This window comes from Schistocerca americana, chromosome 6 (assembly GCF_021461395.2).
Source record: "Schistocerca americana isolate TAMUIC-IGC-003095 chromosome 6, iqSchAmer2.1, whole genome shotgun sequence".
Lineage (NCBI taxonomy): Eukaryota > Metazoa > Arthropoda > Insecta > Orthoptera > Acrididae > Schistocerca > Schistocerca americana.
Genome location: NC_060124.1, coordinates 597,065,667 through 597,354,024, shown reverse-complemented (window position 1 = coordinate 597,354,024; position 288,358 = coordinate 597,065,667).

The window sequence follows — 288,358 nt, the reverse complement described above, 5'->3', positions numbered from 1 at the left end:
AAATTTCACCGGAAGATCCTGCCGCAACGGCAAATATCATGTCTGCAACATCCTCTCCCATATTTCTCGATAATTTGGCGTATTTTCAGTGCGTTATGTACGGAATAATGGTCTGGGATACTTCACCCTTAAGAAATAAAATATTCATCGGTCAAAATGTGCTCCAGGAATACTATGAGATGCTCATCAGTGATCATTTTGGAGAGATTTGTTTAAGGAGTTAGATATTTTGACTACAGCTCCACAGTGCATTTATTCCTCTCAGGAAGTCTGTTGTGAATAATTTACAGAGAATAAAAACGAACAATGATGTACATAATTACAATACCATAAGATTATCTTTAAGACAAAAATAGGTGCAGAATGCTGCCAACAAAACTTTTTATCACTTATTCCATGATATGAAATATCCGACAGACAGAAAAGTTAAATTCGAAAAACAAACTAAAGAAGTTTTTCAATGACAGTGCATCCATTCCATATCTTTGTAATCTGTAGCGGTGGTGAGCAGGAATTACTAACTCACATCTGTATATTAAAAAAACGAAAAGGAACCTTGTAAATCATCATCATGTAGCCGTATTTACATATGAGTAAGTATTTTGAATGGAAATGATCTCTTTAACGTAATTGTGATTAATCGTACAACGATCCATAAAACTGAGTAACTTGGAAAACGAGCAATGTGCGTGTTAGCTAAACATTACCAAACTTTATCTAACAGTACTGTCTTCTCAAAAAAGGATGACTGTATACTATTTTGATGAACTCTAATAAATGCCCCAAGAATTAAATACATATTGCCCAGTATTCTAACGTAAGTTGAAAAAAATGTTGTGTCAGTGATACAACACTTTACGAATCGAATACACATATAAATAAAGCTTTTGTTTTGTTAGTAAATTATTTCCTCCAAAAAAGAATGAAGTGTTTGCAAGCGCTCTCTGTCAGAGCTGTGAGTGTGTTTAAAGCTTCCCTGATGATCCCTGTTCATAGTATTACTGGACACAGGCACCAGTAACTTGTGTTGTGTCCATGACCGAAATGGCCTAAAATGTGGTCCACTCCCATCCAGAGTTGTTTGATACTGTTCAGTTCTTTAAGTTCACTTACTCTGACAGAAATTACACACAAGTGGTGTCCATTCTTTGATACATTTCCTGATGTAGCAAAGAGGGTGTCTAATAGGATCTCCTAAGATGCATAGCATTCATTTGAATTATCAACAATCCAAAGACTTTGCAAGCTATTTGAAACTACAAAATAATTCCTACATTCTTTCACATCTTCACATGGCTGTATAAATGTGTCAGATTAATAACATAATATTCCGTTTCAGACGCGCCATAACATGATATTCTGTTTCCCAGGCCCAGTGTCTTGCAGAAGATCATCAGTGGACTCGCTGGGAAAGCGGTGACAGACGAACAACTGAATCAGGTGAGGTCACATATATTAAAGAAGAGAAGGACGAATGGTATTTAGAGGTGAAAAACATTAAAATAATTGGAGAAAGTTCAGATGGACAGGCTGGCCGAAAGTGGGGATTGAGATCAGCTATTGGCAATTTATTTGGAGGTAACCATGCCGCCACGTATTTCACATGTTTTAGATGGTAGCGTGGAACTCATACCAGTTAACAACACGCACACAGTAAAGTCACAGTCTCAACAACCAGAACAGATATGACCATGTAACTGTGACAGCCAGTAAGAAGGAGTCCAATTGGGATGTAAAACAGATCAAGTGCATGTACTTAAAGTATAGTACACAGTCAGAATGGATTGGAGATGCGCCAGTGCAAGTCAGCCGTAGATATGGCTTCTGCTTGTTTGCCCAGTTCACTATCTTATGCTGTCCCACAAGGCATGCAATCTCTCCACATGACATTTTATGTTAGTGTTCAGATCTCCACTTGGCCATTCCAATTTAGGTTTCCTACAGTGCCTTAAACTGCTTCAGAGAAAGATGAGGATATCGAACATCCTCCCCACTCCGATATCAAGCTCTGCCCCTAATGATCTTGTCATTCACAGGGAATAAAACTCTAAACTTCCAAGCTTCTCGTGTGTCATCTGCTTTCCAAGCTCAATTGGACTCTATTACATACCTTGCAGGAGTGGCTTTTCTAGAAAATGGATGGTGGAGTGGTAGAGAGTTGGGGGCATCTGTGCAATTTTGATATCAAACTGATATACAAATTAATTAAATTGATCAATTAATCACCCTCAACCCCCGACCACGCCCAAACACGTCCCCCAGATGACATGACATGTTTTCGCAGCTGCACGTGTGCCCCCAGATTCCTCACCATCTCAACCTACCTTACTGGCGGAAATTTCGAATTTTGGCTGGGCTTTCGAATTCACCATCCCCCACCCGGGAATTGGCAGGAAATTAAAAATGGCGGTGTCCTCCTGGGCGGAAAGCCCAATCCCACCCCCCTAACAAATTAAATCACCAGAGGCGCTTGGGATTGATGGGAATTAACAATGGCAGGAAAAGGACCCGGGCTGTTCTGGGCTGCTGGAGAGAGGAAGGGGTGTACTTTATTTATTTTTTGAACAATTTATTTAGCGACGCAATTCACAGTTTATTTATTACAAGTGATACAAAACAATCGCCCTGACGTGCTTGGGGTCACAATATACAGTTTACAGACCTGGAAACAACTCGTAAATCACCGAAATAATGCAGTACAGTGATGTAAGGACATGGAAACAACTCCTAAATTACCGAAATAATGCATGGCACACCCTGCAGACATGTTCACAAAACAATACAGTACACTGATGTGCAGGCACCTTCACTACGCATAAAATTATCCACATAATGCATGTATAACGCTCTGCAAACACGCTCACAACGCTTAAAGAGCCGAAGTAATGCAGTGCACAAGCACTCACTGCACGTAGAAATGCTTTCGAACTATCGTTAAGAAACTCAACCACGACATATCGGCGATCTGTTTCCTACAGACTGTCAGGCGCATGCACCAGTCCAGCCTGTCCCACAGGCGAGACGCCTCTGGGGGTGCACACCTGGAGAGGGTGGCAACGTCCCTACCTGGCCACTACGACTAGAGCGCTGGCACGTCGCCTTTGTAGCTGTGGGTCCAGCACAGATTAGTGTCAACACTAGGAGACACGCTCGTCTAATTGCTGCGGACGCCAGCCTGTCCCACAGGCGAGACGCCTCTGACTGGCGGCCGTGACGTCAACGACAACTCGTAGAGAGGTTCTATACGCGACAGCTCTGTGACGTGGCCTAATTGCCGAGCGATATGTTTTCCTAACGACCCACCCTTTCAGGCAAAGTGAAAAAGGTTGTCAGTGTTATACTGACATTTCATGTCTATGTAAAATGACAGCCAAGCCTTCTTCTTGACACACTAAAGAAATATTTTGCACTGCTTTCAGAAACTGTTTACGAAAATATCCCAGAATAACACAGGACCCATTCTTCCTGGCGATCCTAATGACATAGCCTGTCCATTACATATCACCCCTTCCTGTAAATCATAAAGTGCTGCAAAAATAGTTAACGATCGCTATTCTTGTAGGAGCTTTCGTGACATCTCAGCTTGTCTGCATGGACATTCTTGTCCTAACAGGAGAGACTGTTCGATACATGGATCAGCACACGTTATTAATGTCTGTGGCGACCTGCCTGCGAGGAACAAAAGCATGGCACAGGTAAAAGGTTGTCAATGTTATACACACGTCTCATGTTGATGTCGCTGACAACCAAATCTCCCTCTGGACAGATGCATGTTATAGAAATCTTTTGAACTGCTTTCAGAAACTGTTTACGAAAATATTCCAGAATATCAGTGAATGCGTTCTTCCTGATGTAGTGGCAAGAGGCGTAGAGTTCTGGAGACAGGATTACCAAGTGAGTAAATACGTTATATTTTGAGTGTAAATTTTCGTGTGTATGTAAAATTCGCCTTATTAATTCCGTCTCCTTGTTACAGTACAACTCCAGTATTATGTTTTGAAGTGTGAGGAGAGACAGGAGGGGAACAGACTCTGCAAGTCCTCCTGTGTTGGGTTCACAGCCGGAATTGCCTTGTGAGAATAATTTCCATTGTAATTTGGTCTTGTGTAGTAGCGATAAAAAATTTTCTTATTTCATACTTCTTTTGTTTCTACATCACTTGAAGCAAATGCAAGTTGAGCTGGAGGCAGAGCTGGGGGCTGGAAACAATTATGTACTACAGCAGCAGCAACCCTATGTGGAACAGCTCCCAGCGGTAGATAACCGACAACAGGACCCGCACAAGTATAGAAAAAAATATGAATGTGTAATCTTTCAGTGTAACTCGACATTAAAAATAAATAAAATTATGTCTCGTCTTGTTACAGGAACAGCTCTAGAGGACTTGGATTTGTTGGACAGCTGCTGAAGGCTGTCCATCAGCAGATGCAGGAACAGTCTCCAGCATATAATGAGATGCCCAAGCAGCACACTTTTAAGTTTAAAAAAAGGATTACGTGCCTCTAGTAGTAGCGGTAGTAGTATTGGAAGTTTTTTCTGTAACAAATCAGTTTATATATCTTGTTTGTTGTTATTGTTGTTGTTGTTGTTGTAGGTGAAACAGACGAGGACAGACAAAGACCCTGAGATCAGTGTCTACTAGACGATAATTATGATGACTTTTTTGAGAGTGTGGTGGAGTCGCCTGATCAACTGTTCATGCCCTGGACCCAGAGCGAAGAAGGCAGTTACTCACTCTGCTTAAAACCATGTGATCGTCAGAGATCTTTCTTTCAGCGAGCTAGCAACGGTAAACAATGCACGTAACTATTATTTATTTTAATCTCTTCTTCGCGTCTCAACACGGTGTGGCACGCACACCGGTGGCGGCTAAACCGTCTTCCTCAGCAAAGCGGCGCCCGGTAAGGCCCGCCTCGCCTGCAAGGCAGCCGCCACTGACTGCGCGGGCTGGGGAAGCCGCCGCCGCCGCCCCAGCACCACCGCTCTGGCGTCCACGGGCCGAGCAGCGAACCACCACCCCTGAAGTTACCGGGTCGGCTCTACAACAGCATCGGGAGCCATCGCCGCAGCCCGGCTGTTCACATCGCGCTGACCCAGTAACACAGCAACTTCTTCCTCCGTTATCATCATCGTACGAGTCTTGTCGGAATGGACGTACTCACGAGGTATGTGTACCTAGACGCATACCCTTCCCCGCTGACGGCACCCCATCCGCAGCGCCCTCACCCACCGGCTGGACGCAGTCGTCACCTGGCTGTAGTATTGTTAATGACGAAGAACCTGTGGCCAGCGGTAGTGCTCTGTCCCGTCCTGATAGAGGAGGACATCAGATTAGTGGCGTCATGGCCCCTCTATAATACTCGGCAGTTGCTAGGGCCTTTGAGGGGCGTATCTCTTTTAATAGAATAGAGACTCCGGCTGGGGGGTATCGTGACCCAGCCAGGTTTCTAGAAGTGTGCCTCCCGCTGGTAGAAGCAGACCTCCTGAAAGCCACAGACGATCCGAGATATCTTGCTATTAAATGAAATGCAGTGCTCTTCTGCGGGTTGCCCCACCCGCCCAAACAGCAGGGTGCTGCTGAGGAGAAAACCTTACATTACGTCTGGGGTGATGATGGCGTTATATCTCAGAGTACCATAATTGCCGAGTGGTATCGTGAATCCACCTCGGGTGCTATAATGGCCCAGTTTTCCGAGATGGAAGTTAGAGGGTCAGCTAAGGCACTCAGCCAAATACCACATGTCGACATCCATATTCATGTCTATGATCCGTAAAATGGAGGGTCCAGTTATATCGACCTCCCTGAGGACATTAAGAAAAAGCGGGATGGCATTAACGTTCAAATGAAAAAGATATCGCTTGTTTTGCGTGGTCAATCCTGGTTTCTGACAGAAATTACGCAAAAGATTTCGATACGGAATGGGTCTTAACATTGGTGGATGTTGTAACTTTGACAGTATCGAGTTCTCCGTAAAGATTCAGGACATAGCAAAATTTGAGGCAGAAAACCCTGGAATATCGGTTCATGTTTATGGCCTGAAAAGAAGCTGAAAAGCAAGCCAGATGAGCAGGACAGGCAAACTATAGTTGGACCACTCCATTTTTCGAAACTTGCAGGTGAGCATGATCTTAATGTGAACATGCTGTTCTTGTGTCTAGATGATAATCAGCATTACGTATGGATCAAAGACATGTCCCGCCTCCTTTACAGCCAACTGTTGAAACGTAAAGATAAGAAACACATTTCCTTCAGGTGTCTAAAAACCTTTTCTGAAGAAACGTATTTAAAAAGGCATCTGGAAGACTGTGAATCCAAGGAACTGGTATGTATTATTACGCCTACGGAAGAAAACAAGTTCATTAAATTCAAGAATGCTCACCACCAGGAACGATGTCCATTTGTTGTATACACAGACTTCGAATGTCTCCTTGCCCCTATTACCTGCTGTGAAGGGGACCCCTAAGCCTCACATACCACTTTCACGCAAAAACACGTACCGTAAGCGGTGCTGTACCATACGGCATGTTCGTATGAATCAAGTCTTAACTGTTATGAATGTTATGTCGAGGATAATCCTGCAGTTTGTATGCTCACTGAGCTTGAAAAGCTCTCATGGGATGTTGATAGGCCGTACAGCACCAACATCCCCATGACCGAATCGCAGGAGGATAAAAAAATTATACATTGATGCGGTAACTTTCATATTTGCATGCTGCAATTAGATAGAAAAGCTGAAACTCCGTGTAGAGATCACTGTCATCTTACTGAGAAGTTCTGCAGTGCAGTTCACAGTGCATACAATTTCAAGTACCAGTTACCATGACACATACCCATTTTCTTCCATAACTTAAGTGGGTATGACACTCACTTTCTAGTCGAGCAATTTGTTAATTTCGGTTGGGAGAAAAATCTGGTCAGTGTCCTGCCTGAGAGTGTTGAGAAGTATATTTCATTCTCCAAATTGACACCAAAAATGACGCTCCACTTCCTTGACACCACTCCAGAAACTCGTTGAAACTCTTCCTCGAGAGGATGTGCATATCACCTGATCTGCTTACCTCGACGAGGAAAAGCTTCAGCTTGTGACTAGGAAAGGAGTTTTCCCTTATGAGTATTTGGATAGTAAGGCGAAACTCGACGACACCAGGCTGCCAGACATTTCTGCATTTTCCCAGTAATCTCACAGTCGATGCCATAACTAGTGCAGACTGTGAGCATGCCATGAATGTCTGGCGGGAATTCAACATTACAAATTTGGGTGAATATGCAAGACTATTCATGGACACCAACGTGCGCTTGCTTGCGGATCTTTTTGAAAAGTTTCAGATTGTATGTATGGCCACGTTCTCTCTCGACCCCGCCTTTTATTACACGGCACCTGGGTTGTCCTGGGATGAACGCTCAAGAAAGCGAGGGGCAGCATCGAACTTTTGACTGATGCCGGTATGCTTCTTTTCTTTTTAGCGTGGGATCCGTGGAGGACTTTGCCAGTGTGTCCAGAGACACGCCACGTATGGGTGCGGGGTTTAATGCATCTCTCAATTCAAGTTATATTCTGTATTTGGATGTGAGTAACTTATACGGGCACGCTATGATGCAGCCACTGCCGATTGGTGGGTTTAAGTGGGTGCCCGGAAACGAATTTAGGGATTAGCTGGAAAAATATTGGGTCTGGTGGCTGATTCTGTTGTAGGGTATGTGGTGGAGGCAGACCTCATACACCCTGTTAGTTTACATGAAATGACAAGTGAGTTGCCGTAATGTCCAGAGCGACAAGTTCAGCAAGGAAGCACTATCCCTAAACTGATGACCACTGTTGGACACAAGCAGACGTATGTAATTCATTATCATAGTCTCCAGCAGTGTCTCAGCTTAGGGATGGTTCTGCTTGGAATCGCCTGGGCTATCTCGTTCAATCAGTCCCCCTGGCTGAAGGACTATATCGAATTAAATACCGGAAAGAGATGGTGGTGGTTAGTGTTTAACGTCCCGTCGACAACGAGGTCATTAGAGACGGCCGAAAAGAGAGCAGTCGTGACAAGTGATTTCGAAAAATACTTTTACAAATTAATGAATAATTAAATTTTGAGTAAAACCATGCAGTATGTAAGAAATGAATGCGATGTTTTGATTAGGACCGAATGGGATGGGCCGTAGGGCGTAAGAAAGAGCGTCGCCAGACCAAATTTTAAACGGGTCACAATATTCAATGAGAACTTCGTTGCTGTGCAGATGACGAAGGTTTCAGTATAGTTTACGAAACCAATTTATTTGGGTTTGTGTATACTGTACACCTCCAAACACCACATGTACCGATTCCAATATGAGTTTGCTGAAACTCATTTCGTGGAGCCAAAGCTACTTTACGTGGATACAGATAGCTTCATATACTGGGTGAAAAACTGCTATCCGCATAAAGAAATTAGGTGACACGGTAATGAATTCGACACATCAGGATACACAGCCGATAATCCTTACAGTATTGTTCCTCAGAACAAGAAGGTTATAGGCTTAATGAAAGACGAGGTGGGTGGATTGCCAATTGTGGAGTTTGTGTATCTAAGATGCAAAATGTATGCATATCGTACAGTAGATGGAGCCACCCGGAGGCAGGCTAAGGGTGTGCGATGTGCGGCATCACGTGTCCTCATTGTCGAAATCTAGCGTTCTACACAGAAGCGCACTCTCATAATTTTTGTTAAGTATTGAGTGGAGCCTACACTTGTATGGCGACCATCCGAAAAGATCTGTCACCTCTGCTTTCGTTGGCATTTAAAAAGAACTCTGCTGAATTTGTTTTCGCCTGTAACTTTCAGAGAAGCGTCATGAGTGGCGAATTTTGAGTAAAACCTGCACACTTAACTTGTTGCCATGTTAAAATTTGCTTCTTTTGCCAAAACACAGCGGAGTTTACAGTTTCGTCTCACCACCCTGTTGTGTAGACGCAATAGCGAGACAGCTCTGAAACATTGGTTTATGAAGTTTGTTAAGTAAGGAACAAAGGAAAAGTCAGTAGCTTATGAAAAAGCACATCGTCGGTACAAAAATAACATCTAATGTGTTCACTTGTATTGTTTCAAAACCTGTAGCATTTCTCATCTCACCAGCTATCGACGGCCCTAAAAAATTACTTCTGTAGTTAGTGGAACCACTCGGTAAATGATGAAGTTCTGCCTGATAACCATATGGAAAAATAGTCTCCTCTTTGCGTGCTATCATTTGCCAAAATCTCATTTCGATACCTCAAACCGTTTAGGAAACATGAAGAACGTTGTGGATATTATACTCTGGCTTTGTTGCTGGCGGGGCGCAAATGAGTGTGCTGTGTCAGATCAATTTTTTCGAGATTGGTAACAGATGGGGACCACCACCTAAGTCTGATGAAAAATTCAAATGTAATACAGCGCAACATATAACGTAACATGTACCTAACGTAAAATCGTAGCGACACCTGTTTTTCATTGCAACTTTTTCGAAATTCGTGCAGTGTCTTACTTCCATGCAAATATCACAATAACTATGACTATTAACGAAATGGTATGCACTTTATCACGAAGCTGACATAGAGAGCTGTAAGTAACGCAAAAATGAATTTTTTTACCGAATAGTTTCTGTAAAATCGTTAAACGTCTATTCTGTTATCGCCGACTGAAAGAGGCCAACACTGTCGGCATCCCCTTCTGAACAAACGAATGAAGTCGCCCACCGCTTTGGACGAAAACTGGTGACTGCGCTTCGGCCACCGTATTCTGCGTGGACTCTCCGCGTGCGGCTCTTCCGCCCTCACATTCCACGGTCACCTAACTGACTGTCCCTTGCCGACAGTAGCACCGGAGACTATACAGTTTTAGTACACGAGTTTTACTGATTGCACCTTTAAAACAATTCGCGTCAAGGACTTAACGCCTACACCTCTGTCCACCACAAGTGTCGTGGGTATGCTGCTCACTACAGCATTCAGTGCTGCATGAACTAGTTCTTATTTGTCGCTTGCACGATTTAAAATAACAACAAAATGGTTCAAATGGCTCTGAGCACTATGGGACTTAACTTATGAGGTCATCAGTCCCCTAGAACTTAGAACTACTTAAACCTAAATAACCTAAGCGCGTCACATACATCCATGCCCGAGGCAGCATTCGAACCTGCGACCGTAGCAGTCGCGCGGTTTCAGACTGAAGCGCCTAGAACCGCTCGGCCACTCCGGCCGACCACTAAATTACAGGCCCATATCGTTAACGTCGATATGGAGTAGGATTTTAGAACATATATTGTGTTCGAACATTATGAATTACCTCGAAGAAAACTGTCTATTGACACACAGTGAACTTGGGTTTAGAAAACATCGTTCCTGTGAAACACAACTAGCTCTTTAGTCACATGAAGTGCAGAGTGCTATTGACAATGGATTTCAGATCGATTCCGTATTCCTGGATTTCCGGAAGGCTTTTGACACTATGCCACACAAGCGGCTCGTAGTGAAATTGCGTGCTTATGGAATATCGTCTCAGTTATGTGACTGCATTTGCGATTTCCTGCCAGAGAGGTCACAGTTCGTATTAATTGACGGAAAGTCATCTAGTAAAACAGAAGTGATCTCTGGCGTTCCCCAAGGTAGTGTTATAGGCCCTTTGCTTTTCCTTATCTATATAAACGATTCCTTATCTATATAAACGATTTAGGAGACAATCTGAGCAGCCTTCTTCGGTTTTTTGCAGATGACGCTGTCGTTTATCGACTAATAAAGTCATCAGAAGATCAAAACAAGCTGCAAAACGATTTAGAAAAAATATCTGAATGGTGCGAAAAGTGGCAGTTGACCCTAAATAACGAAAAGTGTGAGGTCATCCACATTAGTGCTAAAAGGAACTCGTTAAACTTCGGTTGCACGATAAATCATTCAAACCTAAGAGCCGTAAATTCAACTAAATACCTAGGTATTACAATTACGAACAACTTAAGTTGGAAAGAACATATAGGGAATGTTGTGGGGAAGGCCAACCAAAGCCTGCATTTTATTGGCAGGACACTTAGAAAATGTAACAGACCTACTAAGGAGACTGCCTACACTACGCTTGTCCGTCCTATTTTAGAATACTGCTGCGCGGTGTGGGATCCTTATCAGATAGGACTGACGGAGTACATCGAAAAAGTTTTGTATTATCGCGGAATATGGGACAGAGTGTCACAAAAATAATATAGAATTTGGGCTGGAAATCATTAAAAGAAAGGCGTTTTTCGTTGCGACGGAATCTTCTCACGAAATTCCAATCACCAACTTTCTCCTCCGAATCCAAAAATATTTTCTTGACACCGACCTACATAGGGAGGAACGATCACCACGATAAAATAAGGGAAATCAGAGCTCGTACGGAAAGATATAGGTGTTCATTCTCTCCGCGCTATACGGGATTGGAATAACAGAGAATTGTAAAGGTGGTTCGATGAACCCTCTGCCAGGCACTTAAATGTGTTTTTCAGAGTATCCATGCAGATGTAGAATCCTCGTCGCATCTACAAATAGACTTTTCGCCGACAAAAGGGGACGGGGCTATACAAGCTGAGCGGAGGAAAGCCGAACGGATGAACGCCAATCGCTGTCTGATTATGTGGTTGGTTGAGTTTGCGAATGATCAGCGTTGTTATAATTACTAGCGAAATCCATAGGTTCAGTCTACCAGAATGGAAATAAACGACTAACAGGAATAACTGACCAGAAAGATTACGTATTATCTTCTCGGTGTATCCAAGAGAATGAAATTTTGACAGAACATTTTTGGTCAGATCGCTACACTAGTAAGGACCAGTTGTACAGTCCCCGGCTAGCAGCCGCGTTAAGTTCTATTCTGGAAGTAACGCGGAAAACGTGTTGTACGAATATGCACCAACTGGAAAATAATCGCGGGTTAACTAAACCGGTGATTCTGGCAGAGTTAGTGAAGTTAATCGGAGAACAGATTTTGACAATGGCAGGAATAGCTACAAAATTGGTGATGACAAGATTGTTAGAACGAGGAAGGAGAAGAAGCGGGGGCATCAGACAAATTACAGAAGAATAAAACGATTTCAAATTTATATAAAAATTTCGTAATACCACTTTTCGACCTCATGCTTGAGAAACTGGTGCGTATGAATGAAATGTGAAACTGTTTCCTAACATAAAGCTTTTTGCTTGTAGTAGGCCTAATAGGCGTTTGATATTGGTACTTCGTGAATTATATTCTATCGTGTTAAAAAAATGACCATTTGTGCCAAAAATCTCATTTATTTGGTGTGTGTTACAAAATTTCTGCGATATTAGAGAGGCCTATTTTGTTTTATCTAGTAGACAGTGACAAAATAGACGTAATCAGATCGAGAAACAATACCAGTATCGGGTATTATTTGTATAAACAACTTTTTCAGTATTAGATAATGATATTTCGATTTTTCATGTAGCAAAACGTTTGACGAACTTTGATGAGGTAATAGATTCTTTCGCTGAAAGGAAAGCACGTCATGTAAAGCTGTAGCAAAATGAGAGAGAGAAAATGCTAGGAGCTAATGATTGAAGAAATGTGTACTCTCTTGCTCGTCTCTTGTCTTTATTGGTTATGCTACACAAAACAGCGATTTATTAGCTAATAGGCAATAAAGAGTGCGAATTTTCTGAAGATTTCTTGTTCTCCCGATTACAAATAATTCCATCCGCTATTAATTGCGAGATTTTTTTTTTTTTTTAAAGTGGGGCAGGCTGTCAAACCGGCCGACTGGGAGCAGGAGAGCCATCACTGTCCTGAATATAGTTTGATGGCATCCATTACAAAATATACACGTTTCAATTTCACAGAGCGAAATACAGTGACGTGCGACTGAAGAATGCTGGATGAAGAGTCTTGGCACTGCACTTTGGCACACGTAAGACAAAATACGAGGGTTTGAGCTTAAATAGTGGCAACTGTTTAATCACAACCGATGCTAAAGAGTTACATGCTTGCACCTGTTACTGTCCTTCAAAGCAGTCACCAGCGTTGTGTAGAACCCGTTGCCATCGATGTGGAAGGCGTAGTTCACCGTTAGCAGACCTTGTTCTGTTGATGGTGCGAATGGAGCGGTTTAAAGTTATGGCGATTCTAGTGTACGACTGTGATGGTGCTATCCTAACGCATTACGTTCCTCCACGGCAGACAGTCAGTGCACGGTATTACTGTTCTTCTTTGGAGCATCACCTGTGTGACCAGCTTTGCGAAAGAAGCGGCGTCACTTTCTGCTCAACCCACCCATCATTTTGCATGACAGTGCCCGGGCGCATACAGCGCAAGCTGTGGCTGCTCTGTTCGGCCCATGGGACTTGTAAGTACTGTACCATCCACCATACTCCCCGGACTTACAGTCCGTGTGACTTTGATTTGATTCCGAAGTTGAAGGAACCACTTCGTGGCATTCGCTTCAGAATTGTTCCAGAGAGTCGACAGGCAGTAGGCCGCTCATTCGCACCATCAACAAAACAGGCTTTGCTAACTGTGTACTACGCCCTCCACACCGCTGGCAATGGGTTCTACTCGACGCTGGTGACTACTCAGAAGGACAGTAACAGGTGCAGACATGTAACTCTTTTGTATGGTTGTGAATAAATAGTTGCCACTATTTAAGTTCCGACCCTCGTAACACGTCATAAATTTGCTCGAACGCATATGTTTTGTGTTTCAGACTTTTCAGAAAGATGTGCGCTACACGATGAACATTTTTTGAGAATTCGATGTTTTTTAGTATTGACCCGGTTCGCAAATATCGTAGATCCAGGGCTGATGCACAGAGCAGTCTGAGTTATAGAGGGTAGTCTCCAAGTGACCCGTGTTTACATTTGGTGATCTTGCTCTTTCCGCTTCGTTTACTCTCACGTCAAATGAAAACAAAACGGATATCTGTGGCCGGGAGCTATCAAGTGAATTAAAATACATTCACATAATTAACGAAGGCTAAAATATGTTATTAGTTTCAGATTTAATTTTATTTGCATATTTCTGACAGTCAAGTATTAATCGCCTTGCGGAACAGTGAAGTTATTTTTGTTTGTTTGCTAAAGATATTTGACTTTTATTAACCTTTTCCGTAAAGGCAATCAATGTACTTGAAACGAAATGTTTAAATCCACAGTACTGGCTAGTTTCAACAGTTTGCTGCATTTCAAGTGCACGTTTTCATCTTGTAGCACGTATGGCATTAAGCTATAATAAAGAATCAAACACCATATAATACAGTACTCGCGCTCCAAGAAAATTTACGTCCAGGAAACCACACTGAAAAGCTTAATATCAAGTCGAGGTCTACTTCTTTGGGAATCTGGACATATGAATGTTGACTTTAAGTATGCACTTTAAATGTGCTCATTTTAGTATGGTTCACGAAATTCGTATGCTCTTGGAGTATCCTCTGATGTCTTGTTTCTTTTATGACATAATGTTTTACACGTAGGCACATACGGGTTTTCTACGTCATGGTAGCTGCGCATGCTCAATGACACCTGTTATCTGCGCTCTCTGGCAACTGCTAAAACGATCCTGTTTCCAACAGGTCGCAGAAAATATTGCGAATGGTGGACTGAAAAGCGTAACTTTCAAAGCAAATTTCCTTTTACTTAAGTTGAACTATGTGCGAGAATGTACCGTGAATTTCTTAAATTACAGAGCATTTGACACTCATTTAAAAATCAACTTTTTGATGACAAGCCATTTAGATGAATTTCGAACCCTGAAGATCAGGCATTTATTTCATTATTAAAAATTTTACTGGCACATTTGTGTGATGTATCTGAAAGTGTAACACGCGCAAAATAGATCAACATTATGTGCGAAAGCGTAGCTTCTCTTGCAGCTTATTAACCTTAGAGACAAATATTACATGTGAAAGCTTTGCTTTCCTTGTAGCTACACTATGTATGTTGATTTAAACAATTAATTTTCCCTGTTTGTTTGTTCGTGCTACTTAGCAGTGATGTTGCTGTTGGCTGAGTACACCACGTGTCCTGTGCTCTGAATATCCGCTGTCACCGGCTGGCGAGATTTCGTGACATGAGCTATGACTGGGTTACAAAAGCGCATCGAAATCTCGATTTCAATGATTCGGAAAGTAACATGAGGTGTTTGGTGGAATTCCAATGTACACTTTTGCAATATGAAAATACGCAGCGTTCATGTTGCAGCACATCAAAGATATTTTTCCATGAGTTTTGTTTTCTAAGCGCCGGGAACTTCTACTCCCGTATGTAAGACCATAACCTTTCAAAGGACTGATAAGTTTTGCAGTTCCAAGGGGAAAATATACTGTCACCTAACACGGAAAGTCTGTTTTCACCCGGGAGAAAGAGTATTTTTAATCGGGAAATCAGAGAAAAATCCGGTAATTCTTTTTCCTTGTCCGCGTATACACCATGCAAGAAAAATGGTTCAAATGGCTCTGAGCACTATGCGACTTAACTTCTGTCATCAGTCGCCTAGAAGTTAGAACTAATTAAACCTAACTAACCTAAGGACATCACACACATCCATGCCCGAGGCAGGATTCGAACCTGCGACCGTAGCGGTCGCTCGGCTCCAGACTGTAGCGCCTAGAACCGCTCGGCCACTCCGGTCGGCACCATGCAAGATGAACGAAGCAACCCATCACTTACATTTAAACGTCGCAATGAGACAATGACGGGAAAAATCGGAGGCTGACGTTCCTCTTTCCGACGCACTATTAGCAAATAGAACCAAGAAGGCGAAAACTGGTAGTGATGTCAGATGAATCCTTCGGGACTCGCTAAGGTGGGCTGCGGAATTTGGGTGCTGATCGTTACGTGATACTTTGGAACAGCTCTCTCTTCCTTTCCACACTTTGCTTGAAAATGTGTAATTCCAGATCTCCGTGCACTGGTACGGAGCTGTGTATCAATCAGCTGCCAGTAATCAACGTATGAGTTACTGCGTCCGACGAGGACGTCTGTGATTTCCGACAGCCGAGAGCGCGACACAGGAGAACAACACAAACACCTGCCAGTACCCGAAGCGTACCTGCTCTTGGCGACACAAAAACAGAGCGGGATGACATAGAAAATAAGAACGTTGCAAGAACTTTGCACCGCTGTTTACGGCTGGTTTACTGCCTACTATCGTGGGAAAATGCGTAACTGTTGACCGAGAACAAAGGAGACTGGGCCGTTACAGAACACTGAAAAATTGAGCCACAAGGCCGGTCACCAGTCTACCTGGTGCACGGTCGAGCTCAGTGACAAAGGCCTCCCTGCGGGTCCAGGGTAAGAATAGGCCCGAGGTATTCCTGCCTGTCGTAAGAGGCGACTAAAAGGAGTTTCAACCGTTTCGGCCTTCCATGTGATGGTCCCCCTTGGGGTTTGACCATTTTTCAAAATTCTAAAGAAGTACGAGCCTTTTGGGGAAGGACGCCTTACGGGGTGTACCACTGGTCCTCAGTGCACTAAGACCTTGGCACTCAGCATTGTAACGGCGTTGTAACCATACCCACTATTCCTCAAATTGGGCCTAAACGCCTGATGGGTTGCACAAGTTACGCCCATAGTGCGCCCCCATCTGCACCTACGATCATGATGGACTTTCCATGGCACCCGAAATCCAGCACGGTACAAGCCCGTTGTGGTGGGGTCGTCATGTACCCTCTAGGTTGTAGCCCCCTGACCACACAGGGATCGTACTGCCGATACCTGAGCTGTACCCTCCCCACGTCGGCCAAGGAGTAGATGCCCATCTCATTGGGGCATCGGGACTCCCGGCAACGGTCATCCTGCCAGGTGGCCCTTGCTGAGGCTGGGTGGCGCCTCTGGGGAGAGCCCCTGGTCAGAGTGGGTGGTATCGGGGCGGACGTTTCGCAGATGAAACGTCAACATGTATCAGGCCCCTCTGGGGCGAGTCTTTTAAAAAGAAAGGTACTGTCTCTGGTTCTGGTTCTCCTGCCCTTTCCCCCTTGGCCACTCCCTGGGAGGAAAAACATGCCTGCCGGCTTGGGGCGAAGTACTTCCCCCGCTATTTAGTGTGTTCTTGGACCGATGGGGGGACGTTCGCCACCTCCAAGCCCATGTTCTTTGTCCAGCACATCGAGGACATCTTCGGGGAAATCGAGGCTCTCAGTAAAATGCGTTCGGGGTCCGTTCTTATAAAGACCACCTCCGCCACACAGTCGGCGGCGCTCCAGGCGTGCGAACGACTAGGGGACATCCCAGTGTCCATTGTCCCGCATCTGGCACTGAATAGGACGCAGGGGATTATTTTTCATCCGGACCTCCTGCTGCAATCTGATGAGGAGCTCAGGGCCAACCTGGAGCGCCGAGGCGTGCATTTCGTCCGGCGAGTCCAGCGCGGCCCCAAAGACCGTCGCGTCGACACCGGGGTCTTTATCCTCGCTTTCAAGGGGGACATTCTCCCAGAGAAGGTAAAGGTAATATGCTACCAGTGCGACGTGCGACCTTACGTCCCGCCTCCTATGTGCTGCTTTCGGTGTTTGCACTTTGGGCACATGTCGTCATGGTGTGAGGCTGAGCCCCTTTGTGGCGATTGTGGACGTCCTCTTTGTGAGGAACATACATGCACCCCACCACCTCGGTACGTCAATTGTCCTGGCATCCACTCGTCTAGATCTTTAGACTGCCCCGCGTATCAGATAGAGAAGAAGATTCAAGAATTAAAAACTTTGGGTCGTCTCTCTTATTCTGTGGCCAGGAAGAAATATGACCGCCTCCATCCCGTGACGTTGACAACTTCGTTGGCCTCAGTCGTGTCCACTCCTTCCACAGTATCCTCACCCCTACCCTGTCCCCCCTCCACCTCCTAACCCCATCCGAGGTCTATGCCTCCGCCTCCCAAATCCTTCCCTTCCAAATCCTCCTCCCTCACGGCCCCTGCCCCCTGTTCCCCAGGGGCCACCCTTCCTCCTCCCCCTCCGCCGCCTGAGAAGCAATCCTTTTCTCAGGCGTCCATCGCGGAAACGATCTGGACCCCGGCTTCCGAGGTCCGGCGTTCCAAAACGGACCCCATGCGTGAGGACCTTCTTCGGGTCCAGCCCACCATCCCCGTGCCTCATCGGACTTCCAAGAAGGCCTCCAAGAAGAAGTCTTTATCCCCCTCTCCACCCCGGCGCGTTTCGTCTGACGCTCCATCCGCGAGTCGCTGCTGGCCTCTCGTCGGCGAATGATGCTGCCCCTCCTACGCAACCCGGGAAAGCGGCCGCAGCTGGCGACGACTCGATGGAACAGGATCCGCCTCCCGCCGGTTGTAGCGTTGTTCCCTCGAAACCTGGCCCTCCGCAGCCGTCGAGGTGACCCGCTCTTCACCCGTTTCGTTCCCCCTTTTTTTCTGACTAGCGATGGCTTTGTTACATTGGAACATAAGAGGTATTCGATCTAATTGGGAGGAATTACAACTGCTCCTCCGCCTGCACTGTCCGCTCGTCCTTGGTCTCCAGGAAACCAAGTTGCGCCCAACTGACCGTATTGCTTTTACCCACTATACCTCGGAGCGGTCTGACCTCACCCCTGTGGACGGTATTCGGTATTCCAGCTCATGGTGGGGTCATGTTGCTCGTTTGGGACGATGTCTATTACCATCCCATCCCATTGACCACCCCATTCCAAGCAATAGCTGTCCGTATTACTCTTTCTGCCTTTACTTTTTCTGTTTGTACCGTCTACACTCCATCGTCATCCGCAGTTAGTCGGGCTGACATGATGCACCTGATTGATCAGCTTCCTCCGCCGTTTTTATTGTTTGGCGACTTCAATGCCCATAATCCCCTTTGGGGCTCTGCTGCATCCTGTCAGAGAGGCTCCCTCTTGGTGGATGTCTTCAACCATCTCAATCTTGTCTGCCTCAATACTGGCGCCCCGACTTTCCTCTTGGACTCTACTCATACCTACTCCCACTTGGACCTCTCGATCTGTTCTACCACTCTTGCCCGTCGGTTCGAGTGGTATGTCATTTCTGACACCTATTCGAGCGACCACTTCCCCTGTGTCGTTCGTCTCCTGCACCACACCCCATCCCCACGTCCTTCGAGCTGGAACATACCGAAAGCTGACTGGGGACTTTGCTCCTCCCTGGCGACCTTTCCGGACCACGATTTTCTCAGTTGTGACAGTCAGGTCGAATACCTCACGGCTGTTATCATCAATGCTGCCGAACGTTCCATTCCTCGTACTACCTCTTCTTCACGTCGCGTTTCCGTCCCATGGTGGAATGAGGCTTGTAGAGACGCTATCCGTGCTCGACGACGTGCTTTACGCACTTTTCGCCGCCACGCTACGTTGGCGAATTGTATTGGATACAAACGACTCTGTGATATTATTGGATTTCAGACATTTTGCATATGAGAAAAGGATAGCCACCGAGCTGTAATTTGTAATGATACTAAGCATGACAACGCGAGAGTAAAGAAATGAAATCTGTTTATAACGTGCACCTATACCAAGACGCGCGGCCAGCGTTTAAAAGGTACACTATGACTCGCTGGGCGCAGATATTTAAAATCATTGCCGCAGCGCTTGATAGCAAGAAGCTGCGAAACAGAAGAAAGAACAATTTATCATTTGTTAGGAAAATTCTAGAGTCTTTATAGTTAGTTGTACTTCTGGTCGCCGATATGTTAACATGTACTTCATTACCTTTGATGTTTGGTTGCCGACTTGTTAAGACGTGTTGTGTAGCACCGCTACAAGTTATATTTCATTTAGTGTGAAAAACCACGTTATCACCAAGAAAATAAAAACGCTTTTGTAAAGTTTGTGACGATAAAAAATACTTACGCGCGCGACAGGACATTTAATTTTTACAAAATATCACACATACAAAAGCAGCGATTGTTGGACTGTTCCACGTATGAGAAAAACATAAAAGTGTTCGCTCTTTATTGCGGTGTCTCGATTGTATTTAGGAGACCATTAATGTGTTCTTTTTCCGATCTGACAACTTTTTTTTACAAAATTTCACTGTTTTGCATTCATTTCCAATTTTTTTTATTATTCAAATAGGTCCCTTACGTAATTTCATTGAAGAGTCTGATTGCGTGAAAGCAATCCGGGTTAAGAGGTCATTTGAGAAACTATTTTCACGCAATCAATCCGTACGTCTCCTAAACACAATCGAGAACCGACGCGTCGTCGATCATTCATTAATTTTCCTCTCTTTACAAGTCGTACCAAAAAACGGCCAAGGAGAACTGCTGTGAGTACGCAATCTAGTGTTAGAAGGTTGCATTCTTTATCTTGTCGGCAAACATTGCCATGAATTATCATCATCAATGTTATATTTGGTTAAATGTGAAAAGCCAAAAAACCTTTTAACGCTAGAACTCCGAGCGCAATGCTGTAGAGTCATCAAAGACAGCAAAAAAGCTTGTTGGGCCTCTTTCACCAGCTCCTTTAACAGTTTTACTCCCTCTTCTGTCGTTTGGGGTGGCCTGCGCCGGCTGTCGGGCATTAAGGCCCACTCCTCGGTACCTGGCCTGACCTCAGGTAATGAGGTCCTTGTTGATCCTGTGACTGTCTCCAACGCCTTCGGCCGCTTTTTCGCGGAGGTTTCAAGCTCCGCCCATTACCACCCTGCCTTCCTTCCCAGGAAAGAGGCAGAAGAGGCTCGGCGACCTTCCTTCCACTCGCTGAATCTGGAAAATTATAATGTCCCCTTTACTATGCGGAAACTCGAACGTGCACTTGCACTGTCCCGGTCCTCTGCTCCGGGGCCAGATGCCATTCACGTTCAGATGCTGGCACACCTTTCTCTGGCAGGCAAAAGCTTCCTTCTTCGTACCTACAATCGCGTCTGGACCGAAGGTCAAGTCCCCATGCGTTGGCGTGACGTCGTCGTTGTTCCTATACCCAAACCCTGGAAGGATAGACACCTTCCTTCTAGTTACCGCCCCATTTCTCTTACAAGCTGTGTCTGTAAGGTGATGGAGCGCATGGTTAACGCTCGGTTAGTTTGGATTCTTGAATCTCGACGGCTACTTACCAATGTTCAATGCGGCTTTCGTCGCCACCGCTCCGCTGTTGACCACCTTGTGACCTTGTCGACATTCATCATGAACAACTTTTTGCGAAAGCGCCAAACGGTAGCCGTGTTCTTCGATTTGGAGAAGGCTTATGATACCTGTTGGAGAGGAGGTATCCTCCGCACTATGCACAGGTGGGGTCTACGCGGTCACCTGCCCCCTTTTATTGATTCCTTTTTAACAGATCGAAAGTTTAGGGTACGTGTGGGTTCCGTATTGTCCGACGTCTTCCTCCAGGAGAACGGAGTGCCTCAGGGCTCCGTCTTGAGCGTAGCCCTTTTTGCCATAGCGATCAATCCAATTATGGATTGCATTCCACCTAATGTCTCGGGCTCTCTTTTTGTCGATGACTTCGCGATCTACTGCAGTGCCCAGAGAACATGCCTCCTGGAGCGCTGCCTTCAGCGTTGTCTAGACAGCCTATACTCATGGAGTGTGGCAAATGGCTTCCGGTTCTCTGAAGAGAAGACGGTTTGCATCAACTTTTGGCGATATAAAGCGTTCCTTCCGCCATCCTTACATCTCGGTCCCATTGTTCTCCCCTTCGTGGAAACAACTAAGTTTCTAGGGCTCACACTGGACAGGAAACTTTGTTGGTCTCCGCACATCTCTTATTTGGCTGCCCGTTGTACACGTTCCCTTAATGTCCTCAGAGTTCTTAGTGGTTCATCTTGGGGGGCGGATCGCACTGTCCTGCTTCGGTCCTGTATCGGTCCATAGTCCGATCAAAGCTGGATTATGGGAGCCTCGTCTATTCGTCTGCTCGGCCATCCCTCTTACGCCGTCTCAACTCCATCCACCATAGGGGGTTACGACTTGCGACCGGAGCATTCTACACTAGTCCCGTCGAGAGTCTTTATGCTGAAGCTGCCGAATTACCATTGACCTACCGGCGTGACGTACTGCTTTGTCGGTATGCCTGCCGGCTGTTGTCAATGCCCGACCACCCCTCTTATCAGTCCTTCTTCGCCGATTCTCTCGACCGTCAGTATGGGTTGTATGTGTCTGCCCTGCTGCCCCCTGGAGTCCGCTTTCGTCGCCTGCTTCGACAATTGGATTTCGCCCTCCCTACCACCTTCAGAGAGGGTGAGAGCCCGACACCACCTTGGCTCCAGGCTCCGGTTCATATTTATCTCGACCTCAGCTCGCTCCCGAAGGAGGGTACTCCGGCTGCAGTGTATTGCTCACGGTTTGTCGCACTTCGTGCGCGACTTGCCAGTCACACCTTTGTTTACACTGATGGCTCCAAAACTGACGATGGTGTCGGCTGTGCCTTTGTCGTCGGGGCTGTCGCCTTTAAATACCGGCTCCTCGACCAATGTTCCAGCTTTAGGCAGAGCCTTTTGCTCTACATCAGGCCGTTCAGTATGCCCGCCGCCACCGCCATTCATCGTATGTATTCTGCTCTGATTCACTCAGTGCTCTTCAGAGCCATGGAGCTCCATATCCGGTCCATCCCTTGGTGCAACGGATCCAGCAGTACCTCCATTCTTTTGCTGCAGATGGCTCTCCTGTCAGCTTTCTGTGGGTTCCCGGCCATGTAAGAGTGCCTGGGAATGAGGCTGCTGATGCTGCAGCCAAGGCTGCAGTCCTCCTGCCTCGGCCAGCCTCCCATTGTGTCCCATCATCTGACGTTAGTGGGGTTGTTTGTAAGAGGCTTGTGTCGTTGTGATGGGATACTTGGTCATCACTTCAAGGAAACAAGCTCCGGGCTGTAAAACCGTTCCCAACTGCTTGGACAACCTCCTCCCGACCATCTCGGCGAGAAGTGGTCCTTCTGACCAGGTGGCGGATTGGGCATTGCCGGTTTAGCCACCGCTACCTGCTCTCCGGTGACCCAGCCCCACAGTGCCCTTGTGGTCATGCATTAACAGTGCGCCATGTTTTATTGTCGTGTCCCCGTTTTAGTCAATCTCGTGTTGTCCTGTCTCTGCCATCTACTTTACAGTATATTTTAGCTAATGACGCTCGAGCAGCTGCTCGTGTTCTTCGTTTCATTACTTTGACTGGCTTGTCCAAAGACATCTAACTTTTTCACTTATTTTATCTGCATCTTTGTAAGAACTTTCGCCGGCCGAAGTGGCCGTGCGGTTAAAGGCGCTGCAGTCTGGAACCGCAAGACCGCTACTGTCGCAGGTTCGAATCCTGCCTCGGGCATGGATGTTTGTGATGTCCTTAGGTTAGTTAGGCTTAACTAGTTCTAAGTTCTAGGGGACTGATGACCTCAGCAGTTGAGTCCCATAGTGCTCAGAGCCATTTCAACCATTTTTTTAAGAACTTTCTGGTGTCCCCCCCCCCCTTTGAGTTTTACTAGATTGTATGTGCTCTAACAATTGTGGCTGGGCGCTAATGACCTCAGTAGTTGAGCGCCCTTAAACCCAAAAAAAAAAAAAAAAAAAAAGTGACAAAGGGAGGGTGCACAGATTAAATGAATTCAATAATTTCGATTTCAGATTCGGGTCGTTCGTTAAATTACCTTTTCATTGGATATGCCGCTCGTGCTGATAAAGAATAATTATGACGACTTTTGAGGTAATTATTTTAACTACACGATCTCAAATTGACTTCGCGGTAGCCAGTGAGCCGCTAGCCTAAAATTCAGGTCACGGCTACTTTCCGCTGAAGGACAGACTAGGGCGTTCCGTGTCCGCGGCATTAACGCCACAGTGGTGGCGGCAGCCTCTGGACCGGGGGCGCCGACCGCTGCAGAGGGACGCTAGCGGCGTGAGCCACGCTGGCCCCGTCCTGGTGGGCAGGAGCGCAGCCTGCTGTGAGGGGGAGGCGGCGAGGAGAGGCAGTCGTCACTGGTGGGCCGAGTGCAGCGGATGCCGACAGCCGCGACGTCGTCGTTCCGGAGCCAAGCGACACCGGTGATCGTATCTACTGCACCGGTTTTTCGCCGTCGTAGTTCCACTTGCCAGATGATGGAGAGTAACTTCTGTCAGTACCTACACTCACCGCCATTTGCGGCTATACTGGTTATCTTTCGTCACGCCACAGACTGGCCGCTATTTAGCACGAAAACTGAATAATTGTATGAAGTGCCCTGCCGAACTTTCGTTACCTCTCTTGCCGATAACGTTCTCTGTGGTTTCTCTCCTCGCATTCGTACACGGTTCAGGAGAAGGACCCAACTGAGGCTTTACCATCGACTGAATGTGTTCTGTGTAGTATACTTCACCTGCAGCAGGGAGAGGCAGGAACTGTTTTTTGTAAACGTACGCCATACTTGTAAATCCGGTTACCTCAGCTTCCTTTTGTGTGCTACTGTAAGTACAATATAGTACGGTTTCAGCAGACCAGACGCATTTTCTCTGTTCTGTAGGTTCCATTGTTGCCCCATTCATATTTTCAGTTAACCACCAACAGAACCCCTGCCAGTAGCTGACGGGTAAGCGAATGTTCTCAGCGCTTGCAGGGAACGGACAAATCCTCTGCTCCAGAGTTCATCAGCTGTTGTGGCATCCCCTCTAGCAGACCACTAGCGGCTGTATGTTGATGCCAGGCGGCCTCTGTGTGCTGCTCATCACTCGGCAGTGGGGAGCAGTCACGAGCCGGTACGCTCACCTGCACAGGTCGTCCGTCTGGGCAGGCGCTGGTCGCTGGTGACAGGTCGTCTGCGGGTCAGACAGAGCACCCCCCCCCCCCCCCCCCCCCAATGACTGATGACTGGAGCCAGGGCACAGCCACCCGCCGGCGAGTGCGACGAGATGGAACGCGGTTGTTTCACCCTCTGCGAAAGGACTGTTCACTATGAAACTTGCGCAAACAGCGTAAAAGGGATGTTAGGATGTCGCGTCAACAAATCTATTTACAGTGTTACAAAACTGGTATTTGTGCGTTTCTAACGTCAAGTCTTCATTAACACAATAGCTATACGAGAGCCTCTTAAAGCAAACGATAAACCATATGAACCGTGAACAAGAACAATAGAAACACAATACAGTGGTTACTTCCCTTGTTCCTCTGTCTCCTCACCGACAACCAATAAAAACAGACAAAAATGAAGTAGCATATGTTTTCGTGGTTATTGGTACTATCCCAGTAACAATACGCGTGCACGACCCACGTCTCTTCATGAAAGCCACGTACTACTGATACACACGGAAGTAACGCGACAGAGCACGTCGAGAGTGTAAACGTGAAATCAAACTGACATTGCAGAAAGCAAGATGATTCATACTAGTGCCGGGTAGCTCAAAAATCCAAACTTCGTCACCAAGTGCTTACTGCAGTTGCTGCTGCGTTTCTCTGCGGTAAGTCTATTTTTCCAGTTCACAGTGATACGGATGTGTGTCTTAAAAAGATAGTGTTCCTAGGAAAGTACGCACGTGATTTTGTTTTTATTGTTATTGGACTAGATTTGGTGTTTAAAACATCCATAACTGAGACGCACCATAATTAATTTACAGAGATCCGCTTCAATTGTGTTGTTGTTGTTGTGGTCTTCAGTCCTGAGGCTGGTTTGATGCAGCTCTCCATGCTACTCTGTCCTGTGCAAGCTTGTTCATCTCCCAGTACCTACTGCAGCTGACATCCTTCTGAATCTGCTTAGTGTATTCATCTCTTGCTCTCCCTCTACGATTTTTACCCTCCACGCTGCCCTCCAATACTAAATTGGTGATCCCTCGATGTCTCAGAACATGTCCTACCAACCGATCCCTTCTTCTAGTCAAATTGTGCCACAAGCTCCTCTTCTCCCCAATTCAGTTATGTCATCTACCCATACTAATTATTTATTATCACTAGTTTCGGAATTTTGAAATCCCCTCTTCAGGTGCAGGAAATTACTATATTTGACAATACGTGACATGCGGTCGGGACAATCAGTGCAAGAGCTCCAAACCACTGCTTGTTGGGGAAAACTTGGCCGGCGGGCAGCCACACAGCAGTGACGCCAGCCACGACGGAGGTCTGGGGGCGCGCAGAGGCGCCCCAACAACTCTGCGTGCTACCAGATACAGTAACTTCGTACACCTGAAGATGGGATTTTAAAGCTCTGAAACCAGTCGTGCTTTAAATAAGTAATTAGTATAACTGAAGCGCATCTCTCTAAATGAATTTATTGTTTTGTTCATGTTCTATATTAGTCGCTTTTATAGGATCTTGTAAACCAAATCTGATGATGAAGGCGTGACCTTCGAAACGCGGAAATTCTAGCTTTTTTTTTTCACTGTAAACATGTTCTTGACCGGACCGTTTAACTCAGTCACATCGTATTCTTCATGGAAAGAATAAAACCGTAAAATGGTCTTGTAACGACAATATGCGGCAGACGACTTCGCCTTGTGTGTGTGTGTGTGTGTGTGTGTGTGTGTGTGTGTGTGTGTGTGACGTACCAGTTCGGCAGAAATTGTAGAAAGTGTAAACGACACAAAATGCAGGCATGTTGTCCGTCCTTCGTTACAGACTAAACGCGGGGGAGAAACTACTGTAGTATCAAATACGTTTCTTCCGCTCCTTGTTATTTGTTTCTTTTCCACTTGTTTGAGAGAAAAGCTAATTAACGCTTACGACTGAGAAAAAGAAACTAGTATCTCCCTGGTGCTGAGGTATATGTTCCTGACATGTAGCACCAACTTGTATCAATATATAGGGGACTAGCTGTCTGCAGCATTATACATGACTGGTTCGAGAACATTTTCCCACAGGCGACTCATCACCCCTCGCCCACAGTCAGTTTCTATTTCTTCAACTCTAGGTAATAGCTTTAAAAATAAATCCGAATGTAATGAGTGTGGAAATAGTTCTGCTCTCTTTTAAAATAAATACTTCGTAGGCATTTAGGCGTAATAAATACATTTCTGAATCTTATTCCAGAGATAGATATTTAAATAAGCATTTCATTTCCATTGAAGGTGTTTCCTGAGATCTAAAAAAACCTTTTGTGGAAACCGAAAGAACTGGACATACTGCATAGTTCTAACGTTAGTAAAAATATACTATTAAGCAAAGTAGAAAGAGTGAAAATACAACGTCTGTCTTTTTATAAGTTATTAATGTAATTTTTTAATTCTATGATTGAAGCCTTGAAACATGAAAGGGGCTAAAAGTGCCATTTTGGTTGACAATATATATTTTCACGTTGGTGGGTGCAAATTAACAACGCACATTACATACTAATCTGGCCAGCTGCCATGAGCCTTGTCAAGAGTCCACACAAGCATGAGTAGATCGCGTGTGTGCATGGTTTCAAAGGGGTTGCGTGCCATTATGTTGGTTGTTCAGTTTAGTGTGTTGACATTCATGTTAGTTTGGTGTTTTGTTGTGTTTACTGGCAAATACTAACGACGTTACACATAATGGTGTTGAAAGCTACAAGCTCCATGATATCTTGTAAAGGACATAGGGGTTCTGGTTCACTTATTTGTGAGCAAAGGAAACTGAAAATGGCAGGGAAGCCATACTTGAAACGGAAGAAGCTGTCAGTCTGTGGGAAGGCAAGACCATCTGATGAGGTTAGCTTTAAATTAAACAGAAACGCAGTTGTATTTATTTCTCACGAAAAATGATAGTCATTGTGGTTGCTATAACAACAACAAAAAATTAACATTAACAATAATAATACATCTAGAATATTAATGCACGACGGTACATCCTTGTCTTGGTCATATGCAAATGCCACTTCCAGTTTAAGGCACTAACAGGAGGCGCAAAAAATGATGAGTTCTTTCAGCAGATCATTACTGTCCAGAAAAATTACATAATGCAGTTGACGCATATTGTTAATGTTGTGACTTAGCAAGACAGCCAAGTCACAACGAGAGGAAGCCGAAAGGCACGCGTTAAGCTCACGCAGATTGGCGTGAGGTCTGGAACAGTTAAAAGGAAATGAGAACTTAGAAACTGGACGCAGTTGCTGTAATACTTAACTTTAATCCACATTTGTAGAACATCGCTCTTGATGATACATGCTTCACAATATTAATTATCAAAGCTACGGCGCCTTGCTAGGTCGTAGCAAATATCGTAGCTGAAGGCTATGCTAACTATCGTCTCGGCAAATGAGACCGCAATTGTCAGTGATCCCCTTCTGGCAAAGTCGTCTGTACAACTGGGGCGAGTGCCAGGACGTCTCTCTAGACCTGCCGCGTGGCGGCGCTCGGTCTGCAATTACTGACAGTGGCGACACGCGGGTCCGACGTATACTAATGGACCGCGGCCGATTGGAAGGCTACCACCTAGCAAGTGTGGTGCCTGGCGGTGACACCACAGTTAATGTGAAGAGGAGGCGACAGGGCACTTACGTCAGTGCAACTGCTGGTTGCAGACAATCAGCAATAACTAACGGCGTTCCTGATGATCGAGGTAATTTGCTTTCTGTATGCAAAGAAATTTCTGGATGTTTGTCCAACTGGGAAAGAAAGCAATTGAGAAAGCAATTGAAACTATTGCAAAAAGTAAGAAAATCGGAAATACACACTATATAGTTTAGAGAAATAGATCTGTTGGTAGTAAGTTTATTTGCGCTTCTTGGGAGACTGTCACAGACCAAATTCAGTCCATTCCGAGAGATATCACCCACAACACTAGCTCAAAATCTAAAAGAAATTACTTTAGCTCTGACTTAAGCATCAGTAGTTTGTTTCAGTTTTCCGGAAAAATCATCCAAGTTCTCTTTTGTCCTTCAACCATTACTACACTGTATTGAGGACGATTTTCCAAATTGTATTGGTGTATGCTGTATCTCTATTCACCTGGAACAGGTACTCATATGTACCTTCTCTGACACACAGTGAAATGTTTTATAGAACCCAGCATTCTTGATTCAACTTCTGTATCAATATAAGCGATACCACTCACTCATAGATACGCGTATGGGGTGAGCCTGTCGCTCGAAGAGGCTGCAAAGAATAGCTTCTTGCATTTTAACTGTGTTGAACTCGGGACTCACTACAAGCAACCACTTGACAACAATAGAGTTCTGGTATTTATTCTGCTGTAAACTGTGTGTCTGCCTATTTGAATCTGTTCCTTACCACAGGTGACAACTTCCGTTCATGTGACCGTGACTTTGGTATTACAGAGAAGGGCAAGAGCGTCACAAAGGAATATACGTAGTCACCTATGTACAACATGCATATAATGGCTAACTGACAGCTTTTATCGAATAATTCGGTTTCTCGTTTTTGGCGCTTAGCCCCTCTGATAATTCAAGGCTCCAGTTTAAAACTTATTTCATTTTCCATCGAAAAAACTGCGACATAAGTACAAAAAAACTCATTTAATTTGATAGTGGCATGTTACATAATTAAACGTTGTATTTGTTTAAGTTTTATGCTACATGTACAGAAATTGCACTAGGAAGTATTCAAATTTTAGAAAATTTGCCGTGAAAGTATTTAAAAATTGATAAATATTGTTAAAATATTTATGTATCCAACTGAAAAGGAGAAAAATTGTGATTTTATTAATTATATCGTGTATAACTTCTACAGTTGATCAGTGTATGTACTGATAGTTTTTCCCTCAGATAAAGACATACTGAAAATTTTATAGCGTTTAGCTTAGCAAAATCTTTCAGCATAGAATCTGAATCTAGTGACTGCAAGGTCTCGTTTTATGTGAATAAAGACGACAGTGCACAAAATCGTTCTTGAGAAAATGTTGACCTACACTATATTTCTATCGATCTGAGCTTTTCAAATTCCGTTCTGTGCTTGCTACACTCATAATCGGAATGACTCGTAAGCTTAAAGTTCTGGGAAAAATATCAATAAAATTTAGTTTTTTAATCTGAGCTTTGTGGACATCTTTTAGATTCTCCCCGTTGGTGTCATGTTTGTAGATACACAAATAGGTAAAATACAGCGAGAAGGTAAATTTAAACACATTGGAGAAACTATATAGCAGAATGAACTAGAAAAATGTGCCATAGATGTAAGAGTTAAGAAAATGGAGAGAGCATACGATCTGACAAAGAACACATACGACGAGAAATGCATACCAAGAAAAACAAAACTAAAATACTTTACCACAGTGGTATGATTGACATGCTTATATGGATGCGAATGTCGAACGATGAAGTTCTTGGCGCGCGCGAAGTGTACGTTTGAGCTTTGTGTTGTTGTGGTTCGTGCCTGTTGTGTTTTGTGCGTGTTGTCGTTTCCGTTTGGTTATCTTTGTGTAGTGAGTGCTTTTCCGAAGTATTTGAATGTGTGGAAGCAATGCCATGTTGTGCTGTTGTTGGCTGTAATTCTCACAATCGCAATACAAAAGGGACTGAAATAGCGTTGCATTGTTTCCCATGTGATGAAAGTCTGCAAAAGGTTTGGCTTTCAAAATGCTTTAGGAAAGATCCTGTGAATGTAGGAAACGCAAGAATATGGTCTCGCCATTTCAAGGAAACGGACTATATCCGGGACTTAGGTTGAGAACTGTTAAATTTACCGCGGAAACTAATCCTTAAGAGTGATGCGTACCCGTCTTGCAATTTGCCTTGTGGTGGTAGCGCCAGTGATAACACACCGATTGCAATAGAAGAAAGGAAAGAACGTTTTAACAAACGGGAAATTCATAGAAGAAGCCTAGAGACTTTAAATAAGCTCTCACCACTGAAGAGAAATGTTGACGACTGTACATTTACAGATCAAGTTCTTTGTAGTGATCCACATAAAGTCACTTTACAGAATTGTGTAGCGTCACTACGGATGAGAAATCCTCATCTAAGTAACATGTGCATGAAATTGCGAGCACGTAATAAAGATCTTAGAGATCAGGCTGCCCTCAATGAAACGACGTCTGCACGAAGAAGAATTTAATAAAAAGGAATTTGTGTCTCGTGAAACTAATCGAATACTGGGCAAAATATTTTCACCCAATCAAATTCGAAGTTTGTTGCATGGGTGAAAACGGGTTCGACGGGGCAAAGAGGACATCTGTAAGTTTATTACTTTACGTGCTGTTTCGCACAAGAGTTACAATTTCCTCAGAGAAAAACTCGGATATCCTCTACCTGCAGTGTCAACTTAAGTTCTTGGATAAATCGCAGTTTCAGTTGCCAACCAGGAATTTTGAAGGATGTTTTAGTGATGATGAAAATGCAGGCTGCAACACTGACTAACAGGGAACGTATTTGTGTTTTGTCATTTGATGAAATGAACATTGACAGTAGAATTTGTTACGATCAGCAAGATGACAGGATTCTAGGACCTCACAGCAATGCCCTCGTTGTCATGGTCCGAGGCTTGTTCGCGACGTGGAAGCAGCCTATCTATTTCAATTTTGATGTTCAGATGACAGCAGCACTCTTGAACAAAGTAATTGTTTCCCTGGCCAGTATTTGCTACAATGTTGTGGCTGCAGTAGCAGACATGGGTGCAAAGAATAGTTCGCCGTGCGGGATTAGCCGAACGGTCTGAGGCGCTACAGTCATGGACTGTGCGGATGGTCCGGGAGGAGGTTCGAGTCCTCCTTCGGGCATGGGTGTGTGTATTTGTCCTTAGGATATTTTAGGTTAAGTAGTGTGTAAGCTTAGGGACTGATGACCTTAGCAGTTAAGTCCCATAAGATTTCACACACATTTTTAAAAAGAATAGTTCTGTCTGGAAGGAGCTTGGCGTTTTCCTGAAAACACTTGTTTTCCACACCCGTGTGATTCTCTGAGACGTGTGTGGGTATTTGCTGATGTTCCCAATTTGCTCAAACTCTTAAGGAACCACTTGCGGCAGCAAGGAATAATGTTGGAAAACAAGGCTGTGACAAAACTGTGTTCGAGAAACTGTTAGTTTTGGACAGTGGCGAGATGAAAATATGTCGCAAGTTATCTCAGCAACACATTACAGTGAAAGGCAGAGAGCGACAGCGAGTACGCTCAGCAACTCTGTCAAATACAACTGCACAGGCGATTCGGTATTTGATGCCTGAAGAAGGACACGTCAGTGATTTCGTGCTGATGGTGGATGAGACTTTCGATGTACTTAATTCAATGACAAAAGAAAGTAATAAATTACTAGCCTGTGGATTTGGTGTCAATTTTCAAGCGCAAGAACAGTGCCCACGTAAATTTTATAAGTGTTGTGAGAAGATGCGAGTTGCCACCTCAAAGCATCTCCTACCATTTCAGAAAGGATTTTTGAAAACTGTTGGGTCATTTTTGGGTCTGTTCAGTGACTTAGCTGTTTATAATATTGAATATATTCTTACAGCAAGATTAAATCAAGACTTCTTGGAGAACTTTTTTTCTCTTATAAGAGGCCTTTGTGATAAACCTTTTGCATTTCCTTTATGTTTTCGACTTCTTTAAAGGCAAAGAGAGAAGATGAAGCCCATCATAGAGCCTATGCCTACCGTCATAGTGATTTCGTGCTGATGGTGGATGAGACTTTCGATGTACTTAATTCAATGACAAAGGAAAGTAATAAATTACTAGCCTGTGGATTTGGTGTCAATTTTCAAGCGCAAGAACAGTGCCCACGTAAATTTTATAAGTGTTGTGAGAAGATGCGAGTTGCCACCTCAAAGCATCTCCTACCATTTCAGAAAGGATTTTTGAAAACTGTTGGGTCATTTTTGGGTCTGTTCAGTGACTTAGCTGTTTATAATATTGAATATATTCTTACAGCAAGATTAAATCAAGACTTCTTGGAGAACTTTTTTTCTCTTATAAGAGGCCTTTGTGATAAACCTTTTGCATTTCCTTTATGTTTTCGACTTCTTTAAAGGCAAAGAGAGAAGATGAAGCCCATCATAGAGCATATGCCTACCGTCATAGTGATTTCGTGCTGATGGTGGATGAGACTTTCGATGTACTTAATTCAATGACAAAAGAAAGTAATAAATTACTAGCCTGTGGATTTGGTGTCAATTTTCAAGCGCAAGAACAGTGCCCACGTAAATTTTATAAGTGTTGTGAGAAGATGCGAGTTGCCACCTCAAAGCATCTCCTACCATTTCAGAAAGGATTTTTGAAAACTGTTGGGTCATTTTTGGGTCTGTTCAGTGACTTAGCTGTTTATAATATTGAATATATTCTTACAGCAAGATTAAATCAAGACTTCTTGGAGAACTTTTTTTCTCTTATAAGAGGCCTTTGTGATAAACCTTTTGCATTTCCTTTATGTTTTCGTCTTCTTTAAAGGCAAAGAGAGAAGATGAAGCCCATCATAGAGCCTATGCCTACCGCCATGTATTTTTTGACTTTCAGTTGTTAAAAAAAATGGTTCAAATGGCTCTGAGCACTATGGGACTCAACATCTGTGGTCATAAGTCTCCTAGAACTTAGAACTACTTAAACCTAACTAACCTAAGGACATCACACACATCCATGCCCGAGGCAGGATTCGAACCTGCGACCGTAGCGGTCACGCGGTTCCAGACTGAATCGCCTTTAACCGCACGGCCACACCAGCCGCCGGTTGTTAAAAAACAGAGGATTTTTTTTCTGGTACCAGTAGGAGGAAAGAAGGATTCGCGCTCAGCTAGTGAACGAGTGAGAAGCACGCCATTTTTAGCGAGTAATTGTAGACCGCCATTTTGGGGTCGCTATGAATAAGTGAGGAGTATGTATTTCATATGTGCACCGTTTAGAAAAATACAGTATTGTTTTATTAACAGAAAGGTCGTGTGAGTTGTTATTTCAGATAGTACAATAATTACAAGAACTGAAGCACACCTGTGTACTTTGGAAAATTACGAAGATCCGATAAGCTCAATGGGAACAGTCAAGACTTCAAAGGTGAACACGGCGACCAAACGTAGCATTATAAAGAATGGTAAGCACAAATCTACAGCGGAGAAAGAAACTACTTCGCCCTGCAAAATAATATGAACTAATACGAACTTATTTCCAGGCATAGCTCAGCTTATTGTGCTTGTCATTCATGCCGAAAAATTAATCCCATTAATTCAATACATTTTAAAAAAGCCACGCATTTCAACATTTTATTATCATCTATTCCATTATTTTATTATATTATAAAGTGGCGACAGGTGACAGGCACGATACGTAGTGGGCAAAAATGTGAGTACTAGTGTTGCTAGGGAAATGAATATACATGTATGTTAACAATTTCTTTATGTTCCATGTACGCTGATGATGTGACGGAGACGGTGATGTGATAGTGAAGAAATACTATCAAAAGGAAATAATAAATAAATTAGAAGGAAGAAGGCGACAATACCAAGAGCACACAACAAAGCACAATAGAGGAAGTACCATTTACAAGACAACAATCAGGTAGGACCGCGCAATGCATATAGAGAATGCGTTCCCAGTAGACCTATTAGAAAATCCATCCACCTATTTCCTAAAATCCAGAACCTAAAGATTCAGAGATTAACGCAATTGTAGTCAAGTAGAGATAATGACATTTCTTTATTAGTACGGAAAATATATTGATTGAAGAACAGTTGAGACTACAACTACATACAACTGTATATGCATTTTTTCGCGTGAGAAGTAGCGCGGAAGTAAAATCTTAAAAAAGAAAATTTTATTTTGATAACTGCAGTGATATAAGGATTTCTGTAATGGAGGGTCAAAACAATAAGGAAATGTCATTCGAGAATCAGAATGCCAATGTAGTGGATGTTCATTTGCAAAATGCAACAATGAGTGGTTTGGAACCGGTTAGCGGTGGTTATTTGGATGCTGGGCGCGACATGCCATTGTTGCATTCGACGCCCGTGAATACAGAACATTTAATTACAAGCAATACGTTAATTACAGTAGACGTAACTAATGGCACCTCGAGGCAAGAGAATATTTTAAGTGAGAGCACTACGCGTAGTACGGACGCAGATGCTGACAGGCGTAGGCCAGAAGTGAATACGGAAGATATGCAAGCCTTATTTCGAGCCTTAACAGAAACCATACAAACAAGCATGAATCCAATGAAACAAGACATAAATTCAAAAATGTCGGGTTTAGAGACTAAAATGTCAAGTTTACAAACGATACAAGCAGACATGACTAATATGAAAGCAGACATGACCACAGTAAAGTCCGAGATCGAGAAGCTTAATACAAACATGACACACATTTCAGACGAGGTAAAAAATTTGCGCACAGAACTCAATAGTCTGGACTCGAAGTACACACAGCAGATTTCACAAATCTCCATGGAGGTGGATAGGAAAATTAATGAACAAGTACAAATTTCGGTTCACGCTATGGGTGAGAAATTAAAAGGCATAATGGGCGAAAAATTTGAAACACTAACACACACGTATCGACAGGAGCTATCCGGAATTAGAGAAACCCAAGAAAATTTACAGGCAATGCAAAATAATACGCATGCCAACTTAGACAATGTACAATCAGAAGTAGCGAAGCTACATTCTTTCTGTGACGACCTGCCAGAAAATGTAGAAAAAATCACATTGGAGGTAGGATTACTCAAGTTAGAACACAAGAGGATCGACTCAGACATTGTGCAGCTTTATGAATCGGTAAAGAGCAATGCAAAGGACGAAAATACAACGTTCGCAGAAAAATGCGTACGTGAATAGCGTACCTATGTGGAAGCGGTAAAGGAATTAGTGGGGGACAAGGAAGAAGAGATCGTAAAACGCGTAGGACATGATATCAGACAGTTAGAACAACGGTTAAGAGACGAAATAGTTAACAAACAAAGTACGGTAATATCATCGCCGGGGGCGGTAAGCGGAGCGATAAACAGCCATCCGCCAGTGGGAGAAATCAGTGGCGCGGACAACAATGCCCAACCCACGCCGTGCGACCGCATGTCGACGCGCGACGCGAGCAGCGGACAAAACTTTGCTGAAACAAATATACCATCACCGCAGGCAAATGCTGTTCCGCCGTGCTGGACAGCATTGTTAATGGATGAGAGCTTAATAAAACATCGACAGTTTCCCGTATTCTCAAATGAGAAAAAGCGAACGCACCCGGTAGTGTTATCCGAGCCTTTAGAAATGTACTGCCCAGGACTTGGACAGAAGCTCAAAAGATTAAATATGTAGTAGGACACACCGAGGGTGATGTCCTTTTGTGGGCTACGGAGATGTCAGAACTTTGCGAGACGTATGATCAGTTTGAGAATGCATTTTTAGATAAATACTGGTCAACAGCTATCCAGGAGAGGTTAAGACGAGAGGTATTTAACCCAGTACCATATCATTCAAAATTCGGGGGGCTAAGAAGCTATTTTAAAAAATACCTAAACAAGACCCGTTACTGGAATAATCCGATATCTCAAGTCGATGTACTGAAAATCTTAAAGAACAAGTTACCTGCAAATGTTAGGGAAAAATTAATAACTGTTCCCGAATATGATCTCGAGTATTTTCTTTCAGTGCTCGACTCAATAGATCTGATTCATGAGGATGGACAAGCCACGCCTAGTTATCGTAACAGTAATGGGCACAACCCAAAAGGGAAGAACTACGGTAACGGCAATGGCTTTGGAAATTATAACGGTCGTGTGCGCATGAATGGATGGCATCCGTATGCACCGCCGCGGCACAACGGAAATCCGTACAATCGGTCTACCCATCAGCCACAGGGTGACCGAGGGTACGAAACTAAATATCAGCCCCATAGGTACGGTAATGGCCGAGACAATCGAAATCCGAGGGAAAACGTCGACAATAGGCGACAAGGAAATGCAAATTACCAGGGACGGAATTATGCAACACAGGGATCCGAGAGATAACAGGCAGCCCGTACAGTCAAATCTAAACAACCGGGACACGAACTGGCGAGCACGCGAACATACGGTACACATAGTAGAAGTGACGGCATCAAATGAAACAATACCTTTACCAGCCCCAGGAAATAATAATCGAGCGTGACTAGAGGAAGAAGGGAATGAACTGTCAGTGTGCCACAGTACTAATATGAGCGACTTAAACACTAAAACGAACAGGAACGGAAAGGAGGAAGCAGACACTGAAACATACCTACACATACAGCATATCCGGAATCTATTTTTAAGGTATAATAAGGATGCAGAAATGAAAGAAGACTTGTTTATCGAAGAGAAAGAAACAACACGCAAGGTAAGTGAAATTATTCAAGCCACAACAAAGGTAAGGGTGGGAAACATAGACGTACTAGTTGTTTTGGATAGTGGCGCGTCGACAAGCCTAATGTATACTAGCTTGTTCGAAGAGATAGCGAGGAAAGTAAATGTTCCCACACTACCTGTAGAGAACTGTAGGATCGTAACGGCGATGGGAAGTAAATCTAAAGTTATAAAATTACAGGCCAGCATACCCATTAGCATATGTGGTGTGATTTTGCAGTGTCTTTTCTTGTTGGTAGATAAACTTATAGCGAACCGTTCATTATTATTTTACTGCACATCTGGTATGAAGGTGTCAAGTAGGTAGGAGGTTTGTCGCTCTTTGACGAATAAACCGACTGGCGCTCGGTTCCTCTCCAGCTAGGGGGTACAATATTTATATTTCCGGTGCCCTCTCCTTCTTCTACTATCCTGCTTAATCAATTGGGAATGTTCAATTTTCTTTTACTATCTAACATGCAGAGAGTGAGATGCAGCCTAGTGAAAATAAATTTTCCTTGTATTTTGATATTGTACTTTCTTAAGACTTAATTCACAGCGCGCGAGCTTTAAGCGAGAGGCATGAGCGATGCGGTGTACTGAGCCGTGCAGCCGTGCTTAAAGCAGAGCGTACTTCATCAACTATATACGAAGCGGCTAACAGCTGATCGTAGGGGCCAAGTAGGCAAAAAGCAAGGTGGAGTTCAGTGTCCCCTGTACGATGCGCAAAGACACACTGTGCACCGCGACGGAAACCATTCTAGAATTTAAGCGAATCGGCATCCACACCGCGAAACCAGCTGGGCAAAACGGAATCGACACGAAGTGGGGCACCTATCAGCTAGTTACTCTGAAGTAGATGAGCAACACAAACTAAACGAATAGAGACATTTGTTGCTAAGTCGGCGACTATACTGTAAAGAGCACTAATTTTAAGAGTATATCATTAAGTTAAGCATGTGAAGCTTTAAGAAAATGAGCGCATTGACGCAAGTAAACTATAAGGAGAGTAGAATACGCTAAATTTGTGAACTTAACACAATCCATTGAACGTACATAGTTATGCTTATTTCTCAGCATTCAACGTAGAAGAGAATAAACACAGGAAATGACCTATCCGACTATATACAACAGGATTAAGACAAGTTGAAAAGGGAAGTAGCAACATGTACACTTGAAAGAACGCGATTAGCACATAACTTAAGAACTAAGCGACTTACATACAACACATAAGTGAGCGACGATGTGAAAGTTAGAATGAGATATAAACATAGAAAAATGTGTGTGACTGAGACGTGCGTGTGACTGAGACGTAAACTATAAAATAACATATCGTACAAGATTTAGCGAGTGGAGCAGTTGAACACTTATAGAACTTCACCTCTTTACAGACAACATTAGAAGTAGTGAGCTTAATGTACACGGAGAATACATATCCACAAATTTGTTATTACAGAACTCACCTATGTTAGTTGCTATTAATTACACGATACCTTATATTATAAGCAGCAAAATAAAGCTGTAAACATGAATTGAACAACATGCGGGAGATAAGCTAAGTAAATACAAACACCAACCAATACGCACACAACGTAATTGCATGAACTTAAAAGAACTGAGGTAAGTACTGTATGTTTACAAAAGCGATATGGAGAAATAAATGAAATATCACTGCTGGATAATATTTTGAAGTAGAGAGAGTGAAAGGTTTTATTAGATTCGATTGAAGGTATTAATTAGTTAATCTACGTTTGTGGTGACGTACCGTGGAAGAGAATGAAAGTGTATTAGAGTAATATGAGTTTATTTATATTTGTGGGAAGAAATAAATAGTGCGGTGGTTCTAATGTGAGAACCTTGTAGGTAGTACATGAGTATAAATGGCGATTTATGTGGAATATTTTTAATGAATAATTATATGGGTATACGGCGATGAATATGAAGATTAATATTACAAGGGTACCTAGGAAAGGGCCACGAAGCCGACGTAAGAAAGAATACACTATATAGTTTTAAGTCTTAGAATGAATGGTTGTATGAGTGAGGAAAGCAAAGTATGATGATGCATGTACGGTAAGTAATTATGAAAACGAACATCACGAAGAAGCAGTGAGGAGTATAGAAGAAACAGTGAAGTCGACAGTAACAATGGTACATGATAACATTTAAAACACACCACAGCACAGTGATTTGCTACATAGACATCAGAATGTAAAACAACCTAGTATGAAAAATATTTCCTTAGCGACTAACTGTTACAGCTCGAGAAACTATAAGGTTAATATAAATGAAAATATGATACACGATTCGTATGAGGAATGAACACAAAATGGAGTGAAACAATATTTTCTACACTGAGTTCTTGACGCACGCAGGAGCGAAAGCATTATTTTAGCACATGCGCATTGTTATTTAGCGATAATGAATTATGAGTGGAGCTACACATGACAAAAATACGGTAAAATTATCGGTCACACGTCACAAAGGTAAACATGTACATGTCGTCGAATCAATAAGGCAGAAATGTGGCTTGAAATATGTGTTCACGAATGTGGAATATTATGATGATTAACAAGCAGTGATGAAGTCAGGATTGTCAAGGGATAAAACATCCCCCACACTCGCTCACAAACGAGCACTTGTAAATACTATACATAGTATGAAGATTTATCAAATGCCAAGGATAGAATAAGTACACTAACGACGCACTACAAATAGCAACCCTAGAAGTAGCTTGATCTATGAAGCAGACCTTAGCGAATCCTGTTTTCCATGTAGTGAGTAGTGCTGGAACGTATTTTCTATGTGTATTTGTGATGGTAAAAACGCGCAGGAGGGTGGGCCTGCAAGTCAAGAGAAAAGCAAAAATTCAGAACAAATGAGAGATTCCTTCTAATTTACTTATTAGTGTGTAAGATGGATGATGCCTAACATGGAACCCATATAGGAAATGTGAATGTGACTTGTGCATTTATGTGTCAACTTTACTAGTGCCAATGTCGATGTCTATGAAAATATGTATGTAGTATTTTCTATTGTTGTTGTGGATGTAAAAACGCGCAGGAGGTCGGTCCTCCAAGACCAGAATATAAAATGCCAATATTCAGAATAAATTAAAGATACCTCCTGATTTACGTATTAGTGTGTAAGAGGGTGCATGTCATGGAGTCCGTATATGAAATGTGAATGTGAATTGTAAATTTATGTGTCAACTCTATTATTGTCAATGTTTATGTCTATGTATGCACTATTAGCAATTTTATGTGACATTTTATACTTGAAGAAGAACAACTTATGTATGTATGTGAAGTGCAACGCGACGGACGAGTAAAATACTCGCACGTGTGAAGTAACACAAAAATATTAAGGCGTAATAATATTGAAAATAACGGCTCAGCCGTAATATGAGTAAACGCTACAGTCTAGCAAAGTGAATACAGAGAGTGTGATGCGTGTGCGACGGAGATATCAGAGGAAATCCGTATAACCACGAGTTGAGGTGTGAGAACCGCTGAACTATAATCTACGACGGAAGATAATGCCGTATCCTGCAGTGCGGCTCTTACCTTCAATGTCACTGGCCGAAAACCTCGCCCAGGCGCGAGATGAGGTATTGGTGTTCTTCGGGTTGAGCGTTGGAGCTGAATCCGTCGTATCCAGTCTCCGGACTTCACGAGCCTGGAGCGACATTACAGTGGGTGCGCGGCCAGTGCTGCTGCTCAGGTGGCGCTTGCGTCACTGCGTCGGGCGCGTTAAACAATGAGCTGCTGCTGGCCGTAAGAGCTGCGAACAATGAGATAACGGGTGCCGAAAGAACAGCTTCTCAGAATGGCTAATGAACCAAAAGCCAAGGAGAAAAGTAATTATTAAAATATAGTGAAAGGACAATTTAAGAAATGTAACATTTTCCCCCTGGTTAATACTGCTTAACAAATGTAAGGAGAAATAAGAGACTACGACGTTAGCACGCCATGGACGTGCGATATGTAATATGAATATATGCGAATGTAATTACGTGATATAAGTATATGTGAATGTATTTATATGTATGAATTTGTAATGGCCGAGAAAATGAGCTTTGTAGATATACTTGTATTAGCATAAGGGTATTAAAACTCCATTGACGTGCACCAAGTGACTGAACTATGAGCCCCAAGGTTAATAAGGCTACTGTATACTGTCTCCCTAAATAAAGAGACTTATTTCCGACAGTATACAGTAGGGGGGCATTTGTGATAAACCTTTTGCATTTCCTTTATGTTTTCGTCTTCTTTAAAGGCAAAGAGAGAAGATGAAGCCCATCATAGAGCCTATGCCTACCGTCATGTATTTTTTGACTTTCAGTTGTAAAAAAACAGAGGATTTTTTTTCTGGTACCAGTAGGAGGAAGGAAGGATTCGCGCTCAGCTAGTGAACGAGTGAGAAGCACGCCATTTTTAGCGAGTAATTGTAGACCGCCATTTTGGGGTCGCTATGAATAAGTGAGGAGTATGTATTTCATATGTGCACCGTTTAGAAAAATACAGTATTGTTTTATTAACAGAAAGGTCGTGTGAGTTGTTATTTCAGATAGTACAATAATTACAAGAACTGAAGCACACCTGTGTACTTTGGAAAATTACGAAGATCCGATAAGCTTAATGGGAACAGTCAAGACTTCAAAGGTGAACACAGCGACCAAACGTAGCATTATAAAGAATGGTAAGCACAAATCTACAGCGGAGAAAGAAACTACTTCGCCCTGCAAAATAATATGAACTAATACGAACTTATTTCCAGGCATAGCTCAGCTTATTGTGCTTGTCATTCATGCCGAAAAATTAATCCCATTAATTCAATACATTTTAAAAAAGCCACGCATTTCAACATTTTATTATCATCTATTCCATTATTTTATTATATTATAAAGTGGCGACAGGTGACAGGCACGATACGTAGTGGGCAAAAATGTGAGTACTAGTGTTGCTAGGGAAATGAATATACATGTATGTTAACAATTTCTTTATGTTCCATGTACGCTGATGATGTGACGGAGACGGTGATGTGATAGTGAAGAAATACTATCAAAAGGAAATAATAAATAAATTAGAAGGAAGAAGGCGACAATACCAAGAGCACACAACAAAGCACAATAGAGGAAGTACCATTTACAAGACAACAATCAGGTAGGACCGCGCAATGCATATAGAGAATGCGTTCCCAGTAGACCTATTAGAAAATCCATCCACCTATTTCCTAAAATCCAGAACCTAAAGATTCAGAGATTAACGCAATTGTAGTCAAGTAGAGATAATGACATTTCTTTATTAGTACGGAAAATATATTGATTGAAGAACAGTTGAGACTACAACTACATACAACTGTATATGCATTTTTTCGCGTGAGAAGTAGCGCGGAAGTAAAATCTTAAAAAAGAAAATTTTATTTTGATAACTGCAGTGATATAAGGATTTCTGTAATGGAGGGTCAAAACAATAAGGAAATGTCATTCGAGAATCAGAATGCCAATGTAGTGGATGTTCATTTGCAAAATGCAACAATGAGTGGTTTGGAACCAGTTAGCGGTGGTTATTTGGATGCTGGGCGCGACATGCCATTGTTGCATTCGACGCCCGTGAATACAGAACATTTAATTATAAGCAATACGTTAATTACAGTAGACGTAACTAATGGCACCTCGAGGCAAGAGAATATTTTAAGTGAGAGCACTACGCGTAGTACGGACGCAGATGCTGACAGGCGTAGGCCGGAAGTGAATACGGAAGATATGCAAGCCTTATTTCGAGCCTTAACAGAAACCATACAAACAAGCATGAATCCAATGAAACAAGACATAAATTCAAAAATGTCGGGTTTAGAGACTAAAATGTCAAGTTTACAAACGATACAAGCAGACATGACTAATATGAAAGCAGACATGACCACAGTAAAGTCCGAGATCGAGAAGCTTAATACAAACATGACACACATTTCAGACGAGGTAAAAAATTTGCGCACAGAACTCAATAGTCTGGACTCGAAGTACACACAGCAGATTTCACAAATCTCCACGGAGGTCGATAGGAAAATTAATGAACAAGTACAAATTTCGGTTCACGCTACAGGTGAGAAATTAAAAGGCATAATGGGCGAAAAATTTGAAACACTAACACACACGTATCGACAGGAGCTATCCGGAATTAGAGAAACCCAAGAAAATTTACAGGCAATGCAAAATAATACGCATGCCAACTTAGACAATGTACAATCAGAAGTAGCGAAGCTACATTCTTCCTGTGACGACCTGCCAGAAAATGTAGAAAAAATCACATTGGAGGTAGGATTACTCAAGTTAGAACACAAGAGGATCGACTCAGACATTGTGCAGCTTTATGAATCGGTAAAGAGCAATGCAAAGGACGAAAATACAACGTTCGCAGAAAAATGCGTACGTGAATAGCGTACCTATGTGGAAGCGGTAAAGGAATTAGTGGGGGACAAGGAAGAAGAGATCGTAAAACGCGTAGGACATGATATCAGACAGTTAGAACAACGGTTAAGAGACGAAATAGTTAACAAACAAAGTACGGTAATATCATCGCCGGGGGCGGTAAGCGGAGCGATAAACAGCCATCCGCCAGTGGGAGAAATCAGTGGCGCGGACAACAATGCCCAACCCACGCCGTGCGACCGCATGTCGACGCGCGACGCGAGCAGCGGACAAAACTTTGCTGAAACAAATATACCATCACCGCAGGCAAATGCTGTTCCGCTGTGCTGGACAGCATTGTTAATGGATGAGAGCTTAATAAAACATCGACAGTTTCCCGTATTCTCAAATGAGAAAAAGCGAACGCACCCGGTAGTGTTATCCGAGCCTTTAGAAATGTACTGCCCAGGACTTGGACAGAAGCTCAAAAGATTAAATATGTAGTAGGACACACCGAGGGTGATGCCCTTTTGTGGGCTACGGAGATGTCAGAACTTTGCGAGACGTATGATCAGTTTGAGAATGCATTTTTAGATAAATACTGGTCAACAGCTATCCAGGAGAGGTTAAGACGAGAGGTATTTAACCCAGTACCATATCATTCAAAATTCGGGGGGCTAAGAAGCTATTTTAAAAAATACCTAAACAAGACCCGTTACTGGAATAATCCGATATCTCAAGTCGATGTACTGAAAATCTTAAAGAACAAGTTACCTGCAAATGTTAGGGAAAAATTAATAACTGTTCCCGAATATGATCTCGAGTATTTTCTTTCAGTGCTCGACTCAATAGATCTGATTCATGAGGATGGACAAGCCACGCCTAGTTATCATAACAGTAATGGGCACAACCCAAAAGAAAAGAACTACGGTAATGGCAATGGCTTTGGAAATTATAACTGTCGTGTGCGCATGAATGGATGGCATCCGTATGCACCGCCGCGCCACAACGGAAATCCGTACAATCGGTCTACCCATCAGCCACAGGGTGACCGAGGGTACGAAACTAAATATCAGCCCCATAGGTACGGTAATGGCCGAGACAATCGAAATCCGAGGGAAAACGTCGACAATAGGCGACAAGGAAATGCAAATTACCAGGGACGGAATTATGCAACACAGGGATCCGAGAGATAACAGGCAGCCCGTACAGTCAAATCTAAACAACCGGGACACGAACTGGCGAGCACGCGAACATACGGTACACATAGTAGAAGTGACGGCATCAAATGAAACAATACCTTTACCAGCCCCAGGAAATAATAATCGAGCGTGACTAGAGGAAGAAGGGAATGAACTGTCAGTGTGCCACAGTACTAATATGAGCGACTTAAACACTAAAACGAACAGGAACGGAAAGGAGGAAGCAGACACTGAAACATACCTACACATACAGCATATCCGGAATCTATTTTTAAGGTATAATAAGGATGCAGAAATGAAAGAAGACTTGTTTATCGAAGAGAAATAAACAACACGCAAGGTAAGTGAAATTATTCAAGCCACAACAAAGGTAAAGGTGGGAAACATAGACGTACTAGTTGTTTTGGATAGTGGCGCGTCGACAAGCCTAATGTATACTAGCTTGTTCGAAGAGATAGCGAGGAAAGTAAATGTTCCCACACTACCTGTAGAGAACTGTAGGATCGTAACGGCGATGGGAAGTAAATCTAAAGTTATAAAATTACAGGCCAGCATACCCATTAGCATATGTGGTGTGATTTTGCAGTGTCTTTTCTTGTTGGTAGATAAACTTATAGCGAACCGTTCATTATTATTTTACTGCACATCTGGTATGAAGGTGTCAAGTAGGTAGGAGGTTTGTCGCTCTTTGACGAATAAACCGACTGGCGCTCGGTTCCTCTCCAGCTAGGGGGTACAATATTTATATTTCCGGTGCCCTCTCCTTCTTCTACTATCCTGCTTAATCAATTGGGAATGTTCAATTTTCTTTTACTATCTAACATGCAGAGAGTGAGATGCAGCCTAGTGAAAATAAATTTTCCTTGTATTTTGATATTGTACTTTCTTAAGACTTAATTCACAGCGCGCGAGCTTTAAGCGAGAGGCATGAGCGATGCGGTGTACTGAGCCGTGCAGCCGTGCTTAAAGCAGAGCGTACTTCATCAACTATATACGAAGCGGCTAACAGCTGATCGTAGGGGCCAAGTAGGCAAAAAGCAAGGTGAAGTTCAGTGTCCCCTGTACGATGCGCAAAGACACACTGTGCACCGCGACGGAAACCATTCTAGAATTTAAGCGAATCGGCATCCACACCGCGAAACCAGCTGGGCAAAACGGAATCGACACGAAGTGGGGCACTTATCAGCTAGTTACTCTGAAGTAGATGAGCAACACAAACTAAACGAATAGAGACATTTGTTGCTAAGTCGGCGACTATACTGTAAAGAGCACTAATTTTAAGAGTATATCATTAAGTTAAGCATGTGAAGCTTTAAGAAAATGAGCGCATTGACGCAAGTAAACTATAAGGAGAGTAGAATACGCTAAATTTGTGAACTTGACACAATCCATTGAACGTACATAGTTATGCTTATTTCTCAGCATTCAACGTAGAAGAGAATAAACACAGGAAATGACCTATCCGACTATATACAACAGGATTAAGACAAGTTGAAAAGGGAAGTAGCAACATGTACACTTGAAAGAACGCGATTAGCACATAACTTAAGAACTAAGCGACTTACATACAACACATAAGTGAGCGACGATGTGAAAGTTAGAATGAGATATAAACATAGAAAAATGTGTGTGACTGAGACGTGCGTGTGACTGAGACGTAAACTATAAAATAACATATCGTACAAGATTTAGCGAGTGGAGCAGTTGTACACTTATAGAACTTCACCTCTTTACAGACAACATTAGAAGTAGTGAGCTTAATGTACACGGAGAATACATATCCACAAATTTGTTATTACAGAACTCACCTATGTTAGTTGCTATTAATTACACGATACCTTATATTATAAGCAGCAAAATAAAGCTGTAAACATGAATTGAACAACATGCGGGAGATAAGCTAAGTAAATACAAACACCAACCAATACGCACACAACGTAATTGCATGAACTTAAAAGAACTGAGGTAAGTACTGTATGTTTACAAAAGCGATATGGAGAAATAAATGAAATATCACTGCTGGATAATATTTTGAAGTAGAGAGAGTGAAAGGTTTTATTAGATTCGATTGAAGGTATTAATTAGTTAATCTACGTTTGTGGTGACGTACCGTGGAAGAGAATGAAAGTGTATTAGAGTAATACGAGTTTATTTATATTTGTGGGAAGAAATAAATAGTGCGGTGGTTCTAGTGTGAGAACCCTGTAGGTAGTACATGAGTATAAATGGCGATTTATGTGGAATATTTTTAATGAATAATTATATGGGTATACGGCGATGAATATGAAGATTAATATTACAAGGGTACCTAGGAAAGGGCCACGAAGCCGACGTAAGAAAGAATACACTATATAGTTTTAAGTCTTAGAATGAATGGTTGTATGAGTGAGGAAAGCAAAGTATGATGATGCATGTACGGTAAGTAATTATGAAAACGAACATCACGAAGAAGCAGTGAGGAGTATAGAAGAAACAGTGAAGTCGACAGTAACAATGGTACATGATAACATTTAAAACACACCACAGCACAGTGATTTGCTACATAGACATCAGAATGTAAAACAACCTAGTATGAAAAATATTTCCTTAGCGACTAACTGTTACAGCTCGAGAAACTATAAGGTTAATATAAATGAAAATATGATACACGATTCGTATGAGGAATGAACACAAAATGGAGTGAAACAATATTTTCTACACTGAGTTCTTGACGCACGCAGGAGCGAAAGCATTATTTTAGCACATGCGCATTGTTATTTAGCGATAATGAATTATGAGTGGAGCTACACATGACAAAAATACGGTAAAATTATCGGTCACACGTCACAAAGGTAAACATGTACATGTCGTCGAATCAATAAGGCAGAAATGTGGCTTGAAATATGTGTTCACGAATGTGGAATATTATGATGATTAACAAGCAGTGATGAAGTCAGGATTGTCAAGGGATAAAACATCCCCCACACTCGCTCACAAACGAGCACTTGTAAATACTATACATAGTATGAAGATTTATCAAATGCCAAGGATAGAATAAGTACACTAACGACGCACTACAAATAGCAACCCTAGAAGTAGCTTGATCTATGAAGCAGACCTTAGCGAATCCTGTTTTCCATGTAGTGAGTAGTGCTGGAACGTATTTTCTATGTGTATTTGTGATGGTAAAAACGCGCAGGAGGGTGGGCCTGCAAGTCAAGAGAAAAGCAAAAATTCAGAACAAATGAGAGATTCCTTCTAATTTACTTATTAGTGTGTAAGATGGATGATGCCTAACATGGAACCCATATAGGAAATGTGAATGTGACTTGTGCATTTATGTGTCAACTTTACTAGTGCCAATGTCGATGTCTATGAAAATATGTATGTAGTATTTTCTATTGTTGTTGTGGATGTAAAAACGCGCAGGAGGTCGGTCCTCCAAGACCAGAATATAAAATGCCAATATTCAGAATAAATTAAAGATACCTCCTGATTTACGTATTAGTGTGTAAGAGGGTGCATGTCATGGAGTCCGTATATGAAATGTGAATGTGAATTGTAAATTTATGTGTCAACTCTATTATTGTCAATGTTTATGTCTATGTATGCACTATTAGCAATTTTATGTGACATTTTATACTTGAAGAAGAACAACTTATGTATGTATGTGAAGTGCAACGCGACGGACGAGTAAAATACTCGCACGTGTGAAGTAACACAAAAATATTAAGGCGTAATAATATTGAAAATAACGGCTCAGCCGTAATATGAGTAAACGCTACAGTCTAGCAAAGTGAATACAGAGAGTGTGATGCGTGTGCGACGGAGATATCAGAGGAAATCCGTATAACCACGAGTTGAGGTGTGAGAACCGCTGAACTATAATCTACGACGGAAGATAATGCCGTATCCTGCAGTGCGGCTCTTACCTTCAATGTCACTGGCCGAAAACCTCGCCCAGGCGCGAGATGAGGTATTGGTGTTCTTCGGGTTGAGCGTTGGAGCTGAATCCGTCGTATCCAGTCTCCGGACTTCACGAGCCTGGAGCGACATTACAGTGGGTGCGCGGCCAGTGCTGCTGCTCAGGTGGCGCTTGCGTCACTGCGTCGGGCGCGTTAAACAATGAGCTGCTGCTGGCCGTAAGAGCTGCGAACAATGAGATAACGGGTGCCGAAAGAACAGCTTCTCAGAATGGCTAATGAACCAAAAGCCAAGGAGAAAAGTAATTATTAAAATATAGTGAAAGGACAATTTAAGAAATGTAACATTTTCCCCCTGGTTAATACTGCTTAACAAATGTAAGGAGAAATAAGAGACTACGACGTTAGCACGCCATGGACGTGCGATATGTAATATGAATATATGCGAATGTAATTACGTGATATAAGTATATGTGAATGTATTTATATGTATGAATTTGTAATGGCCGAGAAAATGAGCTTTGTAGATATACTTGTATTAGCATAAGGGTATTAAAACTCCATTGACGTGCACCAAGTGACTGAACTATGAGCCCCAAGGTTAATAAGGCTACTGTATACTGTCTCCCTAAATAAAGAGACTTATTTCCGACAGTATACAGTAGGGGGGGAATTTGTGATAAACATTTTGCATTTCCTTTATGTTTTCGTCTTCTTTAAAGGCAAAGAGAGAAGATGAAGCCCATCATAGAGCCTATTCCTACCGTCATGTATTTTTTGACTTTCAGTTGTTAAAAAACAAAGGATTTTTTTACTGGTACCAGTAGGAGGAAGGAAGGATTCGCGCTCAGCTAGTGAACGAGTGAGAAGCACGCCATTTTTAGCGAGTAATTGTAGACCGCCATTTTGGGGTCGCTATGAATAAGTGAGGAGTATGTATTTCATATGTGCACCGTTTAGAAAAATACAGTATTGTTTTATTAACAGAAAGGTCGTGTGAGTTGTTATTTCAGATAGTACAATAATTACAAGAACTGAAGCACACCTGTGTACTTTGGAAAATTACGAAGATCCGATAAGCTTAATGGGAACAGTCAAGACTTCAAAGGTGAACACGGCGACCAAACGTAGCATTATAAAGAATGGTAAGCACAAATCTACAGCGGAGAAAGAAACTACTTCGCCCTGCAAAATAATATGAACTAATACGAACTTATTTCCAGGCATAGCTCAGCTTATTGTGCTTGTCATTCATGCCGAAAAATTAATCTCATTAATTCAATACATTTTAAAAAAGCCACGCATTTCAACATTTTATTATCATCAATTCCATTATTTTATTATATTATACCTTGGACATTTTTATGATCATCCATCGCCAGTCGAGGTAAAGAGCCGGATAGGACTGTTGTTGTTGGGAGCAAACGCTCATGATATTCCTCTTTCAAATGCATCGTCCGTTGAGCCAGGTGAAGAAGGAAGATTCGTGACTGCAACTGTTTTTGGCAATATCCTGCCTGATATGTCTGAGGCGTTGGCAATGGTTGAAGGAGAGAAGGAGACAGAATACTTAGATTTTGGAGTAAGAGAATCCGATGTGCCTCCAATGTCACTGGCTTCTGATTGTAGCACTGAAGGATTTAAATATCTTGCTGGATATGTAGCTTATCGGTGCAGACAGTATGACAGATCACTGGCCACACCCACTGGAGAGTTAGTGACACTGCCTGAGGAGACATCTAGAGGATGGCTGGGCATGGTTTATCGGGGGATGGGGTTTGCTTGTGCCTTCAGAAACGTGGCTCGAAACAATTAGCAGATCTGAATTATTTTTTGCCCACATCCATGGACACGACAGTTTGTCCAGGGAAACTGGTGTCATCAAGAACCTGTGCGCTATACCTACCGAGCAATTCCTCACTATTCACGCAGAAATCATTAAGATTTATGCCAGGACGAGAACATTTATCCGACTGCGTTGGCTGTCTGCAAAGGACAAGTTGGAGAAAGCAGATGCAACTCAGCATCGGAAAGCAAGGAAATGGTATTTGCCATCGTTTTAGAATGTAAATGAACAATATTCGTGCAAGTTAAATAACATATAAACTTAGTGATAGAAGTGAAGGTCCTCTGACTGTGTTTGTTTCACAACTAGCAAGACTCTACGCTGACAGTGTCAAGGACTGGCTTATTGTTTCCCATACTACATACCAACTTTGCTGAACGGCGGACTCGGTAAGTTAATTTACCACTATTTCCTGTAAATCGTATTTTGCAGCACTTTTTTTGATTCAATGCCCTTTTATATAAGTGAATTTTAACAACTAGGGCCATCTTGATAAAAAAAAAAAAAATAAGCCAAAGGTTTGAGGTGTGAGAAAATTAAGAATGTGTGTGTGTGTGAGTTCAGTTAGGTAATTCAAATGCTTCCTACAAATAAGGCAACTGCATAATTTCTTGAGTGAAAACGACAGTATCCATCTATTACTTCAAGTTTTTGTAGACATGATGTAAACAGAATATAAACGAGCGTTACATAGAGCTTGTCTACAAGTTAACACTTTTTCCAGAGCCAAAGTTAGAAAATTGAATGCTTATTTCGAACGTTTACTTTGTATAGAACTGCAAAACAGACTGTACTTTGCACTTATTTTTGTATATTTTGATCGATAGACGTTTGATTTTATTAAAGTCAGCACTCAGCAGTGTCTGTTACAGAATATACCAGTAACTTTCTAGAAATAGCAGAATAACAATTTACATTTTACTAGCCTATTTCTGTAGAAACTGAAACATTCCACAAAAACATCGCTCAAATGCGCGGGCTGCGTCTTGTAGCGCTGTTCCCGAGGCAGCGGCGGTTCCTTCGTGACGTCACAGCCTCAGCCAATGTCAGTTCAGAACGCTTACTGCTCAACCTTTTTTTTATTTTTTTTTTTACGGACCTTGGTTCAGTTCTTGTATTGGTGCCAACGGCTGCGCACTGCCGTAAGAACTGTTTTGCGTTATTTTCATATAAAATTTCTTCTTGCAGAAATATGCTTTAACTCAGGTAATAATGGGATTATGAATTTTAATTTTATTCCGATGTGCACTATGACGTGTTGTCAGTCTTGTGATATATTGACATATCGACGTTCCTACAAAGAGTTTCCATGTTCAGACAATGCTGCTGTGCCGTAGTGCAGGACAAGTTTACGCATCACTGGTTGCTTACAACTGTGCAATTCGTAATCTTCCTGCATCCGTTATAATTATCAGCTTTTCCGTTCATCTGAAGCTAGAAATGTTTTTGAACGTTACAGTGGATGCTATACACGTATAGTAGTCTTCAAAGAGTCATTTTTTCTATTTTAGCACCTACAAAAGGAAATCCGAACGGAAGCCATGCACTCTAGAAATGCTGGAAGCTGCAGAAAAGGGCTTAAATAACGGGAAGTCTTAACGACGAGTTGCGAGGGAGCTTGGAATAAGTGAAGCTGTCCTCAGAAATAGCCTTAAAGACCTACGAGGCCCTTTCAAGTGTACTTTTATCTCTCTGTTTTTTTTTATTTTGGAGACGTCCGCCTACGTAAAGCAATTAATAATTCTATTCCTAATTGTTTCAGGGTTATGAGGTCAAGAAACTGGGGAGATTCTAAAGAACTTTCAATGATGAGCAGGAACTGGAACTCGCTGAACACTGCAGATCTTTGGACAGATGTTATTATGGTATGACACTGAAAAATTTCAGAACATTAGTTCATGACTACTCTGAGAGGAATAAGATGAAAAGAAAATTTGTCGAAAACATTAAGATGGCCGGAGAGGACTGCAATTATGATTTCATGCCGAGACCAGTCTTCTGATCCCACAGCAAACTAGTCTTTGACGTGTGATGGGGTTCAACAAAGAGCAAACGAGCACGTTCTTTGATTATCTTACGTCGCTAATGGCGAGATATTAATGTGAACCTCATCGCATATTAAAGACAAATGAGTCGGGAGTACAACTGTCCCCAAAATGTTCCGAAAGTGATTGCAACATGCAGCAAGAAGGATGTAGGAGAAAGAGGTCAGCCGATAACGGCTGCATGTTGTATGAGAGCTGGGAGCAGTTACATCCCTCCAGGAATAATATTTCCGTAGAAAAGGACGAAGGAGAGTTTCAAGCATGGTGCCCCTCGTGGGTTACTAATGATGTGTTTGGACACTGGGTACATCTACTCAGATCTGTATCTCACATGGTTACAACTTTTTGAGAAACATACACAGCCAACCGAAGAAAATCCAGTCTTGTCAGTTTGGAGAATCAGTCGCCACAATGGAGTCGGAATGCCGTCCTTTATTGCAAGGACCATAACATTCATGTGATTACCATTCCACCACACATTAGCCACAAACTGCAGCCACTCGATCGCTGCTCTTCAAGCCGCTGAAGGACATTTATTCAGCCGGCCGTTGTGGCCGAGCGGTTCTAGGCGCTTCAGTCTGGAACCGCACGACCGCTACGGTCGCGGATCCGAATCCTACCTCGGGCATGGATGTGTGTGATGCCCTTAGGTTAGTTAGGTTTAAGTAGTTCTAAGTTCTAGGTGACTGATGACCTCAGATGTGAAGTCCCGTAGTGCTCAAAGCCATTTGAACTTTTATTGATAATAATGCGACCAGTGGCTCATTAAGCACCCTGGAAATGTAAATACGCAAGAATTTATTGCTCAAATGTTTGCAAACGCTTATCAAAAGTCGACCACAATGGCAAAGGCAATAAATTCAATGTCTCAAGTGCGATGAGAGGTGGGATGAATCCTGCTTTTGTTATGACGCTTCTCGACACTTTGTTTGTGATCTCTGTTAAACTGCTTTTCCTCCAATTGAAATTTTTTTTGCAGGTTTTTGCTCACAGGCCCCAGAATTGTTCATTACATCAAATCTTGTTTCAACAGTAACTGTTATATGCTGAGAAAATTAAATAAAGGAGAAGAACTGATTGCGCATTATTATTAAATGACAAAAAGATACGTGCCAAACTTTCTCCACCAGAAATGCATCCTTATGCCACGGCCGTGTAAGACTGTGGATTTGCATTTTTTTTAATTAAGAGTGAATTACAGTTTAACTTGCTTTCGGTCTCTGGCATTTCATCTGAATTTTGCCTGTTATACAACAGTTAAAATATAATTGTAATTTGTGAAGTTTCCTTCAGTGCATCGCTAGTTAAACCTTAAGTGCGAAATCTTGCCCCACTATGTGTCTGTAAGACTGTGGTTTCCATTTCGTGATTGATCGTTCCTTACTTTCCGAATAACCCTCGTATTACTGACGTCACGTGGCGAGGTTAGCTGCATGTAAATGTAAGCAGTAACCTCAGTTTAGCTGATGTTTATTATCTGTAATGCCAAGTGGTGCCATGTGTTGTTATATTTACGATTAAGTCATCATGAGTTGGATATAAAGGTCTGTAAATTCATGTTGTGCAAACTGATATAATTGTGGTACTGTATTCGTATAGCGTTGAAGACAGCTACATGGTAGCTGAAATCGATCAGCAATAAACGGATTAAAAATTTACGGCCGGTGCTGCCCGCCCCCGTATCGTGGACCTCATTAACACGGTCGTGCAGCACGCTGATGGACACACGCCTGAACAAAATTGTAACAGCATATGAAGTGAATTTTCTTCTACTCGCAAGAGGGCATTATGCGAGAAAGCGACTCTGTGGGGGCGAAGAGAGAGCGGCATAGCTCGGCAGGGCGGCAGCACGAAGCGTTCGCTCGCCACACACTTTTCGCCCTGACGCGTCGCGCATACGTAACAGGCGCACCAAACTGTGGTCGGTAAAAACTGCTGAGTTAAGTTCGCTTCACCACAGCGGATCTCTGAACGCACGCAACTGCTGAAAGTTTTTGTAACGGATGGGCTGTAAACGTTTAGTCCACGAGATGTTTACAGACGATATTCTGCAGAGTACAAGCACGCTATCGGGTTATTATCGCCGTGTTTTTCGACTCAGTATTTTAGTAGGCACTGGAGGTAGGTGGAATTTGTCTGCGAAAGATTTTTAATACGAGTTTCTGGTAATTGAAGAGCATAGAGAGATCGGTATGCGTACGAACATCATGGTAATTCATATGGATTAATACACTTTTTAGGTGCTTCGTGTGCTAAGTGAAATCATTTCAGTCTGCCTCTGAGAATATAAAGGACGTAGGGGAAGGTAAAACAGACTCCTTCTTAATGAAAATTTCCTTAAACTTCAGAAATTATTTTAGGCATTTCATGTGCTGCTATTAAGAGGCTTTGTGGTTTACTTCCCCAAACCCGGCAGTTGCCTTATTAACACACACGTAAATTTTGGGACATTGCTTTATTTGTACTATACGAGCTGAGCACCTGGCACCGCTGTTTAAGCATCTGTTCCAGTCTTTTGTTTTTCCGTTTCCGTCTTTCCCCTCTCTCTGTCCATTTCCTCCTCTTCCCACTCTGTCGACCTGTTCAAAATCTCTCCATCTCCTCCACCGCCTCTCTCTGTTCATTTACTCCTCACCCTCTGTACATCTACTCGTTCCCCCTGTGTCACCTTCTCCTTCATGATTCTCAGCCTGTCTTCTCCTACCTCCTCAATCTCCTCGGCACCCTCTTTGTCCAACTCCTCCTCCCCCTCACTCTTTCCCTCCCCTCATCGCCACACTCTCTTGTCCATCCCCTCATCGCCACACTCTCTTGTCCATCCCCTCATCGCCACACTCTCTTGTCCATCCCCTCATCCCCACACTCTCTTGTCCATCCCCTCATCGCCACACTCACTCGTCCATATCCTCCTTCTTCCTCTTGGTATCCATAATCCTCCCCTTCTCAGCTCATCCCTCGCCCCCCCCCCACTCTGACGATTTCCTCCTCCCCTATACGTCCATCTCCTCCTTCACACCCTCGATATGTACATCTTCTCTCATCTCTCTCCGTGCTGTCACCCTGACCACGACCGGAGACTGCTGCTTCTTGCCTGCTCAGTATTTCTTTCCATATACAGGGATACCACTGAAATTCAATTTGTGTAAGAGTTAACGGAGGAGGAAAAGACCTACAATTACTTCCAGTAGGATGGAGCAACTGCCTATACAGCCAGCTGAACCTCGGAGCACTTCACGCCTAACAGTGTTGTCAGCAGAGGTCAGTCTGGCCACCTAGCTCACCCGAACTGTCAGTGTGCAGTTGCTGTGTGTGGGGAGCAACAACCCTCATAGTCTTCAAGAGCTGCAGCAGGACATTTCGGATAAGAAAGCAACAATTCCAGCAGTCCAGCTTAAATCTACCTTCGCCAACTTGCTGGCCAGGGCCCAAAAGCGCCGAAAGACGAGTGGTGGCCACTTGCAACATGTGCTATAGTGAGATTAGTACTAGCTGGCCGGGATGGGCGAGCGGTTCTAGGAGCTACAGTCTGGAACCGCGCGATCGCTACGGTCGCAGGTTCGAATCCTGTCTCGGGCATGGATGTGTGTGATGTCCTTAGGTTAATTAGGTTTAAGTAGTTCTAAGTTCTAGGGGACTGAAGACCTTAGAAGTTAAGTCCCATAGTGCTCAGAGCCATTTGAACCATTTTTGAGATTAGTACTGCGTTTTCTTTCCTCTGCTGTCTTTCTTTGTACGCTTGAACTCGTTCTATGGGCCACTTTTATTTGCCCCACCCTGTAGTAAGTAATATGTGTACAAAATTTTGAAGCTTTTGCAATCAAAATTAGATATTTTTTTGCTAATATGTGATCCTATAAATCGGAATTTAATTAAAGGATATTATATCCTTCGGTTCAAATGAGACAGCGACAAGTTTTGAACAGTTCCTAGAAATCTCATAGAATCAGGTCTCAAACTTTTCGGGAAAGGGCTTCTAATAACGCAAACTTGCAAAACCGAGAAATGCAGTATACAAGATGTAGTTCATGTATTTAATCGCGTAATGGACTTTAATGTATTTTAAAATCACCCATGCTGCTACTCCTCTGTTCTCTCCTCTTATCATCTGTCTGACCTGCAATTGTGGATCAGACTGCTGTGTCAGCTTTGTTGGTCCTTCTCTGAGCGATGGAGTAAAACGCATTTGCCGTACACGCGCCTGCATTTACAGCAAGTTCATCCAATATTTCAAACTGGCCATTAGTCCTCACTGAAATATAAAACTGCATTTTATCATATATCTTTAGTGCGCTAAATCATGTCCTCTTTCAACTTCTAACCGAAATTAAATTATTTAAGCTTTCGCCCTCATTCTATGTTTTTCCCTTGAAAAGCCTTCCTCATTAAATCAAGATTTGCGAGAAACAGGAATGTGAGCTTAATTGTATTTCACAACAGGTTCTGGTAGTGAATCCTAATGTTGTGCCTACACCCGTCGTCTTTCACGCACAGATTATCCACTTACGTTTATATCTGTTGACTTCCACACAAAAATGTGGCTAATTCACTCACCAAATACTGATAAACTTTTGTATCATCGAAACGTAAACAGACCACATGCATGTAAGTTGTCAGGCAAAGATATGTATGTTCCAGCCAAAGACATAAGAAGAGCATTTACATCTATAAAAAAACCACTGAAGCAAGCAGTTTCCCAAATCTCTGAAATGGTGGGTGTGGCTACGAGTGCAGAGTGAAACATTTTAACATTTTAAAGACATTTCTAATGCTGCTAGACACAACATGAAAGTTTCTTTCACGACCAATGTTTGAACTGCCTCCGAGCGCCACCAGACAGATGTGCGTGAGCGAACTCGACCACGGAGGCGAATGTGCTCCTGTATAATATGACTAAGCTTCTGGGTAGGTCTGCATAGAGTCGAAATGGAGATGTTGTAAAATCTGATCAATTGGGACGGTTGCTTCAGAGGCTTGGAGTCCGGTTCTCATCGGCCATCACACTTACCAGAGCTGGGAAGCATCTTCCGGAAAAAGACGACCACTTTTTGCCGTCCTGAAACCCATAATGAAGCATGTTTCCTGACCTGTACAAAGGCTAACCATAGGAAAGGTAACATCTGAACTAAAAGCAACAAGAAAAATAGTAATAAACAATGGTTACTATCCCACCTTACTCGAAAAAAATTATACTAAAAAACTACGTATAAATGTGAAGAAAATAACAGACAGCGTTATCTTAGCAAAACCACACGATAACTGGGAAGTTATGTCAGTGCCATATTGGGGCAAAAATTCAGATAAAGTCAAACTTGCATTTCAAAACACGAACGTCAGAATAAGTTTCAGAACAGTTTCTGTAATTTCAGCGATTAAGGTGTTAATGCATAACAATGCGATATCTATGGAAACATGTACATAGGAGAGAGAGAAAGAAACTTCAAAAGAAGGTTCATCGTTCATTTTAACCTCACTAACATAAACTTATCTTCCTTTAGCTCACACTTGAATGAAGAAAGACACACGGTAATTGAAATAACGTAAAATCTGTTAATCCTAAACAGCGCAGTAAACGGAAGCCTGCTAAATATTTTCGAGAAATATAAATTTACGCGTATTTGATGTAACTTCCTAACGTCATTTTAAAGGAAGAGACTGATTTGAAAAACGAGAAATTCATCAAAAATTTCACAAATATTTCCTAAGCCTTTAGTGCTGCCGAAAACACATTTGTTTGTTGAGAAAATCCATTAACACAGATAATGTATTTTCACGGACACAATCCATTTGTATTTAATTATTTTTCTGGTTCAGTTATTACAGTTTTCGTTCCAGGCGTTAGTGGATGATGATGATGATGACACATGAACGATCGTGAAATAGTTTTTAAAAACGAACGGATCTCACTCGTTCAGGGACGTAGCTACAACTTATTGATAAAGAAATGTTGTCGAAAACGTATATAATTACAGCTTACTCCACTAAAAGCAAAATAATATAAGCTCGTATTCCATGCATGAGAAGCATGTATTTGTTTTTGTCCGTTCTTATTATGACAGGAACCTCCCTAGGCACGTAATAATTTTGCATGGACTCTTTGCACATTTTCACGATTTACTCGACGTTGTAATCCTCGAATATTTTATAAATGTAATTACTTTTGCTTCAAAAGCGAATGTGTGGAAGATTCTTATCGTTTGTGGCTGAGATGACCAAAAATTGTGGGACTGCCACCTTCTGTGTTGGGAAACGGTTCTCTTGGTTTTGGCGTTTTGTTAATTTTTTACATTAAGAAGTATGTACTGCATTCCACACAAGTTTGTTACGGTCCACATTCAGTGATTTGACTGGAAGTGTTGTGAAGAAAACTTCACGGTGTTCAGTAGACATACGACATCTTCCGATGTTTAGTCATGTTTTTGCTCTTAACAGAAAATGACATTCTTCATTAAGTATCTGTAGTTTGCTAGAGAAACGTAAATAAACTGTCCTGTGGTGTACCTTCTCCTGTCTCTTATATAACAGTGCTTAGGAAACTACACGAAGACAGACACGGCATCGTTTTATGGCCGCTGCCGATTTTTATGGCACCACCTACGCTCCCTATTATTTTTGTTCTGTTTATTTACAACAACCTCCACTACACGCTACTGCTAATGCTAGGTCATTTTTTTTTTCAAGTAAGAACCGATTTGTAATGGACTAAGAGAAACTTTATATATAAATGTAGACTGTATCACAAACTGCAGTCTGCACATTTTTTCACCTTTCAACATAGTAACCATGAACATTTAAACATTTGTCAAGTGCTGGCACCAAACTTTCTGATCCCAGCATCAAAGAACACTGCCGCCTGACTGTTAAATCGGGTTAGTAATAGTGTCTTTCAACATGTCGTCATTTTCTAAGCGCTTTCCGCAAGAAATTCCTTCAGTTTTTGAAACAGATGAAAATCTGATGGTGATGAGTAAGGGGTGTAAGGTGGAGGATCCAGTGAGTCCCAAAGAAACGTGTCCAGTTGCTTCTTCGTTGTAGCCGCAACCTGAGGCCATGCACTGTCGTGAAGGAGAACGCCCCCCCCTAGAGAGTAGTCCCCGCCGGCGAGTTTGCATAGCGCGTCTAAGCTTCACATTGCCACTCAGCATTTATTGTCATTCGTCTTGCGAAAAAAGTTTAACAGAAAAATGTCTTTCGGGTCTCAAAAAACGTGGCTATGATGTTCCGTGTTGGAGGTCCTCGTTTGAATTTTTATAGTTTCGTCGAGGAGTTTGAATGATGCCACTCACTGGTTTGACGTTTATTCTCTGGAATGTAGTGCGCAATCCACGTTTTATCGCCGGTCACAATTTGACTCGAAAACTGGTCAGCGTCATAGTGATTGCGCTCCAGAACAGATAAAGAATGTGCCTTTCTCTTTGTTTTGCGTTCTTCTGTCAGCGTTTGCGGTACCCGTCGCGCACACATTTTTTTTTTTTTTTTTTTTTTTTTGTATTGAAGTTTGTCAGTAACAATGTGAAAAAGTACTTATCTTGAAACTGGTGGACATTTCTGATACAGCTCGTCAGTAGTAAATTCATCACGAACATTTGTCGTTCCTTCATTAAACAGCCTACACCATTTAAGCATATTTCCGTCATTCAGTACAGGTGCACCATAAATTTCAAAAGCTGCCGGTGAATTTCAGCAGGACGGAATAGTTTTTCATTTAAGAAGTGAACACTGGAGCGCACTACACAATCGACGGGATTAGTGATTGACATGGCGACAAACGGAGCAGCATAACCGTACAACCTGTAAGTAGGCTGTTTATGTTTTCTTATTGGCAACGTTACTAGCGCTCTGTATGAAAATCACTGGCTGTGCTGTGTGCAGTCTGTGGCTGGTTGGCATTGTTGCAATACTCGCCATTGTAGTGTTGGGCAGCTGGATGTTAACAGCGCGTAGCGTTGCGCGGTTGGAGGTGAGCCGCCAGCAGTGGTGGATGTGGGGAGAGAGATGGTGGAGTTTTGAAATTTGTAAGACTGGATTCATCAACTGCTATGTATATCATGAGTTTTCAATACTATTAAGGTGAATACATTGTTTGTTCTCTATTAAAATCTCTTCATTTGCTAACTATGCCTATCAGTAGTTAGTGCCTTCCGTAGTTTGAATCTTTTATTTAGCTGGCAGTAGTGGCGCTCGCTGTATTGCAGTAGTTCGAGTAACGAAGATTTTTGTGAGGTAAGTTATTTATTTGTGAAAGGTATAGGTTAATGTTAGTCAGGGCCATTCTTTTGTAGGGATTAATGCAAGTCAGATTGCGTTGCGCTAAAAATATTGTGTGTCAGTTTAAGCACAGTCAGGTATAATTTTTCTAAGGGGACGTTTCAAACCAACACCAGCAGAGACGCGAAACGTAACGGCAGCGCAGTGAGACACTGGCCGAAATTGGCCGACCGTCACGTGACATGATGCGTGGACGCGATGTGCTCTCGGTTCTTACTTTAAATATGACCGTCGTATTTTGTGTGCGTGTGTAGTGTAATGTTTGTGTTGGATGACGACGATGATAATGATGATGATGATGATGACGATGACAAGAGTAACTCCTACGGAGCTGCCGAGCTAAACGTCGCCTTTCGACGGACGGGTCACTGGCGGTAAAATTTTTCTCCACCATCAGTATTCGAACCGGCATACTCCCGGATCGAGCGCCACCGCACAAGCCTTAAGCCATTACGGCGACAGAGGCAGCTTGTACGCTCGCTACTATAAAAACTGTTTGACAGATGACGCTACTCGTTAGACACGGCATTCAGAAGTGTATTTTACTGTTCGCTTGGCGTACTGCTGTCAGATGGTTCAAATGGCTCTGAGCACTATGGGACATCTGCGGTCATCAGTCCCCTAGAACTTAGAACTACTTAAACCTAACTAGCCTAAGGACATCACACACATCCATGCCCGAGGCCGGATTCGAACCTGCGACCGCAGCAGCCGCGCACTTCCGGACTGAAGCGCCCAGAACCGCTCGGCCACTGTGGTCGGCCAGTGCTGCTGTCCCCGTGGGCAACAAAACTGAGCAGCAGCGTCGCGACTGTGTGTTAAGTCTGTGTTAATAGAGACATAAATATTTTAGAAACGAAATCGTAGAACTATAGAATAAACTACCGAGTCAATATCTTTGGATGTTAAGCAGTTTGAGATTGCCGAGAGCGTAGTATCCACAATTCACATGTCGATAAAAACTGCCGTATAATCAATTACATTGCTGTTATTGCCAAATGTCTTCGCCGTGTGCTAAGAGACCAGTTAAATTATATAAAAAGTAGCCGTCACATGAAACGCCATAGCCGGCAGGGGTGACCGAGCGGTTCTAGGCGCTACAGTCTGGAACCGCGCGACTGCTACAGTCGCAGGTTCGAATCCTTCCTCGGGCATGGATGTGTGTGATGTCCTTAGGTTAGTTAGGTTTAGGTAGTTCTAAGTTCTAGGGGACTGATGACCTCAGAAATTAAGTTCCATAGTGTTCAGAGCCATTTGACTGACGGCACGTAAATAGTCGTAATGTTTTTGACCTAGTATTTAAGAAGAGAGCACTTAGCGACTTCCAACGAACCTTATTCATGTTTTCAAATAACATTAAACTAATGCAAGGTTTCCTATAACTAATTCTCGGTGCCCTCAGTTACACCCACATAATTTCTGTCTCACTGACCTCTGAACAGAATGATAGCCGCAGACCTCTCGGTAATCAACTGTTATTTCAATACCATTATTGCTATATCTTTCATCAGTTCCGTCTGAAATCTGCATAATAACCGACAATTAGACGAATGTTATGTTTTATCGACTTCAGCTGAGCGTAGCCCTTCACACATTAAAAAAAAAACCTAAATGTAAGTATACGTTGGAACAATCGGTTTAATGACCAATTTTCCTGATAATAATTTACCATGGAGCATAATGACGCAATAATGCACAGTTAGTAAACAATAATTTTTAATTATGAAAGGAGTAAATCCAAACGCGTTTACCACTGGTCATGAGAAATGATATAGTTAATATTGGGCACAAAAGCACGACTCATTGACGAACGCAAGCAGTAGCCAAAATTTTCATCACTTATCCTTGATCGAAACCTTGATTTATTCATTTTCATCACCGAGAAAAATCCTCCACAAACATATGTCGACCCGAACATGGACATAACTCTCGCGGCTTCTCGGTGCAGGCGTGGAAATTCTTGTTGTGAAAAATTTTCGTAGAATTCTTTTGTGCTTCGCACTGCAAAGAACTTGTCCTTCAGTCTTGTATTGCACTGTAGGTCGATCAGTTCCATCTGCAGATCATTCGGAGCATCTTCAACTGACGACGAGAACGGTCGAGCAAAGAGGCGAATGACAGGAGACAAACTCGTAACATCTGCAAATCGTGCTCGAAATTGTTCCTTAATTTTTACAATTATTGACACGTATTCTTGAAATCTTGGACCAGTCCAAGAGTCGGGAAATGTGCAGTGTTTTCTGTCAATAGCTGGCTCTCCCAAAGCGCAAGCTTCCTTTTAAAGGCACTTACTTTTTCCAACATGTCAGAAATTAAATTAATTTCACCTTCCAAACTGACGTTCAGGCTGTTCATGTGAGACGTAATGTCCATGAGAAATGCAAGGTCTGATATCCAACAAGGGTCTTCCAACATAGGTTAACTTTTTCCCTTCTCATGTAAGAATGTTACTATGACAAAACGTAAATCAAAAAATATTTTCAGCATTTTACCTCGACTGAGCCAGCGTACTTCGGTATAGTAAGGTATGTCGCCGTACTCCGCAGCCGTGCGGGATTAGCCGAGCGGTCTCCGGCGCTGCAGTCGTGGACTGTGCAGAATGCAGTGAATTCCATACAACGTCTCGACTGTGTGCCCTAGCTTTTTGCGCATCCGTGCTATGAGGCCTCTCTGATGGCCTTGCATTGATGGTGTCCCATCTGTGGTCACTGAGACTAACCGATTCTTGTCCATACCCACACCATCAATCGCTTGCTCGTCAGCTTGGAGTAAGTCCGCACCTGTAGTAGTCCCTTTCAAAGGTACTAAGTCCAAAACGTCCTCTGTTACACAAAGTGCGTTATCGACTCCTCGTATGTATATCACAACCTGGGCTGTATCTGTAAGATCTGTTGCCGGCCGGAGTGGCCGTGCGGTTCTAGGCGCTACAGTCTGGAGCCAAGCGACCACTGCGGTCGCAGGTTCGAATCCTGCCTCGGGCATGGATGTGTGTGATGTCCTTAGGTTAGTTAGGTTTAATTAGTTCTAAGTTCTAGGCGACTGATGACCTCAGAAGTTAAGTCGCATAGTGCTCAGAGCCATTTTTTTTTTTTTTTAAGATCTGTTGCTTCATCGAGCGCAACAGAGAAAGCAACAAAGTCTTTAGCCTTATTTATTAGCTGCCTGTGCACATCGCCGGCCATAGCACTGATACGTTTTGTCACTGTTTGTTTGGATAGACTGATTTCTTGAAACCTGGTAACGTTCGTGGGACACACAAGTTCTGCAGCATCAATCAGACACCCTTTCAAACTCCCCTTCGGAAAAGGGTTTCCCATATTGTGCAATTCTTAATGCGATTTTAAAACTTGCTCGCGGTGAAGATTTAGTGTGGTTGTTGTTCTGGAAAACTGAAAACAGTACATTGTACAGCGTACAGTAAAATAGACAAAAAAATGTTCAAATGTGTGTGAAATCTTATCGGTTTTAACTGCTAAGGTCATCAGTACCTAAGCTTACACACTACTTAACCTAAATTGTCCTAAGGACAAACACACACACACACACACACACACTCATGCCCGAGGGAGGACTCGAACCTCCGCGCTCTTGCTTGTATCACATAAACACGGAAGTGGAGCCGCCGCCGTTCATTTAGGACACATGTCTAATGACAGATGTTGCTGTCGCACACGTGCGCACATGTGCAGCGCTTCCGCACGTCTGCACACTGTGCAGCGTTTGGCCGGCCCTGTAACAGAGTATTTCAGTTGTCCCTACCAATATCGTTTTATGCAACTCGCAATGTAGTGTCTGGTCTTCAAAAACCACGCGCGAGATTTTCGTATTCTCTCGCTCGCTACGGGCAAACTATTAGCCCGACAGAAAAGAATGAACAAGTCCTTTTTGTAGGAAACGTAATGTAGCTAAATTTCGTTCTACGTTCTCGCTGGAGGGCACGACTTTGGAGTTATTCAAATGTACCTCCGCCGCCACACTCATCTCTCACCAATGAGGATTTCTAGTGTGTTGTCCGTGACACTCCCTCCCATCACTGTACAAACATTCCCGACTACACGAACTATTCCCAATGTTCGACTTTTTTTGGTCTCCATTGATCTCGGCTCGATTATGGGTGCACGGTGTATGAGTCTGCGAGGCCTTCTTACTCAAAGATGTTGGACGTTGTGCACCATGAAGGGCTTCCGTTGGCCACTGGGGCATTCAGAACTAGCCCCATACCAAGCCTCTGTGCAGAGGCTGGTGAACCGCCACTTCATATGCGGCGGCGGCTACTTACGGTGCGCCAGGCGTATAAAACTTTGTCCACATCATAAGCACCACCATACCATACCGTTGCTCAGCTTCCTCTGGCACGGCTATTTCATAACCGGCAACGAGCGACGCGGCCCTATGGGATTCGCGCACAGGATTGCCTCTCTGCGATGGATATGGCTGTTCTTCATGTTTTCCTCCGGAGACCCAGACTTATTTTAGATTTGACTAATTTTAAGAAACATGGTACACCAGATTTTACATTCCAATCTCAGTTTTTTAAAATTTTAGATGCGCATCACGGTTTTACCGTCGCTTACACTGACGGCTCCAAACAGGAGAATTTCTTTGGCTGTTCTTTTGTGCTCCCTGATCATGTTACCCGGATTCGCCTCGCTGATGAATATACCGTCTTCGCAGCGGAGCTCCACACGATCCTGAAGGCACTGGAGCGGATGAATCGTGTTTGGGGCAATCGATTTCACCTCTGCTCCAATTCTCTTAGTGCCTTACAATCATTGCAGAATCTGTACCCAACTGAGGAGATGGTCCAGCTGATATATGGCCAATTGTACTTGCTCCAATGGCAGGGTAAGGAGGTGTCCTTCTGCTGGGTACCTGGACATGCGGGAATATGGGGCAATGAACAGGCCGATTTGGCTGCCAAGGAAGCCTAAAGAAAGCAGGATGTGGTCCAGTGTCCTATTCCCTTGCAGTCTGTCATCTCCGCACTCCACAAGAAGCACATGGAGTTGTGGGAGGCAGATGGCTAGCGGTGACGGCCAATAGACTGCGGTTGGTGAAGTCAACAACTAGGCCGTGGTGTTCCTCCTGCCGGTTGCTCAGGTGGCAAGAGGTGAGCCTCACGCGTCTTCGGATTGGGCACTGTCCTCTCAAACATAGCTTTCTATTACGGCAAGAGGATCCCCCGTTTTGTATTGCTAGTGGTGTGCACAGCTCTGTCCGGCACATTAGGCACTGTCCTCTCACACATGGCTTTCTATTACGGCGGGAGGATCCTCCGTTTTGTGATGCCTGTGGTATGCACATCTCTGTCCGGCACATTAAGCACTGCCCTCTCACAGATAGCTTTCTATTACGGCAAAAGGATCCCCCGTTTTGTGAGGCTTGTGGTGTGCACATCTCTGTCCGGCACATTGGGCACTGTCCTCAAACACATAGCCTTCTATTACATCGAGAGGATCCCCCGTTTTGTGATGCTTGTGGTGTGCACATCTCTGTCCCGCACATTGGGCACTGTCCTCTCACACATTGCTTTCTGTTACGGCGGGAGGATCCCCAGTTTTGTGATGCTTGGGGTGTGCACATCTCTGTCTGTCGCATTGGGCACTGTCCTCTCACACATAGCTTTCTATTACATCGGGAGGATCCCCCGTTTTGTGATGCTTGTGGTGCGCACATCTGTGTCTGGCACATTGGGCACTGTCCTCTCACAAATAGCTCTCCGTTACAGAGGGAGGATCCCCCATTTTGTTATGCTTGTGGTGTGCACATCTCTGTCCGGCACATTGGGCACTGTCCTCTCTCACATAGCTTTCAATTACGGCAGGAGGATCCCTCGATTCGTGATGCTTGTGGTGTGTACATCTCTGTCCGCCACATTGTGCACTGTCCTCTCACACACAGCTTTCTGTTACAGCGGGAGGATCCCCCATTTTGTGATGCTTGTGGTGTGCCCATCTCTGTCCGGCACATTGAGCACGGTCCTCTCACACATAGCTTTCTATTACGGCGGGAGGATCCCCTGTTTTGTGATGCATGTGGTGTGCACATCTCTGTCCGGCGCATACGGCACTGTCGTCTCACAAATAGCTTTCTATTACGGCGAGAGGATCCCCCGTTTTGTGATGCTTGTGGTGTGCACATCTCTGTCCGGCACATTGGGCACTGACCTCTCACACATAGCTTTCTATTACGGCGGGGCATGCCCCATTTTGTGATGCTTGTGGTGTGCACATCTCTGCCCGGCACATTGGGCATTGTCCCCTCACACATAGCTTTCTATTGTGGGAGGAGGATCCCCCGTTTTGTGATGCTTGTGGTGTGCACATCTCTGTCCGGCACATTGGGCACTGCCCTCTGGCACATAGCTTTCTATTACGGCGGGAGGATCCCCCGATTCGTGATGCTTGTGGTGTGCACATCTCTGCCCACACATTGTGCACTGTCATCTCACACACAGCTTTCTGTTACAGCGGGAGGATCCCCCATTTTGTGATGCTTGTGGTGTGCCCATCTCTGTCCAGCACATTGAGCACTGTCTTCTCACAGATAGCTATCGATTACGGCAAGAGGATCCCCCGTTTTGTGATGCTTGTGGTGTGCACATCTCTGTCCGACACATTGTGCACTGTCATCTCACACACAGCTTTCTGCTACAGCGGGAGGATCCCCCATTTTGTGGTGCCTGTGGTGTGCCCATCTCTGTCCAGCACATTGAGCACTGTCCTCTCACAGATAGCTTTCCATTACGGCAAGAGGATCCCCCGTTTTGTGATGCTGGTGTGCAAATCTCTGTCCCGCACGTTGGGCACTGTCCTCTCACACATAGCTTTCTAATACGGCGGGAGGATCCCCTGTTTTCTGATGCTTGGTGTGTGCACATCTCTGTCTGTCGCATTGGGCACTGTCCTCTCACACATAGCCTTCTATTACATCGGGAGGATCTCCCATTTTCTGACGCTTGTGGTGTGCACATCTCTGTCCGGCACATTAGGCACTGTCCTCGCACACATAGCTCTCTGTTACAGAGGGAGGATCCCCCATTTTGTGATGCTTGTGGAGTGCCCATCTCTGTCCGGCACATTGAGCACGGTCCTCTCACACATCGCTTTCTATAACGGCGGGAGGATCCCCTGTTTTGTGATTCTTGTGGTGTGCACATCTCTGTCCGGCACATTGGGCACTGTCCTCTCGCACATAGCTTTCTATTACGGCGGGGGGATGCCCCATTTTGTGATGCTTGTGGTGTGCACATCTCCGTCTGGCACATTGGGCACTGTACTCTCACACATAGCTCTCTATTACGGCGGGAGGATATTCCGTTTTGTGATGCTTGTGGTATTCACATCTCTGTCCGGCACATTGAGCACTGTCCTCTCACACATAGCTTTCAATTACGGCGGGAGGATCCCCAGTTTTGTGATGCTTGTGGTGTGCACAACTATGTCTGGCACATTGAACACTGTCCTCTCACACATAGCTTTCTATTACGGCGGGAGGATCCCCCGTTTTGTGATGCTTGTGGTGTGCACATCTCTGTCCGGCACATTGGGCACTGTCCTCTCACACATAGCTTTCTATTACGGCCGGGGGATGCCCCATTTTGTGATGGTTGTGGTGTGCAAATCTCTGCCCGGCACATTGGGCACTGTCCTCTCACACTTAGTTTTCAATTGCGGGGGGGGAGATCCACCGTTTTGTGATGCTTGTGGTGTGCACATCTCTATCCGGCACATTGGGCACTGTCCTCACACACATAGCTTTCTATTACATCGGGAGGATCCCCAGTTTTGTGATGCTTGTGGTGTGTACATCTCTGTCCCGCACATTGGGCACTGTCCTCTCACACATAGCTTTCTGTTACGGCGGGAGGATCCCCTGTTTTGTGATGCTTGGGGTGTGCATATCTCTGTCTGTCGCATTGGGCACTGTCCTCTCACACATAGCTTTCTATTACATCTAGAGGATCCCCCGTTTTGTGATGCTTGGTGTGCACATCTCTGTCCGGCACATTGGGCACTATCCTCTCACACATAGCTCTCTGTTACAGAGGGAGGATCCCCCATTTTGTTATGCTTGTGGTGTGCACATCTCTGTCTGGCACATTGGGCACTGTCCTCTCACACTTAGCTTTCTATTACGGCAGGAGGATCCCTGGATCCGTGATGCTTGTGGTGTGTACAACTCTGTCCGACACATTGCGCACTGTCCTCTCACACACAGCTTTCTGTTACAGCGGGAGGATCCCCCATTTTGTGATGCTTGTGGTGTGCCCATCTCTGTCCGACACATTGAGCACGGTCCTCTCACTCATAGCTTTCTATTACGGCGGGAGGATCCCCAGGTTTGTGATGCTTGTGGTGTGCACATCCCTGTCCGGCACATTGAGCACTGTCCTCTCACACATAGCTTTCTATTACGGCGGGGGGATCCCCCATTTTGTGATGCTTGTGGTGTGCACATCTCTATCCACCGCATTGGGCAGTGTCCTCTCACACATAGCTTTCTATTACGGCGGGATGATCCCACGTTTTGTGATGCATGTGGTGTGCACATCTCTGTCCGGCGCATTGGGCACTGTCGTCTCACAAATAGCTTTCTATTACTTCGAGAATATCCCCCGTTTTGTGATGCTTGTGGTGTGCACGTCTCTGTCTGGCACATTGGGCACTGTCCTCACACACATAGCCTTCTATTACATCGGGAGGATCACCCGTTTTGTGATGCTTGTGGTGTGCACATCTCTGTCCCGCACATTGGTCACTGCTGTCTCACACATAGCTTTCAATTACGGGGGAGGATCCCCCATTTTCTAATGCTTGCGGTGTGCACATCTCTGTCCGGCACATTGGGCACTGTCCTCTCACACATAGCTGTCTATTACGGCGAGAGGCTCAACCTTTTTGTGATGCTTGTGGTGTGCACATCTCTGTCCGGCACATTGGGCACTGTCCTCTCACATACAGCTTTCTGTTATATCGGGAGGATAACCCGTTTTGTGATGCTTGTGGTGTGCTAATCTCTGTCCGGCGCAATCTTCACTTTCCTCTCACACATAGCTTTCCTTTGCATCAGGAACATCCTCCATTTTGTGAAGCTTGTGGTGTGCACATCTCTGTCTGGCACATTGGGCACTGTCCTCTCACACATAGTTTTCTATTGCGGGGGGAGGATCCCCCGTTTTGTGATGCTTGTGGTGTGCACATCTCTGTCTGGCACATTGGGCACTGTCCTCACACACATAGCTTTCTATTACATCGGGAGGATCCCCCGTTTTGTGATGCTTGTGGTGTGTACATCTCTGTCCCGCACATTGGGCACTGTCCTCTCACACATAGCTATCTGTTACGGTGGGAGGATCCCCTGTTTTGCGATGCTTGGGGTATGCACATCTCTGTCTGGCACATTGAGCACGGTCCTCTCACACATAGCTTTCTATTACGGCGGGGGGATCCCCCGTTTTGTGATGCTTGTGGTGTGCACATCTCTATCCACCGCATTGGGCAGTGTCCTCTCACACGTAGCTTTCTATTACGGCGGGAGGATACCACGTTTTGTGATGCATGTGGTGTGCACATCTCTGTCCGGCGCATTGGGCACTGTCGTCTCACAAATAGCTTTCTATTACTTCGAGAATATACCCCGTTTTGCGATGCTTGTAGTGTGCACATCTCTGTCTGGCACTTTGGGCACTGTCCTCACACACATAGCCTTCTATTACATCGGGAGGATCCCCCATTTTGTAATTCTTGCGGTGTGCACATCTCTGTCGGCACATTGGGCACTGTCCTCTCACACATAGCTTTCTATTACGGCGGGAGGATCAACCGTTTTGTGATGCTTGTGGTGTGTACATCTCTGTCCCGCACATTGGGCACTGCCCTCCCACACATAGCTTTCTGTTACGGCGGGAGGATCCCCTGTTTTGTGATGCTTGGGGTATGCACATCTCTGTCTGTCGCATTGGGCACTGTCCTCTCACACATAGCTTTCTATTACATCTAGAGGATCCCCCATTTTGTGATGCTTGTGGTGTGCACATCTCTGTCCGGCACATTGGGCACTGTCCTCTCACACATAGCTCTCTGTTACAGAGGGAGGATCCCCCATTTTGTGATGCTTGTGGCGTGCACATCTCTGTCCGGCACATTGGGCACTGTCCTCTCACACATAGTTTTCTATTGCGGGGGGAGGATCCCCCGTTTTGTGATGCTTGTGGTGTGCACATCTCTGTCCGGCACATTGGGCACTGTCCTCACACACATAGCTTTCTATTACATCGGGAGGATCCCCCGTTTTGTGATGCTTGTGATGTGTACATCTCTGTCCCGCACTTTGGGCACTGTCCTCTCACACATAGCTTTCTGTTACGGCGGGAGGATCCCCTGTTTTGTGATGCTTGGGGTATGCACATCTCTGTCTGGCACATTGAGCACGGTCCTCTCACACATAGCTTTCTATTACGGCGGGAGGATCCCACGTTTTGTGATGCATGTGGTGTGCACATCTCTGTCCCGCACATTGGTCACTGCTGTCTCACACATAGCTTTCAATTACGGGGGAGGATCCCCCATTTTGTAATGCTTGCGGTGTGCACATCTCTGTCCGGCACATTGGGCACTGTCCTCTCACACATAGCTTTCTATTACGGCGAGAGGCTCAACCTTTTTGTGATGCTTGTGGTGTGCACATCTCTGTCCGGCACATTGGGCACTGTCCTCTCACATACAGCTTTCTGTTATATCGGGAGGATAACCCGTTTTGTGATGCTTGTGGTGTGCTAATCTCTGTCCGGCGCAATCTTCACTTTCCTCTCACACATAGCTTTCCATTGCATCAGGAACATCCTCCATTTTGTGAAGCTTGTGGTGTGCACATCTCTGTCTGGCACATTGGGCACTGTCCTCTCACACATAGTTTTCTATTGCGGGGAGAGGATCCCCCGTTTTGTGACGCTTGTGGTGTGCACATCTCTGTCTGGCACATTGGGCACTGTCCTCACACACATAGCTTTCTATTACATCGGGAGGATCCCCCGTTTTGTGATGCTTGTGGTGTGTACATCTCTGTCTCGCACATTGAGCACTGTCCTCTCACACATAGCTTTCCGTTACGGTGGGAGGATCCCCTGTTTTGCGATGCTTGGGGTATGCACATCTCTGTCTGGCACATTGAGCACGGTCCTCTCACACATAGCTTTCTATTACGGCGGGAGGATTCCCTGGTTTGTGATGCTTGTGGTGTGCACATCCCTGTCCGGCACATTGAGCACTGTCCTCTCACACATAGCTTTCTATTACGGCGGGGGGATCCCCCGTTTTGTGATGCTTGTGGTGTGCACATCTCTATCCACCGCATTGGGCAGTGTCCTCTCACACGTAGCTTTCTATTACGGCGGGAGGATCCCACGTTTTGTGATGCATGTGGTGTGCACATCTCTGTCCAGCGCATTGGGCACTGTCGTCTCACAAATAGCTTTCTATTACTTCGAGAATATCCCCCGTTTTGTGATGCTTGTGGTGTGCACATCTCTGTCTGGCACATTGGGCACTGTCCTCACACACATAGCCTTCTATTACATCGGGAGGATCCCCCATTTTGTAATTCTTGCGGTGTGCACATCTCTGTCGGCACATTGGGCACTGTCCTCTCACACATAGCTTTCTATTACGGCGGGAGGATCAACCGTTTTGTGATGCTTGTGGTGTGTACATCTCTGTCCCGCACATTGGGCACTGTCCTCCCACACATAGCTTTCTGTTACGGCGTGAGGGTCCCCTGTTTTGTGATGCTTGGGGTATGCACATCTCTGTCTGTCGCATTGGGCACTGTCCTCTCACACATAGCTTTCTATTACATCTAGAGGATCCCCCATTTTGTGATGCTTGTGGTGTGCAAATCTCTGTCCGGCACATTGGGCACTGTCCTCTCACACATAGCTCTCTGTTACATCGGGAGGATCCCCCGTTTTGTGATGCTTGTGGTGTGTACATCTCTGTCCCGCACATTGGGCACTGTCCTCTCACACATAGCTTTCTGTTACGGCGGGAGGATCCCCTGTTATGTGATGCTTGGGGTATGCACATCTCTGTCTGGCACATTGAGCACGATCCTCTCACACATAGCTTTCTATTACGGCGGGAGGATCCCCTGGTTTGTGATGCTTGTGGTGTGCACATCCCTGTCCGTCACATTGAGCACTGTCCTCTCACACATAGCTTTCTATTACGGCGGGGGGATCCCCCGTTTTGTGATGCTTGTGGTGTGCACATCTCTATCCACCGCATTGGGCAGTGTCCTCTCACACGTAGCTTTCTATTACGGCGGGAGAATCCCACGTTTTGTGATGCATGTGGTGTGCACATCTCTGTCCGGCGCATTGGGCACTGTCGTCTCACAAATAGCTTTCTATTACTTCGAGAATATCCCCCGTTTTGTGATGCTTGTGGTGTGCACGTCTCTGTCTGGCACATTGGGCACTGTCCTCACACACATAGCCTTCTATTACATCGGGAGGATCCCCCGTTTTGTGCTGCTTGTGGTGTGCACATCTCTGTCCGGCGCATTGGGCACTGTCGTCTCACAAATAGCTTTCTATTACTTCGAGAATATACCCCGTATTGCGATGCTTGTGGTGTGCACATCTCTGTCTGGCACATTGGGCACTGTCCTCACACACATAGCCTTCTATTACATCGGGAGGATCCCCCATTTTGTAATTCTTGCGGTGTGCACATCTCTGTCGGCACATTGGGCACTGTCCTCTCACACATAGCTTTCTATTACGGCGGGAGGATCAACCGTTTTGTGATGCTTGTGGTGTGTACATCTCTGTCCCGCACATTGGGCACTGTCCTCTCACACATAGCTTTCTGTTACGGCGGGAGGATCCCCTGTTTTGTGATGCTTGGGGTGTGCATATCTCTGTCTGTCGCATTGGGCACTGTCCTCTCACACATAGCTTACTATTACATCTAGAGGAACCCCCGTTTTGTGATGCTTGTGGTGTGCACATCTCTGTCCGGCACTTTGGGCACTGTCCTCTCACACATAGCTCTGTGTTACAGAGGGAGGATCCCCCATTTTGTTATGCTTGTGGTGTGCACATCTCTGTCTGGCACATTGGGCACTGTCCTCCCACACTTAGCTTTCTTTTACGGCAGGAGGATCCCTGGATCCGTGATGCTTGTGGTGTGTACAACTCTGTCCGACACATTGTGCACTGTCCTCTCACACACAGCTTTCTGTTACAGCGGGAGGATCCTCCATTTTGTGATGCTTGTGGTGTGCCCATCTCTGTCCGACACATTGAGCACGGTCCTCTCACTCATAGCTTTCTATTACGGCGGGAGGATCCCCTGGTTTGTGATGCTTGTGGTGTGCACATCATTGTCCGGCACATTGAGCACTGTCCTCTCACACATAGCTGTCTATTACGGCGGGGGGATCCCCCGTTTTGTGATGCTTGTGGTGTGCACATCTCTATCCACCGCATTGGGCAGTGTCCTCTCACACATAGCTTTCTATTACGGCGGGATGATCCCAGTTTTGTGATGCATGTGGTGTGCACATCTCTGTCTGGCACATTGGGCACTGTCCTCACACACATAGCCTTCTATTACGTCGGGAGGATCCCCCGTTTTGTGATGCTTGTGGTGTGCACATCTCTGTCCCGCACATTGGTCACTGCTGTCTCACACATAGCTTTCAATTACGGATGAGGATCCCCCATTTTGTAATGCTTGCGGTGTGCACATCTCTGTCCGGCACATTGGGCACTGCCCTCTCACACATAGCTTTCTATTACGGCGAGAGGATCAACCTTTTTGTGATGCTTGTGGTGTGCACATCTCTGTCCGTCACATTGAGCATGGTCCTCTCATACATAGCTTTCTATTACGGCGGGAGGATCCCACGTTTTGTGATGCTTGTGGTGCGCACATCTCTGTCTGGCACATTGAGCACTGTCCTCTCACACATAGCTTTCTATTACGGAGGGGGGATCGCCCGTTTTGTGATGCTTGTGGTGTGCACATCTCCATCCACCGCATTGGACACTGTCCTCTCACACATAGCTTTCTATTACGGCGGGAGGATCCCACGTTTTGTGATGCTTGTGGTGCGCACATCTCTGTCTGGCACATTGGGCACTGTCCTCTCACATATAGCTTTCTGTTACATCGGGAGGATAACCCGTTTTGTGATGCTTGTGGTGTGCTAATCTCTGTCCGGCGCAATCTTCACTTTCCTCTCACACATAGCTTTCCATTGCATCAGGAAGATCCTCCATTTTGTGAAACTTGTGGTGTGCACATCTCTGTCTGGCACATTGGGCACTGTCCTCTCACACTTAGCTTTCTTTTACGGCAGGAGGATCCCTGGATCTGTGATGCTTGTGGTGTGTACAACTCTGTCCGACACATTGTGCACTGTCCTCTCACACACAGCTTTCTGTTACAGCGGGAGGATCCCCCATTTTGTGATGCTTGTGGTGTGCCCATCTCTGTCCGACACATTGAGCACGGTCCTCTCACTCATAGCTTTCTATTACGGCGGGAGGATCCCCTGGTTTGTGATGCTTGTGGTGTGCACATCCCTGTCCGGCACATTGAGCACTGTCCTCTTACACATAGCTTTCTATTACGGCGGGGGGATCCCCCGTTTTGTGATGCTTGTGGTGTGCACATCTCTATCCACCGCATTGGGCAGTGTCCTCTCACACATAGCTTTCTATTACGGCGGGAGGATCCCACGATTTGTGATGCATGTGGTGTGCACATCTCTGTCCGGCGCATTGGGCACTGTCGTCTCACAAATAGCTTTCTATTGCTTCGAGAGGATCCCCCGTTTTGTGATGCTTGTGGTGTGCACATCTCTGTCTGGCACGTTGGGCACTGTCCTCACACACATAGCCTTAAATTACATTGGGAGGATCCCCCGTTTGTGATGCTTGTGGTGTGCACATCTCTGTCCGGCACATTGAGCACTGTCCTCTCACACACAGCTTTCTGTTACAGCGCGAGGATCCCACATTTTGTGATGCTTGTGGTGTGCCCATCTCTGTCCGTCACATTGAGCATGGTCCTCTCATACATAGCTTTCTATTACGGCGGGAGGATCCCACGTTTTGTGATGCTTGTGGTGCGCACATCTCTGTCTGGCACATTGAGCACTGTCCTCTCACACATAGCTTTCTATTACGGAGGGGGGATCGCCCGTTTTGTGATGCTTGTGGTGTGCACATCTCCATCCACCGCATTGGACACTGTCCTCTCACACATAGCTTTCTATTACGACGGGAGGATCCCACGTTTTGTGATGCTTGTGGTGTGCACATCTCTGTCTGGCACATTGGGCACTGTCCTCTCACACATAGCTTTCTATTACAGCAGGAGGATCCCCTGATTCGTGATGCTTGTGGTGTGCACATCTCTGTACGTCACATTGTGCACTGTCCTCTCACACACAGCTTTCTGTTACAGCGGGAGGATCCCCCTTTTTGTGATGCTTGTTGTGTGCCCATCTCTGTCCAGCACATTGAGCACTATCCTCTCACACATAGCATTCTTATACGGCGGGAGGATCCCCTGTTTTGTGATGCTTGGGGTGTGCACATCTCTGTTTGTCGCATTGGGCACTGTCCTCTCACACATAGCTTTCTATTACATCGGGAGGATCCCCCGTCTTGTGATGCTTGTGGTGTGCACATTTCTGTCCGGCACATTGGGCACTGTCCTCTCACACGTAGCTCTCTGTTACAGAGGGAGGATCCCCCATTTTGTTACGCTTGTGGTGTGCACATCTCTGTCCGGCACATTGGGCACTGTCCTCTCACACATAGCTTTCAATTACAGCAGGAGGATCCCTCGATTCGTGATGCTTGTGGTGTGTACATCTCTGTCCGACACTTTGTGCACTGTCCTCTCACACACAGCTTTCTGCTACAGCGGGAGGATCCCCCATTTTGTGATGCTTGTGGTGTGCCCATCTCTGTCCGTCACATTGAGCACAGTCCTCTCATACATAGCTTTCTATTACGGCGGGGGGATCGCCCGTTTTTTGATGCTTGTGGTGAGCACATCTCTATCCACAGCATTGGACACTGTCCTCTCACACATAGCTTTCTATTACTGCGGGAGGATCCCACGTCTTGTGATGCTTGTGGTGTGCACATCTCTGTCCGGCACATTGGGCACTGTCCTCTCACACATAGCTTTCTATTACGGAGGGGGGATGCCCCATTTTGTGATGCTTGTGGTGTGCACATCTCTGCTCGGCACATTGGGCACTGTCCTCTCACACGTAGATTTCAATTGTGGGGGGAGGATCCCCGTTTTGTGATGCTTCTGGTGTGCACATTTCTGTCCGGCACATTGGGCACTGTCCTCTCACACATAGCTTTCTATTACGGCGGGAGGATCCCTCGATTCGTGATGCTTGTGGTGTGCCCATCTCTTTCCGGCACATTGAGCACGGTCCTCTCACACATAGCTTTCTATTACGGCAGGAGGTTCCCCGGTTTTGTGATGCTTTTGGTGTGCACATTTATGTCCGGCACATTGGGCACTGTCCTCTCTCACATAGCTTTCTATTACAGCGGTAGGATCCCCCGATTCGTGATACTTGTGGTGTGCACATCTCTGTACAACACATTGTGCACTGTCCTCTCACACACAGCTTTCTGTTACAGCGGGAGGATCCCCCATTTTTCGATGCTTGTGGTGTGCCCATCTCTGTCCAGCACGTTGAGCACTGTCCTCTCATACATAGCATTCTGTTATGGCGGAAGGATCCCCTGTTTTGTGATGCTTGGGGTGTGCACATCTCTGTCTGTCGCATTGGGCACTGTCCTCTCACACATAGCTTTCTATTACATCGGGACTATCCCCCGTCTTGTAATGCCTGTGGTGTGCACATCTCTGTCCGGCACATTGGGCACTGTCCTCTCACACATAGCTCTCTGTTACAGAGGGAGGATCCCCCATTTTGTTATGCTTGTGGTGTGCACATCTCTGTCCGGCACATTGGGCACTGTCCTCTCACACATAGCTTTCTATTACGGCAGGAGGATCCCTTGATCCGTGATGCTTGTGGGGTGTACAACTCTGCCAGACACATTGTGCACTGTCCTCTCACACACAGGTTTCTATTACGGCGGGGGGATCCCCCGTTTTGTGATGCTTGTGGTGTGCACATCTCTATCCACCGCATTGGGCACTGTCCTCTCACACATAGCTTTCTATTACGGCGGGAGGATCCCTCGTTTTGTGATGCATGTGGTGTGCACATCTCTGTCCGGCGCATTGGGCACTGTCGTCTTACAAATAGCTTTTTATTACGGCGAGAGGATCCCCCGTTTTGTGAAGCTTGTAGTGTGCACATCTGGGTCTAGCACATTGGGCTCTGTCCTCACACACATAGCCCTCTATTACATCAGGAGGATCCCCCGTTTTGTGATGCTTGTGGTGTGCACATCTCTGTCCCGCACATTGGGCACTGCCGTCTCACACATAGCTTTCTATTACGGCGGGAGGATCCTCCGTTTTGTGATGCTTGTGGTATGCACATCTCTGTCCGCCACATTGAGCACTGTCCTCTCACACATAGCTTTCAATTACGGCGGGAGGATCCCCAGTTTTGTGATGCTTGTGGTGTGCACATCTATGTCTGGCACATTGAGCGCTGTCCTCTCACTCATGGTTATTATATTACGGCGGGAGGATCCCCCGTTTTGTGGTGCTAGTGGTGTGCACATCTCTTTCCGGCACAATGGGCACTGACCTCTCACACGTAGCTTTCTATTACGGCGGGGGGATGCCCCATTTTGTGATGTTTGTGGTGTGCAAATCTCTGCCCTGCACATTGGGCACTGTCCTCTCACACATAGCTTTCTATTGTGGGGGGAGGATCCCCCGTTTTGTGATGCTTGTGGTGTGCACATCTCTGCCCGGCACATTGGGCACTGTCCTCACACACATAGCTTTCTCGGGAGGATCCCCCGATTCGTGATGCTTGTGGTGTGCACATCTCTGTCCTGCACATTGGGCACTGTCCTCACACACATAGCCTTCTATTTCATCGGGAGGATCCACCGTTTTGTGATGCATGTTGGGTGCACATCTCTGTCCCGCACATTGGGCACTGTCCTCTCACACATAGCTTTCTATTGTGGGGGGAGGATCCCCTGTTTTGTGATGCTTGGGGTGTGCACATCTCTGTCTGTCGCATTGGTCACTTTCCTCTCACACATAGCTTTCTATTACATCGGGAGAATCCCCCCTTTTGCGATGCTTGTGGTGTGCACATCTCTGTCCGGCACATTAGGCACTGTCCTCTCACACACAGCTCTCTGTTACAGAGGGAGGATCCCCCATTTTGTTATGCTTGTGGTGTGCACATCTCTGTCCGGCACATTGGGCACTGTCCTCTCACACATAGCTTTCTATTACGGCAGGAGGATCCCTGGATCCGTGATGCTTGTGGTGTGTACAGCTCTGTCCGACACATTGTGCACTGTCCTCTCACACACAGCTTTCTCTTACAGCGGGAGGATCCCCCATTTTGTGATGCTTGCGGTGTGCACATCTCTGTCCGGCACATTGGGCACTGTCCTCTCACACATAGCTTTCTATTACGGCGAGAGGATCCCCCGTTTTGTGATGCTTGTGGTGTGCACATCTCTGTCCGGCACATTGAGCACTGTCCTCTCACATATAGCTTTCTGTTACATCGGGATGATCCCCCGTTTTGTGATGCTTGTGGTGTGCACATCTCTGTCCGGCGCAATCTTCACTTTCCTCTCACACATAGCTTTCCATTACATCGGGAAGATCCTCCATTTTGTGAAGCTTGTGGTGTGCACATCTCTGTCCGGCACATTGGGCACTGTCCTCTCACACATAGCTTTCTATTAAATCAGGAGGATCCCCCGTTTTGTGATGCTTGTGGTGTGCACATCTCTGTCCGTCACATTAGGCACTGTCCTCCCAGACATAGCTTTCTGTTACGTCAGGAGGATCCCTAGTTTTGTGATGCTTGTGGTGTGCACATCTCTGTCTGGCGCATTGGGCACTGTCCTCTCACACATAGCGTTCTATTACATCGAGAGGATCCCCCGTTTTTTGATGCTTGTGGTGTGCCCATCTCTGTCCGGCACATTGAGCACGGTCCTCTCACACATAGCTTTCTATTATGGAGGGAGGATCCCCTGTTTTATGATGCTTGTGGTGTGCCCATCTCTGTCCGGCACATTGAGCACGGTCCTCTCACACATAGCTTTCTATTGCGGCGGGAGGATTCCCTGTTTTGTGATGCTTGTGGTGTGCACATCTCTGTCCGGCACATTGAGCACTGTCCTCTCACACATAGCTTTCTATTACGGCTGGGGGATCGCCCGTTTTGTGATGCTTGTGGTGTGCAGATCTCTGTCCGGCACATTGAGCTCAGTCCTCTCAGAATTAGCTTTCTATTACGGCGGGAGGATCCCCCGATTCGTGATGCTTGTGGTGTGCACATCTCTGTCTGACACATTGTGCACTGTCATCTCACACACAGCTTTCTATTGTGGGGGCAGGATCCCCCGTTTTGTGATGCTTGTGGTGTGCACATCTCTGTCTGGCACATTGGGCACTGTCCTCTCACACATAGCTCTCTGTTACAGAGGGAGGATCCCCCAGTTTATTATGCTTGTGGTGTGCACATCTCTGCCCGGCACATTGGGCACTTTCCTCACACACATAGCTTTCTATTACGGCGGGAGGATCCCCCGTTTTGTGATGCTTGTCGTGTGCACATCTCTATCCGGCACATTGGGCACTGTCCTGCCACACATAGCTCTCTATTACGGCGGGGGGATGCCCCATTTTGTGTTGCTTGTGGTGTGCAAATCTCTGCCCGGCACATTGGGCACTGTCCTCTCACACATAGCTTTCTATTTTGGGGGGAGGATCCCCCGTTTTGTGATGCTTGTGGTGTGCACATCTCTGTCCGGCACATTGGGCACTGTCCTCTCACAGATAGCTTTCTGTTACGGCGAGAGGATCCCTCGTTTTGTGATGCTTGTGGTGTGCACATCTCTGTCCGGCACATTGGGCACTGTCCTCACACACATAGCCTTCTATTACATCGGGAGGATCCCCCGTTTTGTGATGCTTGGGGTGTGCACATCTCCGTCTGTCGCATTGGGCACTGTCCTCTCACACACAGCTTCCTATTACATCGGGAGGATCCCCCGTTTTGTGATGCTTGTGGTGTGCACATCTCTGTCCGGCACATTGGGCACTGTCCTCACACACATAGCTCTCTGTTACAGAGGGAGGATCCCCCATTTTGTTATGCTTGTGGTGTGCACATCTCTGTCTGGCACATTGGGCACTGTCCTCTCACACATAGCTTTCTATTACGGCAGGAGGATCCCTGGATCCGTGATGCTTGTGGTGTGTACAACTCTGTCCGACACTTTGTGCACTGTCCTCTCACACACAGCTTTCTGTTACAACGGGAGGATCCCCCAATTTGTGATGCTTGTGGTGTGCCCATCTCTGTCCGACACATTGAGCACGGTCCTCTCACACATAGCTTTCTATTACAGCGGGAGGATCCCCTGGTTTGTGATGCTTGTGGTGTGCACACCTCTGTCCGGCACATTGAGCACTGCCCTCTCACACATAGCTTTCTGTTACGTCTGGGGGATCCCGCGTTTTGTGATGCATGTGGTGTGCACATCTCTATCCACCTCATTGGGCACTGTCCTCACACACATAGCCTTCTATTACATCGGAAGGATCCCCCGTTTTGTGATGCTTGTGGTGTGCACATCTCTGTCCCGCACATTGGGCACTGCCGTCTCACACATAGCTTTCAATTACGGGGGAGGATCCCCCATTTTGTAAAGCTTGCGGTGTGCACATCTCTGTCCGGCACATTGGGCACTGTCCTCTCACACATAGCTTTCTAATATGGCGAGAGGATCCCCCGTTTTGTGATGCTTGTGGTGTGTACATCTCTGTCCGTCACATTGGGCACTGTCCTCTCACATATAGCTTTCTGTTACATCGGGAGGATCCCCCGTTTTGTGATGCTTGTGGTGTGCACATCTCTGTCCGTCGAAATGTTCACTTTCCTCTCACACATAGCTTTCCATTACATCGGGAGGATCCTCCATTTTGTGAAGCTTGTGGTGTGCACATCTCTGTCCGGCACATTGGGCACTGTCCTCTCACACATAGCATTCTATTGAATCAGGAGGATCCCCCGTTTTGTGATGCATGTGGTGTGCACATCTCTGTCCGTCACATTAGGCACTGTCCTCTCAGACATAGCTCTCTGTTACGGCAGGAGGATTCCTAGTTTTGTGATGCTTGTCGTATGTACACCTCTGTCTGGCGCATGGGGCACTGTCCTCTCATACATAGCGTTCTATTACATCGAGAGGATCCCCCGTTTTGTGATGCTTGTGGTGTGCACATCTCTGTCCGGCACATAGGGCACTGTCCTCTCACACATAGCTCTCTGTTACAGCGGGAGGATCCCCCATTTTGTGATGCTTGTGGTGTGCACATCTCTGTCCGGCACATTGGGCACTGTCCTCTCACACATAGCTTTCTATTACGGCAGAAGGATCCCCTGTTTTGTGATGCATGTGGTGTGCACATTTCTGTCCGGCACATTGAGCACTGTCCTCTCACACATAGCTTTCTGTTATGGTGGGCGGATCCCACGTTTTGTGATGCTTGTGGTGTGCACATCTCTGTCTTTCGCATTAGGCACTGTCCTCTCACACATGGCTTTCTATTACGGTGGGAGGATCCCCCGTTTTGTGATGCTTGTGGTGTGCACATCTCTGTCCGGCACATTGGGCACCGTCCTCACACCCATAGCTTTCTGTTACAGCGGGAGAATCCCGCATTTTGTGATGCTTGTGGTGTGCACATCTCGTTCCGGAATATTGAGCACTGTCCTCTCATAGATAGCTTTCTACTACGGTGGGAGGGTCCCCATTTTGTGATGCTTGAGGTGTGCACATCTCTCTCCGGCACATTGAGCACTGTATTCTCACACACAGCTTTCTGTAACTGCGGGAGGACCCCCGTTTTATGATGCTTGTGGTGTGGGCATCTCTGTCTGGCGCATTGGGGACTGCCCTCGCACACATAGTTTTCTATTACGGCGGGAAGATCCCATGTTTTGTGATGCTTGTGGTGTGCACATCTCTATCCGGCGCATTGGTCACTGTCCACTCACACATAGCTTTCTATTACGGCGGGAGGATCTCCTGTTTTGTGATGCTTGTGGTGTGCATATCTCTGTCCGGCACATTGATCACTGTCCTGTGACACATAACTTTCTATTACGGCGGGAGGATCCCCCGTTTTGTGTGCTTGTGGTGTTCACATCTCCGTCTGGCGCAATGGGCACTGCCCTCTCACACATAGTTTCCTATTATGGCGGGTAAGATCCCCCATTTTGTGATGCTTGTGGTGTGCACATCTCTGTCCGGCACATTGAGCACTGTCCTTTCACACATAGCTTTCTATTACGGCGGGAGGATCCCCCGTTTTCTGATCCATGTGTTGTGCACATCTCTGTCCGACACATTGGGCACAGTCCTCTCACACATGGCTTTCATTTACGGCGGGAGGATCCCCCGTTTTGTGATGCCTGTGGTGTGCACATCTCTGTAGGGCGCATTGGGCAATGTCCTCTCACTTATAGCTTTCTATTATGGAGGGAGGATCCTCCGTTTTGTGATGCTTCTGGTGTGCACATCTCTGTCTGGTACATTGGGCACTATCCTATCACACATAGCTTTCTATTACGGCGGGAGGATCCCCCGTTTTTTGATGCTTGTGGTGTGCACATCGCTGTCTGGCACATTGGGCACTGTCCTCTCACACATAGCTTTCTATTGCGGCTAGAGGATCCCCCGTTTTGTGATGCTTGTTGTATGCACATCTCTGTCCGGCAAATTGGGCACTGTCCTCTCACACATAGCTTTCTCTTATGGCGGGAGGATCCACCGTTTTGTGATGCTTATGGTGTGCACATCTCTGTCCAGCGCGTTGGGCACATTCCTCTCACACATAGCTTTCTATTATGGCGGGAGGATCCCCCGTTTTGTGATGCTTGTGGTGTGCAGATCTCTGATCGGCACATTGGGCACTGTCCTCTCTCACTTAGCTTTCTGTTACGGCGGGAGGATCCCCCGTTTTGTGATGCTTGTGGTATGCATATCTCTGTCCGGTTCATTTGGCACTGTTCGTTCACATATAGCGTTCTATTTCGGCGGGAGGATCCCCCGTTTTGTGATGCTTGTGGTGTGCACATCTCGGTCCGGCACATTGGGCACTGTCCTCTGACACATAGCTTTCTATTACGGCGGGAGGATCCCACGTTTTGTGATGCTTGTGGTGTGCACATCTCTTTCCGGCACATTGGGCACCGTCCTCTCACACATAGCTATTAGTTACGGCGGGAGGATCGCCAGTTTTGTGATGCTTGAGGTGTGCACAACTCTGTCCGGCATATTGGGCACTGTCCTCTCACACATAGCGATCTATTACGGCGGGAAGATCCCCCGTTTTGTGATGCTTGTGGTGTGCACATCTCTGTCTGGCAAATTGGGCACTGTCCTCTGACCCATAGCTTTCTATTACAGCGGGAGGATCCCTCGTTTTGTGATGCTTGTGGTGTGCACATCTCTGTCCGGCACATTGGGCACTGTCCTCTCACAAATAGCTTTCTGTTACGGCGGGAGGTTCCCCCGTTTTGTGATGCTTGTGGTGTGCACATCTCTGTCCGGCACATTGGGCACTGTCCTCTGCCACATAGCTTTCTATTACGGCGGGAGGATCCCCCGTTTTGTGATGCTTGTGTTGTGTACGTCTTTCTCCGGCACATTGGGCACTGTCCTCTCGCACATAGATTTCTATTATGGAGGGAGGTTCCTCCGTTTTGTGATGCTTGTGGTGTGCACATCTCTGTCCGGCACATTGGGCACTGTCCTCTCACTCGTGGCTATCTATTATGGAGGGAGGATCCTCCGTTTTGTGATGCTTGTGGTGTGCACATCTCTGTCCGGTACATTGGGCACTGTCCTTTCACACATAGCTTTTTATTACGGCGGGAGGATCCCCCGCTTCGTGATGCTTGTGGTGTGCACACCTCCGTCCGGCACATTGGGCACTGTCCTCTCACATATAGCTTTCTATTACGGCGGGATTATCCCCCGTTTTGTGATGGTTGTGGTGTGCACACCTCTGTCCGGCACATTGGGCACTGTCCTCTCACACATAGCTTTCTATTACGGCGGGAGGATCCCCCGGTTTGTGATGCTTGTGGTGTGCACATCTTTGTCCGGCACATTGGGCACTGTCCTCTCACACATAGCTTTCTATTATGGGGGGAGGATCCCCCGTTTTGTGATGCTTGTGGTGTGCACATCTCTGTCCGTCACATTTTTACAGACTGCATTTTATACTGTGATGCAAGGGCAGAACTACAAGTCGGTGTGGATCTGCCCTGTGTCTTTGCTAATGATGAGACGTGTGTGTCTAGTGTTTTAAAGTTTTGTCATGTGTCTGGACTCTGGCCTAAACTTTTAGGCTAGAGGTCTAGTGTATTGCACAGTGGCTGGCTCTTCCCTTTTTCCTTGCGGTCAGCCAGCCATTTCCATCTGCTATGTTGCTTTAGCTCCCTCTACTACTTTCTTCCTGTCTTGTCCATGTTTTACTGCTGGCGGCATGCTTCGTCCCACGCTTCAGTGTCGGGTAGGCCCATATTTTTCCAAGCTTGTTACCTGCGTTTTACGTTCTGTTTTATCTTACCGTTCTGAGTCTTTTCTTGACACCCGTGTCAATCTGTTACTGAGCTGGCTCTGCAGACATTCGCATCGTGCGCCCATGCAACACTCTCCATCCATCCATCATCTAGTTCCTGGGCTGTTATGCCGCCAGTGTAGTTGGCTATTTCGTTAACATTATCAATGTAAACGCACCCGTGAGGGTACCGAAAGAAATACGAGTTTTGTAAACGTTACGCTAAAACTAATTACGTTGACAATTTAATCCAAACTTAAACCTTACAAACGCAGTAGTTTTGTAGTCAGAAGACCTGACGAATGTAACGATGTAACTACAAGGGTTGCAACTTTAACAGTGGTAGCTATCTATTTACAGCTCGTACAAAATAGATACGTGTTTCAAAGTTTCACTGACCTTATGTTCATATGTGTGTGAAATCTTACGGGACCTAACTGCTAAGATCATCAGTCCCTAAGCGTACACACTACTTAATTTAAATTATCCTAAGGAGAAACACACACACCCATGCCCGAGGGAGGACTCGAATCTCCGCTGAGACCAGCCGCACAGTCCATGACTTCAGCGCCTAAGACCGCTCGGCTAATCCCGCGCGGCTCACTGACCTTCAAAGTAGTCACCAGCATTGTGTATAATCCGTTGCCAGCGACGTGAAAGTAGTAGGATACTCTTAGCAGTGCCAGCTGTGTTGACAGTTCGAGCGACCCGGTCTATTGCCCAACGAATTTGTAGCAGTTCGGAAGCAAATGCGGTAAAGTGTTTCCTTCAGTTTAGAAATCGAGTTGAACTCACGAGGGCTTAAGTCAGGGGAGTGCAGTAGGTGGTATAGCACTTAGCAGCACCATCAGTCAAACAAATCAGTAACAGCTTGCACTGTACATGCTTGAGCATTGTCCTGCAAAATGATGGTCCGTCCTGCAGAAAGTGTCATCACTTCTGTCTCTAAGCTGGTCGTAGGTTATGTTCCAAAAATGGACAGCATAGGGGCTATTAGTGAAGCTGTATTGTCAGAATGGGGAATGTTCAGGGTTACGATGCTATCGCCACAGGAAGGGGATTCGAACGGGTAAAGGTCCGTTGACAAATGCAGCTGTGGCGAGAATGATTTGCAAGTTCGAAGCCACGGGTTGTTTGGACGATAGACCCCGTAGTGGTCGACCGAGCACAAGGCGTAATGCTGCTGAGACAGTTCAGGAAGAAATGGAGACTGTAGCGGGTTCGTCTATGCACGGGGAAGTCAGCGCTCGTGTAGTCGCACGTCGCACCGGCATTCCATACACTACTGTTTGGCTGGCACTTAGGCGTACCCTCCGATGCTATTCGTACAAAACCCATCCCCATCATGAACTGTTACCTGGCGATTTAGTGAAGCGGAGGGCATTTGCGGTGTGGGCGTTTCAAAAGATGGCGGAAGTTGATGATTGGTTGGGTAACGTGTTGTGGACCGACGAAGCTCATTTCACGCTCCGAGGGTCTGTCAACGCCCTTAACTACAGAATTTGGGCTGTCGTGGAAACACCATTGCACGACGAGAAAGTCACAGTATGGGTTGGATTTACCACATTTACCGGTATCGGGCCTTTTTTCTTCTAGGAAATGCGTGCTTGTGGTTTTGTAATTGCTACCGGGATGGGTGAGAAGTACGCATCATCCCCAGCCTGGCTGATAAACACCTGCTGGAGCGTACGACGTTTATGCAGGATGGCGCTCCACCCCATATTGCTAGATGCGCGAAAGGTCTCTTGCATGCGTCGTTTGGTGATGATCGTGTGCTCAGCCACCACTTTCGTCATGCTTGGCCTCCCAGGTCCCCAGACCTCAGTCCGTGCGATTATTGGCTTTGGGGTTACCTGAAGTCGCAAGTGTATCGTGATCGACCGACATCTCTAGGGATGCTGAAAGACAACATCCGACGCCAATGCCTCACCATAACTCCGAACATGCTTTACAGTGCTGTTTACAACATTATTCCTCGACTACAGCTATTGTTGAGGAATGATGATGGACATATTGAGCATTTCCTGTAAAGAACATCATCTTTGCTTTGCCTCACTTTGTTACGCTAATTATTGCTGTTCTGATCAGATGAAGCGCCATCTGTCGGACATTTTTTGAACTTCCTCCGTCAAACGAGTTCCGTGTCTTTGACGAAACTGCTCTAAGAGCGGTATCCTTCAATATAAGTAGCCCAATACTGAAAGCAATCTATATTACCTACTAATGGGAATACAACTGTTTCAGTGATATTTCCGCCATATAACTGTACAAACTTCTTTATTCTGTACTAGCTTAGCCCTCACTGCTTCGCTCGCGTAGATTGTATGGCCTGTAGAGATTTTTTTTTCCATTATTCGAACTTTTATGTTGTTCACAAATTGCAACATCTTCTAAGCTATTCAAGCTAAATAAGGCCGTATCAGCATGGTCTTTCCCGAATGTACTTCTGACCAAAAAGCGATTCTGGTAGCTAGAGTCCAAAGTTTTTGTTAAACACGCCTTTTGCCTTCTTGTGGAGGTTTTCCTATAGCAACTTTCATCCACTAACAAGTTTCCTTAATATCCAAGCGAGAAGTGAAATACAAGTTTCATGAATTTAGCTTTAAAATTTGTTTAATATATTGAAATAATATTTTCTTGGAAGTTTTTATCTCTTATTGCACTCCCTTTGGGGGTTGAATTTCCAGAAACACCGAAACATTTTTTTTTTAATTTCTAACCGAGTAGTCAAATACGAATTGTCATAGATGTAGTCTAAAATATCCTTTAGTAGTTCTTTCGTAACTATTTATTTTCAAAAAACTTTGACTCACTGTTTTAACCCGTTAGTAGTTGAATTTCCAAAAATGCTGAAACATTTAGTTTTTTGTTTCTGACTGAGAAACCAAATACCATTTTGCTCTTAACACCGATATACTTTCAAAAAGCCTTTCATCCCCTACTGTACCCCCTTAGCAGTGGAATTTCCGACCCCTTCTTAAACGATACCGGCAGTATCAGGTGCACACCCTCTCCAAACTTCTAGTTTCTATCCTTAGCGGTTTGGGCTGGGCCATCGTGAGTCAGTGAATCAGTGTGAGCGTATTTCATCTCCTTAAGGGCTTAACTTCCAAAAAACTGTGACAAGCGTATGTTTTATTCTATCACAGAAGCCAAATACAAATTTTTATGCTTGCACAGTGAAATATTTCCATAGAAAGTTTCATCCCCCATTCCACCCCCATAAGGATTGATTTTCCAAGAACAATAACGTATGTATTTTTTTTTCTTATTTTTGACAAAGAAGTCAAAAACGAATTTTCATAGCTACAAAAATGCTTGCATAATGAAATGATTTTACAGAGAATTTCAGCCCTCATTTCACCCCTTACGGGTTGAATTTCCAAAGACACTGAAACACCTATCTTTTAAATTTATAACCGAGAAGTCAAATACCAATGTTCGTAGATGTAGCTTTGGAAATACTTCAGCACTTGTTTAATAATGACATATTTTCAAAGAAAGCTTTCACCCTCTATTTCACCCCCATAGCATTAAATTTCCAAAAATGCTGAAACACGTACTTGTTTATTTCTAGCCGAGAAACCAAGTATCAATTTTCGTGGGTCTAACTTCAAAATTGCCTTAATAGCGACATTTTTAAAAGAAAACCCATCATCCCTGTTTCCCCCCCTTAGGGTTGGAATTTCGGAATATCCCTTCTTAAACGACGCCTACAGTATAAAATCCACACGTTCTCCAAATGTGAAGTCTCTATACTTAGCGGTTCGGGCTGGACGATGATGAGTCAGTCAGTCAGTCAGGACGCTGCCTTTTACGAGGGCAAGTCAGTTATTATCCGCAGTTTAGTTATACTTTTGTTCATTTTGGTAGTGCTGTCGTTTTACGTTGATGGCGCATGCTTTGTTTATTTGTTGTCATATCTTTGTAATTTTGAAGCTGCTAGGTTAGTTTCGTTATCGCTGCCGTGCTGTTAATCATCGCTGCTCCGCTGTCTATTTTTTATTTTGACAAAGAAGTCAAAACGAATTTTCATAGATGTAGCTACAAAAATGCTTGCTTAATGAAATGTTTCCACAGAGAATTTCATGCCTTATTTCACCCCCTCACGGGTTGAATTTCTAAAGACAATGAACGCATCCTCCATATAGTCCCGATCTCGCCCCTATTTGCACCAAAGAAGAGCAACGTTCAGTGATCCGTTTTTTTTTTTTTTTTTTTTTTTTTTTTTTTTTTTTTTTTTTTTTTTGTAGTTGGAATGCGTATCAGGGGCCGAAATTAATCGAAGACTTCCGGTACAGTACGGCAACAGTGTTTTGCCACAAGGAGTGTCTACGAATGGATTGAAAAATCCCGAAATATTCGCACAAGGCTTATGCCACAAATGAAGAAACCATTGAGCGTTCACGTCAATTAATTCTCTCAAACAGACGAATAACTATTGACGAAATGGCACATCGTCTACAAATTAGTCATGGTTCTGCCTACTTGGGTTTCATAAAGTTTGTGCAAGATTGCTCCCAAAACAACTCACACAGTTGTATAAACAAACGAGCTTGGACATCTGCAAAAAACATTTGGATTGCTATGGGGACAACTTCTTAGACGGGATAATTACTGGTGACGAGACATGGGTCCATCATTACGAGCTGGAGAATAAACGGCAGAGTATGGAATTGAAACATTCAAATTCGCTGTGCAAGAAAGAGCTCAAGACCCAACCGTCCGCAGGAAAACTGATGCTTACGGATTTTTGGGACGCACAAGGTCCAGTACTGGAACGTTACGGGGAAAGGGGCACAACAATAAACAGTGTACGTTACTGTGAGATGCTTACTGCCATCCTAAAGCCTGCAATTCGAAGCTAACGCCGAGTATTGCTGTCAAAAGGTGTTCTGCTGTTGCACGACAATACCCGTCCGCATACCGCTGCCCACACTGCTGAAACGCTCCAGAAACTCAACTTTGAAGTACTGGTTTAGTCCCGATCTCGCCCCTTCTGACTATCACTTGTTTGGTCCACTGAAACAGGCATTAAGGGGCCGTCGATTTGCCTCGGACGAAGTAGTGAAAGAAGCGGTGCATTACTGGCCCGCAGCTCAACCGAGAACCTTCTTTTATGAGGACATCAGGAAGCTTGTACGATGATGGACCAAGTGCGTTGAAACGCAAGGAGACTACGTCGAAAAATGATGTTCTTGTGAGTTTCCTATTTGATTACAATAAAATATTATGACTACTTTACTGATAATAATTAACTTTCCCTCGTATATACAGATATTACTGTCATGATTTCGGCCTTAGTCCATTATCAAGAAGAGAAATGTTGGGTATAATTAGACTTTGATAAGTGAAACTATCGTCAAGCTGCATTAAACTGGGTGTCCCAGCTTGCAGGTAAGTACAAAATGATACATTTCCATGGTTTTGTGCTTATCTACACACTGGGACATCCAGTTCAGCGCAGCTTGACGATAACTTCCTTAACAAAGTCTAATTATAAAAATGTTCAAATGTGTGTGAAATTTTGTGGGACTTAACTGCTAAGGTCATCAGTCCCTAACCTTACACACTACTTAACCTAAATTATCCTAAGGACAAACACACACACCCATGCAGGAGGGAGGACTCGAACCTCCACCGGGACCAGCCGCACAGGCCATGACTGCAGCGCCCTAGACCACTCGGCTAATCCAGCGCGGCGTCTAATTATACCCAACATTTCTGTTCTTGATAATGGACTAAGGCCGAAATCATGATTGTAAAAACTTCTTTATTTCATATTACCGTCATATGGCGGAAATATCGTCCAAATATTATTACGTTGTGTGATGTCCTTAGGTTAGTTAGGTTTAAGTAGTTCTAAGTTCTATGGGACTGATGACCATAGATGTTAAGTCCCATAGTGCTCAGAGCAATTTGAACCATTATTACGTGACTGCGGCCTCAAAATATGAGATGATTGTCGGAATCTGATGGCTTGCAGGGACGAAAAATGTATCTTATTCACCTAAATTAAATACTCAAAACGCTGTCAAAAATCTGCTCATTAAGAAAGAATTTCTTAGTCAAAGATTGATACACAGGTAAGACAAGGATTAAAGTTATAAACTGTATATACGTCTAGAGGTAGCGTAACTGATGGCGTCTTTCTTTTCTTTCTTATCCGTGTCCAGATCAAATTTTATTTTTCCAACAGTTAGCCACCGCTACGGCTTTGTCGTTGGCTTGTAGCAGGTCACTAAAACTGCAGGGCTCCGGCAGTAGTCGGCACACGAGCAGATGTGCCTCGTCTTGCACCTCTCCGCATCCACAGAGAACGTCGTCGTCGTTAGTCAGCAGTCCCCACTTGCACAGATTAGTTTTGCAACTGGGTACACCAGCCCTCAGCCTGTTTAGTGTTCTCCACACTGTATAAGGAAGTTTGTTTCCAGGTGCCATTTGCTCTTTTGGTATTATCTGCAGTGCGATTTGTTCATTCTCCCATTCACGGACACTATTATCTTCCTGTGAACCGTCAAGGATCTTGGTTCTTGCAATAAAGCTATTTCAAGACTTTAAGCCTCCGAGCCTGAGCGACGTGCCCATTCAGTGGGTGTCGAGAATCTGTTTCTTTCTTTGTTCTCTCAGCGTCTGCTGCCACCTGCCTTCTGATCTTGGATGGGGCAATTCCAGCAAGTAGGTACAAATTACCCGTTGGTGTGGGTCTGAGACAGCCTGTAACAATTCGCATTGTCTCATTTACACTTACATCAACCTGTTTAGCATGTGCAGATGCTTCTCACACTGGCGCTGCATAGTCTGCTGCAGAAACACACAGAGCAAGTGCTGATGTTCTCAGTACTGATGCTTGAGCTCCCCATTCATGGTTTGTCAGCCTGCGGATGATGCTATTCCTGGAGCAGACTTAAGCCTTCGTGTTTTGGCAACGCTGCTTGAAGGAAAGCGTTCTGTCAAGTACAACCCCAAGGTATTTAGGTCTTGGACAGTGCTTTAGCTTCTTACCTTGCCGTGTAACGTCGAGCTCAACTCCAGCATCTCTATTGCGCAGATGGAAAGCACATACTTGGGTTTTGTCAGGGTTTGGCTTGAGGTGATTGGCGTCGTAGTATTGAGCCAGTTCTTCAAGCGCTCTTTCCCTTTCTCTTTTCCCTTTGGTTTTCCCATTCTTCAGAAGTTAGCTAGCAATCTGATTTGCTGTTACCCCGTTGTTCTTCTGCTGGTGGTCAGTTGGGTCCCCACTTAAGTTTTTCAGTAATTTCCATGCACGTCTGCCGTTTTGTTTCATTCTCGACTAGTTTGCAACACCGTGATCTCTTATCCTCAGCAATAGCCTGCATTAGTTCCTCCCCAGCCTCCATCGTATTTTCGCTGAAGGGGTTCTGAGTGAACAGCTTTTGGTACCTGTCAAGTAAGACCTTGCTGCTGCCGGTCAACTCCTGGATGTACTGGGTACGGCAACCCCTTGGGATGTTTTTCCTTGAGATCCCTTTCACAAGATCGATAAATCTACCATACTCATCTGGTCGAGGGGGGATTTTCTCAATCTCTTCGTCCAATTGCTCTTTAAATTTCTGCCAGTCTGCCTTTTTTAAATTAAAGCGTCTTCGGAAAGGCACCTCCTCTGGTTTAACCATGGCATTCACAACACGAATGACGGGTCTGTGTTGTGTACTTGGGATAGGTTCTTCAACAAGCTTCATGCACTGTGCTGCCAACTTCCTACTCACAAAGATGTTGTCAGGATTATATCCCATTCTCTATCTTCTGCTGTTGAACGATGCTGGCTGTTTTGGGTCATGAATGAGTTGTAGGTCATTAGTGTCAGCCCAGGATTCAAGCTGTACACCATTCTCATCAGTCTCATTATATCTCCATGCTTCACCATGGCAGCTGAAAACGCTCATGACAAAATTAATATGGTAATATGTAAAATTGTTTGGTTCATGGAAAACAAAGTCCACATCTGGTGGTTTTTACACAGACGTCACAGAGAACTTCTGGGCGCGAATGGTAAGTACTTCAATGTTATTTACTTCTGTCATTGCGGCTGCTGTTACGTTGAGCCCGGGTCTGATAAAAATCGCACTCCCATACTTGTCGTGAGGTCTTTCAATGGCCAAATCCATTCCTACTATTTTAGGTCTGTGGCTGGTGGCTCTCCGGTGTGTTTCCTGCACCAACAATACGTCGCATTTATGCGTACAGCGCATGTCTGCTAATAAAACACTCTTATGACTAGAGAATCCATCAATATTTATCGACATCGTCACAAGGGGTGGTCTTGATGAAGGCCGTTACATCTTGATGTTAATTTGGTTTTGGACTTTAACTTGATCTGGTGTTAGAAGGATTAGACGGTGAAATCTTCAGGCTCACAATCTTCTAGGAGGCTCCCTCTTTGTACCCCCTGATGGCGTGCAAGTTACCCAGGCTCTATTCATCTAGAATTTGAGGAAGAGAGCACCTAGCGACTACGAGAAACTGTACACGTAATTTCTAACCTTCTGGAAATTTTTCTCGCTCACACCGGCCTCAAAACAATGAATGCAGAAATGTTTGGGTGTACATTTTCTCTGTTCGTGCAGTAAAACTTTTGTATCAGGTATTACGTTCTTTACTACTGACTATTCGCAATATATTTTGATATAAAAATATGAAGCAAATATCAATATTATTAAATTTCGTGGCCGGCCGCGGTGGTCTCGCGGTTCTAGGCGCGCAGTCCGGAACCGTGAGACTGCTACGGTCGCAGGTTCGAATCCTGCCTCGGGCATGGATGTGTGTGATGTCCTTAGGTTAGTTAGGTTTAAGTAGTTCTAAGTTCTAGGGGACTGATAACCACAGCAGTTGAGTCCCATAGTGCTCAGAGCCATTTGAACCATTTTTTTTAAATTTCGTGCATCTTTTCTTACGATCAACTTAACACCACTTTTCATACGTATCGCTTATAAACGGGACATTAAGCACAGGTAAAAATACATACTGTACACTGGAGAGGTTTTTAGGCACAATACGCTACACGTAAATGAGAAAACACTTTCTGACAATTACGCGTAGTATTACATAAATGTGTTCCCTCCCTTCAGATCTTTTATCTATTAATTTTAATTAATTCTGTGTATGGTGAAATACAACTCAAAAGGACCTCACCAAAAAACTTTATGGAAAGCGTCAGGCCTTTCAATAGCGTGACGTAGTTGAACCGCTTACGTGCCAACTGGGTGGCGTCTCATTAATTTGGCAAATACACTTACTTTTTATTTCTAGGTTGACTATAATTTCGTCTAAAGGTGGTGTCTCACACCAGAGATGAAATTTTGGTTTTTGGAAAACGTGCAAATATTTCGTGAGAGTAGAAAACTCGAGGACAGCTAACCTTAGTTTACTGGAAACATTTTTAAATCAGATAAATGCACGTGATAAGTTACGCATGGACTTCGATCATCGTATCGCCTACTCGTGGGTTTCACCGTTCTTCGAACGCTTTTCATAAATGGTCAGAACCGTTTGTTTCAGTGGATTTTCTCATTTGCAGACAATACCGCCTCTAGAATGGTGCCGGCTTGAGTGGCCGAGCGGTTCTCGGCGCCACAGTCTGGAACCGAGAGACCGCTACGGTCGCAGGTTCGAATGGATGTTTGTAATGTCCTTAGGTTAGTTAGGTTTAAGTAGTTCTAAGTTCTAGGGGAGTGATGACCTCAGAAGTTAAGTCCCATGGTGCTCAGAGCCATTTTCTAGAATGGTTTCCCGTTCGTCTGTGCTTCGCTTATGCACTTCCCTTAAGGGTGTAGGACGCCAAACGAGCCGACTTGGAGCAGGAGAGGCACCACAGAACATTTTAATGTCCACTGTCTATACTTTTACAAACAAATTCATAAAAGTTTGTCAGCATGACCAGGAAGGATTCAGGATTCACACTCAAGGCAGTGGAAGTTCAAAAACATAACAAAATAATTTTTACATGTGAAATTCCATCATTTTTTCACTTACTATTGCCTGCATTTGTTGCTATAGGTACACTTTTCTTCGTAAGTAAGAGAGATTCTTCGATAAATTTTGCACAGAATACAAACCATACAACAGGTGTATGAAACTCTAGAATTTTCAAAATATATTAAGGGGATACGGAATCGCCTATCCCCGAAATGTTAAAATATGCCTACTATAGGGAACATTTTCTCACAAACTACTGGAGACAGAGAGATAAAATTTTTACTTTATGTGCATTGATATGTTATAACAATACTGAAACAACAGTTTATTGTCAAAGTATTTATTACAGAGATATTTTACATTTATTTTTACGTAAATTTTTTCCATCATTTTTACTAGATTATCACCCTTAAGTCTTTTGTAAAGAAAATAATTAAAAAATCGTTGTTTAAGTGTGTAAAGGGAACCCAAGTACTGTCATAAGAATTTCAGACTTCTAGGTGCACCAGTAGCTGAGATTATGTTCCTAGAAGAAGTAAAAAGCAAACTTACGGGAACGGAGAAAGAAGATTAAAACATTCTTAATCCATAGTTAATACCCCCTTCACAGTCTTTATAACTTCAAGTCTTCTTTTGGCACCCCTCTGTACCTGTCTTGCTCTTCTCACTAATGTCTTGGTTATATTGCCAGCATGCCTTAGTCTGTGCTGATCTAAAGTCAACATAGCACGTACTGTACGGGAACCAACACACAAACCCAACTTTTGAAGGACCTGGTATTTTGTTATATTCCCAAGATTGAAGGTTTCCACAGAATCATACACACCAAAATGTAGTGTATTAATTCTGACAAACACTGTTTTTAGGAGACGATGCCATATCACACTACTCAAGCACTCGTTGGGGTTCTGCGTTTTTCCGTGAAGATATTTCATCAGAATACTTCTGTCAGCCAGATCTCTGAAAATGGGCTTTATTTCTTCCATTATGGCTAATGGTAGACTGTGGTGTTAAATGTATTTCTTTCCAGTAGTTAGTCCCCTATTGTATTTACACCAGCTCTTTTCACCTATGGAGCACAAACCATGTTCTGGGTCCTCATGTGTGGATGCGGTGTGGAAATACAAAGCCCATATAGCTTTCCTCATTTCTTCAAGATTGCCTGTATTTTGCCTGATTGCAAGGCCATAGAAATTCTGAATGTGGTCAATTATGTAATCAGTCAATCTTCCTTTGCCATGCAAGATTTTCCCATCAACTAGTTTTTTTCCCTTTCATACCTGATTTTAACCTTCTCAGCCTGGCACCCATTCTCTTCTGCATGTCCTACACATTCAAGTTTGCTTATTCTTACATTGTTCTCATATGGTTTGCGTTCCAAAACTTCTTTGAATGCTTTAGAGTAACCATCGCCCAGATACTTGACAGAGCGGACGTTATACCACTCTGAAGAGCGATGAAAATGTTTTTTCACCCCAGCAACCTCCATTCCACCACTACTACCATAACAATTAGCAACACAGTCATCACTGTGTTCATTTTTCAGCCTGTCATGCATCTACAGTATTTAGACATTATTGTAACATCAATAACCTTGCCAGTGTCAACACTAGTTGCTGTTGCAACACCATTGTTGGAGGTGTGACTTCTTTTTTGCCACGTGCCATCAAAAGCTACTGTGAGGTCACTACTGCTATCATTTTCTCTCACTGCTTCATCCACAGCTACCTGCATTGACTTCTTTGCTACATCTTCAACTGCAGATCCTAGTACATAGTTGTAAGCATCAAAGTTTGAAGGTACACTTGGAAGATGTAGAACACCACATAGCATATCACCAGCTGCTTTGCCCTTACCAATCGCTCGCAATCCATAAACTAACCTAATATTTACACTATAAAGTTCAGTTTCCGTGTATCCGTTATTTACAGTTACTGAAACAGAACTTGGGAACTTACAGCTGTACTTACAAACACTGCATATTAAATTAGACTGGGCAGCTAGGCCAACATGGGATTCTACTTTCAGATAAACGTTTCCTTGACATTTTTTGCAGTACACACTGTTTTCAAGAGCTTCGCACAATATACTCGTATCAATCAGTTCAAAAACTTCTTTCCCTTTACCAATTAAATTATATTTCTCTTCCAAATCTCTTAGCTTTTTATGAGAAGCACTGTTTTCATTTGGAGTAAGTTCGTTCGGCAAATCAGTAGTAAGTGGACTCACATTTTCCAACAGTGATGATGAAGAACTGCTTTGCTTTGCTAATGAATCATCATTTCTTTTCTTTTGCCAGTTCACACGCTTTTTAAACACTTTTGCTCTAGCTCTAGGCATTTTCACTGCGAAATATGAAGCACTAAATACGAAATAACTCGACAATAACAACTTTCATGTAGCACACTGTTTACAAAAAATTCCGTCAAAGAGTCAAAGAGTAACTTGAGGAAACCAGAGGCAAACATTTTCGAACAAAGAGTGTATAAAGAGTCGCTGGAAAGCGGGATATTTGAATTCATGTCACATAAATGTAGTGCCAAAAAATTTATGATCAGCCATGAGAGATGTGTAGAACTAAAGTTCAATACCCAATCTCACAAATCCATAAAAATAAAACAGTTATAAATCTATTAGAGCTACATATGATACATCATTTTAAGGAGGAAACTTGGTGTAATACAAATCGTCAATAAAACTAAAATCGATTTTTAACCCAAAATCCGATTCCATGTCTCCTTAAAACTGTGGTAAAATTGAGATAATTAACAATAAAATTTGGGCTTTTTCTAAACACGAAGTTCAAAATATAATAGGTCATTCATTTTTTCGCAAATTAAATTAAATCTAGTGTTTCATACATCTGTAAGTATGGATTGTAGGCTGTGCAAAAATTTATTTTGTTATGTTTTTGAACTTCCATTGCTGTGAGTGTGAATCCTGATCCCTCCTGGTCATGCTGAGAAAATTTTATGAATTTATTTGTGAAAGTGTAGACAGTGGAAATTAAAACGTGCTGTGGTGCCCCAAATCGGCCCGTTAGACGTCCTAACCCCCCCTCTCCAAAGCCGTCGGCATACGGACCGTACATTCGAACACCAGCGTTGAGCGTAACGAGTTCTAATGTCATAGGAAACAGCACGTTGGCAAGTCTTTCAGAACATGCAGAGCGATATTTAGGACGTCTGATATTCTGAACGTGCGTTTGAACGCAGACCGGTGAGATGGAAGAACGCCTCCTACGTCACTCGACGCCATCTCTGTTCAGCACACGGCCAGGAGACGCCATATTGGATACCAGTTGAGGCCCATATGTGTATATGCTGTTTATAAGCACGACCAAATTAAAAATCTTTTGAAAACCCGTCGTCAGCTGCTGTAAGAAAATGCGGGAAACGTCATATTGATGGTTAAAGAATTTATGTAACCTTCGAATTATGAAAATACACTACGGCTGTTTAAGATAACGGCACATTAAGAATCTACCAAGAACACAACTGCATTGATACAATTTGTTACAAATAAGTGTCAGCTAATAACACACAGTATCAACGAATAAAGCCTTCAAGAGATGCTAAGATGCAGCCGTGTATTATTCGTGGTTGATGCAACGTAATGAATAGATGCGACGCATTGTAAATTTACGGCTGATGTCTTGATGGTTTGCATCATACTGGAACACAGTACTTTTTCTTCTACATCTACATTTATACTCCGCAAGCCACCCAATGGTGTGTGGCGGAGGGCTTAAAAACCTTCCCGTTGCCTAGTAGGTTCTGATATATGAAATTCGATGTTACGACACCGGTATGTAAATGTAAGTGTGCCCTTTCTGAGGAGTGAGTTAGTTCGATCGACTATATACAAGTCAGCTCGCACTACTTGCATTAGAACACTTTTGGAGCCGGCCGGAGTGGCCGAGCGGTTCTAGGCGCTACAGTCTGGAACCGTGCGACCGCTACGATCGTATATTCGAATCCTGCCTCGGGCATGGTTATGTGCGATGTCCTTAGGTTAGTTAGGTTTAAGTAATTCTGAGTTCTAGAGGACAGACGACCTCAAAAGTTAAGTCCCATAGATCTAAGGGCCATTCTTAAACACTTTTGGACTTCCTTGTTTCGAATTTTGAATTTCACACGTTGTTAAGAATGTGCTGCTGAATAGGAGAAATGTCAAGTAAGAACGACCTGGGCGATTTACGAATTAATGAGAATGATAATTTTTATCTTAAGTGCTGAACTAATGCGAATTTGTATTGTACCGTTTGTGATGCAACTTTTATAAGTCTATGTGAGGGTCTACGGATTGCACGCAGTTGTACGGTACGTAACACGCGCTCGCCAGCCGGCCTATGTGGAATGCTGACAGTCTGCTCGGTCAGTACACGTGCGTCCGACCGCAGTGCGACGCAGGGAGTGAGCAACCGGCCGCCGCCCGCAGCGCGCCGTTTTAACTGGCGTGGCCTCGGGAACGAATACGTCTCTTCTCTTAGCTCACCACGGAGCCTTTCGATACGACCGTAATTAGGATGTCAGACACAGTGATGGTGGGTACACGTAGCGTCCGTGTTTTATAATCAGCCATTGTTAATAAAACTGTTTAAACTTACTTCTCGGTGTTCACGTATTGCCGTACCTCGAGGACCCACCACTTACAAATCCTGACAAAATATTCGTGTAATCATCACCCGGGGCAACAACACAAACTACCCCCATATATCTATGTCCTTCAAATGGTTCAAATGGCTCTATGCACTATGGGACTTAACGTCTGAGGTCATCAGTCCCCTAGAACTTAGAACTACTTAAACTTAACTAACCTAAGGACATCACATACATCCATGCACGAGGCAAGATTCGAACCTGCGACCGTAGCAGCAGCGCGCTTCCGTACTGAAGCGGCCGGCACCTATGTACTTATTGACTGGACACGGTACTTTGCGTCTTGCCTCGACATGTTCAGGGTTATTGAAGTTTTGGTTTATAAACTGAAGCGTCAAAAGTTATGATATAGCGATATGTACATTTACGGATGACGACAATATCACTTACAGAAGGTATAAAAGGGCAGTGCGTTGGCGGAGTTGTCCTTTGTACTCAGGTAATTCATCTGAAAAGATTCCCGATGTGATTACGACCGCAGGACCGGAAAAAACAGACGCCGAACGCGGAATGGTAGTTCGAGGTAGAAAAATGGGACATTCCATTTCGCAAGTATATAGGGTATTCAATACGCAACAACCCGTGGTATCGACACCGCATACCGAGCATTACGTCTGAGAGTGGACAACGAAGTGGCCGGCGACCTTCACTTAACGACCGAGAGTACCAACAGACAAGCAGCACTGCATGATACAACCGCACCAATCAATGTAGAACGTACGACGAACGTACCCGTTAGGAAAACGAGTCAGAATTTGACGTTAATGGGCTATGACAACAGAAGACCGACGCGGCTGCCCTTGCTAACAGCACGACATCACCTGCAGCGCCTCTGCTGGGCTCGCCACCATTTCGGTACGATATGAAGATGGCATCTCTTCTTTCGGACGTGTCCGAAAGAACAGATGCCATCTTCATATCGTTAAGGCTAACCTTCTTCAGTGCGGATGCACACGAATCGCCTGAACTCTTACGGGACTGCGTGGATTGTCTGCCGCGAGTAATGGGTATAATGGCAGGGGCACTACGAATGTAGTGTGTGGACTCGAAGTTACGGGGTCTCACGGGGAGCGTGCCGGCGATAAGTCCCTGCAGTCGTACTATCCTCTGTGCCCTCGGTTGCTCGGGCAGTCGCACTATCCTCTGTGCCCTCGGTGGCTCAGATGGATAGGGCGTCTGCCATGTAAGCAGGAGTTTCGAATTCGAGTCCTGGTCGGGGCCCACATCTTCAACTATCCCCGTTGATGTATATAAACGCCTATCAGCAGCAGATGGTATTGATTTAATTTTAATATCATATGACGCTAGACGACTGGAAGGCAGAGTCCTGGTCAGGTGAATTCCGATTTCAGTTGGTGAGAGCTGACGATGTGGTTCGAGAGTAGTGCAGACTTCACGAAGCCGTGCACCCAACATGTCAACGAGGCACTGTGCAAGCTGGTAGTGGTTCCATAATGGCGTGGGTTGTCTCTACAAGGATCATTGACTGGAAACGGCTATGTTCAGCTACTCGGAGACCATTTGCAGCCATTCGTGGGCTTCATGTTTCCAAACGACGACAGAATTTTTATGGATGACAATGCGCCATGTCACCAGCCCACAGTTGTTCACGATCAGTTTGAAGAACATTCTTGACAGTTGAGAGAATGGTTTGGCCACCCCGATCGCCTGCCGTGAATCCCATCGAACGCTTATTGGACATAAACGAAAGTTCCTGCACCGGCAACACTTTCGCAATTATACAGGGTAACCCATTTATCTTGACCACCGTAAATAGCTGTTTGTCCAGATGCAAATTACAAAATGTTTCAAGCAAATGATCTTTAGTCGTCAGGGGGACATCAATCAGCATGACTGCCTTCGTTCCAGCTTTGTTTTTTACAAAGATATGAACAGCGGTATGCCTTTTTTAAATGGCACCCTGTATTTTTTATTCGGTAATTCATGTCCTCTCCTAAAGACCTATTCAAACATGTATCACAGTGTGCCATTCACTGAGACACAACGTTATTAATTACATAACACAACATTGACTTTGACTCCCATGTACCATGTACCAGGAGTAGAACATTCAAAGGCGCTCAAAGTGGTGACCCTGGATACCGATACACTGGTGCACTCGCTGAATGAAACAATTATTTACTCCACTCTACATCTACATACAAGCCGTCGCATGGTGTGTGGTGGAGGGTATCCTGTACCGCTACTAGTCATTTCCTTTTCTGTTCCTATTGCAAATACAGCGAGGGAAAAACGACCGTCTATATGCCTCACAATGCGCTTTAATTTCTCGTATCTTATCTTCGTGGTCCTTACGCGAAACGTAGGTTGATGGTCAGCGTACATCATCGGTTCTCCGAATTTTCACAGCAGTGCCACTCCCATTATCCTTCAGCCGATCTTCAGTATGTTAGTAAGACCAAATTTTGAACTGGGAACAGGGAGGGTTATGTGTAAAACAAAGGTAAGCCTAAAGACTGCTTTCGGATTAGGCCTTAGCGCTATTCTGACTGGCTACCTGGTGCCTACAAGGCAGTACGAGGAGCAATGTATGATCGTCGAACATGTGAGCAGCACGTTACCAATCCCTTACAGTGCGACTGCGTTTTTATTTAAGCAGCTCCTCATTAGACCTCTTAAGGCCGAATATATCCCGTTCATAAAAATCCGAGGAGGCTTTGGGAATCGAACCTAGGGAATTGCACATCGAAATCAGCAACGCTAATCATTGATTTAGAGAGGCTGTCATTATGTACTGTGTAATGCACAGGATGATGTCGTGACGATATTACGAACTTCCGTGGATAATGGAGAACAGTAAATGTATCACTTTAAGGTGAGCGATCCTTGTCCAGAAACGACTGACTCGAAAGTTATAAGCGAGAATCGTTTTGATGCACTAATGTACACACTGTTTATCAGAGACATACTATCCAGATTCCTGGAACATATCCCACTTGCTATTCATCGAAAGATGTGGTTCCAATATGACGGAGTTCGGTCTCACTTTGCACTGAGGCTTCGTGAACGTCTGGATCAGACATTTCTTGATACGTGGATAGGCGAAGGAGGTCCTGTTTCGTGGCCAGTACGTTCACCTCTTCTCACCTCAATTTATTCTTGTGTAGCCATGTGAAAAGTCCTGTGTACGATACTCCTGTCCAGAATGAAGAGGATCTCCTGGCAACAAATCTCGCTGCTTGCGACAGTCTTCAAATGACACCAAGTATCTTACGACGGGTACAACACAAATTTCTGTGATGGTACCGTGCCTGCATTGACCTTGGGAGACGTCATTTTCAACATCTGTGTATGTAGCAGCTAGTGAAACTTGTGCACTTAAATGGAGTTCATGATTACTGTATCATAGAATTAGTATTTCCAACTGCCTTGCCACTATGGTAACACAGGTTCCCGTCAGATCGCCGAAGTTACGAGCTGTCGAGCTTGGCTAGCACTTCTGTGGTTGACTGTCCGCGTCTGCCAAGTGCTGTTGGTTGGCAAGTGGGGTGCACTCAGCCCCTGTGTGGCCAGCTGAGGAGCTGACTGACTGACAAGTAGCGGCTCCGGTCAGGCAAACTGACAACGGCCGAGAGGGCGGTGTGCTGGCCATGTGCCCCTACACGTCCGCATTCAGTGCCTATCGGCTGAGGGTGACACAGCGTTGGGTCTTCCGAGGCCTGTGTGGATGGAGTGGTAGTAGAAGACTTAGGATTTTCAGTCTCTCTGACATAAAATCAGATGCGCAGTTTCTAGTGCATCAACAGGGGAGATTATCAGAGCGTGTTCTGGAGGATTCAGAGCGAATTCTGTACTTCACAATGAGGGTTTGGAAGTTTGGGCCCTTAGTTTTAGCGCTGCGCCAGGCTCAAGGGAAACTTAGACCTTTCGATACGGTCGTTTATGCTCTACGGTACTTATCTGAGATTGATGCATTTAGCATTCTCCATCATCCCTGAAATTTGTGACGGCATCATGGAATCACCCTATAGAGACATGATAGTGATGTGTGAGAAAATCTTAATGTCGAGGCAATATATTCAGTTCCACGCTTGTACAGGCGAAGCGTAGGAATGAAATAATACACTGAGGTGAGGAACGTTATGGGGTAATGATAGACACATATATAGGTGGCGGTAGCATGGCACAAAGGACGTATAAAAGGGCAGAACACTGGCGGAGCCGTCATTTGTACTCAGGTAATCCATGAGGAAAGGTTTCCGACGTGATTATGGCCGTACGAAGCGAATTAACAGACTTTGGATGCGGAATGGTAGTTGGAGCTAGACGGACGGGACATTCCATTTCGAAAATCGTTAGGGAATTTAATAGTTCGTGGCTCACAGTGTGAAGAGTGTGCCGAGGATACCAGAGTCCAGGCTTCACCTCTCACCGCGGAAAACGCGGTGGCCGATGGACTTCACTTTAGCGACCGAGAGCAACGGCGTTTGTGCAGAGTTGTCAGTGCTAACAGACAAGCAACGCTGCACGAAATAACTGCATAGAGCCCATCGTCAGTGGAGTATGTAGGATGGCTGTGTGATGGTGGATAAACGAAAATGTAGGAATTTGAGGTAAAGGACACAGGTCTGCAAATGACCAAATAAAAAGTTACAAGAGAAAATCGTTCTGCTACCTCTGACAGTGATACACGTATTGGTGCTTTTGTTGCTGGGCAATTTTCAGAGGTGATACTATGCACCACAACAAGAAAAATATGTCCATTAAAGATGGGCTTTAAAATGCACACCTTCATAGCTATGAGCACTTGTACAGTAAGAGGATGTTGTTTCGCAGTAGCAAAGATGAACAAGCGTTCGTAGCTGCTAAGGTATGAACTTTAGAGCCCATGTTTCTTTACATATTTTGGTCCACACTACCATTTCTCAAAATATGGATAGCAAAGAGATTTCAGTAGAAGTAGTCCACTGTCAGACACATCAGCACGGTTCTCGCATTTCTCGCTTCGGACTTCCGGCTCAGTCGTTTCACCACTAGGGTCGCTTATCTCATACTGATACATTTACCATTCTCCGTCATCCCCCAGAGGTAATATCATCACGGAACCACCCTGTATAAATGTGTCCTACTGTCAATTGGACACATTTACTGTATCCGTATACAACCTACAGAAGAACCAGTAGATATGCTAAAAAGAGTAGAAGACTGAAAATAGGTGGCAAATCACGACCACATATTTGTAAACAGCTCATGTAAATGTGCGTCTGAGAAACGCTACATAACTCCTAACAGAATATACACATCAAACAAAAGTTTGCATGGCCTCAGTTCCCAGAACTGCTGAAGATAGGTGTTGACTGTGGATATTGTATCACAGACATAGTCCATCTGTTCAGATATGTCACTAAACCCTCCCAAAGATCTAAAAAACCATGCATGAGCAGCGCCTATTAGACGGAGGGAGTCCGACAGCCGATCAGTTCCAGTCATTCCACCAGGAAGGAGGCGCACGGCTCGTGTTGTCTGTAGTTCAACCATGCCTAGACGGTCAATACCGCGGTTCGAAAGCGACCGCATTGTTACTTTGTGCCAGGAAGGGCTTTCAACAAGAGAAATGTCGAGGCATCTCGGAGTGAACCAAAGCGATGTTGTTCGGACATGGAGAGGATACAGAGAGAGACAGGAACTGTCGGTGACATTCCTCACTCAGGCCGCCCGAGGGCTACTACTGCAGTGGATGACCGCTACCTACGGATTGTGGCTCGGAGGAACCCTGACAGCAACGCCACCGTGTTCAATAATGCTTTTCGTGGAGCCACAGGACGTCGTGTTACGACTCAAACAGTGCGCAACTTCACTCCCGACGTCCATGGCGAGGTCAATCTTGGCAACCACGACACCATGCAGTGTGGTACAGATGGGCCCAACAACATACCGAATGGACCGCTCAGGACTGGCATCACGTTCTCTTCACCGATGAGTGACGCATATGCCTTTAACCAGACAATCGTCGGAGACGTGTTTGGAGGCAACACGGTCAGGCTGAATGCCTTAGGCACACTGTCCAGCGAGTGCAGCAAGGTGGAGGTTCCCTACTGTTCTGGGGTGCCATTATGTGGGGCCGACGTACGTCGCTGGTCGTCACGGAAGGCGCCGTAACGGCTGTACGATACGTAAATGCCATCCTCCGACCGATAGTGCAACCACATCGGCAGCATATTGGTGAAGCATTCGTCTTCATGGACGACAATTCGCGCCACCATCGTGCACATCTTGTAAATGACTTACTTCAGGATAACAACATCGCTCGCCTGGAGGGGCCAGCATGTTCTCCGGACATGAACCCTATCTAAGATGCCTGGGATAGATGGAAAAGGGCTGTTTATGGACGACGTGACCCATCAGTCACTCTGAGGGATCTACGTCGAATTGCCGTTGAGGAGTGGGACGATCTGGACCAACAGTGCCATGATGAACTTGTGGATACTATGCTACGGCGAATACAGCCGTGCATTAATGCAAGAGGATGTGCTAAAAATGGTTCAAATGGCTCTGAGCACTATGGGACTTAACATCTGAGGTCATCAGCCCCCTAGAACTCAGAACTACTTAAACCTAACCAACCTAAGGATATCACACACATCCATGCCCGAGGCAGGATTCGAACCTGTGACCGGAGCCATCGCGCGGTTCCAGACTGAAGCGCGTAGAACCGCTTGGCCACACTGGCCGGCAAGAGGATGCGCTAGTGGGTATTAGACGTACCGGTGTGTACAGCAATCTGAACCACCACCTAGTCTCCCAGAGTGGCTGCGCGATTTGAGGCGCCATGTCACGGATTGCGCGGTCCTTCCCGCCAGAGGGACCGCATGGGTGTGTGTGTTGTCGTTAGCGTAAGATAGTTTAATTTAGATTAAGTAATGTGTAAGTCTGGAGACCGATGACCTCAACAGTTTGGTCCCCTAGGAATTCAGACACACATCTGAACATTTTTGAACCACCACCTCTGAAGGTGGTACAACATGCAATGTGTGGTTTTCATGAGCAATAAAAAGGACGGACATGACGTTTACGTTGATCTCTATTCCAATTTTCTGTATATGTTCCGGAACTCTCCTTACCGAGGTGATGCAAAAGTTTTTTGTGTGTGGACGTACAGTTAAATAATTTAGTTCCTTTTATATGCCATTGATGATAGCTAGCATGGATAAGCAAATTATGTCAGGTTAGAAACAAAACAGGCATTCAGTTGTGCAGGATGGAATTTTTCTTGCCCACGTGGAAGACGTAGTACGGGTGTTCCGCAGGAGAAAGGGATTCGCCTGTAGCGGCCGTTCAGCCTTAGCGACTCGGCTGCCGTCGGCTCGGAGCGCAAAACACTTTATCAGGGGCGCCGCCTTCTCCAGATCGCAGAATTACGTTCCGCAGTCCGCGCCGGTGCTGCTCTGTAATCCAATTTCCAGCGACGCGATCCCACCGGCCAACACTTTACTGCAGCTGGGGGGAGCGAAGCGTCTGCAAATATCACCGATCCCATTTAGTAGATACGGGAAAGCTGTAGACAAAACTTCCGCTTTTGTGACGCAGTCTTTGCAGTGTCAGTGGATTGTAATTCCATCAGACGATCCTTATTTTCAAAACACGTCGCCAAGGCATTCCATCCTTTCTGGATTGTACGAAAATACGGAACTCATCAAGATAATCAAAACTTAATCTAGTTCCTTTAAAGAGATTAGAATCTACGTGATCGATTCCTAACATCGGAAACTGTTCTGATAAAAGTGTTCTACACAGGGTATTTAAAAGTACTCCTACGAATATTGGGGACATCTACATCTACATCTACATGATTACTCTTCAATTCACATTTAAGTGCTTGGCAAAGGGTTCATCGAACCACAATCATACTATCTCTCTACCATTCCACTCCCTAACAGCGCGCGGGAAAAACGAACACCAAAATCTTTCTGTTCGAGTTCTGATTTCTCTTATTTTATTTTGATGACCATTCCTACCTATGTAGGCAGGGCTTAACAAAATATTTTCGCACTCGGAAGACAAAGTTGGTGACTGAAGTTTCGTAAATAGATCTCGCCGCGACGAAAAACGTCTTTGCTTTAATGACTTCCATCCCAACTCGCGTATCATATCTGCCACACTCTCTCCCCTATTACGTGATAATACAAAAACGAGCTGCCCTTTTTTGCACCCTTTCGATGTCCTCCGTCAATCCCACCTGGTAAGGACCCCACACCGCGCAGCAATATTCTAACAGAGGACGAACGAGTGTAGTGTAAGCTGTCTCTTTAGTGGACTTGTTGCATCTTCTAAGTGTCCTGCCAATGAAACGCAACCTTTGGCTCGCCTTCCCCACAATATTATCTATGTGGTCTTTCCAACTGAAGTTGTTCGTAATTTTAACACCCAGGTACTTAGTTGAATTGACAGCCTTGAGAATTGTACTATTTATCGAGTAATCGAATTCCAACAGATTTCTTTTGGAACTCATGTGGATCACCTCACACTTTTCGTTATTTAGCGTCAACTGCCACCTGCCACACCATACAGCAATCTTTTCTAAATCGCTTTGCAACTGATACTGGTCTTCGGATGACCTTACTAGACGGTAAATTACAGCATCATCTGCGAACAACCTAAGAGAACTGCTCAGATTGTCACCCAGGTCATTTATAAAGATCAGGAACAGCAGAGGTCCCAGGACGCTTCCCTGTGGATACCTGATATCACTTCAGTTTTACTCGATGATTTGCCGTCTATTACTACGAACTGCGACCTTCCTGACAGGAAATCACGAATCCAGTCGCACAACTGAGACGATACCCCAAAGGCCTGCAGCTTGATTAGAAGTCGCTTGTAAAGAACCGCGTCAAAAGCTTTTCGGAAATCTAGAAATACGCAAACAACTTGAGATCCCCTGTCGATAGCGGCCATTACTTCGTGCGAATAAAGAGCTAGATGCGTTGCACAAGAACGATGTTTTCTGAAACCATGCTGATTACGTATCAATAGATCGTTCCCTTCGAGGTGATTCATAATGTTTGAATACAGTATATGCTCCAAAACCCTACTGAAAACCGATGTCAATGATATAGGTCTGTAGTTCGATGGATTACTCCTACTACCCTTCTTAAACACTGGTGCGACCTGTGCAATTTTCCATTCTGTAGGTACAGATCTATCGGTGAGCGAGCGGTTATATATGATTGCTAAGAAGGGAGCTATTGTATCAGCGAAATCTGAAAGGAACCTAATCGGTATACAATCTGGACCTGAAGACTTGCCCGTATCAAGCGATTTGAGTTGCTTCGCAACCCCTAAGGTATCAACTTCTAAGAAACTCATGCTATCAGCTGTTCGTGTTTCAAATTCTGGAATATTCCATTCGTCTTCCCTGGTGAAGGAATTTCGGAAAACTGCGTTCAGTAACTCCGCCTTAGCGGCACAGTCGTCGTAAACAGTACCATCGGCACTGCGCAGCGGAAGTATTGACTGCGTCTTGCCGCTTGTGTACTTTACATACGACCAGAATTTCTTCGGATTTTCTACCAAATTTCGAGACAATGTTTCGTTGTGGAACCTATTAAAGGCATTTCGCATTGAAGTCCGTGCCAAATTTCGCGCGCCTGTAAATTTTAGCCAATCTTCGGGATTTCGCGTTCTTCTGAACTTCGCATGCTTTTTCTGTTGCCTCTGCAACAGCGTTCGGACCTGTTTTGTGTACCATGGGGGATCAGTTCCATCTCTTACCAATTTGTGAGGTATGAATCTCTCAATTGCTGTTGCTGCTGTATCTTTGCAAATGTAGACGAGATGTGGCTCAAATTCATAGTCTTTTCGGAAGGAATGGGGGATTGTATCTTAGGAAGGCTTCTAGTGACACTTTTACCGCTTTTTTGAATAAAAATATTTTGCGTTTGTTTCTGGTGGATTTGGAAGAAACGGTATTGAGCCCAGCTACAACGACCTTGTGATCATTAATCCCTGTATCAGTCATGATGCTCTCTATTAGCTCTGGATTGTTTGTGGCTAAGAGGTCAAGTGTGTTTTCGAAACCATTTACAATTCCCGTGGGTTCGTGGACTAACTGCTCGAAAAAATTTTCGGAGATAGCATTTAGGACAATCTCGGAAGATGTTTTCTGCCTACCACCGGTTTTGAACAAGTATTTTTGCCAACATATCGAGGGAAGGTTGAAGTCCCCACCAACTATATCCGTATGAGTGGGGTATTTATTTGTTACGAGCCTCAAATTTTCTCTGAACTGTTCAGCAACTATATCATCTGAGTCTGGGGGTTGGTAGAAGGAGCCAATTATTAACTTAGTTCGGCTGTTAAGTATAACCTCCACCCAACCCAGTTTCCTTGCACCAAGCAAAGAAAAAATGTTCACATAAACATAGGTGGAAAATCTTTCATTTTCGAGTTATTAATGAAATTTGACGTTCATGAGCTAACCAGCCAAAACTCAAGAACTTCTCTTGTGTATTCACATGTTTCACTCATTGTATCCCAGAGAACTGAAAGACCTAACTCGAAGAAAGGCCCCGTTCGTTGACATGTCGTCACAACTACTGATAGCCTTGGGAGATGCAGCCAGAACGAAACTCTTCCATCTGGTGTGCAAGATGTGTGAGAAAGGGGAAATACCCTCGCACTTCAAGAAGAATATATCAATTCAAATTCCAAAGAAAGCGGGTGCTGACAGGTGCGGATCTTACCGAACTATGAGTCTAATAAGATATGGTTGTAAAATACTAACGCGAATTCTTAACGGGAGAATGGAAAAACTGGTAGAAGCAGATCTTGGGGAAGATCAGTTTGGATTTCGGAGATATGTAGTTACACGAGAGGCAATAATAACCCCACGACGTCTCATAGATAATAGGTTAAGAAAAAGCAAAGAAAGCTACGGTTACAGCATTTGCAGACCTAGCAAAAGCTGTTGACAGTGTTGACTGGAGTACTCTGAAATTCTGCAGATGATGTTGTTGTTGTGGTCTTCAGTCCAGAGATTGGTTTGATGCAGCTCTCCATGCTACTCTATCCTGTGCAGGCTTCTTCATCTCCCAGTACCTACTATAACCTACATCCTTCTGAATCTGCTTAGCGTATTCATCTCTTGGTCTCTCTCTACGATGTTTACCCTCCTCGCTGCCCTCCAATACTAAACTGGTGATCCCTTGATGCCTCATACCATGTTCTACCAACCAATCTCTTCTTCTAGTCTAGTTGAGCCACAAAATCCTCTTCCCCAAAATCTATTCAGTGCCTCCTCATTAGTTATGTGATCTATCCAACTAATCATCAGCACTCTTTTGTAGCACCACATACCGAAGGCTTCTATTCCCTTCTTGTCTGAACAATTTATCGTCCACGTTTCACTTCCATACATGGCTACACTCCATACCAACACTTTCAGAAACGACTTCCTGACACTTAAATCTGTAATCGATGTTAACAAATTTCTCTTCTTCAGAAACGCTTTCCTTGCTACTGCCAGTCTACATTTTATATCCTTTATACTTCGACCATCATCAGTTATTTTGCTCCCCAAATAACAAAACTCATTTACTACTTTAAGCGTCTCGTTTCCTAATCTAATTCCCGCAGCATCATCCGATTTAATTCGACTACATTCCATTATCCTCGTTTTGCTTTTGTTGATATTCATCTTATATCCTCCTTTCAAGAGTCTGTCCATTCCTTTCAGGTGCTCTTACTGGTTCTTTGCTGTCTCTGCCGGCCGAAGTGGCCGTGCGGGTCTAGGCGCTACAGTCTGGAACCGCGTGACCGCTACGGTTGCAGGTTCGAATCCTGCCTCGGGCATGGACGTGTGTGATGTCCTTAGGTTAGTTAGGTTTAAGTAGTTCTAAGTTCTAGGGGACTGATGACCACAGCAGTCAAGTTCCATAGTGCTCAGAGCCATTTGCACCATTTTTTTGCTGTCTCTCACAGAATTACAATGTCATCGGCGAACCTCAAAGTTTTTATTTCTTCTCCATGGATGTTAATCCCTACTCCGAATTTTTCTTTTGTTTCCTTTACTGCTTGCTCACTACACAGATTGAATAACATCGGGGATAAGCTACAACCCTGTCTCATTCCCTTCCCAACCACTGCTTCCCTTTTATGCCACTCAACTTTTATAACTGCCATCTGATTTCTGTACAAATTGTAAATAGCCTTTCGCTCCCTGTATTTTACCCCTGCCACCTTCAGAATTTGAAAGAGAGTATTCCAGTCAACGATGTCAAAAGCTATCTCTAAGTCTACAAATGCTAGAAAAGTAGGTTTGGCTTTCCTTAATCTACTCTCTAAGATAAGTCGTAGGCTCAGTATTGTCTCATGTGTTCCAATATTTCTGCGGAATCCAAACTGATCTTCCCCGAGGTCGGCTTCTACCAGTCTTTCCATTGGTCTGTAAAGAATTCGTGTTAGTATTTTGCAGCCGTGGCTGATTAAAGTGATATTTCGGTAATTTTCACATCTGTCCACCCCTGCTTTCTTTGGGATTGGAATTGTTATATTCTTCTTGAAATCTGAGGGTATTTCGCCTGTCTCATACATCTTGCTCACTAGATGGTAGAGTTTTGTTAGCCCTGGCTCTCCCAAGCCTGTCAGTAGTTCTAATGGAATGTTGCCTACTCCCAGGGCCTTGTTTCGACTTAGGTCTTTCAGTGTCAAACTCTTCACGCAGTATCATATCTCCTATTTCATCTTCATCTACATTCTCTTCCATTTCTATAATATTGCCCTCAAGAACATCGCCCTCCTATAGACCCTCTATATACTCCTTGCACCTTTCTGCTTTCCCTTCTTTGCTTGGAACTGGGTTTCCATCAGAGTTCTTGATATTCATGCAAGTGGTTCTCTTTTCTCCAAAACTCTTTTTAATTTTCCTGTAGGCAGTATCTATCTTACCCCTAGTGATATACGCCTCTACATCCTTACATTTGTCCTCTAGCTGTCAATGCTTAGCCATTTTGCACTTCCTGTCGATATCGTTTTTGAGACGTTTGTATTCCTTTTTGCCTGCTTCATTCACTGCTTTTTTGTATTTTCTCATTTCATCAATTAAATTCAATATCTCTTCTGTTACCCAAGTATTGCTACTAGTCCTCGTCTTTTTACCTACTTGATCCTCTGCTGCCTTCACTACTTCATCCCTCAAAGCTACCCTTTCTTCTTCTACTGTATTTCTTTCCCCCATTCCTGTCAATTGATCCCTTATGCTCTCCCTGAAACTCTGTACAACCTCTGGTTTAGTCAGTTTATCCAGGTCCCATCTCCATAAATTCCCACCCTTTTGCAGTTTCTTCAGTTTTAATCTACAGTTCATAAACAATACATTGTGGTCAGAGTCCACATCTGCCCCTGGAAATGTCTTACAATTTAAAACCTGGTTCCTAAATCTCTGTCTTACCATTACATAATCTATCTGATACCTGTCAGTATCTCCAGGCTTCTTCAATGTACACAACCTTCTTTCATGATTCTTGAACCAAGTGTTAGCTATGATTAAGTTACGCTCTGTGCATAATTCTACCAGGTGGCGTCCTCTTTCATTCCTTACCCTCATTCCATAGGCACCTACTACGTTTCATTCTCTTCCTTTTCCTACTATCGACTTCCAGTCACCGATGACTATTAAATTTTCGTCTCCCTTCACTATCTGAATAATTTCTTTTATCTAATCATATATTTCATCAATCTCCTCGTCAGCTGCAGAGCCAGTTGGCATATAACCTTGTACTACTGTGGTAGGCGTGGGCTTCGTGTCTATCTCGGCCACAATAATGCGTTCACTATGCTGTTTCTAGTAGCTTACCCGCATTCCTATTTTTTAATTCATTATTAAACCTACTCCTGCATGACCCCTACTTGATTTTGAATTTATAGCCCTGTATTCACCTGACCAGAAGCCTTGTTCCTCCTGCCACTGAACTTCACTAATTCCCACTATATCTCACTTTAACCTATCCATTTCCCTTTTTAAATTTTCTAACCTACCTGTCCGATTAAGCGATCTGGCATTCCACGCTCCGATCCGTAGAACGCCAGTTTTCTTTCTCCTGATAACAACGTCCTCATGAGTAGTCCCCGACCAGAGATCCGAATGGGGGACTATTTTACCTCCGGAATATTTTACCGAAGAGGACACCATCATCATTTAACCATAAAGCTGCATGCCCTCGGGAAAAATTACGGCTGTAGTTTCCCCTTGCTTTCAGCCGTTCGCAGTACCAGCACAGTAAGGCCGTTTTGGTTAGTGTTACAAGGCCAGATCAGTCAATCATCCAGACTGTTGCACCTGCAATTACTGAAAAGGCTGCTTCCCCTCTTCAGGAACCACACGTTTGTTTGGCCTCTCAACAGACACCTCTACGTTGTGGTTGCACCTACGGCACGATATCTGCATCGTTGAGGCACGGAAGCCTCCCCACTAACGGCAAGGGCCATGGTTCATGTTTCATATCGTTCCTCTATTATTATGTCGTAGAAATCGCTGGCAGATCTTCAATCATTCTAAAGTAAATGAAGTATTGTATTTCGTTCTTGTGTCACTTCACAATAGTATTTCCAGACTACAGATGTAGTCAAGAATTGGAACCTGCGTTGTTCTTAGCCCCAGTTACATTCGCTGCCCGTTGGGCCACAGAGCCCATGCTTGTTGTCATACCTGTGCTGAGTATCTTGTAAAGCGGAAATGAGCTCTAAGATTTACCAAGAATAATTTTATTGTGCTTTGAGTCGTATTTCATGACTGATAGTCGCAGTCTAGTTGTAATATACTGATCGATTTGCAAAAGTTCCGCAGTTCCTTAGCTTTGAACATTTTTAATTACGTTGCAGGGTGCAGGCAAAAGAATGTCCGTCTTGCACATATCACCGCTCTAAATGAGTAGAGCATAAACACGTCAAATTTTATAAGTTTTACACTATCAGCGTTCACGAAATTTCTTTGTATTGTTACTTAAAATTTGAAAATGCATTTTACTTCACTTAATAGCTAAATTATTTGCAGAAAAAGTACGTAAAAAGCGGGTAACTACGGCAACATTCCTGTAACACACCCGTAGCTTCGTCTTAGTTCTGGTCTGTGGCGTCACCAGAGCGTCATCCAATAACAGTGTGTTTTCGATCACGTGACGGAATCTTGATATTTAATTATTTTTAATCTTTGATTACATAAAATAGAGATGTTTTGTGAGAATATTGACTGTAAATGCGACTTGCATGTTATAACAACTCCGAATAACAACACGAACCATATTTTTAACATAGGAATACAGCCTGTTGTAAGCTTTTATTAATAACTCGAAAATGAAGGCTTTTCAGAAACACGTTTATATAATCTTTTTCTCTTGCTTTACTGTGAGGAACCTGTCCCCCAATTTTGTGAAATTATTTTTGAAGCACGCTATATTTTGATACTTCGTAGTAGATTAAAAAGTTTCATAGCTAGGATATGAGGTACTGCTGGAAGTACAGCTGTGAGGACCAGTCGAGAGTCGTGCTTGGGCAGCTCACTCGGTTTGCCTGCACGGGAGCTCAGCGTGTTCCGCCAGAGGGCTGGCTGGCTACACGCGGTAATAAAAAAATGAAGTGTTCAACAATCAACTTGGACAGATGTAATGTGACATCCGCCCTGACCAACTGTTGTGGAAAAAAAACGAGAGAAAAACAAAACAAAAAAAATGAGGGTGAGGCACTTGCCCGGAAACGGCAAAGGTCCGGAGTTCGAGTCTCGTTCCGGCACACAGTGTTAATCTGCCAGGAAGTTTCATATCAGCTCACATTCCTCTGCAGAGTGAAAATTTCATTCGGGGCTCTGTATTGTGTTTCATCATACATTTGCATCTACACCTACGATGTGCTACAATTGCAGTTTTGCTTTAAAGATAGATATTGATTCAAAAGACTACCTTATGGGGAAAAGTAACAGCATCTACACCCACAAGAGCTGCATATTTCTCTCCTGTATTGTGCCAGTTGGTCGATGATGTGACCTGAGCGAAGGTAGAATGGAGCCATAAGGTTTCTATGAATCGACAGAGTTCACAGGGGATAGCATCGACAAGTACAGAGTCAGCTCGACGGAGAGAAGCTTGTACAACGCAACGCCTTCTGTACCAAGTGAAGGCTCTAACTTTAATACTTTTCGTTTGAAGTATTGGAGAAGTCGAGAGACGCCTTTCTTTAGATGCGGTGGAAAAGGCTAGACAGGAAATTTGTTGTGGGCTTATAAAAATTTATCTGATACGAGGCAACATAACCTCAGCAGAAAAATGCTGCACTGCGAGTAATGTGGAGGTTCTGTTAACTCCCAGCATTTATGTCGATAAGATGTACGGTTCCTTTTAGTAACTCTGTCGGACGGTCAAGTAGGATGACGCACGACGCATGGAACGGAAAACTCTCCCGCTATCCTGGGTTCTCCTTGTTCCCTCGGTCAATTACCAAGAGACAGAACAGGCGGTAGGAGTCCACACTGTCCATACAACCGTTAATGAAGTTGTCAAGAGGCTCTAATTTGACATCCAGCAGAGAGCGTGAAATCTGTGAGTAAAGAAATACGTGGAAAACATAGCAAGAAGAAGGAACAGGATGGCGGGACACGTGTTAAGACATAAGGGACTATCGTCCATTGTACTCGAGGGGTAGATGCAGACTGGAATACATCAAGTAGCTGAGGACGTAGGTAGCAAGTGCTACTCTGACATGAGGAGGTTGGCGCCGAAGAGGAATTCATGGTGGGCCGCATCAAACCAGCCAGAAGATAGATTGTTGAGGAAGAAAGTAACTAACAGTGGTAGGGGAAGGGCGGCCATAACGGCCATTTGATTCTGAAAGTCCGTACGGAGCTTGTGTCGTACGGAAACTGCATAAATGTGTGACGCGAAACTCCCCTTTTAGTTCCACACAGTCATTTGAAGGCGAAGGCTTTAAACGTTCAACATACATTCGCTCGAGACGTAAATGACTCGATGTGGCAGACGCCATATTTCTTTGGCACACTTATCTGTTTTATACTGCAACTTACAGTAACGGCTTGTGTGAGAAAGTCTTTTCTGAAAGTATTTGTATGGAGTGTAGCCATGTATGGAAGTGATACATGGACGATAAATAGTTTGGACATGAAGAGAATAGAAGCTTTCGAAATGTGGTGCTACAGGAGAATGCTGAAGATTAGATGGGTAGATCACATAACTAATGAGGAAGTATTGAATAGGATTGGGGAGAAGAGACGTTTGTGGCACAACTTGACCAGAAGAAGGGATCGGTTGGTAGGACATGTTCTGAGGCATCAAGGGATCACCAATTTAGTATTGGAGGGCAGCGTGGAGGGTAAAAATCGTAGAGGGAGGCCAAGAGATGAATACACTAAGCAGATTCAGAAGGATGTAGGTTGCAGTGGGTACTGGGAGATGAAGTACCTTGCACAGGATAGAGTAGCATGGAGAGCTGCATCAAACCAGTCTCAGGACTGAAGACCACAACAACAACAACAGTAACGGCACATTGAAGATTTGTCACAAACACGTCACCCCTGTCATCAGCAATTTAAGCCTTCAAGAGACCCTGTGATACCCAAGACTTCCTTCTTTCTTTAGCTTGGGTCCCATCCCGCAGTTTTCTCAGGTTCGGCATGGTTACAATCGGATTTGGCCTGGCTAATTTGAAGGGGTTGCTGACCCCACCCTGTACCCCAGGCGACGCAGTCAGTGTACCCCAGCTGTCTGCATCTAGTGTAAATCATGAAATGGTGTGAATGTGTTTCAAATGTCTATGAGTCGTGTAACTGAGGCGGGACCAGCCCGGTATTCAACTAGTGGGATGTGGAAAAAGGCCTAAAAACCACATCCAGGCTGGCCAGCACACAGTGTAATGCTATTGTAAATATAATACTGCCAATCATCTGTATGTTTTAAAATTTTTTTTCTTCCATAATCATTTTGAAAAATGAAGAAAATACTATAACGAAAGTAAGCTTTTGTTAAGTGTAGTTTATCTTTTCAAAATAACCTCTTTGACGTAGGTGGAATAAACGTATTAAAACATATTTTGTAAATAATTATGTAATATTTCAAGTACAACTGTAATTAATTATGTCACTTTTATGAACAAGGCCCCGGGAGTAGACAACATTCCATCAGAACTACTGACAGCCTCGGGAGAGCCAGTCCTGACAAAACTCTACCAACTGGTGAGCAAATTGTATGAGACAGGCGAAATACCCTCAGACTTCAAGAAGAATATAATAATTCCAATCCCAAAGAAAGCAGGTGTTGACAGATGTGAAAATTACCGAACTATCAATTTAATAAGCCACGGCTGCAAAATACTAACACGAATTCTTTACAGACGAATGGAAAATCTGGAAGAAGCCGACCTTGGAGATGATCAGTATGGATTCCGTAGAAATATGGGAACACGTGAGGCAATACTGACCCTACGACTTATTTTAGAAGCTAGATTAAGAAAAGGCAAACCTACGTTTCTAGCATTTGTAGACTTAGAGAAAGCTTTTGACAATGTTGACTGGAATACTCTCTTTCAAATTCTGAAGGTGGCAGGGTAAAATACAGGGAGCGAAAGGCTATTTACAATTTGTACAGAAACCAGATGGCAGTTATAAGAGTCGAGGGACATGAAAGGGAAGCAGTGGTTGGGAAGGGAGTGAGATAGTGTTGTAGCCTGTCCCCAATGTTGTTCAATCTGTATATTGAGCAAGCGGTAAAGGAAACAAAAGAAAAGTTCGGAGTAGGTATTAAAATCCATGGAGAACAAATAAAAACATTGAGGTTCGCCGATGACATTGTAATTCTGTCAGAGACAGCAAAGGACTTGGAAGGGCAGTTGAACGGAATGGATAGTGTCTTGAAAGGAGGATATAAGATGAACATCAACAAAAGCAAAACAGGGGTAATGGAATGTTGTCGAATTAAATCGGGTGATGCTGAGGGAATTAGATTAGAAAATGAGACACTTAAAGTAGTAAAGGAGTTTTGCTATTTGGGGAGCAAAATAATTGATGATGGTCGAAGTAGAGAGGATATAAAATGTAGACTGGCAATGGCTAGGAAAGCGTTTCTGAAGAAGAGAAATTTGTTAACATCGAGTATAGATTTAAGTGTCAGGAAGTCGTTTCTGAAAGTATATGTATGGAGTGTAGCCATGTATGGAAGTGAAACATGGACGATAACGAGTTTGGACAAGAAGAGAATAGAAGCTTTCGAAATGTGGTGCTACAGAAGAATGCTGAAGATTAGCTGGGTAGATCACATAACTAACGAGGAGGTACTGAATAGGATTGGGGAGAAGAGGAGTTTGTAGCACAACTTGACTAGAAGAAGGGATCGGTTGGTAGGACATGTTCTGAGGCATCAAGGGATCACCAATTTAGTATTGGAGGGCAGTGGGGGGGGGGGGGGGGGGGGGGTAAAATTCGTAGAGGGAGACCAAGGGATGAATACACTAAGCAGATTCAGAGGGATGTAGGCTGCAGTACGTACTGGGAGATGAAGAAGCTTGCACAAGATAGAGAAGCGTGGAGAGCTGCGTCAAACCAGTCTCAGGACCGAAGACCACAACAACAACATGCATTGTCGCCACCAAGAGGAAGACAGAGCTATGTACATCAAGAGCCGTACCTGCGCAATGTTACTACGCAGCACCGCCTCACGCCACCTTCGATATCAGTAACATGCAAAGTACTTTATTTAGAAGTGTATCACAGGATGAACCATCCTTCTTCAATCAGTGGAATGTAAGTGTTCAATGTACCTTTGTGTTTAACCGTAATTTTCCTATTTCGTTTGCCTCAGTAGGGTCCTTACCTAAATGAATTTATTCCGAGTATCCTATTATTCAAATAGTAAATTACTGGCAATAGTATTGTTTTGGCAGTAACTTCTGAAAATCATTATTAAATACCAAAGTTTGCACGTATCAGCTTAAGGGCCACCGCTTTGCGTGACCATGAGGATAAGTTTTCAATAGTATTTCTGAAAGTAAGGTAACATAATTGTTTAACTGCAACAGTATTAACAGTAATTGTTCGTGTTGCTTCTCCTTGTCAAAGAAAGCCGGACAAATATTGGTGTTAGTAAAACGTTAACAAATAACAGTCCTAGGTAAATGAAATTTAGTCGTGTTAAATAATAGTTTTGGTCATATGACTGATAGCTATAAGTTTAATATTTTTTTGTATCCTTGTTGAGACATATGTGTGTGTCCTTTAAATAATTACTGGAGTATAGTGATAAATTCCATAAGTAACAGAAAGTGGGATTAATAGTACTCACTGCCAAGTGACCGTGGTAAGTGAAAGTAGTTATTTATTCGGTGTCGAAAGTTGACTTCATCTTTTTGTGCAGAGACTGTGCCCGATTTGGGTTGGCGGCCGTTTTATTAAGCGAAACAGTTTATTGTTATAACAGACTTTGGCTGATAAAAGGTTTCCAAAAGCAATTATTCCCGCTGCTTTTCCCCCAGGCTGTATGATTCGGAGAAAAATAGTTCGATACTTTACCATTGGGTTGAACACGGTTAAAATCTCTATCCGAGAGTCAATGGTTTGGAGTGTTAGTGGTGGGTAATTTTGTGGTGGTGTTCCGGCCGCTACTTACTGCACAGTTCTGACATTCCGAATCGCGGGTCTTCCGTCTTTACGGTGGTAGAAACTAAACGTTCTGGTACCGTACTGACGAGAACGCGAAAGTAACGTTGCAACCGGCCCTCGTCGTTAATCCGCCGGGCGGATTCGATCCTGGGACTATGCGCCTGCCCGAGTCCAGGAAGCAGCGTATTAGTGCTCTCGGCTAACCTGCCGGGTCCCTGTGATACCCAAGACAAAAGGCCGAAATTACATAACTACGGTGTAGCGTAAGGGCTGAAGGCAGTAGGCCCTCCTGTGTGCTAAATTTTTTTTCTTTTGTTTGTTTTTTCTTTCATGTTAGCACTGATAATACATTCTGGGATTTTCCTATCAATGTAACACATCTACATCAACATGGCTACTCTGCAAATTACCTTCAGTGCCTGGCAGAGGGTTCATCGAACCACCTTTACAATAATTCTCTATTATTCCACTTTCAAGCAGCGCGTGGAAAAAAGGAACACCTATATCTTTCAGTGCGAGCTCTACTTTCCCTTATATCATTATGATGGTCGTTTCTTCCTATGTAGCTCGGCATCAACAAAATGTTTTGGCATTCGGAGGAGAAAGCTGGGGACTGTCATTTCGTGAGAAGATACCGCAGCAACGAGAAACGCCTTTCTTTTACTGATGTCCACCTCAAATTCTGTATCATGTCCGTTACACTTTCTCCCCCATTTCTCGATAATAAAAAACGAGTTGTCCTCCTTTGAACTCTCTCTATGTACTCTGGTAATCCTATCGGGTAAGGATCTCACACCGAGCAGCAATACTCCACAAAAGGACACCAGTAATTGAAGTTAACATAACGAGGTGGTAGTATGGTAAAAACAGAATGTCGAATGAGGTATGGCATTAACCCGAGCCATGTACGGCTCAGCTCCCTAGCACACTTTCCGCTGGTAGGCACTCCGTGGAGCACTATTTTCTGACTAAATATTATATTTAGAGTGGCATACATACTTTCGCCAATCCTGAGATGTTCTTATAATTTCATGAGGTCGAAAATGCTGTTCACACACCTACAATCAATAATCCACATCGCAATAATGCAGGAGCGATTAACATCATCTAAATAATGAGGAACTAAACTACAACAGCTCTTTTTTACAAACTTTCATTTTTGTGAATTCTGAGTATTACATTTTATAATTATTTCTAGTAGATACTTGTGAACTGTTAGCCGAGTTATCATACCAATCTCGGCGTCCGGCCATTTACATTACGCCACCTGATCTTCCCCAAGCCATGATGTTCAATAACCAGGGTTGTTACCCTGAAATAGGGAAATACAGCCATGTCTCAGATAACCTACTGGCAAGATGGAAACATTACTCGTTTTGCCTTCCTTTGAATTGAGATTCGAGAACCTTGCTGTAAGTCTACTGAACCACTAATACAGTACCTGCTAAACACTTTGCCTCGTTAAATCTCTACGAGCAGCTCTGCTGGTATAGAAATAACCTCCACACATGTAGTGCTCTAAATAAGGAAAAAATAAAATAAAATAAAACGAACTTCACTAAACATGTCACGTGAAACACGCCAAAGCACATGTCGATTCGCTTTTGTTCCATATCAGACCTGCTTTCTCGGATTGCTAGACAATATTCAAACAAATAGTGTTAATGAGTTTTATTCCAAAAGGATCAAATACAATAATTAACTCTGTGTTGCAAGCAAAGGGCGACAGACAAAATAAGAAATCTCTTCAGTATAACAATTCCTAAGGCCGAATTACATAGATTGTACAAGCAAAGTAACTAGTGTCGATGCTGCTGTAGAACTCGCTAATCTTGAAACTACTCTTCGACTGGGGCGCGACCAGTCGGGCACGGCGCTTACGTTCTCTTCACATAGAGGCCGCTGCTGTAGCGTTGTCGTCCTGGGGAGGCGTCAGTCAGCGTACGATTGGCCGATGTCTTCTCACAACCCTCTATTTTGTATTGTTCCACACTGGCGTGCCGGCGATCGACTTTATGCCGTAACATTACACGCATAACCGTCCGCCCCCGTTAGCTGAGTGGTCAGAGATGCGGAATGCCACGCCAAGTGGCTGGGTTCGATTCGCGGCTGGGGGAGGAGATTTTCTCCGACCAGGGACTGGGTGTTGCGTTGACATCATCATTTCATCCCCATCTCCGACGCGCAAGTTGCCCAATGTGATATCGAATGCAATAAGTACTTTTCCTCGGCGGCTGAACTTCCCCGAGTGGGGGACTCCCAGTCCACAATGCCGTACACTCATTTCATTTCCACATGCGTAACCCAATAAGAAATTAGCGTTTAGTGTCCTGCAACTCTTATGATTTCAACGAGTACTGAATCGTTGCGAACCCATAGAGGTTAATTCCTTATACATAGTTTATCTTGAGCAGTGGACGCTCTTCATGCTTAGTGTTCAGTTCTCCCATTGAAAGATTTAAGACATGTTAATAATGATAATGATAACAACACAATACTGCCAAAACAGTGAGTGTAGATATAAGATTGTGCTTCACGTTGTTAACTTCATACTACAGTATAATCATAGAGGAATCTTTCTTATTTTGCTGATAGTTAAACTTTGCTTTGGGATAGCCCATTTGCATGTTTTATAGTTATTGTTCTTCATTTGGAAATGAAAAAACTTGTAGTTTTCGATCCTGTTCCATAATTTCCTTTACATTTACTGACACAAATTTGAAATATGCTTCACGCAAATAACATTAAAAATTGTGCGACATTCACGTATTCCTAAGCTCAGCCCAACGTTACAAAACACTAGTCGTTTTCTGTTGTTATAACTACTCTAGGTACGCCCTTCATGTTGTTCGCAGGCAGCGCACAGACCTTCTTAATATAAGTGGCGTTGCAGGACACCCGTAATATGGACTCTTTGTCCCGACCAGAACTTCCATGTCCTTGTTCCGTGGTAGCAGTGTCCAGTGTCCACTGTGACCAGGAAGTGTGATCGTTCGGTTTTTCATGGCTGTGACGTGTATGCCCGGCGACATGGATACTGCACAGATACAACAGTTCCTGTACGCTATACTGACTCATAGACATAGGTAAAATTAAACTTCACATGATCTCTGGGTTTATTCTTTACCAGACCCCAGCAGTTTCGACATCTTAGAGAGTTTATAACTGACACGTATGTTATTTCATATGGACGTCCACAATATATAAGTAACCTTTCGACTGGTTTTTTTTGTATGCTAAATGTTAATACTTTGTATATGTATCGACATGTATACATTGTTTAAACAGTGGAAAATCCTGGATGGAATGTAATTCTTTTATGTAAAGGGCAGTTGCTACTCGCCATCAGTGGAAATGCTGAGTCACGTATAGGCACAAGAAAAAGAGAGTCAGAAACTGAGCTTTCGACCAACAAGCCCTTCGTCAAAAACAACACACACACACACACACACACACACACACACACTCACACACACACACCGCCAAGGAGTGTGGTAATGTGTGTGTGTGTTTTGCGTTATCCGCGCGCGCGCGCTTGTGTGTGTGTGTGTGTGTGTGTGTGTGTGTGTGTGTGTGTGTGTGTGTTTGTGTGTGTTCTGCTCTATTTTCGACGAAGGCCTTGTTGATCGAAAGTTCACTTTCCAGTATTTTTGTTGTGCCTATATGCGACTCAGCTTCTCCGCTATATGGTGAGTAGCAATTATCCTCTCCACCCGCTATATGGCGAGTAGCAACTATCCTTTTCATAACATTGTATACATCGTTTGATTGTGCTGTATACCGGACGCCACTGATGATGTACTCTGGCCCGAATGGCGGTCCAACAGTTAAATAATTTTCTTTCTGCTCGTCGTGTAGAGCAAAATGACTTTTAACAAATACTTACAAGCTGCAGAACACAAAGCACACGAGATTTCGCAATAAAAAAGAATTAATAAGTCGACTCAACACTTGAAAGCAAGCCAACATGCAGAGGAAACCTGATACATTACAGTATTTTTACGAGTTTAGTAAATCTTATTGTTTTATTCCCTGTTCCCCCTAAAAAATTAGGTGACACACTTTGATAGCTATGCAGGTGATGGGACAGATATTCTGAGCAGTTGTCTAGACGAGGTTATAGTCGAAGAAACGGATGTGACGAGGTTTGTTAAAGTAGGGACGAGGCGCCCCTACCTGAGGTAAGGTGCAGTGGCTGGTTATCGTGTCACACTGTCTTTTTTTTTCCCTATGCTCAGCTTTCCCTAGAACGTCGCAAAGAACGTTTGCCAGCCCAGCTGTCTGATATTTGAATTTACCGAAGTGTAGTCGGCATTTTAACGACACATCTACGGGTATCTACCATAAATACTTTTTTTACCACGTTTTATTTTATAGTAGTAAACTCGACAGTACAATCTTTCTTATTAATTACAAATGTATCTCTTCGGTCACAGATTTTTCAGTGATCTTTGCTATTAGAGCTTGTACGGAAGACGAGAATGAGCAACTGACAGTGGAGACTCGGCGTGAGTTTGTGAGGTAAGCACGCGGCTGCAGGGAGGCGTCGTGTCTCGCGACCCACCGAAAAGATGCCGAGAGCAACGTGTGAACTGAACTATAGCAAATGATAAGTGGCCAGTTATTAGCGTAAGTAACCTGTGAACGGTTACATTTCACCTGACTGGACAAAGACGGTTTCGCAAGTACGCTGGGCAGCTATCGTATACTCGCAGTTGAAAGAATTTCTGAGCGTTATTAATACGAACAGCACAAATGTAATTGGTCACGTGCTTCAAGTTCGATCTCTGAAAGTAAAAACTAATACGAGTGCGGTTCCGTGTCGTATCTTTATAGTTTTTGCACCGCGTAACAGCGGTGGGATAGTTCACTAATACGAGTGCGTTTCCGTGTCGTATCGTTATAGTTTTTGCACCGCGTAACAGCGGTGGGATAGTTGGATCCCTGAAAGTATTAACTAATACGAGTGCGTTTCCGTGTCGTATCGTTATAGTTTTTGCACCGCGTAACAGCGGTGAGATATCTGCTATTTCGGCATTGGTGTCTTTGTAGTTATTACCCCAGGTAAGCTGAGAATTTTTTGGTGTGCGTAGTCCTCTCGTGCCGGGCCCCCGACCATGTCAGGCGGACGCACTATGGAGAATCTCGTGGAGCAGCCCTCGCGACCCTCCGACTCTTGCACCGCCGCCCTTTGGGGAGAACCGCGTCGGAAACGTCGCCCATCCCGGCCTCCCTTCGCGCATAATGCTCCGCCCACGTCGCAACGGGCGAAGGATCGCTTGAATCGCGCCAACCTCCACAAATCGCCGGTGGATACCACCGGCACTGAAACCGATCATCATGAACACTGTCCACCGTCGCGTGTCAGGGTCCGTTCATCCGTGTCGTCGTCGTCGTCCGACGATTCACCTGACCGATTAGTAATTGATCTTTCTCGTAGTGAGGCGGCGAACACATCGGCTCTGTCTGACCACCACACGGCTGTACCTGCACCTCTTTCTACGCCATCCCGCCACCGTGGCGAGTCTTATGGACACCCTGACCCAGTCGGAAAGTCCTCTGGCCGTCGCTCCAGACGCTCCTCCGCCCACGCAGGCTGTAGTGGCAGCGGATCGTGTTCCGATACCCCCCTGCTGGGGGACGCCGCACCGGATGGTCCTGTGGATGAGGAAATGGCTCATACGCCCTACCCTCCTTCTCAAGAGATCCCATCAAGCCCTCTGAAGAAAGAGAAGATACCCCCATTGTAGTATATAATGTGACTAATTGTACGAAACTGAACACTGAGCTTCAGCGGCTCATTGTCGGCCAATTGAGAGCTGTTTACCAAAAAGATCATGTGAAATACCTGCTTGACAGTAGGGATGACAATCTTACCATTCTCGAGTTCGTAAAATCAAAGGCGATGCCTTACTTTACCCACCAGATGTCGGGTAATCGCTGCACCAAAATCGTCATCATTGACTTGCCACCAGTGGTTACAGCAGAGGAGGTCAAGGAGGAACTGCTTCGACTCGATTTCGAAGATCCTTTGGTCCACCAGTATAGCAAGAGGAATCCTGAGACCAGGGCACTGATCCCCTGCTCTACCCACGTCGTCTCCCTTTCCCGGAGGGAGGACATAGAGCGGATTTACCAAATCCAGTATCTTCTGTACACGAAAGTCCAGACTGAATCTTACGAGGGCCGCAACGGGCCAGCCATCTGTCGCAAATGCCAACGTTTACGACATACTGGGAATTACTGCTCCCTACCGTTGCAATGTGTTAAGTGTGCTAGCCCACATTTAGTGGAGAACTGCACACTCCCTGCTTTGGAGAAACCTACCTGTGCCAGATGTTTGGGAATGACACACGATCCCCACCACATGGCATCCTGGAGGGGGTGCCCTGTTTACCAGAAGGCACTGAAGTCGTCTCAACCTCCAAAAAAGAAACCAAGAACAAATCGACCTCCCCCACTACTACGGGACATGACCAACTATCCTGTTTTGCGGGGTCAGCCTGGTGCACTGTCCTCAGCAGCCACTCTGGTACCAGCCACTCAGGCACCAGATGGTTCGGTGGCTCCTGCGCCCCTTCCTGCCCAGACTCCCACGACATCCTTTGATGCTACAGCCCGGTCTGCTCCTCATTGTCCATCTTCTGTGACGGCTCCAACTGCTCACCAACTACAGGAGCCAGCTGCTGCTCCCTCCAGTCCATCTGTGGCTCTGTCTCAGCCCTCTGCCCCTACCCCCACTCTGCCTACTACTACACCTGCACCTGCCCGCCGTAGGGGCAAGCAGACCACATGGGACCCTCCCCCAATGGTGGAGACTGATGCGTCCTTTCTGGCGGACATGCGTGAAATCCTCCAGGTCATCTCCTTTTTTACGAAACCCCACATCCAGTCTGTTATTCGTGACACTGCACAAAAAATCCTTTGGTCGGAGGATGGGCTCTCCAAGGTCATCGCCCTAGTGGAAGGGCTTAGTCAAATATTATTGTAATGGCGAATGGACCTCCTCACCACCACCAGCCCTCTTGGGATCTTGTCACCTGCATTTTTAATGCCAATGGCATAAAACGGATGAAGACGGAATTGAACATCTTCCTCCATGACCATCGTGTGGATGTTTTACTGGTCACCGAAACACACCTCAAACTGGCAGACTATTTCCGCCTTCGCAACATGGTGTGTTACCGCTCTGACCGCCTCGACCGCCGTGGTGGAGGCACAGCTGTATTCCGCAGCAAAGCTCTTGTCCATACCCAAGAGACTCTCCAGCCAATGGAACACATAGAGGCCACAGCGGTTACCATCTCCACACGCCTTGGTGCCATTACCTTTGCAGCAGCGTATTTGAGCCCAAACAAGCCACTGCTGGAAGCAGACCTTCGCACAGTGTCATCCTTCGACAGGCTCATCATTGGGGCGGATCTCAATGCCAAGCACCCAGATTGGCATTCTCGCGTGTCTAACCCCAAAGGCCGGCTCCTCCTTGACCTGGAGGATACATTAGCACTATCAGTCTATGGTCCCCACAAACGTACCAATATCGCTGTCCGTACTAACTGCCAGCCAGACGTTTTGGATGTGGCCATCTTCAAAAACATCACCACTCAGTTTTCACTGGAATTTCTCCACGAACTGGCCTCTGACCATGAGCCAGTACTCTTGCACCTCACCAATGCTGCCCTTTCATTTGATGTTGGTTCCACTGCGACCTTCACCAATTGGGACAAGTTTGCCAGGGTACTTAATAACAACACTCGACACGACCTCGATTTGACAACACCGGCCAATATAGTCAGTGCTGTGCATTACCTTACCGCCAAAATACAGAAAGCAGTGAAACTCTCCACCTCCACTGCACCTCGAAAGCACCTCGAAATTTAACACCCCTGGACGACTTTCCCCTCTGTTACGAGAGCTGAAGGTGCATAAGAACTGCTACCGCTGGAGGTAAAAGCAGTTTCGTGACCCTCAGGACAAACGCCAAATAAGACGCTTCCAACGCGAATTCAGGCACCCGCTCGCCGAATGGAGGTCTGAACAGTGGGAGGACAGGATGTCCACTTTCCTACCCCACCAAAAATCTGACTGGGCTGTCATTCGCACCCTGCGGCGTTCGATGCCAGCGACTGCCCATCCTATTTGCACAGCAGCGGGCTTGTCGTATGATACCCTCCAAATTGTGGAAACGCTGGCAGATGCGTTCGAGGCCCAAAACCACCCTCTGGCCCAGGACCTTTTTCCGAACGAACTACAGGAAGAACACGAAGTCCTGACAGCTGTTGCTGCTTTCCGCAACCGCCCATCCCAGTCTGCTCCCCTTCTTACGAGCATGGCAGAAATTCAGCGCCTCCTTCGACGGAAACGTGGCCTGTCGGCCCCTGGATTGGACGGAATTTTAAATGAACATCTTTGCCACCTTCCCTGCACACGACTCATCTTTTTCACCAAGATTTTAAACTGTTGTCTCACATCTGGCCTTTTCCCCCTCAGTGGAAACAAGCCAAGCTGATTGCGAACCCCAAGAGGTTCTAGGACCCTACAGTCCCCACCAACAACAGGCCCATCAGCCTCCTAAATACTATGGAGAAGGTCCTTGAATCTGTGATCCTTCACCGACTTTCCCAACCTCTTGCAACAGCTGGGACGATCCGTCCTGAACAGTTTGGATTCACTTCGTACCTCTCTGCCGAACTTCAGGTCCTACGGATCACTGAACACATCAGCAAAGGCTTCAACACTGTCAAGTCGACAGCTGCCGTTCTTATGGATTTGCAAAACGCCTACGACAAGATCTGCCAAGACAACCTGGTACACAAGATGCTGACACAGACCCCTATACCGGATATTTATGTCAAGATCGTGGATGACTTCCCCCGTGGTAGGACTTTCCTAGTTTCTCAACGGGGAATGCGTTTTGGCATTCGCCAACTGTCGGCAGGCACTCCGCAAGGATCGGTGCTATCTCCCATCCTTTTTAATATCTATGTCAATCATATGCCGGTCATCCTCGAGTGCCACCTTGCACAATATACTGACGACACAGCACTACACACCACTGGCCGCATTACTGACGCCGTCGTCGCCCGCCTCCAGCGACAGGTGGACGCCACCGTCACCTGGTGCCGGACAAACAAAATAGCTCTCAATGCCGCCAAAACTACGGCAGTTTACTTCACGAAACGGTGCCCAGTCCTCCGCCGCAATATCTCGATTGCAGGTGTGCAGGTGCCCTGGTCCCCGACAACCACTTATCTCGGGGTCTAGATGGACCACAATTTGCTCTTCCACTGTCATGCGGAGTATGTCACCAACAAGGGGCAAAAGCTAACCAGGGCTTTGTACCCGCTCTCTCGCAGTAGGGAACTTAACCTGCATACCAAGCTCCGCATTTACCGAACAGTTATCCTGCCTGCCACGATTAGTGTCACCAGGATGCGGACATTGCAACGCCTGCAGAACAAGGTGCTCAGGTGGAGCCTGCACGCCCCGCCACTCACGAGAATTGTCACTCTCCACGAGGAAGCGGATATCGTCCCCCTAAAGGCAAACATAACGCAACAACGCGCGGCGGCTCTATGAGAAAGTGGATGCCTTGCGGGACACTGTCCATGGGTTACGCCACGTTGGGACCACACTTCCACGCCTCTGGGATCGACATCCGGTTCTCCTAACCATCCTAGAGGAATCGGAGTTCGACCATGGCTAACGATCGGCCTGGCACGCCCACCACGGACGCATCCTTTGGCGGGACTTGCCCCCATTCTACGTCCAATACTTTCCAACCATACCTGCCCACATTAGGCTAAATTTTTCTGCCTGACTCATGTAGTACTGTCACCATCAGAGGGTGGTACGGGACTACATGTCCCACCGCCACACCTCCAAAGTGAATTGCGGTGACGCAGTCACTGCCCTGTGGATAAATTTACTGCCTCACCAACACAGTTAGACCGCAATAGACCGGTGATGGCGTATTGTAACATACCACAAAAAAAATGTAATTGATTTGCTTAGAATATTATTCAGTAGTTCAAGGTCCGTCGTTGTTTATTACCGATTTGTAGCATCATAAAGCAGAAGGGAAGGTAGAACCCGTAGAAATTATGTGACTGAGAGGGAAGTCGGCAGTGTGATGTTCTGGTATAAACAAATGATTTCAACTTTAGAAAAACTGGGTTATTCATATAAGAGAAAGAGCTTCACAAACTGAGCAAGGCAGTAACGTGTTGGTCCACCTCGGGCCCTTATGCAAGCAGCTACTCGTTGGCACTGGTTTATCGAGTTGCTGGATGTCCTCCTGAGGAATACCGCGTCAAATTCTGTCCCACTGTCGCGTTACATCTAGCTGGTTGGAGGGCAAACTTCCTAAATTGTGGACAGATCCAGCAACCTCGTTGGGAAAGGTAATGTTTGGCATGCACGAAGACAAACAGTAGAAACTCTCGCCGTGTGAGGGCGAGCATTATCTTGCTGAAATGTAAGCCCAGGATAGCTACTCCAGTCAGTCAGATTGCAGGCCGAAGACACGTCTGGAGACGAGGAAATGTCTCGCATTCATCATCTTTCGATAAAGCTTTCACGATCTGTTTGAATGAGCTCAACATAATGTGTAGAGATCTCAACACAATTTTTTCGTCTACAAGATACAACATGAGAAGCTTTAGGTTCGAAAACAGCAAATGTAATGGGAGGCATGCTACACACAGAACACCGTAGTTTAAACAAGATGTTCAAGAATTACTTGTTCAGCCAGTCACGGGCGGGAAGACTACATAGAGTGTAAGATTAATCGTAATAGGTTTAAATCGAATATACGAAAATAAAACAGCATTATTGCAAGTGATAGACAAAACGCATGAAACGAGACATTTATGGAACACAATGTGTGGTGAATGTCCCTGGAGCAAATGAACGATGCTATTGAACACATTCGGATATAGAATATGCAAAACATTCAGTGGGATAATTATTTTCGGCCTTTCTTGGTCTCTATTAATTGGGGTATCACACCACCAGCATAGTCGGCTGTACCCTTAACATCATTACCTTGTCCGCGAGGGTAATGAAAGAAAAACGACTTTTGTAGATTAAACTAACTACACTGACATTTCGACCCAAACTTAACCCTTGCAAGCACAGTACATTCGCAGTCTGAAAGCCACACGAATTCAACGATCTAACTGTTTTGTTTGTTTTGTACTGTTAGAATTCACTAAATTATTAGGTAAAATTTACACAGTTCTTAAGTGCTCAACTAATCCAGTGGTGGAATATAGGAATAAACTTTATTACGCTTGTAAGCCCATTTTCGAGTATAGAACTGTTTCCGAAGATGGAAACCACGTGAAGGTAAGTGCAGACCAAAGACAGATTGAATGTGGGAAATAAGTCGTGTAGTCACAAATGTTTGTCGAATAGTAGGAGCGAGTGCCGTGAACAACGTACTAGAAATCCCGACTGGTAGGGGCTGAGTGTGGGAGTGAGGATGCATTTGAAGGTCACTTTTGTACGTTTTTCTTGAGTAACTCGAAAACTATGGCCTCTAGCGAAAACTTACCCCAGTATAAAATTATTCCTACAAAAATGTCCTGTTAATTGTTTCTCGAGGATTTGTAGTTTGCGCGTGGCGAGAGAGAGAATGAAAATCTCCCGCATTGTCTTTGAAGGCCAGCTATAACACTGCGGGCTGCATAAAACAATATCCGTAGGGGCAGCTGAGTCACCTTGTATATCATACACCAACTGAAATGAGTACAATGCGAAATATTTAAGGATGCTTCACGAAACATAACCTTCTATCAGTGCGTAAAACTATAGAAAATCGCGTAAATTGCTTATGGCGGTCTCCAATGAGGATTTCTTCATGTGAGTCTAAGATTTGTCATGTGACTGAAGTAACGACCAAAGGAAAAACACGTATTCCTAGCTGCACTATCCGCTAGGTACAAAACTCTCCCTACCTAAAACTAGAGTAATGGCATTTCAGGGAATGTTCCCATTCTGTTAAAAGACAATTATCAACACAAAAGCTACAGAACAAATCCCTCATTTCTCCTATCTGGTTGCCGAAATAAGTGACAATAAAGGCTGACATATTAGAACTACGTTTCAACGTTTCTGAACACATTTGTGGTGACGGTGAGTAACAAGATAGGAAAGGGCACGAGCATAAAAGTAAATAAAGGCATCACCAGTTTTAATGAATGGGAGTGAGACAGAAGGACGTCAGTAAGACCGAAAGGGCGGAAATGAGGATTTCAAGAAATGTTAAGAGGGTGTACAATATATTGGACCCAATACGTAATGAACACGGAAGAACAGAACTTAATGTTTAGAATATTAGAGAGTGGACTGTAACAGAAAAACATCGAAAGAAGGTATTAACAGGATAAATGATGACAGATTGCCAAAACGCATAGGGCTAATAAGCCACAACCAAGAAGAGATTCGGCAAGGCCCAGGAAAAGATGTGAATAACTCTGAGTGTGAAGTCGGAAGACATATTTTTCCTTCCTAAATCGTGGAGTGCAGAAGAACAAACAGGTTTTTACTCATGTCGTTATTTTATAGCATGAATCTTATCCAGTGATTCCAGTAATGATTTATTACATGTTTATTATGTATCTAAATTTTTTCCGCATGTCTCAGTTACAACATACTCAACAAGGAATGCAGGAGTACCAACTGGCCAACAATTGTACGGGCCGTGCATGTGGGAGGCAGCGAGGGTGTACGGGATCAGTTGCAACGCTTCGCCAATCTTCACAACGTATCGTTCGCGGTCTGTTCACTGGGAATTCACTTGTTTCCAGCATTCGACTTACTTCAGTTATTCACCGATTTAGAAAATGTTGCAACCAGAAGGGGAGCCTTTGTGCCATCGTTCATAAATAAGTAATCACAGAAATACTCAAACATCTGCACACAGATCCACACCAGCTCGCTTATTCATAGCTGGAGTAAACACTGTCCTATTAAATGTCATAAAGTTGTTCGATGCAAATATAAACGTCAAAATAGACAAAATTTATAGTTTAAGACGAGATTTCATTGATTAAGAACTTGACGTGCATTTACCTGCACGTGGTTTCCATCTTCGGAAACAGTTCTGTACTCGAAAATGGGCTTACAGTCCTAATAAAGTTTCACGAAGCAAGGCAAAAAGTGTCCCGTTTAATCAACACAATACGAAATGTTTCTCCAAGATCTTACAGTCAAATCAGTTTTTTGCAGCCAGAAGTGTGGTGTACTGAATTCCTAAATAAAACCAACCTGCTTCCAGAGAAAAATGGTTTTGCATTACTTTCTCAACGCCCCTCGTAATTCTTGATCAGCTTCGAATGTGAAAAGCTTCTCCCACTGGAAGCGACAGTCACTGGCATGGTTAGCAGTAATTGTTGGGTTATCGATTTCCAATTTCATTTAAGTATTTCAATATTAGCACTGAAGTTCTCATATTCTTGTTCACTTTTTCTCTGAACACTTTGATTTCTGTCAAAAGTTCTGACGCAACAATGTCTTTTGATTATTCACCATTTACCTTTTATACTTAGCTCTCTTACACGTTTATTTCACAGCGTTTTTAGTTCTTCATCCTATAAGTGTCTTAAACTTTTTGGTGAAAAAAACTGAATATTTCGGAATACTTAGCCAGTTGCCCAAACTTTTGTTTCAAACTTATTAATACTGTGTCAACGACAGGGTAGAAAAAATCAGTTTCGTCTTCTCCTCTGGAAGCTGTGCCGTGCAAAGTACATCGTCACTTTTACAGTCAAATTGTTTTTTTTTTTCGTGCCAGTTCTCTTTTGTTCAAATTTTGCTCAATCTGTAAAGTTTCAACTATCACTTTCGTAGTTAAAAAAACCTTCCTCACACGAATTCTCTCTTAAACTTTATTTAAATTTCGAGCGATTTGGTTGTTAATTTCAAATCCATGTTTTCTACCTGAAGGGCCTTGCTTGCTGTTATAAGGGCAAAGAGAAGCTCATACCGAATGACAACACCGTCAATAAACTCGAAGTTATCTAATTCGTTCACAGCAAGTTAGTGTGTTTCACTTTTTGTTTTCAATTCATCAATGCTATTGCTCATCTCAAGAAGGGCATCTGTGACTTCTCTTGATTGGTACGTTATAGCTTCGAGACTCTCCACCCAACTTTCCCATCGAGGTTCTGAAAGCTTCTCACTGTTAATTTTGGTACTCTGTTGAATAAGATTTCCGCTCTCTGAGAGGATGCACCGAAAACAAAGTATATTCTTTGGATTACACTAAAAAATGTGAATACTTTTGCTGTAGGTTTTGCCGCAACTGATAACACAAGATTAATATTCCAGCTAGCACGTGGCAAATAAAATGCTCTTGGATTACATCAGGGTTCTGGTTTGAACATCACTTACCTTCTATATTTATACCATTTTCGTAACTTTGGCCTCCGCAGCCACGAATATCGAGACCTAGTTGGTCTACTTTCGATAAACGGGTTTTAGGCAAACTTTCTCCCGTTGTTGAAGAGACATCCATAAAGTCTACAGTCATTGTGTGTTCTTATAGGTTTACAAACCTAACAATCAATGTCATTTGTTCATTGTTGGTTGTATCAGGAGTACAATGAGGGATGACTGAAAAATGTGTACTTTCTTTTACAAAATTAACAGTGTTGTTTTGTACTTTGAGTGCAAGCAAATTAATAAGATAAAGTCGAATGTTTTTGTACACAAGAGCGGTCTGGAATTTCTTAAGTTTTTAACCGCGATTAAATTTTTCTGCAAAACAGGGTCAAATTCTGCAATCATTTCCATTAAACCAAGAAAATTGCCATTAATATATTGATAGAGCTTGTAGCTGGCTCCTTTGAAGGCCATATTATGCTCAGCCAGATACCTGATGGCGCGTATAATTCTGTTTAGAGCCGAAAACCAACGTTCCTTCTCTGTTTCTAGTAGTTCACTTCGATAACTACCACTTTTTTGTTTCAACTGTCTCACACTGTACGCATCTTTTTGCAGAGTGTATGAGCAGATGTTAACTGAAGGTACTACTGTCGCGCATCCCTATTGGGGATGGTGGTTACCGTTGAAACAACTGGTTTCCCGTTATACAACGTCAGTGTCACAGACACCTGACAGCTCAAATTTTGAAATAACAGAGTTAAGTTTTTATTTCTGTTATTTCCTGTAATAAATGTAGAAAAAAGTTGACTTCCTGAGTTTCAAGACAAATAGAATCAAAATAATGAGTAGGCAATAAAAGAAAACTTAGTCCGACCATTGTTCACAGATTTTCTCGACAAGTGATAAGTGGGTAGATACTACGATAAATTACTAGTATTATCCTATTGATTCTAATTTTATGAAACTCAGCTCAAAAATCACGTTGTAATCGAGGACCATACCACTATTTGGCCATTATAAATAGCAAGCGCTAAAGGATGAAAACTGAGGTTGAAGAGCTCGTATTTTGCGTGTTGGTCTGTCCTTTTTCAAGGGCTACAAGCGAATAAAGGCATATTATGTAGACACAGATAGCAGATGAGCTACATTCTATTCTTTTGTATACTATGAACAAATTATTGTTAAGCTTTTGATTTATTACGGTTACCATAATGTTGTTGTGGTCTTCAGTCTGCAGATTGGTTTGATGCAGCTATTCATGCTACTCTATCCTGTGCAAGCTTCTTCATCTCCCAGTACCTACTGCAACCTACGTCCTTCTGAATCTGTTTAGAGTATTCACTTCTTGATCTCCCTCTTCGATTTTTACCCTCCGTGCTGCCCTCCAATACTAAATTGGTGATCCCTTGACGCCTCAGAATATGTACTACCAACCGATCTCTTCTTCTAGTCAAGTTTTGCCACAAATTTCTCTTCTCCCCAATTCTATTCAATACCTCCCCATTAGTTACGTGATCTACCCATCTAATCTTCAGCATTCTTCTGTAGTACCACATTTCGAAAGCTTCTATTCTCTTTTTGTCTAAGCTATTTATTGTCCACATTTCACTTCCGTACATGGTTACACTCCAAACAAATACTTTCAGAAAAGACTTCCTGACCCTAGAATCTATACTCTATGATAACAAATCTCTCTTCTTCAGAAACGCTTTCCTTGCCATTGGTCTAAAATTTATAGCCTCTCTACTTCGACCATCATCAGTTATTTTGATCCCTAAATAGCAAAACTCATTTACTACTTTAAGCGTCTGATTTCCTAATCTAATCCCCGCAGCATCACCCAATTTAATTCGACTACATTTCATTATCCTCGATTTGCTTTTGTTGATGTTCATCTAATATCGTCCTTTCAAGACACTGCTCTTCCAGGTCCTTTGCTGTCTCTGACAGAATTACAATATCATCGGCGAACCTCAAAGATTTTATTTCTTCTCCATGGATTTTGATTCCTACTCCGAACTTTTCTTTTGTTTCCTTTACTGCTTGCTCAATATACAGATTGAATAACATCGGGGATATGCTTTAACCATGTCTCATTCCATTCCCAACCACTGCTTCCCTTTCATGCCCCTCGACTCTTATAACTGCCATCTGGTTTCTGTACAAATTGTAAATAGCCTTTCGCTCCCTGTATTTTACCCCTGCCACCTTCAGGAATTGAAAGAAAGAGAATGTTGACTGGAATACTAAGTCTACAAATGCTAGAAACGTAGTTTTGCCTTTCCTTAATCTATTTTCTAAGATAAGTCGTAGGGTCAGTATTGCCTCACGTGTTAGAACATTTCTACGGAATCGAAACTAATCTTCCCTAAGGTTGGCTTCTACCAGTTTTTCCATTTGTCTGTAAAGAATTCGTGTTAGTGTTTTGCAGCCTTGGCTTGTTAAACTGATAGTTTGGTAATTTTCACATCTGTCGGCACCTGCTTTCTTTGGGATTGGAATTATTATATTCTTCTTGAAGTGTGAGGGTATTTCACCTGTCTCATATATCTTGCTCACCAGAAGGTAGACTTTTGTTAGGCTTGGCTCTCCCAAGGCTATCAGTAGTTATAATGGAATGTTGTCTACTCCCAGGGGCTTGTTTCGACTTCGGTCTTTCAGTGCTCTGTCAAACTCTTCACGCAGCATCATATCTTCATTTCATCTTCATCTACATCCTCTTCCATTTCCATAGTAGTGTCCTCAAGAACGTCGCGCTTGTACAGACCCTCTATATTCTCCTTCCACCTTTCTGCTTTCCCTTCTTTGCTTAGAACTGGGTTTCCATCAGAGCTCTTGATATTCGTGCAAGTGGTTCTCTTTCCTCCAAAGGTCTCTTTAATTTTCCTGTAGGCAGTATCTATCTTACCCCTAGTGATATACGCCTCAACATCCTTACATTTTTCCTCTAGGCATCCCTGCTTAGCCATTTTGCATTTCCTGTCGATCTCATTTTTGAGACGTTTATATTCCTTTTTGCCTGCTTCATTTACTGCATTTTTGCATTTTCTCCTTTAATCAATTAAATTCAGTATCTCTTCTGTTACCCAAGAACTTCTATTAGCCCTCGTCTTTTTACCTACTTGATCCTCTGCTGCCTTCACTATTTCATGTCTCAAAGCTACCTATTCTTCTTCTACTGTATTTCTTTCCCCCATTCTTGTCAATCGTTCCATAATGCTCTCCATGAAACTCTCTACAACCTCTGGATCATTCAGTTTATCCAGGTCCCATCTCCTTAAATTCCCACCTTTTTGCAGTTTCTTCAGTTTTAATCTACCGTTCATAACCAACAGATTGTGGTCAAAGTTCACACCTGCCTCTCGACATGTCTTACAATTTAAAACCTGGTTCCTAAATCTGTCATACCACTATAAAATACATCTGAAACCTGTCAGTATCTCCAGGCTTCTTCCATGTATACAACCCTCTTTAATGATTCTTGAACCAAGTGTTAGCTATGATTAAGCTATGCTCTGTGCAAAATTCTACCAGGCGGCTTCCTCTTTCATTCCTTACTTCCATTCCATATTCACCTACTACGTTTCCTTCACTTCCTTTTCCTACTATCGAATTCCAGTCACCCATGACTATTAAATTTTCGTCTCCCTTCACTATCTGAATAATTTCTTTTATCTCATCATACATTTCATCAATCTCTTCGTCATCTGCAGAGCTAGTTGGCATATAACCTTGTACTACTGTGGTAGGCGTGGGCTTCGTGTCTATCTTGGCCACAATAATGCGTTCACTATGCTGTTTGTAGTAGCTTACCCGCACTCCTATTTTTTTATTCATTGTTAAACCTACTCCTGCATTACCACTATTTGATTTTGAATTTATAACCCTGTATTCTCCTGATCAGAGTCTTGTTCCTCCTGCCACTGAACTTCACTAATTCCCACTATATCTAACTTTAACCTACCCGTTTCCCTTCTTAAATTTTCTGACCTTCATGCCCGATTAAGCAATTTGACATTCCACGCTCCGATCCGTAGACCGCCAGTTTTCATTCTACTGAGTAGTCCCCGCCCGGAGATCCGAATGGTGGACTATTTTACCTCCGGAATATTTTATCCAAGAGGACGCCATCATCATTTAACCTTACAGTAAAGCTGCATGCCCTCGGGAAAAATTACGGCTGTATTTTCCCCTTGCTTTCAGCCGTTCGCAGTACCAGCACAGTAAGGCCGTTTTGGTTAGTGTTCCAAGGTCAGATCAGCCAATCATCCAGAATGTTGCACCTGCAACTACTGAAAAGGCTTCTGCCCCTCTTCAGGAACCACACGTTTGTCTGGCCTCTCAACAGATACCCCTCCGTTGTGGTTGCACCTACGGTACGACTATCTGTATCGTTGAGGCACGCGAGCTTCTCCACTAACGGCAAGGTCCATGGTTCATGGTTCATATCATTCCTCTGTTATTATTTCCTAGAAATCGCAGGAAGATCTTCAGTCATTCTAAAGTAAATGAAGTAATGTATTTCGAATTTAGGCTCGTTCTGTGCACCTACGTCGCGCGTTCTTCGGCATCCAATGAGTCTTCAGCAGTGTTCTGAGCGCTGTGCTGTGAATGATGTACGCAATGCGAGCATCATACGCGATCGTAGCTAGTTATTTAAGGAATTTTTATTCCATTTGTTCCGAGTTGTCACGGTTGATGGTGGTGGTAGGCGACTAATTCTGCACTAGCAAGCGAGAGATATAATTTGCAGGGTGCACGCTTTCATCAGGTGCAAAGGAAGTGTATGCGAGTACGGCAACTGCCACTTGTAACCGGCAACAATGCAATCCCCGTCCTTGACCTGCGCTAACCGCCTTCGTTCCTGGATGGGACTCTAGGATTGGTGCCATCCTCCAATAGGATTGATGTCCGGTGACGACAGGGAGAAACTACCATATAGACCAGGTGGGGGTAAGTCTTCTACACTGCACGTACACACGTTTACGTAAGGCCACGACACATGGCAACAGGGACATAACTGTCTCAGCAATGCTGTAGCACTTCTTATGCCATGTGTTTGTTGGTCGTTTCTGTCGGAAGTATTATTAAAATAGCGCTGATCACTTTTCTCTTTTTCTACAATAATGCAGTATTTCAAAACGATCTCTGAATAAAAACTACTCGTTTACCAAAAAAAGATTTGTTTCGAAACAAACAATGGGAAATTCCAAGTAGGAATAGCAACAATGCAGGAAGGGACTGGCTGCTGTTTCCCGTCAGGAAGACATGTTAAGTTGCAGATAGGCATTCTGACCGCAGATGCTGGACTTGGCGGTCGTGTGTGCATTAGGTGTGCTTGATTGTGTGTGTGAGTGGTGTGTGTTTCGTTTTTGCTGATGAAGGCTGTGGCCGAGACCTAGCTTTTAATTGTGCCTGTCTGCAAATTAACGCGTCTTTATTTAAAAACAAAAATTTAGTACTGCTGCTATGGCTTACTGATACTTCAGTATTTTTCCCAGTTATTAGTGACAAACAAAAACACCTTTTTTAACCGAGGCCAAAATATACGGAAAAATACCGGTTATCAAGAACTAAAATACCGTTATCGGTTTTAACCGGTCAGTTTCTTCCATCTCTAATCCTTATCATAGACCTTGGTTCCCTCGACTCCGATGCCGCGATAGTTTTCTGCGATGTACACCAGTAACATGTGCTAATGAAACAATGGGTATATACCGCAACACTTAAACACTTGAGTCATGCCTAGCATTGTCATATCTATCTGGGGCCTCGTCGGGACGCTCTGAGATGGGGGTGTACAAGTGAAGTAAAAATTTCATTTAATATAATCACTTTTTATTTAGAAACCAAATACGTGGAATTTGTTGCGACCGAAGTAGTTGGTACACAATAATGTTCCGAAAGATAATCTCGCCACTTGCGACGCGGTTTTGTCAACATTACGGGCAGCGCATAAACAGTTACTTCCGTGGAAGTCCCCGCGACTTCACTTCCTACTTTCACCGAAAACGGTTTCAAGACTGGTTATCTCTGACGTGATGCAAGGCGCAACACAAGCGGGCGGTTGACTGATGCGGACAGTTTGATTACTGTGTCCTAGCACTGCCTCAATTGACTGTATTTTTCTAGAGGCGCAGCGGACCGCCAAACGAAACATCTGGAATGAACCACCCTACGCTAAGGTAGCAGTATCTAAATGGCTCCTTTCTGGGATATGTAATGAATAATAGCTCTGTCATTCAGCAATTTACAGTCTTCTTAATGTTTATAGAAACAGAGTTAAGTTTGCTTTAGTTACTGAAAAAGTTTTAGCTCGATTGCATTTAAGCTTCGCCGGCGAAACTTTTTGGAACAGAATCGACTGTAGAACAAGTCCTCTGAACTGCCCCTTTTTTTCCCTTTTAAGTATTTATAAAAGTCCTTGCAAGTTAGTTTGCAGTTAAATGGCAGTGTAGGACTGATTCCACAGTCTTTGGCAGCAGTCAATTTCTTTCATCAGTCCACTGGGCCGACATCAGCAAAAGTACTCTTTCCACAGTGGCGTTGAATGTGGGAATAGAAGACAAATACTCGAATGATTTTAGCCGTTGGCATTTGCGTTCATGGGTTTCGGTCTGCTTAAGAAAATAAGTACACTTTTCTTCCAGTTACGCTTAGTTTCTAAAAAGCTCTTCATGTACACATATTACTGAAAATAATTCTCGCCTGAAGTATTCACAACATTTTGTCAGGTATATAATAATGTTTTCAATCTTCACCTAATCTGGGGTTTCAGATCCAATCAAATACTTGATATTTATTAAAACAGAAAGCCCATTTCTCAAACTAGTGAAATGCTATGGCATAGAGAACCATTGTGTCTACCTCAAAATTCGAAATAAAATTAATTATTTCTTGATTAGGGTTCCCATTCTTTAATTTGTTCTAATTCATCTGGGTCTGCATGCCAATAACATTTACAGTCTTCCTTTCATTCAGACATCTTTGTGCGTCGATTAATGATTGTATTTCTTATTGCAGTTATCAAGACTTTTTTATTCTCCACGATTTTTATTTATTTTTTTCAAAGAGCCGAGTTTGACTGCAGAAATATGAAGTAAATATCACTGAACAGATTACTCAAAAAATCTGAAATTATTTTAGGTGACCTGCCTTCACCGTCAAAAAATTTTGTATTAATGGAATCCACGGCTTTGTTGCGGGCATTAACGACAGCCATCCTGCTTTTGAGTTAGATAGAAGAACCTGATGTATGACACCGTCGTGTAAGCAGAACTCTTTCTACTTCTCTGTCCTTATTGTGTATATTGAAAAATTATGAAATATTTTCATGACGGTTATTTCCGTCAGTTAAGTCTGCAGCAACACTTGATATACACTGAAGCGCGAAAGAAACTGGCATAGGCATGCGTATTCGGATACAGAAAACTGCGCTGCAAACGGCAACACCTATATAAGGCAAGTGTCTGGCGCAGTTGTTAGATCGGTTACTGTTGCTACAATGGCAGGTTATCCAGATTTAAGTGAGTTTGAACGTGGTGTTATAGTCGGCGCACGAGCGATGAGACACAGCATCTCCGAGGTAGCGATGAAGTGGAGATTTACCGTACGACCATTTCACGAATATATCGTGAATATCAGGAATCCGGTAAAACATTAAACCTCCGACACCGCTGCCGCCGGAAAAAGATTGTGAAAGAACGGGACCAACGACGACTGGAGGGAATCGTTTAACGTGATGGAAGTGCAAACCTTCCGCAGCTGAAGATTTCGATGCTGGGCCATCAGCAAGTGTCATCGTGCGAACCATTCAACGAAACATCATCGATATGGGCTTTCGGAGCCGAAGCTCCACTCGTGTACCCTTGATGACTGCACGGCACAAAGCTTTACGCCTCGCTTGGGCCCGTCAGCACCGACATTGGACTGTTGATGACTGGAAACATGTTGCCTGGTCTAACTAGTCTCGTTTCGAATTGTATCGAGTGGATGGATGTATACGGATGTGGATACAACCTCATGAATCCATGGACCCTGCATCTTAGCAGAGGACTGTTCAAGCTGGTGGAGGCTCTGTAATGGTGTGGGACGTGTGCAGTTGGAATGATATGGGACCCCTGATACGTCTAGATACTACTCTGACAGGTGACACGTACCTAAGCAGTCTGATCACCTGCATCCATTCATGTTCATTGTGCATTCCGATGGACTTGGACAATTCCAGCAGGACAATGCGACACCCCATACGTCCAGAATTCCTACAGAGTGGCTCCAGAAACACTCTTCTGAGTTTAAGCACTTTCGCTGACCACCAAACTCTCCAGACCTGAACATTATTGAGCATATCGGGATGCCTTACAACGTGCTGTTCAGAAGAGATCTCCACCTCATCCTACTCTTACAGATTTATGGGCAGCCCTGAAGGATTCATGGTGTCGTTTCCTCCAGCACTACTTCAGACATTATTCGGCCCCATGCCACGCTATGTTGCTACACGTCCGCGTGCTCGCGTGTATCCTACACTATATTAGGTAGGTGTATCCGATTTTTGGTTCTTCCGAGTAGTATTGTCGAGAATATGGGCGGAGCTTCCAATTCCTTGTATAATTTTTCCTAGTTCTTTAATTTGCTGGAACGAATTCCACTGGCCATGTTAATGAAGCGCTCCGAAGTTGGTATTGATACTGTTTCCCCAAAAACGGATTAATTTGTCTAATGGAATTTGCATTTGTCTTTAAAGGTCAGGATAAAACTTTGCACTTGTCTCCGATGTTTCGTATTCAGCGAATCAAACTTCAGTAGCCTCTGTTGGATTCCACTAGTTTCAGTAAAGTATTGAACAACTAAAGGAAAAAGAAAAAAACATCTTTTCAGCGTTGTGGTTCAATGTGTCAGTGCCTGCGTCGTAGAATGAAACTAATTTCAGTTGTTTCATGCATTCGGACACAGAGTGCGGTGCGAAGTTTTTAACAATCTCTGTAGCTTTAGTCCTGTCTGAAGACTGCTGCCGGCCGGTGTGGCCGAGCGGTTCTAGGCGCTACAGTCTGGAACCGCGCGACCGCTACGGTCGCAGGTTCGAATCCTGCCTCGGGCACGGGTGTGTGTGATGTCCTTAGGTTAGTTAGGTGTACGTAGTTCTGAGTTCTAGGGGACTGATGACCTCAGAAGTTAAGTCCCATAGTGCTCAGAGCCATTTGAACCTTTTTTTTTTTTATGCAGCGACTTTGGAGTCAAGGTACATTGCGGAAATCAGTTTTGCGGTACGGTCGAGAGAGCTGAAGGATTGATGCCTGACAACGTTATACGCTGTTGTTAGTTCTACAGCAGCAACGAGAAATTCTTCTTGGGTATCTTCTTTAATCATGAATGTAGAAATATACCTTGATGTCGAATCTGTTTGTATGATCCTTGGTAGAAATGTGACGCCTCACATCTGCCTTTCCTCCACGAGTTACTGAAACGAAACAGCTACATATCACACACAACGCTTCCTCATCCGTACGTCCTTTGTTGACAAAAGACCACTCTTTTGTGTAATTATGCGAAAAGTGGCACTTTCTATTTCCATCCTAAGGCATTTTCGTAAGATATGATAAGTTCAGTAGACAGTAACCAGTCGGCGATAACACTTAAGTCATAGAAGTACACATTATTGTTCACTTCACGCAGTAATTACTTCAAACATTACTAACTTGCACTCGTTGTTCGTATTACGTTTAGAAAGAACCGTCTTATCAGATTGCTATTCATACGAGAATTGCCCGATTCTTTCGCGTGGCTCTGCTTAAATAGGTCCAGCCACGTACCACTGGAAAAATATGGTATTTTCTCGAACAGTGGCGCTAGATGTAGAAGGTGCTTGCATCGTCGATACAGGACACGTAACGTGCAGTGCCATGTGTGAGACGAACTTGTCAAAATAAACGTGTTGACTTTTACTGACTGAGGCTGCATTTACATGTTGCGCCAACAGATGGGGTTACTCCAGAACAGGCAAGCTGGTAACAGCATTTTGCAAAACTGGGACAGAATCAGGTCCTGTCTGGATGTCGGGACAAGAAGGTCCATGACGCTGACGGTCCCATTATATCGAGTGGCGTGGCAAACCTATTTGTACTGCTGTAATTCGTTACGTCTGTACAAGGAAACGACAGGGATAATATCGGGTGCTTAGTTTTGGCAATGTTCCGTAGAGTTTCACGTGCCCCAAGAATGCAAAAAAAACTACGGCTCGAAAAACAGAATAAGTTCCCATTAACAAAGTGACAACCAAACGCTCCGGTGATTTGCTACAGCCAGAGTACTTCCTCTTGGATTCAGCAACGCTAGAATCAGTGATAGTCATTTCTAGAAATTTACGAGAATTCTGAAAATAATAAAAAGTCTACATCCATTCTAGGAGGGGTTAAGAACTCCCCTCGCTGATCCTGTGAGGACAGTGATTAAAGGTACATGATTTGTGAAGGAGTTACGTTTCAACTCATAGGAGAAAGCCAGTTTGGTTAGCGCACCACACAGTGGTTCTATACTCGCAGTTGAAACAACATCGGAAGCGGATTAATTGGAACAGCTTATGTCACTCACCCATCCCCGGTACGGGACTACAAGTCCCACTGCCACACCTTCACCTGTCCATGTTAGGCAAAATTTCTCTGCCTGACTCATGTAGTACTATCACCGTCAGAGGGTGGTACGGGACTACAAGTCCCACCGCCACACCTCCAAAGTGAATTGCAGTGACGCAGTCACTGCCCTGTGGAAATTTACTGCCTCACCGACACAGTTAGACCGCGATAGACCGGTGATGCTGTATTGTAAAAAAAAAAAAAAAAAAAAAAAAAAAAAAAAAAAAAAAAAAAAAAAAAAAAAAAAAAAAAGTTATGTCACTGTGCGTATTTAAATTGAAATCGCAGAGATGTGCTTTAATGTGCAGGAAAGTTGCTTATTGTCTGAATGGGTAATCATTGCACGCTTCGTAAGTTGATAGTTTTAAGGTAAATTGAAATCGCAGATGTGCTTTAATGTGCAGGAAAGTTGCATACTGTCTGAATGGGTAATCATTGCACGCTTCGTAAGTTGATAGTTTTAAGGTAAAGTAATTCAGGGCGACGCAGAAAGCATGCTTTTTCAATTGTGCGCATGACGACATCACGGTGGAAGCAGCTGTGACAGTACACAGTTCGAATTGTGTGTGATTGCTTTTGTTGTGTTATGTTATGTTTGGAGGAGTATTTTCATTGAGTTATTTCTTCTGAGGTACTCAGTCAACAGCGGAAACATTCGGAATTCGGGAGTGTTACGGTTTTTGCTGTAATTGATATCTGATTCGGAACTGAAATAGTTAGCGATAGTGAACAGAGGGATCAACATTGTGTTCCCCAGCTCTGTAGTTTATGGTTCGTCCTGTGAAATTCTTATTGGAGAATCTACAAGTGAGTGAGAAAATTAATTTTTACAATGCCAGGCTGTGCTGTTACGGGCTGTTTTACCTACAACCGTAACACAAAGAGAACTGACGTAATGTATCACAGTTTCCCGCGTAATGAAAGATTATAAAAACTATGGTTGTCGAAATGTTGTAGGAAAGACGGTGTAAATGTTGCGCACGCACGAATATGCTCTCGCCATTTCGCAGAAACAGATTACTTAAGGAATTTACAGTCTGAATTGCTTAATTTGCCCCGAAAAAGAATGCTCAAGCCAGATGCAGTTCCTTCGTGCAATTTGCCGTGCAGTAGTGCGACTGTCAATGTGTCACCCGCAACAGAAGACAGAAACAAACAGTATAAGAAATGAAAACGACATAAGAGATCCCTGGAGACTCTGGAAAAGCTGTCACCAAATAAGAAACATCATAATAAGAGCACATGTACAGATGACAGTTTTTTTTCAGACAGATATAAAGTTACTTTGATGAATTCTGTAGCGGTATTAGAAAGAACAAATACTGTTCTTACAAACAAGTGTGTGCAACTTCGAGCGAGGAATAAAGATCTTCAGAATCACCTGTCTAGGACGCGACGACTTATGTGCGAGGAAGAAATTAATAAGGAGGTTCTTGTCTCTAAGTAAATTACTCGTGTGCTGGGAAAAATATTTTCACTCAATCAAATGAAATGTTTATTAAGTGACTCAAAAAGGGTTAGATGGAGTAATGAAGACATTTGTAAATCAATTACTCTCCGTGCTATATCTCGGAAATGTTATAATTTTCTGAGGAAAAATATCAGGCATCCTCTACCAGCTGTGTCGACGTTGAGGGCCTGGATAAACCGTTTTTTTTTTTTTTTTGTTGCAGTCCTGGCGTTTTGAAAGATGTTTTGTATTAGGATGAAAATGCAGGCTAAAACATTCACTGACAAACAACGTGTTTGCGTTTTGTCCTTCGACGAAATGAACATCGACAGTAGGATTTGCTATGATCAACAAGAGGACAGGGTGTTAGGACCCCACAGTAATGTTTTAGTTGTTGCGTGGACTGTTTGCAAGTTGGAAACATCCTGTTTATTTTGATTTTCATGTTCGCATGACAGCTGCCCTCTTGAATGAAATTATTGTCGCCTTAGACAGTAATTCGTATAAGTTTTCTATTGGCTTCTGTCCCGGGTTCTTCTGCCGACGTTCATCTAATGATTTTTCTGACGTTTCGCCAGCACGAGTGGCTGGCATCGTCAAAGCTTCACCCTCCATTGCCGGTGGTGAACTGCAGCCGAGCTCGCGGGCGCAGACTATGTGTACCTTGCGCGCCAACGTCCGAGGGCTTCTCCGCGGTCATTTCCGGTGCGGTTCTCCTCTTGCTACCTGCGACGGTCCTTCGCTGCAGTACGGGAAGCCAGGATCCGTTGACCTTAAGGCTTTCCTCTTTCTTGCTCAAATTGTTCGCGTGTTTTTGTATTTCTACAGCTTCTCTGAACAAGCGCGTGTGATAGTGCTTCTCTACAGCCAGAACTTCCGTGTCGGCGAATTTTATTACGTGGTCGGTCTCATTCAGTGCGTGCTCTGCCACGGCCGATTTCTCCACCTGCCCCAACCTGCAATGTCGCTTATGCTCGTTGATCCTGGTGTTGATGGATCGTCCAGTCATTCCGACATAAACTTTTCCGCATGTGCATGGTATACGGTATATTCCCGAAATTGCAAGTGGGTCTCTTTTCTCCTTCGCCGATCTAACACACTCTTTGATCTTCCCTGTCGGTTTGAAAATCGTCTTTACGCCATGTTTGCGCAATATACGGCCGATTCTGTCCGTCACTCTAGGAATGTATGGCAGAAAGGCCGTACCCGACATTTCTTTTTCTGGTTCCTTACTTCGCCGAGTGTTTGCCTCTGTTACACTTCTAATATAATTTTTGGAGTACCCATTGCTCCTCAGGACAGTTTCCAGGTGTTGCATTTCTCGTTTGAGGTGTTGCGGCTCACATATTCGCCCTGCTCTCGTTACGAGCGTACTAATCACGCCTCTTTTCTGGCTCGGGTGGTGGTTTGACAGTCTGTGCAGGTATCGGTCCGTGTGTGTCGGTTTTCCATACACGCTGTGTCCCAGGTTTTCGCCGTCCCTTGTGACCAGCACATCTAGAAATGGCAGTTTCTTGTCCTTTTCTACTTCCATGGTAAATGTTATGTTGGCATGGAGGCTGTTCAAGTGTCTTAGGAAGTCACCGAGCTGTTCTTCACCATGGCTCCACACCACGAAAGTATCATCGACGTACCTGTACCACACCTTAGGTTTGCAAGTCGCTGAGTCCAGTGCCTGTGCTTCGAATTGTTCCATGAAGAAGTTGGCTACCACTGGACTGAGAGGACTACCCATGGCGACGCCTTCCAGCTGTTCGTAGAAATCTCCATTCCACGTGAAATAGCTCGTGGTGAGACATGCATGGAAGAGCTTTCTGATGTCCTGCGGGAAAATGGAACCGATGTGCTCCAGAGCGTCGCTGAGTGGTACTTTCGTAAATAACGAAACAACATCAAAGCTGACCAAGATGTCGTTTGGTGCAAGTTTCAGTTTCTTCAGCTTCTCAATGAAATGTCCTGAGTCCTTAATATATGTGTCGGTCTTCCCCACGTGTGGCTGGAGCAGAGAAGCCAAGTGTTTTGCCAGTTTATATGTCGGTGATCCAGGAGCGCTAACGATCGGTTTCAGTGGAATGTTGTTCTTATGGATCTTGGGTACTCCATACAGCCGAGGTGGTAGGGCTTCTGTGTTGCGCAGGTTTCTCTGTATGTCCGCCGGCAGAGATGACGCCTTGATTAATCGATTCGTATTCCGTGTGATACGCTGCGTCGGATCTGCGCTTAGTTTTCGGTACGTCGTCGGATCTAATAGGTCTCGGATCTTTTGCTCATAATCTTCGGTCTTCATTACGACGGTCGCATTCCCCTTATCGGCAGGCAGTACCAATATACTCTTGTCGGCGTTGAGATTCTTAATGGCTTGTACCTCTTCTTTCTTCAGGTTGCAAGCTGGTGGTTTTGCTCGGCGCAGTATCCTGGCTGTTTCCATGCGTATTTCCTCTGCCCTTTCACAAGGAAGGGTCCGAATGGCTGCTTCGGTGTTGGCAATGATATCCTCCATAGGTATAGTTCTCGGGATGATAGCGAAATTCCCTCCTTTTTGAAGAACAGACACTTCCTCTTCGGTCAATTGTCGTTCAGTGAGGTTGACCACTGTGTGTGACATGTCGGGAATCGCCTTGTCGATCTGCTTCCAGCATCTTTCAAACTTTTTCTTCTGTCGCTCGGTGCAGCGCTCGAGTTCGTTCTGCATGCTCCTGTGAGTGATGCTGTCGATCTTGTCCCAGTCGTCTCGATGCATTCTGCTACTTAGTTGATAGAAAATGTCCAGAAGTTCCTGATCCGTTCTTGCCAGGTCTCTCCGTGTAGTATGTATTCGCTCACGAAGAAAAGCTCGTTCCATTCGGTCGTAGATACGATGTGCTTGGGCGGTGGTGAATAGGCGCTTACATCTCAAGAACTTCGGTGTAGCACATTCATCTCGGCACCGAGACAGAAAGGCGAGAGAGGACATCAGTCGCGCTTTCTTCTTCCGTCGTTGGTCAAGGCGTCGGTACAATCTGCAAATCTCCTCCCCGTAGAGGCGTAATACAAAATTGTTAAGGCTTTCGTGGCCACTTGTTGACAAACTGCCTATTGGCTTCTGTCTCGGGTTCTTCGGCCGACGTTCATCTAATGATTTTTTTTTTTTTTTGCGCAAACATGGCGTAAAGACGATTTTCAAACCGACAAGGAAGATCAAAGAGTGTCTTAGATCGGCGAAGGAGAAAAGAGACCCACTTGCAATGTCGGGAATATACCGTATACCATGCACATGCGGAAAAGTTTATGTCGGAATGACTGGACGATCCATCAACACCAGGATCAAAGAGCATAAGCGACATTGCAGGTTGGGGCAAGTGGAGAAATCGGCCGTGGCAGAGCACGCACTGAATGAGACCGACCACGTAATAAAATTCGCCGACACGGAAGTTCTGGCTGTAGAGAAGCACTATCACACGCGCTTGTTCAGAGAAGCTGTAGAAATACAAAAACACGCGAACAGTTTGAGCAAGAAAGAGGAAAGCCTTAAGGTCAACGGATCCTGGCTTCCCGTGCTGCAGCGAACGACCGTCGCAGGTAGCAAGAGGAGAACCGCACCGGAAATGACCGCGGAGAAGCCCTCGGACGTTGGCGCGCCAGGTACATATAGTCCGCGCCCGCGAGCTCGGCTCCAGTTCACCACCGGCAATGGAGGGTGAAGCTTTGACAATGCCAGCCACTCGTGCTGGCGAAACGTCAGAAAAATCATTAGACGAACGTCGGCCGAAGAACCCGAGACAGAAGCCAATAGGCAGTTTGTCAACAAGTGGCCATGAAAGCCTTAACAATTTTGAATTCGTATAAGGTTGTAGCTTTTGTAGCAGACATGGGAACAAAAAACGCTCGCGTTTGGAATGAGCTTGGTGTGACGCACGTAAACAGTTGTAAACGTGTGTGGGTGTTCGCTGATGTCCCACATTTGCTTAAGCTGTTACGGAATCATTTCCTGGATAAAGGTATTATTGTAGAAAATAAGGCAGTGACGAAATCCGTGTTTGAGGGACTTTTGGCTTTAGACAGTGGGGAAATGGAAATGTGCCCAAAGTTAACCCAGCAACACATCACTGTTAAGGGAAGAGTGCGTTTAGCAGCCGAATTGCTGCCTCAAACAACTTCAGAGGCCGTTTGGTATTTAATGCCAGAAGGAGGACAGGCTAGTGGCTTCATACAGCTGGTCGACGATACTTTACATGTCCTCAATTCAAGGACCTCCGAAAGTAAGAAACCTCTGGCATGTGGACTCGGAATTCATTTTGAAGCACAAGAACAATGTCTGCGCAAGTTCTACAACTGCTGTGAGAGGATGCACGTTGGATCATCAAGGTATTTGTTACCTTTTCAGAAAAGATTCTTGAAGTGTATTCGGTCAATTTTAGGTCTATTCAGTGACTTAAGAGAACACGATGTCAAATACATACTTACTGCCAGGCTGAATCAGGACTGTCTCGAAAACTTCTTTTCTCTTGTAAGGGGCCTGAGACATTTTTATGACCATCCAACTCTGATAGACGTAAAAAACCGAATCAGGCTATTATTGTTAAGTGCAAATGCTTCCGATATCCCTCTGTCTAATGCTTCTTTTGTTGAACCTGATGAAGAAGAAACATTTGTTACTGCAGCAGTGTTCAGCAGCTTTCTTCCTGATATGTCTGAAGCACTGTCGATGATCGAAGGGCAGAAAGAAATTGAGGGGATAGAACTGACAGCAGAAAATTATAAGAGTTCCTCAGCATCCGTGGGTTCGGACTGTAGCGTGGAGGGATTTCAGTACCTGGCCGAATATATAGCCCATCGGTGCAGGCAATACGACAGAACATTAGCCACACCCACTGAAGAGCTAATGTCGGTCCCAGGGGAAAAACCAGTCAGCTGGCTGTGTACGATTTCTAAGGGAAGTTTACTTGTGCCATCAGAAACTTGGCTTGAGACAATACGCCAATTTGAGCTGACTTTTACTCAGCTCCGTGGCAGTGAAAGTTTGTCTGCAGAAAGAGGCATAATTTGTAAGCTGTGTGCAGCACTTGGTGAGCGGTTCCACAATATACACAAAGAATATTAAAATATATGCTAGAACTCGCGCATTTATTCGTCTCGTCTGCGCTGGCTTTCATCAAAAGACAGCAAGAATATCTGAGGCACCTCAGAGAAAAAAAGGGAGAAAATGACATATGTCACCAAAGTAATCAATTCACTACACAGTGTAACTGTTTTGCAAATAAAAGTTGTGTATATAGGTGTGGTGTCACCGCCAGACACCACACTTGCTAGGTGGTAGCCCTTAAATCGGCCACGGTCCATTGGTATACGCCGGACCCGCGTGTCCCCACTGTCAGTGATAGCAGACCGAGCGCCACCACACGGCAGGTCTAGAGAGACTTACTAGCACTCGTCCCAGTTGTACAGACGACTTTGCCAGAAGGGGATCACTGACAAATATGCTCTCATTAGCCGAGACGATAGTTAGCATAGCCTTCAGCTACGCCAATTGCTACGACCTAGCAAGGCGCCATTTATCTTTTGCTGGTTATCTTATAAAGCCTGTACCGTCAGACCAATGTTCTACAATTATGAATTAAAGTTAAGTATTCCAGAAGCTATGTACTATTTTTGGCTACTATAATTCCCGTCATTGTTCCAGACCTCACGCCAGTCTGCGTGAGCTTAACGCGTGCATTTCGGCCTCCTCTAGAAACACGGTGTTGGCTACTCTGCCAACACTACAATAGGTACATACATTTTTGACAGAACAGTTGGATATAGAGTGTCGTTGCGTGTGATATACTGTTTGTAAACTTCTCCCTAAATTGTCATGGTGTTACAAGACATGTTACGAATGCTTTTGTATATTTGCAACACTGCTTCGCAGCTTCGCTGCAGAGGAGAAATGGTGAGTAAACTTGTTTTTTTTTTCTTTATATATTGCTAATTTAAAGTAATTATGCTCTTAAGTAAATTCATTTCAGTGCGATTAAATGAATAGTTTCTGATTTATTTGAGCCGAGGTTTCGAATTTCAAGTGTGTGTCAGTGTGGTTGTGATGTGATATTTTACCGATGTTTAAGGCATAAGCTGCGAAAGAATATAACTCATCAGTTTTAACTGTAATATTTTAGCAGCAGAAAAGCAGTTTAGACATCTCAATTCTGGTATAGACCTAAACAAAATCTTCTGCAAAAATTTGACGTAAACGCGCATGCCGTGTCAGTAGGCAAGCCAATAGCAGAGCAGAGTGCTTACTGTCCAACCTTATTATTTAGTAACCTTGAAGTAATTATTTCATGAAAACGCTTTATATGTTTAGGGAAGCTGTGAACTGTGAATTGATAGTCGAGCTCTCGTTATGTAACAATGCATCACTATAATCTGGACACTTGGAGAGGACGAAAGAAGAAGGATTGAAGGATTCGAAATGTGGTGTCTGCGAAGGATGTTAAAAATTCCATTGACGGCCAGGATGACAAATGAAGAAGTGCTGCAGAGAGCGGAGGAAGTTCCAGTTCTTTGGAAGACGGTCAAGAAGAGGAGAGATATATGGATGGGACACATTCTGAGACATGAAAGTCTTCTCCACACTATAACGGAAGGCCTTGTGGAGGGCAAAAGGGCAAGAGGCAGACCTAGAAGAAAGTACATAAGCCAGATAATACAGGACCTAGGATGCGGAAGTTTCACGGAATTGAAGAGGTCGGCCGACAATCGCACTGAATGGAGAGCTGCTGCAAATCAATCTTAGGATTGGCAACTTAAGAAGAAGAATATGCACTCCATTTTAAGGAAAGCTAGTTTTTCTCGCATCTAATATTTTACGACGACATATCTGCTAAACTACCTTGTACTATGATTCCAGTTTGCAGGTACGTTCAGTCTCATACTTGTATTGTGTCTGAAAAACGGGTTGTGAATACAGTTATTAGTAAAGAAATAATAAATTAGAACGTCATGCATGTTACTCCCCGAACAGCGAAAACGTAGTAACTGATACACCTTTTTTCCCTTCCCTTACTTAGAGGAAATTTTCGGCGAGAAAAAAGTATCGGAGTAGTTCGAAATTATGAGAAAAGTCTGTTGGAATTCGAAAAGCGCTCTGATGAGGGTAGACTGGATGATTCGCATGCTTTGAGTTACACTGCCTTAGTTTAATTCTTCGGTTGTGCCAAACCTGTTACGTAAGATCACACCTCTTACTGAGATCATTACAACAGCAATTTAAACACAGTCTATAACTATGTGAAATGCTGAAAATCAAATTTTTGTTGTAAGACGTTAAATTGGGGTCCTGCTACTGGAATTTATTGTCAGTTTTATGCGATTTTTCAGACCAGACGTACAATGGAGAGACGTGGCGTAGAATGCCATCGCTCCTCTCGCCTTTTGAAACCAATGGAGTATGCTATCCCTCAGCACCGTATGCCCACCATGCATTCAATGGAATGTTATGAAAGCAGAATTTCGAATTTGGGACTACGTTATTAAAGTATCCTTGGAGATACGTCTGACATAAAATCCTATTAGCCTGGACAGTGGCCATCAATTCGATGGCATAGTGGATGGAATGATAATATTACGGCTTTACACTGCACTTCACTAGATTAGAGATTAGATTAGATTAGATTAATACTAGTTTCATGGATCATGAACACGATATGTTGTAATGATGTTGAACGAGTCAAATTTTCCAATACATGACATAATTAAGTTAATTTAACAGCATAATTAATTTAATATAACAACTTTCTTATTTTTTTAATTTTTTATATAATTTTTTGTTTTTTTTTCTCTTTTTCTTAATTTACATTTAAAAATTCCTCTATGGAGTAGAAGGAGTTGTCATTCAGAAATTCTTTTAATTTCTTCTTAAACACTTGTTGGTTATCTGTCAGACTTTTGATACTATTTGGTAAGTGACCAAAGAATTCAGTGGCAATATAATTCACCCCTTTCTGTGCCAAAGTTAGATTTAATCTTGAATAGTGAATATCATCCTTTCTCCTAGTATTGTAGTTGTGCACACTGCTATTACTTTTGAATTGGATTTGGTTGTTAATAACAAATTTCATAAGAGAGTATATATACTGAGAAGCTACTGTGAATATCCATAGATCCTTAAGTAAATGTCTGTCGGATGATCTTGGGTGGACTCCAGCTATTATTCTGATTACACACTTTTGTGCAATAAATACTTTATTCCTCAGTGATGAACTACCCCAAAATATGATGCCATATGCAAGCAATGAGTGAAAATAGGCGTAGTAAGGTAATTTACTAAGATGTTTATCACCAAAATTTGCAATGACCCTTATTGTATAAGTAGCTGAACTCAAACGTTTCAGCAGATCATCAATGTGTTTCTTCCAATTTAATCTCTCATCAATGGACACACCTAAAAATTTTGAATATTCTACCTTAGCTATATGCTTCTGATTAAGGTCTATATTTAGTAATGGCGTCATACCATTTACTGTACGGAACTGTATGTACTGTGTCTTATCAAAATTCAGTGAGAGTCCGTTTACAAGGAATCACTTAGCAATTTTCTGAAAGACATTATTGACAATTTCATCAGTTAATTCTTGTTTTTCAGGTGTGATTACTACACTTGTATCATCAGCAAAGAGAACTAACTGTGCCTCTTCATGAATATAGAATGGCAAGTCATTAATATACAGGGTGTTACAAAAAGGTACGGCCAAACTTTCAGGAAACATTCCTTACACACACAGAAAGAAAATATGTTATGTGGACTTGTGTCTGGAAACGTTTACTTTCCATGTTAGAGCTCATTTTATTACTTCTCTTCAAATCACATTAATCATGGAATGGAAACACACAGCAACAGAACGTACCAGCGTGACTTCAAACACTTTGTTACAGGAAATGTTCAAAATGTCCTCCGTTAGCAACGATACATGCATCCACCCTCCGTCGCATGGAATCCCTGATGCGCTGATGCAGCCCTGGAGAATGGCGTATTGTATCACAGCCGTCCACAATACGAGCACAAAGAGTCTCTACATTTGGTACCGGGGTTGCGTAGACAAGAGCTTTCAAATGCCCCCATAAATGAAAGTCAAGAGGGTTGAGGTCAGGAGAGCGTGGAGGCCATGGAATTGGTCCGCCTCTACCAATCCATCGGTCACCGAATCTGTTGTTGAGAAGCGAACGAACACTTCGACTGAAATGTGCAGGAGCTCCATCGTGCATGAACCACATGTTGTGTCGTACTTGTAAAGGCACATGTTCTAGCAGCACAGGTAGAGTATCCCATATGAAATCATGATAACGTGCTCCATTGAGCGTAGGTGGAAGAACATGGGGCCCAATCAAGACATCACCAACAATGCCTGCCCAAACGTTCACAGAAAATCTGTGTTGATGACGTGATTGCACAATTGCGTGCGGATTCTCGTCAGTTCACACATGTTGATTGTGAAAATTTACAATTTGATCACGTTGGAATGAAGCCTCATCCGTAAAGAGAACATTTGCACTGAAATGAGGATTGACACATTGTTGGATGAACCATTCGCAGAAGTGTACCCATGGAGGCCAATCAGCTGCTGATAGTGCCTGCACACGTTGTACATGGTACGGAAACAACTGGTTCTCCCGTAGCACTCTCCATACAGTGACGTGATCAACGTTACCTTGTAGAGCAGCAACTTCTCTGACGCTGACATTAGGGTTATCGTCAACTGCACGAAGAATTTCCTCGTCCATTGCAGGTGTCCTCGTCGTTCTAGGTCTTCCCCAGTCGCGAGTCATAGGCGGGAATGTTCCGTGTTCCCTAAGACGCCGATCAATTGCTTCGAACGTCTTCCTGTCGGGACACCTTCGTTCTGGAAATCTGTCTCGACACAAACGTACCGCACCACGGCTATTGCCCCGTGCTAATCCATACATCAAATGGGCATCTGAGAACTCCGCATTTGTAAACATTGCACTGACAGCAAAGCCACGTTCGTGATGAACACTAACCTGTTGATGCTACGTACTGATGTGCTTGATGCTAGTACTGTAGAGCAATGAGTCGCATGTCAACACAAGCACCGAAGTCAACATTACCTTCCTTCAATTGAGCCAACTGGCAGTGAATCGAGGAAGTACAGTACATACTGACGAAACTTATATGAGCTCTAATATGGAAATTAAGCGTTTCCGGACACATGTCCATATAACATATTTTCTTTATTTGTGTGTGAGGAATGTTTCCTGAAAGTTTGGCCGTACCTTTTTGTAACACCCTGTATATTAAGAAGAACAAAGGACCCAAGACCGACCCTTGTGGAACCCTAGTCTTGATAGTTCCCCAGTTTGAGGAATGTGCTGATCTTTGCATATTATGAGAACTGCTTATTTCAACTTTCTGCACTCTTCCAGTTGGGTACGAATTAAACCATTTGTGCACTGTCCCACTCATGCCACAATACGTGAGCTTGTCTAGCAGAATTTCATGATTTGCACAATCAAAAGCCTTTGAGAGATCACAAAAAATCCAAATGGGTGGTGTTTGGTTATTCAGATCATTCAAAATTTGATTGGTGAAAGCATATATGGCATTTTCTGTTGAAAAACCTTTCTGGAAAACAAACTGACGTTTTGTTAATACTTCATTTTTACAGATATGTGAAGCTACTCTTGCATACATTACTTTCTCAAAATTTTTGGATAAAGCTGTTATAAGGGAGATTGGACAGTAATTGTTGACATCAGATCTATCCCCTTTTTTATGCAAAGGTATAACAATAGAATATTTCAGTCTATCAGCGAAAATGCCGTGTTCCAGAGAGCTAGTACACAGGTGGCTGAGAATCTTACTTATCTGTTGAGAACAAGCTTTTAGTATTTTGCTGGAAATGCCATCAATTCCATGTGAGTTTTTGCTCTTAACAAGTTTATTATTTTCCTAATTTCAGAGGGAGAAGTGGGTGAGATTTCAATTGTATCAAATTGTATAGGTATGGCCTCTTCCATTAACCGCCTAGTATCTTCTAATGAACACCTGGATCCTACTATATCCACAACATTTAGAAAATGATTATTAAAAATACTTTCAACTTCTGACTTTTTGTTCGTAAAGTTTTCATTCAATTTGATGGTAATACTGTCTTCCTGTGCTCTTGGTTGACCTGTTTCTCTTTTAATAATATTCCAAATTCTTTTTATCAGAGTTGCTGATTTCAGGCATGATACACATACGTCTGGATTTTTTATTAACTTTTCTTAATATAGCACAGTAGTTTTTATAATGTTTGATAGTTTCTGGGTCACTACTCTTTCTTGCTGTCAGATACATTTCCCTTTTCCGGTTACAAGATATTTTTATACCCTTAGTAAGCCATGGTTTGTTACATGGTTTCTTACGAGTATATTTAACTATTTCTTGGGGAAGCAGTTTTCAAATGCATTTACAAAAGTGTCATGAAGTAAATTATATTTTAAATTGGCATCAGGTTCATGGTACACCTCATCCCAGTCTAACTGCTGTAGGCTTTCCCTGAAATTTGCAATTGTTAAGTCGTTGACTGAACATACTACTTTGGAGGACTGTTTAGTACTGCTGAATGGAGCTATGTCATATATTGCAACTAGCTGTGCACCATGATCAGTAAGACCATTCTCAACAGGCTGAGCATTTATCTGGTTAAACTTATCTTGGTCTATAAAGAAGTTATCTGTCAGTGAGCTGCTATCCTTTACCACCCGAGTAGGAAAATCAATAACGGGTGTCAAATTGAAAGAACCGAGTAATACTTCAAGGTCATTTTTCCTATTATCCTCTTTCAGAGAATCTACATTGAAGTCCCCACAAATAATAATTTTCTTCCCCTGTCTGACAGATAGCACAACAAGGAGTCCAAATTTTTCAGAAATAGATGAAAATTTCTCGATGGGGACCTATATACAGTTACGATTATAAATGTGCCTTTATTTAATTTAAGCTCACAGGCACATGCTTCTATATGTTTCTCTGCACAAAACTTTTTTGTTTCTATACTTTTTGCACAATGATAACTTTTGACATATATGGCAACTGCTCCTTTCTCCATATTTTCTCTAATTACATGTGCAGAGAGCTTATACCCACTTACATTTACCTTATCCATATCAGTAACAATGTGATGCTCGGACAGGCATAGTATATCTATTTCATCCTCAGCTTCTAAATCTTCTAAACAAACCAGAAGCTCATCAATTTTATTCTTTAACCTCCCAATATTTTGATGAAATATACTTACATTATTTTTAATTATAATTTTATGAGAACCTTTCCTTATTCTAACATTTGCAGTACTCTCCTGTCTGAGTTTCCCATTGTGCTTAGGCCTAGTTCCTATACCAGTGGTCACATGATGTTCAGGGAGAAAGATTATGTCAACTGGGTTGGGTGACTTTAGGGGAGTGACGATAGGGGAGTCTGTGTTAAGACCGTGGTCTGCTTTTCCGTATGCTGCTCCTTCCGCCATGGTACTGTGGATATGCTTTGATGTTCCAACACGACATAAAAGTTCGACACGGAAGGAGTGAACGGCTGCTATTACACCAATTGAGGTATGATGGTTCTGCTAACGTCAACTCTATACTAAGTTGCTTATCCTTGGGGTTGCTCTGTTCCGCTCTGCTTCTATACATGAACTTAAACAAATGTCACAAGCAGACACTAAAAGGCTATTGACCGCTTATCAAGAATTTCCTGATTAAGTCATCAGTAAAAGCCGAAAATAGTCCCCAGGACACCCGGTATCAATTACTGGCTATTTAACAGACATGCCATTTTCGGTATTTTAAGTAATTATTAACCGATTTCTAAAATTCAAAATGCTCTCCTCATGTACTGTGGGTATAATCTTACGTTAAAGGTTCAGCATAATTTCTCAAGTACGAGAGTTGGAAAATGTGTATACGTTTTCAGCCGCCGAAATTACCCAAACTATATTCATCTTGCATTTGACAATGAGAGCATTTTGAGACTTCCAACAAACTCATAATTTCAAACGTACTGAAACTTATTATCCCTATGGCCCTTTATAAAGTAGGAAAAAAAGTTTCTCATGTATTTAAGTTTTAGGATCCGGTTTTTTTTTTGTTGCAGTCTTCTATCCGAAGACTGGTTTGATGCAGCTCTCCTTGCTACTCTTCCCTAAGCGAGCTTCTTCATCTCCGAATAACTACTGCAACCTACATCTTTCTGAATCTGCTTAGTGTATTCATCTGCTGGTCTCCCTCTACGATTTCTAGCCTCCACAGTTCCCTTCCAGTACTAAATTTGTGATCCCTTGATGTCCCAGAAAGTGTCCTATCAATGGATCCCTTCTTTTAGTCAAATTATGCCAAAAATTTCTTTTCTCCCCAATTCTGTTCGGTATCTCGTCTTTAGCTACGTGATCTACCCATCTAATCTTCAGGATACTTCCGTAGCACCACATTTCAAAAGCTTTTATTCTCCTCTTGTTTAAACTGTTTATGATCCATGTTTCACTTCCATACTTTGCTACACTCCAGACAAATAACTTCAGGAAACACTTCCTAACACTTAAGTCTATATTCGATGTTAGCAAATTTCTCTGCTTCACTAACGCTTTTTTTGCCATTGCCAGTATACATTTTATATCCTCTACTTCGACCATAATCAGTTATTTTGCTGTCTAGATAACAAAACTGATCCACTACTTTCAGTCTCGTTTTCCTAATCTAACTCCATCAGTATCACCTCATTTAATTCCTCTAAATGTCCGCCCCTGGTAGCTGAGTGGTTAGCGCGACGGAATGGCATACCCAACGGCCAAAACAGTGTCAAAAGTATATTCTGTAGTATATGTAAAAAAAGTTTCTTCCACTTCTGCTCCACCTATCATGGTGACGTTTCCCTCATACTGTCCCACTTCACGGCGTAACTAGAGGAAGAGATCAAACCAGAATACACAATGTGCCTGTGCCACCACAAGTGCATCACATACAGAAACATAAACTCAAAATCAATGCATCATGCCAAATATAAGCTGTTATGCCTGTCCTGCAATGTCTACCCCCTCAAAAAAAGACGACAAATGGCCATGTAAAAGGGTTTAAGGAACAACTGAAGTGTCGGCAGAAGTGCCAACACCGTGTTGTTTGAGGAGGCCGAAATGCACGCTATAAGCTCACGCAGGATGGCGTGAGCTCTGAAACAGGATACGTAATGAATGATATAAAGAAAAGTACGTAGCTTCTGGAATACTTAACTTTAATCCATAATTGTAGAACATCGGTCTGTCGGTACAGGCTTTATAAGGTAATCAGCAAAAGATAAATGGCGCCTTGCTAGGTCGTAGCAATTGACGTAGCTGAAGGCTATGCTAATTATCGTCTCGGCAATTGAGATCGTTATTGTCAGTGAACCATTCCTATGAACGTCGGCTGTATAACTGGGGCGAGTGCCAGGACGTCTCTCTAGACCTGCCGTGTGGTGGCGCTCGGTCTGCTATCACTGACAGTGGCGACACGCGGGTCGGACGTATACTACCGGACCGCGGCCGATTTAAAGCTACCACCTAGCAAGTGTGGTGTCTGGCGGTGACACCACAACAACAATAAGAGAAAAACGATAAAGGAAAGTATAAAAACGAAAACATATAAAATGACAGTAATATTAACCAACACTAGGAATATAGTAGATTAATAGAATAAAATGTCATTTATTTAAATGTATCGTTGTTAATATATTTAAACAAATATATATGGTTAAAAAAAAACGGCCCGGGTTCGATTCCCGCTCAGGGACTGGGTGTTGTGCTGCCCTTATCATCATCATTTCATCCCCATCGACAGGTAAGTCGCCAAAGTGGTGTCATCTCGAAAGACTTCCATCAGGCGAACGGTCTACCTGACGGGAGGCCCTAGCCACACGGCATTTCCATTTTCCTTTCATCTAAATTCCATGATCCTTTTTTTGTTTTCGTTAATGTTCATCTTATATCTTCCTTTCAAGGCACTGTCCACTCCATTCAACTGATCTTCCAACCCTGTGCTGTCTCTGACAGAATTAGAATGTCATCGGGAAACCTCGAAGTTTTTATTTTTTTCTCCCTGGACTTTAACTCCTTCTCCAAATTTTTCTATGGTTTCATTCACTGCTTGCTCAATGTAGAGATTGAGTAACTTAGGGGACAGGCTACAATCTTCGTGACAAAAAATAAAAACATCTACAGCCGTCTTTATGATTTTAATTTATTTTGTCGCTACCAGTTTCAACGCTTCATTGCGTCATTTTCAGGCTGTCTTTGATGTGGTACAAAATAAATTAAAATCGTAACGACGTCTGTAGGTGTTTTTATTTTTTGTCACGATAGTAAACGGCCGTCGTCCCAGAGACCTCCTGCTAAAAAGATGAACATACAAAAGGCTACAATCGTGTCTCACTCTCTTCTCAACCACTCTTCCCTTTCGTGCCCCTCAACTATTAAAACTGCAGCCTGGTTTCTATACAAGTTGTAAATAACCCTCCACTGGCTGTATTTTATCCCTGTTACTTTCAGAATTTCGAAGAGAATATTCCAGTCGACATTGTCAAAAGCTTTCCGTATATAGTTGCTATAAACGTAGGTTTGTCTTTCCTTGATTTATATACTAAAATACGTCATAGGGTCAGTATCGCCTCATGTGTACCTACATTTCTTCCAAATCGAAACTGATCTTTCCCGAGGTGGTCTTCTACCAGGTTTTTCATTATTCTGTAAAAATTCTTTTTAGTATTTTGTAGCCTTGATCAGTTATGACATTTTAATTCATTATTTATTTACTACTGACTAAATTCGCAACATATTTTGCAGGCAGTATCCACATATATACCACTACACGGACCTGCAACAGCATACCGTTGCACGACGCATAGTTGAAGTGATATGAAGTATGACGTCATGTACACTGAGGTGGGTGAACAACGAGCTTAACATATTAACTGATTTGTAAAGCAATCAGACGTTTCAAGCTCTTATACATAAGGGAGTTCAATCCTGTGGCGAATCTGGAGTTGGATTTGGGAGGGTTGTGGGGAGGGGGGATGGGAGGGGTTACTGATAATTTTAAAACAACCAGGTATTGGGTAAAACGGCGCACTAAAAGCACCGTTTGCACTATTACACCGCGCGTAAGTAACTGCCTTTTACCACTCATGCAGACTCTTCCACTTCACCACTCGTTCTGCAAGGGAGGCAGGTTAGGTGAAATAGGCGGTGAAGTGTTTTATGCACATATTTCATTGTGCAAGCATTTTTGAAGCTAAATCTATGAAAACTGGTATATGGCGTCTTGTTTGGAAATGAAAGAAAAAACGTGTTTCACTGTTTTTGGAAAACCAACCCCTAAGGGGGTGAAATAGGGCCAGGTTGAGATTGTCACTCTGCAGCGGAGTGTGTGCTGCTATGAAGCTTCCTGGGAGATTAAAACTGTGTGCCGGACCGAGACTCGAACTCGTTACCTTTGCCTTTCTCGGGCAAGTGCTCCACAAGTTCTGCAAGGTTCACAGGAGAGCTTCTAGAAGTTTGGAATGTAAGAGACGAGGTATTGGTGGAATTAAGGCTGCGGGGACGGATCGTGTGTCGTGGGTAGCTCAGTTGGTAGAGCACTTGCCCGCTAAAGCAAAGGTCCCGAGATCGAATCTCGGTCCGGCACACAGTTTTAATCTGCCAGGAAGGTTCATGGCCAGCCTGATTCACTGACTCATCACCGCGCAGCCGAAACCGCTATGGATAGAAACTTGAAATTTGGAGAGGGTGTGAATCTTATACTGTAGATATCGTTTAAGTAGGGATCATTCGAAATTGAAGACAAAAAAGAGGGTGAAATAGGGGACGGAAGGCTTTCTCAAAATATGTCGCAATTAAGGCAGTTCTGAAGCTAGAACTACTAAAATTGGTATTTGGTTTCTCGGTTAGAAGTAAAAAAATGCACGTTCCAGCAATTTTGGAAATTCAACCACTAAGTGGGGAAAATAGTGAGCGAACGTTTTCTGGAAATAATTCATTATCACTATTTAAAAACAGTCGTAGGTTGCACAATATTCATTATTAAAGAACAACTAATCTATTTTAAAGCTAAATCTATGAAAATGGATGTTAATTTAAAAAAGTTTAACTGTTTTTGGAAATTCAATATCTTAAGGGAGTGAAAGATGGGATAAAAGGTTTTTTAAATTATTTCATTATGGAAACGTTTTCAAAGCTAAATCTTTCGAAATTAGTGTTTGAATTCTCTGTTAGAAATTAAAAAAAATTTGTTTGCTCTTTACAGAAAATCAATCTTCAAGGGTGTAAAATTGTTAGAAAAATATTTCGTTACATTAAAAAAGTTTTAAAGCTTAGCCTACGAAATTGGTACGAGTATTTCACTTCTAGGTTAGCTATAAAGAAGTATGTGTTTCAATGGAAATATGATCACAAGAACGCAAACGGCATGATTAACAGAATCCTTGAACTACAGCTACCGGAATTGCTTTTTGGTCAGAATTACATTCGGAAGAGTCCATGCATCTTATGGCCTCAATTAGCGTGAAACGTTTAGAAGGTGTTGCAGTTCGCGAACAATATAAAAATTTGATTAAAGAAAAACAAAAAAAATCTGTGCAGACGATACAGACTACGCGTGAAAACTATCGGGTGCTAAGCTAGTATGTGATCCAGATGGAACTGCGGTTCGTGTTACAAACACGTGGGGTCGCAGAGATTAAAATCTGTTAAACCCGAACGTTGAGGGGACTTCCTCAATTTTACAACAGAATAAACGTTGAACTAACTTTACCGAATTGTCTGTGCAGTCGAGGATATGGCTCTTGGGGTAATATTGCATAAGATTCTTGTAAATTCGTGTAGTGGACTAAGAGGTCATATCAGCTCAAGTGGGAGGTAATGAGGAGGTGCATTAGCAGCCACAACCATGAACGGTCGGACAAATAAATCGAAATCAGTCTTCGACGTGCAAAGTCTTGATATTTCCTTGAGAACTGGTGACGGAATTTTTCAATTACTGAAACGAAGGTAATCATGTCTGGTCGAGAAATGACTGCCTTGAGCTTTGAAAAATGTTCCATGTCATGAACTAGAAGCTGACTTTTCCACAGGATTAACTTTTGTTTTATAGCATCAATATAGTCGACCATATATGTAAATCATTCTTCCCTTGCATTAAAAGATTTGATGAAATCAAATAACTGGCGACGTCGACCATAAAAGATTTTGTGACTGCCCTACTTTTCTTTTAACTCTTCTTTGCCTAATGACGTCGTCTTTGTGCCTGGTGGCGTAACGACGTCCAAATGAACGTTTTTCGCAGCTCATAATAGTGCGATGGTGTATAAGCAGTTTGCATGGTGTTCAAAGAGCAATTCCCATTTAGCACTGAATGATGTGACTTCTCCACTTTTTCTTTCAAGTGCGTAGACGCAGCGGTGTTCCTAATTCAGAACGTAAATCTAATTTAGCACAGTCGGTGTTGTCGGAAAAATGTGACAAGGCGACTGGCTCTCTCTAGCGGCGTCCGGCTGCTGACTCGCTTTGCATTTCCTGTTCCCCACCGCTCGCCCCTCAGCGCCATTTGCCCAGACCGGCTCTAAATACACTGCTGGCCACCGTAAATGCAACACCAAGAAAGACTAGAGGTAGCACAACAAAATTTATTTTGTAGATAACATGTTGACCAAGTATCAAATGATTACGTTTACAGACGTCTGTGACATGTGGTTCCTGCCAGAATCAGTAGCCAGAGTAGCCGCCATTGTTGGAGATCACCACTGCCACACGTCTCGGCATTGAGTCAAAGAGACGTTGGATGTGTTCCTGGGGTACAGCAGCCCAAGCAGCTTCCACACGTTGCCAAAGATCATCTGGTGTGGCAGCTGGGGATGTAATCTGGGTCACTCGTTGAGCAACCATGGACCACGTTTTCTATCGGCGAAAGATCCGGAGAGCGAGCCGGCCAGGGAAGCAATTCAATCTGGTTATTGACGAAGAACCTTTGGACAATGCGTGCCACGTGTGGTCGCGCATTATCCTGTTGAAATATGGCTGTGGCCGAGCCCTGAAGGTAAGGAAGGACAACTGGCTCCAGCACCTCGGATATGCAGCGCCGGCTATTTAAAGTACCGGCAATGCGTACTAGAGGCGTGCGAGAGTAATATCCAATACCGCCCCATACCATAATACCCGGTGCAAGACCAGTGTGGCGGTGCATAATGCAGCTGTCCAGCATCCTCTCTCCACGGTGTCTCCACACTCGAATCCGACCATCGTGGTGCTGCAGACAGAAGCGTGCCTCGTCAGTAAAGATAACGTCATTCCATTCTGCCGTCCACATCCGTCTGTCATCACACCATTGGCGACGGAGACGTCTGTGGTTCTGCGTCAATGGTAGACGAAGCAATGGACGTCTTGCGGACAGACCACTCTGCTGTAAACGGCGTCGAATGGTGCGCGCAGACACTGGATGATGCGTTACAGACGCAATGTGCTGTGCTATGGTTCGGGATGTCACTGAGCGATCCGTCACTGCCATGCGCACAATTTGCCTATCAGCACGTGCAGTGGTGCACCGAGGTGAATGCGATCGACCACGTCGGTCCGTCGTACCCTCCTGCATCCAACGGTCACATATTCGCATTACAGTTGTTTGGTTTCGTCCAACACGACTAGCGATTTCTCTGTATGATAATCCACAATCTCGGTAAGCCACTATCCTTCCTCTGTCGAACTCGGATACTTGATCAAACGATGTTCGCTGTTGTCTACGAGGCATAACTGATCGTCTTGTGAAACAACCAAAAGGTAAACACACGTGCCGAACGTACACTCGTCGAAATCGCCAAGCCTTAAATGGCGCTATGAGGTGGCGCCACAGGCGCGCGTGATGTGCGTCTGCGCTGAAATTCTAATCAGTTGCATATCTCATCGCTGCAAACCCATGGTGTAAATTTCACTTGATTCGGATGCTTCCTTCAGGGTGTTGCATTTACGGTGGCCAGCAGTGTATAACCAACTCGCTTTTCTTAAAATATATAGAATTCAATCAGTATCTTTCTTCAGTTTGGTGCCAAAATGGCTTCTTAAAATAATATTAACGTTTCCTTTGTCTTACAAGAAATTATGAAAAAGATGTAAGAAATGTTCTCAAATGTAGTTTTAGACATGAACTGTTAACATATATACTAGGTGCCGAAGACTTTCCCACACCAAACGCTGACTGGAAATATCTTGTATGATGAGGGCCCCCATAATCTGCAGGTTGACAGAAACTGTTCCGTCAGTGGAGGCGCGCCTATTTGGTAAAACATCCCCACCTTCACCTCCGTGCGACTCATCGCCTGCCTCGGGTGGGTCCTGCACCTGTCCTACAGAGAGGAGGCGTGTTTCAGCCCGAATCAATGGAGCGCTCTGTTGGTTCAGAGGCAGGTCTCCGTGCCGGCGCTGACGTACGGCGTGGTAGGAGGTCCACAAAACCTCAGCTGTTGGGGGGGATGTTTTGCACTTTTCCAGAGAATGGGAGGGAGGGAGGGAGGGGGGGGGGCGTGCGTCGGTTACTCCTACCCGCACGACATCCCGCATCCCGACAAGGAAATTCATCGCTCGATCCGTCTAAACGCCAAACGCATCCAATTTGTCGCTCGGCCGGTTGGTATGTGTGTAGGGCGATTTGAAATGTTGCGAGCTGCGGCCGTATTGGCTAGACAGCTCTTGTGACGTCACATCCTCGAATCACGTGTTCGTGGTGCCTCAGTTAGCGGGTTGTATTCAGTGAGTGCGGTCCGAAACTTCTAATCTGCACAGTTCCGTGTTCCTCACTTCTGATTTATCCAGCCGGGTTGCTGTTTAGACTTCCAAAGAAAGGTAAACCCCCCTACGACGTAACAGTTACATGTTGTATACTTTTCTTGCGATATCCCTTACAGAAATCGAATTATTCATGTTTCCGTGGCGGTTCAGTAACTCGTTACTTGTAGGACGATTTCTGGAATTGATAGGCCGACTAGAAAGATTGCTTTCGTTAACGAAGTGGGTCAACGGAAGCGTCCGATTCCACCGGTCGTCTTTGACCCGTGTCGTAAAGCTGTTGTGGTGTGTGACGTCACGACGGCGCGGAATTTAGTTTGTGAGAGTGGCGTGTTTGTAGGTGTCGTTTTGATATGATCGATGGTGCTCTCTGGTGGTGTGTTTATGTGTTGTGTGGCAGCTGATGTATTTGGTTTAGTTTGCGTGTGTGGCGTGTTTATAGATGGCGTATTGTTGCGGTCTGTGGTTCTCTCTGTTGGTGTGTTTATGGGTAGCGTGATACGTGGGATATGGGGTTCATTTGCGTGATAGCATTGCAGGTGTGTGGTGTTGGTAGTGACTGTACTTTCAGCGGAACATTTTTCAGTGAGTTAACGATTTTATTTTTTTATGTCGACGTTATTGTAGTTTCTGTTTGTCGTGTGTGAGTTTTGGTAAATTGCTCCGTTTATGTATTTGGTAGGTGTGGATGTGACTGACAACGTCAACAGTTTTCGGTTGTCGGCGATGATGGGTGACAGTGCTTTGTCTCCAACAAAATTTCTTCAACTATTCGGATTTTTTGATGAAGTCGTGAAGAAATGATGCTTACTAATGTTCCAGCATCTCGGACCAGGGACGGCTATATGTGGAGATGCCGTAAGAATAACAGGTCAAGGGAAGTGTTCGATTCCAGTGGATATTGTTCTTAGTTGATTTTGGGAGGGTTGTTGTCGTTTTATGTTATCGTTTTTGTCGTCTGGTTTAGTGGCGTGTGTTTATTTTTAGTTTGTCCCCACCCAAAAACCCCCAATTTCCCCCGCTTGTCCCGTTAGTTTCACTGTATTTTTGGAGGAATATGTGTTTAATGGTTTTTCGATCTATTTTTGTGTTTGTTGTCAGGTTTACGTAATGACGTCATAGTCACGATGTGGGAGTTGTTGTGAATGGTCTTTTCCGCCATATTGGTGATGTCATTAGTCAAAGCAGACGGGTGGAATCGGACGTGTCCGATAACCTAGGTTTGCTTTGTGGGCTCTATGGATCACGGTGAATGACCGACAATATACGGTACACTTGCGAGAATTTGCGACGTACACGCACTGAATACAAGGGGGTGTTAAAACATAGGACCGTGCATATTTAGTTATTTCGACAACGTACATTATTTTCAGGGCACATCAAGACGTGCTTTGACTCGTAATAATCATGCTGCCTCGTAACGGCGGCATGCTCTTGCTAACTGAATAACATATTTGCAACATATCGTACACTGCAGATCGCTACTGTATGACAGTAATGTTCCTTGTGCGTAATGCAACCAATTTTATTCAATACCGCCTCATTAGTTATGTGATACACCCATCTAATCCTCAGAATTCTTCTGCAGCACCACATTTCGAAAGCTTCTATTCTCTTCTTGTCCAAACTATTTATGGTCCATGTTTCACTTCCATACATGGCTACACTCCATACAAATACTTTGAGAAACGAGTTCCTGACACTTAAATCCACACTCGGTGTTAACAATTTTCTCTTCTTCAGAAACGCTTTCCTTGCCATTGACAGTCCACATTTTATATCCTCTCTACTTCGACCATCATCAGTTATTTTGCTCCCCAAATAGTAAAACTCCTTTACTATTTTAAGTGCCTCATTTCCTAATCTAATTCCCTCAGCATCAACCGATTTAATTCGACAACATTCCATTATCCTCGTTTTGATTTTGTTGATGTTCATCTTATATCCTCCTTTCAAGACACAGTCCATTCCGTTCAGCTGCTCTTCCAGGTCCTTTGCTGTCTCTGACAGAATTACAATATCATCAGCAAACCTCAATGTTTTAATTTCTTCTCTATGGATTTTAATTCCTACTCCGAATTTTTCTTTTGGTTCCTTTACTGCTTGCTCCCTTCCCAACCACTGCTTCCCTTTCATGTCCCTCAACTCTTATAACTGCCATCTGGTTTCTGTACAAATTGTAAATAGCCTTTCACTCCCTGTATTTTACCCCTGCCACCTTCAGACTTTGAAAGAGAGTATTCCAGTCAACATTGTCAAAAGCTTTCTCCAAATCTAAAAGTGCTGGAAACATAGGTTTACCTTTTCGTAATCTAGCTTCTAAGACAAGTCGTAGGGTCAGTTTTGCCTCACGTGTTCCAATATTTCTATGGAATCCAAACTGATCTTGGGGAAGATCGGCTTCTGCCAGTTTTTCCATTCGTCTGTAAAGAATTCGCGTTAGTATTTTGCAACCATGACTTATTAAACTGATTGTGGGTCGACAGAAGCGTCCGATCCCACGCGTCAGCTTTGACCCGTGACGTAAGGGTGTTGTCTTGTGTGACGTCATGACGGCGAGGAGTTTGGTTTGAGTGTGGCTGTCTCCAGTTCTGTTTTATCGGGTCTAGTGCAGCAGGGGATACAACCCGTCGGCTTTGGACAAGGACGTCACAAGCCGCCAGAGAGCAGTTTACCATTTTCGCTTTTGCTGTTACGTTTCAGTTTCGTTTTTTTACTGATTGCTTAATAAAGTGGATCTGTTTATTCTATCTCGTGAGATTTTTTTTTTTTAAAAGCCAAAAAACACTTATCAGCCACTGAAGGAAGCTACAACACTAAGAAGAATCGCTTCTCGATTGGCCACTTGTGACGTCATTGTCCAAAGCCGACGGGTTGTATCCCCTGCTGCACTAGTCCCGTTTTATCTTATCTTATTTACTTTTCTGGGTCAACAGAAGCGTCCGATCCCACGCGTCGGCTTTGACCCGTGACGTAAGGGTGTTGTCGTGTGTGACGTCATTACGGCGCGGAGTTTGGTTTGAGTGTGGCTGTCTCCAGTTCTGTTTTATCTTATTTTATTTACTTTTCTGATCTGTTCGATCTATCTCGTGGGATTTTTTAAATTTAAAAACACTTATTACTTATTTTAATTATCTGTTTCCTCCAATTTCTGTTTTAGTTTATTATATTTATCTTTCTGATCTGTTCGTTCTATCCCGTGAGATTTTTTTTAAAAAAGACAAAAAACACTAATCAGCTACTGAAGCATCTTTATCTTCTATAGGTTGCAGGGGTTACGACCCCTTGGGAGGTGGGTGGGTATTCATGCATGGCTGTCTTCACTTACACGTTGTAGCTACGCAAGGCGTCTAAATTTGTTTATATTTAGTTTGCCCCCACCCAAAACTCCCTATTTCCCGCGCTTGTCCCGTTAGTGTCATTAGGCTTCTTGTGGAAAGTGTGTGTGTTTGTTTTTGTTTCCGCCATATTTGTGACGTCATGGGTCAAAGCAGACGGGCGGGATCGGACGCTTCCGTATTTCCCTGATTGTTTGGTAATTTTCACATCTGTCAACACCTGCTTTCTTTGGGATTGGAATTATTATATTCTTCTTGAAGTCTGAGGGTATTTCGCCTGTACCATACATTTTGCTCACCAGATGGTAGAGTTTTTTCAGGACTGGCTCTCCCAAGGCTGTCAGTAGTTCTAATGGAATGTTGTCCACTCCCGGGGCTTTGTTGCAACTTAGGTCTTTCAATGCTCTGTCAAACTCTTCATGCAGTATCATATCTCCCATTACACATTCATCTACATCATCTTCCATTTCCATAATATTGAACTCAAATACATCACCCTTGTATAGACCCTCTATATAATCCTTCCCCTTTCTGCTTTCCCTTCTTTGCTTAGTACTGGGTTTCCATCTGAGCTCTTGATATTCATACAAGTGGTTCTCTTTTCTCCAAAGGTCTCTTTAATTTTCGTGTAGGCAGTATCTCTCTTACCCCTATTGAGACAAGCCTCTCCATCCTTACATTTGTCCCCTAGCCGTGCCTGCTTAGCCATTTTGCACTTCCTGTCAATCTCATTTTTGAGACGTTTGTATTCCTTTTTGCCTGCTTCATTTACTGCATTTTTATATTTTCTCATTTCATCAGTTAAATTCAATATTTCTTCTGTTACCCAAGGATTTCTACTAGCCCTCATCTTTTTGCCTACTTGATCCTCTGCTGCCTTCACTACTTCATCCCTCAAAGCTACCCATTCTTCTTCTACTGTATTTCTTTCCCCCCTTCCTGTCAATTGTTCCCTTATGCTCTCCCTGAAACCCTTTACAACCTCTGGTTTAATCAGTTTATCCAGGTCCCATCCCCTTAAATTCCCACTTTTTTGCAGTTTCTTCAGTTTTAATCTACCGTTCATAACCAATAGATTGTGGCCAGAGTCCTCATCTGCCCCTGGAAATGTCTTACAATTTAAAACCTGGTTCCTAAATCTCTGTCTTACCATTATATAATCTATCTGAACCTGTCAATATCTCCAGGCTTCTTCCATGTATACAACCTTCTTTGGATGCTGTCAAGGGGAGATCTAAATGAGGGGGTGGCATGGGAGTGGCCTATAAGAAACGAAAGAAAGAACTGCAGATAGTGAGAAATTACTAATTTCAGTAAAGAAGAGTAGTATTTCTAATTTGTCTGCTGTTGTGCAGGCAGGGAGTGTATCTTACCCTGAGGCAATTACATCGAGCACCTACTGCAGAAACTTTTGGCCAATGGCCGATGATGCTACATTATTCGCAGAGGGTGCTGTGACAGAGGCAGAGATACATTTGTGCTAGCTGCTGTGAACCACCTGTCTTCTTGGAACAATGGCAGCTTGTTTACCTGTTACCAATTGTATTCCCAGACAGTAACATTGCCTCCAAAATGCAGCTTTAAGTCAAATGTAAATTACAGCATTGTGTTCACACTGAGCCATTTGTAACCAAACAACTGTAGGATACTGTTGCCACCTTTGACATGGTAGCGACTGAGTTTGATCTATTTGTACATTTTTGGATTAGTGTTGGGCCAGATTCAGAGCAGCTGCCTCACTTCAGTGTTTTTGGAAAAAAAAGTTTAGTAAAAGAAGGTTGGATTTGAGGCAGTAAATGCTAGTCTAAGGTAAAAGTGAAAAGACGAGTTGTTAGGTGTCTGTGGATGGCCCTAATAGCATTCCCAAGAGAGTTAAAGAGCTCAATGTCTAGGGTAATCCAGAGGGTCCTGCATTTATGGACTTTGGGACATGGGGCTTACATATAGTGCTTGCTGACTTAGATGGGTTGTACTAACGTGTAAGAGCTTTACATGGTTTATTTAAAAAATTCCGTCCCGCCTTGTTGATTTCAACAATATTACAATCACATCTGTTTTCCCACAGATGTTTTGTACTGTATGGTGAATGGAAAATAAAATGGTGAGAGTCTGGGTTCAGAAAATATTAAGGGCTGTTTAATAATGTGTGTAGGAAGTAGGAACACAAGTAGGTAAAATCAGAACTTAAGGTAACTATTGAAATTCCTAGGAGTCTTAGCTGCCTCTTGCTGACAGCTCATTTAAAATGTTTTTAAGACTGGATGCACAGATTGAGTCACTTCTGACTAAAGTTGAGTCATATACTCCCTTATCTCAATTTACCTATACTGCCCTCCAGTCTATGGTCAGAATTTATTAGAAAATTTGTCAAACAAGGAGGCTGGCTTCAAAATAGATCTGAATGATGAGATTAACTTGTTGCAACTTCCATGAAAGTGGACATCAGGCACAGAACCAAACAGGCTTGTTCTGCTTGGTTCAAAGGAGCTCGCCATCAGAGACCTTGGCAGTCATTGGCAATTCTCTCACAATGGGCCACTTGCCTTCATCACAGTCTCATTCAAAGAAACATAAATGGTATGAGGCTGAAGAATCAGGCACTCAGAGCTGCAATTTGGTATCTCATGATATCATGTACTGAATATGGTCATTCTTTTGCTACAGTTAATCCATTCATTATTCAGAAAGGTGTTGATGTAATTGCAGACCCAGTGAAATCTTGATTTTGTCTACATAATAAGATTTTGTTTTTTGAAACTAATAATTATTTTAAAGCCCAACAACTACATAAAGCTTCTCCCGACCATAGTTATACTGTTCATGTTGAGGACCATCAAACACAAAATTCTTCTTGTGTTGTTAGTTACACTTGGATGCTTGATGGTCTGGCCGAGGGAGAAATCCATACATACCTCTCTGACCAGGTCATCACTGCAGTGCATCAGGTAATGTAAATGGTTAATGCCACCTTACTCCTCTACACTTTTGATCAAGTTGTGCTTCCATCAAAGATCAAAGCAGGTTATGAAGTTACTACAGTCTGACCATACATTTTAAACATGATGGTTTGCTACTAGTGTCAACATTAAAACCACACTCTAATGTCCTGTAAAAAAAACTGTAAAATGTGTTACTTGTTGTAGGGATGCTCATGAGGATGATTGCCCACCTCTTCCTCCCCTCTGTATCAACTGTAATGGAGACCATGACACCTCATCACGAGAATGTCCAGGAAATCCACATGAAGGAAAAAGTACCTGTGGTGTGCATACTGTACGAACTTCAGTACACACACCATCAGATTATTTGACTTGTCACTCTAACGAAGTAGGCAAGTGTCAGCAATATGTCTCGTGGTCTTATCGTGGCGTGTTTATCTTCTGCCGTTAGTTCAGACGATAGAAATGCCACTTGCACGCTTAGAGTAGCAGATTGATGGTGACCAGCTTTAAACAGAACTTGATTAATCTTTTAGGCACATACTGAAACTTGACTATAGACTAATGCAGACTAGCGCATACTGACTAATCGGAGGTCTGCAGACTCGTTATAATACCTCTCGCGTTCAGGTATCACTGCGCGAGTGTGATCCGCGAGGAGAAAAGGTTCTGCATTAGTTATTAATATGCGGATCGGTAGAAGCAGAATTTGGTCTGTCTCTTAGGCAGTGCCATCTCGTAGTGCGGATACGGACGAGCACTGCGCCTGCACTGTTGTGCTTACAAGGGAACATCCCCATCGCACCCCCCTCAGATTTAGTTATAAGTTGGCACACTGGATAGGCCTTGAAAAACTGAACACAGATCAATTGAGAAAACAGGAAGAAGTTGTGTGGAACTATGAAAAAGTAAGCAAAATATACAAACTGGGTCATCCATGCGTAAGATAGGCAATATTAAGGGCAATGTGAGGTGAGGAGTGCCGTGGTCCCATGGTTAGCGTGAACAGCTGTGGAACGAGAGGTCCTTGGTTCAAATCTGCCCTCGACTGAAAATTTTGCTTTATTTATTTTCATAAAGTTATGATCTGTCCATTCATTCATTTACGTCTCTGTTCACTGTAATAAGTTTAGTGTCTGTGTTTTGTGACCGCACCGCAAAACCGTGTGATTAGTTGACGAAAGGACGTGCCTCTCCAATGAGAACCGAAAACATTTGATTGCAAGGTCATAGGTCAACCGATTCCTCCACAGGGAAACACGTCTGATATTTTGTATATGACACTGGTGACAGCATGTGCGTCACATGACAGGAATATGTTGTCGACCCACCTAACTAGTACACTTGGCGAATGGGTGAAAAGATTCTTCTACCTTGCCCGATTTAGGTTTTCTTGTGGATGTAATAATCACTCCAAAAAAAGTGATGAAAACATAAGAGTTTTTCACATAAACTGCAAATAAAAAGTTAAAATTTTCGGTCGAGGGTAGATTTGAACTGAAGACCTCTCGTTCTGCAGCTGTTCACACTAACCACGGGACGACGGGACCATGGCGCTCCTCGTCTCATACTGCCCTTAATATTGCCTATATTACACATGGATGACCCAGTTTGTATATTTTGCTTATTTTTTCATAGTTCCACACAACTTTTTCCTGTTTTCTCGATCGATCTGTGTTCAGTTTTTCAAGGCCTATCCACTGTGCCAACTTATAACTAAATCTGAGGGGGGTGTGATGGGGATGTTCCCTTGTTAGTGCTGTGCCCTCTAGTGGGAAAGTTGTGTACGCGCTGACTACGTGGAACTATGTACACAACAGTACCTTACCATGTTGCTCGCAGGTTGTTGGCTAGTCAAAGGCCCCGTGATTTACCATCTGGCACTTACAGTACCATTCTTGCCATGCCTCGTACCACAAATGACTTGGCCATGCAGATTTGTGACCTTACACCATCGAAATACAATCCACCATCACAGAATCCGTGTAGTCCCTGGCACGTTTTAAACTAGCCTGGTTGAAAGGACCTATGCAGAAGTTGCCAAACTACTGCTGTCAGACTGGCATGATCTTCTTGTCAGCAGATACACATGCCATTTGTCCACCATGCTTGGCCACTCTTCCTATGCCTCCTTCAATGACTCCTTTGACTGCCAGTTTGGGGAGTGTCTCTCTTCTTTTACCTCCTGTAGTTCACTTTCGGCTATTGCTCTGGCGGCTTAACTTTGTGCTACCCTCCACTTTCCTGATTGGTGTGAACCATTCACCACCTTCACTTTGTGTGGCAGCCCATGTTCACCTTGGACTTCATTAGCTTCCTAAAGAACCTAATCCAAATTCGATCTATTCATGCGAGTTTCTCGAACATCACTCGGAACTTTGTGAAAGTACATTTGTGTACACAGTGGCTCTCAGACTGACTGTGGTTCAGGTGTGCCTTCTTCATTGTCACTGAAGATTTTTGGTATTGGCTTCCAAAGCACTGCTTAGTGTTTACAGCAGAGCTCTTTGCACTGTATTGGGCCACACTGTACATCTGGCAAGACAGGCTTTTCAATTGTGTCATCTGTTCAGATTCTCTCTGTGCCCTTCCAAGTCAGTGTGTGTTGTACACAGTACAGCCCTTTAGCGCAACAGGTCCAAGAAAGATTCCAGTTCCTCAGTCTCGAGGGAGCCACTGTGACAATTAGTGGGTCATCGGTCACGTCGTCTGACTGGAAATGAGGCTGCTGACGCTGCTGCCAAGGCTGCAGTCTGCCTACCTTGGCCCACTAGTTCTTCCAAACTGATCATCTCCATATTGCCGCCTGTCAGTGGGTGGTGTCACTTTGGCACCATCTCTCATCTTCCCTTTATGGCAACAAGGTCCAGTGGCTTGGCTGACCTCCTCTTGGCCCTTTCTGAGAGATCATTTTAGCTAGGTTGCATGTAGGGCACTGCCATTTTAGCCATCACCTTTTGATAATTGGAGAACCCTCACCACATTGTGTTCATTGTCATCACCCATTGACAGTTCGCCATTTTAGGACCGAATCACCTTTCTTTTAACCACTTAAATTATAATGTATGTTTTCCATCTGAGTTATCAGCCATTTTAGCAATTGACGCATGAGCTGTTGACTGCATTTTACATTTATCCATCCCAGATGGCTGGCCGCTCTTTGGTGGGTTCGTGCTTGGCTGCCACGGGGCTCCAGCTTTTGCAGCATCTTTTACCTTCCATGCATCATGTCTATCCTCTAGCGGTTCTTATTTCTGTCTCTTGGGTAACATGTATGGTCTATTTTGGAAATGTATTCTGCATTTTCAGCAGTCATAATAAGAATACTCTGCACTGTTTTTTGTTCTTTTGTTTTTCTTTGTTGACCACCTCCTATCCGTCCCCCGCTTCGGCGTTTGAGGATCCTCTTCTTCTTCTTCTTCTTCTTCTTCTTCTTCTTTGTCTTCGTCTTCATCTTCATCTCCTCCCCTGTGTGCTCCTGAAGATTGGCCTATGCGTCTGATGGTGGTGGGGTAACGTCTAATTCACAGCCCCAGGTCAACAGGTAGGGTTCTCACGTAACCCTGGAACAGGCCAGGCCTGGGGAGGGGTGACTGCCTGAGCTGCTACCTTCCCAAATTGCGGATTTGTCCCTCTGTGAGGTGTTTGGGGGGTGTGACCTGAGGTATGGACCCCTTCTCAAGGGGCTCCCAGTAGGAAGAGTGCACCATCGGAGATGCTGGCAATCGCAGGGGATTTTCTGACAGTGAGCCAATCATCTTCCCAGTCAATGGCCATGAAAGATAAATGGAAGTTGGCTAACAATTCAAAGACCCTCCCAGCTGCACTACGGTTCCTTGTGGATTTGTGTACTGAAGATGGTCTGTCCTTCGCTACGTTAAATATGTTTGTTATTCAGAAAGGTGTTAATGCAGTTGCCGGTCCTGTGAAATCCTGCTCTCATTTATGCAGTGGCACTTTGCTTTTGGAAACTACTTCTGATACTCGAGCACACGAACTGCTTGCAGCTTCGCTTGATGACTATCCTATTCGTGTCGAGGCCCATTGAACACCGAATTCCTCCCGTGTTGTTATTTACGCTCGGTTGCTCGATGGTCTGACTGAGGCAGAAATCCAAATGCACCTCTCTGATAAGGGTGTCATTGCAGTCCATTGGGTGACGAGAAAAGGAGATTCTCTTTAGTGCCCACATGCACTCATTTTCTCACCTTGGGTAGAGTGGTGCTTCCATCGGAGATCAAAGAAGGTTATGTCAAACTGTATATTCTGATAACTTGTTATCGAATCAGTGTGTTGATATGCAGCATGAAAACAAGAAAAAGTTCAGAAAACGTACTTAGGGATTACAATTACTAACAATTGGAACTGTTACACATGAAATTTTGTGGGAAGGTGAAGCAGTCTGTGTTTCACTGGCCGAACACTGACGAGATGCAACAGGTTGACTAAAAACACTGCCTACACTACACTTGTCCATTCTCTACTGGAATATTGCTTTGTAATAAGGGATCCTTACTGGACAGAAATGACAGAGGCTAGTGAAAAAGTGAACAGGGCAGCTTGTTGAGAATTATCACAAAAAGCAGAGTGTGTGTCATGGATAAGATACACGAACTGGGATACCAACCAAAAAAGGAGACTATTGCTTGCAGTGACATCTTTCATGAAATTCCCATCACTGACTGACTCCTGACAAATGGAAAAAGTTTTGTTGACTCCCACTTACATAGGGAGAAAAGATCATCATAATAAAATATGATAGGTGAGAAGATTCCCAGAATGATTTAAGTGTTCATTATTCTTCCATTCTGTTAGATAGTGGATTGATTTGGAAACTGTCCAAAAATGGTTCTGCGAACACTCTTCTGATCTGTTAACTGCAGAGTAGTGATGTGAAAGAGGAACAGATAGATTGGATACATCCTGAGACGTAGAGGAATTGTCAGTTTATTAGTAGAGGAAAGTGTGGCTGGTAAAAAATGTAGGAGAGCGATGCTAGACTTCTGTGAGGAGATTCAGAAAGATGAAGGGGACAGTGTAGTGTGTGGAGCAGTATAAGATGAAGGGGACAGTGTAGTGTGTGGAGCAGTATCGAACTGGCCTTTGCACTGAAATCCACAGCAGCAGCAGCAGCAGTAACACACAAAAATCCTTCCTTTAAATAGATTGTCATAATGGTCCGTCATTTGGATTTCTCAGACGACACGAGCCCGATGGACCGAATTGGATTTCGCCAGCCCACAAAACAGCAGAACTCATTGAGAGGGTGACTAGGATGACTATACATTGTTTTTACTCCAGTACTGTTAAATCTGTCTGCTGGCCAGTGTGGAGACTGGACTGAGCTTACTACCACGACGGTGCCCTGGCTGGCAGATGTAGTGCCTGGAAAGTTGTCATCCCTCACATAGCTGTTACCACACAGGCTAATTTGTGTGTGCTGAGAGGTAGAGATACACATCAATCATTCCATGACCAGTGGGATAAATTTTTAATTTTTTATGCGTGTGGTTCATAAAAAACTTATTTTGAAGGAATTGCTCCCTTTCAGCATGAATACCGTTTGATCTTGAACTCCACTGATCACATTTTCATAGTCCATCAATTTTAAAGTGAAACCGAGAAAAAAATTTTACCAGCCAATGTAAAAATTTTAAAAAATCTGATGTTGTATCTAAACTGTGTGTTTACCTGAAAGAATGCGTCCACAAAAGATAATATAAGACGATATATCATATAAAAATGCCGAAATAAAATACACTCTCTCCTTTGATTTTTAGTTATACAGACGTTAGGTGTGGTCTAAGACAAGTGCCTGGGTCTAATGTCCGTAACAGCAGAAATCACAAAGCACGGAGATGTTGACATCAAAGCCAGTGTAATGTGCCTGCTCTGTTGACACTGACAGCATCAATAACAGTAGTAAGTGTGTAAACAGTTTGCACCTAAGTCTTTATTCTGTATTTCAGGAACTTCATCTTGCAGTGGTGTACTGAAATAAAAGGGAAGTTTGCCACTCTTCTCACTTTGTCGGCTTTTTAACATTATCACTATCTGTCATATTTTTAAATTTGCAAACTTGTTAATTTGCATTCTTCCAAAAAGAGTGAAAAAAATTTTCGCTTTTGTTTCCAAGTTTGTGTTAGTGTATATTCATTTAACATTTTGGAATGTATAAATATGTATCTACACCCATAGTCTTCAAAGCTTTGTGATGTGCACGGCAGAGGGTATGTCCCACTGTACCAGTTACTAGGGTTTCTTCCCCATTCCACCCACATACGTAGTACGAAAACAATGCTCATTCCCTGTAATTCCTACAGCAGCAATACGAAGAGGGTTGTGGTACACTTCTGGAGCCATCGTTTGAAGTAACTTACAGAAACTTTGTTAGTGGATCCTCTTGGGATTGTTCATGTTTTAGTGTCTGCCAGTTGACTTTCTTCAGTGTCTTTTTGAGTCTCTCCCTTGTGTCAACCTTGTGACAATTTGTGCTGCCCTGTTCTGTATGCATTTCACATTCCCTTTTAGTCCTGTTTGGTATGTCTCTTGTACACCTTGTAGATGGATTGTATTTCCCCAGTGTTGTATAAATAAACAGAAGTCTACTGCATGATTTATTGATGACTCGATGTGATTTTCATTCCTCACCGTATGAACTTTTGCACACTGGTAGTCCTATTGGTTGATCTATTACTCCTGCAACTCATCGCTATTACAGGCATAAGATAGTGTAAAATTTTACCTTGGGGAGTTCTGAAAATTCAGATAGTTCCTTCCCAATTTTTTTTGTATTTTTTAAAATATAGTGTACTATAGTTAGTAATATCAAATATTCCTGTGATAATAATTTTAATGTAGTAACAGAGCTGCTTCTGTGATACTCTGTTCAATTTCAAAAATAAACTTCCGAGATGGGGAAATGCCAAAATTTTTAGTGACTGTATTGAGAACACAGATTTAAAAGTAAAATCCCTGCATGTGGAAAATGTTAGTGAAAGTTAACTACTTTGCAGTGTATGTTCCTGCTCCATTGATTATGAGGCAAAAGTTTTTCAGCCGGTGTGTAACCAGTCACTTTCAACAAAATGTAAAGGTAATTTAGAAGTTAATTGTGGACCTTCAAGTTACATTTCTGGCATTCAGATCAAATAAAATCATCAAATTCAGTGTGTAGGCCAATCAGTGGACATTACAAATGACTGATTGTGCACCATCACTGAGTTCATTTTGATAATGAAATCAGTCACTCCATGGATTTGTCAAATGACATTTGTAATGTTAAGATGATAATCCCTGAACATTTTCCACTTCAGTCCAAGCAATCGAGATAAATAATAACTTAGTGATTGGCAGCCTATGGCCAGGAACATACATTATGAATAGCATGTTAATCGTATTAGACATGAAGTTTTGGTCAAACTATCAATGTTAAAGATGAAAAGAAATTATAGACAACCATTTTGTCATGGCCTAAGGGGGATCATTGCATATTAAGTTAGCATCTTCATCTGCAAAGCTGATGGGGAAAATATCACATCATAAATTTTTGAAGCCGACTTGCTCCTAAATAAATGCCTTATGCCGGGATCATATGAAAACATTTTCTCCCTCCTCTCCGGGGGCACACGTTCTTCTGTGGGTTTGTGCGTGGTGCCCATGGGCCCCTGGGCTGTTGTTGCCCCTTCCTTTTCCCTGGGCTGCATTTCCTTCACAGTACCCCTCTCTCCCTGTCCTTGCTCCTTCCCCTACGCCTTTGCCTATCCTCTCCGTGTTCTTACTTATGTTGATTTGGCTGTTCACCTTGGTTCTTGTATTGCTTGTTTTATTTAACTTTCCCCTTAATTTTCATCCTTCGTTCTTGGCATTTTTGGTCCCTCTTTGGGAATTTGACCTTGACTTCTGAATTTTCTGTCTGTAGTGTGAACCATTTGGAAAAGAACTCCCTCCTTTGAGCCCACTCTTCCTTCACCACTTCCTTCCTTGTCACAGCCCATCTCCACTCCCCAGGTCACTGGTATCCCTCCCTCCCTCCCTCCCTCCCTCCCTCCCTCCCTCCCTCCCTCCCTCCCTCCCTCCCTCCCTCCCTCCCTCCATCCCTGCCTGCCTGCCTGCCTGCCTGCCTGCCTGCCTGCCTGGCCAGCCCCTCCATCAGAAATAGGGGAGATGTCACCTGATGTGTGAACAATCACCTAAGGGGGACCACAGTTGGAAGGAGCGCGCCATCGGAGATGCTGACAATCATGGGGGATTTCCTCGCATGAGTCAATAATCTTCCCAGTCAATGTTTACAAAACATGAACACAATGAGGCTAATGGTTCAAAGACCGTTCCTGCTGCACCATGGTTCCTCATGGTCTCATGTACTGAAGACTGTTAGTCTATCACCATGGTAAATTCATTTATTATTCAGAAAGGTGTAGATGCAATTGCTGGGCCTCTGAAATCCTGCTCTCATTTACGGAATGGCACCTTGCTTTTGGAATCACTGCTGATTCACAAGCACAACAGCTGCTTGCTGCCTCACTTCTCCACAGTTACCCTGTTCATGTCAAGGCCCATAGAACTTTGAATTCTTCCCATGGTGTAATTTGCACCGGGCTGCTCGACAGTCTAACTGAAGCCAAAATCCAATCTTATCTCTCTGATCAGGGTGCCACTGCTGTCCATCGTGTAATGAAAAAGATACATTGCTCCTTAGTGCCCACCCACACTCTCTTTCTCACCTTTGATAAAGTGGTGCTTCCATCCAAGCCAAAACCTGGCTATAAAATTATCACCGTCCCACCATGTATTCTGAGCCCAGTGTGCTGCTACCAGTGTCATTGTTTCAAGCACACTAGAACATCTTGTAGACACTCGGCCAAATGTGTCACCTGTGGTAGGGATGCACACGAGGGCGATTGTCCACCTCCTCCTCCCTGCTGTATCAACTACAATAACGGCCATGCCGCCTCCTTTTGGGAGTGTCCAGTGTATCTTGATGAGCAGGCTATTCAAGAGATCTGGGTAAAGGAAAAGGGGCCTTATCCAGCTACTGGCTAAACGCAAACCCTGCGTTCTCCTGTGTGGCACATATAGTTCTGTTTTCGTTACACCTCGCTCCATGAAAGACGTGGTCACGCAGACATGCGACCTCCAATTCAGACTGAATGCCCACAGACCTCAATACATGGGAATGAAAATTTGTGGTAAATTAAAAGGGAACAAGTTCATGCAGATGAATTTAGGTTCACTTAGAAGAAAGCTGTATGAGGTACTGACACTGAAGTGTTATTACTCAGTGGATGAGTTCATCTACATCTACATCCATACTCTACAAGCCACCTGACGGTGTGTGGCAGAGGGTACCCTGAGTACCTCTATCGGTTCTCCCTTCTATTCCAGTCTCGTATTGTTTGTGGAAAGAATTGTCGGTATGCTTCTGTGTGGGCTCTAATCTCTCTGATTTTACCCTCATGGTCTCTTCACAAGATATACGTAGGAGGGAGCAATATACTGCTTGACTCCTCGGTGAAGGTATGTTCTCGAAACTTTATCAAAAGCCCGTACCGAGCTACTGAGCGTCTCTCCTGCAGAGTCTTCCGCTGGAGTTTATCTATCATCTCTGTAACAATTTCGCGATTAGTAAATGATCCTGTAACGAAGCACGCTGCTCTCCGTTGGATCTTCTCTATCTCTTCTATCAACCCTATCTGGCATGGATACCACACTGCTGAGCAGTATTCAAGCAGTGGGCGAACAAGTGTACTGTAACCTACTTCCTTTGTTTTCAGATTGCATTTCCTTAGGATTCTTCCAATGAATCTCAGTCTGGCATCTGCTTTACCGATGATCAACTTTATATGATCATTCCATTTTAAATCACTCCTAATGTGTACTCCCAGATAATTTATGGAATTAACTGCTTCCAGTTGCTGACCTGCTATTTTGTAGCTAAATGATAAGGGATCTATCTTTCTATGTATTCGCAGCGCATTACACTTGCCTACATTGAGATGCAATTGCCATTCCCTGCATCATGCATCAATTCGCTGCTGATCATCCTGCATTTCAGTACAATTTTCCGTTGTTACAACCTCTCTATACACCACAGCATCATCTGCAAAAAGCCTCAGTAAACTTCCGATGTCATCCACAAGATCATTTATGTATATTGTGAATAGCAACAGTCCTATGACACTCCCCTGCGGCACACCTGAAATCACTCTTACTTCGGAAGACTTCTCTCCATTGAGAATGACATGCTGCGTTCTGTTATCTAGGAAATCTTCAATCCAATCACAAAATTGGTCTGATAGTCTATGCTCTTACTTTGTTCATTAAACGACTGTGGGGAACTGTACTGAATGCCTTGCGGAAGTCAAGAAACACGGCATCTACCTATGAACCCGTGTCTATGGCCCTCCGAGTCTCGTGGATGAATAGTGGGGGCTGGGTTTCATACCACTGTCTTTTTCAAAACCAATGCTGATTCCCACAGAGTAGATTTCTAGTCTCCAGAAAAGTCATTATACTCAAACATAATACGCATTCCAAAATTCTTCAACTGATCAACGTTAGAGATATAGGTCTATAGTTAAGCACATCTGTTCGACGTCCCTTCTTGAAAACAGGGATGACCTGTGCCCTTTTCCAATCCTTTGGAACGCTACGCTCTTCTAGAGACCTATGGTACACCGCTGCAAGAAGGGGGCCAAGTTCCTTCGCGTACTTTGTGTAAAATCGAACTGGTATCCCATCAGGTCCAGCGGCCTTTCCTCTTTTGAGCGATTTTAATTGTTTCTCTATCCGTCTGTCGTCTATTTCAATATCTATCATTTTGTCATCTGTGCAACAATCTAGAGAAGGAACTACAGTGCAGTCTTCCTCTGTGAAACAGCTTTGTAAAAAGACATTTAGTATTTTGGCCTTTATTCTGTCATCCTCTGTTTCAGTACCATTTTGGTCACAGAGTGTCTGGACATTTTGTTTTGATCCACCTACCACTTTGACATAAGACCAAAATTCTGAGGATTTTCTGCCAAGTCGGTACATAGAACTTTACTTTCGAATTCATTGAACGCCTCTTGCATAGCCCTCCTCACACTATATTTCCCTTCACGTAATTTTTGTTTGTCTGCAAGGCTTTGGCTATGTTTATGTTTGCTATGAAGTTCCCTTTGCTTCCACAGCAGTTTTCTAACTCGGTTGTTGTACCACGGTGGCTCTTTTCCATCTCTTATGATCTTGCTTGGCACATACTCATCTAACGCATATTGTACAATGGTTTTGAACTTTGTCCACTGATCCTTAACACTATCTGTACTTGAGACAAAACTTTTGTGTTGAGCTGTCAGGTACTTTTTAATCTGCTTTTTGTCACTTTTGCTAAACAGAAAAATCTTCCTACCTTTTTTAATATTTCTATTTACGGCTGAAATCATCGATGCAAACTGGAAATTTGAGCTGAGTACAATGTGTTATCCTTATAGTGTCATTATTTATTATAGTGCTATTATTTATTGAAGTAAAAATCATTGTAATTGTTTTATAAATTTTTGACAGGTCTCCTGTATGCAAACCAAATGGATTGCAAATGTACGTCACACACACACACACACACACACACACACACACACACACACACACACACACACACACACACACACACACACACACACACACACACAGGACTCTGGGGTTGAGCATTGTTGAAAGTATATGAGGTACTGCTGTACCTCCACACAAAAGAGTACCTCCTCAGCAAACAGTTTCCCAGATACTACCATGACTTCAGAATTACGTGGATAAAAGACATGATAAAGTCACTATTTTGGTAATTTATTTATGTAGTCATAAATGCCACATGCTCTTGGGATATTTTCATTGGTGTTACATACATTTAACATAAACTATGCAATCTGTTGTAAAATTGCTACCGGTTTTTCTTGCTGTACCCAGGGCATGTCAGAATTCCTATTACAGGTATGTAAGGGTTGTAGAAGGGACTTGGTACATTTCCAGACATGGGTTCTGTAATGAAACCTGGTGGATAAAGTTTGCTCTGGAGCCTCTCTGTAATAGGAATTGTGACACACTCTGGATTTTTAGTGAGCAGATGGATGGCATGTGTTGAGTGTAGACTTACTGATGCTCAATAGTCAGTTTCCTTTATACCTTTTATGGACAACATTCCACTTGATACAAGTGTTATAAATATTACTACACAGATAGAAATTTTATATTAATTTTGTGTGTGAGTTCGTTTCTTGTCATGATGCCAATTGGTCAACTGGATTCTTTAGAAGCTTGTTGTTTGCAGTAAAGCTTATTTTGTTGCCAATGTAGTGAAGGCTTTGTTGCCAATGTAGTGAAGGCACTAACCCATGTATCTGTGATAATGCTCCCTATCTGCTCAGAATTATTTGTTGCTAAGGGATCAATTATACTTTCACAACAATTTACACTTAAAGTGGGCTTCTGAACTAATAATTATTGTTGTAAATACTACTTTGAGAAAGCTTCGGGTATAGTCTCGGATGACATACCTACAATCGATTTGCGACATGTATTTTAGCCAACATATGGAGGGTAGACTGAAGTCGTCACCATCTGTAATTTTATGACTTGGGGTACCTATTTGGAATGACTGAACACTTCTTTGAGCTGTTCAGCATCTCATTCAGATGGTTGGTAATTTTCTTTGAGTTGTCAAATACAACCTATCCATACTAACTCACAGGAACTGTCTACATAAATTTCACTACAGGGTAAATTACTACTGACAGCAATAAACATTCTACAACTGACTGTATTTAATCTATTCTTAATGAACACGGTTCAGTCTTCAGTAAGAGTTTTGGCTGAAATTACTTGTGGTTTAGCCATGTTTGCATACCTAAAATAATTTGAGCCTCAGTGCTTTCTATTAGTGATTGGAGCTCTGAATCTTTCCTAACACAGCAACAACAATTTAGAATTACAATACAAGCTGCATCTAAAACTACCTTCATCCTGTTTTTGCCCTGCACTCTTTTAAACGGTCACCCTTTCTGTAGCTTACTGAGACCCTCTAACATAAGAAGCCAGCCAGTCGCCTCCTCACGGCCCCCACTATCCAAGTAGTCACCTTCTGTGTGTCGTGGTCCCCTGACATATTAAACATAACCCAGGAAACACACCATCATAAGGCACAAGTCAGGGAGTCTGCAGACTGGGTGCAGGACTGCCGTAGCCCCTGATACAGAGCTGAATTGATGTATGTTTCATAGGACCATGGTTAATTCTGTCATGATGCTATTGATAGTGACCTACACATTCAAATAGCAAGACTGGCAATCTTTATCACATCAGCTAGCTGCCCAAAAGCAGACACACTGTGCGTGTCACTTTGGATCAGATCAATGTTAGTACCGACATGAGACACCATTTGCAATTGGCTGAAACATCTGGTCATCACGGCATCCAGAAGCACCTGCTCCACATCAGGAATAACTACTCCTGAACTTTCATATAGTTTGGACCACAGAGTTCTGCAACATTAGTTGCCAGGTTTCTTCACTGTAGTAGGTCTTCAGCAGTCACATAAACGTTTTATCCAGTGGCTGCATCTTACAGGTACAGTGAGAAGGGAGTTTAACTAAATGAACATGATGAATCCTACTTATAGAAAAGAGCCTCCATGCTTAGGTGGAGATTCATTGGTAACACAGTTCTACATGCTAATGTCATTGTACTTGCCTCCTTCTCTGTCTTAGCCAGCGAAAAGTGTCATCCAAGGGACATTGTGGCAGTTTTCAAATATTGCATTTTCTTTTCCTTGCTAATTTCACATCTTCTGCCATTTGATCAAAATCCAGTTTCTTTTTTTGCTGTTGGTCTTGTGACACAAATTTCTAGTGACTGTTAATAGAATCTCCATGTTTTCTGATAGCTCAGTAATACCTAGACTATATTTTGCCCTAACTGTTTAAAATATATGAAACTGCTTTGAACCCAAGAATTAAGATTTAAACACCCATGTGAATATGGAGGGTGTTATGGAATATTTGGAAGCCAGACTGTTCCATAACCACTCTCAAATATAATCTGACTTGCCAATTTGCTGTATGAATAACTTGTAGAGCCTTCACGGGGAGTTACAAAATTGACTTACTTTATTACATTACTATCTGACCAACTTCTGCTCCTCAAGGAGCTTTCAACTATAAATACTTCTTCAGTGTTCTTTGGGAGTGGTTGGCCAGCCACATACACCCCTGTGTCTTGTTTTTCTCTAGTGTCAGTTGTGTTTTAATTTACAGTTTTCAAACATCTCCCCATTTTTCACATTTTTTTCCATGTTGTGAGCAACTGAGACTGATCACACCAACACCCACACATATCATGCCGCACCTGTATCAATCAGCAGCTCCATGGGGCAGCCAAAGGAAGAGTGGCTGATGTGCAGCATCAGCGTCTCCCAGCTCTTGCACCTGTTAGAGCTGCTGCCACTCTGCTGACAAGAAGCAAGAAAGTCAGTTATTCACTGATCCATCCATCCATCTGTCAAGAGATTTCACTTTGTCAGTTAGTAGTATTGCCATGGACATATAGTGTGCGGGAATTGTCCACAACAAAGAACTGGAGAGAGAAATGTGGAAAGAATGAGAGACAGAGTAAGGAAGAGAATTGGAGTGATGGACGGCATAGGAGAAGGTACGCATAGAAACAGATAAAGAAAGATCGTCAGAACAGGGCAGACTGACTGACTCCAGTTTGAATCTGTCATAAGACAGATCCAGCATTACTCCATGTGTACGGTGAAACAGTCCTCTGCCGACAAGCTTTCAGAGTGTATTCAGAGTTACCTCTTCAGTATTTTGGCATAAGGGGACTCTCTTTCCAGTAACTCATTTCAGAGTTATTGCATTCCATTTGCTTTCATGGCAAATTAGCTCAGTATCTGTATTGCACTAAAAATATCATAACAACACTGCCAATGTCGAAGCTGTGTGCTGTGTATTTTGTTCTTAAACAAACTCCTTTTCCATCCATTAACAGTCCTCTCTGCTCACAACAGAACGCACAAATTACTCTTCAACCGTGAGCACACAACACCCAGGGGACTCTCCGCTCTTTGATGGGTTCATGCTTGGCTACCACGGGCTCCCAGCCTTTGCAGCATCCTTTCCTTTTCGTATTGCATGTCTATCCTCTTAGTATTATTTTTCCCCTCCCTTGGGGAACATGTCTGGGGTATTTTTGGGAATGTTCCACACTGTCCATAGCTGACATACAAACAGTCTCACCATGGTTTTCCATGCCTATTTTCATTCCTTCATTCACCTTCTCCTATCCTTCCTCCTCTTCGATAGTTGAGGCTCCTCTTTTTTCCTTCTTCCTCCCTGTGTGCACCTGAAGGCCAGTCCACCTTCCTAAATTGTTGATTCATCCCTGTGTCAGGTGTTTGGGAGATGTGACCTAAGGAGTGAACAATCACCTAAGGCTGGTGCACCCCCATGTGAAAGGGGCACCCAGTTGGAAGGAGCGAGCCATTAGAGATGCTGGAAATCAGGGAGGATTTCCTCAAAATGAGCCAATCACTCTCTACACAGTCCACAGCTACCAAACATAAATGGAATGAAGCTCCCAATTCAAAGACCCTCCCAGCTTCATCGCAGTGCTTCATGGTTTGATGTAGTGAAGACAGACAATCTGTTGCAACGGTAAATCTATTTATTATTCAGAACACTGTTGATGCAGTTGCCAGCCCTGTGAAATCATGCTCTCATTTATGGAATGGCACTTTGCTTTTGGAGACAACTTTTGATTCTCAAGTGCAACAACTGCTCGCCACTTCGCTACTCCACAGTTACCCTGTTTGTGTCGAGGCCCATAGAACCTGGTCACTCACAAGTTAATGGCTAGCCAAAAAGCTTGTGTCCTACTGTCAGGCACTTAAAATATGGGTCTTGCTACATCTCACTCCATGAAGGACTTGGCCATGAAGACATGCGACCTCAAATTCAGCTCAGAGATTGTGAAATCATCCGTGTCATGGTATCATCGCCATCCCCTCGTCCAGCTGTACAACAAGCCATCAAACCCACGCCACAGGGGGAGAAGTCACCAGATACACAACTGACAGGCTGGAGAGGACAGAATAAATACACCCATGAAGACTTCCTACATCCCTTCAGCCAACCAACATCTGAGACTTCCTCTGCCAACTGGAAAGGATCAAAGAAATCCAACAAAGGCAAACGGTCTTCTCCTTCACGGACTCAAAGATACTCTTTGATGGTGTTATCATGCATTACCTTCACTTGGCCAGCCTCCGTGCTGCCAGTGCACAGAAGTGAAACCCCTTGATTTTCTCCTCATCATGTTTGTAACCAACAATGAAATGTTAACAGCTTAGATCCAACAAGGAGGATTTATGGCTTGTTTTAGAATTGCAGCATTCACTTGTACTCTGTGTTCAGGAAACAAAATTGTGTCTTCATGATTTGCATTTCATCCCGGTCTGTTTTGACTTTCCCCCTGTTATTGGCATTCAATCTTGTGGGGGACTCATGCTGCTCATATGGGATGATGTACATAGTCCACCCATCTCCCAGACTACCTGTCTTCAAAGTGTTGCCATTCACCTTTTCTTTCCTCCTTAGAGCTTGCCCTTTTGTACCCTTTACAGCCCTCTATCATTCGATATCACCAGGGCAGACTTCCTTCAGCTTTCCCCCTGCGGGTCCGGGGTACGAATAGGCCCGAGGCATTCCTGCCTGTCGTAAGAGGCGACTAAAAGGAGTTTCAACCATTTCGGCCTTCATTGTGATGGTCCCCATTGGGGTTTGACCTCCATTTTTCAAAATTCTACAGAAGTATGAGTCTTTTGGGGAAGGAAACCTTACGTGGTGTATCACCGGTGCCCAGTGCACTAAGACCTTGGCACTCATCATCATAATGGCGTCGTAACTGCACCCACTGTTCATCAGTTTGGGGGTAAACACCTGATGGGTTGCACAAGTTACGCCCATAGTGCGTCCCCATCTGCATCTACGATCATGATGGACTTTCCATGGAGCCCGAAATCCAGCACGGTAGCCAGCCCATTGTGGTGGGGTCGTCATGTACCCTCTAGGTTGTAGCCCCCTGACAACACAGGGATCGTACTGCCGATACCTGAGCTGCACCCTCCCCTCATAAGCCAAGGAGTAGATGTCCGTCTACCTGGGGCATCAGGACTCCCAGCAATGGTCATCCTGCCAGGTGGCCCTTGCTGAGGCTGGGTGGCGCCCGTGGGGAGAGCCCCTGGTCGGAGTGGGTGGTATCGGGGCGGACGTTTTGCACATGAAACGTCAACATGCATCAGGTCGCTCTGCGGCCATGTCTTCTAAGAGGAAAGGTTCTGTCTCTGTCTCTGATTCTGGTACTTCTGCCTTTCCCCCCCTTGGCCACTCCCTGAGAGGAAGGACAGGCCCGCCGGCTTGGGGCGAAATACGTCCCCCGCTATTTGGTCTGTTCTCGGATGGATGGGGGGACGTTCGCCACCTCAAAGCCCATGTTCTTTGTACAGCATATCAAGGATATCTTCGGAGAAATTGAGGCTTTTAGTAAAATGCGTTTGGGGTCCATTCTCATAAAGACCACCTCCACTACACAGTCGGTGGCGCTCCAGGGATGCGACTGACTAGGGGACATTCCAGTGTCCATTGTCCCACATCTGGCACTCAATAGGACACAGTGGATTATTTTCCATTGGGACCTCTTACTGCAATCTGATGTGGAGCTCAGGGCCAACCTGCAGTGCCGTGGCATGCATTTCGTCCGGCGAGTCCAGCGCGGCCCCAAAGATCGTCACGTCGACACTGGGGCCTTTATCCTCGCCTTCGAGGGGGTTGTTCTCCCGGAGAAGGTAAAGGTGATGTGCTACCGGTGCGATGTGCGACCTTATGTCCTACCTCCTATGCGATGCTTTTGATGTCTGCGCTTCAGGCACATGTCATCACGGTGTGAAGCTGAGCCCCTCTGTGGCGATTGTGGATGTACTCTTTGTGAGGGACGTATATGCACCCTACCACCTCGGTGCGTCAATTGTTCTTGCCTCCACTCGCCTAGATCTTTTGACTGCCCTGCATACCAGCAGGAGAAGAAGATACAAGAATTGAAAACCTTGGAACGTCTGTCTTATTCTGAGGCCAGGAAGAAATATGACCACCTCCATCGTGTGATGTTGACAACATCGTTTGCTTCGGTCACGCCCACTCCTTCCGCAGTGTCCTCATCCCTATCCTGTCACCCCTCCTCACCCCACCTGGGGTCTATGCCTCCACCTCCAAAATCCCTCCCTTCCAAATCCTCCTCCATCGCGGCCCCTGCCCCCTCTGCCCCAGGGGCCACCCTCCCTCCCCCCCTCCTCCTCCTCCTCCCCCTCCTCCTCCTCCTCCTCCTCCCCCTCCTCCTCCTCCTCCTCCTCCTCCTCCTCCTCCTACTCCATCACCTGAGAAGCGATCCTCTTCTCAGGCGTTGATCGGGGAAACGTTACGGACCCTGGCTTCCGAGGTCTGGCGTTCAAAAACGGACCCCAAGCGTGAGGACTTTCTTCGGGTCCAGCCCTCACAGCCCACCATCCCTGTGACTCATCTGTCTTCCAAGAAGGCCTCAAAGAAGAAGTCTTTATCCCCCTCTCCACCCCGATGCGTTTCGTCTGATGCTCCATCCGACAGTCGCTGCTCTCGGCCGTCCTCAGTTTCGCCGGGACGCTCTGCTGCCAGGTGCTCAGCTGGCCTGTCATCGGCGGACGATGCTGCCCCTCCTGCGCAACCCAGGAATGTGGCCGCAGCTGGCGACGACTCGATGGAACAGGATCTGCCTCCCAGTGGTTGTAGCGATGTTCCCTCGAAACCTGGCCCTCCGCGGCCATCAAGGTGACCAGCTTTTCATCTGTTTCGTTCCCACTTTCTCTGATTCACAATGGCTCTGTTACATTGGAACATACAAGGTATTCGATCTAATTGGGAGGAATTACAACTGCTCCTCCGGCTGCACTGTCCGCTCGTCATTGGTCTCCAGGAAACGAAGTTATGCCCAACTGACCATATTGCTTTTACTCACTATACCTCCGAGTGATCTGACCTAACCCCTGTGGACGGTATTCCAGCTCATGGTGGGTCCATGTTGCTCATTCGGGATGATGTCTATTACCATCCCATCCCATTGACCACCCCACTCCAAGCAATAGCTGTCTGTATTACTCTTTCTGCCTTTACTTTTTCTGTTTGTACTGTCTACACTCCATCGTCATCTGCAGTTAGTCGGGCTGACATGAGGCACCTGATTGCCCCGCTTCCTCCTCCGTTTTTATTGTTTGGCGACTTCAATGCCCATCGTCTCCTTTGGGGTTCTCCTGCATCCTGTCAGAGAGGCTCCCTCTTGGTGGATGTTTTGAACCATGTCGATCTTGTCTGCCTCAATACTCCTCTCGGACTCTACTCATACCTACTCGCACTCGGACCTCTCGATCTGTTCTACCACTCTTGCCCATCAGTTCGAGTGGTATGTCCTTTCTGACACCTATTCGAGCGACCATTTCCCCTGTGTCATTCGTCTGCTGCACCACACCCCATCCCCTCGTCCCTCGAGCACTTTCTCCTTAATTTATGCAACTGGGCAGAGGGCACCTTTCCCATACCTAAGCCCGGTAAGGACAAACACATTCTTTCTAGTTATCACTCCATTTCTATCGCCAGATGCGTTTGCAAGGTGATGCAATGTATAATTCATACCTAGGTGGTATGGTGGCTTGAGTTTCGCAATTTACTAACCACTGCACAGGTGGATATCGAGCACTCCGTTCTGCAGTTGACCATCTTGTCACTATGTCCACCTGTTTCATGAAAGGTTTTCTGCAGAAATATCAGACTGTGACCATGTTTTTCAATTTGGAGAAAGCCTACATCATCTGCTCCAGCACTGGTATCGTCTGTACTCCCTACACATGTCTCTTCCATGGCCACCTCAACTGTTTCGTTGAGGCATTTTTCAAAGACTTGAGTTTTCAAGGTCTGTGTGCATTCTGCCTTGTCAGACACCATTATCCCGGAAATCGGTGTTCCCAAATATTCCGTCCTGAGTGTTGTCGCCATTAACCCTACTACGGTCTGTCTTCTGCCGGGTATCTGTGCCTCCCTTCTTGTTGATGATTGTGCCATCTACTGCAATTCTCCACAGACCAGTCTCATCGAGTGGCATCTTCAGCAATGTCTTAATTGTCTTTACTCATGGAGCATAGACAATTGCTTTTGTTTTTCCACTGACAAAACCCTCTGCTCAGTATTTATAGCAGAGCTCTTTGTCCTGTATCAGGCCACAGAGTACATTTGGTGACACAGGCTTTACAGATGTGTCAGGCACTCTCAGTGCCCTTCAAAGCCTCTGTGGGCTGTACACTACCCATCCCTTAGTGCAACGGTTCCAGGAAAACTGTCACTCTTGATGGAGCCACTGTGATGTTTATGTGGGTTCATGCTCATGTCAGTGTGACAGGAAATGAGACTACTGATGCTGGTGCTGAGGCTGCTGTCCTTGTACTGCAGCCCACTGGTTCTTACAGTCCCTCTGCTGATCTCTGTCTTACTGCCTATCAGGTGGTGGTGTCACTTTAGCATCACTGGTCCTGCCTTCAATGGAGCAATGGAATAAGCTCTGGGTTATTAAACTTCTCCCTGTGGCTTGGACGAACTCCTGTCAGCCCTCCCTCCATGAGGAGGTCATTTTAACTAGGTTGCATATTGGGCACTGCCGTTTCAGCCATCGCCATTTGTTAACCTCCATTTCCTGATGGAATGACCCTTTTTTAACCATTTATGTTCCTGTTTGAGTTTGCCATCTGAATTATCGCCCGTTTTTGCAAACGACGTGTGGGCTGTCGACAGCGTTTTACTTTTTATCTGTACAAGCAATATGGTGAAGACCATTTAATTTTTATTTCAGGACTTCCATTTCTCTATGGTGTACTTTATAGACTTTTCTCCACGTCTCTGTTTTTAGCATTTTTCTCTTCCATTGATTGTGATTAGTGTAGTCATTTTTACATCCTCCCTTTGTCTTCATGTTCTATAGTTCTGATATGTGCTCGTATGATTGTAGTTGCTTTTGCACCCAAAAAACAAAACAAAGGAAAAGAAAACAAACACCACACAAATTAATGTGTAGAAAGTAGGAGTTTTGATATCAGTGTGAAAGATACAAATTCCAATTGGGCATGACAGCAGGGGTACTGATACTCATATAGGGACTTCTGGAAACCCAATTCTGGTCCGTTCTGAGGCCATTTGAAGTGCTGCACACTTTCCAGTCGTTCATCATGTGGTTCTCATTGTGTGAGTTTTTCATGTCCTCCATATCAGTTTCCATTTTATAGTAAATGGGAGCAGCTGTCATCAGATTATGTTCCTGATTATGACTTCATCTTACACTCTCCAAATTGAATTGTTAATGTAAGCGAATGTCAAGCACAACACAAGCAACACATCTGTTACATTGGATAGAGAATATGATAGTGTGTATGCTGAACTAGATGAAAGATATGGCAGTAAGAAACCAATTACTGGGTTGGTGAATATGTTCATAGCATTTTTCCATGTTTGATAAACACAAGAGATACACATAAGAGACTTCAGTCATCAGTAATGTATTCTCCTTCACTTTTTACAGCAGTTTTCTCATCACCAGTGACAATACAGGATAGGAATGGTTGGTTTTCTTCATGAGCCAATTGAAATTGATCAAGCAGAGAGGCACATATGTCCACCTGTTGATTTTTGTGAAGTTGGCTTGGAGCACGCGATACCTGTAAAAACAGTTTTTGAATATTCCCCTTTGCATGCAAATGTAACATATGGTGGAATGATTACACTTAATCATATTTCCCTGTTCTCGAGTACACTAACATGGATCATTGTGTGTTAATGTGGTTAAATGATCTTTATTAAACCCAAAGGTCTTCCTGAATGTAGAGTGTCACTAATGTCAAAACGATCATCCTTAATACGAGAAAAGCATTTTCTTGCTGTGCTGTGTCAAATGGCATTATTCCCATACATGGCACAAGTGTTCCTGGCTGTCCATGCTGCTGTAACCCCTCAGCTGAACTCGAGCAGAAGAATGTCAGAAATGTTCAGATTTCTTCTCTTGGCACTCCATTTTCTCATGTCCACAGCTACACTCTCTGTCTCCAACTGAAAAAATGACAAAATATAAACTCAACAAACAATGGTGAACATCAAATAAAAAATAAGCAATCAATAAATCCATAGCAATTGGAATAACAACATGCAAAACACAAATGCTATGAATTTATACCCCAACCTAATATCTATTAAGGCATGGTGTGAAGGCATAAGTACAATACAGTTCAGAAACCATACACAAGATTTCCAGCTGAAGCTGGTACATGGCTGTATAAGTTGCGTTTGCCCACTAGGCTTTTGGCTGCAGGTGATAGAGATGTTGGACTGAGGTCGGGCCCTCGGGTGGGGGCATAGAACAGCTGACCAGCACGCTGCCCAAATCAGCACACGTACCAACACACTCTACCTTAGTGGTGGCAGAGGTAGTGTAACGTGTATGTTACTACAAACCCTCATTGCTTTGGGGGAAGAGTGACCAGATCCCAGTGCATCTGTGGTGTGATGATGTCAACACATCGATAGTTTTTAAAGTAGTCACCACGAGCGCGAACAGTTCCCGGTTTGTGTGAACTGGTGTGTAGGAATGGATGTCATGTGAGTGCAGAGATGCACGCCTTCTGGCCTTGCCCATGAGAGTGGAGGACCCTAGCACCCCATAGGAAAGAGTCATGTCCACGTTGGAATTCTCTTGGTGCTGTGAATTGGAAAGCTGCAGTGTCCGGAGGTAATGTAGGTGGTGCCAGCAGGCGGATGGCAGCCACCAGCCTCAGTGTAGGAGGCAATGTATCACTGTAGGAGGCAGCTACAGGCACATCAATGAAACTTCAGTGTCCCCCTCCAATGAGAGAAGCCACTGCAGCTTGTGGGGAAGGAGCCAGAGATCATATTGGGAGGGTGGCCAGACACGGTCTGGATGGCATGTTGCACACAGTGAACTGCAATGATGGCGGACGAGGCACCCATGTGGTGGTTAGCACAGGGGCGTGTGTACCGTGCTAGGACAAAGCCAATCATAGTGGTGCACCACGAGCACTCATCAGCACACACTGTGTACACACGGCACCCACACTGGCTATGGACAGTGCCTGGAGTCAGTAGGGATCTGTACTGGTGTTCCGGGCACCCCTGTCTGGCAGCAGGAGGGGCAGCAGTGTTTGCAGCTGCTTGCTGTGTGTGTGTGTTTGGACCTACTCTTGCCCACAATTGGAGTCATTCAGTAAGAACTGAGAAAAATGTGAGGGCCTTCTTTGTCAGCAATTCTGTGATGTATTTGCCCATTTGAGTTTCGATAGTTCACATGAGGTGTTTTGCTTCACCATTGGAGTCTGGATGAAAGCGTAGAGCCACAATGGTCCAGGGGTTATTGTGTGAGCGAAAATAATTAAAGGAGTTATTCTCAATTGGAGGACCATTGTCTGAAACTATTGTACGAGGTAGGCCTCTGTCAGAAGAAATTTATGACAGCACCTTGACAGTTGGACATGCTGTGTTGGATGGCCAACAAGCAACATATGGAAGCTTGGGAAAGGCATCGACAACCAAAAAGTCCGAGTAAGTCGACATCAATTCTTTTTCAGAGTAGAGTGATGGCTCACTGGGGGCTGAGGGAGGGAAGGGGGGGAGGGGGGGACCATTCACGGTGCCCTCTATCGATTTGAACACTTCCGTAATACCGTGACTGGGTGCTCTGCATTGTGATTGGTACATGTCCAGAACATGTGCAGATGTGCCAAGTGTTTAGTTTGGTGGCCTTTCTGATGACCTCAAAGTAACAGGTTGAGAACCTCCCTAAGTAACATCATCAGAATCATAGTGAGTGTAGTACCCTCTTCCATTGAGAAGAGAATGACACCATCTGACAGAGAAAGATGATGACGGAAAATGTGCAAGTTCCACAAATGGCCAGACAGGTGGCCTAGCAGACAGTCAGGCCGCCCATGTCAGATTGTGTACACAACTTGTTTAAGCCCTGGGTCAACAGCTACAGCAGATGCAGAGCTGGAGCTGCTACACGGGAAACTATCACTGGTCTGTCATGCATCTTTAACAATCTGAAAACCCAACAGATCATCCCAATCAAAGGATGGATGGAGCCCTTATGGGCTCTCAAGGCAATGCATCAGCATTTGCATGCTGTTACATGAGGTTGAAATTTTTTATTAACAAAATGGATTTGTCAGATAAAGCAGATGCTGGGTTAAACAAGGAAACTGACTGATTGACATGTGGCAAAGTGGAACTTCATTGCTGTATTAGAATAAGTGAAAGTTTTTTGGTGCATTAACTACTATAAGGGCATCTTTTTCAAATTGCTTATAGTGCTTCTGTGCTATGTTAAGTGTTTTGGATGCATAAATGATAGGTTGCTCTGAACCATTTGCATGACAATGGGGCAGAACTTCCACCACCCGATACTAAGACGTGTCTGTGGCCAAGACTAGAGATTTACCAGGATGGAAAATTGCAAGGTGAGGAACATAGTATAGTTTGTTTTAAAGTTCCACAAAGGTGTGCTCACAGGTGAGAGACCGCTTAAAAGGAAAAACTTTATAAAGGAATTGGTGCAGAGGGTGTCCCAGAGTGGTTGCAGCTGAAATAAACTGGTGATAGAATGCTATCTTTCTGAGAAATGCATGTAGTTCCTACAAATTGGTCGGACAGGTCAGAGCTGTAATAGCCGTGGCGTGCTGTTCTGGGCTTGGACACCGTTCGTGGAAATTTAGTGTCCGAGATACACAACAGAGGATGGGAAAAATGTGGCTCAGTTAGATTACGCTTGAGACGCTGTTCCAAATGATGAACAGAGACTGAAGGTTACGTAATTGTTCTTTAGTTGAAGTGCCTGTTACTGCAATATTGTGGGAACAGATGATGCAGCAAGCAACAATGGCCATATGTTGCTCTGGTGAGCACTGAAATTTTGCTGTGGGCTAGCTACTCCAAACATTAAATGTTCATATCGACAAAGACCAAAGGCGTGCTTACTATGAGAAATTGTTTCACTGTGTCCTATAATGGAACCTGCAGGGAGACCGTAGCCCAGTCAGTTTCAGAAAAGAATTAGCACAATTTTGCAAGTAAGTCATCAGCTCATGGCAGAAGGTATGAGTCAATAACAGGACTCTGGTAAATTTGATGTCTCCACAAAGTTGGAGGTGAGACACCACTTTTTTTTGACAATCATTAGTGGTGCAGCCCACTCACTTGTCTAAAGCAGTCAAATTATGCCTGGTGACTCAATAGATTCATTTCATACTCATTCACATAAGGACGTGAAAAAAATGCAGCCAATCCAACTTGTTCGATTGATGTGTACTGTGAAGTTGTTCACACACCATAATCCCTCAGAAAACAAATCCAAAAATTCAGAACACAATTAATCTAGGCCTTGATAAGGAACCAGATCTGAAAAAAAGGATATATATTTTCATTAATAGAAAATTCAAAAGTAACAAAAGCATGCAACCCAAACAAATTTTCAGTGTCAGTATAATTAACAACAAAATACATATCTGCAGTCCATTCAACCGCGTTAGCTGTGGTGGACATAAACTTAGTGAGAACTGGAATATACTGTTTGTTTGTAGCTTACCACATGGCATTTGATGGTTGCTGATGGTGGAAGCCCATGTGTTTGTGGGTCTAAGAGTAGAGGAGTGAAATGGTTGATCTGGCATTCACTTTTGAAGATAACGGTTCCTTCAGTGCAAACACTTCAATAAAAAGTTGATTCTGACCTGCAGTCAATAATGAAATAGAATGAATGTCAACGTCCATTTATATCAAGGAAGGCTGGGTGTGACAAATCGAATCCATGTGGTCTCCGTTATACCACAACACTCACCATTTGGAGCATGCAGTCTCCTTGTACTGCACGAAGCGATAGGGATTTGTCTGAAATGCCTCATGGTCTCCTTCTCATGGTCATCATAAGGTTTGTGTGTCTCAGCTAAGCTTTCCAGTTTGAGGGGCAATGACTTCCTCATCATCTGGAGAATTACTGCCATGTGCTGAAGCGGTTCACTGTATATAATGGTATGTCACCTGGTGCTTCGATTTGGTAGGCTGCTCCACGGGGGACTTAAAGGGACTGACCAGTGTTAAAACTTCTTCTGAGGACAGATCCTCACGTTGAAGGGTTCTCTGATGCATTTACTTATTGGGTGCTAGGCAGACGGGCACATCATCAACTGTAAAGTCATCATAAGATTCTTTGGAGCTTTTAGTAACAAAGTGATACTTATGGCCCTCAAACCCTTCAGCTCTGCTACCTAATCCCGATAAGACTGATGTGACTGCCTAGGTACTTGTAAAACTGTACACAAGCGACACTGACATGGAAGGCCCCGTGACTATAAGATGATGACAAACCCCACTTTTCATTAAAAGTGTGAGGCCAGTTCATTTAAAGCGCAACTATTGTTGCACACATGAGTGGAATCCACGACAATAACAAACACTTACATTTCTTTGCCCATTATCCTGAATGCAATAAGGTGTTGGTGTAGCTATTCTTCACAAGTTTCACTTCTTCAGTAGAGTCGTCGTGTGACAGACATAAAACATTGTGGGTGTACCTGTGATGGTGGAGCCTGAACCGTCATCATTGTCACTAGTTTTTCCAAGGTGGCTATAGTAAATTGCTACTGCCAGACAAGTGGTTGAGTTACCACATTCATAGGTAAGATACGAGAAGAAACAGTCATGGAAATTGAGTGCTTGAATTTTCTACTTGTTTCTTCTTGATTTCTAACTCTGAACACAATACAAGTTGTGGCTGTTATAAAAGGACTAGTTAGTGAGCCAAGACGTGTCAGCATAAGTACGAGGTACGTGGCTATATGAGAAGCATTTGACCACCAGGGGCAGCTCTCTTTCAGCTGCAGGCAATTGAGGTGCAGGATTAAGATCAGTGGCATCTGTTCAGGAGCCAGAGCAACTGAACACTGTGCTACTCAAATGAGCGATAGTGGTGGCAGAGGTGCAGCAGTGTCCAGGCTTCTACAGACTTCATATACAATTTCATTCCATATGATACAGATTCTGGTTTCACTACGTGATCTGTGTACTCATCTATATATTTGTTCCTGCTCAGAAATCTGTGTTCGAGCTGCAAGATTTAAATGCATTGTAAGTAAATTGGCCATATTGACTCTGTTCTCTTTTGCATGCGATTTTTATCTTTTTTCGTTTGTAATGGAAAAATCCACATTATCTGCTTTTGACAGTATATATATGCATCTTAAGTATATTTTGTCACATAGTGGATACGCTATTGTGCTTTTGAATGGATTTACTTCTTGACACTGAGTATGCTTTGCAATCTTGTTGACTAAATCATTCTTTGATGTAACTGCTAAAAATGCATCAGTAGTTAATCAATCATTGACCCATGTTTGTGAGTTCTGTTCACAATAGGATTTTGGAGTGTATACTGTGTTCAAACATTGTGCATTACTTCCTGAGGTTGAAGTGCTAATTGTCTTTCACAAGAAGGGAATTTCCTGAATCCATGCTACCTGTCAATAGTTTTCTTCAATGTAACGCATGCTATTGACTGGGAATCTCAAATCAGTTCCATATTTGGAGGTTTCCAAAAGGCTTTTCATAATGTTTCTTACAAGTAGCTTCCAAGCAGATTGTATGCAAATGGAGTGCTGTCGCATTCCTGCGGCTGGGTTCGCAATTGATATAAGGCGTTGATGAATGAAGTGTGATGGGTGCCCTACTGGTCCTAAGATATATAAATGGTTTAGGACCAGTCCTCTTGAAATTGTTTGCAGATGATACTGATATTAACATTCTAAGAAAAGCATCACAGTATTAAAACAAATTCCAAAATTATTTAGTTTCAATATCTGTATGGTGTGAAGAGTGGCAATGTGACCCAAATAAATAAATAAATTAATTAATTAATTAATTAAAATAAAAAGTGTGAGGTCATTCACATGAGTACTAAAAGAAATCTATTTAATGCCTACTTATCTAGTAGAACTGACAACCTTTAGATTTATGTGATTTCTTGTGTAATCGGAATTTCAGTCTTGAACAACTTAAATTGAAACAATAATGTTGTTTGGAAGCCAAGCCAAATAGTGCATTTCATTACTAGAACATTTAGTAGATATTCAAGTGTATTCTTGTGGTGTATAGGACCCTTAACAGATAAGGCTGATGGAGGAAACTGAAAAAGTTTAAAGAAGGCATTTCGTTTTGTGGTACCACAAAATGGTGTGGAGTGCAGGGGTTGGGTGACATGGAGGGGGAGTTAATGTCACTGCCATGATGATTATCATATATCAATCATTAAAACAAATGCTTTTTTTTTGTTGAAGTGAGATTTATGTACAAATGTGGAAATATTTGGTTGACACCCACGCACAGAGAAATTATGATTGTAATAACTTAAATCTTTCCATGTGGGCTCTGGGACCAATGGTCTTTGTAGTCTGGTCCCTTCAGTCCCCACAAACCAAACGTGTGGGCTCTGAACTCACATAAGCGTTTGTCTTCCCCGCTTTCCACTGGAGAGTGAATCTCACTCAAATTGTTTGTCTACCGTTCCAGATAACCCTCTGACAATCACTTAGTGTAGCATGTCATCGATCTACATCTACATGACTACTATGCAACTTGCATTAAACAACATCAGTCTCACAGAATCACATAAATAGCTTGATGAGTAGAGAGCAGACTGATATAAGTCGCTCCGCCAGCCTGCTCTGCTGCAGACTGAGTAACTGTACTGGAAATGAGTAGTTTTTATGTGAGGCTGCTGTGTGTTCATTATCCACCTGGTATGCTTTGTCCATCTGGTTAACATTGGGTCATGATGGAGCATTCAGGAAAGCTACATTTCAGTCGCTCTTGCTACTGTATTTCATAGCATCAGTATACTGCTGTTGTGTCTGATTTACATTTTCTTGCTTAATAGTTTACAGTCAACAGAATGACAGCACCTCCCTCCTAAGATATTTTGCTCCATAGGAATCTCAGACTGCCCAGCTCATATGGTATGCAGCAATATATACCATAATCTGGGCATAATTACAATATCGACAGTCTTCACAAACTGAAAATCTGCTCTATTACTGTGGCTTGGCCTGCTTTCCTCTGCTTCATGAGTTGCCAGGGAAGATGTCTGAATTTTTACTTGGCTGCACCAATATATTATTTTACAGCACAGCACATAATAGCAAAGTGCTATCAAGACTCTAGTAGAAGACTTACATGTATCAGCTGGCTATCCGTTGGTCAATATCATTTCAATGTTCAATATTTTTCAGATGTAAAAGAATTGGGTATCAGATTTCACTCCTTAAACACCACAGTAAGGCACTTCAAACTGTACAATGAATGTTTACCTCACATCCAGAAAATTTCTGGCTTCTGCCACATTCCCCTTGTGCCAGACATTGGATATATTTTGTACATACAAAACCAGTATTTGAGACAGGAGTTAATCCTAGCATTGATTCAGGGTTTATAATTGAGATGATTCATGAACTTGAAAAGCAAGAGTATGCGACCTGAACAAGGTTAGTATTGATGGGGTCTCCACAGGAGTAGTGAGAGATAGCCAGATTCCCATCTGGTCTCTGCTAATGGGGAAATGTGATATCCAGACGTAGAGTGCATGGAAATCTGCTCAAGCGAGACTGTTTGATCTAAACCAATATTGGAACTGAGGTGAGTCAGTCAACCTGTAAAATCAAAATGTGATGGCAAAGCATCCAGAATTGCATATGTAACCAACCAGCTCAGGTAACTTGCCATGACCTCATGTTGTGTGGCAGTTTCTGGATTGTACCATGACTGAAGTATATGGAAGTGATACACCACACTGTGTTGGGCAGATGTGTATGCTCTGGATACAAACTAGAGGTCAGTATTTGTGTATCATATTTCTGTACCGAGATTTTTGCATCAGTATTAATTGCAGGTATCTCATAAACAGCATTGATCAAATTATTTGAATAGCCTGAAAGGTCAGGCATAACTGTCACAGTACATGCAGTGTATAGGATTTGTGTGTGTCAGCTGATCAATTGATGTAGCAGAATAATACGAGAATAGGATATATGTTGCTAATGTTGAGATGACAAGTAGGGACAGAGCACATCTCCTTCTGCTAGGTGGTAAAATACATAAGCCAAATGGCATATGATTATTATACAAATTATTTCCTGATGACATGTAATGTTGATTTAACCGGAAATTCATCCATAATTAACATTCATGGTACCTTTGGCTTTTGAAAAGACCAAAGAAAGAATTTGTTGCAGTAATGAAACATTTTTTAAAGCATCAGTTCATCATCACTTACTAGTCAATTGAATGTTTTGAAGGATCTCTTTTATAGTATTCTCCTGTATTGTAATATTGATTCCAAAACCGCTACATGGAGGTGAACATTTATCATTTTCAGGTCTGGAGTCAATGACATATTTGATATGTTGAACAATTTCAATAGTGTCCTTGTGTAGAAGATACTTCAAGGGCTGAACTACTAGTCATGAAAAAATGTGTGGTGCCGTCCTTTCTGCATTGCTAATCTACTTACACTAAAGTGCAGTTTGGTAATCTGGTGTGTTAGTGTTATGTCACTCTTTTGTTATTAACAAACAGCATGATAGAGAAACTTTCTAATTTTAAAGCTATTACATAGCAAAATGCCTTTGTCAATGTACTACCTCCAGTAAGATTTCAACAGATGAGTGTTTAAGGAAACTCATATACTTTTGCTGTTACCTGCTGGATTCAGAAAATGTTTTATTTAATAATTTTTTGCTGTATTATAATCGCAGCTACAATACACGCTGCAGTTTTTTGACAGCTTTGATGTTATTCTGAAGCAAACAACTAGTCTTAACTGTTTAGTAATTTTGATAAACTGGTTATTTATACAACGCATGAATCATGACAACCTGAACATTGGATTATGGATCAACTGCTATGTAGGGCATGACTTCAGATGCATAAAGGAATTTCATTGCATACCTGGAAGATGTCGTGAATTTACTGTTTGGAGTCGTAGTTGTGAAAGTAAGAAAATTTGGTTTAGGGGAGAGGGCTTGTAAAGTGAATACATGGACACTATCATCTGACTTCCATGTTATTCTCTGTTTCTGCTTAACAGGACACACGCAAGTATAGAAAGTGTTCTGTCATAATGTTTTACACCTGCACAAATATGACATGTGGCTTTATCTTCCACACTGGCTAACTTGTTTGTCCATTTTAGTGAAAGAAAACTGTAGAGAGCATTTGTTCTGCTTCTGTAGCATGTCAAATCTTTCTAGTTCCACTTCTTTCACCACTTTCCTCTCCTATGGTTGGTATTTTGCAGTACAAACCTCAAGATTGAGATGGTCTATAATTAAGAAACATCAGCATTACCAGTGTCATCCTGAGTTGTTTTCAAGACCTCAGCAGATTGTTTATGATCAAACCATGCCATTCTGACCTCACCTGTATGTCCATCAAAGAATACTGGCTCATTTTGTGATGTAGATGCATTGAGAAATGCATCCCAACTATACTCAGATAGAAACTGCTTGAAAATTGATACTTTATGTGCTGGTGTTGGTTTCCTCCAATCAGAGCACTCAATGTCACGCCCGAACCATTTGCTGTTGCCAAACTATCAGGACAATTGGTCAGTTCACTTCCAATTCTTTGTCCGGCATTTTTCCTTGAGATGTTTGGATCCTGAATTCTAGATGTGGCCCATTTATTTCGTATTTCATCACATGTGATAACCACCAGCCCCAACCCCAACCCCTGCCCCTCACACACACGATACTAATTAAATACACACATTTCATACATAGCAGTAACCACACCACTGGATCATTCTGCACAGGATGCAATTTGGCGCAGCATGCACAGTTGTTATAATTACAGAGATTGGCTTACAATAGATAAGCCTCAAACAACATTGTGCAAAGTCAAATTTTTAAAGCGTTATGTTCAGTCATCATTGCAACAGGATTGTAGGTTTGAACACCACCAAATACAGTGAAATTTGTTGGTTTATAAATATAATCTGAAGACTTTGATTGATAGTTGTATTACATTAATTTGTTTACATGTTATTGTTTATTTGTGACAGCTGTGTCATTTTCATTGTCATATTGAATTTTCTATTTTCTCATTTCTCTTTCTGTCATTCTTTTTTTGTTTGGCATTTACAAGTGCCACATATAATCTGGAACCAATTGCCAACCAGGAATGCTCATTGATTGGTAACATGCAGCTCTTGTAGGCAGTTTGAGGCTAGTTTCAGGCAACCAGTGACGGTGAGATATTACAGTTTGCTTTTAGCGATGATACTGAAATTTTTCTGCTTATAGACTGTAGCCTGAAATGCCGTGAACAAAGCGATCATGATTTTAGATTGCAATTGATTGTTGTGACAGTGCCACGAGATTTAAAAGTGCCGCTACGTCAGTACGCGAACACGGCGATAGAGGCGCTCCACAGCTCGGCCGAACGCGGGAGCGCCACCTGGCTATGAATGGCGCCGGCCGCATGTCACGGCACGGCAGTCGAATGACAGATACGGAGTTAGTAGCATGTAACCTGCTAGTGTTTCTACTTTTGTATATCCACGCAATTTATTAGTGATTAAAGGTTATAAGATTGATGACCACAATTTTCTTGTAAACTTGGCAGATCACAAGGTTGTGGTTAAGAGAAGTTAGGAATTTGAACTGTAGCAGATGACATGTTTTGTAGCCCTTAATTTAGTCATTGTTCACTTCAAATTAGCTGTTGACAGAGTATCTTGCATTTCTGTCATACCTCACTGCGGCTACTTTGAAAATTGCTCTTGTTACATGTTAACAGCCCTTGCCAACCATAAATGAGCAGCAGCAGGCTGCTGATGTGACAGCAGTGCAGCAGAAAGTGACAGATGTAAACTGTACTAATTTTAATCCGACTGTGGTTGCGATATCTTGTCTCAAAACACAGTTTACAGATTTTGTCCTTGTTGTCTTCAGTTCAAAGACTGGTTTGGTGCAGCTTTCTTTAACAATGCACAAATACTATTTACTGTCAGTTCTATTTTTGCACTGCTGAAACTGAATATTAATTGTTGTTCGTTTAAACTACCATTAAAATTATGTGTTGGGTAAGAACTGCAATAATGAGGAAAGTTGCTGCTAACTCAGGTAATTGCCACATGTAGTTCAAAGTAATTGACATTCAAACTTTTCTCCTCCCTCACAATTGTACTCTTAACTTTCGTTATTGGCTGTGATTGGTTTGGCAAGATACCATCTTTTTCACACCTACCAAATGCGATATCACTAAAAGAGTGAAACTGGTTATTCATTATCTCTGTCTTCTATCCTCGTTGTTGTGTCAATTACAACTACACTAGTCACTGTTGTGAGAGACTTTCTCTCATAGGATTATTACCTGGGTTCACAGATGTAACCTTAACAATATTTACACCAATGTATGCCACTGATCTCTCCTGGTTGTGGCTGTTTTTACTGAACTTAACTGACATAATTATTTTTATGCCTTTGTGGGGATACAAGAGCCCTTGTGTGCAGCAGTTGGATGGTATATAAATTTCATAACTGAGTGAGATTCAGTTGTTTTGTCTGTATGGCTGAAGCAAGACAGTTGAGTGTCCTCAGTATCTAGTCAACGTTATCAGTCAGGAACCAAATTTAACAAATTCTGGTTCTTGTAGAAGGCTTTGAAATCCTTAAATATCGTCCTTGCAATGGTTTTCTGGTATCATGTGCTTTAGCCTTACAAGTAACTTTGTCAAATATGTGATAACCAGTTTCGCAGGACTACGTGTATTGTCAGAAACTATGATTTCTTTTGTCAGATTGCTGGAAATATCTGAGCATCAGCTTATATTGGTTGTCAAAAGGAACACATGAGAGGACATGTGACACTTGTAAGGAAGAGGCCAGATGCTGATACCCAATTTCCCTTCTAAGGAGCTGCACGTCAACCTTGTGTTTGACTCCTCACTGGCTCTCTTGTGCCCTACGTGTCACAAACTGTTCTATCCAAGGGCTAGGGTGTATATTACTACCAGCATTCCAAAACACATGAAACTTTCAGGTGTGAAAAGAAGAGTTTGAAGTGAAAACCATTGAAGTATTATACGTGCAAGTTTCTTGTCATCTCTCAAATTGTATGACGAATATTTTGCCTCTGAAAAAGATTGTACTCATGAGAGGCTTGTATTAATGTTGGGAGTCACGTTGTTCATTATGGCACTCATCATTGCTTGTTACCATTGTAGTATCATCTGTTGATGACCAATTTTTTCTTCCACCTCCTTCATTTGTAATGGAAGAACATTGATAAAATTGGGTTCTGAGTCAGATGGCATGGGGGATCTGGCACCCCTGGCATCATCATGGGGTAGCATTCTCCTGAGAGCACTTGTTTTATTTCTCTTTAATTACTTTAAAGTACTGGAAGACTAGAGGGCTTACCTGCTGTGGCGATACGATCTGACGAGGAGCCAGCAGCTGTGGGACCTGTAGTCCGTGAATCATTCAGCCATTGGCATTTGTCAGGTCACTGTGCAACCTACTGGTTTTGTTCGTAATAGCAAAATTGGAACTGAAATTAGGCAAATGAAACTAAATTTGTTTGTCTTCTCCAATGGTTTTATAGTAACAAACTAGATTCCATTTGATACTATTTCAGTACAGCTGGGAAGTCTATGCAATGCTGTTAGTTTTTGGGGAATACCAACTGGGCTGTGGCATGAATGGGAATTTGGATTGAGGAGGGAAGCGTGCAAGATAATCAGTGCAGTTAGGCAAAACCATTTTGCCAGGTTATTAAATGTAGTGGTTAGTGCATCTGCATAATGAGCAGGAGGCCTGGATTCAAATCCTGCCATTTGTAATCAATTTTCATTCGTCCTTTCAGTCTCCGTGTTTGAGGCCTCTGGAACTATATAGTTTAATTTGAGTAAATTTTGTTGCTTTAGTGGCTATACCACTTATGTAGGTGTCTGGTTGTGTAACCTTGCATTGTGCCCTAAAGAAATATGAGAAATGTAAGGGAAAGTCAATGACTAAATTGCAAAACACAAATAAATGTCAAATATTAAACTGGATGATATGGTAACAGGCTATTAGGACAGGAATGTACTGACAACTACAGAGGCTAATATTATACACAGTGTAATAAATGTAATTTGAAATAGCAGTGCAGTCAGAGGAAGCAGAGCATGCACCGGCAGCATTGAACATGTGCCAGTGTCCTTTTGCCGTGTGCCGCAACAACGGGAGGAACAAATTCCTCACTTTTAATAGTTACTGCTGAATTGCAATTCAGACTGACTTCAAAGTTCAGTAAAAAAAGTTAGTTTTCAGAATGAATACACATTACCAAGTTGCAAACTGATGCACTGAACACTTCAGCACACAGATTACACATCGTACGCTGAAGCTCTTAATACCTCACCCAGCCAAGAACAACAACCAAAAGGACCACAATACGTGCTCTATCTGCTTCCTCCTCAACTATCTTGTCACTGACATCCTTCATCCACAGTTATCACATGCCTGTCCACCATTCCAAATTCAAATGTTGCAAATGTGAAGAACACAGTTGTTCAGATACCAGTAATGGGACACCATTTCCTTGTAGGTACATATTGTTAAGATGCTAACATAAATATGTTTTATATTCTGCATGAACTGAAAATTTTATAGCTGCTCTGCATACCATTTTTATTTTTCTCTTGTTTTACTTATCTATCTTTCATGTAAATAATAATCCACAAATTTGTGATTGAATGAACATAAAAGCAAAAACATGTTAAATGTGGTAAATGATGAAGCTGCTGCCAGTGACCTAGACCAACACCGACTCAAAGGAAGGCCTCGGCTCTTGTTGGTGATGTCATGTCAGCTAGGCACGGCGAATGCCAGGTCTGTTGCAGCAGAAACGCCTGGGCGAGCTTATCACTATAAATCTCTTATTTTTGGACAAACTGTTTGGTATTGTTTTGGATTCTGCAGTTTTATTTAGATGAAAGATTTTCTTACTATTGCAAAGTTACAAATGAAGATCATAGTTCTGTATTACTGAACCCTGTCGAAACAAACGTAGATCAATAAGAATATGCTTTGCCCCATTGCAAGCTTCGTAAATTTTACATTCAAGAAACTATATTTACTTCATCTATTTTGTTATCGAAACTTACCCTAACCCCCTTAGAATGAACTCGTTTCTTTTATTTATTTATTTCTTTATTTATTTTTGTTTGACATCATCACTGGAAATGTGAACTAATTTACGTGTAAATGTCCAACTGTTGCCAGCCATTAGATCACAGTCATTTTCAACGAAAGGAATTCTAAACAGGAAACAAAATAGCTTCATACATCGAAAATACTGCTGAGCTTAAACTTTTTTAAACATGCACATTAGAAAAGATAAATATTCCCCTCTTGCAACTGAAAGGAGAAACTTTATAAGGTAAAAAAAATTATTTTATAAAACAAGTATCTCTCTTTTGCCTCTTCTTCTGTCCCCCACCCCCTCCCCAAACGTGTACAACCACAAGATATTTCATTAACATTCAGTGCTCCTCACCCCATAGTCAACAATGGTGCCTAAAGAAGAGCACCAATATGGTCACAGTTTCTTGTAAAAGCAACCCAGTACAAACATAACTTCCTGAGGGTTACAAATAAGGTAAAGAAGCACGAATTCTGTTGCTGCTGGACCATGAAGTTGTTTTTGTATGTCAATTCTTAAAACAGGTGGAAATTTAAGTTCAGGAGTACACTATTTGTTAAGAAGTGTAATGAACTGCACAATTAATTGATTGCAGAAATCTCTCAAAACAATGTGTGTTGGTCAACTACCGCCAATAGCTTCACATTTTCCTGTGTCAGAGAGGGAGACACCACCATTATGAGTGTGCCTGCAACAGACCTGGTGTTGGCCGTGCCTAGCTGACGTGACGTCACGAACAAGCGCTGAGGCCTTCCTTTGAGTCGGTGTTGCCTAGACACAGTAGTGACACAAATCAATACCATGGAGATGGGATATAAACGCTACTACTTTCTCCAGGTTTCAAAATAAGAGTGGGAGGTGAGAGAGAAAATTTTTGGCTTTCACATTTGTTAATTAAGCTCGCACAATTTGTTGATTGTGGAGGGGAGGAGGGTTGACTGAAAATGTGGCTGAACATACACTCCTGGAAATTGAAATAAGAACACCGTGAATTCATTGTCCCAGGAAGGGGAAACTTTATTGACACATTCCTGGGGTCAGATACATCACATGATCACACTGACAGAACCACAGGCACATAGACACAGGCAACAGAGCATGCACAATGTCGGCACTAGTACAGTGTATATCCACCTTTCGCAGCAATGCAGGCTGCTATTCTCCCATGGAGACGATCGTAGAGATGCTGGATGTAGTCCTGTGGAACGGCTTACCATGCCATTTCCACCTGGCGCCTCAGTTGGACTAGCGTTCGTGCTGGACGTGCAGACCGCGTGAGACGACGCTTCATCCAGTCCCAAACATGCTCAATGGGGGATAGATCCGGAGATCTCGCTGGCCAGGGTAGTTGACTTACACCTTCTAGAGCACGTTGGGTGGCACGGGATACATGTGGACATGCATTGTCCTGTTGGAACAGCAAGTTCCCTTGCCAGTCTAGGAATGGCAGAACGATGGGTTCGATGACGGTTTGGATGTACCGTGCACTATTCAGTGTCCCCTCGACGATCAGCAGTGGTGTACGGCCAGTGTAGGAGATCGCTCCCCACACCATGATGCCGGGTGTTGGCCCTGTGTGCCTCGGTCGTATGCAGTCCTGATTGTGGCGCTCACCTGCACGGCGCCAAACACGCATACGACCATCATTGGCACCAAGGCAGAAGCGACTCTCATCGCTGAAGACGACACGTCTCCATTCGTCCCTCCATTCACGCCTGTCGCGACACCACTGGAGGCGGGCTGCACGATGTTGGGGCATGAGCGGAAGACGGCCTAACGGTGTGCGGGACCGTAGCCCAGCTTCATGGAGACGGTTGCGAATGGTCCTCGCCGATACCCCAGGAGCAACAGTGTCCCTAATTTGCTGGGAAGTGGCGGTGCGGTCCCCTACGGCACTGCGTAGGATCCTACGGTCTTGGCGTGCATCCGTGCGTCGCTGCGGTCCGATCCCAGGTCGACGGGCACGTGCACCTTCCGCCGACCACTGGCGACAACATCGATGTACTGTGGAGACCTCACGCCCCACGTGTTGAGCAATTCGGCGGTACGTCCACCCGGCCTCCCGCATGCCCACTATACGCCCTCGCTCAAAGTCCGTCAACTGCACATACGGTTCACGTCCATGCTGTCGCGGCATGCTACCAGTGTTAAAGACTGCGATGGAGCTCCGTATGCCACGGCAAACTGGCTGACACTGACGGCGGCGGTGCACAAATGCTGCGCAGCTAGCGCCATTCGACTGCCAACACCGCGGTTCCTGGTGTGTCCGCTGTGCCGTGCGTGTGATCATTGCTTGTACAGCCCTCTCGCAGTGTCTGGAGCAAGTATGGTGGGTCTGACACACCGGTGTCAATGTGTTCTTTTTTCCATTTCCAGGAGTGTATTATGTCAGTTGTGTTCACAAAGCTCCTACTCTTCTATAATTGAGCACAATTTTTTTTTACTTTTTTTGTACAACAAAGAAAATAGTGCTGGCATTAAAAGCACCATCTGCATCAGGATCACCATATTTTTTTTATTCCTCTTAAGAATTTCAACCACCACCTGCTTGCCATCCGATATTACATAAACATTTTTCTGTAAGATGCTCACCTTCTAAATATCTCACAGCAAGAATTATCACTTGCTTTTGCTGAGATATTATTTTTGTTGTAGTGGTATACACTGAATTAAAAATCACACCCTTCAAATGCTAACTCTAAATGAGTTTGGTATGCTGTTCATTGATTCTTACTAAATTGGTAACTATAGTGTTTTATTATCTGTAGCGATATGACAGCCCAGTAACAGCAAAACATTGCCATGGAAAGTGCATCTCTTGCAGTATCTACGTACTTCTTCTCCAAGTGAGTAAGTGGGTGAGCGAGTGAGTGAGCACTTGAGTGGTAAATGCCACAGTAAAATTTCCAATGACTCTGTTACCCTCATACTTTTGTGCACCAAGGGAAAAATAAATGGAATCAGTACCAATGTAGAAATTTCACTTAAATCAGGATGATGATAAGTACCAGTGCCTCACACTGCTTGTTATTAATTGACTTAAATGCTTCTTAATATTCCTTATTCCATTTCCAGATGGAGATAGACTTGTTTATAATGTATATGTTTCACAGATTTTTGGTTGAAATCAGGTAATGCAGCACACTTTCTAAAGAAATTAGAAGTATTCTCAATGTATCTGGACCTGCTTAGGGTTTTTAAAAAAATTACAAAGAAACTGATGTATTTTTTTCCAAAATGCTTCCTCAAATTGAGGTACCATTTAATCCAATGTTATACATATTGAAGGAGACCAAATTTTTACCAGATATGCATAACATGATGGCTGAGGTGCTAGACCTATTTAATTCCACCTATTATGTATATTACAAGGATAAAAAAATCACATTACACTTTAATTTTTACAATTTTTATTCTAATAAAATGTTATGTTTTCTATAATTTAGTTGATTCTGCAATAAAGCTTAGGTCTACTACCTAAGTATAGACAATTGAAAGAAACAGAAAAAAATTAGAGCAATGCTATATAACTTTAGGAAATATTTGTACCTGGAATCTGAAAAATACAGCTTGTGGGAAATTCCTAATGAAGATATGAGCCCAATTAAACTGTGCCTCAGAATATTCCTGAAGCATAGTCTTCATCCTGCAGCATTTCTTCATCTTCAAGCTTTCTCTTGGATTTCCTTTCAGCACTTCTTGCTTCTTCGGTAACTTCAAGAGCTGAATCTTTCAGCTTCATGCACCCATTGTCTGTCATACACAAGCAATTGATATTCCATATTAGAGCCACATTTTATGCCTAAATTTCTTAGGACTTCCAACCTTCCTATCACTCCATCTTTGAAACATATCACTGCATCTAATACACCAACTTTTAATGTATTTAGTCTTCCAAAGACATTCTTGGATAATCTTTCCCGTATGCAATGGTTGAAACTTTCATTTATATTCTGAGTGCCCCCATGAAGACATTTAATAAGAAAAAAGGGTCACTCAGATCTCTGAAAATTGGTTTTATTTCATTCATAATAGGCTCACAAAGCGAATGTTTATGATGGTATATTTGACCACTTTCTTTTGCTTTTTGGTGACCACACCAAGAATCTGCTCCTCTAGGGCAAAGACCATGAACAGGGTGGTCATCTGTGGACAACTCGTGGAAGTAGGTGGCCCATGCAGCTTTTCATATTGCTGTAACATAATTCAGAGGTGCAGTTCATGTAATAGCCAGTCCATAGTAACTCTGAAGAATGTCTATTCCAGTTTCTGTTGATCTGCCTCAGCCAGACAGAGATCATCCATCTGAAAACAACTTTCCTGTCATTTCTCTTTGTAGCTTCCTCAATCTAGCACCTCTTTTGTACATGTCTACAACACTCAAGTTTCTTTATGAAGGTATCACCATAAACATTGAACTCATTAATTTTATTGAAAGCTTTAGGTACCCCATTGCCTAGGTACTTCATATATGTAACATTATAAATGGGCATCGACCTCAGAAATATTTTTAGAGCTCCACCACACTCCATACCTCCTCTGTAACCATCATAATTCTTAGAACACTGATGTTCAACATGTCCTCCAGTGTTACCATGGCAGGTATGGCAGTACTTAGATAAGCACTCAACATCAACAACTTTTCCATTCTCCAGAGAAGTACCACTTAAAACACGATTCAAGGAACGATGTCCTCTATGTTTTCATGTCCCATCAAATGCAACAGCAATGTCCCTGGTTCCACTAATATTTACAGTTTCTTCTACTGCACATTTCATAGATGCTTTAGACACAACAGTCAAGGCACCTAAAATTATTTTATGTACTTTTTGAACCTAGTGCGCGGAGGGGGAAGGTCCATCAAACTACAAAACATTTGATAGCCTTTTTCCCTTTTCGTATTGCACACATGCATACACTAACTTCAAAATCACATCATATGAATTATGCACAATGTTTGAAGTCATTTTCGAAATTTATTTCAGGATCTACACAGAAAAACTACTTTTGATGCGAAACCCTTCCTGCTACTTTGTTGTTCAGTTATTTCCAGACAGCCTATATCATCACATTGCTTACATTTCGCCACTTCCTTTATCAAAGAAGATAAAACGCCCACATCAACAACAACAAATCCACTACAAACAGTGTCACTGCTAACACAAAATTTGAATCAGCAGTGGGATTGGCGGGAGATGATACATACGTTACTTTCAATAGTGTGGCTTCCTTTGCTTGTGAACTGGTTACCATTGAATTTCCTTTTATTGAATTTCTTGATGCATGGCATAGTTTTCTTTTATTGGACACTAAATGATATATACTTCCACAAGTATATGTTGCACTTGGGCAACAAACATTCAGTAACACATGAACAAACTGCTTCAGAAACACAAAAGTAAATACTAGCAAAGATAATCATTTACAGACACTATAAACCTGAACTGTTACAACATATACAATGTATTGTCACTGGAAATGGAAAGTTATCAGTTCTTTTCGAAATAATACTGTTTTCTGCAACAGAAATAAAGTAGGCATGACATCGTACATGACCGTAACTTTAAAATGTGGCAATACACAAATTACTAACAGGAAATATTGAAAATGCATGTAGGTAGATTTCTGTAAAAGCTCCCGTCCTCCTCACCGAAATAGGTGTTGTGTCCATAATCCAGCATATTTGGACTTCCATGAAAGACATTAAAATGTATTTATCAATCTATTTTTACCTCCCTCTATAAGTCTTCTTTCACTTCAGTGACAGGTTTGCACTTGGTAATGTTCATTGTGACTTGTGACCCATTTCCGACAACTTCAGTTTCAGAGCAGCCCATTTCCAAAACTTCATTTAGTTTACTGAATCACAACTTCTCATATTACACCTTGGGTATGTGGAAATTCTGGCCATTGTTTTTGCACTCTGTCTCTGGAATATGTTGGAATTTTTGATTTTTAATCCTCTTATTTCGCACAAAACCAAACTTTAAGAATGTGGTTTAAAATTCTTCACCTTTGCAGTAATTTTTGATTACAAAAATGACCCAGATATGTGCTTAACATTTTATGGGTCTAACACATGTCTATTTTGCCCTATTTGGTTTAATGTCTCTGAAATAGATGTTTGAACTGTTTGAACACAACCAAGGCATACATCCTGTGCCCTCTTTTGATTGTCGTGAAAGTTCCATTATCTACAATTATTTGAGGTGCATTATCAATGTTAGTCTCTACTTCAGTTAATGCTGCATCAACATCATGCAGTAGAAACTCTTTATCTATTCCATTTGACGCTTCATCGCAGTGAGTGAATTGCCAGTGGATTTCATCCTCCTCCAGCACACACTAACACTCACCCAAAACCTCTACTGACCTTTATTGCCACGTGCCCTTGCACATTGATACTGTAAGGGATATTAGATTTGAAGATGTACAGGTACTTTTCCCTTCATTAGGTACAGTGGTACTTTGTAACGACGATACCACTTCCTAGCCACTTTCCCCTTGCACGTAGCTGATCTCCATTATTTGTATGACTTCATTTTTGGACAACCATGTTGATAACATGCTTAAACATTATCTTTCCTAGAATTCGGCCTTTGGTGCAACTAATGCTTCAATGTTCAGCTGACGTGTTTTATTACTTGGTCCCACTTCTGAAGATATTTGGCCCTGGTAAAGAGCTCTTGATGTGATGATGAGTCACTCCTTCCCTGACTGGTATGTACTTCTCATGTAGTTGGGAGATTAGCCAGTTGTGTTTCTTTTTTAGTACCACTCAGGGATTACATGTAGGGTCCTTTGAGGTTGACATGTGTGCTTGTGAAGCTGCATTGACCCCAGAAATACGTAACAAATTTTATAACTGACAAAAGGTTAAAAAAGTATTTTTTACGTTGGATAACTTGTTTATAAACATATTGTACAACATATTGATTCAAGAGAAAGTTATGACATTTAGTTTTTAAAAGACATTTACTATTCCATAAGATTTTGAGCTCAGTGGCAAAGAGATTGAAAATTTTTGCGGCAGCATACATAGCATCTCTCTGCAGTAGAGATTGTGTATGTAATTCTTTTGTTTAGTGCCACACCTGTAAATTTCCGAGTTCTGTCACCAAGGATCCAGTCTGCAGGAACATGATACATTAGAGAAAATCAGTGTTGAGAAGCAGTAGTCAGTTATCTCAGCTGGCTAAATTACTTGCAATGGGAGGTTCATGGACTCATTCTATATATGACTATTTTCACTGCTCAGTAGGGAGATGATAGTTTGATTAAGGAAGAGTTCCCCAGGACATATTTCTATCACCTGACTATGTGCTGGTTATTCAGTGTCACTGAGTGTTTGTCTGGCTTTTCATGACTTCATGTAAATGGCATCAAATTTATCGTGTTTAGCTTGGCAGGAAGGGAGTTAACTAACCTGCTACAGAATTTTGGTGAAATGTCACTGGAGATTATGTTCGACATATTCTGTTACAATGACGGTGTCATCTGTAAACATGGTACATTTCCACTATGCACCATTCACTACTGCAAGCAGATCTTAGCATAAACCAGAGACACTGAAGGACTCAGAAGGACAGAAGGTGTTACTTTACCCAAACACTGTTCCGGCTGTATTACTAAATGACTAATCGGGTTCATTACACACAGTGCCAGTTGCATGTAGCCTATATAAGTGCTTTCTTTGATTTTCAATATTTCATACAAATGTGGGGTGAATTTAAATTCCTGCCATAATTTAGTAGATATAAAATGTTCAAATGTGTGTGAAATCTTGTGGGACTTAACTGCTAAGGTCATCAGTCCCTAAGCTTACACACTACTTAATCTAAATTATCCTAAGGACAAACACACACCCATGCCCCAGGGACGACTTGAACCTCCACTGGGACCAGCCGCACAGTCCCTGACTGCAGTGCCTTAGACCGTTTGGCTAATCCTGTTTGGCTTAGTACTTATAACAAAAGTTTAACCCTGTAGGATGAGTATTACAGTCAGAAATGGTGCTTATATGTCTTGCAGCAGTGTAGCTCAAGTAGCACAAATTATACCCAATATATCCAATGTTTCATAACGAGAGCACTATGTGATTTCCAAAAAACTTCAAACATAATTTCAAACCTCTCCTAAATGCTTAATGTCAGAACATAGTTGTGCATTTCCAAAGCAGTCAGAAGTATGAAGTTGTTTTATACCTTGTAGTTTGAGTCTTTAAAGATACTGAATATGATTTATGTGGGAGATATTTATTATGGATCATAATTTGAGCATATTTTTATAATAATGTGGCTCATCACTCGTGCTTGAAATTCTCTTATGCAGATGTAACAATAATATACATCCTAAATGATTTCAAAGTATTATTAAACATTTCAGTTATAGGTTAATCTTCTAACTGTACTTCACAGATAAGTAATGGATACATGTGTTTGCTGAAATGTATTCTGCCATTGTCCTAATTATCTGAATATCAATTGTCTGTTACACTGTTACATGCATTACAACTTGAAGAAGCACTTCGTGGATGGTATTTTCTTTTTACAAAATGATTATCATATTTCGAGGCTGTGGACCTGCATATAATCAAAGTTGGTAAATGTGGCTACAATAACTGCTGGTCAAGAAGGAATAACTGCAGATGTGAATTTGTTAATGACATTGTAAATATGTGATTGTCATTACTTTTTAAATTTTATGCTAATGTAAGTTTTCTATGAATAAATAATTTAGAAACACACAGAGGAATTTATGGCAAGTTATATTCACTTTGTGTTAGGTAACCTGTGTGTACAGGAAAATACCATATTTGGCCTTGGTTAAATTGTTACCTGCGCACGTTTATATCATTACCACAATAGCAGTATGTTTTCCTAAAATTCTAGTATCTCTCAACTTTGATATTTCTATTTGATGATTTTCTAAATAATGACAGTCTGCATTTGTAACACAGTGTAGGAGGGGCATTCAATAAGTAATGCAACATATTTCTGTTGTCGGCCAATGTCACTTCGAAAAATTCTGCGTGAAACATCTTCGGATATGATGAAGCTATAGGGGCTGAAGTAGGAATATTCCACAAAGTTGCAATAAGTGGCAGCACTATTTGTGCCTTAAAAATGGCATCTGTAACAGAGGTGAGTTGCAAGCAGAAACCTGTTGAGTTTTCAGTGCAAAACCGGACCATCGCAGATATTCATAGGCACTTGCAGAATATCTACAGAGACCTGGTAGTGGAAAAAAGAAGCGTGCCATTTGCACACAGTTGTGACTCAGCAATGTTGGAACATGCGAACACTCTGACTGTGATCTGGCAATCACGAAGGATGGAACACCTTGCTGCTCAGCTGGACGTCTCTGTTAGTGCAGACGCACTCATCCACCAGTTAGGGTACTCAAAGGTGTGCCCCGCTCTGTTCCGCCAAACTGGAGACTGTAAACACCAACGAATGACCACCTGTGCCAAACTGACTGCACGTTACCAGGGTTAAAGTGATAATTTTTGTCAAACATTGTCAGACAGTGAAACACTTTGAACTGAGAAACAAGACCGCAATCCACAGAGTGGCACCACATCACCTGCTCTGAAGAAAAAGTTCAAAGCTGCATCCTCAACCAGTCAAGTCATGGTGGTGGTCTTCTGGAATTTTGAAGAGATTATTCTGTGTGATTACCTCCATCATTGTGCAGTGTTTTGCACTACCATCAGGAAGTTGAAGAAACGACTTCAGCATTTACGTCACCACAAAAATGGAAATGAACTCTTCCTTCTCCATGACACTGCAAGACCCCACCAAGTGTGCACACCTGAGAGGAGCACACATACTTCATTGGGACAAAGAGACAAAATCCAGATGGTGCGATGTCCAGACTGTTGGGCGGACAAGGAAGAACTGTCCATTGAAGGATGCACTCTGCAGAAAGCAGCGTGTGGGTGATGGGGGCAGTTGTTGATGCAACAAGATGGTGCCGACTTCAGTCAGAAGAATGGTGTCATGAGGCATACAAGCTCTCCCAGTAAGGTGGTGTAAGACCATCAAATTGAACAGAAATTATGCTGAAAACTCGGGTTTTGTATCAAAGATCATAGGAAATAAAATGGTGTAATGGGATCCTGAATAAAACCAACCTGCTTTCAGAAAAATTGTTGTGTTACTTACTGAACGCCCCTCATATAATTAAGTCAGCATTTTAGACAATCGAATGTTCCAAATTAGTAATATGGAATGTACTATCTTGTGTATTATGATTAGCTCAAACAATCTGCATAGTTACTTCAAGTGTAATAGATGTCAAGAAATTTTTTGTAACACTTACTATTTAATGTTACCTCTCTGTAGTGACTACAGAGGCTTGTTAGATGTTATATTTCATTAATGTTTCTATGTTGCAAATATTACAGTTTAAAAAATTTAATATCAGCAAGGTACCAGGTACTTGGAAGGAATATCTAACAGCATATATCGGTGCATAAAGTGCTGTTGCATTTTTGAATCATTTAATGTTGCACTTTTGTATATTTACCCATTGTTAATTGTGTTATGACCAAAGAATGTACTTGTGATGTTAGAAAACATGGTATTGTGTCAACTTGTTAGCTCAGCATAAACATGTAAATCTCGCATATTAAGTTTGACATGACTTTGGTTTTAAATATGGTCAAGTACCACTTGCCATAAACAGAACAGTCATATTTGTCTCACTATATTCTTTCTAGAAACGTCTGATATTGCTTCCAATTACTTGTGTCAGACGTATTCTGTTTTCTTTTCTGTCGGTCTCTCTTGACCAACTCTTGATCTTTTCAACCCCGATGGTATTAGGTTGCGAGGCCAGAGGGTGTCTTTCATTTTCCTTATTTAATCTTCTCTCTGATGGGGGAGGACCTGCTTGGGTATTGAAGAACAAGAGCAAGAACGAGAACAAGAGGAAGAGGATGTAGTTGTGATACTATTTTGTATCTCCACAATGTGTCTGGAGAAACCTTTAGCAATGCTTGTATCAGAACAGAGTGATGACCATGCTGTGAAGGAGCATTATTAAATTTCTGTGAAGTTTTGCAAAAGGCTGGACATACCTGATGGACACACAAGTGATTTGGAGGATAGGACTTTGGGGTTGAGCATTGTTGAAAGTATATGAGGTACTGCTGTACCTCCACACAAAAGAGTACCTCCTCAGCAAACAGTTTCCCAGATACTGCCATGACTTCAGAATTACATGGATAAAAGACATGATAAAGTCACTATTTTGGTAATTTATTTATGTAGTCATAAATGCCACATGCTCTTGGGATATTTTCATTGGTGTTACATACATTTAACATAAACTATGCAATCTGTTGTAAAATTGCTACAGGTTTTTCTTGCTGTACCCAGGGCATGTCAGAATTCCTATTACAGGTATGTAAGGGTTGTAGAAGGGACTTGGTACATTTCCAGACATGGGTTCTGTAATGAAACCTGGTGGATAAAGTTTGCTCTGGAGCCTCTCTGTAATAGGAATTGTGAAACACTCTGGATTTTTAGTGAGCAGATGGATGGCATGTGTTGAGTGTAGACTTGCTGATGCTCAATAGTCAGTTTCATTTATATCTGTTATGGACATCATTCCACTTGATACAAGTGTTATAAATATTACTACACAGATAGAAATTTTATATTAATTTTGTGTGTGAGTTTGTTGCTTGTCATGATGCCAATTGGTCAACTGGATTCTTTAGAAGCTTGTTGTTTGGAGTAAAGCTTATTTTGTTGCCAATGTACTGAAGAAAGTTTTTGTAAGGGTTTTGTAAATTCTTGAAACTTTGTTTTGCAGGTAGTTCATTACCTGGCAGTGAAAAAAAAAGCTTGCACTTAGGAAGCTTTGCTTTAGTCTTACCTAATGGATATAAATATGCAATAATACAAATACATTATTATTCTGTGATGTCCATATGATTGTCAGTTTAGATATTTTTGTGGAAATGTTACCCCAGTTTGGAGTTGTCAGTTATCGACTTCCGTGTTTCCCTTATAAATTTAGTATTACAGTGATGAAGAATGTGAGTGAAACACAATAGGTAATAGTACAATGGTTTGTTCATAAATATGTTCAGAGTGCATGTGCTGTTAGCAAGAAAGTATATATGTCACCTTTATTCTATTACAACAAACTTTTTTGTTGTTCACAAGTTACTGCAATAATTTCTTTGTATTCACAATATCAAAACCATTGTGAAAATGGTGTGTACACCAATTATAGTGATATTTCCATGTTCCTGTCATTCATATGTGAAAATTTAGTACCTTACCATCCAGATATTGTAAAGGTACCAGTAAATTGCTAATTGTTTAGACTCTGATGCCCTGTTGTACACAAGAGTTAAACTTCTGACTGGTTTGCAAATAAGTTAATGAGCTAAATGTTCCACTTAAAGCATAAGTGCAAACATTTGCTAAACTTTGTCTTCCTTAGATGCTGGAAGTTAATCAGAAGTCTGTAACTGCATTCATCCTGAAATACTCAAGAAATAAAGTTTCAGTATTTGCACACATGATCAGTTACACTGACTTGGCAAGCACACTGTTTCCCACTGTACTACTTGCCAATACCTACTCACTAAGATGTATAGTCTTATGTTAAAAATGTTTTGTTGTGTTCAAGTCCATCAATAATTATTCAAAATATTTTTGTAGTTCCAGAAAGGCATTAATTAGGCAACTTGCGACTGGTACCGGGTTCCTGGATATACAACTAAATCTCCAGTAGCCCAGTGTAAGAGTTAACTTGAAGGTCAGTTACTGGAACAGCATTAGTTTAATAAGTGATGATGTCATTCATTGTTATGTAAGCGACTTCCATGCCTAAAGTTAGTTTCGCAATACTGTCTGATTGTAAAGTGACTTTTTTAACATAATAAGCCTTGAGTTATTAATATCAGTGCATCTTAATTGGGGCTCTTTTCTATTTTTATTACATTAGCCATTGGCTACAGATTTTTCTCCATCAAATGCATGTATCCATGCACATCCACTCTATGCACATTTCTTCCTTAATGTGTCAGAATTTTGGGTACATGAACATTGATTAGTGTAGATCTTGTTTGTGTACATGGTTGTTAGGTCATCATAAATCATTAACTCAATCCATTAATTTATGGCTAATGATAGAAGCAGTTCCTAGTTGGGGAAGGTTCTTCATTTTCCTATATCTTTCCGTACGAGCTCTGATTTCCCTTATTTTATCTTGGTGATCAATCCTCCCTATGTAAGTCGGTGTCAACAAAATATTTTCACATTTGGAGAAGAAAGTTGGTTACTGGAATTTCGTGAGAAGATTCTATCACAACGAAAAATGCCTTTCTTTTGATGATGTCCATCCCAAATCTCGTATCATTTCTGTGACACTGTCTCCCATATTTCGCTATAATACAAAACCTGCTGCCTTTCTTTGAACTTTTTCAATGTACTCAGTCAGTGCTATCTGGTGAGGATCCGACACCATGCAACAGTATTCTAAAAGTGGGCGGACAAGCGTAGTGTAGGCAGTCTTGTTAGAAGGTCTGCTACATTTTCTAAGTGTCTTGCCAATAAAATGCAGTCTTTGGTTAGCCTTCCCCACATAATTTTCTGTGTGTTCCTTCCAATTTAAATTGTTCGTAATTGTAATACATAGATATTTAGTTGAATTTACAGCTTTTAGATTACACTGATTTATCGTGTAACTGAAGTTTAATGAGTTCCTTTTAGCACTCATGTGGATGACCTCACACTTTTCATTATTCAGAGTCAACTGCCACTTTTCGCACCATTCAGATCCTTTTTTCTAAATCATTTTGCAGTTTGTTTTGATCTTCTGATGACTTTATTAGTCGATAAACGACAGCGCCATCTGCAAACAACTGAAGACGGCTGCTCAGATTGTCTCCCAAATCGTTTATATAGATAAGCAACAGCAAAGGGCCTATTACACTACCTTGGGGAACACTAGAGATCACTATGTTTTACTCGATGACTTTCCGTCAGTTACAATGAACTGTGACCTTTCTGACAGGAAATCACAGTTCGAGTCACAAAACTGAGATGATATTCCATAGGCACATAATTTCACTACGAGCTGCTTGTGTGGTACCTACAGTGTCAAAAACCATCTGGAAATCCAAAAATATAGAACCAATCTGAAATCCCTTGACAATATCACTCGGCACTTCATGTGAATAGAGAGCTAGTTGTGTTTCACAGGAATGATGATTTGAGGATTACAATATTCAGTCTTGCTACGACAGTCCTGTGTTCACTAATCACTGAATCGGTTTTGATGCTCATTATTAACTCAGGATTATTTGTTGCTAAGAGGTCACGAGTGTTTTCACAACCATTTACAATTCGCGTGGGCTCATGAACTAATTGCTCGAGATCATTTTCAGAGAATGCATTTAGCACAATTTCAGATGATATTTTATGCGTACCTCTGGAATTAAACATGTATTTTCACCAACATATTGAGGGTAAATTAAAGTCACCACCAACTATTATCGTATGATTCGGGTACGTATTTGAAGTCAAACTCAAGTTTTCTTTGAACCTTTCAGAAACTGTACCATCTGAATTGGGAGGTCGGTAAAATGATACAATTACTATTTTATTCTGGTTGCCAACAATGACTTCTGTCCATACTAATTCACAGGAAGTATCTACTTCAATTTCGCGACAAGTTACACTACTTCTGACAGCAACAAAAACGCCTCCGCCAACCATGTTTAGCCTATCCTTTTGGAACACCGTTAGGTTCTTCACAAAAATTTTGGCTGAGCTTATATCCAGCTTTAGCCAGCTTTCAGGGCCTATAACGATTTAAGCAACAGTGCTTTCTATTAGCGCTTGGAGCTCTGGTACTTTCCCAACACAGCTACGACAATTTACAAGTGTTATACCAGTGGTTCCTGTGTTCAGCCTACGCCCTTTGTGACTGAAGCCCTTCTTGTGTTTTCCCGAGACCCTCTAACCTAAAAAGCAACCCAGTCCACACCACACAGACCCTGCTACCTGTGTATCCGCCACCTGTCTATAGTGGGCACCTGACCTATTCAGCGGAACCCGAAACCCATCCACCCTTTGGGGCAAGTCGAGGAATCTGCAGCCTACATGGTTGCAGAACTGTCTGAGCCTCTGATTCAGACCCTTCACTCGGCTCTGTACCAGGTGTCTGGAATTGGTCCTGTCGACTATGCTGCAAATGGTCAGCTCTGCTTTAATCTTGCAAGCAAGAATGGCAGCCTTTACCACTTCTATTAGCTGCTCGAAACCAAAGAGAATCTCTTTTGATCCAAAGTGACACATGTAATTGGTACTGACTTGAGCAGCCACCTGCAGTTGGCTGCACCCTGTACTCTTCATGGCATCCAGGAGGACCCTTTCCACATCTGGAGTGGCTCCACCCAGTATGCACACGAAGTGCACACTGGATTTCTTACCCTTCTTGTCAGCCAAGTCCCTAAGGAGCCCCATAACGCACCTAACGTTGGAGCTCCCAACTACCAATAATCTCAGCCTCTGTGATTGCCCAGATCTTGCAGGCTGAGTGGTTTCCTCTGAAACAGGACAGACGACAGCTTCTGGCTCATTGACAGTGTAAGCCACAGACAGCACCTGGAACCTGTTTGTCAGACAAACCGGAGAGGCCTTATGTGCAGCCACCTGGGAAGTCTTTTCACCACGTGCTTCACCCTGGGGCAACCTCCAACTTGACAACAGGTGAGGGGTCAGCCTCAGTGCGAGCAGTAACTGGGTTGGCCACCGGTGAGGACTGATCGGAGGACTCTGACATGCTGGACGTCCGTTGGATCCCCATGGCCGGCCCACAACAGTGGTGCCCATCCACTGCAGCCTCAAGCTCTGTAACCGAAGCTATCACAGCCTGAAGCTGAGAGCGAAGTGCCACCAACTCGGCTCGCATCCGCACACAACAATTGCAGTCCCTGTCCATACAAAAGACTGTGGAAAACTAAACTCTGCAGATAAACAAACTATCAGCACGTGCAGTGCAATTCTACTGTAGAACCTGCCAAAAACACAAACTGTGTCTAGTAATAAACATATGTTCAAAAACCTAACTACCAAAGCACTCAGGTGAAACTAAATAATTTGACCCTGATTTGGAACTTGTAGTATGTCATAAAATTGGTTTACTTTCTGACACAAATGAAAACACGAGAACTGTGGATATTAGATGTTAAATTTACACGCAGAAACTCAAGAAATTAAACTATTAAAGTAGACTGATGATAGAATAAAATTCACTCCTGGTTACAAACTCGTAAATGATAAATGCGGTTACTTATCTGTTGCTGCATCTGTCGCAGTCAGCTACTGCTGCCTGAGTAATGCTATGACATGTTTGTGCACTTCCATTCTTTCATTGTTCCGCTCTATTACTGCAATTCAGTACATTTACAATTGAAAAGAAGGCAAAGTGCTGGAGTGTTTCTCTAGGATGTTTCTAAATACTTTTAATGTGGCTATTTAGAGAGACTGCTATACTCATATTCATTTTCTGTGGTGGATTAAATGTACTAAGCTACCAGTAGGAATAAATGGAATCAGTACCAATGTAGAAATTTTTGCTTCAATCAGGATGATGAAGTAGCGGTGCCTCATGCAGCTGGTTTTTAATTAACTCAAATGCTTCTTGATATTCCTTATTCCATTTCCAGTGGAGATGTACTTCTGAAGATAAAAAAAAATCGAGGATGAATGCTGTGATAGAAATTGCACAAACTGAGAGATTTTCAGTTGTTTATATCATTTTTGTGCAGGAAAATTTCTCATTGGTTCCATTTTCATCAGATCAGGTTTGATTCCGTGCAAAGAAATTACATGCCCAAGGAAGCTGTTTTGCGATTTGGCAAATTTTTATTTACCCATCCTTAATGTGACTCCAGCTCCACTAAATGCTTAAATTACATGGCATAAAATGTCTAAATGTTCTCCCTAAAGGTAGTACTAATTACAATAACATTATGTAGGTGATAAGTGTGTCAATAATTCTTCTCTTAGAACTTCTGTGAGTGCTGTCATAGAGGCCACTGATGATACTGACAGCCCGAAGGCCATTCTTTTAAACTGGTAACACCTTCCATTCCACAGAAAGGCTGAGTTCTTCCTGCTATACCTTCATCTTCCAGTTGGTCACATTGTACAGTAAACTGCACCAGTTAGTAAATGCACACTGCCGTCCCTTTCTGTTACAGTGTGGATTGCATTAGAACTTTCACTATCTGAGTGTTAAATAATCTGATTCTTGTACACACCCTTAATTGCTTTATTAACTATGGCTTTCTAGGGCAAGGGTACTGGGTACAATTTACTATGGAATGGCTCATGATTCTTAACTTGAGCTTTACAAGCACATCATCTGATTGGACCAGATGTTCTTAAAATAGATCGACATAACACCCTTATATTTTTACCTGTTCCTTCTGTTTTGCTTCAGGCATGTCCCCTAATGCTTGAATCATACTTTGAGTGCTGGTCAGAGCATTTTAATCATCATTATTCTCCTGGAGCCCATCATCTTCCTCAGACTTACTTAAAGACACATTTCCCAAACTCATATTTACGAATGGAGTAACCTAATTGTCTCCCTTGACGAATCCTGAAACTCTCTCCTCTTCATTTCTGTCTGACTAGTGGAAGGAACAGAAGTGTGAGAGAATGCATTTACAAACCTATTCAGAATCAGTGAATTCTGAGAACCAAACTGATGTTAAGTGATCCAAATGTGAATACACTCTGCCCATACATACTCTCCTGAACTCTGAACTTTAACAGTGCCTGGCCTTTAGTGGGTTTACTTTGATTGTTTACAGCAAAGTCAATGCACAAATGATTAACAGTAAATATTGAAAACGCAAGGATGTAGATTTTCTGTAATAGCTCCCATCTTCCTAACACGAAAGACATTTAAACGTATTCATGATTCTATTTTTCCTCCCTCTATAAATCCTCTTTCACTTCAGTGACAGGTTTTCAGTAGGTAGTGCTCATTGTGACTTCTGACCCATTTCTGACAATTTCAGTTTCTGAGTGGCCTGCTTTGATAACTTCATTTAGTTCACTGAATAATGACTTCACACATTATGACTTTTGGTTGTGGAATTTCTGGCAATTGGTTTTGCACTCTGTCTCTGGCATATGTTGGAAATTTTTATTTTTACTCCTGCTCTTTTTCACACAACCAAAATTTGTTTAAGAATGTGGTTAAAATTCTTCACATTTGGAATAAATTTTGATTATACAAATGACCCAGACATTTGCTTAACATTACATGTAGCTAACGTATGTGTCTACTTTGCCCTGTTTGGTTTAATGTTTGTGAAATAAATGTTTGAAAAGTTTGAACTGTTGGAACCCAACCAAGGTGAACACCCTGTGCCCTCTTTTGATTCTCCTGAAAGTTCCATTATCTACATTTATTTGAGGTGCATTGTCAATGTTAGTCTCTATTTCGTTTAATGCTGCATTAATCTTGTGCCGAAGAAACTCTGTATTTATTCCTTTTGACTCTTTGTCACAGTCTGTGGATTGCCAGTGGAGTTTGTCTTCTCCAGTACACACTACCACTTGCCCACAACCTCTACTGACCTTTCTTGCCACACACGCTACTGCACATTGATACTTGCTAGCCACTTTGCTCTTGCACATAGCTGATCTCCATTATTTGTATGACTTTTTTGTTGGACAACCATGTTGATAACACGCTTAGACAGCATATTCCCTAGAATTTGGCATTAGGTTCGTCTAATGCCTTAGGTGTTCAGCTGACGTGTTTTAATACTTCGTCTCGCTTCTGCACATGTTTCGACCTGGTAAAGACCTTTTGATGTGATGATGAGTCATTCATTCCCTGACTGGTATGTACCTCTCATGTAGTCAGGAGATAAGCCAGTTGTGTTGGTTTTGTAGTACCACCCAGGGATCATGTGTAGGGTCCTCTAAGGTTGACACATGCGCATGTGAAGCTGCATTGACAGCTGAAATACTTTTATTAATCTTTTGTCAGTTATGCAACTTGTTAGCTATATCTTCTGTTGGATAAGTAGTTTATAAACATATTGTACAACATAGTGATTAAAGGGACAATTATAGAATAGTAAATAACTATTCAAAACTGAACTAAATAAGAAAACTACATAAGGTTTGCAGCTCAGTGGGAAGGAGGTTGAAAATTTTTACAGCAGCATACATAACATCTCTCTGCAGCAGAGACACTGCACGTAATTGTTTTGTTTACTGCCACACATGTGAATTGCTGACTTCTGTCACCAAGTATCCAGTCTCTGGGAACAAGATTTTCTGTGGTGAATTAAACGTAATAAGTGTACCAGTGGGAAGCTGTTCCATAGCCTCTCACAGCCAAACACCACTGACTTTTGTAACAGGACTACTCACCACTTGATCACCCTTAAGGAAAACGCAGTTGCAGTGAATGTTTGCAGCTTATGTGGGTTGTTCTATTGTTGTATACAATCTTATTGGTGGTTGTGGTCTGCCAGACTGCTGATTTGATTTGTGGAGCAGTTAACAGCTTCTCGCTGTTTTCAACTTTTAGTAGAACTATAGAATCATGAGGAAATAAGATACCTTTATGTTCTTCTATACTTGCGTGCATTATGTTCAGCTTTTTTGCGTTTTGGTCACTTCACCTAGAGTACCAGGTGCTGATGACACTGTAATACACAGAAAAGTATCATTGTTTAGGGACTCTAGGAGGATACATGTTGATTTGGACTGAATTTCTATTTAGTGTGATGAATGGCAGCTTGTTTTACATGTAAAAAAATGTAAGTGAATGTGGATGAGTTGGAGAAACAAGCCATTAATGTTCAAATACAGTACTGTGATGATTGACACAATCTAAATCCACATGTCTGATCTGTAGTTCAGAATAAAGTGCATGGCAGAGGAATCGTCGACCCACCTTCAAGCTATCTTTTCCGCTTTTCCATTTCACTCATGGACAGCACATGGGAAAAATGAACACTTCAGTCACACCCTGTGAGCTCTAATTTATTTCGTGGTGGTGGTGGTGGTGGTGGTGGTGGTGGTGGTGGTGGTGGTGGTGGTGGTGGTGGTGAAGATGATGATCATTTCTCCCTATGTAGGTCGGTGGCAACAAAATATTTTCTCACTCTAGGAGAAAGATGGTGATTGAAGTTTCATCAGAAGATCTCACTGCAATGAAAAAGAGCTTGGTTTTAATGATTGACACCCCAATTCATGTATTATATCCATGACACTGTCTTCCCCTATTTCACTATAATAGTAATCGAATGGCCCTTCTTTGAACTGATTGTAGTCCTCAGTCAATAATATCTTATGCAGATCTCACAAAGCACAGCAGTACTTCAGAAGATGGTGGACGAGCTTGGTTATATGCAGTCTCTCTTGTAGACCTTTGGCACTCTCAAAGTGTTCTGCCAATGACTTGAAATTGTTGGTTTGGTTTCCTCATAGCATAGTCTATATGATTATTCCACTTTAATTCATCTGTAATTGTAATTTCTAGGTATTGAGATTAATTAACAGCCTTTATTTTGATGTATTGTGTAACCAAAATTTAGTGGGTATCCCCTCATACTCGTGTGGATGATCTCATTTCTCCTTATTGAGAGACAAATGCCACTCTTCAGTCCTGAGACTGGTTTGATGCAGCTCTCCATGCTACTCTATCCTGTGGAAGCTTTTTCATCTCCCAGTACCTACTGCAACCTACATCCTTCTGAATCTGCTTAGTGTATTCATCTCTTGGTCTCCCTCTACGATTTTTACCCTCCACGCTGCCCTCCAATACTAAATTGGTGATCCCTTGATGCCTCAGAACATGACCTACCAACCGATCCCTTCTTCTGGTCAAGTTGTGCCACAAACTTCTCTTCTCCCCAATCCTATTCAATACTTCCTCATTAGTTATGTGATCTACCCATCTAATCTTCAGCATTCTTCTGTAGCACCACATTTCGAAAGCTTCTATTCTCTTCTTGTCCAAACTATTTACTGTCCATGTTTCACTTCCATACATGGCTACACTCCATACGAATACTGTCAGAAATGACTTCCTGACACTTAAATCAATACTGGATGTTAACAAATTTCTCTTCTTCAGAAACGCTTTCCTTGCCATTGCCAGCCTACATTTTATGTCCTCTCTACTTCGACCATCATCAGTTATTTTGCTCCCCAAATAGCAAAACTCCTTTACTACTTTAAGTGCCTCATTTCCTAATCTAATTCCCTCAGCATTACCCGACTTAATTAGACTACATTCCATTATCCTTCTTTTGCTTTTGTTGATGTTCATCTTATATCCTCCTTTCAAGACACTGTCCATTCCATTCAACTGCTCTTCCAAGCCCTTTGATGTCTCTGACAGAATTACAATGTCATTGGCGAACCTCAAAGTTTTTATTTCTTCTCCATGAATTTTAATACCTACTCCGAATTTTTCTTTTGTTTCCTTTACTGCTTGCTCAATATACAGATTGAACAACATCGGGGAGAGGCTACAACCCTGTCTTACTCCCTTCCCAACCACTGCTTCCCTTTCATGTCCCTCGACTCTTATAACTGCCATCTGGTTTCTGTACAAATTGTAAATAGCCTTTCGCTCCCTGTATTTTACCCCTGCCACCTTTAGAATTTGAAAGAGAGTATTCCAGTCAACATTGTCAAAAGCTTTCTCTAAGTCTACAAATGCTAGAAATGTGGGTTTGCCTTTCCTTAATCTTTCTTCTAAGATAAGTCGTAAGGTCAGTATTGCCTCACGTGCTCCAGTGTTTCTACGGAATCCAAACTGATCTTCCCCAAGGTTGGCTTCTACTAGTTTTTCCATTCGTCTGTAAAGAATTCGTGTTAGTATTTTGCAGCTGTGACTTATTAAGCTGATAGTTCGGTAATTTTCACATCTGTCAACACCTGCTTTCTTTGGGATTGGAATTATTATATTCTTCTTGAAGTCTGAGGGTATTTCGCCTGTTTCATACATCTTGCTCACCAGATGGTAGAGTTTTGTGAGGACTGGCTCTCCCACGGCCGTCAGTAGTTCCATACAAATATCTTGTCTAAATCATTTTGCAATTCGTATTGATCATCTGACAACTTTACACAACAGTAAATGACGGCATCAACTGCTAACAATCTAAGCGGACTGCTCAGATTGTTTCCTAAATAATCTGTGTAGATCAGGAACAGCAGAGGGCCTATAACGCTCTGGTGGAGATCACCAGATATTACTTCCGTTTTACTTGATGGCTTTCCATAAATTATTATAGTCTATGACCTTTCTGACAGGAAATCATGAATCCATTTCACAACTAAGACGTGATGCATTTTTGTTAGAAGTCATGTCTGAGGAATAGTGTTGAAAGCCTTCTGAAAACCTAAAAATATGGCATCAGTTTGAGATCCTTCTGTCGATAGCACTCTTCACTATGTGGAACTAAAGTGCTAGTTGTAATGCGGTGCTCCATGGGAAAAATATTTTACAAATCCATGCTGACTGTGTGTCAACAGATTGTTTTCCTGGAGGTAATTCATGATGAACACACACAGTTTATGTTCAAAAATTCTGCTCCAAATGTGCATTATTGATATAGGTCTGTAACTGAGCAAATTATTCCCATTCCTTTTCTTTGTATTGGTGCAAATTTTGCAGCTTATTCTTCAGGTGTGGATCTTTCAAAGAGCAACCGGGAGTGTATGATTGCTAATTATGGAGTTATTGTATCAGCATACTCTGAAACGAACCTGAGTGGTATACAATGTAGACTGGAGGCCTTGGTTTTATTGAGTGATGTAAGCTGATTCTCAATGTGGAGGATACCTATAACTAAGTTAGTAATGTTGGCAGTCATTCTTGTTTTGAATACTGGAATATTTACTTGGTTTTCGAAATTGTGTCAGCAAAGAAAACTATGCATCATAACACTGCTTTTGTGGCACTTCATCAGTAACATCACCATTGTTATCATCCAGTGAAGGTATTGATTGCATGTTGGCACTGTTTTACTTTACATACAACCAGAATCACTTTCAATTCTACCAGATTTAAGGACAGTTTCATTGTGGTAACTATTAAAAGGCTCTCTCACTGAAGTTTGCATTAAATTTCCAATTTATGTAAAACCCTTTTTGCCAGTTATTTTACATCTGGCATGCATTTCTTCATAGCTTCTGTATTAGTGTTCTGACCTGTTATGTGTACTGTTCAGGTTCTCTTATTATTTTATTTGGTATATAGCCCACAGTAGATTAAAACTGAAGAAACTGCAAAAAGGTGGGAATTTAAGGAGATGGGACCTGGATAAACTGACTAAACCAGAGGTTGTACAGTGTTACAGGGAGAGCATAAGGGAACAATGGACAGGAATGGGGGAAAGAAGTACAGTAGAAGAAGAATTGGTAGCTCTGAGGGATGTAGTAGTGAAGGCAGCAGAGTATTAAGTAGTTAAAAACACAAGGGCTAGTAGAAATCCTTGGGTAACAGAAGAAATATTGAATTTAATTGATGAAAGGAGAAAATATAAAAATGCAGGAAATGAAGCAGGCAAAAAGGAATACAAACGTCTCAAAAATGAGATCGACAGGAAGTGCAAAATGGTTAAGCAGGGATGGCTAGAGGACAAATGTAGGGATTGAGAGGCTTATCTCACTAGGGGTAAGATAGATACTGCCTACAGGAAAATAAGAGAGACCTTTCGAGAAAAGAGAACCACTTGCATGAATATCAAGAGCTCAGATGGAAACCCAGATCTAAGCAATGAAGGGAAAGCAGAAAGGTGGAAGGAGTATATAGAGGATCTATACAAGGATGATGTACTTGAGGACAATATTATGGAACTTGAAGAGGATGTAGATGAAGATGAAATAGGAGGTATGATACTGTGTCAAGAGTTTGACAGAGCACTGAAAGACCTGAGTCGAAATAAGGCCCCAGGAGTAGACAACATTCCATTAGAACTACTGACAGCCTTGGGAGAGCAAAACTCTACCATCTGGTGAGCAAGATGTTTGAGACAGGTGAGATACCCTCAGACTTCAAGAAGAATATAATAATTCCAATCCCAAAGAAAGCAGGGGTGGACAGATGTGAAAATTACCGAACTATAAGCCATGGTGCAAAATACTAATGCGAATTCTTTACAGATGAATGGAAAAACTGGTAGAAGCCAACCTCCGGGAAGATTAGTTTGGATTCCGTAGAACTGTTGGAACACGTGAGGCAATAATGACCCTACGACTTATCTTAGAGAATAGATTAAGGAAAGGCAAACCTACGTTTGTAGCATTTGTAGACTTAGAGAAAGATTTTGACAACGTTGACTGGAATACTCTCTTTCAAATTCTAAAGGTGGCAGTGGTAAAATACAGGGAGTGAAAGGCTATTTAGAATTTGTACAGAAACCAAATGGCAGTTATAAGAGTCAAGGGGGCATGAAAGGGAAGCAGTGGTTAGGAACTGAGTGAGACTGGGTTGTAGCCTCTACCTGATGTTATTCAATCTGTATATTGAGCAAGCAGTCAAGGAAACAAAAGAGAAATTTGGAATAGGCATTAAAATCTGTGGAGAAGAAATAAAAACTTTGAGTTTCACCGATGACATTGTAAGTCTGTCAGAGACAGCAAAGGACTTGGAAGAGCATTTGAACGGAATGGATAGTGTCTTGAAAGGAGGATATAAGATGAACATCAACAAAAGCAAAACAAGGATAATGGAATGTAGTCGAATAAATTCGGGTGATGCTGAGGGAATTGGATTAGGAAAAGAGACACTTAAAGTAGTAAAGGAGTTTAGCTATTTCGGCAGCAAAATAATTGATGATGGTCGAAGTAGAGAGGATATAAAATGTAGACTGGCAATGGAAAGGAAAGCGTTTCTGAAGAAGAGAAATTTGTTAACATCGAGTATATATTTAAGTGTCAGGAAGTCATTTCTGAAAGTATTTGTATGGAGTGTAGCCATGTATGGAAGTGAAACATGGACGATAAATAGTTTGGACAAGAAGAGAATAGTAGCTTTCGAAATGTGATGCTACAGAAGAATGCTGAAAATTAGATGGGTAGATCACATAACTAATAGGAGGTATTGAATAGAATTGGGGAGAAGAGGAGTTTGTGGCACAACTTGACTAAAAGAAGGGATCGGTTGGTAGGACATGTTCTGAGGCATCAAGGGACCACCAATTTAGTGCTGGAGGGCAGCGTGGAGGGTAAAAATCTTAGTGGGAGACTAAGAGATGAATACACTAAGCAGATTCAGAAGGATGTCGGTTGCAGCAGATACTGGGAGATGAAGCAGCTTGCACAGGGTAGGGTAGCGTGGAGAACTGCATCAAACCAGTCTCAGGACTGTAGACCACAACAACAACAACAACATATAGCCCACAACTGCCATCAGTTCTATTTATTCGAATCCATGACATCTTGTCTAGGCCTACATAGATTAGAAGAAGTTGAGGCTGTCTCTTAAAAAGGTGTCAACGACAATTTTTATCTACTTTTATATATGTATATAGTGTTTATATAGTGTATATAGTTTTTATTTTTGTTTTGTTTGATCTTATGAAATCTAAATTCACTACAATACATGTCTGGACACTAACCCGTGTATCCGTCATAATGCTCCCTATTTGCTCAGGATTATTTATTGGTAATTGGTAATTATGTTTTTTAACCAATTTATGCTTAAAGTGGGACCCTGAGCTAATAATTCTTGTTGAAACACTTATCTGAGAAAGCTTTCGGTACGATCTGAGATGACATCTTATGCTTACAATCAATTTGTGATGTGTATTTTAGCAAACATATGGAGGGTAGATTGAAGTCATCACCATGTGTAATTCTGTGACTGGGGTACCTATCTGAAATGACTGAGCATGTCTTTGAGCTGTTCAGCAACTCTTCCAGGTGGTTGGTAAAATGAGCTAATCATTAATTTGTTCAAGTTGTCGAATATAACCTATCCATACTAACTCACAGGAACTATCTACATAAATAGATAAAAGGGAATGGTGATGAGTTCAGCTGACTTAAAGAGAGGGGTAACAGGATTAATTAAGGCTGTAGTTTTATTGTCTCATAAGAAGGTAATGACAGAAGTGGGAGGGCGTTTGAGAGGAGGAGCCATAATTCAGTTGGGTTGAGGTATTTTGTGGTTGACTGATGCTCAGAGCGCACTGAATGTCCCACCTTCACTGTGTTGAGTGTCCATATTGTCTTTCTGTCCTCAGTTGACTTACTCTCCTGATAATTCATAATGTAATTGGATACATAGAGAATCTACTATATGGAAGGTCTTAAAGTTTACAAGCTCATGGAGCCAGTGGACCTCCCTTGTGGCAGAAATGTTGAAGGGGAAGGAAGAGGGGTCAAGGAAAAGAACTGGTGAGGTTTAGAAAAAAGGAGTAGAGATGGGAAAATTTGGAAGTCTTCATACTGCCATGGCCCCTTGTTTTGGTTGACTTTTCCAAATTTACTACTTTTACCAAAATTCGCCAGACCATCTCTGTCACCCCTCTTCCTCCCCTTCAACTCTTCTGCCAGGAGAGGAGCCACTGGCTCCCAAAACTTACAAACTGTAATACCCTCTGTATGATTGTTCTCCTGCCAAAGGTTGGTGAGTAGAGTTTTTATTTATTCAGTTGCATTATATTTTCAAGAACTAATTATTTTCTTCTGATAACTGCTGTGTTTTACTTCTTGTCATCATTTACTAGGTGAATTCCAAATTAAAACTACATTGATTAGACCATAATTTGAAGATTACTTTCTCTGAACAGGCTAAACTGTTCGAGCATAGTTCTTTCATGGCATTCTGAGGAATTTTGCCAGCTTCAGCCAATATTGGCTTTTTGTCCTGAAAGTGGATGTTTTGCTCATGTAAGGATTCCTCACATGAGCCTCTAATTACATTTGCATCATCCACTCTTCAGTGTCAGACAAGTGCTGCCATTCTGTTGAGTTAACACAGGATCCCCAATCTGTGGGGACAGATCCTTCATGGTAGATTCAGTAGAGAATTTGTCACTAGAGTTTTGAGTACAGGTGCGGGAGACTTAAGTAAAATAATAGACAGCTGACTGCACCTCTGGTTTGTTAATCATATGCGGGATGGCCTCCATGTATTTTCCCACCAGGTTTCTACAATTCTCAGAGTTTGCAGTGTAAGTTAATTTAAGCATCTTCCCAGCATCATCTTCAACACTGGCAAGATGTGGACTTCTGAATTAGTTGCATAATGTCTCTGTTAACATGATGCTGTTAATGTTTTGAGAGAAAGTGTGTTTGTCGCTACACATAGCTACATATACGTCCAATGTGTATTACGTATTTTGCTGCTGTGAGAGCAACTGTGTTGGTTTCTTCCATGTATTTGACATGATCCACATATTTACTTCATGTATATACAGATTTTGTCATAATTAAAAGCGAATAGTGACAAGTGTGAAAATACACTTCTGAAAAAGAATTAGGTAAACCCTTTCAGAGGTTTCCAATTCACTCAAGATTTATTGTTCCAACAGTGTGTATGGAGTATGTGAAATGACTACATTTACAGGTTAGTCGCAGAAGTGGTAGTGAGTAGAGATGGGCAAACTTGTTCTTCCTTGGGAACTAGTTCACTGGTGATTGCTCTTTTTTGGGAACCATTCATTTTTACTCATTCACCATTCATTTGTGCTTGGTATATGGTTCTTAGGAAAAACTAAAACTAGTAGTGTAGTGACTAAAGGATGGAGGGCACCAAGAGGGGACACTTGCCTCTCCCGTGGAGTACAGAGTTTTTATTCATTACAGAATTATCACACACTTGCAGAAATAATTTCCATGATTCTGCAGAACCTCTTGTGTAGCCAACTGTAGCGTTGTGTGGCTGATCGCAGGGAAATGGTATAGGGTGACGCACCGAAAACCAGCCCCGAGTACAGACTGCTTGTCATTTACGGAAGATTTGTTGCCTGTTACAAGCAGATACAACAAACAGATAAACATGTAATAAACAAATAACAAATAAGCTAATGCAAGCAACAACAGCGAGACAGTAGATGACGATTGTTGGGAGACAATGGGCAGTCTAGTACTCGGGGCTGATTTTTCGTGTGCCAGCCTGTACCACTGAAATAATATTGCAGAAGTTATCATATTCTCTTTACAAAATATGAGAGCAGACACTCGATTATGGAGTGCAGGCTTCATTCGGTTGTTAAGTTGGCCTGCCTTCCACAGCAATGAACATGCCGTTTTACCTTGGATCAAAAAAAGATGGAAAATAGCTGCTCCTCTGGCCGTACCATCTTCCTTCACTGCTCTCTTCGAAATATTGTTGTGCAGTTGTGTATGAGGCGTTTCACCACGGTCGTGGAACAGAATTCGCTTTCAGTATCAGTTTGACGTTACTAGCACTTGATAAAAATATGTTTTCTAAATATTTTGCTGTTTTATTTCCTAACTTACTGGTCATTTTCTTTAATACATGTTAAATACTATCATAAAATGATATAATGTTAGGTCGTCAACTTGAGAAATGTGTCATTTCCAGAATCATATTAATAACACAGAAAGGTTTACTTCAAAGAAGATAATCATGAATCAGGCATTTCTTATAAGTATCAAACTAGTCTACCCATAATAAATACGAATATTGAGTCGATATCCATCATTTCGAGGAGAGTTCTCGTGGCTTGACACATTTCAAAAGTGAGCAATTAATTTATATCAAAAATGGCTATTTTAGAGCCTTGCCCCCCTCCTTGGAAAAATTTCTGCAGACACTCACAACTAGTAGTAGTGTACCCTACAAACACTAGGTTTTACAGTGTTGGATAACAACTGTAAAAACAGTTTTTTAAAATTACAATTCATAAATCTTGCTTTCATGACATAGACTCATTTTGAACAAAAAAGTGTTACAGATAATACAAAAATTGTAGTATTTGAATAAATAATACACATTTTATAAACTCAAGTGGGATGAGGCATTTTTGAAACACGTGCTATTCAAAAAAATTGGTGATTTGAGCGAATGTAAAGGAGATTAGAATGAACTTAAGGCAGTCAGAATGCCATGTAATTCCTCCAAAGGATTACCAACTGAATTTGGAATGTGAAAAAGGTACAGGGGGCTATTTTGGTAAATTCATTTCACTTCATTGTAAAACTTTATTTAACAGCTTCTCGAACACATATCTACAAACTTAAACATTGCCGTTGATAACTATAATTTCTGAAATTTTTGATGGTCCCAATCAATTTCTTTTATCAGTCAGTGTTTGTCCTGCTTTCGAAAATATCCTCTCTGAAGGTACTGAAGTCGCTGATATGCACAGCCTATTTAGGGCCAATGAATATAAATGTGGGTAAAGAATTTTCCTTTGTTCCCAACACAATACAGGATCACCATCCCTCGGGAGCAACATCTCGGAAATGTATTTGGCAATTTCACTTACAGCCACAGCCTTAGAATCATAAGTTTGCGTTGTTTTTGCCACTTCGTTGTCAAAGGTTTTCCACAAATTAAAACTTGTGAATGTCCAAAAAGCTGATGATGATGGAATTCCCTTTGAAGAGGAAGCTACTGAAGTGGGTTCATTAGCTTTTCCTTGTGCTAATAGTTGATGAACTTCACTCACGATTCCATCCTATGGCTGCATGTACTTCGTGCTTCCTGCTGTGAACCGGTTTTTTTTTAAAATCATGGATCAAGTAATGTCGCTTGGCCAACAACATATGACGTATTAACAAGCCACTCTTCGGCAGCCTTTATGACCGTCTCAGACATTGCAACTATTATGGGTGGCAACCCTTCCTGGTTTTTAAACGTAGACATGAAGTTTAAAAGCGTCCAGGTTAAAACCTCCATTTTGGGCAATGACACAGTTTTCTCAACGCTCACCTCTTTGGCTACTTCATAAAAGATTTGAAGTAATGTAATTGAATGTTCTATGATATCCCACTCCTCTGGCGTCGGTTAATGCTCATAATTTCTGAGAACAGCTAAAGTGGAAATTATGGGCAATTTGTTTCCAAAAATTCGTAGTAGCATGTTGAAAATTGAGTTCCACCGCATGGGGACTTCTTGTTTTAGTTTTAGTATCGGCAGATTGATTTGCACCTACGTTTCCTTTAGTTTATTCATTGCAAGTGAACTTTTTTTGAAAAACTGAACGAGACATTTCACTTTTTCGACTACATTTTCAATTGGTTTTATACCCAATTTGACAATTAAATTATAGTGTAGGTCTAACGGGGGATGTGAGCCCATTTAACAATTTATCCACAGCAACCATGTTAGCTGTATTGTCAGTTACAACTGCCACTATTTTGTTGCCTATTCCCCAGTTAGTCGCTTCTCTTTGTAGAAAATTACCTGTTTTCTGCAGTGTGTCGAGGCGAAAATTCCAGGCAACCCAATACATTTGAATGAAGTCTCGTATTATCATCCAAATAGTGTGCAGTAATCAAAATAAAACTTTGATGGTTCGAGGAAGTCCACCCGTCAGTTGTCAGAGCGACTGCTGTCATTGAATTCAGTTTTCCTCGTAAATTATCCCGCTGTTGACTGAATACTTGTGGCAGCAATTTGGTCCAAAGGGTTGTCCTACTTGGAAGATGGTAACTGGGGCAGAGTGGGGAAACAAACTTCCTAAATTCTTTGTCATCCACAATGGTATTCCTTAAAAATCATTTTAAGCAACTGTAAGTCGAATTTATAAATTGGGAGGGGCTTAATAATACTGACAAAATTTGTCAAAGATGACTGTCCTCCTCCTATTGAAACATGTTCAAAGGTGGCAAATGCAGGCATCTTGCTGACCAAATTGTTCGACGGTAGCAAATCAACATCCCTGAGCGGTTTGCTCACAGAAGCTGAGGAGGTAGAGGCTGTGGTGAATTGGTGGCAAGATGCAGTTGACGTCGTAGCACTTGTTTCTCCAGATGTTGATGATGGATGGTTCAAATGGCTCTGAGCACTATGGGACTTATCATCTGTGGTCATCAGTCCCCTAGAACTTAGAACTACTTAAACCTAACTAACCTAAGGACATCACACACATCCATGCCCGAGGCAGGATTCGAACCTGTGACTGTAGCGGTCACGCGGTTCCAGACTGAAGCCCCTAGAACGGCATGGCCACACCGGCCGGCTGTTGTCGATGGAGACCTAGATCAAAAATCCGTCCTCTCCAGTGGCTCTGTGGGGTGTTTCTTTATAAGATGCCATTTAAATTAGCCATGGAACCTCCAGCAATACTGATGATGGCTTTGCAATATTTGCATTCTCCTCTATCCACTCTATTTTCTTATAGTGATACCACAATACAGACATTGAAAATCTTGACATCTGTAATATTATTATAATTTCATTACTAATTCGCCGTAAAATGTTACCTTGAAAAGTGTTAAAGAGAATCTCTGTATGCATTGTAAAACCATTATATATAAATACTGATAAGTAAAATTACACATGGTTAAAATAGTTGGAAATTGAATAACAGGGAATGGTGTTGATAAAGTCAGTGATAATAGATTTGAAGAATAATTAAGGTTGCTTTTATGACAATTTTAAAAGTTGTTTTCTTGTCTTGGGCTACCACCCCTCCCTCTCCTGTGCACAACTGGGCTCCATTCCATGTAGAAAGGAGCTGTGAAATTTGAGCTCAATGAGATAAGGCCCCTTGACCATAAAAATTTGAAAACCTTGAAAAAAATATTAAGTCCACCCAAGTATTACTTCTGCACAACTACATGATAAATTGATCAATTGCCTAATGTAGACAGATTGTTTACTTAGACTTTCTTAGCTGAATGCATTTTTCGCTTCGCAATATTCGTGTGACACGCCAGTGACTACAAGCTGACAAAGATGTTACTCGGTGGCCACATGGTCAGGTAAAGAGTAACAGTTGGGCTGGCAGGCTCGGCGCAAACAGAAGTATGGATTTACGGAACTAAAACCTGTATATGACCCAGCAGAGCCATCCCGGAACACAGTCGCCTTTCCATTTCGAGAGAAGATCGTAGCAAGTGCAAAGCCTTTGTTTTCTGTTCATTTACATAAAAGAATTCACATTTGCAAAGGAACTACTCACATTAAATAACTGACTAGTAATGAGTCATCTATCAAATAACATCAATAGTTTTCTTTTGCAATTTGCTGGTGTCTACATCACATTGTCAGCACATCAAACTGCCATACTAACTGCGCGAGAACTGAAGATTTATTTATATAACTCATAACTTCCAACACAGGAGCAGCGGCAACTATGTAAGGATGCTGGAATATTGTCTTAACGTTATAAGTGAAAAGAAAGAAAATGGGGGGAAGGGTTCGTGAATGGAAACAGTCATCATTTATTTGAGAAAGAGAACTTCTGAGCGAGCAAGGGCAGTCAGGCAGCCATGAAATTTTACAATTATGTTTTACTGTACTGAATATAAACTTTACACAAATGTATATGAAAATAATTATCAGCATTGAAGTAGTAATAGATTTCGCTTTTATTTTGTGTTTAACGTAATACGGAAAAGGGTTCAAAGTTACTTCTCTATATTTTTCTTTAATAAGTGGAAAACCATGGCCTCTAGCAAAAAAGTATCCTGATATAATATTTAACTATATTAAATTTCCTACAGTAAAGGTCCTATTCATTTTTTCTAGCATTAATAGTTCGCTTGTAGAGAGCTGGAGAAGAGAACATGAAAATCTCACATGACATGCATGGGCTATAGCTCATGTAGTTTTGTAAACCTGCTGATGGCTGCTTCCCAATTTAAAGAATGTTATACAAGACACTTCTGGTCTATTGTCTCAACTTCTTCTACACACCTATGCTACGTTGTAAACAATAATCGTTTAATCGTTTACACCCTACGTATACTTCACGTTGTCTCTGAGTTTCTAGGCGAAGTAGAGACTTTATGGAAGAATAAATTGTTTTAAAATAAAATGTGGTTTTCTCATCATACTTGTCTCACACGCTTAGTAAAAATTAGGTTTTTATGTTGCATTATTAAAGTTAATGCAGCAATAATAATAATAATTAAGTTCGCAGTAATAAAGTTTTTTTTGTTTGAAAGCTCCTTCTGAGCAAATGTTTTTGAGATAATAATTAAGTATGATTTTATGGCAATCTACATCATTTCAAATGGAGAGGCACCCCTTTTCCTACTAAGCCAAAATGACCCACAACCCACTTTTTTTCTTTTCCTTTTTTTTTCTCTCCAAAGAAACCAAAGTAGCAGGTAATGCAAATTGGAAACAATGAAACTTGAAAATAATTAGAGCCTTCCTAAATGTAATGTTTTGTATATCAAAGATACACGAAAATCTTTTTATATGTATTTTCTTACGCTACAAATTATTGGAAGTTTGTTGCTAAATCAAGCCGATGAAACCAAAAAATATATGAATAACAAAAAAACTTGCCTTATTATAAGTATGTCTATCGCTGTTCATTGATATAATGAAGTGAGCTGATATGCCATTTTGTTACCTGAGAAGACGTACCTATTACATACAATGTAATTTTTATGTAACTTATAAAATACTTTTTAATTACCGGTCGTGGACACTGAATAGTCAGAACTAGGTGCAAGAGGAGTTTGAAACACATGTAAAATGGGGGAGTGCAGTGAACGAAACAAACAACTGGATACTGAACTAAGTAGGAGCAGTTGGCAGTGTAATTGCGATGGGTGGTCATGTGAAGAACGACGAGTGCGGCCGAGGGAAACCGAGACTGAGATGAGCACGTGACCGAGGCTGGAATGAGAACTGCCAAAGTGACCGCCGCGACCGAAATGAACTTGTGAACTATGAAGTGATCGTTCCTCGTTCCCGGGAGCTATAAGTAGACCGCCGCGACCGAAGTGAACTGTGAAAGACAGTTCCTTGGAATTTGTTCCTCAGTCCTTTCGTTCATCCTGGAGAACCGTTCCTTTGGACCTGTTCATCCAGGAACTACCCATCTCTAGTAGTGAGGTATCAGATACTGGCCCATGCTGAAACGTCCATTTTAGTATGTGGTGCAGCCTTCAAATGTGTCAATGCGGATACTGACTCTGACATCCAGTCCATCATACAGATGGTGAAAATCGTACAGGAATACAATGTGCTACATGTGCCAAACCTGTTCTTGTAGTTCTGTAAGAGCTGTTGGAACAAGAAATAACTCGTGCCATTCGTCAACCATCATCTCCAGCTCGAGCTCCACTGGGGACAAGTGTGGAGAAAGTGCTGGCCAGAGAATTTTCTTCATATCTTGCAGAGCATAATGAGTTGCATGGGCACTGTTTGGGCTAGTGTTATCCTGTTGGAACAACACATCATTTTCCTGCTGCAAGAATGGCAAAAGAACTGGGCTAACAACATTCTGCCCATACAGGGCAATGGTTCATGTCCCTTTCATAAATGCAAAGATAAACGAGAGTTGTAGCATATCACAACCCCAAACATAAGGCCTGTGGTGGGACCAGTGTGCCTTGAATGAAATAAGTTTATGAGACATTACTCACCAGGTCTATGTCATACACGCAAATGAGCATCACTTGCTCGCAGGCAGAATCTGCTTTCATGATTGAAGCCTATGACACACCATTCTGTCTTCCAAATGATCCTCTGATAGCATGAACAGTGCAAGTCGATGCTGTGCCGTGGGTGGAAGATAGGCTTGCCCGACTGCTAATAACCAATTCACAACAGTTAATGTTGGCACATATAGGCTCATAAGCCCTCTTATCTGTGTGTGGTAGCTGTATGACCTGCCTCTGTAGCCATTACCATATGTCTGTCTAGACAGTTGTCTGTGCTGTGTGTAGGTCCAGGATCTCTTTCACGTGAGTGAGTGACACACCGAGGGAGATGGTGCAGTGGTTAGCATACCGGACTTGCATTTGGGAGATGATTGCTTAAACCTGCATCCAGCTATCCTGATTTAGGTTTCCCATGATTGCCTTAAATCACTTCAGGCAAATGCTGGGATGGTTCCTTTGAAAGGGCACGGCCGACTTCCTTCCTCATCCTTCCCTAATCCGATGAGACCAATGACCTCGTAGTTTGGTTTCTTCCCCCCAAACAACACAACCCAACGCAACCCAATGCAACCCAACCAACCAAGCAATGGGTGTGACAATATTCATACGACCACTGATAAGAGTGTCATTGCACAGCTGACACAACACATTCAGTCAGTCTCCTCTCGATGACATGCAACACACAAAGGCTCTGTAGTCAGATGTGCTTGACAAGTAAACTTACTGCACTTCATACAAACTTTCATCATGGAGTTGCCTTTTTTCCTTCCACACACATGTAACACCCATTCTTCATCTTCTCTGATGGCTCTGGTGCGTCAATGACATCTGAATTTCTAAGAAGGAAATTCCCTTCAGAAGCTATCAGTCTACAGTGATATAATTTCCAATCTATTTTTCAAGTGTTCATTTGCCAATGGAAATGCTAAATTCTTCAGAAAACTACATCGAATATTGATGGTTCCTTTTGGTTGCAAAAGTGAATTTGGCAATTTATCCCAGATGTTGTTGTTGTGGTCTTCAGTCCTGAGACTGGTTTGATGCAGCTCTCCATGCTACTCTATCCTGTGCAAACTTCATCTCCCAATACCTACTGCAACCTACATCCTTCTGAATCTGCTTAGTGTATTGATCTCTTTGTCTCCCTCTACGATTTTTACCCTCCACGCTGCCCTCCAATGCTAAATTTGTGATCCCTTGATGCCTCAAAACATGTCCTACCAACCGATCCCTTCTTCTAGTCAAGTTGTGCCACAAACTTCGCTTCTCCCCAATCCTATTCAATACCTCCTCATTAGTTACGTGATCTACCCACCTTATCTTCAGCATTCTTCTGTAGCACCACATTTCAAAAGCTTCTATTCTCTTCCTGTCCAAACTGGTTATCGTCCATGTTTCACTTCCATACATGGTTACACTCCATACAAATACTTTCAGAAACGACTTCCTCACACTTAAATCTATACTCGATGTTAACAAATTTCTCTTCTTCAGAAACGATTTCCTTGCCATTGCCAGTGTACATTTTATATCCTCTCTACTTCAACCATCATCAGTTATTTATCCTCTCTACTTCGGCCATCATCAGTTATTTTACTCCCTAAATAGCAAAACTCCTTTACTACTTTAAGTGTCTCATTTCCTAATCTAATCCCCTCAGCATCACCTGACTTAATTTGACTACATTCCATTATCCTTGTTTTGCTTTTGTTGATGTTCATCTTATATCCTCCTTTCAAGACACTGTCCATTCCGTTCAACTGCTCTTCCAAGTCCTTTGCTGTCTCTGACAGAATTACAATGTCATCGGCGAACCTCAAAGTTTTTACTACTTCTCCATGAATTTTAATACCTACTCCAAATTTTTCTTTTGTTTCCTTTACTGCTTGCTCAATATACAGATTGAATAACATCGGGGAGAGGCTACAACCCTGTCACACTCCTTTCCCAACCACTGCTTCCCTTTCATGCCCCTCGACTCTTATAACTGCCATCTGGTTTCTGTACAAATTGTAAATAGCCTTTCGCTCCCTGTATTTTACCCCTGCCACCTTCAGAATTTGAAAGTTAACGTTGTCAAAAGCTTTCTCTAAGTCTACAAATGCTAGAAACGTAGGTTTGCCTTTTCTTAATCTTTCTTCTAAGATAAGTCGTAAGGTTAGTATTGCCTCACGTGTTCCAACATTTCTACGGAATCCAAACTGATCTTCCCCGAGGTCCATTTCTACCAGTTTTTGCATTCGTCTGTAAAGAATTCGCATTAGTATTTTGCAGCTGTGACTTATCAAACTGATAGTTTAGTAATTTTCACATCTGTCCACACCTGCTTTCTTTGGGATTGGAATTATTATATTCTTCTTGAAGTCTGAGGGTATTTCGCCTGTCTCATACATCTTACTCACCAGATGGTAGAGTTTTGTCATGACTGGCTCTCCCAAGGCCATCAGTAGTTCTAATGGAATGTTGTCTACTCCCGGGGCCTTGTTTCGACTCAAGATACTGTGTGAAGAGTTTGACAGAGCACTGAAATACCTATCTCCCATTTCATCTTCATCTGCATCCTCTTCCATTTCCATAATGTTGTCCTCAAGTACATCGCCCTTGTATAAACCATCTATATACTCCTTCCACCTTTCTTCCTTCCATTCTTTGCTTAGAACTGGGTTGCCATCTGAGCTCTTGATATTCCTACAAGTGGTTCTCTTCTCTCAAAAGGTCTCTTTAATTTTCCTATGGGCAGTATCTATCTTACCCCTAGTGAGACAAGCCTCTACATCCTTACATTTGTCCTCTAGCCATTCCTGCTTAGCCATTTTGCACTTCCTGTCGATCTCATTTTTGAGCCGTTTGTATTCCTTTTTGCCTGCTTCATTTACTGAATTTTTATATTTTCTCCTTTCATCAATTAAATTCAATATTTCTTCTGTTACCCAAGAATTTCTATTAGCCCTCGTCTTTTTACCTACTTGATCCTCTGCTGCCTACACTACTTCATCCCTCAGAGCTACCCATTCTTCTTCTACTGTATTTCTTTCCCCCATTCCTGTCAATTGTTCCCTTATGCTCTCCCTGAAACTCTCTACAACCTCTGGTTCTTTCAGTTTATCCAGGTCCCATCTCCTTAAATTCCCACCTTTTTGCAGTTTCTTCAGTTTCAATCTGCAGTTCATAACCAATAGATTGTGGTCAGAATCCACATCTGCCCCTGGAAATGTCTTACAATTTCAAACCTGGTTCCTAAATCTCTGTCTTACCATTATATAATCTATCTGATACCTTTTAGTATCTCCAAGATTCTTCCAGGTATACAACCCTTCTTTTATGATTCTTGCTTAGAATCATAGATATGTACAGTATACTATAAAATAACACCGTAGGCCAACTCCTAATTTTGGAAACAGCATAACCTGTAATCATTTTGTCCTCAGTATCCACTCCTCTTTCAGTGTGATTGTAATTTAATAATGATACTTGGCTTTCCTGTTTCGGGGTCAATATCATGCATAAAATGCATTGTGGACAGGAGTATCAGCGGACAATTACTTTTGTTGGGTGCAAGACAAGAGAGTTATTAGCTTGGAAGCCAAATTTTGAAACTCCACAGCTTGGTCTCTTAGAGAAAAATATTGACCATTCTAGGCACTCTTCACAAAAAGGAAAGGGAGATCCCTCCAGAATTTCGCATCTAACATGTCTTCCACTACTGGCAGCTTGTGTACCAATTGTCAATGATGACATTTATGTGTGTGCCTTCCATGTCACTGATAAGCATTTCTACAGTTGTTGCTGGGCTGTTTGATACTTGAAATGGTCCATCTGGCTGCTTTCCTACATATACTTCAATATTACTGGTATAAAACTTCTTTCTGTCACTCATACCACATATTTTAATCCAATATTTTGTGTGTCCAGGAGTAGCGGCCTCTAAATCCAGTCAACATTTCATCGATTGTCACATAATCAGCAGGATTATATAATCACTTCTGGTTGATTGCAAAGGAATGTGGACACTTTCTGACGGCAGTTATGCTGTCAAGTATTTTCCTTTCATTTCGAGTGGAAACATTAGCAAACCTCATACAGTGCATTACAAGCAGAAATCTGTTGTAGCTCATTAAGGCCGCATATGCAGTGGCTCAGTCTGACACTCCAGCACTTGCTCCGTCCTTTTTGACTCTGTCACCTCTCCTCACTCTGAAGATGGCTGGATGGTATTCAGCCAAAATATTAGAAGAAGAAGAGGAAGAAGGAGAAAAAGAAGCAGAATTTATGTGGCTGAATGCCAAAAATTTTATGGAACAGTCTTTACACCATGACAATTTGAAGAACCGTAGACATCAACTTGCCACAGATTGGATATTTAGTTATGCTTTGAATGGTATTAGTTCTTGCCCCTGAGTATGCTTACTAGTGTTAGTGACTAGAGCATTCTTCCTTGCAAATGCTAAAAATGCAACAGTAGCTACACAAGTGTGTTCACATGGTATTAGTGGGAACTACAAAGAATAAATATTAGCAGAAATGAATGTACTGGAATCATCCTTCAGTCCAATGAAACTTTTGAAGCAAATAAAACTGTCTCGATCATTAAAAATATGGTCTTTGTTCATTACAAATTTGTGGTGCTTGTCTTCATGAGATATCTGCAATAAAGATTAAAGGAATGTAAAGAGTGATAGATGCTTGTTATGCAACATTGAGCTCAAAAAATTTAAAAAGCAAAAATTATTTTAAAGGTTCACTCACAAAAAAAATTTGAACTTGTGAAGCAAAATTCAGTGTCAATATTGAAATCTATGTCTAATCAGCACATCACTTAATAACTGGTTGAAAGTTAATACAAAGATTTAAGTTCTAGCTTACAGGCAGCACTGATGTGGGAAACATTGTCTTCAAATTTCACTTTTTTATTATTGTATTTTTCCTCCTTCTAGTTATGATTATAAAAAGGCAGAAATAATTAAATTATAAATATACACAGTCAAATTATAAAACAGGATTAAAAGAAAAAAATTTCTTACTAATGGGACAACTTTTTAGATATGACATGTAGTCCATGTGCAGTGTACCCAAACTTACCAAGTAATCACTGAATCTCTTAATATTATCTACATATCAGGCACATGAAACTTCAGTATTTAATAATAATAATAATAATAGTGAAACTTCCTGGCAGATTAAAACTATGTGCCCGACCGAGACTCGAACTCGGGACCTCTGCCTTTCGCAGGCAAGTGCTCTACCAACTGAGCTACCGAAGCACGACTCACGCCCGGTACTCACAGCTTTACTTCTGCCAGTACCTCGTCTCCTACCTTCCAAACTTTACAGAAGCTCTCCTGCGAACCTTGCAGAACTAGCACTCCTGAAAGAAAGGATATTGCGGAGACATGGCTTAGCCACAGCCTGGGGAATGTTTCCAAATGAGATTTTCACTCTGCAGCGGAGTGTGTGCTGATATGAAACTTCCTGGCAGATTAAAACTGTGTGCCCGACCGAGACTTGAACTCGGGACCTTTGCCTTTCGCGGGCAAGTGCTCTACCAACTGAGCTACCGAAGCACGACTCACGCCCGGTACTCACAGCTTTACTTCTGCCAGTACCTCGTCTCCTACCTTCCAAACTTTACAGAAGCTCTCCTGCGAACCTTGCAGAACTAGCACTCCTGAAAGAAAGGAAGTAAACATTCCCCAGGCTGTGGCTAAGCCATGTCTTCGCAATATCCTTTCTTTCAGGAGTGCTAGTTCTGCAAGGTTCGCAGGAGAGCTTCTGTAAAGTTTGGAAGGTAGGAGACGAGGTACTGGCAGAAGTAAAGCTGTGAGTACCGGGCGTGAGTCGTGCTTCGGTAGCTCAGTTGGTAGAGCACTTGCCTGCGAAAGGCAAAGGTCCCAAGTTCAAGTCTCGGTCGGGCACACAGTTTTAATCTGCCAGGAAGTTTCATATCAGCGCACACTCCGCTGCAGAGTGAAAATCTCATTCTGGGAATAATAATAGTAATAATAATAATAATAATAATAATAGTTATAATAATAATAATAATAATAATAATAATAATAATAATAATAATAATAGTAATTAATTCTACTCAAAATTGGAAAGCCTCCCTGTGGAGGTCCGGGATAAGAATAGGCCTCCGGTATGTTCTGCCAGTCGTAAAAGGCGACGAAAAGAACAAACCACTAATAGGGCTAACCCCCCTTTTAGTGTGATTACTTGATTCAAGGCAGAACTAAAGAAACCTCGGATAAGCGCCGTCATGGTCGGGGGTGACACTTGATCGCTATGCCCGCCCACAATGGTAATGACACTGCTAGCCAACTGGAAAATGATTTAAATCCAAATAGAGGTGTTTTGCAGGATATGCTTCCTGCAACCACCCTAGAAGGAAAACAATGACAGAGGATGAGATGGTCAAATGAAGTTAATCGACACCTCATGTTCTGTTATTACCAAGCATCAAACCTAGGAACCAACACAACTGGATACAGATCACAAGTATACGCAACATTTATTACCAGATACCCGGAATTAAAATTTTTAACAGAACAACGACTAGCTGATCAGATCCGTGTAATAATAAAAAATAACAGGATACCCCAGTCAGATTTAGAAAACATCAAACGACAAGTACAACAAATACTGGAACAAAATAATGTGCAATACAGTAATGGACTCAAACATCCCAGAGCAAACAAACAAAGAACATGCATCAATTAAACAATCAGAGGAAAATGAAATCTTAAGACAGCCACCAGCACAAGCACAAATAGAACATGAAATGACACACATGTTAGATGTAGAAGAAAAAATTTCTGCTAACATATATATAGAATACAAAGACACAAATACAGACATTAGACCATTCTTGCATAGACCACCAAATAACCCACAAGTCGAAACAACAATAAAACTATCAACACAATCATATACAACAAAATAAATGAATACACAACTATGGAAGAGTTACAACTACTGGTTTATGTAGGAGCACTCACTACACTAAACAACACACTAGGCAGAGATCAGAACCAACCAACACACAGAAGAAACCCACAAAACCAGCATGGCAACACAGGCTACAGATCAGAATAGAAAAACTGAGAAAAGACATCAGACAGCTAACACAATTTATAAGAAATGAAATATCAGACAAAAAACGAAAAAGGTTAGGTAAAATCTCACAACAAGAAGCAATAGAGCAATTAGATGAAAGGAAGCAGAAATTACAAGCATTGGCCAAACGACTTAGAAGATACAAAAAAAGTGAAAATAGAAGGAAACAAAACCAAACATTCAACACAAACCAAAAGAAATTTTACCAGACAATAGATAACACACACATAAAAATAGACAATCCACCAAACATAACAGACATGGAACACTTCTGGAGCAACATATGGTCAAACCCGGTACAACATAACAGGCATGCACGGTGGATACAAGCAGAAACAGAGGCATACAAGATGATACCACAAATGCCTGAAGTGATAATTTTGCAACATGAAGTCACCCGAGCAATTAATTCTACGCACAATTGGAAAGCCCCTGGAAAAGATAAAATAGCAAATTTCTGTCTAAAGAAGTTCACCTCAACACATTCACATCTAACTAAATTATTTAACAGTTACATTGCAGACCCATACATATTCCCTGATACACTTACACATGGAATAACTTATCTGAAACCTAAAGATCAAGAAGACACAGCAAACCCAGCAAAATATCGCCCCATAATATGCCTACCAATAATCTACAAAATATTAACTTCAGTCATTACACAGAAATTAATGACACATACAACACAGAACAAAATTATGAATGAAGAACAAAAAGGCTGCTGCAAAGGAGCACGAGGATGTAAAGAGCAACTGATAATAGATGCAGAGGTGACATATCAAGCTAAAACTAAACAAAGGTCGCTACACTACACATACATTGATTACCAAAAAGCTTTTGATAGTGTACCCCACTCATGGTTACTACAGATATTGGAAATATACAAAGTAGATCCTAAATTGATACAGTTCCTAAACATAGTAATGAAAAACTGGAAAACCACACTTAATATCCAAACAAATTCAGATAATATCACATCACAGCCAATACAGATTAAGCGTGGAATATACCAAGGAGACTCATTAAGCCCTTTCTGGTTCTGTCTTGCTCTGAACCCACTATCCAACATGCTAAATAATACAAATTATGGATATAATATTACTGGAACATACCCACACAAAATCACACATTTGCTATACATGGATGATCTAAAACTACTGGCAGCAACCAATCAACAACTCAATTACTAAAGATAACAGAAGTATTCAGCAATGATATAAATATGGCTTTTGGAACAGACAAATGTAAGAAAAATAGCATAGTCAAGGGAAAATACACTAAACAAGAAGATTACATATTGAATAACCACAGTGACTCCATAGAAGCGATGGAAAAAACAGATGCCTATAAATACCTAGGATACAGACAAAAAATAGGAATAGATAATACAAATATTAAAGAAGAACTAAAAGAAAAATATAGACAAAGACTAACAAAAATACTGAAAACAGAATTGACAGCAAGAAACAAGACAAAAGCTATAAATACTTACGCTATACCAATATTGACCTACTCATTTGGAGTAGTGAAATGGAGTAACACAGACCTAGAAGCACTCAATACACTTATACGATCACAATGCCACAAATATAGAATACATCACATACATTCAGCAACAGAAAGATTCACATTAAGCAGAAAGGATGGAGGAAGGGGATTTATCGATACAAAAACCTACATTATGGACATATCTAAAAACAAAGATGATGTGACTTACCAAACGAAAGCACTGGCGGGTCGATAGACACACAAACAAACACAAACATACACACAAAATTCTAGCTTTCGCAGCCAACGGTTGCTTCATCAGGAAAGAGGGAAACATGCCTTGGTGCACGGCCAGCACATCTTGGCACAGTGTTACATCGTCCGGGTTATCTGGATACTTCCCACTAACACCAACCTGTCAGAACTCCAGAGATGGGAACTTGCCCTTCAGTATATCCTCTCTTCTCATTACCCGCCAGGCCTCCACCTCCGCTAATTTCAAGTTTCTGCCACTCATACCTCACCTGTCATTCAACAACATCTTTGCCTATGTACTTCTGCCTCGACTGACATCTCTACCCAAACTCTTTGCCTTTACAAATGTCTGCTTGTGTCTGTGTATGTGCGGATGGATATGTGCGTGTGTGTGTGAGTGTATACCTGTCCTCTTTTTCCCCTTAAGGTAAGTCTTTCCGCTCCCGGGATTGGAATGACTCCTTACACTCTCCCTTAAAACCCACATCCTTTCGTCTTTCCCTCTCCTTCCCTCTTTCCTGATGAAGCAACCTTTGGTTGCGAAAGCTTGAATTTTGTGTGTATGTTTGTGTTTGTTTGTGTGTCTATCGATCTGCCAGTGCTTTCGTTTGGTAAGTCACATCATCTTTGTTTTCAGATATATTTTTCCCACGTGGAATGTTTCCCTCTATTATATTCACTACATTATGGACAGGTAGACAATTTAAGAAAATTCCTTATAGAACGAGCAGAAACTAGCAAAATACACAAAGCAATCACTCATATAAATACATCGGCTACACCACTGCAATTTCATAACTACTTCTACAACACTTTAGGTCACATAACATCAACAGATACGAAGAAAGTAAATTGGAAAAAGAAAACACTACATGGCAAGCACCCGTATCATCTAACACAGCCACACATCGATCAAGACGCATCCAACACATGGCTAAGAAAAGGCAATATATACAGTGAGATGAAAGGATTCATGATTGCAATACAGGATCAAACAATAAACATCAGATATTACAGCAAGCATATTATTAAAGATCCCAATACCACAACAGATAAATGCAGACTTTGCAAACAACAAATAGAAACAGTAGATCACATCACAAGCGGATGTACTATACTAGCAAATACAGAATACCCCAGAAGACATGACAATGTAGCAAAAATAATACATCAACAGCTGGCCTTACAACATAAACTTATAAAACAACACGTTCCCACATACAAGTATGCACCACAAAATGTACTGGAGAACGATGAATACAAATTATACTGGAACAGAACCATTCTAACAGATAAAACAACACCACATAACAAACCTGACATCATACTCACCAATAAAAAGAAGAAATTAACACAACTAATCGAAATATCCATAGCCAATACAACAAATATTCAAAAGAAAACAGGAGAAAAAAATTGAAAAATACATCCAACTGGCTGAGGAAGTCAAGGACATGTGGCATCAGGATAAAGTTGACATTATACCAATTATACTATCAACTACAGGAGTCATACCACACAATATCCACCTGTACATCAATGCAATACAGCTACATCCAAACTTGTATGTACAACTACAGAAATCCGTAACTATTGATACATGTTCAATTACCTGAAAGTTCCTAAATGCAATATAACATATACCGTACAGTTAATAGGAAGTCACACTTGATCAAGTTCCGCATCACTTTCCATTTTTGACCAGACATAACGTCTGAGAAAAGAAAGAAATAATAATAATAATAATAATAATAATAAACAGAAAGTTTGGGTTGTAAAAGTAGTATTTGCTGTTACAATTAGGCATGTATAATGGATAGAAAAACTGTGCCTTATGAACTAAAGCTTATCAAAGAATACACTAAAAGATGTAGACTTGTAAAATATATTATTTTCTTAATAGAAAAAAGAACCTCACAATTAAATTCAAATATTTTGAAGGCCACTCTATCTTGTGGAAGAACCAGCAAGTCACTTCCCGGTGTTGGTCATTTGCTGTGCAACCAGCAGTAAATCTGCCAGCCCAGCAGATATGATGTGAGGTGTGGCCCAGTCAGCAACAGGAGAGCATGCCACAGTTGGCATACATTACACCAGCAATTCTGGAAAAATGTGAAAAAACCATTTAGGGCTAAATTTATTTTGTTTCTTTAAGATAGTTTGTGGAGTTGTGTTTTTTTGTGGTTCAAAATTTCTAGGTTCTCCCTTTGGGGCTCTACACCACACTTCCATGCTTTCATTTACACGACTTAAATGGAGAAGCATAAGTTATAAGTGCATTATAAATGCACTTCCTTTTCTATCATGGGATTACTCCCTAAACCTTGTCATAGATCTGCTCCTCATTTGTCCTATATAAAACTTATCTCAGCCATTTCAGTTTATTTTGTACACTCCTGAATTGCAGTATATTTCCATTTTTGTGGCATAACCTATTTTCCCGGGGTTATATCTTCTACCAAATGCTTTGGGGACATTTTTGTGTAGCTATTACAGCGTGGGATTGCACAACTCAATCTTCAGAATTCTAGTCTTAATCAAATTATGCTGCTATGGTGATTGACATTCCTAACAGAGAATCATCACACCCCAGAAACATATCAATCATTATAAGCAAGTATCCTGGTTACAGTATGATTTGTGATTTAAATATTAGGTCATCACAGGAGATGGGGTCAAAAGTTCTCTCTGTATCCGGCAACACTAATGTAGTGCTTTATCACTGATACTTTGCCATGAGGATGCCATCTGCTGAGTGCAGGAACTTGTGTATCATGGAATGCTCGGTGCAGAATCCAGACAGTTCTGGGACTAGGGTATTTTAGTCTGTAATGAATTACTGGATCAACTGCATTTCAGTATGTTCAAGAATCCTGAATAAGAAAATAAGGAATGAGATTCATCTAGAACTAATGAGAAGAAGCAGATAATTTTCGGGTTTGTGGATGGTGATGGCCTCAGGTGACTTAACCTCAGAGGAAACAGGATATGGTGGCCGAGCGATTCTAGGCGCTTCAGTCTGGAACCGTACACCCGCTACGGTCACAGGTTCAAATTCTGCCTCTGGCATGGATGTGTGTGATGTCCTTAGATTAGTTGGGTTTAAGTAGTTCTATGTTCTAGGGGACTGATGACCTCAGATGCTGAGTCCCATAGTTCTCAAAGCCATTTGAATTTGAATTTGAAACAGGATAAGTGAAGGTGGTGGTTGTATACTCTGGTAAGTAGGTAACAACAGAAGATGCTTTGCTCACGTAAATCATTTCTGACGCAAACCTCAAGTTGCTTAGCATTATCTGGTCGCCGGTGTTGCAGAAGTGCTGCCATTCCATCCTGTTCCTAAGAGATCCCCAATCTGTGGGTGCAGGTCCCTGGCACCAATTTCAGAAGAGCAAGCATACATGTGAGAGATGAACACACAATACTTGATAGCAGAGTCTGCCATTGGCTTTTTACTCATACTCTGCATGATCTCCATGTATAGCCTTACCATGTTATTACATTTCTCAGAGTTCATAATGCAAGTTCGTTTAAGCACCCTTCCAGCATCATCTTCAACACTGGTTAGGTCTGTATAGTTAGATTAGGTACATAATGCATCTGTTGAGTTAATGTTTGTGTGTTTCTTTTAATAATTTGAGAGAAACTGTGTTCCTCCATAAACATGGCTAGGTGTATATCTGATCTGTATTTAGAATTTTCCTGCCAGAGCAATTGTATTTGGTCTCTCCACGTATTTAGCGTAATCCTCCTGTTCAGTTAAGTCTTGTACAGGATGTATCATAATGAGAAGTGAATGGTGGGCAAGAGTGAAAATATATGGTCCTGCCACTGCCACATTTGAAATACTGTCTTGCTTAGTAAAAATTTGCATCAAATGCAAACTTTCCTCATTTAACTGTGCTAAGATTTCACCCATGGGGTATTTGAACAGGAAGTTCAATACCACTTCATCACATTACTTGGCACTATCTGTTTTACACAATTACCTGTTAAAGGAAATGTACATGTGTTGGTCATGGATAATATTTGAGCCTAATTAGATAAATTAAAAGTTTATCTTCAGGAATTTTATGCCACTTAGTACAAATATATTTGACTTAAATTAGTGACCACTCACAGCTACTTGTACAGTTACATCACTAATGACTAATTTACTAGCTCGTGTTTGCAGGAATGTTTTCCTTTTTATAGCCACACACATTTCTTATGTATGAGGCAGAACTATGGGCCGCTGAGTCATGCAATTTGACTCTTAGTCTGATTATGAGGTGTGGCCATTAATTGCAGCATTGATCACGTAGGCTGAGGTGAGGATCAATGAACTATACTTGATGGGATGTATCTGGAACATCTTAGGTGGTTAGAAAGTTAGTAGGCAGGAATACAATTAAACACTTACCTTTAATTCAGCATCGGCAGTGAATGTAGATCTTGACTTTGTACAATAATATTTAGAAGTGCAGTTATAGAGTGAATAATTCTTTACAATTCGGATTGCTTCACACATAAAGATCAATTGTCAATGTGTAAACTGTATGTGGCACCTGCATAGGTCGTAGCTACTGACTTAGCTGAATGGTATGCTAACTAGTATCTCTCTGCAAATGAGATCTCTGATAGGAATGGTTCACTTGTTATAGCTTCAAAGTCGGCTGTAGAACTGGCCAGTGCACTAGATTGTCTCTTAAGACCAGCCGATTGGCGGCGCCTGTTCTGCTAGCGTCGACAGTGGCTACTCGGCCGATTTGGAGCCTACGACCTAGCAAATGTGGTGCCTTGCAGTGTCACGACAACAGTTGTCTGTGTCATTTTTGACTACTTTCACCCTGCATATTTCTGTTAATGTTATAAGAGCAACTTCATTGTTCTCTCCACACGTTTGGGTGTAATACATTAGTTACATTGTTACTTTCCCATTCCCTGCTGCAAGAGAAAGTGTATTTGTGTCTCTATATATTTAGTGTAATTTATCCGCTTGGTTAATGCATAAACTTCTTGGGTTTGTTGTTGGATGCATCATGTAAGTCCAACAATATTTCACCAAAGCAGCTGGAGTGTTGCCAGAATTCTTAAGGGATTGTAAGCATCCTCAAAAGAGAAGGCATTAAAATGTATTACTCGTCCACCAGCAATGCTGAGGAATCCACTATGTTCATCCAAAAATGACATTGGCCCCAGAAAACACAGCGTATCTAAGATTACTTACCTCTGTGAGAAGTCATATTGGGCAGGGCAACTGCCAAAGTGGCACAGCAAGTATGTGGTGTGTGGTGCGGCACAAAGTTGGCATATAGTATTCAACTTCATCTGTAACCAGTCTAAAGGAGCAGTGCCTACTGCACTGACACAGTGGTACTCATTTGTGTGGCATCCACACCACTGCCAGATGAATGTGTTGTGCTCCACTTTTTCCACATGCTACAACTGTGCTAGTGTCAGTTTATGAAAGTTTCTGCTTTGATTGGGCTATTGTCACTGTGCCCAGGAAAATGAGATAATCCATAGCTGATGTTCATTTAGTTGGTCTTGGGGAGAATAATCCATGTATTTAGGATTACAGCAGTGCTGAATACAGGACCAGGAGCACTTAATATAAAGAGCAGGAAAGAATTGTGTAAATATAGGGAACAGGAACAGTAACTGATATTCATTAAATTTATTTATGGAAGAGAAAGAAGATTTAGAACTAAATAGAAATACAAAATGTGGTTTTGTATAAAACTTGTCTTGAAATTGTTTTATTCATCTTCTGGATGCCGTGAAATATCAGATCATTTCACAACATGCTTTGTTTGATCAAACAGTGCTCCACATGGGCTATGACAGAGCAATTTCTCAACTCCATATCATTGTCTTGAATGTCTCTGTCAGTTTTCTAGCTTTTGAGGAGGGTTATCAATGGGGTAGTCTACATTTTGCTGCACAGATGACTCAGAAGATACACAGTACATACAGAATGTTTCCCAAGTCTGCACGAGGGGAGTGTGATGGACACCGTCCTGGATTCATAAGTAAGATTATTCACCTATTTGAAAAATGAGACTCATCATCCCAAGAAAGGTAGGCAGTGGTTGGCTATTTCCGAGTACTGCTGTGGAGACCCTGACTCCCATTCCTTGTATTGTGAACTCAACCATCTCTTAGCTGATTGGGCCACAGCAATATTCAAACATTCAGTGCATGGAATTTGCCAGAGCAATAGTGTTTCTCACCTAACTCAAATTTTGTATTTTTCACATTGAAATTGAGATCAGCCAGTCCACCCATAAAATCAAAATATGATAACAGACATTTATGTATGTAAGTAATGAGCTCAGGAAACTAGCCACAGATCACATCATGTGGAACCTACTGGATTGAATCATAGATGTGTATGTGCTGGACAAATATTTGACAACAGTTGTTTCCTTATCATAATTCCTTACTAATGTGTTTCTGCAGCATTAATTCCAGGTCTCTCATAAAGAGCATTGACCAAATTATCTGAATAGGCTCAAAGGTCAAGGACAAGATACTAATCAAAGCTGTCATCTGTAGCTGAGGCGTTCGTGAGTTTCCAGATAAAGTGATGTAGCAGAATAAAATATGAACAGGAGATACTTGGGCAGTGGTGTAATTTTAATAAAAAACACATAGTTCTCATATGCTACAACAAAATACAGGCTATCTTGATTTAATTTGGAAGTTAATATTTAATTGATGTACATACTTTCAGAGGTTTTGAAAATGTCAATGAAAAACTTTATTGATGTAGTAAAACGAATGTGGAAATGTCACAATGGGGGTGAGGAGAGGCTGGGGTGGAGAGGGGGAGAGATAGTATGGTGGGAGTGGCAGACAGTGAAGTGTTGCAGTTTAGACAGTGGGTAGGTGAGAAGGTGCAGAGGGGGGAGGGGGTATGTAGTGGAAAGGAGAGAAATAAAAGTAAAAATAAAAGAAATTAAAAGACTAGGTGTGGCCGTGAAATGATGGCTGTGTAGTGCTGGAATGGGAACAGGGAGGGGGCTGGATGAATGAGGATAGTGACTAACGAAGGTTGAGGCCAGGAGGGTTACGGAAACGTAGGATGTATTGCAGGGAAAGTTCCCACCTTCGCAATTCTAATGGTGTAAACATTTTGATAGAACACTACCTACACATTTGTAGCACGCAGTTTTATCTACCCCAATGGTTCTCCTATTTGTCAACTTTACCAAAGAACACTGCAAAGAGCATTCGTTTTGCTTCTCAAGGCTGTGTTACATCTTCTTAGTGCTGCTTCTTTCTCTGCCTCTCTCTCACCTGGCGTTGGTATTGAAAAATATAAACCAATTACATTCTGTCTGTATCTCAGGAACCTTCAGTATTACCAGCTCTACCCAGAGTTTGAAAATGAATTTTCACTCTGCAGCAAAGCGTCTGTAGATTACAAATTAGGTACTTCCTGGCAGAATAAATGTGTGTGTCAGGCTGGGAGTCAAACCTGGGACCTTGCATTTGGCAGGTGTGCTCTACAAACAGAGAGATCTAGGCATGGTGCATGACCCATGCTCACACCTTTACTTCCACCAGAACCTCATCTCATACCTTGAGTGTTTCACAGAAGTTCTGCTGCATACCTTGTGGGGCCAACACACCTGGAAAACAGGGTATTGTGGAGACCTGGCTTAGCAGCAGCCTGAGGGATTTTTTCTAGGAGTGTTACTCCAGCATGGTATGGGGGAGAATTTCTGTGAAATGTGGAAAGTAAGAGATGAAGTACTGGAAGATGTAAAACTGTGAGAATGCGTAGTGCCTTATTTTATTTATTTATCCATCTGTAGACAATCAGAATCGTATGGATGTTATCAACATAAATATATACAATAGATACACAAATTTATAATTATCACAATCAAAATTTGTGAAGATTGTAACATAAAGGGACATTGTTAAACCACTTTATAACAGAGTTGTAAATATATAGATATATGTAAAAATCATCATCATTCCAAGTAATACTTGACAGAATAAATACACTTTTCTGAGATGTTTCTTTAGCAAATTCCTGAAGTTACCTATTTTGCTTGTGCCTTTGATCCTTTGTGGAAGATTGTTGTACAATTTAATTCCATTATATAACATGCTATTTTCAGTTTTTCATTTGTTTTTCCTATAGAGGTGTAAGTGCTGTCTGTGTCTGGTTTCATGTGCATGTATGGCACTGTTTATCGGGAACTGATCACTGTGTTTTAATGTATATTACTGTCTGAAAAATGTATTTACATGGAACTGTCAATATAGCCAGACATTTGAATAACTCCATGCAGTGGGATCTATTGCTACTTTCTGTTATGATTCATACAGTCCTTTTTTGCAACTTAAATATTGCTTGTCTGTTCTGCTCTGTTGATCCCCAGAAGGATATGCCATTACTAATTATAAAGTGGAAATATGCAAAATATGAAATTCTAGTACATGAGCTACTACACACTGAATTCATTATCCTAAGTGTATAGTATGCTGAAGCTGTTTGCTTTCCAAGTACTGCAGTGTGCTCGGTCCAGTTTTGTTGAGAGTCGGCATGCATGCCTAAAAATTTTGTTGATAGTACACATTCTATGTGCTCTTCGTTAACTTTTAGCTTGGTATTGTTTGGTTTTCTGTTTAAGTAAAAAAATAATACTGTTGGTTTCTTTTTTACATTTAGGGTTAATTTATTAGTCTCTATCCACTGGCATACATGCTTAAGTGTTTCCTCAGATTTTTCATTGAGTACACTTTGCGACTCAGCTTTGATTTAGATGTTACTGTTATGAGCAAACAGTACTGATTCACCATGTTTGACACTGTGTGGAAAGTTGTTGATGTATATTAAAAAAAAAGAATTCGACCCAGCACACTTCCTTGGGGGATTCCTATATTAATGTATTCTGAATCTGAAAGGTGTGATTTGAGTTAGTTTTAGTGATCTCCACCTGTTGGACCCTGTTTTGCAGATATGAATGAAAATATATATTTGTTGTTTCTCTTACTCCTGGTGCATTTAGTTTGTTTAGCAAAATTGTGTGGTCTGCTGTGTCAAACACTTCAGTCCAATCAAGGAACATGCTTGTTATGTGCTCTCCTTTGTCTAGTGTTTGAGGATAACATTTGAAAAATGAGCTACAGCTGAATTTGTGCTTTTGCCAGCCTAGAAACCAAATTGCTCTTTGCTCAGAAGATTGAGCTTTAAGTACCCCATGAGCCTGTTTTTCATTATGGTCTCTCTGACCTTTACAAAGGATAACAGTAACGAGATTCACCTGTAATTTTCTATGATTTCTGGATCACCTTACTTATATATAGTTATGATTTTTGTATGCGTTAGTATGTCTGGGAAGAAACCTGTGGGGAAGGATTCATTGATGATGTGCACTAAAGGCTCTTTGATGTTGTCTATGCAGTCCTTCAGTAAACACCGGGAGTGCCGACTTACAAAAAATATTGCGGGGGGGGGGGGGGGGGGGGGGGAGAGGAGGAGGAGTGTGTTTCATACTGTGGGTCTGGCCCTGGGAAATTTTCTTTATTTTAGATGGAAAAATAGTGAGTTCCAAAATTTTTTAAGCAGTTTAGAGTCATATGCTCTCATTGGAACCCCGAAAACTGGACTCTTGATAACTGGACACTCTGGGGAAACTCAACAAGCTGGACACACTTTTTGACTTTGAAATAAAGAAACAAAACAAAACATAAACATTTATGCTATTTTCATGAAAAGGTAATTTAATTTACAGTGATAATCATGCTTATTGTCTATTACAGAGCAGTGAATATACAACCCTGAAAAGACTGAAATTATATTTACATAAATCATAAATATCATTAAAAGAATAAAGCATAAAATATTGCTGTCACAGAGTAATAGCACTTTTATTAATAAGTGAAATAGCTAATTTAAGCTTACTTTGAATTAGGCTCAAGATTCATTAAACAAAAACAATAAAACAATGCTTTAATGCTGTTAATACAGTTAATAAAATTAATTAAAAATAATAATTTCATACAAAAAGTATGTATATAGTTGGTTTTAATTCTGTTTTACACCCCAAAAATATTTAAGTATTCGAAAATAATACAGTACTATAGTAATATAGTAATACAATACTAATTTAGTACTAATATTTTGATACTGAAAATTTAGCATTATGTATGTATTTATAAAATAGAGTGTTGAAGATTATTAATATTGTTCTAAATGCAATTATTAGGGCTTTGAGTGTCTTTTTAAAGGTGCAAATGTCAACCATCTGACTAGATTACTGAATATGAAGTCATTGATGACTGATCAGATATCCAATTCATCCAAAACATGTGGTCAAGAAGAACAGCCAAGTTGTTCAATTGCTTTTGTCTCATTGATGATTCAGGCATCTAAGGGTGCTAAATGACCATTATGCTGTTGCTGCTATGACTGGAACAACTTGGAGAAGTTTAATGCACTTCAATACTTCACATAACATTTCTCCAACTGCAGGCTCTTGTGTAATGTACTTTCTCACATCATGCATGTTTTTTAAGACCAGTTGTTTTTTATTAGCAATATCAGCTAACATATTCAAGTGTAAGTGCAGTCTCTCAATCTCTAGCTCATTTTTGAAAGGCTCAGTTGATTTTTCCAAATATGTTTCACCTCTGTTTACTAAAAGCAAGCACACTTTTCCAACTGCAATGACCTGTGTGAGTCCAGTTGAAGCAAACTGCTCAGTAATGCCAGATTGCACCATTTCACATACTTCAGTGTAATAGCTTTGCAATATTCCTTTGGGGTTTTGAAAGTGTGAGGTGAGCTGCCTTTGTTATTTCATACTTCTATGGTATACTTTGATTCCTAGGAAGTGAAGGATCATCAACTTGTGAAGGCACCATCATAGCACTGTCCTCTGAAGTTATCCATTGACAAACAAGACAAGCAAAAACATCTTTTAAAATACTAGAGTTTTTGATTCAGTATTGGGGGTCTGGTATTAATCATCAACAAAGATTTTATTGACTAAGGAATCATCAACAGTATGAATACGAAATGACACTTGTTCATGAACCGAATAATCACTTGTTTCATCAACCATAATTGGAAAATGTTCAGTCTCCTTGATTACAGCCAGTACCTTTCTCAACACAGACCTTCCTAGTAGATCAATGATAATGTTTTGAATATCATGGTGCTTCTACTTATACCCCAAATGCCCTAACCAATCTTTACACTCATGTATGTCACTCTTCTGGAGTTCCAGCAATTGGAAAAAAATTGAGTTTACGTCTTTGTGCCCTCTACTGGCTAGTCCTTGTTGCCAATGAAATTGCACAGTAGTAAAAATTGTCTCAACAGCTAAACGGCCTTTCTTCATATCACTGTGTAACTGTTCATTCAGTTGGGACTCCACACTTCTGAAACTAAATTCTATCACTAACTGAACATCATCTTTATGCGTAGACGTATTTTGATGAAAATAGAATTTTTCCAAAGCCTTTTTGCAGTTAGAAAACCCTATGGGCGTAAATTCATCTTCTTTTTTTGAAGAATTGTAATAGATTTTTAGCATCTGCCTCTTTCCAGGTTTTGCAAAAATTTGTTTGGTTGATTCTTCATATTCTAGTCATGAATATTGGATCAACAAAGACTTCTGAAGTGATCTTCCCTTACCAGATTGACCAGGTTTTGGCTGGTTCTCACCTGAAAACAATGAAGCAATTGATGACACAATAATTCCAGAATGAGATTTTCACTCTGCAGCAGAGTGTGTGCTATTGTGAAACTTCCTGGCAGATTAAAACTGTGTGCCAGACGGAGACTCAAATGCGGGACCTTTGCTTTTCGTGGGCAAGCACTGTACCGACAGCACAGGAGAGCTTCTGTAAAGTTTGGAAGGTAGGAGATGAGGTACTGGCAGAAGTAAAGCTGTGAGGATGGGGCGTGAGTCGTGCTTGGGTAGCTCTGTTGGTAGACCGCTTGCCCGCGAAAGGCAAAGGTCCCGAGCTCAAGTCTTGGTCTGGCACACAGTTTTAATCTGCCAGGAAGTGACACTATAATTGTTGTAGGTTGACTTGCAGTATCAACAACTTCCAAGTGCTCCTTTTTGGTATCAAACTTATCCATATCAAACTTAATTCACAATACACAACGAGACTAAAGTAAATGAATAAAATATAGTCATACAAAATAGTCCACTAGACATTAAAGTCAGAATACTAAACATGTCTGTAGCATGCACTGAATGAAACTACCCACACTGAATGACTGTGACAGCATGATGGGCTTTATATAGCCACGGTGTCATAATGTCTCAAAGCGTCAAGGCGATACAAGGCGGAGGGTTCCAGGCACTTCTGCTCCAGTCCTTTTGATGTCACCACAGCCTCAGTGCTGGCCTACCGGCACCAGTCTTTACTGAAAGTTTCACACACTGCATCAAATACTTACTGTGCCTGCAGCACCGTAACACTATCATGATTCACACCCCTCGTTTTCAGTTAACCTGCTTACTGCCATAATAATTACTTGTTTTAACTCATTACTGAATGTATTTTAAAAGGTAACTATGGCAAACAAGGAAAATAAAAAATTCCAACCAAATTTTGTGATTTTACAAAGCATAATATAACTAATAATTTTCTTAAAACGATTTTTTGAGGGCCTTGGTCCCCCTCAGGCCTCATGGAGTCAGTGCCTATGTAAATGCTTTGTTTGTTGAACTTTGTTTGTAGTCTGGTTGCTATGTTGCTGCAATACTGATTGGCAAAGTTTGCTATTTTTTGGGGGCCATTTATTTTGATATCATTGTGTTGAAACTGTATATTTACTGGCTTTAATTTTTTCCTATAATTTTCCTGTTCAGTGATTTTCCATGCTGCTTTGATTTTGTTATTAGTTTTTTCTATAAATTTGTCATTTTGGTACCTTTTAGTCACTAACAATACCTTTCTGTAGATCTTTCTGTATGTATGATGATAGTTATGAAATACTGAATCGTTACAGTAGTTTTTCATTGAGCTAAGGTGCATTAAGGTTTCAGAGGATTTCCTTATCCCATTCGTTGCCCAGCTGTTATTGTTGCTTGATTTAGTGATTCTTAGAAATTTAGGAAACACTTCTTCAAATCTGAATTTAAATATTGACAGAAACTTCTGAAACTTCCCATTTATCAAAGTTTCTCCATACATTTCTACCCATGTTTCACTGTTAATTAGTGAGGCAAATAGAGCTCTTTTTGACTTAGGTATAGAATTGGGTAATAACACTAAAATACACAAGTACAGTAGGGTTTTCTCTAAGTTTAATAACTGACTGGAATGGTCTGCGATGCCAAGGTCATCTATTATAATGTCACACCTAACTTTCTCTCCATCCGTTAGCATACGGTCAATACTCGATGCTGAATGTCTGGTTATCCTAGTGGCAGTGTTAATTAATGGTGATATGCCATAGGTGTAGATAATGTTATGAAAACTATTGCATGACATTAACATGATGAACCCAGACATGTTTAGACCTCCACAAATGATGATTTTGCCTTTGGGGCTGGAGACCATATCTAATGCTTGGGTTAACTTTGTGGTGAATGTGTCCATGTCACCACTGGGAGCATGATAACCACATAGTACAGTTAGTCTTTGGAATACATGTAGGTTTGTTATCTCTAAAGCTGATATTTCTTAATGCCATAATGTCATCTCTAATTTTATACATGATCCCCTCCTCCACATATTTCCATGATCCACCACATTTCATAGTGTTTCTACTACAATTACAGGCTAGACTGTATGAATATAGCGCTAAATTTGTTAATTCTGAACCGTTACACCAATGTTCAGTAATGCAAACAAGTGAGCTGTCAACAGACTGCAGTTCCACCTCTAATTGTTGCACTTTGTTTCTTATGCATTTCACGTTTTGGTGGAAGACTGAGAAGCACTGAGCACTGCTTACCTTGTAGTCTTTATGTTTCTCTTGCTTTGGTCTAAAAAATCCTTTTGGTGAAGACGTGTTACAGTTATCCTACCGATTGATGCTATGGCCACTATTTCTTCTGTTGGATCCTCACCTTTTCTTGCTGGTTTTGCTGAAGATGATTCTGGCTCTGCCTCTTCATGTTCAAGTGATGATCCTGGCTGTGCTGATGCTGTAAGCTCAAAATTTTTGATTCAGTTGTCAAGTCTATGAGGCATGCTTGTCACTACAATATTCGGCACATTGAGGTTCAGGAGTGTTGTTTTTAGACACTGTGTGGCAAATTTACCCTCGTTTAAGTATACATCATCACTTCCATCCATGATTATGAACATGTCATTCTTAGATAAGTCATTTAGTGAATTGCTGTTTTTCATTATCTCGGTCAAAGGTACGGTCAGCTTAGTTATTCCTGTTGCTGTAAATGATGAACTGTATTTATTCGTTTTATCAGCGATTCTCTTGGTGACTACCACCAAGTAAAAGGACTCATTTTTTGTAGTTCACTGTTTTATTGATTGTACAAATTTTCTTGACTGTGCACTTTATTTGACGTTTTGTCACTGATTTTGGTTCATCTGTGTTTGCTGTTTTATTACAGTCTTCATCTAGAATCAATTATTTATTTGATAGTGGTATCACCAGAGATGTACTTACTGTTTGTTTACATGCTTTAGTCGGCACATGCCACATTTTCTACATAGAAAGACTGTATACAGGAACATCTTGCGCTACCAATCCTTGGTATTTCTTGTTATTTCTTCTGGAGTTCTTGGTATTTTGTGGTTATGATCACTAAATCATATGAAAGAACCCTTACTATTGTTTCTTCTGATTTTAGTGCATTCAGTATTTCGTTTTTTGTGACACTCATAAGCAATGACAGCATGTCTAGTCATGATCGCCTTTTAAATACTTCAGATTAACTTTTACACCTCTTATTGTGGTACCACGACTTGCACTTAATACACATGATACCTCGCTTGACCTTTTTCACACAAATTTCACACACTTCACTATCACATTTTACAGTAATTGGGACATTACTACGTGAAGTGGTTTCACCCGGTGCCTTCTTGAACTGTCTATAAAGGAGATAGCTTACAAATAACTTGTGTAACCAGTTTTAGAAAACTGCTGAAGTGTGTGGGACCCTTACCAAATAGGACTAGCAAGGCATATTGAATCTGTACAGATAGGGGCATTATGAATCATGTTTGGATAGTTGACTCCACAGAAGACAAAGGTCGCAGTTTGAGAGTCTGAGTCTGCCATGAAGTAGTCCTGAAAAAAATGTAGGCCACAAGCAGATTTTTTATGATCACAACATCACATTCTGACAATCCTTGTAATGTTATGTGTGCCTCACTGCTTTTTTTTCTTTAACTAATTTGTGCCTGATTTTATTCTGAAAAGCTCCGTAATGTATGTAAATACCAAAAATGTAAATGTGATTCAAAAAGTACTCGAAGTGAAGTGAAGCGCAGCTGGACAGCAAGAAACTCTTTAGTGAGCAATCCCTGCAACAATAGTATTAGAGAATCTTTGAGTGTGGGCTCTAAAACAAAAAAAAAAACAAGACATTTGATTTTATTTAGAAAAAGACTGTTAATCTGTATCCTGTGGAAAGAGGACATGTTGCTAGGCCATCGCTCAGTACGTATTGTTATATTTAATGAAAACTGATATTCTGGTTATAAAACCAAGTGAAGTATGTGTAAGAGTTGCCAAACATTTATTTGCACAAAATTTTTGAAAGTGAAGACTAGGAATATCTTATTTTTGGAAAAGGAGCGGATCTTCATTGTCATTGCCATCTATCAATCGACAGAATTGTAAGTGTACAAAGCTCACTAAAATACAGGAAAAGAAATGCATTCTCTATAGTTTTCATTCCATAAGTAACAACCTCTCATAATTTCTTAATTAAAGTAATTTGATTATGTTCTTGTACAATAGTATGGTGCTGTACTCCACTGACCAATTGTGATGTAGCAGGACATGTAGTTTGAAGGAAGTTTGTGTGTCAAGCAATCTCCTTTTCTCGTGAAAAGCAGATTGCTGTTTGATCTTACTTACTTACTTACAACAGTGGTCCCTTAGCTTTGAGCCCAAGTTTTCGTAGCTTTTCATACCTATCCGCAATACGGCCAAGTAACTAACAGAATCGTATTTTAAACCTTAAAGAACAATAACTTCCCCCAAATTGCAATATGCCAACAACTGGTGCAGTAGCTGATCATTCAAGGAGGCAGCAACCAAAAATTCAGGTACCAGTTATGACTTAAAGTAAAAATCTCAATCAAAAATCAGTCTCTCTCTCCAAACACATATATAAATATTCATAATATTATTTTAAATAAGGTCATTTTACATCCTGTACATCCATCAAAGTAGCTTAGCTCATTTGGTGGCATAGATGAAGTGAGATATCTCAGAAAACTAGCCAGGATATTTTGATGTAAAACACAGTTTCCACTATTTACATTCAATTTTACTTTTGCACTACTGAAATTCAATATTGCTTGGTGTTTATTTAAAAAATCTGCCGTTTGTGTAGTCTGATCCTTTGGCTTTCTTATCTGAAGATAGGATATAGGTTATTCGAAACCATGGAAACCAGGATGACATCTGCAATAGAAGTAGATGAATATGGAAACAGGTAATAAAAGATAGGCCCTCAGATGAGAGGTAAGAAAGAAGATAAATAGAAATGGTTGCTAAGATCAAAGAAGAGAAAGACAATAGCCCCAAAGACAGGAAACCCTTCCCACCCCCCTTCCCCAGGATCCCTACCTCATAGGTACTTGAATGAGACGCCGGAGGAGGTTTGTTGTTAAATCATCTCCTACAGAACGGACATTCCCACATTCACCCTTGAGGTCCCCAAACAAAATCTTAGTAACCCTGTGGAAAAGGCAAGTGGTGATGAATCAGGCACACTTATTTGTGAGGGTTGTTTGAAAGGTGTGGTGTGTGTTTTATGAGAACACATAAATCATGGCAAACACAAATCATGCTGTTATCCACAATACCCACCCCTTTTAAAACTGATACAAACCCTCCTGTCTACATCACATCTCATAAAAGGTACAAAATATTCTGTACAAAGTAGTAAACCTATATACTATGTTTTCACAGTTGTTTAATTAGTTATATGTTTTGCTAACTTAATATTTCCTCCAGTTCACAAAGAAAAATATGCATCAAGAAATATAAATTGGAACTCTGACCCAAATATATTACATTCAGTATGAGAATAATATTCTCGTGACATCAGAAAATATTTTGAAAATTATGTGCTAGGACACTGTTCTCCATATTTACCTAGAAATATGTGACCAATGAAAGGATTACCCAGCATCTTTCAAGAATACCAGTGTTGGAGTCATCGTAATGACACCTTATATCAATAATACATACAAAATTGATGACACTGATTTTACCAAGGCCTCTACACACATGTTTGCAAGGAAACTGGTGAAGAGATTATATACCAAGATCATTCCAAGCAAAAATATGACCTAATTATACATGGAGATAATGCCAGTTGAAACCGAGGGAGATAAGAGCTGACCAGGTGCACTTAATATATCTTGCCCCAAGCCTGTGCCAAATGACAGAGATTGGAGACAACATGTGTGCAAATTTCCACCTCACCTGTCCCCAATCTGGACTTGTCCCAACTTTGTTTGGCTGCAGTATAAGTGTGAATGCACTGTGCAAATACCTACCTCATACATGCTCTTGCTGAGTACATAAGTGTAGTACCAGAAACATGTATGCAGAAGCTTCTTTACTCCGCTGATATATTTTACAGGGAGTCGGAGGTTGTTAGTAGTCTGAATGGAACTAGGGAATCCCTCACCAGAAATCATTGGGGATGACAAAATCACAAATCCTATTCAGTACTTTTTTTATAGTATCTTTGAGTGTGGGATGGTATAGTTGCTTAAGATTTTGGAGGAATTCGGTGCATAAAAACTATTATAGAAGAAACACCGAAAACAACTCAGGACCCCACGGTCGTTACTCTGGCCATTAATTCTGAACATTAATGTCCCTGGGGGATATATAACTTTACATCCTTTACATTAGTCTTTCCCTTTGCTGATCCAGTTGTAGGATCCATAAAATATAATGTCTTGGGATGGATCACCTTCTGTGGTCCTTCACATTTTTGGAAAAAACTTGTGTCTCTCTTTCTTCAGGGCAGAGCTTTGAAGATGACTTTGTACTGAGGTTCAACAGCTTTTTCATTATGTTTACTTACTCTTGGTTTCTAAGAATTTAGTCTAAAAGGCACAAAAATATTTCCTGGCTCATTCTGTAATTGGCACTTGGATGTTCAGGCCAACTAAATCATCTAATGAGAGGTTCTCTCATAAAGGGTTCACCCATTACTTCTAAAGGTGTTAACCCAGTTGATACATGTGGTAATCCATTTAGAATAAGTTCAAAGTCTTTAATTTTCATTGCCCATAAAGTATGTTTTTCATGGCAGTAGGTGCAGCATAGTTTTCCAATTTCCTTCATTACTCATTCACACAGGTTCGAGGATGGGTTATAGTTGGATATTAATGCTTCACAAATACCTTCCCATGCTAGAAATTCTTTAAACTTGTTACTCATGAATTGTGGGCCACTATCCATAAGAAACCTTTTTGGTTTACCTAGTTCTAGTAGGTATTGTTGTAAGCAGTGTATAACTGTCTGTGTATTTGCTTTTTTGATGGGATATAGATTAATATATTTTGACCAGCGTTCTATGGTGACCAAAATGTATGACACTCCTCCCTTTCCTTTTGGAACTTTTCCAAAAAACTCTGCTGCTGTGAGATCATGTAACGACTTAAGAATAATCAGAAATATTTGGTATTTCACATGAGTAGTGACATCTGTCAGAAGGTGAAAGAGGATCAAAGTTCTAATCAAAGATACTACATTATGCCCTAGATTCTTAAAATAAAAAAGAAATTAAAAAAACTTATTCATATGGGATCTACATATACATCTACATCCATACTCCGCAAGCCACCTGAAGGAGTGTGGTGGAGGGTTCCTTGAGTACCTCTACCGGTTCTCCCTTCTTATATACTGTTTCATTCCTAAGTGTCCACATCCTGTATGAACATACCACACAAGTGTGTCTTCCATTACTTAGGGAATGCATAAACGCCAACATTGGAAAATTATGGGTCATAACTTGTTTTGGAGAGACAACATTGCATTTTCCCACTTGATTGGGAAGTACGGAATTCCAGATACACATAGAAAACATTTCTGTAAAATAGGGATCGTGATGGATATTTTCTGTTGTTCTTTGAGCCATCTCTTGTACCCTGATCTTCAGATATTCTACTGACATAAAATTAAATTCAAAACTTAAACCAGGTCTTCTGTGCGTTTTAACTCTTCTATTCCTATGGGTAACCTAGACAAAGCATCAGGATACAACATGTAAAAGGTGCTGAGAATATTGTACCGAATATCATATTCCTGTAGGAAAAGCATCCATTGCATTAATCTACTGTATAACAATCAACTGCTCATTAGAAAGGATAGAGCTTGATGATTTGTATAAACATGAATTTCTGACCGCAATACTAGTGTTTGAAATTTTTGGATACTCCATACAATCGTCAATAGTTCTTTTCCAGTAGCCATGTAATTCAATTCATGCTTATTTAGACTATGGCTAGCAAAAGCTATGGCTCAATGTTCTACATTATTTAGATCCCATTCCCCTTGGAAAAGTTCTGCAGCAGTTCCATAATCAGATGCATCTGCTGAAAATTTGAACAGTTTGCTGATAACTGGATGATGTAATATGGATGATTCACCTTTTCAAATGCATCATTTGCTTCTTGATCCCAAATCCACAGTACTCCCTTCCTTAATAAACATAAAATTTTCAGATCATTTACTTCAAGACCTCTTCTGTACTTTCGATAGTATCCGGCCATACCTATAAATCCCTTCAACTGTCTTAAATTTCTTTGGTGTGGACAATCTTTAATAGCTTTAATGTGTTCAGAGTCTAGTTTAATTCCCTGCACCCCTGCAATATGACTTAAAAACTTAAGCTCTTGGGACGTAATGTATGATTTAGTCAGTTTCACTGTAACACCTTTCTCGTTAAATCTTTTCAGAGTTCTGCATAAGATGTGACAATGTTCTTCCCAAGTAGCCGATATTATTAAGGTATCGTCTACACATATTACTAAATCTTTCAATAAATCTTTCCCTAATGCTTCATACAGCACATGTATAAATACAGATACAGAAATATTAAGTCCAAATGGAAATACATTGAAATGATATGATTTACCAACAAATAAGAATGCTGTATAATTTTTTGTTTCTAGATGTAACCTGATTTGCAAATATCCCAGTGTCAGGTACACTGTGCTGAAAAACCTTGCTTTCTCAAATTTTAGATAACAATTCTTCAAAGTTAATCAGTATGTCTCTTTCTGTCCCTATCTGCTTATTCAACGTCCGGGTGTCTAACACTAATTTTACCACACCTGTAGCTTTTTTGACTGTGACCAAGGGTTGTTCATGACACTGCAAGTTGTGGTCTATTATATGGTTATTGATCAATTGACTGATTTCCTCCCTCACTGCTTCTTTGAAACTTATTGGTATTGGATATGGCGTACAGAAGAATACAGTGTCATCTTTGATTTTGACGTTACAAATATAGTCACTGATTTCACTGGGACAATCGGAGAACACCACTCCATACTTCATTAAAATTTTATATGTTGTTGTTGTTGTGGTCTTCAGTCCTGAGACTGGTTTGATGCAGCTCTCCATGCTACTCTATCCCGTGAAAGCTTCTTCATCTCCCAGTACCTTCCGCAACCTACATCCTTCAGAATCTGCTTAGTGTACTCATCTCTTGGTCTCCCTCTATGATTTTTACCCTCCACGCTGCCCTCCAATACTAAATTGCTGATCCCTTGATGCCTCAGAATATGTCCTACCAACCGATCCCTTCTTCTAGTCAAGTTGTGCCACAAACTTCTCTTCTCCCCAATCCTATTCAATATGTCCTCATTAGTTATGTGATCTACCCATCTAATCTTCAGCATTCTTCTGTAGCACCACATTTTGAAAGCTTCTATTCTCTTCTTGTCCAAGCTATTTATCATCCATGTTTCACTTCCATACATGGCTACACTCCATACAAATACTTTCAAAAATGGCTTCCTGACACTTATATCTATACTCAATGTTAACAAATTTCTCTTCTTCACAAACGCTTTCCTTGCCATTGCCAGTCTACATTTTATATCCTCTCTACTTTGACCATCATCAATTATTTTGCTGCCCAAATAGCAAAACTCCTTCACTACTTTAAGTGTCTCATTTCCTAATCTAATTCCCTCAGCATCACCCGACTTTATTCGACTACATTCCTTTATCCTCGTTTTGCTTTTGTTGATGTTCATCTTATATCCTCCTTTCAAGACACTATCCATTCCATTCAACTGCTCTTCCAAGTCCTTCGCTGTCTCTGACAGAACTACAATGTCATCAGCGAACCTCAAAGTTTTTATTTCTTCTCCATGGATTTTAATACCTACTCCAAATTTTTCTTTTGTTTCCTTCACTGCTTGCTCAATATACAGATTGAATAACATTGGGGAGAGACTACAACCTAGTCTCACTCCCTTCCCAACCACTGCTTCCTTTTCATACCCCTTGACCCTTATAACTGCCATCTGGTTTCTGTACAAATTGTAAATAGCCTTTCGCTCCCTGTATTTTACCCCTGCCACCTTCACTGCTTGCTCAATATACAGATTGAATAACATTGGGGAGAGACTACAACCTAGTCTCACTCCCTTCCCAACCACTGCTTCCTTTTCATACCCCTTGACCCTTATAACTGCCATCTGGTTTCTGTACAAATTGTAAATAGCCTTTCGCTCCCTGTATTTTACCCCTGCCACCTTCAGAATTTGAAAGAGAGAAAGCTTTTGACAATGTCGACTGTAATACTCTAAGTCTATAATTGCTACAAACGTAGGTTTGCCCTTCCTTAATCTAGCTTCTAAGATAAGTCGTAGTGTCAGTATTGCCTCACGTGTTCCAACATTTCTACAAAATCCAAACTGATCTTCCCCGAGGTCAGCTTCTACTAGTTTTTCCATTCATCTGTAAAGAATTTGCGTTAGTATTCTGCAGCTGTGACTTGTGAAACTGATAGTTCGGTAATTTTCACATCTATCAGCACCTGCTTTCTTTGGGATTGGAATTATTATATTCTTCTTGAAGTCTGAGGGTATTTCGCCAGTTTCATACATCTTGCTCACCAGATGGTAGAGTTTTGTCGGGACTGGCTCTCCCAAGGCCATCAGTAGTTCTGATGGAATGTTGTCTACTCCGGGGGCCTTGTTTCAACTCAGGTCTTTCAGTGCTCTGTCAAACGCAGTATCGTATCTCCCATTTCATCTTCATCTACATCCTCTTCCATTTCCATAATATTGTCCTCAAGTACATCACCCTTGTATGGACCCTCTATATACTCCTTCCACCTTTCTGCTTTCCCTTATTTGCTTACAACTGGGTTTCCATCTGAGCTCTTGATATTCATGCAAGGGGTTCTCCTTTCTCCAAAGGCCTCTTTAATTTTCCTGTAGGCAGTATCTATCTTACCCCTAGTGATACTGGCTTCTACATCCTTACATTTGTCCTCTAGCCATCCCTACTTAGCAACTTTGCACTTCCTGTCGATCTCATTTTTGAGACGTTTGTATTCCTTTTTGCCTGCTTCACTTACTGCAGTTTTATATTTTCTCCTTTCATCAATTAAATTCAATATATCTTCTGTTACCCAAGGATTTCTACTAGCCCTTGTCTTTTTACCTACTTGATCCTCTGCTGCCTTCACTACTTCATCCCTCAGAGCTACCCATTCTTCTTCTACTGTATTTCTTTCCCCCATTCCTGTCAATTGTTCCCTTATGCTCTCCCTGAAACTCTGACGAGAATCTATTGGTTATGATCTGTAGATTAAAACTGAGGAAACTGCAAAAAGGTGGGAATTTAAGGAGATGGGACCTGGATAAACTGACTAAACCAGAGGTTGTACAGAGTCCACATCTGCTCCTGGAAATGTCTTACAATTTAAAACCTGGTTTCTAAGTATCTGTCTTACCATTATATAATCTATCTGATACCTTTTAGTATCTCCAGGATTCTTCCATGTATACAACCTTCTTTTATGGTTCTTGAACCAAGTGTTAGCTATGATTAACTTATGCTCTGTGCAAAATTCTACCAGGCGGCTTCCTGTTTCATTTCTTAGCCCCAATCCATATTCACTTACTACATTTCCTTCTCTCCCTTTTCCTAGTACCGAATTCCAGTCACCCATGACTACGAAATTTTCGTCACCCTTCACTATCTGAATAATTTCTTGTATTTCATCATACATTTCTTCAATTTCTTCGTCATCTGCAGAGCTAGTTGGCATATCAACTTGTACTACTGTAGTAGGCGTGGGCTTCATATCTATCTTTGCCACAATAATGCATTCACTATGCTGTTTGTTGTAGCTTACCCGCATTCCTATTTTCCTATTCACTATTAAACCTACTCCTGCATTACCCCTATTTGATTTTGTGTTTATAACCCTGTAGTCACCTGACCAGAAGTCTTGTTCCTCCTGCCACCGAACTTCACTAATTCCCACTATATCTAACTTTAACCTAGCCATTTCCCTTTTTAAATTTTCTAATCTACCTGCCCGATTAAGGGATTTGACATTCCACGCTCCGATCCGTAGAACGCCAGTTTTCTTTCTCCTGATAACAACATCCTCTTGAGTAGTCCCCGTCCGGAGATCCGAATGGGGGACTATTTTACCTCCGGAATATTTTACCCAAGAGGACACCATCGTCATTAAACCATACAGTAAAGCTGCATGCCCTCGGGAAAAATTACGGCCGTAGTTTCCCCTTGCTTTCAGCCGTTCGCAGTACCAGCACAGCAAGGCCGTTTTGGTTAGTGTAACAAGGCCAGATCAGTCAATCATCCAGACTGTTGCCCTTGCAACTACTGAAAAGGCTGCTGCCCCTCTTTAGGAACCACACATTTGTCTGGCCTCTCAACAGATACCCCTCTGTTGTGGTTGCACCTACGGTACGGCTGTGTGTATCGCTGAGGTACGCAAACCTCCCCACCAACGGCAAGGTCCATGATTATATAGATTTCGCTTTTGTTGTTTGGTTAATATTAGTGTCTCATTAACTTTATGAACTGACATACAAGACAGTGTTCCTGGACATACATCATCGATCTCTGGTGACAATTGTACTGTAGCTGTTAATCGCATACACTGACATTCCGTTGTTTGTGACAGACGGCTACATTGGTAAACAAACTGTTTTAGTAAAAGGAACGGTAGATGCTGGATACAAAGAAGATTCTGAAAATTTAAGATGACTTTAAATTCTAATAACCAATATAAACCAAAATATTTTCTGCTATTAAAAGTGTTTGACAAAATATTAATAGGGATGTATAAGATATTTCCAACACTGCAGTTCACTTGGGTTTCATGTTTCACTACTTTACTTTTCATTCCTGTTATTCCAACTATGTAAACTCCAGTTACTGGAAATAGCAGTAAGTGCTGTTTAGTCTGTAATAAAGTAAAGAATGTTCTAGATACAAGTGATACTTCACTACCTGAGCTTATAAATATGTTAACTTCAGAAGTTTCCACGGTCCCTGCTATTATAGGTTGTGGATTGTTGATAACTAGGTTTGGTTCTTCTAGCAGTAACCATACTTTTGTAGGTAGCCTGTGCATGGAAATAACATGCTTATCATTAACCAGGCCTCCTAGTGAATCTCTATGACCTGAACCCTGGCCCTGGATCCAGATCGCGCCATGTTTTCCTCATTATTAGTAATCACAGGTTGGTAACCGAATCAAGATACTATGTTACCACTTTGTGCTCTATTATTACTTGGTACAAATTCCTCTGAAGTTACTGGACCTAAATTTGAACGTGGATGCTTCTTCTGATGATTGTCGTTACCATTTTTCTATTGCACTGGTGTACTGCAGCTAGGTTGACTTAATGCTTTTTGAAATTATTCCCAATACTCCTTTTGAAATTCGAGTTTTCCCACTGAAGTAGTTTCATTACAGTCTTTATTTAGGGCATCTATTGCATCAATGAAGGATAACAATTCTTCAACCATTTTCCAGCCACTACACCAGATGTCTTGTCTTGCATAGATGGGTAGTTGTCTAATCAAAATTTGAACGAACCCCTCTACCTCCATCAGCTTATCTAAATACTTTGCCCATATTAGATGCCAGTCTAAATATTGCCTCATGGTACCCTAAGTATTATTGTAATATTTTGGGTCCCACAAATCTGATATTAGTTTCTCCTGCACTCCAGCAGACCAATATTTCTCTTTAAATATTGCGAACTTTTGTTCATGGGTAGATTTCCAATAGAAATTTACAGTTCCTCATTATGAGGATTTCCCTAAAAGGTACCCCACAGAAAATTCAATCGTTTTAGAAACTTCCCAGTTCTTCAGCAAAGTTTTTTGAATCTTTTCAATAAATGAGTCAGATGCACCTCTCAGTTGGGCTTGAATTTAGGGAATAGTCTCGATAACCCCGAATTCACTCGCCATTGCAAATCAGAAACTACTTCACTAGTCAACACAACATTGGGTGAAGTTCCTCATTTTTCTACTTGTTCCTGGATAAGTTTGACTTCTCACCAGGGTTCGTCTATACCCTTCCTGGTATCAGTAAATTCGGAAGAAGCCATAGGCAATGCATTCCGCGATGTTATTCTCTCAGTGACTTTCCGATCTATAATTTCCTCTACCTGCTCCTCCAGACTACTTACATTTATGATATCAGAGCTTGCTATCTTCTCTTTGAAACTTCTTTCTAATCTGTCTACTCGTGTACTTATACCTGTAATTTGCGATCGATTGTCAGGCATTAATTCACTATGCTTATAATGCTCTCTTTCAAAGTATGCCATCCCTGCTTTACAGCATTAAACTGAGCATGACTTACATCCTCCAGTGATCCTGACTTTTCATTAATCTCTATTTCTACTCTGTTATATTTTTCCTCAGTATTAAATTCCAACTTTTTTGTCAAATACTGAAAGTTATTAGTCTGTTTTTGGTTGAATTCAACAAACATTTGATTTACATGAATGCTTAAAGAATTAGTTAGTTCCTTCTTTAAATCTAATTTCAGATTTCCAAATTTACCATTTAGAGAGACAAATTCAGTCCTTGAAGCATCCATGCCTTTGCATAGATTACTAAATTCTCTACTCTGTGCGTCAACCTTGGCACTTAATAAACCCAGTTGGTTGCTTGGCTATTCAAGGTTTCCCTCTGGGCATCTAATTTAGCATTTAATTGAGCATTTACTGAGTCTAACTTAGGATTCTGGGTATCTATTTTTTCACTTAAAGCTGCACTTAGTTCCTTTCTTAAAGTAGCATTTGGAGATTTACTAACCCAGACCAGTCCGGCCCTTCTTTACTAATTTTTATAGCCATGACTGGTTCTGAAGTTTCTCCAACTTGGTGTTCCTGATCCCTAATTTTACAAGCTTTAGAACTTGTGAGCATCTAAAAACTAACTTTAAGTATAATAACTACACTAATAATGTTCATTCAACGGCTTATACCACATTGCATTAATATAATAAAGTAATGATTTTTGCTCACCAGGCTTAGAATTTGGGCTGTGTCATTGAGCATAAGTGTAATCCAACACCGGTGAACCGCAACTGGTGCTGGTGGCATCAGTAGTTGGCTTCCACGTAGGGGTTGGTGAGTGGATGTGGAAGTTGGTGAGCACCGGTGAACAGCAGCTGGTGCCAGCAGCGTTGGATGCTGGTTTCTGCATCTGTGTACCCATGATGTGTGAGAACTGTATACACCCCACACCAGATCTCCTTAGTCATACCATTCTAGGCATATCTCTTCTTAATCTAATAGGTCAAGATCTTCTCTCCAGTTTTTCTCATTGTGGTTTTTTCGCTTCTTCTCCCTTATTTACAGTTACAAATTTTCTCCATTGCATATTTAGGCATGATCCAATTCCTTGAAATAGTTCTTTTGTCTTGTTATGCTCAGTTGCTATTGAAACACTTGATAGATTTTTCTCTTGTTTTTGTATCAAAATTCCTTTTTTCCTTTGGTCCTTTCACACCGGTCACTACATTCTAATGTTTTTGACCACAAGAAAGTGTGAAGCTGGGTTGCAACCTTCTCACTTCTTTTACATGCATAGACTTACTTGGCATGCACAGCTGATCTTCTCTGGATAGCCGGCTCTGTGTCTGTCTCCAAATACTTCTTCTCCAAAGAATGATGCTAATTAAAGGAATATATACAGGGTGGTCCATCTGAAGTTTCAGATGAGATTAACTTGAAAACTATACATTGAGTAAAATAGTGGGTAAGATGAGTTCATAAGCTCAAAGGGGGACATCAAATAATACTACATGTGACCTCCAGCCCTGCCCCCTTGAGTGGGGCAGGGGGCAACTTTAAAATCTTAAACAGAAACATCCATTTTTTTATTCCAGATTTGAATTCTCCATAAAAAAAGTAATCAAGTTTTGTCTGAAACATTTTTTTTCAAACCATTGACAGATGGCACTGAAATAGAGAAAAAATTAAAATTGGGGAAGAACTCTGATTTATCTAGAATTATGCAAGAAAGACGCGTAAAATCGATAAAGAATGTGTACCAATAGTTTTGTTATGCCAAATTAACTTATTTTTGTACAAAATGTACTGTATCCTACTTTTAGCGTTACCCAGGAATGACAACATGGATGTAGTGGAATGATGTTCCCATGGGGTGCTTCATTAGTGTGAGTCCCCTTGCCTCTCACATTTTGGGGTGCTTCATTAGTGTGAATCCCCTTACCTCTTACAATTTGGGGTGCTTAATTAATGAAATTAGCCACAAAGAAATTGTTGAAAATTATCCCCATTTGCTTCAATGCATAAAGTTAATTGTCTGCAAAAGTTGTATACAGTTTTGAGCAGCACATCCTGTGGTATGACTGCATATGCTCTTTGAATGCATTGCTCCATATCGTTTCAGGTTGTGGGCTGTCTTTCATAGACAATATTTTTTAAATAACCTCACAAGCAAAAATCAGGAGATAATAGGTCTGGTGAACATGGAGGCCACTGAATTGGTCTGCAGTGTCCTATCCACTGACCAGGATACCCTAAATTTAAAATGTTCTGCACATTTTTACCATAATGAGGTGCTGCTTTGTCCTGTTGGATCCACATTCACTGCCTTGTTTCTAAATCAACATCTTCCATTAGCTCCAACAAATCATCATGGAGAAGTTGTAAATAAGATTCCCCAGTAACATTTCGCCCAAAAAAAATATGGTCCCATCAAGTAATCATTTAAAATTCCACACCAGACCATTAACGACCATTTCTGTTGATTGTCATTATTGGTCCCCTGTCAAACCACACTGGCACAGACCCATTGACAATGATGATGATTTAATTTTGCCATTATTTTTGAATGTGGCTTCATCAGTGAACATAAGAGGTGACAATGATTTTTTAGATACATTATCATTTCGAGGGCCCATTGGCAGAAATGCATGTGTATTTGCATATCTTTCGGCATTAATGCCTGTGTCAGTGTGATATGATAAGCATGATATTTATGAGCCTTCAAAATCCTCAAAACAGTCGATTTCGGTATTCCAGTTTATCTCTGAATTGCACGACTACTAATTTCAGGATCCAGTTGAACACAGGCAAGGATGGTATGGGTAACAGCATAATTTTCATTGTATTCACGATGATGAGTTGGATTGTGCACGTATCCATTTCGAGCTCATTGAGTGCAATTCTGAATAATGTTTTCTCTAGGATACCGTCTGTTTGGGAAACGATCGGCATACAGTTGCGCAGCTGCAACATAATTGTTATGGCATTCACCTAAAATTAACATCAGATCAACAATCTCTTTAGGCGGATAGTGAGCCATGTTTTGCTAAAGAATAATTTAGTTTAGTCAGTTGATGTTTATGGTTCACAATCTGAAAGTGAAGTGACGTCTGGTCACAATGAACCGACCTTTATACTGAGCAATAGTTCGCAGTTTGGCAACGGTAGCGCCACAGTTGGGTGAGTAATGGTATTGTGAAGAGTTCCCTAACAAAACTTTAATACCATTCCGCCTGCCTCCATCAAAAACTGTGGCGGATAGGATACATTTTGTAAAAAAAATAGCTTAAATTGGCGTAATGAAAGAATTGATGCACATCTTGCATCAATTTGATGCACATCTTGCATCAATTTGATGCATGTTTCTCGAATCATTCTCAATAAATTGGAGTTCTTCCCCAACTTTAAAGTTTCTCGATTCCAGTGCCATCTGTCAATGGTTTAAAAAAATGTTTCAGATGAAACTTGATTACTTTTTTATTGAGAATATGAATCTGCAATAGAAAATGGGGTTTCCATTTAAGATTTAAAAGTTGCCCCCCACCCCACGCAAGGGGGTGGGGAATGGGGGTCACATGTAGTATTATTTGATGTCCCTCTTTGAGCTTATGAACTTTTCTTACCCACTATTTTTACTCAATGTATAGTTTTCGAGATAATCTCATCCAAAACTTCAGATGGACTACCCCGCAGGACTCTCTCTCTCTCTCTCTCTCTCTCTCTCTCTCTCGCTCTCTCTCTCTCTCTCTACTCGTGTACTCGTGAAATCAGTAGTAGGTACTAGAAGAATACTTTTAGTTCATGATCGGTGTGGTTCAACTTTCGTAAAGAAAAAAATTACCACTTCTCACATAAACAGTAGACTTCTTGTATGTCACCCATATCATCTCACATTAGACACAAATTAAGATACATTTACCACATAGTTGATTCAACAACCACTGAAATAGTGAACAAGTCTTGCCTGCAGCACATCTGTGTTAAAAGTTGCTAAAAATCTTTTTTCAGCTCGCCTGTTTCTTTTGTCACTACAGTTACGAAACAGCACAGAACAACACAGAAGTTCCTTGGGGCTGCTATGTTATTTCATTACAATTTCCTTGACATGACCAACAAGTGCTGTTGGTGCCGTTCGACTGCCAAGTCTACGGTCTTTTCACTATACACTTTGGACCTGCACACACAGACAGGTGACGCACAGTAGATAGGCTCTCTCACACATTATTTTTAAAATATCATGTATTCGAGAAGGTATAAGGCCGAGTGGTTCTAGAAATTACATGGAAGTTCTCGAAACACTATTGGTGATGTTAATGTAAAATGACTCATTCCACATCATTAAGAAACTAGGTAAATGTCAAGTGCAGAACATCATCAACTGCAATTTAGAATTCAGCATTTTTCACTCTGTTTCTGACTCCCCACTGCTGAATTTTGTGGCAAGATTTTGAAATTCTTCCCATTTTTACTTTCTCACTGTGTTCCTTTGTTTTTGCATGTTAAATTAAATCTTTCTTATGCGCACTGAGACCAGTATGAAGTACCCACAGAATGCCTTACTGTTCTGCCAGATGGATTGGTGGCTAACCATTCTGAAAACAAATAAAAAAGTAAACTAGCTTTTACAAACATTTATGTAATTACAAATGCAGCAGATGATGTGTAATTTTCCTTTTCCATGCTAGAATATTCACAATATGTTCCTTTCTCAAGCCTGAGATATTTTAAAATGTATTTATGTATATCTTTATGAAATTAATAGAATATTTCACAACACAACCAACAATTACATTATATCCACTAAAATCTATGTTATAAAATTTAAAACTAAGCTGAAACAGAGTTTAGATCCCCTTCCAGATTTTAAAATCGGAATGCTCCAACACTAATGGCTTTGGACTACAATTTAAGTGCAAAATAAATATACTAACTTCCACTTCTTTTATGACGTGACTTACTTGACATGCTTGGCCAACTTTCCTTGCTGGTTAGCCTGCTGCTGCAAACTCCTTCATTTTCTTCTCTGAAGTATGCTGCTAGGTACAGGAATTTCTTAAGATATACCAATTTCATTTGCTTCAACTATTGACGTGTATTTGAACTTCAGACACATTACAAATCTCACTCTTCATATAAATATATACTGCTTCGTAATCCTCTCATGTCTCCAAACATTAGAAACAAAGTTATTTATGTTGTGTTGGCTGAAGAGACAACACCATGTTACTAGAGGCCGAAATGCAAACGCTTTAGCTCACGCAGCCTGGCTTGAGGAGGCAAGGACTATACTGATGTGAGGTCTGGAACATGACAAGGAATTAGAATTCAGAAAGCGGACGTAAGTAGTTTGATACTTAACTTTAACCATTAATGATGAAAGTCACTCTTGACGGTACATGATTCACAATATCAATATCAATAGTAACTGAATATGGCGCCTTGCTAGGTTGTAGCAAATGACATAGCTGAAGGCTATGCTAAACTGTCATCTCGGCAAATGAGAGCGTATGTAGTCAGTGAACCATCGCTAGCAAAGTCGGCTGTACAACTGGGGCGAGTGCTAGGGAGTCTCTCTAGACTAGACCTGCCGTGTGGCGGCGCTCGGTCTGCAATCTCTGATAGTGGCGACACGCGGGTCCAACGTATACTAACGGTCTGTCTGGCGGTGACACCACAATTTACATATAAGAGATAATTGGCTTAAACACCATGTCCAGTCTCAACATGAACCGTAATACACATCTTCCCTTCAACAAGGTTAAGACAAAAGTTTTTCTCAAGAGTACCTTCTCAACTGTTCTCGTTATGATAACAAGGGTAACTGACACAATTAGCACAGAAGAACATAGAAGCTTCCATGGATCACCTGACAACTACTTGTCTTTGCCATTTGACCTCTGTGTCTACGTTCTTCTTGTGACTGAATTTCAAACTTGCACACACAAACATGTGACACATAGTAGGTAGGATTTTATCATCCCACACTCACTTCTAAAATATCATGTGTTCGAGAGGATAGAAGGCTGAGTGGTTCTAGAATTTATGCAGAAATTCTCAAAACACTACACAACCTTGCTCTGACCTTTGCAATATCCAACAATGCCTTTGCACATGAACTTAGATGTGCTATACAGAAAAGCAGGCTATAATGAGAAATACTAGCAACATATATACATTTCAGTAGAAGGTCAATTTCCCCATTCCTGGCATACTTTTGTACATGTTTCCTTATCTTTAGTAGCCATTGTGTTTAATAAAATAATACATCTACAACATACAACATTCGTGGACAATTTGAACTCTTGACTAGAGTAAAAATGCTGCTTACATTATGTCATATACCAACACAGTGATCGCTAATGGACCAAATTGCTGATGACAGCACGTGACATAATTAAATGCAGTGAACTTGAGGAATCCCAAGCCACTAAATGACACCATATAGAATCGAGTATTGGTTTCAACTAGAACCCTCTTTAAAAAAAACATATATTTGATATTCCCCGTAAAAAATCTGTTCATTGGCGAATGTAGGGTAGAAGAGAGAGTCAGGTAGTGACCCCCCACCTCCCCCCATCTCGGCATGCTAATCTTATGATTTTTATGCACATTTGATGCACCTGTTTTAGTGGTGTTACAAATATGAGAGAGAAGAAATTTATATTTCTCTTGAAGGTAATTAATGTTTCCATAGAATTTGTCAACTTGTGGTTTATAGAACACAAGAGCCCACACAATACTTGTCAATTTGGGAGTCCTTATTTTTTTTACAGTTTTAGAAAATATGATCCTGAAATTTTATGTTTTCCAGTGATTCTCTTCACTTCATTAATCTCTGAGCAATTTTGAGACTTGCTGCTAGATCAAATTCTGATTTCAGAAAGTTGTTCATATCGATTAGCACTGGATGACTGTCAAGGTGTTTAATGCGTTAACAAATTATTTAGCAAAGTTTCTGGAAAATGTGGGTTCAAATCCCCCTGGCTTTAATTGGCAAATAATCTGCCACTTTTCAAACCTTTCAGGTGATCATGAAGTGGGCTGCTTAATACATCATACATATCTGCAGCTCATCTCAGAGGAAAATGGAATGAAAATTAAATAGGAGACAATTTATCACTATGATCCCTTCTCCCCTTAAATTTTGTAAATCGTCATGCCTTCCCACAACAATAAAAACGCCATTGTAAAATTGTCTCCATAAATCAGCAAACTGACAATACAATATTAGCTTGTTACAACAATATTACATAATTCAAGACATGAAGACTATACAGTAGTACCTGTTGGCTGTAATACAACATCTTTAGAGACAGCTCTCAAATCATACTAAAAATGTTCTGAAAGCTAATACAAATTTTTGAGTTGTTGGATATTTGATATATTTAAACAAAAAATAAGCATGCAGACTTAATTACTATACATCATGATCTCCAATGTCATCTGACATGAGCAATGAAAATTCTTCGCTGCCAGCAAAACTCGCTCAGTGGCTACACTGCAACTAAGTTGTGTGTTTTTACTCCAGGGGGCAAGCATTTAAAATATAAAGTTTAACCTCTGCAATGTGGTTGGTTTCTTAGAAATTTAAATGTTCACTGTGACCTCCCCTCTGTGATAACCTCATCTTCCCCTATGTGAATAAAAGAATACTTGCACTGGGGAGAAAAAGTACTGTTAGTCACAAGTTATGTAAACTGTAGTGCAGGAGTGGGCAAGAAACCTGCTTGTGTGAGGTACACTTGCACTTGAGCAGGCAGCTGAGTGTGGCGTGCATACAGGGGTGCCAGGCAGCTGCTTACTCCCTCCCCTCTGCCATATTCTTCCCTGCCTTCTCAATGGTGTCTTTTATTTCCTAGCTGCATATTACTTGACATCCAGCTTATTTAAGAAATGCAAGTCGAATTTGTAATGAAATTAATGTCTTAAACAAAATTTTTACATACAGATTAACTCCACAACAGTTATGTAAATTTTCATCAACTACTTTGCTCTTAGCCACAATGCATTAATTTTTATAACAGTAAAATATCTGTCACAGAGTTATGTTGAGCCAAACATTGCCATTACTTTCACAGACTCATGATGAAGACAAGGAGGCTAATGCTGTGGAAAGTAGATCTTTTTCTACTTCTGTAGATGACATTCCTCACAATTTGCAAATGGAATTAATAGATCTCAAAGCAATTCAAAATCTTAGGAACTTAAGTGGTTTATGAATATATTAAATATATCCTGTTTTATTGTACTAATTAGAGAAACATAGTCCTTGTCATTCTTTTCATGGTCAGAAGATAGAATAGGGAGATGTGGTGCAG